The sequence below is a fragment of the Letharia columbiana genome (assembly GCF_014066305.1).
Source record: "Letharia columbiana isolate WasteWater2 chromosome Unknown Sc0000007_s0, whole genome shotgun sequence".
Lineage (NCBI taxonomy): Eukaryota > Fungi > Ascomycota > Lecanoromycetes > Lecanorales > Parmeliaceae > Letharia > Letharia columbiana.
In genome coordinates, this window is record NW_023501043.1 from 635,095 (window position 1) to 911,539 (window position 276,445).

The 276,445-nt window shown below is 45.5% G+C and overlaps 76 protein-coding genes across 76 annotated transcripts; 37 read left to right on the plus strand and 39 right to left on the minus strand.

The window, feature by feature from the left end:
- Window positions 1–470: 470 nt before the first annotated feature.
- HO173_003202 (uncharacterized protein) lies at window positions 471–1,151 on the plus strand (the record flags this gene model as incomplete). Its single annotated transcript, XM_037305130.1, has 1 exon — window positions 471–1,151. One exon carries the CDS (start codon window positions 471–473, stop codon window positions 1,149–1,151), a length of 681 nt encoding a protein of 226 aa, XP_037167995.1.
- Window positions 1,152–8,881: 7,730 nt separating this feature from the next.
- On the plus strand, window positions 8,882–9,037 carry HO173_003203 (uncharacterized protein; the record flags this gene model as incomplete). Its single annotated transcript, XM_037305131.1, has 1 exon — window positions 8,882–9,037. The coding sequence occupies one exon, from the start codon at window positions 8,882–8,884 to the stop codon at window positions 9,035–9,037; it is 156 nt and encodes a 51-aa protein (XP_037167996.1).
- Window positions 9,038–9,831: 794 nt separating this feature from the next.
- HO173_003204 (uncharacterized protein) lies at window positions 9,832–13,157 on the minus strand (the record flags this gene model as incomplete). Its single annotated transcript, XM_037305132.1, has 3 exons — window positions 9,832–11,647; window positions 11,697–13,104; window positions 13,151–13,157. 3 exons carry the CDS (start codon window positions 13,155–13,157, stop codon window positions 9,832–9,834), a joined length of 3,231 nt encoding a protein of 1,076 aa, XP_037167997.1.
- Window positions 13,158–14,407: 1,250 nt separating this feature from the next.
- On the minus strand, window positions 14,408–15,029 carry HO173_003205 (uncharacterized protein; the record flags this gene model as incomplete). The annotated part of the gene is made up of 2 exons (XM_037305133.1): window positions 14,408–14,740; window positions 14,796–15,029. 2 exons carry the CDS (start codon window positions 15,027–15,029, stop codon window positions 14,408–14,410), a joined length of 567 nt encoding a protein of 188 aa, XP_037167998.1.
- A 2,227-nt stretch (window positions 15,030–17,256) lies between these two features.
- Window positions 17,257–20,099, minus strand: HO173_003206 (uncharacterized protein; the record flags this gene model as incomplete). The annotated part of the gene is made up of 2 exons (XM_037305134.1): window positions 17,257–18,957; window positions 20,046–20,099. 2 exons carry the CDS (start codon window positions 20,097–20,099, stop codon window positions 17,257–17,259), a joined length of 1,755 nt encoding a protein of 584 aa, XP_037167999.1.
- Window positions 20,100–21,630: 1,531 nt separating this feature from the next.
- On the minus strand, window positions 21,631–22,276 carry HO173_003207 (uncharacterized protein; the record flags this gene model as incomplete). The annotated part of the gene is made up of 2 exons (XM_037305135.1): window positions 21,631–21,695; window positions 21,754–22,276. The coding sequence occupies 2 exons, from the start codon at window positions 22,274–22,276 to the stop codon at window positions 21,631–21,633; spliced, it is 588 nt and encodes a 195-aa protein (XP_037168000.1).
- Window positions 22,277–22,817: 541 nt separating this feature from the next.
- Window positions 22,818–23,209, minus strand: HO173_003208 (uncharacterized protein; the record flags this gene model as incomplete). Its single annotated transcript, XM_037305136.1, has 2 exons — window positions 22,818–22,949; window positions 23,003–23,209. The coding sequence occupies 2 exons, from the start codon at window positions 23,207–23,209 to the stop codon at window positions 22,818–22,820; spliced, it is 339 nt and encodes a 112-aa protein (XP_037168001.1).
- A 544-nt stretch (window positions 23,210–23,753) lies between these two features.
- HO173_003209 (uncharacterized protein) lies at window positions 23,754–24,479 on the minus strand (the record flags this gene model as incomplete). Its single annotated transcript, XM_037305137.1, has 3 exons — window positions 23,754–23,775; window positions 23,826–24,182; window positions 24,346–24,479. The coding sequence occupies 3 exons, from the start codon at window positions 24,477–24,479 to the stop codon at window positions 23,754–23,756; spliced, it is 513 nt and encodes a 170-aa protein (XP_037168002.1).
- A 377-nt stretch (window positions 24,480–24,856) lies between these two features.
- On the minus strand, window positions 24,857–27,176 carry HO173_003210 (uncharacterized protein; the record flags this gene model as incomplete). The annotated part of the gene is made up of 5 exons (XM_037305138.1): window positions 24,857–25,143; window positions 25,237–25,312; window positions 25,475–25,566; window positions 26,691–26,871; window positions 26,928–27,176. The coding sequence occupies 5 exons, from the start codon at window positions 27,174–27,176 to the stop codon at window positions 24,857–24,859; spliced, it is 885 nt and encodes a 294-aa protein (XP_037168003.1).
- A 179-nt stretch (window positions 27,177–27,355) lies between these two features.
- HO173_003211 (uncharacterized protein) lies at window positions 27,356–27,700 on the minus strand (the record flags this gene model as incomplete). The annotated part of the gene is made up of 2 exons (XM_037305139.1): window positions 27,356–27,516; window positions 27,574–27,700. 2 exons carry the CDS (start codon window positions 27,698–27,700, stop codon window positions 27,356–27,358), a joined length of 288 nt encoding a protein of 95 aa, XP_037168004.1.
- Window positions 27,701–28,241: 541 nt separating this feature from the next.
- On the minus strand, window positions 28,242–28,499 carry HO173_003212 (uncharacterized protein; the record flags this gene model as incomplete). The annotated part of the gene is made up of 1 exon (XM_037305140.1): window positions 28,242–28,499. One exon carries the CDS (start codon window positions 28,497–28,499, stop codon window positions 28,242–28,244), a length of 258 nt encoding a protein of 85 aa, XP_037168005.1.
- Window positions 28,500–29,092: 593 nt separating this feature from the next.
- Window positions 29,093–29,257, plus strand: HO173_003213 (uncharacterized protein; the record flags this gene model as incomplete). The annotated part of the gene is made up of 1 exon (XM_037305141.1): window positions 29,093–29,257. One exon carries the CDS (start codon window positions 29,093–29,095, stop codon window positions 29,255–29,257), a length of 165 nt encoding a protein of 54 aa, XP_037168006.1.
- Window positions 29,258–30,696: 1,439 nt separating this feature from the next.
- Window positions 30,697–32,229, plus strand: HO173_003214 (uncharacterized protein; the record flags this gene model as incomplete). Its single annotated transcript, XM_037305142.1, has 1 exon — window positions 30,697–32,229. The coding sequence occupies one exon, from the start codon at window positions 30,697–30,699 to the stop codon at window positions 32,227–32,229; it is 1,533 nt and encodes a 510-aa protein (XP_037168007.1).
- A 223-nt stretch (window positions 32,230–32,452) lies between these two features.
- HO173_003215 (uncharacterized protein) lies at window positions 32,453–32,804 on the plus strand (the record flags this gene model as incomplete). The annotated part of the gene is made up of 2 exons (XM_037305143.1): window positions 32,453–32,460; window positions 32,594–32,804. The coding sequence occupies 2 exons, from the start codon at window positions 32,453–32,455 to the stop codon at window positions 32,802–32,804; spliced, it is 219 nt and encodes a 72-aa protein (XP_037168008.1).
- Window positions 32,805–34,235: 1,431 nt separating this feature from the next.
- HO173_003216 (uncharacterized protein) lies at window positions 34,236–35,423 on the plus strand (the record flags this gene model as incomplete). Its single annotated transcript, XM_037305144.1, has 4 exons — window positions 34,236–34,653; window positions 34,707–34,845; window positions 34,880–35,279; window positions 35,328–35,423. 4 exons carry the CDS (start codon window positions 34,236–34,238, stop codon window positions 35,421–35,423), a joined length of 1,053 nt encoding a protein of 350 aa, XP_037168009.1.
- Window positions 35,424–51,924: 16,501 nt separating this feature from the next.
- HO173_003217 (uncharacterized protein) lies at window positions 51,925–52,319 on the plus strand (the record flags this gene model as incomplete). Its single annotated transcript, XM_037305145.1, has 2 exons — window positions 51,925–52,024; window positions 52,066–52,319. 2 exons carry the CDS (start codon window positions 51,925–51,927, stop codon window positions 52,317–52,319), a joined length of 354 nt encoding a protein of 117 aa, XP_037168010.1.
- A 3,915-nt stretch (window positions 52,320–56,234) lies between these two features.
- HO173_003218 (uncharacterized protein) lies at window positions 56,235–56,658 on the plus strand (the record flags this gene model as incomplete). The annotated part of the gene is made up of 2 exons (XM_037305146.1): window positions 56,235–56,547; window positions 56,603–56,658. The coding sequence occupies 2 exons, from the start codon at window positions 56,235–56,237 to the stop codon at window positions 56,656–56,658; spliced, it is 369 nt and encodes a 122-aa protein (XP_037168011.1).
- A 547-nt stretch (window positions 56,659–57,205) lies between these two features.
- Window positions 57,206–57,532, minus strand: HO173_003219 (uncharacterized protein; the record flags this gene model as incomplete). The annotated part of the gene is made up of 2 exons (XM_037305147.1): window positions 57,206–57,279; window positions 57,343–57,532. 2 exons carry the CDS (start codon window positions 57,530–57,532, stop codon window positions 57,206–57,208), a joined length of 264 nt encoding a protein of 87 aa, XP_037168012.1.
- Window positions 57,533–58,937: 1,405 nt separating this feature from the next.
- HO173_003220 (uncharacterized protein) lies at window positions 58,938–60,819 on the plus strand (the record flags this gene model as incomplete). Its single annotated transcript, XM_037305148.1, has 3 exons — window positions 58,938–59,007; window positions 59,053–59,213; window positions 59,266–60,819. 3 exons carry the CDS (start codon window positions 58,938–58,940, stop codon window positions 60,817–60,819), a joined length of 1,785 nt encoding a protein of 594 aa, XP_037168013.1.
- A 679-nt stretch (window positions 60,820–61,498) lies between these two features.
- On the minus strand, window positions 61,499–62,342 carry HO173_003221 (uncharacterized protein; the record flags this gene model as incomplete). The annotated part of the gene is made up of 2 exons (XM_037305149.1): window positions 61,499–61,949; window positions 62,080–62,342. The coding sequence occupies 2 exons, from the start codon at window positions 62,340–62,342 to the stop codon at window positions 61,499–61,501; spliced, it is 714 nt and encodes a 237-aa protein (XP_037168014.1).
- A 4,318-nt stretch (window positions 62,343–66,660) lies between these two features.
- HO173_003222 (uncharacterized protein) lies at window positions 66,661–74,281 on the minus strand (the record flags this gene model as incomplete). Its single annotated transcript, XM_037305150.1, has 9 exons — window positions 66,661–66,945; window positions 69,757–70,209; window positions 70,282–71,748; window positions 71,816–72,095; window positions 72,145–72,556; window positions 72,613–72,783; window positions 72,840–73,010; window positions 73,066–73,230; window positions 73,288–74,281. The coding sequence occupies 9 exons, from the start codon at window positions 74,279–74,281 to the stop codon at window positions 66,661–66,663; spliced, it is 4,398 nt and encodes a 1,465-aa protein (XP_037168015.1).
- A 6,652-nt stretch (window positions 74,282–80,933) lies between these two features.
- On the minus strand, window positions 80,934–81,413 carry HO173_003223 (uncharacterized protein; the record flags this gene model as incomplete). The annotated part of the gene is made up of 2 exons (XM_037305151.1): window positions 80,934–81,032; window positions 81,081–81,413. The coding sequence occupies 2 exons, from the start codon at window positions 81,411–81,413 to the stop codon at window positions 80,934–80,936; spliced, it is 432 nt and encodes a 143-aa protein (XP_037168016.1).
- A 212-nt stretch (window positions 81,414–81,625) lies between these two features.
- Window positions 81,626–82,111, minus strand: HO173_003224 (uncharacterized protein; the record flags this gene model as incomplete). Its single annotated transcript, XM_037305152.1, has 2 exons — window positions 81,626–81,684; window positions 81,733–82,111. 2 exons carry the CDS (start codon window positions 82,109–82,111, stop codon window positions 81,626–81,628), a joined length of 438 nt encoding a protein of 145 aa, XP_037168017.1.
- Window positions 82,112–83,436: 1,325 nt separating this feature from the next.
- HO173_003225 (uncharacterized protein) lies at window positions 83,437–85,089 on the minus strand (the record flags this gene model as incomplete). Its single annotated transcript, XM_037305153.1, has 1 exon — window positions 83,437–85,089. One exon carries the CDS (start codon window positions 85,087–85,089, stop codon window positions 83,437–83,439), a length of 1,653 nt encoding a protein of 550 aa, XP_037168018.1.
- Window positions 85,090–88,402: 3,313 nt separating this feature from the next.
- On the plus strand, window positions 88,403–89,443 carry HO173_003226 (uncharacterized protein; the record flags this gene model as incomplete). The annotated part of the gene is made up of 1 exon (XM_037305154.1): window positions 88,403–89,443. The coding sequence occupies one exon, from the start codon at window positions 88,403–88,405 to the stop codon at window positions 89,441–89,443; it is 1,041 nt and encodes a 346-aa protein (XP_037168019.1).
- Window positions 89,444–94,037: 4,594 nt separating this feature from the next.
- On the minus strand, window positions 94,038–94,364 carry HO173_003227 (uncharacterized protein; the record flags this gene model as incomplete). The annotated part of the gene is made up of 1 exon (XM_037305155.1): window positions 94,038–94,364. One exon carries the CDS (start codon window positions 94,362–94,364, stop codon window positions 94,038–94,040), a length of 327 nt encoding a protein of 108 aa, XP_037168020.1.
- Window positions 94,365–95,115: 751 nt separating this feature from the next.
- On the minus strand, window positions 95,116–95,654 carry HO173_003228 (uncharacterized protein; the record flags this gene model as incomplete). The annotated part of the gene is made up of 3 exons (XM_037305156.1): window positions 95,116–95,352; window positions 95,409–95,455; window positions 95,522–95,654. The coding sequence occupies 3 exons, from the start codon at window positions 95,652–95,654 to the stop codon at window positions 95,116–95,118; spliced, it is 417 nt and encodes a 138-aa protein (XP_037168021.1).
- A 311-nt stretch (window positions 95,655–95,965) lies between these two features.
- On the minus strand, window positions 95,966–96,891 carry HO173_003229 (uncharacterized protein; the record flags this gene model as incomplete). Its single annotated transcript, XM_037305157.1, has 4 exons — window positions 95,966–96,025; window positions 96,077–96,115; window positions 96,348–96,686; window positions 96,763–96,891. The coding sequence occupies 4 exons, from the start codon at window positions 96,889–96,891 to the stop codon at window positions 95,966–95,968; spliced, it is 567 nt and encodes a 188-aa protein (XP_037168022.1).
- Window positions 96,892–102,176: 5,285 nt separating this feature from the next.
- HO173_003230 (uncharacterized protein) lies at window positions 102,177–102,497 on the minus strand (the record flags this gene model as incomplete). The annotated part of the gene is made up of 1 exon (XM_037305158.1): window positions 102,177–102,497. The coding sequence occupies one exon, from the start codon at window positions 102,495–102,497 to the stop codon at window positions 102,177–102,179; it is 321 nt and encodes a 106-aa protein (XP_037168023.1).
- Window positions 102,498–102,570: 73 nt separating this feature from the next.
- Window positions 102,571–103,068, minus strand: HO173_003231 (uncharacterized protein; the record flags this gene model as incomplete). The annotated part of the gene is made up of 1 exon (XM_037305159.1): window positions 102,571–103,068. The coding sequence occupies one exon, from the start codon at window positions 103,066–103,068 to the stop codon at window positions 102,571–102,573; it is 498 nt and encodes a 165-aa protein (XP_037168024.1).
- Window positions 103,069–106,323: 3,255 nt separating this feature from the next.
- On the minus strand, window positions 106,324–107,397 carry HO173_003232 (uncharacterized protein; the record flags this gene model as incomplete). The annotated part of the gene is made up of 3 exons (XM_037305160.1): window positions 106,324–106,452; window positions 106,508–106,579; window positions 106,636–107,397. The coding sequence occupies 3 exons, from the start codon at window positions 107,395–107,397 to the stop codon at window positions 106,324–106,326; spliced, it is 963 nt and encodes a 320-aa protein (XP_037168025.1).
- Window positions 107,398–107,661: 264 nt separating this feature from the next.
- On the plus strand, window positions 107,662–108,503 carry HO173_003233 (uncharacterized protein; the record flags this gene model as incomplete). Its single annotated transcript, XM_037305161.1, has 3 exons — window positions 107,662–107,666; window positions 107,754–107,883; window positions 108,063–108,503. The coding sequence occupies 3 exons, from the start codon at window positions 107,662–107,664 to the stop codon at window positions 108,501–108,503; spliced, it is 576 nt and encodes a 191-aa protein (XP_037168026.1).
- A 2,876-nt stretch (window positions 108,504–111,379) lies between these two features.
- On the plus strand, window positions 111,380–112,564 carry HO173_003234 (uncharacterized protein; the record flags this gene model as incomplete). The annotated part of the gene is made up of 4 exons (XM_037305162.1): window positions 111,380–111,396; window positions 111,455–111,649; window positions 111,728–111,851; window positions 112,334–112,564. 4 exons carry the CDS (start codon window positions 111,380–111,382, stop codon window positions 112,562–112,564), a joined length of 567 nt encoding a protein of 188 aa, XP_037168027.1.
- A 767-nt stretch (window positions 112,565–113,331) lies between these two features.
- Window positions 113,332–113,847, minus strand: HO173_003235 (uncharacterized protein; the record flags this gene model as incomplete). The annotated part of the gene is made up of 1 exon (XM_037305163.1): window positions 113,332–113,847. The coding sequence occupies one exon, from the start codon at window positions 113,845–113,847 to the stop codon at window positions 113,332–113,334; it is 516 nt and encodes a 171-aa protein (XP_037168028.1).
- Window positions 113,848–114,031: 184 nt separating this feature from the next.
- Window positions 114,032–114,967, minus strand: HO173_003236 (uncharacterized protein; the record flags this gene model as incomplete). Its single annotated transcript, XM_037305164.1, has 1 exon — window positions 114,032–114,967. One exon carries the CDS (start codon window positions 114,965–114,967, stop codon window positions 114,032–114,034), a length of 936 nt encoding a protein of 311 aa, XP_037168029.1.
- A 2,365-nt stretch (window positions 114,968–117,332) lies between these two features.
- On the minus strand, window positions 117,333–118,576 carry HO173_003237 (uncharacterized protein; the record flags this gene model as incomplete). The annotated part of the gene is made up of 2 exons (XM_037305165.1): window positions 117,333–118,480; window positions 118,561–118,576. 2 exons carry the CDS (start codon window positions 118,574–118,576, stop codon window positions 117,333–117,335), a joined length of 1,164 nt encoding a protein of 387 aa, XP_037168030.1.
- A 972-nt stretch (window positions 118,577–119,548) lies between these two features.
- HO173_003238 (uncharacterized protein) lies at window positions 119,549–120,918 on the minus strand (the record flags this gene model as incomplete). Its single annotated transcript, XM_037305166.1, has 2 exons — window positions 119,549–120,640; window positions 120,694–120,918. The coding sequence occupies 2 exons, from the start codon at window positions 120,916–120,918 to the stop codon at window positions 119,549–119,551; spliced, it is 1,317 nt and encodes a 438-aa protein (XP_037168031.1).
- A 1,037-nt stretch (window positions 120,919–121,955) lies between these two features.
- HO173_003239 (uncharacterized protein) lies at window positions 121,956–125,862 on the plus strand (the record flags this gene model as incomplete). Its single annotated transcript, XM_037305167.1, has 5 exons — window positions 121,956–122,096; window positions 123,109–124,033; window positions 124,124–125,052; window positions 125,123–125,430; window positions 125,514–125,862. 5 exons carry the CDS (start codon window positions 121,956–121,958, stop codon window positions 125,860–125,862), a joined length of 2,652 nt encoding a protein of 883 aa, XP_037168032.1.
- A 1,085-nt stretch (window positions 125,863–126,947) lies between these two features.
- HO173_003240 (uncharacterized protein) lies at window positions 126,948–128,594 on the plus strand (the record flags this gene model as incomplete). Its single annotated transcript, XM_037305168.1, has 2 exons — window positions 126,948–127,034; window positions 127,905–128,594. The coding sequence occupies 2 exons, from the start codon at window positions 126,948–126,950 to the stop codon at window positions 128,592–128,594; spliced, it is 777 nt and encodes a 258-aa protein (XP_037168033.1).
- Window positions 128,595–128,780: 186 nt separating this feature from the next.
- On the plus strand, window positions 128,781–129,261 carry HO173_003241 (uncharacterized protein; the record flags this gene model as incomplete). Its single annotated transcript, XM_037305169.1, has 2 exons — window positions 128,781–128,787; window positions 129,071–129,261. 2 exons carry the CDS (start codon window positions 128,781–128,783, stop codon window positions 129,259–129,261), a joined length of 198 nt encoding a protein of 65 aa, XP_037168034.1.
- A 1,655-nt stretch (window positions 129,262–130,916) lies between these two features.
- Window positions 130,917–131,698, plus strand: HO173_003242 (uncharacterized protein; the record flags this gene model as incomplete). Its single annotated transcript, XM_037305170.1, has 2 exons — window positions 130,917–130,992; window positions 131,067–131,698. The coding sequence occupies 2 exons, from the start codon at window positions 130,917–130,919 to the stop codon at window positions 131,696–131,698; spliced, it is 708 nt and encodes a 235-aa protein (XP_037168035.1).
- Window positions 131,699–131,752: 54 nt separating this feature from the next.
- Window positions 131,753–134,052, plus strand: HO173_003243 (uncharacterized protein; the record flags this gene model as incomplete). Its single annotated transcript, XM_037305171.1, has 6 exons — window positions 131,753–132,766; window positions 132,817–132,898; window positions 132,957–133,292; window positions 133,344–133,740; window positions 133,790–133,835; window positions 133,888–134,052. 6 exons carry the CDS (start codon window positions 131,753–131,755, stop codon window positions 134,050–134,052), a joined length of 2,040 nt encoding a protein of 679 aa, XP_037168036.1.
- A 2,149-nt stretch (window positions 134,053–136,201) lies between these two features.
- Window positions 136,202–137,860, plus strand: HO173_003244 (uncharacterized protein; the record flags this gene model as incomplete). The annotated part of the gene is made up of 3 exons (XM_037305172.1): window positions 136,202–136,375; window positions 136,741–137,187; window positions 137,606–137,860. 3 exons carry the CDS (start codon window positions 136,202–136,204, stop codon window positions 137,858–137,860), a joined length of 876 nt encoding a protein of 291 aa, XP_037168037.1.
- A 788-nt stretch (window positions 137,861–138,648) lies between these two features.
- Window positions 138,649–138,954, plus strand: HO173_003245 (uncharacterized protein; the record flags this gene model as incomplete). The annotated part of the gene is made up of 1 exon (XM_037305173.1): window positions 138,649–138,954. The coding sequence occupies one exon, from the start codon at window positions 138,649–138,651 to the stop codon at window positions 138,952–138,954; it is 306 nt and encodes a 101-aa protein (XP_037168038.1).
- Window positions 138,955–139,264: 310 nt separating this feature from the next.
- On the plus strand, window positions 139,265–139,663 carry HO173_003246 (uncharacterized protein; the record flags this gene model as incomplete). The annotated part of the gene is made up of 1 exon (XM_037305174.1): window positions 139,265–139,663. The coding sequence occupies one exon, from the start codon at window positions 139,265–139,267 to the stop codon at window positions 139,661–139,663; it is 399 nt and encodes a 132-aa protein (XP_037168039.1).
- Window positions 139,664–144,202: 4,539 nt separating this feature from the next.
- On the plus strand, window positions 144,203–144,574 carry HO173_003247 (uncharacterized protein; the record flags this gene model as incomplete). The annotated part of the gene is made up of 2 exons (XM_037305175.1): window positions 144,203–144,273; window positions 144,343–144,574. The coding sequence occupies 2 exons, from the start codon at window positions 144,203–144,205 to the stop codon at window positions 144,572–144,574; spliced, it is 303 nt and encodes a 100-aa protein (XP_037168040.1).
- Window positions 144,575–145,256: 682 nt separating this feature from the next.
- Window positions 145,257–145,602, plus strand: HO173_003248 (uncharacterized protein; the record flags this gene model as incomplete). The annotated part of the gene is made up of 2 exons (XM_037305176.1): window positions 145,257–145,268; window positions 145,318–145,602. The coding sequence occupies 2 exons, from the start codon at window positions 145,257–145,259 to the stop codon at window positions 145,600–145,602; spliced, it is 297 nt and encodes a 98-aa protein (XP_037168041.1).
- Window positions 145,603–149,020: 3,418 nt separating this feature from the next.
- On the minus strand, window positions 149,021–149,398 carry HO173_003249 (uncharacterized protein; the record flags this gene model as incomplete). Its single annotated transcript, XM_037305177.1, has 1 exon — window positions 149,021–149,398. One exon carries the CDS (start codon window positions 149,396–149,398, stop codon window positions 149,021–149,023), a length of 378 nt encoding a protein of 125 aa, XP_037168042.1.
- A 2,345-nt stretch (window positions 149,399–151,743) lies between these two features.
- On the minus strand, window positions 151,744–152,585 carry HO173_003250 (uncharacterized protein; the record flags this gene model as incomplete). Its single annotated transcript, XM_037305178.1, has 2 exons — window positions 151,744–152,118; window positions 152,571–152,585. The coding sequence occupies 2 exons, from the start codon at window positions 152,583–152,585 to the stop codon at window positions 151,744–151,746; spliced, it is 390 nt and encodes a 129-aa protein (XP_037168043.1).
- Window positions 152,586–152,848: 263 nt separating this feature from the next.
- HO173_003251 (uncharacterized protein) lies at window positions 152,849–153,477 on the minus strand (the record flags this gene model as incomplete). Its single annotated transcript, XM_037305179.1, has 3 exons — window positions 152,849–153,088; window positions 153,310–153,420; window positions 153,475–153,477. The coding sequence occupies 3 exons, from the start codon at window positions 153,475–153,477 to the stop codon at window positions 152,849–152,851; spliced, it is 354 nt and encodes a 117-aa protein (XP_037168044.1).
- Window positions 153,478–158,075: 4,598 nt separating this feature from the next.
- Window positions 158,076–159,821, minus strand: HO173_003252 (uncharacterized protein; the record flags this gene model as incomplete). The annotated part of the gene is made up of 4 exons (XM_037305180.1): window positions 158,076–158,489; window positions 158,537–158,710; window positions 158,764–159,736; window positions 159,805–159,821. 4 exons carry the CDS (start codon window positions 159,819–159,821, stop codon window positions 158,076–158,078), a joined length of 1,578 nt encoding a protein of 525 aa, XP_037168045.1.
- Window positions 159,822–161,857: 2,036 nt separating this feature from the next.
- On the plus strand, window positions 161,858–162,301 carry HO173_003253 (uncharacterized protein; the record flags this gene model as incomplete). Its single annotated transcript, XM_037305181.1, has 1 exon — window positions 161,858–162,301. The coding sequence occupies one exon, from the start codon at window positions 161,858–161,860 to the stop codon at window positions 162,299–162,301; it is 444 nt and encodes a 147-aa protein (XP_037168046.1).
- A 4,449-nt stretch (window positions 162,302–166,750) lies between these two features.
- On the minus strand, window positions 166,751–167,349 carry HO173_003254 (uncharacterized protein; the record flags this gene model as incomplete). Its single annotated transcript, XM_037305182.1, has 2 exons — window positions 166,751–167,209; window positions 167,287–167,349. The coding sequence occupies 2 exons, from the start codon at window positions 167,347–167,349 to the stop codon at window positions 166,751–166,753; spliced, it is 522 nt and encodes a 173-aa protein (XP_037168047.1).
- A 4,672-nt stretch (window positions 167,350–172,021) lies between these two features.
- Window positions 172,022–173,206, minus strand: HO173_003255 (uncharacterized protein; the record flags this gene model as incomplete). The annotated part of the gene is made up of 3 exons (XM_037305183.1): window positions 172,022–172,645; window positions 172,740–173,114; window positions 173,168–173,206. The coding sequence occupies 3 exons, from the start codon at window positions 173,204–173,206 to the stop codon at window positions 172,022–172,024; spliced, it is 1,038 nt and encodes a 345-aa protein (XP_037168048.1).
- Window positions 173,207–179,673: 6,467 nt separating this feature from the next.
- Window positions 179,674–180,653, plus strand: HO173_003257 (uncharacterized protein; the record flags this gene model as incomplete). The annotated part of the gene is made up of 2 exons (XM_037305184.1): window positions 179,674–179,678; window positions 180,035–180,653. The coding sequence occupies 2 exons, from the start codon at window positions 179,674–179,676 to the stop codon at window positions 180,651–180,653; spliced, it is 624 nt and encodes a 207-aa protein (XP_037168049.1).
- A 2,808-nt stretch (window positions 180,654–183,461) lies between these two features.
- HO173_003258 (uncharacterized protein) lies at window positions 183,462–183,719 on the plus strand (the record flags this gene model as incomplete). Its single annotated transcript, XM_037305185.1, has 1 exon — window positions 183,462–183,719. The coding sequence occupies one exon, from the start codon at window positions 183,462–183,464 to the stop codon at window positions 183,717–183,719; it is 258 nt and encodes an 85-aa protein (XP_037168050.1).
- Window positions 183,720–183,881: 162 nt separating this feature from the next.
- HO173_003259 (uncharacterized protein) lies at window positions 183,882–184,424 on the plus strand (the record flags this gene model as incomplete). Its single annotated transcript, XM_037305186.1, has 1 exon — window positions 183,882–184,424. The coding sequence occupies one exon, from the start codon at window positions 183,882–183,884 to the stop codon at window positions 184,422–184,424; it is 543 nt and encodes a 180-aa protein (XP_037168051.1).
- Window positions 184,425–184,984: 560 nt separating this feature from the next.
- HO173_003260 (uncharacterized protein) lies at window positions 184,985–185,837 on the minus strand (the record flags this gene model as incomplete). The annotated part of the gene is made up of 3 exons (XM_037305187.1): window positions 184,985–185,511; window positions 185,573–185,759; window positions 185,790–185,837. 3 exons carry the CDS (start codon window positions 185,835–185,837, stop codon window positions 184,985–184,987), a joined length of 762 nt encoding a protein of 253 aa, XP_037168052.1.
- Window positions 185,838–192,429: 6,592 nt separating this feature from the next.
- Window positions 192,430–192,963, minus strand: HO173_003261 (uncharacterized protein; the record flags this gene model as incomplete). Its single annotated transcript, XM_037305188.1, has 1 exon — window positions 192,430–192,963. The coding sequence occupies one exon, from the start codon at window positions 192,961–192,963 to the stop codon at window positions 192,430–192,432; it is 534 nt and encodes a 177-aa protein (XP_037168053.1).
- Window positions 192,964–193,119: 156 nt separating this feature from the next.
- On the minus strand, window positions 193,120–193,362 carry HO173_003262 (uncharacterized protein; the record flags this gene model as incomplete). The annotated part of the gene is made up of 1 exon (XM_037305189.1): window positions 193,120–193,362. One exon carries the CDS (start codon window positions 193,360–193,362, stop codon window positions 193,120–193,122), a length of 243 nt encoding a protein of 80 aa, XP_037168054.1.
- Window positions 193,363–194,519: 1,157 nt separating this feature from the next.
- HO173_003263 (uncharacterized protein) lies at window positions 194,520–196,294 on the plus strand (the record flags this gene model as incomplete). The annotated part of the gene is made up of 3 exons (XM_037305190.1): window positions 194,520–194,983; window positions 195,034–195,785; window positions 195,960–196,294. 3 exons carry the CDS (start codon window positions 194,520–194,522, stop codon window positions 196,292–196,294), a joined length of 1,551 nt encoding a protein of 516 aa, XP_037168055.1.
- A 20,862-nt stretch (window positions 196,295–217,156) lies between these two features.
- HO173_003264 (uncharacterized protein) lies at window positions 217,157–217,661 on the minus strand (the record flags this gene model as incomplete). The annotated part of the gene is made up of 3 exons (XM_037305191.1): window positions 217,157–217,496; window positions 217,560–217,586; window positions 217,630–217,661. 3 exons carry the CDS (start codon window positions 217,659–217,661, stop codon window positions 217,157–217,159), a joined length of 399 nt encoding a protein of 132 aa, XP_037168056.1.
- Window positions 217,662–219,159: 1,498 nt separating this feature from the next.
- Window positions 219,160–219,402, plus strand: HO173_003265 (uncharacterized protein; the record flags this gene model as incomplete). The annotated part of the gene is made up of 1 exon (XM_037305192.1): window positions 219,160–219,402. The coding sequence occupies one exon, from the start codon at window positions 219,160–219,162 to the stop codon at window positions 219,400–219,402; it is 243 nt and encodes an 80-aa protein (XP_037168057.1).
- A 292-nt stretch (window positions 219,403–219,694) lies between these two features.
- On the minus strand, window positions 219,695–219,970 carry HO173_003266 (uncharacterized protein; the record flags this gene model as incomplete). The annotated part of the gene is made up of 1 exon (XM_037305193.1): window positions 219,695–219,970. The coding sequence occupies one exon, from the start codon at window positions 219,968–219,970 to the stop codon at window positions 219,695–219,697; it is 276 nt and encodes a 91-aa protein (XP_037168058.1).
- A 583-nt stretch (window positions 219,971–220,553) lies between these two features.
- On the minus strand, window positions 220,554–221,036 carry HO173_003267 (uncharacterized protein; the record flags this gene model as incomplete). The annotated part of the gene is made up of 1 exon (XM_037305194.1): window positions 220,554–221,036. The coding sequence occupies one exon, from the start codon at window positions 221,034–221,036 to the stop codon at window positions 220,554–220,556; it is 483 nt and encodes a 160-aa protein (XP_037168059.1).
- Window positions 221,037–245,169: 24,133 nt separating this feature from the next.
- On the plus strand, window positions 245,170–245,367 carry HO173_003268 (uncharacterized protein; the record flags this gene model as incomplete). The annotated part of the gene is made up of 1 exon (XM_037305195.1): window positions 245,170–245,367. One exon carries the CDS (start codon window positions 245,170–245,172, stop codon window positions 245,365–245,367), a length of 198 nt encoding a protein of 65 aa, XP_037168060.1.
- A 5,934-nt stretch (window positions 245,368–251,301) lies between these two features.
- HO173_003269 (uncharacterized protein) lies at window positions 251,302–251,562 on the minus strand (the record flags this gene model as incomplete). The annotated part of the gene is made up of 1 exon (XM_037305196.1): window positions 251,302–251,562. The coding sequence occupies one exon, from the start codon at window positions 251,560–251,562 to the stop codon at window positions 251,302–251,304; it is 261 nt and encodes an 86-aa protein (XP_037168061.1).
- Window positions 251,563–253,647: 2,085 nt separating this feature from the next.
- HO173_003270 (uncharacterized protein) lies at window positions 253,648–254,298 on the plus strand (the record flags this gene model as incomplete). The annotated part of the gene is made up of 1 exon (XM_037305197.1): window positions 253,648–254,298. The coding sequence occupies one exon, from the start codon at window positions 253,648–253,650 to the stop codon at window positions 254,296–254,298; it is 651 nt and encodes a 216-aa protein (XP_037168062.1).
- A 462-nt stretch (window positions 254,299–254,760) lies between these two features.
- On the plus strand, window positions 254,761–255,057 carry HO173_003271 (uncharacterized protein; the record flags this gene model as incomplete). The annotated part of the gene is made up of 1 exon (XM_037305198.1): window positions 254,761–255,057. One exon carries the CDS (start codon window positions 254,761–254,763, stop codon window positions 255,055–255,057), a length of 297 nt encoding a protein of 98 aa, XP_037168063.1.
- A 412-nt stretch (window positions 255,058–255,469) lies between these two features.
- Window positions 255,470–255,871, plus strand: HO173_003272 (uncharacterized protein; the record flags this gene model as incomplete). Its single annotated transcript, XM_037305199.1, has 1 exon — window positions 255,470–255,871. The coding sequence occupies one exon, from the start codon at window positions 255,470–255,472 to the stop codon at window positions 255,869–255,871; it is 402 nt and encodes a 133-aa protein (XP_037168064.1).
- A 1,220-nt stretch (window positions 255,872–257,091) lies between these two features.
- On the plus strand, window positions 257,092–257,815 carry HO173_003273 (uncharacterized protein; the record flags this gene model as incomplete). The annotated part of the gene is made up of 4 exons (XM_037305200.1): window positions 257,092–257,135; window positions 257,201–257,257; window positions 257,349–257,374; window positions 257,460–257,815. 4 exons carry the CDS (start codon window positions 257,092–257,094, stop codon window positions 257,813–257,815), a joined length of 483 nt encoding a protein of 160 aa, XP_037168065.1.
- Window positions 257,816–258,630: 815 nt separating this feature from the next.
- On the plus strand, window positions 258,631–259,697 carry HO173_003274 (uncharacterized protein; the record flags this gene model as incomplete). Its single annotated transcript, XM_037305201.1, has 3 exons — window positions 258,631–258,666; window positions 258,720–259,417; window positions 259,538–259,697. The coding sequence occupies 3 exons, from the start codon at window positions 258,631–258,633 to the stop codon at window positions 259,695–259,697; spliced, it is 894 nt and encodes a 297-aa protein (XP_037168066.1).
- Window positions 259,698–260,120: 423 nt separating this feature from the next.
- HO173_003275 (uncharacterized protein) lies at window positions 260,121–263,376 on the plus strand (the record flags this gene model as incomplete). The annotated part of the gene is made up of 7 exons (XM_037305202.1): window positions 260,121–260,345; window positions 260,425–260,470; window positions 260,571–260,709; window positions 262,332–262,398; window positions 262,463–262,581; window positions 262,946–263,145; window positions 263,204–263,376. The coding sequence occupies 7 exons, from the start codon at window positions 260,121–260,123 to the stop codon at window positions 263,374–263,376; spliced, it is 969 nt and encodes a 322-aa protein (XP_037168067.1).
- Window positions 263,377–263,429: 53 nt separating this feature from the next.
- On the minus strand, window positions 263,430–264,256 carry HO173_003276 (uncharacterized protein; the record flags this gene model as incomplete). Its single annotated transcript, XM_037305203.1, has 3 exons — window positions 263,430–263,568; window positions 263,685–264,144; window positions 264,202–264,256. 3 exons carry the CDS (start codon window positions 264,254–264,256, stop codon window positions 263,430–263,432), a joined length of 654 nt encoding a protein of 217 aa, XP_037168068.1.
- Window positions 264,257–264,915: 659 nt separating this feature from the next.
- HO173_003277 (uncharacterized protein) lies at window positions 264,916–266,408 on the plus strand (the record flags this gene model as incomplete). The annotated part of the gene is made up of 2 exons (XM_037305204.1): window positions 264,916–265,157; window positions 266,198–266,408. The coding sequence occupies 2 exons, from the start codon at window positions 264,916–264,918 to the stop codon at window positions 266,406–266,408; spliced, it is 453 nt and encodes a 150-aa protein (XP_037168069.1).
- A 9,295-nt stretch (window positions 266,409–275,703) lies between these two features.
- Window positions 275,704–276,120, plus strand: HO173_003278 (uncharacterized protein; the record flags this gene model as incomplete). Its single annotated transcript, XM_037305205.1, has 1 exon — window positions 275,704–276,120. The coding sequence occupies one exon, from the start codon at window positions 275,704–275,706 to the stop codon at window positions 276,118–276,120; it is 417 nt and encodes a 138-aa protein (XP_037168070.1).
- Window positions 276,121–276,445: the final 325 nt, after the last annotated feature.

Consider the following 276,445-nt stretch of genomic DNA (forward strand, 5'->3'; position numbering starts at 1 on the left):
ATTACTTTTATAAAATTATTTTATTTATTATAGTAATAGCAATTATAATAATAATAAAAGAAATTTTTAATATTCTAATATTATATATTACGAGTAAAGGCCTATGAATTAAATTAATAATTATTTTTTTAATTAGGACTATCTGTCATGAGATGCCTCAGGGACACTCATAGGGCCACTAGCGTAGGCTTGGCACCGCACATATCTGCCTGCAGACCACATAGATTAATCAACATCTTTTACACCACACACATATATGAGTCAAACCATAATGATTCCTTAACAATTGGTAGCAACACCTGGCCCTACTTCATAGGATATCCAGGCGTCATCAGACGTTTACGCAAAGCCTGCATCAACACCTAATAGTGCAACGCTCCAAGCCGGACCTCTAACACACTCGCTGTCATCGAGTACCTTTTGACAAAACCCACGCCCACATCGATCCTTTCGCTAGGCCTATCGATATCATGAATTCATACGCTGCAAGACTTGCCTCATTCACGTCATGGCCACACGTATGTCCAAGTGCCTCTACCGTAGCCCGTGCTGGCTTTCATCGAGAATACGACCCTACTTTTCCATCTCCGGATCTCACTGTATGCTCACTATGCGGTCTTGATCCCTGTGACTGGGACAGTGACGGTAGTCCATTCGATTTCCACGCTACTCGATCACCGGAGTGTCCATTCGTACGTGCAATACAGCAGAAGAAGAAGCACCGGAATCAAAAGACTCGCCAGCAATATAAGAGGTCTCTACAAGCCGTCCAGCCAGCTATCCAGCCAGCCACTCAGCCAATCACTCAGCCAGCTCACCAATCCACTCAATTAGCCACTCAGCCAGAGCACTCAGTTGAGCAAGAGGAGGAACTACAACAGGCAAATGCGGAGAACACGGCGGAGAAAGCAAGCGGCAGCAAGGCCATCAGCACCAAGAACACGGCTCAGCTCTCTACGATCCCACGTCAAGTCATCACTCAGCAAGCGGAGAACACCACTGCAACTTGGCCTATCATCCCCACTGCATTGATATGGTACATCACTGCAATGACGAAACAAGAGAAGGATCTACTGCGACGATCACAGCCAATTGGGCCACTGCAGGAGGACATCGGACGATGCATATTTGGACGAATTAAAACCGTCTGATGTCGTGCTCCGGTACTATTCGAAGGGTTTCACTGCGACAGAAGATCTCGGGGGAATCACACCACTAATTAGCACGGTGTCTCCATTTCTTTCCGGTTTTTCGAAAAGAACCATGCATGCATACTTCTTGCCATGAGGACATGGCATTTCTCTGTTTTTTGTGGGCAATTGTCATGAGATGCCTCAGGGACACTCATAGGGCCACTAGCGTAGGCTTGGCACCGCACATATCTGCCTGCAGACCACATAGATTAATCAACATCTTTTACACCACACACATATATGAGTCAAACCATAATGATTCCTTAACACTATCGAGTAAGTACTTTAGAGCCCCTTCTGCAACCACATATTTTGGAAATAACCCCTAGATATTTCCACTAATTTTCAGCTTAGCGTCAAATATATACAGGGTATCGTTCTGTAACCATATTTCCACATATTTTCGCTTATTAAGCGAAAACAGGCTTGAAAATATCTGAAAACAACCCTCGAGGGTTGTTTTCAGCCAAAATAAGGCTAAGAACGCCAAGAATAGTGGACATCTATGACCGATATATATATATTATTCTCTTTTTCTTATCCATGCTTCAGATTTGAAGCCGGTGTCTACTCTCTTGCTAAGACGATATTGTTGTACCATTTCGAAATGTTGCCTTCATAGTCTGGCTCCAAATCATAGGCAATGAGACACCGGTACCGGTAGACATGGAGCAGGCTCATTTGGGGCAATAATGGGAGTAATAGGAGTACCAATGATAGTCAAAGCCTGTGCAGCAGTAGCAGCAGGTATCTCGGCCATGGTGATGTGGAATGGTAGGAATTCAATGGTTTTTTACGGAGAAGACAATTTTTGCGACGATTCTGACTCAGCCTCAGAAACAGGGTTACAGAACGGAACCGTACACATATTCTACTTGTTTTGGAAATATTCTAGCGTTATTTTCAAGCCTTGTTTTCATTAGCCAAGTGGTGGCGTTATTTAGTGGAAATAAGTAGGGGTTATTTCCAAAATATGTGGTTGCAGAAGGGGCCCTTAGGCCTCTTAAGACTGTCTGGCCGGAGGGGAGGTCGGTAGTGGGGGGGGGGGACCTCTGACTGCGTCGATTGGGAGGCATTTGTGAGGTAGTAAGGCCTCTTTCAATGAAACTACGTAGCAGCTATGCAATCACGAGGTCTAGATGCGTAGTTGATAGAATAGATAGATCAGTTGCTAGATGAACTAATAACTAAAGAAAGAAGAAGGGGAAAGGGGACTCGCAAGTATTTAAGACTTTGTCAAGCATGTTGGATACTCGCCCTAGCTGCGTAGCCTGGCAAGCGACGCAAGCGAGCCTATCAGTTCGCTCCGAGTACTTCCACCCTTACAGCATTTCGAAACGAACACTAAGGCAAAACACCAAGGATCGGCTACGCGAGATATACAGGAGCTTCAAATATGATAAGGAAGGTGGTAGAATGCGATATGGGAGAAGATTCATCTATTCAGTACTACTTTTGGTGGTGTGTGTGTGATTTTCTCAGTGCCAACTAGTGCTGTCTCGCTAGACGTCCCACGAAAACTACACGCACAAATGAGTTCTAAATGATGATTGGCTGGGTCCTAAGGCCCAGCAGCACGTAGACAGCGGTCCACTATGCAGCTCAGCCCTAGGAAAACTCCCTCTACGTAAGGTAGAAGACCTGGAGTCTAAGTACAAGGAAACGCTGAAAAAACAAGGCGCGGGTGGGTGGGAAAAGTGCAAAAAAACCTCTTCTTGCGACGAGAGGAACAAGAATGAGGAGCAAAAAACAGGTGGGAACACCGCCTATTCAAGGCTCTTCCAACATGGCAATCTCGGCTATCCTGCCATAAGTGTGTGCTGTGCCTCTCCCTCACTAGCCCCCAGTCAAGCTGTGGCGAGTATTCCAACGTTTTCTAGCTGCTGCCCTCAGGGCGGCGGTAGCATTTGCAGAAAGGGCGAACGATGAACCCAAAATCCAGACAGTCTTGGACGAAGTACGCAAACTAGCCATTGACTCAAGCAACCGAGACAGCAATATGGAGGAAAAGATTACGCATATCAAGCACCAGGCAGCTAGCCTGGGAAGCAATACATCGACGGCCAGCTACGCCAGCGTACTGGGCCGGTCCTCGACATCCTCCTCCACCACCGGAGGAATCCCCATTGTACCACCAGCAATGCCGAAACAAGGCCAAGCACCATATAACAAGCTAAACGAGATCATTGTAAAGCTACAAGACGAGACAGCAAGCAAAGCATTGGAGGGGAAGACACCGAGCGAGATGACCACGATGGTCAATGGATATATAAAGAGCACGGACACCACAAGGAAACCTGTCAGGACGGCCAGGAGGCTAGCGAGTGGCGATATATGCATCATGGCTGCAAATGAGGAGGAGGCGAACAGACTGAGAAAAAGCAAGGATTGGACTCTGAAGATAAGTGGCAGCGCGAGAGTGATCACCAAAACGTATGGCCTCCTACTCCATGGAGTGAGGATCAATACATTCGACACCAAAGACATGGCCACGGCAATCAAAAGGGTTCAGAACGAGAACGCCAACACGCTGAGCCTCGACATAGTGTGGCTGGGCTGGTTCGGCGCGAATAAAGAGGGTTATGACAAGGGTTCATTGATCATCGAATTAGCATCCCCAGAGGAAGGAAATAGAGCACTGGAAGAAGGCCTAGTTATCGGTTCGGAACTACATGGCTGTTGCGTCTACAACAAGCAGTGTAGATCGAAGCAATGCTTCGTATGCTGGAAATACGGTCACCTGTCGACTGCATGCCCTAAAAAGGATCACTCAGTGTGCGGGAAATGCTCAGGGGAGCATCATCATAAAGATTGCACGGCCGACACTCGCAAATGCCCGGTTTGCGAGGGACCACATGAGGCTTGGAACAAGGTATGTACAGCAAAGAAGAGGGAGATAGCGAGAATGAGAATGGCGAGACAATGGACTCCTTCACGATTCGTGACAACGAAGGAGGCACCGGCTAGCTACCAAACAAGCGATCAATCAAACAACTACTTTCAGAATGCGTCCAATCGTGGGCGAAACGAGGAATTTTTCCCGAGGCTGGCATCCACGCGCGGTGGGCCAGCAGGCAGAGGTAGGATAGTCAGCAGGGGAGGAATCAGAGCGCCGGACCTCGAAAGAACTACTACACCGAATCTCCAGCCGAGTGGAAGGAGGTATGCTTCCACATCACCAACAAGGGCCTCGCCTAGAAACAGATCGCCCTCCAAAGCAGTAGACGAAGCCAAACGATATGAGGACGGTATAGCGGCAGGGGAAATTAACAACCCCGAGGACGACAGACAGCCCCTGAGTCAAAAGAGTGGCAATGAGAGAATTGCGGTCCCCGTCAATGGGAACAAAAAGAGACATATCCGGTCCATCGACGACCAAGAAAAGGAGAACACTCAGGAAGGGGATACGGACTCTATGGACTGGGCGGAGCGAGTAAGCAACACTAACAATAACACCGAGAAATGGTAGCACACCCCAGTCAGCTATCAATACTGCAATACAACACAAGGAAATCCAGAACGGTCATGGTAGAACTCTTCGATAATGAAAAGATCTATGACATCGATATAGTAGCAATTCAGGAGCCCTGGAGAAACACCAACACAAACACGTCGTATCATCCCCTGAAGGATAGATTCAACTTGATCTACCCCTACCATAACAACACACGAGTGTGCTTCTATATCAACAAGAGAATATCACCAAAGCAATGGTACCCATCATATCACTCACCGGACCTCTGCACTCTTAACATCAAGTCCGAAAACAATAGAATTATACGCATACACAACATCTACAACCCCGGCGACCAACAAACAGACGGACTTGACGAATTACATGAGACGCTTGCGAAGTCTAAGGATGACGAACAGATCATGCTAGGCGACTTCAATCTTCACCACACGATGTGGGGGGACCGGATGCTCGTATCGATGAGAGAGCAGAAGAACTAATACTCATAGCGGAAGAATTCGCCATGGAACAAGCATTGCCAGTAGAAACGGTGACATACGAAGAAAACTGTCAAACAACAATAGACCTACTATTCGCCACTCCAGCACTAACAGCAAATGTCATTAACTGCAATATCGGAAATGATTTCGAAAGCGGATCTGACCACCTCCCAATTCTCACAAAGCTTGAGCTGGCCGTGATGGAGTTAGCACCAACGACACGCCGAAACTTCAACAAACTGGACGCCGAGGTCCTGAGAGAGACACTCGCTAGAGCCATGGCATCGAAAGAGTGCCTAGCCAATCCCCAGGGGAATGGTGAAAACCTCACTAACGATGGCATCGATCATCAAGTAGCGGCCATTATTGACTCTATCCAAGCGGCCATAGAGGAGTCCACTCCGGTCATCAGGTTGTCGCCACGGTCTAGACCGGGATTCACGCCAGAATGTAAGGAAGCACAAAGGCGTTGCAAATCGCTGAAAAGAAGCTGGAGAACGACGCTCTCGGAGGAAGCATGGGATGAGTATAAAGTCGCCAAGAACTTCAAAAACAACCTGATCAAGAGAACTACCAGGAAGGCGTTCAGAGAGTTCGTGGCAGAGGCGTGTGAGTCGCCGCAAATGATGTGGAAAAAGACCAAGTGGGCCAGAAAACAACTTACAACACAGGCGTGTCTCCCTCCGCTATTTGACAAAGATAAACGAGAATACAACGAACCAGGCCCGAAGGCAGATCTTCTTATGAGAACGTTCTTCCCACCACCGGTACAGGCGGATTTAGATGATATCAGCGTCGACACGGCGTACCCACAAGCCTACCTGATGGGCACGATCACCGTGAATGAGATAAGAAAGGCCATAACGCAGGCACCGTCAAAGAGAGCACCGGGGGAGACGCGATCCCCAACCTGATTCTCAAGGAGATCCTGGAGCCGTTACTCCCTCATCTACATAGAATATTCAATGCATGCATGACGAACGGCTACTGCCCAGAGCACTTTAGGACATCGATAACAATTGTCCTTCCGAAGCCGGGCAAGGACCACTCGATTCCTAAAGGATACCGGCCAATAGCTCTGCTTAACACCATAGGAAAGGCAATGGAGTTTATTCTTGCTAGGAGAATAGCGTATCTTGCGGAGACACATGGACTCCTACCGGCCACACACATGGGAGGCCGTAGATTACGGTCATGTGAACACGGCATCCACTACCTTCTAGAAAGGATATATCAGGCCTGGAACTCTGACAAAGTAGCCACGATGTTACTGCTAGACGTTTCAGGTGCATATGATAAAGTCTCTCATCCTCGACTGCTCCACAACCTCCGAAAGCGAAAAATCGACACGAGAGTAGTTAACTGGGTAGAATCGTTCTTGTCCAATAGGACAACAGTGCTGAAAACAAGCGAACACTCCACACCAAAGACTCCCATAGCAACCGGAATTCCTCAAGGATCACCGCTGTCGCCCATACTTTACCTCTTCTACAACTCAGATCTCATTGATGAATGTAACAGTCGCGCCGACTTAGGAACGGTAGCCACCGGCTTCGTAGACGACATAGGCCTTCTGACAGTGGGAGACTCCACCGAGGAAAACTGTAACGCACTCCGCAAAATCCACGACGAAGTTTGTATGAAGTGGGCGTTACGACACGGATCGGAGTTTGATCCCAGCAAATATCAACTGCTGCACCTCAGTAGAAAACAGAGATTCAGCTTAGACCATCCCCTGCAACTCAACGAGAGGCAATGCATTGAGGCGAGACGCTTTGTCCGCTATCTAGGAGTCGAAATCGACTCTAAACTTCTATGGAGCCACCACAACAAGGAGATTCGGTCTAAAGCTACCAAAAGCATCGGTGCACTGGCGAGGATTGCCGGATCGACGTGGGGTGGCAACTACAAGAGCATGAGACAGCTCTATCAGGCGGTAATTATCCCACAAATGACGTACTGCTGCTCAGCATGGTACCAGCCCGAAGACACTGCCGGCCACAACAAAACTCACCTCTCATCGCTACAAAGGATTCAATCTCAGGCAGAGAGGAAGATAACTGGAGCATTCAAGGCCACATCCATTCCAGCACTCGATATAGAAGCGCACCTCCTACCAGTTAAACAACAGCTAGACAAGATCACCTCGGAAGCTGTCTTACGAATCGCCACTAGTCCAGCATATGGCGAGATCATTAAGCCACGTTTCGAGCGATGGAAGTCCAAAAGAAAACCCAAGAAGAACAGGAAACTGAGTCCACTGGAGCGACATACCAACAGATTCGAAGAACGATACGGCGACACCAATAAGATTGAGAAACTACGCCCTTTCAGCGCCGCTCCCGACTGGGAGCCTCCCAAAACGATAATTCATAAGACCAAGAAAGCCGCCAAAGAACTGGCCAAAAGATCGATTGATGAGGGACATGCAATGATATACACAGACGGCAGCGGGATCAATAAAAAGGTGGGAGCATCAGCTGTATCGTCAGACATTGGTTCTACTTTCAGTGTCTATTTGGGCTCAAGCGACTGGTACACGGTGTACTCGGCGGAGCTGCATGGTATTCTTCAAGCTCTAACTATGGCAGCCGTGCACCAAACAAGGCTGCAACTCAGCAGAGTCATAGTGAACACGGACAATCAAGCATCGATTCAGGCTATCGGAGACCCGGGCAAGCACTCGGGGCAGATCTATGTGATACAGGCAGTACAGATCATCAATTCGCTAAGGCATCTCGGGGTAGCAACAGAATTACACTGGATCCCGGCGCACATCGGTATCGACGGCAATGAATGGGCGGACAGGGAGGCGAAGAAGGCCACTGGCTGGCGAGAGCGAGTGGTCCATAACAAAAGAGTGGAGGTAAACACTAACGAAACAGCCCAATTGTCAGTCATACAGGTAAGGATGATATCGACGGTTAAGACAGCTATCAGGGACCACGCGATGGAACAATGGACTATCGAATGGGCCAACGAGAAGCGAGGCGGCATTCTTAGAAGGATCCAACCAACACCGTCGAAACAAATACAACTTCTGCATTCGAGAGTCAAGCGCGCTAAGACGTCGCTGATAACGCAAATGAGAACCGAGAAAATAGGTCTCAAGGCCTTTCTTTATAACCGATGGGTACCGGATATAGAGGATGAAGAATGCGAGTGTGGAGCGAAGCAGACGGCTCGGCATATCCTTCACGAATGTAGGCTGTTCAGCAAGAAGCGAGGAATGTGGTGGGCCGAAGAAAGAAGGAAGGTGAAAGAGGGGGTTATTACTCACAAGGACATGCTAACAAAGCCGCGCTACGCCTCTATGGCGGCGGACTTTATAAGGAGTACTGGGCTTATTGGGCAATATCAAGCCCTTGATGAGGACCAACAACAAGGATTCACTAGGGTGGGCGGTCAAAAAGAAGGACACGGTCAAGACGGGAGGGCCCCAGCGATGTAGGGTGCACCCCTTCCCAAGGATCAAGTACAGCAAGATGCAGAACCATGACGGTGACTTGTATAGCCTCATTTATTTGAGACCATATGATTGGCCGAAAGGATCAGATAGATTACGTAACTCGCATAGTCGGCCACTAGGGCAAGACTTCAGGGTAGTATGATGTAATCAATCAATCAATCAAATCATTCCAACGTTTTCCATTCTGGGCGATCTCGGCATTCTCACCAACGCCACTGTGTTCACGGTCAAGCTTGATATCAAATTGGAGAAAGCTACGCCGGAGATGCTTGGATTAACTGGCTCGGTTACGATTACGAAAGAGGACATCATTATTCTGAACGGCGAGGGCAGCGTAGACGTAATAGCACAGAGGTGCGAGCAGATTCGCGGCGTTATGGATGATCCATCAACGTTCGACTACGAGAAGGAGAAGCTGTAAGAGCGCCTGGCTCAGCTGTCCGGAGGTGTGGCTGTGATTAAGGTTGGAGGTGCTTCCGAAATTGAAGTTGGAGAGAAGCGCTGTTGATGCTTTGAACGCGACCCGTGTAGTTGTAGAGTAAGGTATCCAACCAGGTGGACGGACTGCACTCTTGAAAGCTGCCGCCAATGCGCTAGGCTCCGTCAAGCCCACCAACTTTGATTAACAGCTGTGTGTCAGTATCATTAAGAGCGCCATTACTCGGACGATGTTGGAGTTCAGCATCTCAGCCCTATTGTGCTTGGCAATAACTATAAGTAGCACACAAACTCCATAGAAAAACAATAAGCCGTCATCAAATTCATCAGTTGAGAACGCTGGTACTGAAGGTAGCGTTGTCGTTGGCAAGCTTATGGATGAATTCGGATCAGACTTCAACAAGGGCGCAAAGGGCGAATATGTTGACATGATCGCTTCCGATACTACGATATGGCATACTTGGCACGGTGTTGAATTGATGACCTGATGTGCGTTGGACAAGCAAGGGTTCGAGCTAGTCTACTTGCCAGATGCTATCTGTCTAGGATCAATGCAGCTAATGTACAGCATCTGCAATCGTACGCTTCCTCAAGAATAGCTGCAGGAGATACATTGATAGAAGCTCGGGGTGTTAGTTGCAATGAGCAAGTATAACGGTGCCATCATCAACTAACAAATGAACGATATGGATGAAGCAATTCCGCTGGGGCAATATCGAAGTGGCTTTAGGCTTGAGCGAACCGTCGGGTAAACTTATTATCTAAAACACGATTTTCTCAACATAGTCCAGAAGCTTTGGATCGGGCCACACCTTTCGGAGCGCTTGATTTTCTCCTTGTCATCTTTCGGCTACGACCATTCAGAAAGGGCGACTGAGAGTCTTCGATGATTGGTCCAAGGGCCTTCGCCTGCTTAGGTCCAGCTTCTTGCACCTTACTTGGCCGAACCTGCGAATTTGTATCGTTGAAGTCGGCCGCAACAGTGCTAAGCTTTCCCTGTCTAGGATCTTTAACGCTGCCTTGTGGCTTGGTCGAATCTCGAGTGATGCTCACTTCTCTATGCGAGCTTGGATTTTTGGTGTCATAACCATGAGCGGTGACTTGAGTAGTAGAGGTGGCTGTTGAAGATCTGGGCATCGCGTAATTATGCCCAGCTTTGGAATGAATGCGCGCCTGCGACTGCGAGTAAGACTCATCTGTGGTACGAGAGCCGGTATGTGGTGTAGTTTCGCGAAACGATCGTTGCTGTCTTCGCTGCGTCTCAGAAAGTACCGTTTTATGGAATACCGAGTTCCGGGAGTAATCGTGGTCTTGGGCACGGGAATCGGCTCCAGGAGTCGATGGGAACAGGTGAGATATATCCTCACCAGCTATGGTTTGAGACTCTTCTCGAGCATAGCCGGCAAAAGGGTCATACTGGTGTAATTCGTCAAGGCTTACGAAGGGTGAGGATTCAGGTGGTTGTGAATCCTCTAGTATTTGCATAGAGGATTTAGGAGTCGCGGGCCGCACGGAAGAGCTTTGATCTATCGAGGCGTGCTGGGAGTCTCGATGCTGAGTATGTATTCTGTGAGCTGGTTGCGTACCTCGAACGGAAGGGCTTTGCCCAACCATCCTAGACGAGCTAGGCCTCGTAGCCAGCGTTGCTTGAAGTGCCATGATGTCCAGATTCTTGGCTTTTACTTGATCGTTCGCCCTGTTCAACATGGCTTGCAAGCCCGAATATTCGTAATTCTTTTCAGTGTTCCGCACGATGATTTCCTTCAGATGAAGCTGGAGAGCCTTCCTTGTCCCGATAACAGCCTCTTTCTCGCTCTGTGCCTCTTTCAGCAATACTTGCAACTGAGCAGTCTCCTTTTCTGATTTCTCTTTCTCCGCTTTCAGCATATTGACTTGTCTGGTTACGTTCTTTAACTTCTCTTGGGCCGGGGACTTCTCCAATCTCAGCTGCTGGATAGCGTTCATGTGCTCGCTTTGCATATTTGCAATCTGCATGTTCGCTGCCTTTGATAGCTTTCTTCTCAGTCGATCCCGCTTAGCCATAGCTTGGCTCTCGCTCGTTAACATTTTTTCTCGCACTTTCGTTGTTTCTTTGCACGCAGTCTCGAGTTGTTCTTGGCTAGTAGCCAAACGTTCAGTCGATTCTCTAGCATCTGTGGAACTTTGCTGAAGTTGACTGGAAAGATCTGCAGCTTCTTTCCTTAAACTGACAATTTCGCTCTGAAGAGTTCTATTTCGAGGGTCAAGCTCCTGGATGTGGAGTAAAGCTTGTGAGGCCTCTGTAGGTTGGCTGTGACCTCTGGCTGCAACAGTCTCTAAAGTCACAATCCTTCGCGACTGCTCTTGGTCTTTGAGTCGGAGAGCTATAACTTCTCGGCGAGCGTCCGCAAGTGAGCTCTCGGTTGCCTGTAACTGTTCTCGAACAGTAGCCCTCACCTCCCGAAGGTCGCTGATTTGTTCTGACAAGGCGTGTTCAGAAATGATGTTACCGCTTAAGGCCCGAAGTTGATCCTGCACAGCCAGCGCAAGCTGCTTTTGTCCTGCCTCCATCGAGTTAGAACTTTCCTCGCAAGCTTCGACGGAACGAGCAATCCTATCTTTGTGTTAGCATGGTTATGATCGACTAGACGAAAGGCACGTACCCTTCGACAAAGCTGTCCATATTATCATTGAGCTTTCGGAGGTCTTCTGGCTTGACAGTATCCGCATTGTGAAGCTTTTGCAAGATTGTGAAGCATTGCTCTAGCATTGGCCCAACCTGGCCATGGGACTCTGACTCTGAATTTTTGTTGGGCGGGACGATAGACTGGGCCTGGTGCAACAGATCGTCGATTTTGCTAGTGATAGTATCGCGATGGCTGGTGAAAATTTCCAATAATCGCCCATGACTGGCAGTGATCCTGGAAATCTGGTCTTCCAGGCGGTTGCTTCTCTCTCGTTCGGCCATAAGCAAACTTTCGTCGCCTCGAAGCTGGGTACTTTGATGTTGTACAGTCTGGGCAAGATTCTCGATTCTATGACGGGCCTCGTCCCCAAGTTGTTGGGATCTGATGCGCTCCTGCTCTGCTGACTTCTGGGAATCCTCCAGTGTATAGTGTAGTTCATTTCTGGCTAAGAAGACATCTTCATGCTTTTTGTGCAAGTCATCCGCATCCTCTCCAAGCCGCTTGTGATCATTTGTGACGCCTTTGACATAGTCATTCAGCTGCTTAATCTTGCTTTCCCAGATCGGCTTGTTGGCCTTGAGTCTTAAAAATTTGGCAGTCTTCCAAGTCTCACGTTGTACGACCTCATGTAATTGACCAGAGAGATAATTGATCATGTCTCGTAGCTGTTGGATTTCAGCCTCCATCTGGTGTTCTGTAGTCCTGAAATATTCGAGCTCTTGCTGCCCCTGCCATCGATGATACATGAGTAGTTTTATGATATCACCCTCTATATAGGTTTCCTTGGGTGACGGAGGACCAACCGTAGCTAGGCCTGTCGTGGTCTTTCTCTGGCGGGATTTGACAACCTTGGGAGCACCAGCCACTGAGGTCAAAGGATCTTTGGAGGTCTTGGCCGAACGATTCTGCTTGATAAATGATAGTTGATGGACGACTTTCACGGTTTCGGCGAGACTGTGATCGGACGTGAGAGTTGTTATAGTGGGCGGTGAGTTTGGAAAAGGCACTGAAGTATAATCATGCTTACATGAGAAGACTCGGTGGGCTTCGGTATTGACGGCATTTTGAACAGCTCGACTGGTGTCTGATAGGGGTGGCGACTGGTGGGAGCGTGTCTCAGTGAGGTTAACGGGGGTTTGCTTCGGTCTTCGGAAGTCAAACTGTTGAACTGGCTTGGCTTTGGTGAAGGAGAAGCCAGCAGCGGGGTCTTTACCTGAGGAGGCGGGTCGAGTGAGCACCTTTATCGGTGCTTGCTGAGAGTGTTGTTGGAAAGCTTGTGGAGAAGGTTGACTGGAGTCTCCGGAAACAATGCCCTCGAGAATAGCTTCATCGGTTTCAGCCTGAAGCCTGCTGTCGACATGGCCTTGAGGGCCTATATAAGGGCCTGAAAGGTCAGCTGTACAGCGGTCGATGCTATTAAGATGAGGTACTTGCCATGGTGAATGCTTGAGACAAGCTGTGTGGGCCAGTCTTGATCGGTAGCTTGCCTCCATTCCCCCTCGTCAGCGTGGTTAGCCTCTAAAGTTCGGGATGGAGGGTCATGGGAGGCAGCCATGCTTGCGACGTACTCCCAAACCCTAGAGCGTAATGGTTGAAGGACTGTCGAGAAAGCAGCAAGCCAAGAGTGTGGAGACGATATCAGGGGACAAGGCAAACATTTATTCGAGGAGCTTAGGAATCTAGTTATGAGGCGTGACTTCCTTGCAGGCATTTGCAGCTAGCTACATGTAGAATAGGTGCTTGGCGGTAGGGTTATACCTTTAGCGTATTCAAAAACATCTGGAATGCTTGGCACCCGAGATCTTTCACACCACACACCGAAATTCGTACTGTAGCATAGAAATCTCTCCGCAAAATCCTTTAATAACACTGCTATCGTTAGCATAGGTCCCAAATGAAAAAATGAAGCTATACTGAAGTCTTGGCATGTTCCTCAGCCCCCCAATCGCCATGGTTGTTTCCCTTGATACTCCTACTCAGGCGAAGGCCGAGCATCTTCTTCATTCCTACTGAAAGCCTTCGCAAGTAGCCAAAGAGGTCCGCTGTTCTCTTAGTACTGTTTATAGGTGGAATCAGCGCTTACAGATGTATTATACTATGGGCCGTCTACCTCACGCCCTACCTAATGGCCGTCCTCGTCGACTTACTCGTACCACCGCTGCAAAGGAGGCTCTTCTAGAGTATCAGAGTCGGAAACCGTAAGACGAGCTGGCGGTATTCCTGGAGGAAGAGTGGGGCATTAGAGTCAGCCAGCCTACGGTCAGCCGTCTATTAAGAGAGAGCTACGGTCGGCCGTCTATTAAGAGAGAGTAGGTATGGCAACGGTCTCTAGCATTCGACCCGGCCTTAGGCGGTGGAAGCGTCCGTCGGGCGAATTACTAATTCATACCCCAAAAGTATGGATCCTGTCAGCGTGTCTAGTTCCTTCTATGCATGCGTCCTTCCTACATCCTTCCATGCTATTCCATCATTATTCCTTTCATGTAGCTAGCCATAGATAGCAGTGCTTTGTTCTCCATCAGCTACATAATGGCTGATGGCCCCACCACTGAATCTACATGCATTCTACATCATCACCGTTGTGCCTCGCTGAGAGATACAGTTGATTAGCGAGGAGTGTTAGTATAGGATGAACAGTGTTACTGAGTCTGAAGGTTCAACGTCGCACATTTCGATCGTATCAAAAGTCAGTTGTCCCATCCTCGGCCGAAGTCTACCAGTCGCAGCTTTCTTGCATCATCGGTATGAAATTGCGCGACCTTCGCTCGAACCAGAAACCGAACAGCTGCCGACTCTCGCGATATGTTGATGTAGGAATCTGAATCCTCATCTCCAGCAGCGGCGTTCAAAAGGTCTTCGGTCAGGGTTCGGAAACTTGCCAGGGCGGCCTCCTTCTCACTTCGTACACCAATTTCTTCATCTTCATTACCATTCTCGGAATCCCAGATCTCGTCATTACGCATTTTCCGCTTTGCCTCGGTCTTCGCAATATCTGCGTCCACCTTCCTTGCTCTCCCTTGCTGATTTGAAGCCTGCCTTCAACATCTCCTCATCTACTTCTACTGAATCGCCTACTGTAGGACCACCAAGATCTTCAGCTGCTAGCATCGCGGCCAATTGCTCATCGACAAACTTGTTGAAAGCTTTCACTAGATCCCTGAGTGCCATCATGTAGTGGCGTTTTCGCTGCTGCTGCTCTTGAATTATAGTATTGGCCCGATTCCTCGGTGCTCTTTTCCGATCGTTCTTCGTTCTCCAATCGAAGCTTCTCGATCCTTCCCTCAAGTGCTTGTGTGATGGACCGGGCATCCCTCAAATCAGCTTCTTCTTGCCGAAGATGCTTTCGAGATTTGGAAACATTATCCTTGGTCTCTGTGAGAGAGGGTCCTGACTGTTAGTGGTTTGGTGGACGCAACAGCAAAGGTACGACGGCATCTTTTTCACCGTTCACATGTTTTCTAATGCTGACAAACATAGGCTTTCGGGCTTATCATACGGACTTTGAACAACGAGCCCCTTGAGGCTCCTTCTACCTCCCAGTCCAAGACGTATCCGCTACGTCTGCTCATTCCTCACATCCTGATCGGCTCTATCATCGGGAAATCTGGCGTATGCATTCGTGAGATCCAGGAAGCATCTGGCGCCCGTCTCAACGCATCCGACTCGTGCTTGCCTCTCTCCACAGAACGATCTCTCGTCGTTCTCGGTGTCGCAGATACTGTGCACATTGCTACTTACTATGTTGGACAGACGCTTGTGGAGCGGGCAAATTACAAATTCATACCCCGAAACTATGAATCCTTACCGAATCATACCCCTAATTACTGAATTAAATAGTTTTGAAATCGTAACGAAGCTCTGGAGAGCCATGGCCTTCAACAGGCCGGAAACACGGTTCACGGAAATGCAATAAAGCGACGAAGTTAAACTATGGACGTCACAAAATACTCTTCAGTCAAGCCAAAGCTGTCGTCATCATAGACGAGTACGGTGAAAATTAAGCAAGTCAACGACAGCGATGGTTCGTTCGAACCTCCAAAAGTGGATGAAGGGTACGAGTATCCCTCTTTGGGCGTGACTTTAGTACCCAGTCCGTAAGAATGACCGGCTTCGGTACCGTGGTTGCCAATCAGGACCCGACATTACGATACCATGTCTGCATTCGACACATCGTACCACGAGACAGCGACCTCAAACGCCTTATCCTATCCGAGGCTATCATCCAGCTGTCGTTTACGGCCTATGTGCGGCGTACTGTTGATCCGGTGCAGCACCAGATCTGCTACCAAGATCGCCAATTACGTTCTAACCATCTTGATCTCCTCCGCAAGATCATGCGCAACCTTCCGTGAACGAAGCACTTCCCACCACAACTTCGATATCTTTCGCGTGATGCAATCCCAACCAGTTGCCTGGCGTTAGCAACAACAACTGACAACACCAACCAGAACGAAAAACGGCAAGTTGCCCGCGGCCTGCTTTAACCCCGAATGCCTTAAGCAATGATGATGAGTCCGAACGCACGCTTGAAGTCATACCTATCAGACTGTACTCTGAACCCAAGCGGAAGAGCCCAACCCAATCGAACCCTATGCTATCATGGCTATGTTGTACACAGTCTGGAATTCGCAAGAATTCCCCTACCCTGCTCCTCTCCGTGCGAACATGCTTTCTTTCACCATCATCTCTTTATTCATTCATTCAATCCGCTGACCGCGGTATGCATGTCCCGTGGCCCAAGGGAGCGAGTACGTATGTCAGCCGCGTGAGGAGATCGCGTGAGTGCATGCACGCATGCGGTTGATTCATTCCTTCCTTCCTGACTGATGCGGTGCTTGCTATCGGGAAAGAGGCTGTAGCGGGTGCATCGTGGCTAGAGGGGACATTGGTTCATTCACGCGCTTCGGCGTCTGTGTACGCGGGTGTGGAGGAGCGAGTTGTGGGGCTGTGTCGGTCGCTTACTTGCTTGCTGTTTCGGTTATTGTACGGCGCTTGTGACGGATTGTGTGATGTTCTGTTTCGCTGCTTGGGTGGTAGGTAGGTAGGTAGGAGAAAGAATGGGTGGTCAGGTTCGGGGAGCATGTTGGAAGGGAAATCGCTCGCTTGCATTGACGGATAAGTTGTCGCTCTCACTCGTTGCTCTCGCTTGCTTGCTTGTTTGCTTTTCTGTGATGTTGGATACGTGTACCTAAAACTCATATATTCAATTCAATGCAAGTCAATCAAATATCCAGAAGATACACTCCCGGCCCATGTCTACACATCTAACAGGATCTGCTATCCCAAATATCCTGCTCTCTGCCTCCCTCTCCTTGACTCTCTTTCGCCTTCTTCTAGCTCGTGTTCAATTCAGTAAAAAGCCAACAGGCAAACCAAGCTCGTGGTCCACGCAAAGATGATGTTCCTTGCACCGTCCGCTCGAAGGAGGTGGTGGTTGGAACTTTGCGCCAGGGGGCCGGGAGAAACGACCTAGCATCGACCGCTCCCACCCTCTCTCTGAAACTCGCTCTTTTACGCCTTCTCCCTATCCATTCGCTCAGTCGTGAGTCTGGTGCCGCGGACCGTCGTCGTTCATTTCTTGCGCTCGAGACGCTGACTCGAGGACCGCGAGTCGATGCAGCCCTCGTGGAAACCGGCGTCTTGGCTTTATTTCGTCTGGTTCCTTCGCTGGAGGCTTTTTGCGGAGCCCGACGGTGGCCGTAGTGTGCGATGTATTCGGCTCGGGATCCGACCGCTTTGAGAGCGGTTGCTTGTCGGAGTCGGATGCTTTGGGCTTTTCTTCTTCGGCGGGTCCTGCTTCTGCTTCCGCTTCCGGTGCTGTTGCTCCACGAGTCTGTTCCGGCGACTGAATCTCTGCGTCAGAGTCTGTGGGATCGTTGTCCCGATCGTCCAAGGCGCCCGGCTCAAGTTCTTCGGTATCCTCATATTCCTGCATCTTCGCCCCCTTTGCCTTCTCGAGTTCCTGCTCCAATTCCTCAATGTATTCGATGGTCTTGCAAACGACATCCGAGTCGTCCCCAAGACACACTACTTCCTCCTCCAGCTCCAAGTGCGCAAACGTCAACGCTTCCTCGAAATTCCCTCGGCCCCGGAGATAGTCCGCTGCGTCGCGGTACGGCGTCATCAGCTCCCCATGCAATCCTTCCTCTTTGATAAGATCTATCAGTTGCAAGACCGGCGTTAGAGGGTCTTGCAGTCCGTAGACCAGCAGCGCCTCGTTCAGCATGGACTGAAACATGATGATCTGGTCGTTGAGAGCCTTCATGACGAGACGGCGCTCCTCGCTCGCTTTTCCAGAGGCGGTTTCGGTCTGACATGCCGGGCAACCGCAGTAGAAATTGTAGATGCGGAGCTCGGATTGGCGCTGGTCTCGTGTGCAGAAGGCGCGTCCGTAGCAGATTGTCATCTCTTCGCCTTTTGGAATGTCGGTCATGCTGTGCAGGACTATCTCATCGCGCTTCTCGCTCCAGGAGTAGTAGATGTTGGGGAGGCAAGAGTGGTTGAATCGTGTCGCGGTTAAGAACATGGCGGCCGCGGACCCAATGTTGAAGCAATTGGCCTCGAAAATACACATGACGTCGATCATGTTAGTATTGTCCGAGCGATTGGGGCAGTGCAACTGCATATACTGTTGTCGTCTTGCAAAGGGCATGCGCTGAAATTCTTCGAGGACTGTTCGAGCATTGTATGGCTTGGTGACAACGAAGAATGGCTTATCGACTAGAACGCGTTCTCCTTTGACGACGTGTCGAGCAGCGAAAACACCCTGGCCTTTTCCCGGCGATTCCTTGATTATATAGGGGCCAATTGGGTCCGGAGACCGGTAGGGTTGCCTCGATTCCCCGCCATCGATGAGCATGGCGTCTGTGACGGCCGGGCTAGCTGCAGTCTCCACCAATGGCAGCTGACAGTCATATCCTGCGGCGAGCCAGATGTTGACGATGGCGTCCATATCAAGCACTTCAGATTCTGGAAAATTGACAGATCCATCGTTCATGGCCTGGGGAGGAACCTCTGACGAAAGTATACCCCATAGGATTGCAGGGCCGGCAAATGGCCTTTTTACAGTCTCGTTGGGTTGGGCGGTTTCTTGTTGTTCCTGAAACGCCAGGTCCGTGGTTGCGGCATCCAGTGAGCCATTTTCAGCTTCATTTGCCACGCCGCATTCAGAATGTCGCTTGCACTCTGAGATCAGGATACCCCAGAGAATCGCCGGGTTGAGAAGCATTTGACCTTCCTATAATCCCTTGGCTTTAGACGTGTTGAAAGCCATGGCGGGGCTTGACCTACCATGGCGCCAATCCTTGCCGCTGCTGCTTAAAGTAGATCTTCGGATGCGGTAATCTCTCCTAGAGCAAATCAATCCAGAAAATGCAACAATCCAAGCCTTGCGAAAGTTCACAGTCTATAAGTCCAATGTTCTGGCTTGGGATTGCTGAACAGCGATGAAAATGCTGGCTGGATATAGATTTATGATAGCGATACCACACTGAGACAGATTGTGTCGGAGTATGACGGTCTGAGAGCTGTTGAAATGGGCAAGTTGTCTGTGGCCTTGTAGCTGCGGAAGCGGTGCTCACTGAGAACACAGAAGTGATCGACGGAGAAGTGATGACCGACTAAGAAGATTTAAGAGAATGGTGATGGAGAGAGTGAATATGGGGGAGTGCTCGTGAGATCGACAAAGAGAAAAAAAGTGATCGGAGAAGCGTGTCGGAGAGAAGTAGTCAAAAGTAGTCAAGTGGCCGATAGAGAAGAGAAGAAGATTGAGAGGTTGGCTGTAGTCCTTCAGGTTAAGTTTGTATCTGTTAGAGAAGCTTCAGGTGTTTCTTCCCAGCAGATATCTCGCGGGCAAACCCGCCCATGGCAGTAAGCACCATACTCGCACTCTGCAGAGCGCGACATCATGGAGAGTGACGAAGCCTGCTAGGACATTCATCACTTTCCAGAGGTTGAAGAGTCGTAGTCCCGAATTAGTTGTCACATTCATGAAAAACACGCGTCAATGCACGCATAGGGGCCCACATAGAGTGTAGATAGTGGTTGGGCCGTCTCACGCCGGGGATAGCCAGCCTAAATAGGCCTAAATAGAGGCCTGAACAGGCATATTTCTCGTACCCCAGCGCAAGAAAACTCCCATGCCTATGGCATAGACCTGGAGTGAAATGATAGCTAGCTATGTATAGGTGTGGGTGGGTGGGACAAAAAGTGTGCAATGGCTCTGAAAGAGACGAAATCGAATGAAGAGCCATTGACAGGTGCAAAACAGGTGGCTATATAGCTCGTACTGGACACCTATCCCCAACCCCTTGCCGGGGTACTAACAGGGGTACCAACAGGGGTACCAACAGGGGTACCAACAGGTACCAACAGGGCCATGATGTCATGTGACCCACTAACCCCCAGTCCCTTCACAGTAGGATATGGTAGTAGAACCAACTCCCACCCCACCGCCCGCCTACATCCCTCGCTCAATAGGCAAGGATCAGAGCGCATACCTACACCTACCTCTACACCTACCTCTATACTGCAAGCGTCACAGCGGGGGGGTTTGCGACCGCTGCAGCAGCCACCCCGACGACTAATCTTAGGCATTACACGAGGAGGGTGGTGCTACACAGGCCTACATGCAGGGTAACGAGGCTATGTTCAATACGTTTCAGATGTAGGAAGACCTGCTGGCCGATAGGTAGTGGACATTTAAGTATGATAGGCGTATTTTTAGTAGCAAGCAGAGAGGGTAGCCAGCCAATCAGCTATCGCCATAGAGGAATTATTCAAAGACCTCACTAATCGACGAGTTGAAACCGTCCGATGTTATAAATCTACAGGGAGAGACATAGGGAGGCTTGCCCTGTACTCTACCATCAAGCATCTCCGCAAGAATCTCGAAGAGACTAGATGCGGGTTCTTTACGATTTCCGGTTAGATTTCGTTAGCTTCCGCGCGGCCGCTAACCAGGTTAGGGGGGCTGTACGCCTAGTAGATAGGGGCTGTACGCCTATTGAATAGGGGCTGTACGCGTAGTAGATAGGGGCTGTACGCGTAGCAGCAGCCTTACAAATTCATACCCTAAACTATAGGATTCTTACAAATTCATACCCCATCTTACATTTTCATACCCCTCACCAAAAAAATGGGATATGAATTTGTAAGTTGCCAGTCTTTGGGGTATGAATTTGTAAGTTACCATTTCTTGGGGTATGAAAATGTAAGATACCACCAGCATGTTAGCAGCAGCCCTCACGGGGGCCCTGCGACGTCCTACGGGAGCCCTACGGGGCCCTATTTAGGTCCAAGTAGGAGTGTCTGGCTGTCAAGCGCAGAGACCCCCGGGACCAGGCTTTTTTGCGTTTGACAGCCAGACACCCCCATTTGGACAGACGTACCCCAGGGTACGTTTGGTGGATGGCGTGGATGGCGGCAAATCGCTGAAATTCCCAAAATCCACGCCTAAAAAAAGTGGTCTGAAACTCCTTACCTACTAATTGCATGGTATGATAGGAAGGCATGTTGGAGGCACAAGTGAACCTCTGGCCAGCCACCCAGCTTAGTAAAATGTGGCACGCTATGCTAGCGTTCCCGGCGCATATAAGCAGCCATTGAAGCACGACAATTCCATCCTTCAGGGATTGCTCTTGAACACGATAACCATGCATAGACACGTCTGTCCGTCCATCTGTGTGTCGATGATGCCAGCCAAATCCCATGCTCTTCAACCATTCCATCAAGGTAGAATCCCCCGAAGAACAAGAATAGCAAGTGTGTTTTTGAGGAATGGTGTCGAAAAGCTTGAGCAAAGACGGACACTCATTGACGAGAGCTGGATGTCCAGGACGACGGCCAGTATGGATGAGAGTAAATCCAGAAAAGGGTTAGTATCTGGAGCAGGGGAATGATGCCGCAGTGCTTACTCGGCCCAATCCATATCGTTCTTGACCTCGTTGCCAGGCTTGATCCCCATCTTCTTCGTTGCTTCCATACTTACGAGGTCAGTATAGGTCGTTCGGAGGCTGCGCAGTAAGGCACTTACAGCTTGGAATCCAGCTCGCCTCTTTGTTATTGCTGTCGATGTTCATCTCATCGATTCCTTGCCCTTTGGTGTCGCTCATTTGCTGATTGCTTGCCCCTTGTTGGTCAGACTGAGCGCTTCGATTCATCTTGTAAATTTCCGCGCAGTGTCTCTTAGCACCGAGTAAACCCGCTTCATGAGCTCCTCCGCCCTCTGTATCTTCCACGTTTCTCTTTCTCTTTGCCAGCTTAGAAACTCTTGCTTTATGCTCTTTCTCAAGAGATGCGCTGTGTGAATCAATGACACTATCTTCCGGTCGGGTGCTGGAAGACATGGCCGTGCGTTTGTTGGTGATCAGGGAGGGGTGTTGTAGAGGGCGTTTCTGGTCGAAGAGATTTATCGTCCCTATGGAAGTTGACTCGATTTTGCCGGATGTGCAGGTATGTGCAGTCAGCGTCTGTGTAGTTCTGAAGGTTTGGGAAGTCAGGTGGTAGCCGTTCAGGAGTGCTTCGGGATTGTCTATTGGGGTTGCTTGCCCTTTCATATGTCTCAAACAACGGTAGGAGTCTAGATTAGTGTGTGCCAAGATGCGATTTGGTCTGGAAAGTTACAGCGTTGTTGTGGGAGAACTTGAAGCTAGTGAAGGATCCGCACTAGTCCATTTTTGTTTCCATCACAATTAGTCTATTGCACTGTGCTACTCTATCTAATTGACAAGGTTACTAAAAGCAAAATCAATTCTCCCAAAGAGGCTCTATCTTGACAGTTGGCTCTGGCTTTACTGCAATAAGCTCTGACGAAATCTGGGGTGTTTCCACTGGAGAGTACTGCTGCAGATTGCCGTGGTTCACAAAAGCTGCTGACTCCAGAGACATCTGTTGCATCGCGTCAGCATCTGCACTACCATCCGGCGACCACGTCCCATCCTCCTCTCCACCGAGCTCCGTGTTGGAAATGTATGAAGGATTGATTGATGAACGATGGAATGGTATGTAGGCTACTTAAATACCATGTGAAGCCCATGCTAATTTGCCACCTGATTGCCACCATTAGGGGTAGCTACAACACAGGTGCTGCAGCAAATCTCAACACTCCGCCTTGATCTCCGGCTCCGGCTTGACAAAATGCTCCTCCTTGACAGTCTGCTCAACGCCTGACATCGCATCCATATTTTCCTCTTTCTCCGCCTTGAAGACTGTCCCTTGATGCTCTTCTTTCTGTGTCTTGTTCTTTTCAGATTTGTCGGGCTTCGATGTCCTCTACGGGGAACGGCGGCTCTGGCCGTGGGTGGGGCAGGTGCGACACCCTCCATCTGCTGCTTAAAGCGAGAGTAGCGCATGCGCTCGAGTAGGTTCTTGGAAGTGCCCAGCACCGAGGACGGCGAGGACTTCGCGGCCAATGTCGAAGGCGGATGCAATGATCGTGGTGGTCGCGCGGCACAGGGTGGCGTTGACGGTGATTTTGTTGACGGTGGCATGGATATCGAAGCTTTCTAGTCTCGGACGTGATGCGCTTTCGCAGTGTTGGATGCTGTCTTTCTGAGCTGGTGGATTGGGACCGCGGAGGGTGGTGCCTGAGTTTATGGATCTTGAGATGGATATGCGTTCAGGTTGATGGCTGCTGAGATAGCGCAGGTGATAATGATGATTGGGTTGGTTGTCCAGACATCGAGATAAGATATTCCATCGAGCGCTTACAGGTAACACAGATCAACAGGTCACAAAAGCATAACACGATTCGCATTTTTGCAAAACCCAGAAACCGGTCTGATTGCGCACTATCTAACCAACGCTATCCGAGAAATGCCCTTCAAGCGTGCGAGCGTCGCCAACGAAAGACATGCCCAAGCCGCCGTCCGCTATGCCACTTCCTCCACACTTACTGATCCTCATCCTCTCTCAGCAACACGAAAACCGTCAAGACGTGCACCGATCGAGATCTCGGCTGCGGTAAAGCGGTGCCAGGTTTCCACAAAAGCCCACCTGTAGCCCAACGCCGGCCATCGACGATCGGACCTCCACTCAAGCAACGGCGTCGTAGAGACTGTAGAGTGTTAGCGTAACAAGATCGAGAAACAGGTCAAGAGGACATACTCATCGTGCTCCAGATCAATGCCCTCTTCCCCCGCTTCAGCTTTGAAAACTTCGGCGCCGATGCCGTCCACCTCGGCTTCGCCGCCGACCTTCTTTTCCGACTTCATCTTCTTCTGCGCCATTGGCGTGAAGAGGCTCGCTCCTTCGTCGTCGTCGTCGTCGTCGTCGTCGTCGTCGTCGTCATCGTCGTCGTCTTCTTCGTCGTCGTCGTCTTCGTTGACGTTGGCCTTGCGCTTGCGGGTTTTGGTCGCGGTGCCGGAGGAGGTTGAAGGTTTTGGCTTGGTGGCCTTGGTGGCTTTGGAGGCGGTGGCGCCGTTGGCGGGTTTGACGGTGCGTTTGATGGATTGGAATTTCTGGCTGAGTGGGACGTTAGTGGATGGATGAGATTGAAGTGAGTGACGGTATCTGGAGGCAGAGCTCGGGTGCCGAGTCGAGCGTCTGAGGTGATACTTTGACCGTCATGGCACAGTAGAGACGTCGCCACAGCTGGAGAAAGAGATGTAAGAATCATAGAACCTACCGACAAGCCTCGCCTGTTAAACCATCTCCCATGACTGCTGCAATGGTGTCCCAGGCAGAGCGAGTAACGGCTGGATTGGTGATCATGATCACCTCGATCAACAGTCGCTTTTCGCGAGCATCGTCCCAAGGCATAATGAATCGAATGGTGGTGACGGTAAGAAATTTTTCATTTTATATGTATATTTGAATGAGCTTAGATGTGAGGAGAAGATGTGTTTTGGAGCACGAGGTGTCTGAAGGGCGGATTCTTGAGGTTGTTGGGAGGTGAGTAAGTTAAAGGTAGAGGATGATTAGAGTAAGATGAGGTGGATGGTGATCCTGGGTTCTATGTTAGCTGTCGATCACCTAGGAAGTGAATCTGTAATCGATTACAACCTTGACTCAACTCTTTTTGCAACTTCTGTGAGTGAGTGAGTGAGTAATTGCATAGATACCCAGAAGTTTTCGGTGCTCTCCGATATTTACCAGCCTGCAGCATTGGTCAGGTGGACCGTCAGCATATTCTCGAATCAAAAGACGATTCGAATGAAACCATACCCGCTCTGCGGCTCCTCCTTGATCCCCTTACCGCGCTTCTTGGTGGGAGTCCTATTGCTCTTCCCCACGCGGCCGCCGATGGTCTTCTCCTTTGAGGGAGTGCCGACGGTAGACTTGGGCTTGTTTGGCGTGACAGTGGCGGAGAGGGTGCCGCGGGCGGGAGCTTCGGGACGCTCGCCGGAGTCAACTTCTGCTTTCAAGGCCACTGCTTCCTTCTTGATGATGCTGAAGCGGCCTTCGATTGAGTCGTAGGTGGCGCCTGTGGGTTATCAGGATAGGCAACGGAGAAGCAGGAGATGGGAGGTGGTAGATTTGAAAAAGGCTGGAGGATGCTTGAATCGTTGCCACATACCGTTTCCGTACTCTACATGGACGCGATCTTGCGGTAGTCGAGCTGGAAATTGAAAGTCAGCATTGTTCTTGAAAGACTTGAGGTGTAAGTGTGAAGAGAGCGACGCTGCATTGACAGAGACAGAGGGTGAAAAGGCCGAGAAGATGGAGAATGTAGAGGACCGCAAGCAATGATCAAGAGACTCTAGTCATAACTTGCAAACCACTTAATATGGCATGAAGTAAAGCTGTGAGCATACCTTCATATCCTGGGCAGCCACCATTGCCGCCAGGAGGCGGGTGAATGCTTCCGGGTCTTTCCAGTTGTCCGAGGAGCAGAAGCTGTGAAGGTCTATACGGAAGTGAGTTGTCCAAGCTTCAAAATCAGAGTGCAATTTGAATAATGTGAGGTGTTCGAGTTAGTAAATAGAAGTAGAGATCGAATGATTTGGACCAGAAAAGAAAGCTTAGACTTACAGTAACGAAGTGTGGTGAGAGGAAGCGTTGTGGTGGGACGGAGTGAAGGTGATGTGAGTCCGAAGAAGCAGCTTGGATACAACAGCTCAAAGATATATATATAATCCTCGGAAGCCAAATCTTATATCCGAAGCGCAATCTTCTGGTAAAGCAAAGCCTGGAAGGATGCAGACAGGCAAAATCTTCCACAGAGTCTGCTTCAAGGACACAATAAACAGAGCATACAACAACCGACCCCAAGAACCTAGAGCAAGTATTTGTATCACTCCTAGACCTTTCGCGAGCTTGCAGAAAGGCCCTCGAACTGCCTCTCTCAAGGCTCCGGCAGCACACGACTTTTCCCGTCGCTCACAAGCCAGCACAGCTCCCCACGCTATGACTCACACCTATCCTCCGTTGCAATCTTTCCCTGCGTTTCAGTACATCAAATAAGATGCAGCGCATTGTCTTCAAGAGCAAAATTAAGGAGAATAAGTGTGAGGGTCAGCTTGAGAGCAATGACGATAAGGTTGCAACACGGGGTGAGGTATGAGTATTTGCAGATGCGGTGATGCTGCCGTTGAAGTTCTTGACCATGGCGACCATGAGCTGCAGCTCCTTCTCGCTGAATTGAGACATGAGCGGATTGGATGTTTACTGCTAGTAAGTGTCTGAATTTCAGAAGGAGGATCAGCAGTGCTCGAAGTCAGTGATCAAAACAACCGGAGGCATAATGGTACTAACAGATTATTGTAGAAGGAGGATATTGAATAAAACAGTAGATGAAGGACCAGTATATGAGTATCTAATGGACAAGTTGCTTATTGTTGTCAATGGTTGGTAAGGGTTTTCGAGGAAGAAAGGAAAGGTGAAATTTTAAAGTGAGAGTTCGCTGTGAAGTATTTATATGTACCAAACTTCCAGGAGGTATAATAAGGAGCGCGGGTCCGCGTTTCACTGGCAACTGAACTGTGAGAGAGTCATCCTTACACGCGCGGGGGAACGGTAAGGTACGCTTACCGGGACAAGCGGCGTCTTTTGGCTGCTTGGAATGCCCTTTGGATGGTTGTATATGTCGATCGGCTGTGGCACTGCCACGAATACTCTTGTCGATAGAGTCCCAGATATGATCTAGGAACATTCCAATATACGCGACAAACAGCGTGAGAAAGTCTGACTTGTTGGGCCAAGTCAGTCCGAGCTTAGCTCATGATTTAACCCAAAGGTTGGCTCTCAGAGACGCAAAAGGTTACGTACCCTGCCTAACCCCATCTCGCCGGCACACCAGCCCCCCTCACACTCACCCTTCCCCTGATAAACCATCCGAATAGCCGCGATAAGCTGGTGCTTGAATAACTTTATCATGAGACCAATAATCAAAACCATACTCGACTGAGCGATATCGTAGGAATCGTCGCCAGTCATAGCGCAGTTGCGAAGCCAGTTCCCCTCGTCCTCGCTCTCGCTCACATGATAAATTAAATCGAACTCTGCCTTCTCTGACATTGGACATGTGACGTTGACCTTACGACGCTTGTTGCGCGAGGTAGGAGGGATGGGTTCCTCGTCCTTTGGTCGGGAGGATCGATCCCCGGGATAGAATATTTCGGAGCTACTTTATCGTACGACAGCGGCGGAGCTTCTTCGTACCTTGGTAACTTTAGTCGCAAGGTATGCGTACAGGTTCAGTATAAGGACGGTGACCCACCGAGCTCAAAGTGGGACTGTCCTGCCCTCTCTTCTGCATAGCGTCTCTCCTCGAATGAGGACCCTTCTGCGAGCAAATGATGTTGCGGGGTCGACGAGTAGGATGGCGGGTGGAAGGGCAGTTTGATCGTGAAAGGCACTAGTTACGTGAGTCAAAATGTTCCTAGATAACTTCAGTATGGTTGTGAAGACGTACCGGACACCGGATTTGGGTGTTGCTTGTCTACTGCCATCAGGTCCTCTTCCTTGTGCAGAACAGCTTCGGGGAAAGCTGGAGTGGGACCCTTGCCGCTAACCACGGTGTCAGCCCGGTCACCACACATAATTGAGGTGAGATAGAGATACCAGGGCTAGTCGGCTGTTTTCGCTGCGGTGTCGGAATCCAAAAAGACATTACGCGTGAGGTGCAGGCCTTGCAGGTACCGAATTGCATCATAGAAATGTCGGTCGTGGTAACGGCCTCGTGAGTGTCGACTGACTTATACACCCAGGCTTCGCTGGCTTCTGCCATGATGGAATCCTGACGGAGCAACGCTATCAATCTTGCCAAAGAGAGATCGCTAATCTCCACTTCGGCCTTTGGCTTATTCAACTCCGGACGCTGCACAGTGACCGCGCTTTATGGCAGCCGGAATTGACCATCAGGATAATCACGATAGACAATGATTCCTTGTTGCGAAATGGTTCGAAGAGCTCCTTCGTATGTCAAGGGAGAGGGCTATAGAGATGTCGACACCCAAGGAGAGGGCCGGGTGGCTGCTGCCGCCATCATAGGGTGCTCTGGTAAGGTAGTTTCAGCAGGCGCAGGGGTCACGCTGGGCACGTCCTTGAGTCTCTTTCGCCCTTTGTTAATGAGATAAGGCATCATACCCTCGCATAATGCTCCTTCCACTTCGTTGAAGCTTCGGCGACAGCGTTCAGGTCACTGGCGAACTTATCAAGCCACTTCGAAACAACTTCATCCATTTTGGTTGCGTAGATGTCACGCCAGCTGCTGTTGATTCTGTCTTCTGCTTCGAACAAGCCAAAATCTTGAGTCAAGGGGTCACAAAACTTCTTCCATCTCTCCCACAAGGCATCCTTCCTCGCGGCAAAGACCCTCCATGATGTATGCTTTGCCATAACTGTTTGCCCGGCCATGCGGTTTCCTCGAAGCCCGATAATACCTTCTACGCCATGATGTAAAAGACGGCGCGGTGTGTATGAGGTTGAGAGGGGAGAGGAAGTAGTGGTGGGCGAAGTGAGGAAGACGTGGTAAAGAATGTGAGATATGTACGGAGCCAATCCACTAGTGAGTTCAGCCATTGAACGTAAAGTTCCTCTCTGTGGGCTATTGTCGATGGAGACCTTGATATCAAAAGTATTATTACTGCGATCAACAGGTGCGGAATTAAATATGAAGTTGTTATCTCGAACAGTAGGTCCAAAGGATTATAGTTCATGGCAGAGGTCGGGTAATGTGTTGAGTTGATTCTTCACTACACCTGATTAAGATTCAGGTCACCCGCAGCAGTGTGCGAATTCACCACACGCCTATGTCCACACTCACTGACGTCTTAAATCCCAGCTAACAGACCTACAGCCTGACTTTACAAAGATCTCACGACCCTTCAAGACCCATCAGATTGCAAGATCCTATCAATCCATCATGGTTAGACAAGCAAAAGTTGTGGCCGATGAGCTGGGCGGAGAAGACCCAGGAATAGCCAGCGACGATGTGTATTATGAGTCCCCAGACCCTCATGTACGATGGCGGCAATTACGAACCCACCCCTGATCCGGCTAAGAAGGACGCAGAAACCTCGAATAATTCACGTGCGTGCAAAGTGAAGCTCATGTTCGAAGGCGAGACTTCCCTCATTCGAGACTTCTCTTTCTGAGCAGACCTTCACCCGTCCCAGAGCGTGAGCGCGAGGATGAACTGGTCCACGGCTGGGTGATTCGACTCGATGCAACAAGCGATATCAGCAACTTACATTATCTTCGGACAGTCCCCCGTCAAACTAAATATGTGCTGGGGCGCGGGGCTAATCAGTAGTAGAATGCGGAGGACTGGTTTTTGACTATCTCTGATTCTCAGGGAGACCCCTAAAACCCCTCGGACCCTTCGGGGGCTCTCCGAGGGCTCTCCGAGAGCTCGTGCCAGAGGGGCTCTTCTCGCAAGCTCGACAGACGAATACTTTATCAAATTTCGTCTACGCTACATTATCTGAAAGCGCATAAGTAATTCTACAACTCTACAGACTTAATTTATTATTCATTATTAGGGGTTTTCAGAGTAACTTTTTTCCGCGTGGAATCGTCGGAGTTTCGGAGTTTCAGTGATTCGCCACCAAAATCTGGTGGCGAATCACTGAAACTCCGAAACTCCGACGATTCTATCTCCGAGAATAACCGCCAAAAAAGTACGGTTATTATGGAATATTCAAATATTTAGATATTCGGATATTCGTAGACACTTCACGTGACTATTTTAGGTAAATTTCGAGTATTATTTGGGCCTTCCTATTCTTTCTATCTATCTTCCACACGCCTATATCCTTTTAACACGCCATAATAGAAAAGAGAAAGCCCACCGTCACTCTCAGCGTCACTCACCGTCACTCCCACCGTCACTCCCACCGTCACTCCCACCGTTACTCCCACCGTTCCCACCGTCCCCCCACCGTCCCCCCACCTCCCCCACCGTCCCGTCCCACCGTCGCCCACTCCTCCCACCGTCACTCCCACCGTCACTCCCACCGTCACTCCCACCGTCACTCCCACCGTCACTCCCACCGTCACTCTCACCGTTACTCCCACCGTCACTCTCACCGTCACTCCCACCATCACTCCCACCGTCACTCTCTCTAACACTCAAAGAACTTGTAACCCTAAGATCAAATGGTTGTAATAAGATATAGATCTTATTATCAATTGATTCTATGCACGAGACGAGGCAATCACACCGATATTCATAGAGGAAAAGGAATCGAAGAAGGTGGCTTTGAAGATTTTGATTTTTTTTTTCCAGCTTCCTCTTTGGGACGTACTAGTACCCGTTTGTACCCGCGTTTAGATCGAAGATGAGGAAATAAGACCGTAGCGTGAGGCAAACCCTTTTTATTCAATTTTTTTTTTTTTTTTTTTTGGGGGGTTTTGGTATGTAGGAAATATTCACTCCCTGCGTACATTGTAGCACTAACTGCGACTGCGGAGTGGCCATTAAATCTACCCTATCAAATTCAAATACTCCTCCCATTTGACTTTGTACGATTACCGACTATCCTCCTAGTAGTACGCACTCGGTTCACCTACCTGTACTCCCTTTCCTACAGTTATGCCACCAGGACGGCCCAAGAAAGACGTAGAGTCACACAAGGAGTTCATCCTCCACCTTCATGACCAGAACAAGGAGTACAAAGAGATCTTACGACGTCTATCTACTCAGCGCGGCTTTAACATCAGTAAGAATGTGCTCGAGCAACACCTGCGGATATGGGCCAAGAAACGCTACGATAAACCAGAGTGCAGGGACGAGACACTCCGCGATGCTCTCATTGCGACTCTGTTCCTTCAGCAAAACGCAAATGATAAAGAGATATTAGTGGTACTGGAGGCGAAGGATCTACGTGTGACTTCAGATAAGCTCCGGCGATTGAGAGTGGCAATGGGTTTGAGAAGAAAACGTCCGCTGAAGGATGCTCGCTCTCATGATGAGGAGATTATACGCATTATCACAGAGCATCTGGATCAGGGTGTCATTGGTGGCTGGGCCCTCACGCATCTTTACGCATACTTTCGTCGTAACGGTGTGTTTATCTCGAGGAACGATATCATGTACACCTTAAGACTCGTGGATCCGGAGCGCGTCAGTGGTAGATACCAGAAGAAACAGCACAGAAGGAAGAAGTTTTTGGTAGCCGGCCCCAATGCTATATGGTCAGTTGACGCCCACTGCAAGCCAGAGATCATTGGCATTCAGATCTACGCCGTGATCGATGCGTACTCCCGCAAGGTCATCTGGATCTATGTGGGAGGCTCCGGACGCACAGCTGTCAGCGTCGTAAAGCAGTTTTTGATGTATATGGAAGAGCATAAGATTATGCCGGAAAGGTTTCGTTCAGACCGGGGTGTTGAGACCATCCTTATTGCCGATGCATTTCATCAATTGTGTGAAGTACAAGAAGATCGATCGGAAGAGGATCGTGCCATTGAGAAGTGCTGGATGTTTGGCAAAAGCACCGCTAATCAACGTATTGAATCTTGGTGGATGCATCTACAGTCCTCACAACTCCGTCAATGGGTGCTCTTCTTCGACCGGTTGAAGGAGGAAAACCACTTTGTAAAGGATCGGCTAGCGGATACCATTGCTGTGTACGCTATCTATATGCCCTTGGTTCGAGCGGAGGCCTTTGAGTTTGTTAAGAATTGGAATGAGCACCGAATTCGCAAGCAAAAGACTCGCCCGCATGTGACTTCCGGTTTGCCATGGTTTATGTACGAATATCCCGAGGAACCAGCGGTGGACTGCTCCAGCGTACCGAATCCTGACCTTGTTGATACACTTCATCAAGAAGTGGAAGCATACGATCTGGATGAGTACCTTCCCGCGGTGACACTACAGTGGTGTCATGAGAAGATGCGATCGCTTAGTTTTGATCCGGCAACTTTGACGGCAAAGGATGTACTTGAGGAGGAGGGAATGGGAAGACGTGTGCACGGTCACGTTTTTGTCCTTCTCAAGCAGGAGGTCGAACGGCATCTCGCTGTGGGTAACAACAGTCCAACCCTGACGTTAACGCAGATACCAAAGGGAGCTGGGTCTTGGAAGCCTTCTGAAAAGGCTATGACAGCCTTTCATGAGGCTTAGAGGAATGAGGAGCCAGCGGAGTTCAGGGATCACATGGATAATGTTCTTGCAGAGTCAGATGATGAGAACTATACGTCTGAGGGCGAATTACATTTTCATACCCCAAACTATGCGATCCTTACAAATTCATACCCCATCTTACATTTTCATACCCCAATGGGGTATGAATTTGTAAGATGCCATTAATAGGGGTATGATTATGTAAGTTGCCATCTACAGGGGTATGATTTTGTAAGTTGCCATAGTGGCCTGGAATTGCTACCTAAGGGCCTACTTTCGAAATTTTGCAGAGGCTTTGAACCATCAAGGAGAGGATTAGAAGTAAGGGAATCTCTCCGACCGCATCTAATGAAAATTTTAACAGCTCCAAGACATCAGACGGAAGCCGAGCGGGCCAACTCGAGGGCCAAACGCAAGCACCCCACCCCACAACACCACACCACACCACCGTCATCGACAGCGGAGTCGACGACCACTACCTGACGCTCAGTGGAGCCTACCGACCGCCATCTGCCAGGCAGCTACCGCTATCGTTCAAGACCCCCGTCCTCTACCTCTCTTTGGCATATCACTAACTAAGGTGACAGAAGCCCGTCGTCTTTGACCACCACTACGTCCTCTGGTACACTTTACACTTCCAGGGCACAGGGACGGCTACATCTACAAGTTGGTGGCATCTTACATTTTCATACCCCAAGAAATGGCAACTTACATTTTCATACCCCAAGTAGTGGCAACTTACAAATTCATACCCCATTTTTTTGGTGAGGGGTATGAAAATGTAAGATGGGGTATGAATTTGTAAGGATCGCATAGTTTGGGGTATGAATTTGTAATTTGCCCATACGTCTGAGGGTCAGGCATCGGTCGACGGTGAGGAAGGTTAATCGTTGGCCTCCTCGATTGATACTCTTCCATTGTTCAAAGGAACACACACCTCATGAGTCTCTTCCAACACACACTTATGATAAGTGTGTGTTGGAAGAGACTCATGGTAAGCATGCCACTCTCGCACCAAACAAAGCCCCTGTTTCCCCAGCAAATCAACAGGCGGCCCGGTAAAACCTCGGACATCGTGTTTTTGAACGAATTGAATTCATCCGAAGTCCATATATTGCGCCCATGCCTCACTTTTTAGTACTCAGAAATCGATTGCTCAGACGCTTATCGTTCAACCCACTTCACATAAGCCCTACCAAGCATGCTCCCCTTGTTAGCATACTTATAAAGGTCTTCCGAAGCCATGGTGCGGCATCTGCAGGCCTCACTGTCGCCGTTGGTGGCCTCGATCGATATCGACTATCTGGTATGTCATGGAGAAAACCACCAAAAGATCATATGATATTGTTTTAAAGTTTAGTGCTCGCGGTTCGGTTCGGCTCGGGGGCACCCGGACCAATCATATTGCACCATCCGACAATTCCTTCTCTGCCCGAAAATCAAATATCAAATAGCCACTCAATGACAAGATACCTATTCAGCCACCATTTCTACATTTCTTCACTAAATCTCTTCAAACTGAAAGCCCATTAACGCTTGAGTAGTGTGCTCGCGACCATGTATTTACTAGACTCTTGAAGGACCTCGCTGTCGCCTACACCGCCTTTATAAAGATAGATTTCTCTACAAACCTCAAAATGGTGGCGTTTCTTTGCAGAGGTCTAGAATGCTTGTTTCTTATTCAATTAAGATACCGTGAAGAGTAAGGATACTTCGAATGTTACTCTTTCGAATGGTGTTGCTCCGCAGAGGGGGTTCATTGTATGGTTGTGGAGTGTTTTAGACTTTTGACCGATATGCTCGGTTTCCTCTTTCGGATTCTTAGTGGATATGCTCGGTTCGCTGTTCGGGCTGTATTTGTTGTTCGGGCTGTATTCGTGACCGAGTATGTAACACCGAATGTGTAACCAATTGTGTGACCGAGGTCTTTTGATTATGAATATCTCGCTATTGCCCACATTATTCGACTGTCTCTCTCATATCTACACCCATACCTATTACTGATTATGGCCAAATTTACACGTTTCTGTGAGGATCTACCGGGCTTCGATCACCACACATTACGGCCTGGAAAAGGATGTGTGGGCTGTGGAGTCGAGGGCCGGGAGCAACAGCCAAAGGCCCCAATTTCTATCATAGATATTCATGACTCCCCCAGGCCAGCACGCATGCTTGGAAAGAGAGAGACGCCGGCTAGTTTGAGTCGTACTAGCTCCATTACCAGGGACCAGGCTCTCAACGATACCCGATCTCATGCAGGTAGTCGGGCTATGCACACAGGTGGCATCAGTGATCGTGCCCGATCCAATGACAGTGGTGTCACAGCGTCTATTTCCAAGGCTTTGGTGACACCGCGTCATCAATTCTATGATCCAGCAAGCCTAGATCTTCTGGAGCTTGAGTATACCAATAATAAGTCTTTTCGTACGTAATTACCATTGCTGAATAGTTGATGTTGACTGATCCAACAAATATAGGTTCTATCTCACTGAGATTAGTGGATAAAAATCTACCTGGGCTGGATATCGAGCAATGGATCAAAGAAGACATGGTTCCAGAAGGTGAAACCTGGAATGCTATCATCTACGATCCTCGAGTGACTCGTCGACGGCAAAGGTCCTTCTTCTACACCACGTCGCTTTCCACTTAGTGTCCTTAACAGCGATTTCACACGCGATATCCTCCAAGCCTGCAAGGAAGAGAAGGGTGAGCGCACGCTCTTCATAGTATGTGAAATACCGGATCCGGATTACCTGCAAGCAGTGGAAAGTCCCATCAAGGAAGACAAGGCTACACGCAAGAAGGCAGCCAAAAAGGAGCCGGAGTCGAAGAAGGATAAGACCAAGAAGGAGAGTAAGCCTACACCAGCGGAGTTCAAAGCACCGTTGAGGCCTAGCACACGTGCAACGAAGAAGGATCCGGGCGAGGACTTGCAAGGTGACGTTGTTGAGACTGGTAGTCTTAAGCTGGAAGGGATCAAAGAGGAAGGTCTTGAAGTTAAAGAGGAAGGTAGCGGTGAGACTGAGAGTGATGAAGAAGAAGACGATGAGGTATGATCTACATGTCTACGAAAGCTTCTTGTGTACTGACTATTCAAGGTGGACCCGTCTAAGTCTCATAAGAGGGGTGCTTCTGTTACATCGCCTGAAGGTAAGAACGCTACAAAGAGGGGTGGAAGAGTAGCGCCGAGATGAGGCTGTCGTCTAGGTATGAGTTGAAAACAGGTAGCATTTGTGGTGTCATGATTTGTGGCCACTGGTGCCGATGTCTTTCTTGACTTGCGATGCTGACATGCGCCTCCATGATACGCCCTGAGGTCGCTCTCATTTGGCAGGGTAGCGCAAACCCTCAGTTGGCGTTCATCTGATATTTTTCTACCAGCCTCATTCTTACCATGTGCGCTGTTCGAACCGATGGTGACATGACCTTATCATTAATAGCTAACCGTCCACCACCCATATCGGACCGAGATATGGGTCCTAGCTACCATGGACGGTGCTCGGTAGCGGCGTCCAGTACACCTTGCCGTCGCCAGACCTCACTGCCGTACTCGAGATTTTCGTCATCCGAGTCCATGCTGACATAGCCTCACCAGCTCACCTAGCTATCCACCACCCACATCGGACCGAGCTACAGGTCCTAGCTACCGTCGGGTTTGCTCCTTGGGACGGGCTAATTACCGAATCATACCCCGAAACTATGAATCCTTACCGAATCATACCCCTAATTACTGAATCATACCCCTACACCAAAATTTGGGGTATGATTCGGTAATTAATTGGGCTAATTACCGAATCATACCCCGAAACTATGAATCCTTACCGAATCATACCCCTAATTACTGAATCATACCCCTACACCAAAATTTGGGGTATGATTCGGTAAGGATTAATTGCTTGGGGTATGATTCGGTAATTTACCAAACTTGCTGTGTAGACTATTGGGAGTGAAGACTATGTGTGAAAGTCACAGACTAAATATAGACAGGCTGGGGGGTCAAATTTAGCCCACTGTTAGCAGCAGCCCCACGGGGGCCCTATTTAGGTCCAAATAGGGGTGTCTGGCTGTCAAGCGCAAAAAAAGCCTGGTCCCGGGGGTGTCTGCGCTTGACAGCCAGACACCCCTATTTAAACCTAAATAGGGCCCCCGTAGGGCCGTCGCAGGGCCCCCGTGGGGGCTGCTGCTAACACCCACTCGGCTTTCGTCTGATATATTTAAGCTGGTAGGTCACCCATTGAATACGGTCGGAGATATTTCCTCTTTTCTATGGTCGGATGGCCCAGGTCGCGAATTTTCTCCTTTGCGATTTTTATCATGAATGGCAAATTACCGAATCATACCCCAAGTAATGGCAAATTACTGAATCATACCCCTAGGGGTATGATTCAGTAATTAGGGGTATGATTCGGTAAGGATTCATAGTTTCGGGGTATGAATTAGTAATTAGCCCGGATTAATTGCTTGGGGTATGATTCGGTAATTTACCAAACTTGTTGTGTAGACTATTGGGAGTGAAGACTATGTGTGAGAGTCACAGACTGGGTGTAGACAGGCTGGGGGGCTAGATTTAGCCCACTGTTAGCAGCAGCCCCCACGGGGGCCCTATTTAGGTCTAAATAGGGGTGTCTGGCTGTCAAGCGCAAAAAAAGCCTGATCCCGGGGGTGTCTGCGCTTGACAGCTAGACCCCTCTATTTAAACCTAAATAGGGCCCCCGTAGGGCCGTCGCAGGGCCCCCGTGGGAGCTGCTGCTAACACCCACTCGGCTTTCGTCTGATATTTAAGCTGGTAGGTTATCCATTAAATACGGTCGGAGATATTTCCTCTTTTCTGTGGTCGACTGGCCCAGGTCGCGAATTTTTCTCCTTTGCGATTTTTGTCATGAATGGCAAATTACCGAATCATACCCCAAGTAATGGCAAATTACTGAATCATACCCCTAGGGGTATGATTCAGTAATTAGGGGTATGATTCGGTAAGGATTCATAGTTTCGGGGTATGAATTAGTAATTAGCCCTCCTTGGGACCGTGCAGCACTCGTCGACCAGCCGAGACCTCTGCTTGCCTACTTGCTTGCCTACTTGCTTGCCTACTTGCTTGCCTACTTGCTTGCTTGCCTTGCTTGCTTACTTGCTTACTTGCTTAATCGCTTACGTTCCTTCTTGCTACAGCGATAGGCACGGCATTCCAGAGCATCAAAAGAAATGATGTCTGGAAGCTTATTTGGGAGCCTGTTAGTGTTCTCATTCTCACGCATCACACATACACAGGGCACATAGATATGAGGTATCAAGTGGTTGGGCCATCCCGACGCCGGGATAACACCTGAATAGAGGCCTGAACAGACGTATTCGTACCCCAGCGCCGAGAAAACTCCCATGCCTATGGCATAGACCTGGAGTGAAGTAGTAGCTAGCTATGTACAGGTGTGGGTGGGTGGGACAAAAAGTATGCAATGGCTCTGAAAGAGACGAAATCGAATGAAGAGCCATTGACAGGTGCAAAACAGGTGGCTATATAGCTCGTACTGGACACCTGTCCCCGACTCCCCAACCCCTTGCCGGGGTACCAACAGGGGTACCAACAGGGGTACCAACAGGGGTACCAACAGGGGTACCAACAGGGGTACCAACAAGGGTACCAACAGGGTCATGATGTCATGTGACCCACTAACCCCCAGTCCCACTGTGGCGATTAGCCATGGCCTGGCAAATACCGGGCAAATGCAAGTGGGATATGGGCATTTGTTCATAAATCTGCTGGTACAGCCTGGTTTTATTATACTGTTTATTCAATTTGTAATTGCGTGTAATAACCATAACAATATGCATGGTATGGGGGTTTTTGGTGGATTTGAACTCACAGTCATATGCCGAGAGGCTAGTCACTAGCCAGGTAAGATGGGCGTTTTCAATAGGTGTCCTACTGGCCTGGATGGAATATCGTATGCTATTTTATATATCTCGCCAGATCAAAAACAGGCCACATGTGAGCCCCCAGCAGGGATACCTACTATGCCAGGTCTATAGACGGCCACTATAGTACTATAGGATTGGCCATTAGGATAGGTCATGGTAGTAGGCCTTTGGAATAAGTGGTAGTGGTAGCTGTGGTGATAGTTACATTTTGGATTTGGATTTTGATGGCGCGCAAAAAACATGAAAAAAAAAAAATTAAAAAATTGAATAGAAATCAAATGGAACAACGACAACGTATGCGCCCTACTCTTATTTGCGCCCATTTTAAATTCGATAATTCCTACGTCTACTATATCAAGCCTATAGACGGCGACTATAGTACCGTAGCATTAGCCATTATGATAGACTATAATAGTAGGCTATTTGAATAAGTGATAGTGGTAGCTGTAATAGTGTAGCCATGGTAGTGGTAGCTATCTATATCGAATTTACATTTACGCTCATTTCAAATCCGATAATTTCAACGTCTACTATATATATTAGGCCTATAGACGACGACTATAGTATCGTAGTATTAGCTATTATAATAGACTATAATAGTAGACTATTTAAATAAAGTAATAGTAGTAGCCATAGTAGTAGTAGCCATAATAGATTTATCGAATTTAAAATGAACGTAAATAAGGGTAGGGCGTAAATGGGGGTAGATACGATTAGTACGTGGGTCTATCAGAATCGGTATAGATGCAATATTAATGTAGGTATTTTGAATAAGATAACTAAGGTATCGAACTATGTAGGTAGAAGGGAGATATTAAGTAGTAGATGGATGCCTCTGCTAAGACACGCTAGGCCCGAATGGGTGAGAGGGCTAAGTGGTGTGTTAAGGATATAGAATACGCTCGTAACAGGGTCAATCACATAAAACCCATTTTTTTGATTTTTGAGTTTCGGAAAATCATAATTTCATAGCCATACTTATTACTTTACTACAATAAATACTAATATGTGCTGGGGCGTGTCCTTCCCAGTAGTGAAAAGCTTGCCAAGTACTGGTTTTTAACTATTTTTGATTCTCAGGGAGATCCTCTAAACCCCCTCGGACCCTTCGAGGGCTCTTTAAGGGTTCTCCGAGAGCTTCTGTCGAGGGGCTGTCAAAGCAAGCTCGAAATTTGATTATTTTAGTGATATTTGATTGATTTCGAGCTTGCTTTAACAGCCCCTCGACAGAAGCTCTCGGAGAGCCCTTAAAGAGCTTCGAAGGGTTTAAGGGATTTTAAAGGATCTAACTCTAAGAATCGAGAGAGACGTTAGAGAGAGACGTTAGAGAGAGACGTTAGAGAGAGACGTTAGAGAGAGACGTTATAGTTCACTGAGAATCGAGAGAGACGTTATAATTTATTTGATATTCAGGGGGAGACCCCCTGAAACCCCCCTAACCCTCCGGAGGCTCTCCGAGGGCTCTCCGAGGGCTCCTGCCGGAGGGGCTCTTCTCGCAAGCTCGATAATTTGAATAAAAATCTTAGTTTTTAGTATATCTTTACGAATACTTTATCAAATTTCGTCTTCGCTACTTTATTTGAAAGCGTATAATTAACTCTATAACTCTATAAATTTACTTTATTATCATTTATTACGTAACGTTAAAGGAATTAAATAGAATAATTTAATAAAGTTGATGTTGGAGGTTCAGCCTTATGGTGCTTCCTCTTTTGGACGTACCCGTGTTTAGAACGAGGATGAAGAAATAAGGTGTGTTTTAGACTAGAAATCGTGAAATCCGAGGATCTGATTGGCCAACCTTAAATTTATGGTTGTCGAACATTTTGTGATTTCAGTCTTGAGTAATGAGAAAGCAAGCTTTCCAATTAGGAAATTCCTTCGGGTACGCTGAGAGACTCTATAAAGATCTAAATAGAGGTATCAATAGCGTAAAGTGCAGAGTATCAGCTACCGAAAGACAAGTCTTAAATTACTTATTAGAGAGCTATCATATAAAAGTAGAGTTACACTGCGCAACGGGGCGAGGTGGGGCGGGGTTTTGGGTGTCCAACACCACCCCGCTCAGGGGCGGGGTTTTAACGGGGTGGGGTTTTCTTAACGGGGTAAAGGGGGCACCCCGCTGCCCCCGCCAAGCGTATCAAATATGTGCTGGGGCGCGGGCTTCCCAGTAGTGAAAAGCTTGCCGAGTACTGGTTTTTAACTATATTTAATTCTCAGAGAGACCCTCTAAAACCCCTCGGACCCTTCGAGGGCTCTTTAAGGGCTCTCCGAGGGCTTCTATCAAAGGGGCTGTTAAAGCAAGCTCGAAATTTAATTATTTTAGTAATATTTGATTGATTTCGAGCTTGCTTTGACAGCCCCTCCGATAGAAGCCCTCGGAGAGCCCTTAAAGAGCTCCGAAGGGTTTAAGGGATTTTAAGGGGTCTAACCCTGAGAATCGAGAGAGATAGTTGATATACTTAGGGGGAGACCCTCTGAAACCCCCCTAACCCTTCGAGGGCTCTCCGAGGGCTTCTGCCGGAGAGGCTCTTCTCGCAAGCTCGATAATTTAAATAAAAATCTTGATTTTTAGCATATCTTTATGAATACGATATCAAATTTCGTCTACGCTATATTATTTGAAAGCGTATAATTAACACTATAACTTTATAAATTTACTTTATTATTATATTTTTAATAAAAGAAAAGAAATCAAAAAAGGTAGATTTAAGAATTTTAAAGTTCTTTTCCAGCTTCCTCTTTTAGACGTACCCGTGTATACCCGCGTTTAGATCGAAAATAAAGAAATAAGGTGTGTTTTAGACTAAAAATAGTAAAATCCGATGATCTGATTGGTCACTAGCCTCTTAGCGTAGCACCCATTCTCGTTTTCAAGTCTTTAGCATTAAGAAAGCAAGCTTTTCAATTAGATTAGCTTGAGACTATTGCCCCCGTAACGTTCCCGTAACGCCTTTCTTATATACCTACTAATCATCTTTCTAAGCATCTATATTATTTTACACTCTATTTTACCGCAGTTCTTAATATATAATATCAAAATTTAGAGGGGTCGCTTAGGGGTACCTAGGGTCCACCGAGGTAACGGCCCGAAACCCCACCCCGACCCCCGACCCCCCCCCCGAAACCTCGTCGGAGTCCCCCGCCCCGTTGCGCAGCGTAAATATTATTATTCTATAAGAAGTGACCTAAGAAAACCTGGTTTATTACAACTCAACCATTACTAAGAGTCGCTATAAAGTTCTCTAAGAGACTATATATGAAACTTATATCTAATCGAGTTAACTTTTACTATCTTTCGCGCGAGCGCTAACTTAATTAAAGGGGTTTACGACTAGTAGATAGAGGATATACGCGTAATACTTATCTAAATTAATTATATTATATTATCATTTTATTTCTATTACTTTTAAACGACGTATTATTAATATAACTTATTTTTATTAAAAAGTATATAAATAGAAATAGTAATTAAATTTAATAAAAGAGTAAGCTATAGAATTATAGATTCTATAAGTAATAGATTCTATAAATAATAGAGTAGAGTTAATTTATAAGAGTATCTCTTATTGAATATATTACTAATAAGATATTAATAGTAAAGAAGATTATAAAAATTAGATATAAACTATATAGTAAGTTTCTAAAACTTTATTTAAATTTAAAGAGTTAATTTAATTAGTTTTTAAATAAAGAGCGTTTTATAACTTATAATCTAGAAAAATTACTACGATAATTTTAGCTTATTAAATTAATAATTTAAAATTATAATATTTAAAAGAAAGATATATATAATATAAATAAAAAAGAGTTTACTCTTAATATTATTAATAAAGCGAGAGTTATATACTTTAAGTATAATTTATAAATATATATAGTTTAAAATGAAAGTAGAGAATAGATAACTTTAATTAAATATATATTCGCGAATAAACGTATTAGAGATTCGAGACTTTTAAAAGAAGTAAGTATATTCTTAAATTAGTTAAAGTAGTTATAAGGTATAGAGAAAGATAATTCTTTAAATAATATAAGATTATTGATTAATTAAGCATAAAAGAAAAAATCGAAGAAAGCTATATCGATTAGAGATCGAAAAGATATAATATATAATATGAAATTTAAGCAATTTTCGAGATATTATCTTAAAAGATATAAGATATTTTCAATTCTACTATTTTATATATAAACTATCGTATTTTAAAATCGTCTCGTATAAAATAGACTAGTCTCGTTATAGTACTTTAAGAATTATAAGATTCTATAAATAGATTATAAAGATATAATTTTTTTTAGAAAAGAAGTAAAAGTTGAAAAATTCTAAGTTTAAAAAATCTTATACCTTTTCGATTAGTAGCTATATCTCGTTAAGTTACGCTAAGAATATAACGAAACGAATTCTTTTATTATTTATCATCTTTAAAGATAAGCTTTAGATAAAAATCTAGTTTATTATTTTTAAAAATAAGTACTTAATTATTATATTAAGTACGAGTAAAGGCCTATGAATTAAATTCATAATTTTTTTTTTAATTAGGGCTATCGAGTAAGTAGGTGAGCGATCTTTGGTGAGCGAACTTTGGTGAGCGATATTTGAATTCCTTGCACTTTAATAATTATAGGACTAAATTTAATAATTCTTTTTTTTTCTGAAAGCCCATATTTCGTTCTATAATTTAAAAAAAAATCTCAAAATTTTAATAGAAAACAAAAAAGTTATTCTAAAATTAAATAATGTGTACCTGATTAGGGCTGTCCGACTGTCGAGCGAACTTTGGTGAGCGATATTTGAATTCCTTGCGCTTTAATAATTATAAGACTAAATTTCAAAATTTTTGAAAATTCGAAAAGCACAAACAGCGTTTCAAAATTTTAAAAAAAAATTTCAAAATTTTAATAGAAAATAAAAAAGTTATTCTAAAATTAAATAATATACACCTGTTTTTTAATTAGGGCTGTCGAACGAACTTTAATAAGCGATATTTAAATCTCTATCTTTTAATGATTATAAGATTAAATTCTCTAATTTCTAAAGCGTTAAAAAGCGTAAACTACGTTCTATAATAAAAAAAAAAAACTTTAAAATTTTAATAGAAAATAAAAAGGTTATTTATTTGTAAATAACGTATACCTATTTTTAATAAGAGGTCTTCGAAAGAGCTAGCGTATTACGAGCGTACTCTTAATATATTACTTAGCCCCATAGCTAGCTAGCCTTAACGATGGTATCCCCTATTATATTATATCTCCTTCTTACATATATAATTCGATAGCCTTATTATTCTTAATCTATCTCACTTATACTAGTATCGCACCTATGCTAATTCTAATATAGCGAGCTAACTTAGTCGATCTAATTAAAGAGATTTAAGAGCGTAGTAACTCTAAGTTTATAATTAACTGCACATATAAATTTAAAGTTTTTTTAGCTTAGCTCTATCTTATTCTTTTATATATATTAATTTTAATATTAGAGACTTTCAAAGTTACTATTGCTATTGCAAATAGTAACTATTTAACCCCTACAGCCCTACTCAGCCTTATCATTTGCCAACGAAATAGTAACTTTTTTTCTACTAGTTAATAGCAACTCCAGACTTGCTATTACACTCAAATAGTTACTATTTGATATTCTAAAATCGGCCCTAGCTTAGTCAAATACCTATATCTCGTCCATATCGCGTCTATGTACTCGTACCTCCTGCGGAGTCATAGCTAGAAAGACTCCCAAACGCCGTCTAATTGACGCCTGCACTAGATATCTACTTGTTAAGAAGATCGCCGAGGCTTTGGACAGCAGCGATACTAATTCGTCTGACTCCGAAGGCGAGGATCCCGTTATAAAAACCCTCTTAGAGGTGACTGGGAAACGCTGTCTTTGGAGTCGCCTTGCGAGGGGTCTTCGTCGATGTAGAGTCTTGAGGCATAACGAGTAGCGATAGCTATGGCAATGAGAGGACGTAGATATGTATTTGGTAGTAGCTATTACTAGTAGTATTAAGAGGTTATCTTCGATAAATACTCTAGCGGAGGCCCTATAACGAATACGATTAGACGGTATTTAGTCAAAGAATATATTTCGAAGAATATTCAGCTATTTACTATTCAATAGTAAGGTGCTTTCAGAGTACTAGTAGCTATTTGACGATTTTTTAATAGTAACTATCTAATAGTAAAATCGAATATTGAAAGTTCCTATTATAAAGTAGAAGAGATAAAAGAGATAATAAAAGAAAAGATAAGAATTATAAAATAGGAGAAAATAAAAATAAAAATGATAAATTAATTAAATTTAAAAAATAATAGATTAACTTCTTTAATATAATTTCTCAATGAAAATAAAAAATTATTATTATTTCTATACTAGTTTATTATATCATTTTAATAAAAGGTAGACGTTTTACTATTACGTCGGATTTATCGGATTTTAGAGCGCGTAAATAGAGATAACGTGCAGATGGGGGTTGGAAACAAGTAGTCTCCGTTCGGTTAGTGTGCAGGTTCTTCTGTCACCCGCGTGCCAATCATAAATTCAGAGTCACTACCGAGGGTCGGTGACAAAACTCTCCGCCGACTTTCTCCCGCAGCCCCCACTAAAAGTCGGCAAAGACTTTTATCACCGACCCTCGTACGGAGTACGCTTTTTGCTTAGACACCACGGGTAAATAAATTAGCGTCCGCAACTATCAAAATCTCTTTTCCTACTTTTAATCCTTTAATAACTTTACTTTTTTCTTTTAAAAAATTTCGATCTTTTTTAAAATAATATAGGATATATTGCGCGTTTTACTAATTTAAGAATTATGAAATTTGGTTCTATATTTACTTAAAGACAAGGAGATTAAGTATCTCTTATTAAAGTTCGCTCGACAGCTCTAATCAAAAAAAATAGATGTATATTCTTTAAATTGGAAATAACTTTTTTGCCATCTATCAAAAAAAATCGATTTTTTATTTAACTTATAAAGCGTAAATTCTTTATTTTAATAATTTAAGAAGTATGAAATTTAGTCTTATAATTATTTAAAGGCAAAGAATTCAAATATCGCTTATTAAAGTTCGCTTATCAAATTTGCTCGATAGCTTTAATTAAAAAAATAGATTATGAATTTAATTTATAGATCTTAACTCGTTTAGAAATATTAATATAAGATTAAGAATTAATATTTTTAATAATAAAGCGTTTAATTAATATAATTAGTATATATAAGAGATTAAGATATAGCTAAGCTAGAAAATCTTAAATTTATATATATAATTAATTATAAATTTAATAGATCTACGCTTTTTAATTAGATACCGCGGATAAATAAATTAACGTTCGTAATTATTAAAATCTCTCTCTACTAAACTACTAAAATAGATTTACTATTCTCTAAAAAAAAATTTAAATTATAGTATTAGAAAATTATTATAATTTAACTCATATATATATATAGTATAAAAGATATTAATTATTCTATATGCCTATAGAATAGATAAGATATATGCGATATTAAGCCTAAGCTAGTAGTTCTATAAGTATTTCTAAGATATCTTATAATATATAGAACGTAGTTTACGCTTTTTAATAAGATAAAAGTTATTAAATTTAGTTTTATAGTTTTTTAAAAGTAAGAAATTTCAATATTGCTTATTAAAGTTTACTCGATAGTATTAGAATTAATATAGATATAATATTAATATAAGTAAGATAGAATTAGAATAATAAGACTATCGAATTATATATATAGAAAGAAGATATAATATAATAGAAGATATCTTCTATTAAGATACTAGGCTATAGAATTAAGTAATATATTAAGAATACGCTCGTAATAGATAGCTCTAGTTAGAAAAAATAGATATACATTATTAAAACTTAAAATAACTTCTCTCTTTTCTATTAATTTATTTTTTAAAATATAAAGCGTAATTTACATATTTTAATAATCTTAAGATTATAGAATTTAGTTAATGGCCGGAAAGGTATAATATTTAATATGAAATTTAGATAATTTTCGAGATATTACCTTAAAAGATATAGGATATTTCTAATTCCACTCGATATTTTATATATAAATCATCGTTTTTTAAAATCGTCTCGTATAGAATAAACTGGCCTCGTTATAGGGCTTTAATTTCTAAGAATAGATTATAAAGATATAAATTTTCAAAGAAAAGAAGTAAAAGTTGAAAAATTCTCAGTTTAAAAAATTCATTAAAATTCTCTTATTAAATATACTCGATAGTTTTAATTAAAAAAATAGATTATAAGTTTAATTAGTATATATAAAAGAATAAGATAGAGCTAATCTAAAAATCTTGAATTTGTATATATAGTTAATTATAAATTTAAAGTTACTACGCTCTTTGATTAGATAGGCTTAGTCAGCCCGCTAGCCCTTTCGAGGCCTCTTATTAAAAAAATAGAGAAGTGATACACGTACACCCCCTTTTTATACATGTACACCCCCTTTTGATACATGTACACCCCCCCAAATCCGATTAGCTTCCGCGCGGCCGCTAGCCGCATAAGGTATAAACTCCGCATATAGCTTCCTGGGGAATATTGTCGAGACTCTTAGTGGTAGCAAGGTAAGCCTTCCCAGATCTCTCCTGATAAAGTCTAAAAGATCAGACGGTTTCAAATCGTCGAATGGTGAGGTCTTTGGATTGTCCTTCTATGGCGATAGCTGATTGGCTGGCTACCCTCTCTCGTTGCTACTAGAAATACGCCTATCGTACTCGAATATCCACTACCTATTGGCCACCTGGCCTTCCTACAGCAAACATGATCTCGTTACCCTGCATGTAGGCTCGCGTATCACGTCCACCTCGCTATCGACTACCTCGCTGTCGATTACCTCGCTGTCCGCCTCGTGTAGCCCCACCTCTTTCGGCTATGTGCGGAGTTTATACCTTATGCGGCTAGCGGCCGCGCGGAAGCTAATCGAATTTAAAGGGGGTGTACATGTATCAAAAGGGGGTGTACATGTATAAAAAGGGGGTGTACGTGTATCACATCTCAAAAAATAGATGTACGTTATTAACACATAGAATAACTTTTTTATTTTCTATTAAAATTTTGGGATTTTTTTTTTAAATTATGGAACGAAACTTTTGCTTTCAGATAAAAAAATAATTATTAAATTTAGTCTTATAATTATTAAAGCGCAAGGAATTCAAATATCGCTCACTAAAGATCGCTCGACAGTCGGATAGCCCTGATTAAAAAACAGGTACACATTATTTGATTTTAGAATAACGTTTTTATTTTCGATAAAAATTTTGAGATTATTTTTTTAAATTATAGAACGAAATTTTAAATTTAGTCTTATAGTTATTAAAGCGCAAGGAATTCAAATATCGCTTACTAAAGTTCGCTCGACAGTCGAATAGCCCTAATCAAGAAACAGGTACACATTATTTGATTTTAGAATAACGTTTTTATTTTCGATTAAAATTTTAAGATTATTTTTTTAAATTATAGAACGAAATGTTCGCTTTCAGATAAAAAAAGAATTATTAAATTTAGTCTTATAATTATTAAAGCGCAAGGAATTCAAATATCGCTCACTAAAGTTCGCTCGACAGTCGGATAGCCCTGATCAAGAAACAGGTATACATTATTTGATTTTAGAATAACGTTTTTATTTTCTATTAAAGTTTTAAGATTTTTTTTTAGATTATAAGAATATAACTTACGCTTTCAGATAAAAAAAGAATATCTAAATTTAATCTAATAAATATTTAAAAGTAGAGGATATAAATATCGCTTATTAAAAACTTATATACTTTATTAAGAATACTCTTTTATATAAGCTTAGATAATCGAGTAGTAATAATTTTAATAAAATTCGAAACTATTTCGCTCCGTTCTCGATTCGAATCCATAAATCTCCCTTGCTAAAAAATCGTAAAATCGTAAATTCTATCAATTATAAAAATGAAAATAATAATAATTAAAATGAGAAGCCTATAAGAGATATTAAAATTAACTTTTATTAATTAGATTTAAATTAATTTAGATTTAATTATATTTTTAGAAATATATTATTAATATAACTTCTCTTTTTTATATTAAAATTTAATTATTATTACTCTAAATTATAGAACTTATTCTACGCTTTTTAATAATTTAATTTTTTTAAAATTCGATCTTATACTCCTAAGTAAATCTTAAATTAAAGTATTTTTACTCTTCGAGAATCGAGTTTAATCTCGATATTAGAAAAAAAAAATTAACTACTTTTCATAAATTTAATTCATGGGTCTAAAGTTATTTATAGATATAAACTTATTATAATATGAGCTATTAAAGTTACTTCTGCTATTGTAAATAGTAACTATTTAACCTTATTTATTATTCGTTAGCTCTACGAATAGCAAGTAGCAAATAATTTTAAAGTAGCAGGTTCGGACCTTCTATTCCACTCAAATAGTTACTATTTTATATTATAAAATACGCTCTAACGTAGTAACATACATATATCGCGCTATCGTTAAGTCTTTATATCGGCAGAGAGCTCTGGCTAGATAACCTTAGGCGTAGTTTTCTTACCAGACGTCTTTGGGGTAGATATTGTTAGAATATCAGGTATGTGATATGTAGAACGGACGGATTGATTTCTCTAAAACCTCTCCGGGGCCAGGTCCTAAGTACAGTACAAAATCAGGTGGCTGGGAAATACGGTGGCTGGGATGCGTTGGGGCCACATTTCGACAGATATAATGAAGGTGATGAGAAATAGCGATAGCAATGGCTATAGAAAAAGGTAGTGGCTATAGTACATAGATGTTCTCCGTCGCCAAGGCCCTATGTAAGGCCCTATGCACTAAAACGATTAATATATATTCATGATAAAGAAGAATAGTTACTATCTAGTAGTAAGGTGCTATTAAGAAACTAGTAACTACTTATAAAAGTTGTAATATTAGATAGTTACTATTTGCAATAGTAGAAGTAACTTTAATAGCCCCTATTATTTAATTAGTAATATTCTTCTTACGATTATTTTTATTATTAAAACTATATCTATTTTTCTATCTTCTATTCTCTAATAATTATTCTCTTATATAAAATATATTAATATTATTAAGTTCTACTATATTATAGAAATAATAAAAAGATAAATAAAGTATACTTCGCTATAATAATAAGCTTTTTTTAGATCTTAATATAATAATATAAAAGAGATAAAAGAGATAATAAAAGATGAGATAAAAGAAGAGAAAATAATAGATTTTTCAAAAAAATTCTTTAATATAAAGTCTTAATAGAAATAAAATATTATTATTATATTAGCTTATTATACGATTTAAGAAAAGATAGACATTTTGATATTACGTTAAATTTATCGAATTTTAGAGCGTATAAATAGAGATAACGTATAAATGAGGGTGGAAACGAGTAAGGCCTATTCGAGACTAGTGCCGTAGTATTGAGAGCTTAGTAGAGTTATTATATAACATTATAGCTTACTTAATAAGTAAGTAAAAAGAGGTAACTTAAGATATAAGCTCGCCTCAGCCCTAAGGACGCGTCTTAGATTTAGAAAATTTAGTATTTCGAGACTATTAACGGTTACGAATAAGGCCGAAGTATAATATAAATAAAGCGTCTTAAGGAATATAGTGGATAGTAACTATAATTAGAACGAGAATAACGGAGCGAAGTCTACTTTATACGATAAGGGTAAAGGAATATACTAAAAACTCAGCGGTAACACGCGATTAGAAAGATTCTTCGATTACGATAAATTGGAAACTAGCGATAATTCAGCTTTAAATTTAATACAAGTATTAATAACTAATATCTTTAATAGACTAAGAATATTAAACGTATAGTACTTGACGTAAACATAAGGTTAGGTCGACGACAGCGTGAACGAGATTACAGTCATTTGTAAAGTAAGATATATTTATATTTAAGAGATAATTAAGGCTAATCGTTACTAGATCTATAGTATATAAATGAGAAGATAATCGCTAGCCTATATTCTATAAGTTATAGCCTTTAGTAATCTAAGATTCTATATACTTCTATTAAGATACGATTCAGCTATTTATTATATAATATACGACGAGCTATTAAACCGAGCTTTATAGTCTAGTAAATAAAATTCTCTATAACTTTAATATTAAAAAGGCTATATAGTTATTCTATTAGAATATATAAAGAATAAGTAATCTCTTATAGAATATTAATTAAAGTATTCTATTTATATATAAGTTTAGTTATAAAGAAAGAAGAGTTCGAGTAGAATCTAATTAAATAAGAGTCGCGTACTAGCGTTACGCTAAAGATACGCTATTGCGAGTAGAATAGCCTCTTATTAACTGAATTTTAGCATATTTCACGTTACTTATTTTTACTCTTATCTATATATTAACCCTATTTGCAAGCTCTTAAATTCGATAAATTCGATATAGATAAATATTACTACTATAGCTACTACTACTACTTATTTAAATAAACTACTATTATATTTTATTATTATAGCTAAAATAATATAAGTTAATTAATTCTTAAAAGCTATTAAAGAAAAAGTTAAAGAAAGCTAAATATTAAATTACGCTTAAAATATAACTAGAAATATAATAGATTAATAATAATCTTAATAAGAGAAAAATAATATATATAATTTAATATCGATAAGTATATTAAAATAAATGTTAAGGAATCATTATGGTTTGACTTATATATGTGTGTGTTGTAAAAGATGTTGATTATCTATGTGGTCTGCAGGCAGATATGTGCGGTGCCAAGCCTACGCTAGTGGCCCTATGAGTATCCCTGAGGCATCTCATGACAATAAAAGATAAATATTATATCTAAATTTATTTAAAATTTATTAAAAATTATAAAGAATTAAAAGTTTTAATAAATAAGATATTTATACTTCTTATATTAACTATTAAAAGTATCGCTTATAATAATAATAATAGTAGCGAGATAAATTAAAATATATCAGTATATATAAAAGAATAAGATAGGGCTGAACTAGAAAACCTTGAATTTGTATGTGCAGCCAATCATCAATTCGGGGTTATTACGCCTTTTGGCTAGACTGACTGAGTCAGCCCGCTAGCCCTCCCGAGCTCCCTCATCAAAAATTTGTGTGTAGAAGTTTTACACTCTGAAATAACCAGCTCCCTACGGATGCTATTTCTTCATAATTTCGTAAATTATAGAGCTCAGTGTGCGCTTTCTAACGCTGTAAAAATAATGAAGTTTGGCCTACTATTGGTGGATTAAATTGACATTCAAATATCGTAGTCACACCAAACGCGTCCGGGATCGGTTAATAATCCTTCCACCTGTTTGTGTAACCATATTTCTTCTGCAATTCTACCAATTCCACCAATATGAACACATTTACCCTCGGTACCCTCGCACTCAGTTAAATAAGAGGAGGATCTACAACAGGCGAATGCGGAGAACACTGCGGAGAACATTGCGGAGACAGTCATCAGCAGCAGTGACACAACAGGCCTACTCTCCACGATCTCACACCAATCCACTCAGCCAGTGCAAGAGAAGTCAATACAGCAGGCGAATGCGGAGAACACTGCGGAGAAACCAAGCGGCAACAAGGCCCCCAGCACCAAGAACACGGCTCAGCTCTCCAAGATCCCACGTCATATGCTCTCCACGGTTCCACATCAAATCATCACTCAGCAAGCGGAGAACACCACTACAACTTGGCCTGTCATCCCCACTACATTAAGGAGTAAGAGGAGGAACTACAACAGGCAAATGCGGAGAACACTGCGGAGAACACTGCGGAGAACACTATGGAGAATACTGCGGAGAAACCAAGCGACAACAAGGCCACCATCGTCAAGAACACGGCTCAGCTCTCCAAGATCCCACGTCATATCAGTCATCCACTCAGTCAGCCACTCAGCTAGCCACTCAGTCTGATACTCTACAAGAGGAGGAGCAAGAGGAGGAACTACAACAGGCAAATGCGGAGAACACTGCGGAGAAACCAAGCGGCAACAAGGCCACCATCGTCAAGAACACGGCTCAGCTCTCCAAGATCCCACACCAATCCACTCAGCCAGGGCAAGAGAAGTCACGACAGCAGGCGAATGCGGAGAACACTGCGGAGAACACTGCGGAGATAGTCATCAGCAGCAGTGACACAATAGGCCTACTCTCCACGGTCTCACACCAATCCACTTAGCCAGGGTAAGAGAAGTCACGATAGCAGGCGAATGCGGAGAACACTGCGGAGAAACCAAGCGGCAATAAGGCCCCCAGCACCAAGAACACGGCTCAGCTCTCCAAGATCCCACGTTATATGCTCTCCACGGTTCCACATCAAATCATCACTCAGCAAGCGGAGAACACCACTGCAACTTAGCCTGTCATCCCCACTGCAACTTGGCCTATCATCCCCACTGCATTCATATTGTACATCAATAACGTCAGAAGAGGAGGATCTACTGCGACGATCACAGCCAATTAGGCCTCTGCAGGAGGAACATCGAACGATGCATATTTGGACGAATTGAAACCGTCCGATGTCTATAGCTATTTCATTATTCGAAAAATTTCACTGCGGCAGGAGATATTGTGGGATTTACACCACTAATTGGCACGTTGTCTCCATTTCTTTCCGGTATTTCGATACTTCTTGCCATAAGGACATGGCCTTTCTCTGTTTTTTATGGGCAATTATTACGGATCAATTCTTCACACTTAATACACCTTCCTAATTAGGCCTTAACGCGCCTCTCTCCGCATATATATGCCTATATATCACATAGATTAAATCAATTTTATAATGATGGAAGTAGGTTAAAAACGCATAGCAAGCGATTAGAGTTCGATTTGACTTAGGGCTAGGGCTAAAATTCCATTTGACTTAGAAAAATCCAACTCCATTTGACTTAGAAAAATAAAAAATCCAACTCCATGAATTTAATTCATGGGCCTTTACTTGTTTAAATATAATAAGATAAAAGAGATAAAAGAGATAAAAAGAAAAAAAAAAGATAGAAAAGATTAAAGATAATAGAAGAAATAAGAAAGTTAAAAGAAATAACAAAATATAAAGATAGAGATAAGAATAGAATATAGATTTATTAGATAATTGATAGATAAATTAAATCTAGAAAAAAATATTTTAAATATTTTCTTATAGAGCTTTAATAGAAATAAAAGGTTATTATTATTATATTAATTTATTATATAAAGGTAGCGGCTACGCGTACAGCCCCTACTTACTAGACGTACAGCCCCTATTCACTAGGCGTACAGCCCCTATCTACTAGGCGTACAGCCCCCCTAATCCGGTTAGCGGCCGCGCGGAAGCTAACGGAATCTAATCGAAAATGGTAAAGAACCCGCATCTAGTGTCTTCGAGATTCTTGCGGAGATGCTTGGTGGTAGCAGGGCAAGCCTCCCTATGTCTCTCCCTGTAGATTTACAACATCGGACGGTTTTAATTCGTCGATTAGTGAGGTCTTTGAATAATTCCGCTATGGCGATAGCTGATTGGCTGGCTACCCTCTCTGCTTGCTACTAAAAATACGCCCATCATACTCAATTGTCCACTACCTATCGGCCAGCTGGTCTTCCTACATCTGAAACGTATTGAACATAGCCTCGTTACCCTGCATGTAGGCCGATGTAGCACCACCTCGCTGTCCTCGTGTAGCACCACCTCGCTGTCCTCGTGTAGCACCACCTCGCTGTCCTCCTCTTGTAGCCTGTCCAGCCTGCCCACCTCGCCGCCCTCCTCGTGTAATGCCTAGTCGTCGGGGTGGCTGCTGCAGCGGTCGCAAACCCCCCCGCTGTGACGCTTGTAGTGTAGAGGTAGGTGTAGGTATGCGCTCTGATCCTTGCCTATTGAGCGAGGGATGTAGGCGGGCGGTGGGGTGGGTGTTGGTTCTACTACCATATCCTACTGTGAAGACATTCGGCTCGAAGAGACTAGATGCGGGTTCTTTACCATTTTCGGTTAGTGTCCGTTAGTGATGCGGGTTCTTTACCATTTTCGATTAGATTCCGTTAGCTTCCGCGCGGCCGCTAACCGGATTAGGGGGGCTGTACGCCTAGTGAATAGGGGCTGTACGCCTAGTGAGTAGGGGCTGTACGCGTAGCCGCTACCTATATAAAGTTGATAAATAATAGGCGTTTTGGTGTTGCGTTGGATTTATAATGTGATAACTGTTACGAGCGTACCCTTGACACACCCCTCAGCCCTATGGCTAGCGGGCCTTGGCGGAGGCATCCCCTACCATATCATGCCTCCTTCCCACCTACATAGTTCGGTACCTTAGTTATCTTATTAAACATACCTACATTGATATTGCATCTGTACCGGTCCTGACAATAACCGCCGAGACGGAGGCAACAAATTTACCGAGAATTTTCCGGATATGAACAACGAGTCTTTTTTCTTTTCTCCTTTATTATTCCATCAATTGCAGTCCAATATGCCTCAAGTTGCTACTCTACGTGCTCCTAATAAGGGCGAATTAGATCGAGCCCTGAGATAGCAGAAAAAAGCCACTAAAGAAAAAGAGCGACACGAATTTGTTGAGAAACGTGACAATCTTCTCCAGCGCATTCCACCACTCCCAGAGTATCAACCAATGACAATTGACAATCGCGCGGCTGTTAGTCGCCTTACTAATGACATGGGAATTCACCAATATTCAGTGTTTTGTCTCATATGGACTGGTACTGTCCAGGATATGCTCTGTAGAAATACCAACTTATATGCCGCTGCACAAGAGGATCTAGATTCTGATTGGGAGCCCATATTCATTTCGAAGCTCAAACCCTTTATTGCTATCACGATCTATATAGGAATCTTTCACTTTCCTACCATACATGACTACTGGAGGACAGACGGAATTGCTCCGGTGGCTTTCATATTTGTTGGGCAGATGGGTCGGGATCGCTACGCTCTTCTCCGCAAGTATATAGATTGCTCAGACCCAGAAGAAGAGAATTCTGCGATTATTGGAACAGGTCGATAAAAGTAGCCTGTATGGTACAAGAAGCTTTTTTTATTTGCAAACGAGATTCGAAAGAATTAGAGAATTCTTCCAACTCCCTCTTCTTGCCGATCATGATCCGCCAACCTACAATGCACTGACTGGGCAGTTCTTGAATCATGGAACTGTCCTAGACGAATTGTCCAACGCTCGGGCTGCTTTTGAACTGGCCCAGGCGTGTCTGCTCTTCCTTCGAACCAATTGGATCCGGGAACTCTGTCGGTGTACTGTCCGATGTGGAGTTCTGTCCAACGTGTCCGCTGCGAAATTGCACCAATTCGGTCTTGAACTAGTAGAAACAATGCACCAACCCCCATTGTGGCGCGATCCTTATCAGCCCCGAGGCTATGCTGAAGGTTCTTTAGAGCGTTCGTGGTGCACGACGAACTATCAATGGTATGGTCTCAACAAGCCGATCCGACATCTGGGCCTTTGGTTAGTCGAATTGTCTCTGAGTACAATAGTATTCCCGGAAACCAATGGTAACATAGACGGGGCCGCCCCAGTTGCACAAATCCACATTTTTGTCAAGGCGGAGCCTGGTCCCTGGAAATGGGAAACAGTCAGCCTCAAAACAGTCTTGAAACTTGTAAAGCAGACATTCAATGATAGCGAGCATTTTGCGGGGGCTGTTGAGCATTGCCTCACTGGATCGTTTCCTTCCTCGCCTTCCGACGACGAAATGGAAACACACCTTAGAGGGTTTTATTTCAGAATTGTGAAACCGTACGTCCTCCCCATGACTAAATTTTCCCTCGTTGACTTTGCTAGTCTTAGGGATATATATGACATACGACTTAACAGCGGTCTCTTTTCGTCCTGACTGAACAGAACCAGAACTCGAATAGTGTCGAGTCTTCTTGGTCGGTCACTTCACGAACATCGTTGGGCTCTAATGCCACTTGTGGGTCAAACATAGAAAGCGTACAAGTGAGCGAGAGCACGTAGACCTACTATGAAATACTTGAGAATTGCTGATGGCTAATCGATGTCAACTCGCTATAGATTTTCCTAGGTGAAGAGTCCAATTAGAAAGCTCGAATTAGCTAGAGACAAGTTGACTTCCACTCACGGCCGGTCAGGGACAGATGGTAGAGATCCAGAGTGACGCAGCTCCACGACGACCTTTTCGGCGCACCCCACTTCAAGACCACACAAACGCAGAGGTCGACGCGGACAGCGAGAGCAAGAACAGAAATAAATGCGAGGAATTCTGGGTAACGCACATAGATGCAGAGGTCGATGTGGACAGCGAGAGCAAGCATAGAAACAAACGTGCGGAATGCTGGGTTACCCAGGACGGAGAGCTGCACACCACAAAGGCTGGTCCATTGATGAAAAATTTCAATGTCCAGTTGAAGACGCTCAAGTGGCTTCGGTCCAAAGATGATGTCTCGCTAGGTGAGACTTACCTTATGTACACCTTCCTATCTTCTCTAATACGGTTGAACTTCAGGCATCCCAACAACTACTTGCGATTCGCAGACGTCTACTCCCAATCCCACGCCGTAATCTCGCCAGGCAGGTCCTGTTGCGGTTGTGACCCCCCAACCCCACACCCATTCCAGATTTTGACGGGCGATCAACGGGCTCTAAGTTTCGTGCCAAAGTGGATCGATAAATGGATGAATATCATCAAAAGCTCCAGGTGCGGGGGAGTTTTAGTATTATAAGAATTGACGAATATGGTCATTGGACAAAGGGGTATTGGGTCGGATGGAAAGCAGAAGATGTTTCGCAACAGGCCACAACGTGCAAGTTTGGGTCAGTATAAAGTGGTGGCTTGTCTGGTATAGGGATCTGAAAACTCAAGGATGGGGACATGACGACCTTGGCTCATGTGGGGTGAGCATTGGCAAAGGACAACTTGACAATTTGATGGATATCATACTACGCCTTCTATGCTGACGTCCGCATACGTTCTCGATGACGATCGCAAAGATACCTTTCAGGCATTGGTCCAGACTACCTTGTGATTCGAGAAAAAAGCGTGATACATCTCTTATGCGATTGTCTTCCTCCGACTTGGTTATACAACGTAGCACAAAATCTCGCAACGCTACGTGTTCTGCAAAGACTCAAGCCCTGCCATTTCCAACGTTGTTGTCAACGGCTCCTTCCAACTTTTGCCGACTTTCAGGATTATGCAGATTCAGTCGAGTCAGCGCAAGGTGGATGGATCTGTCAGGTCCGTACACACAATCTCTGTGATCGTGGGAGGCCATTGATCGTGATTGGTCGATTGATACATGTAATACCTACCATTCTCACGGATGATTAGGGCAAGGTCTGCATGACACAATCGTGCCAGTTGATCTGCTCTTTTTACTAGGTTTGATTTCCTTCTGGTGAATTGTTGCGTCTTCGCTTTTGCCGTGTCAGGCATATTATGAGATTCCTGGCCCTAAATACAGGTGTAAAATTTTAGTTGGATAAAGAGTCCAAGCGGTTGGACGAAAATAACCTTGCCTCCAACTGAGCGGGATGCGTGGTTACATCTTGGCGATTTGAGCATCCTCTTTCCATACGAACCCCACCATCCATTGGGATTCTCATTGTGTGGGGTCTTAAAAAGTGTGCAACTTCTAAATTTATATAATTTCCGAGCTTGTGCAACTTCCAAGCTTGTATAACTTCCGAATTATATAGCTTCCCGAATTTATATAGTTTCTGAACACCCTAGGAAGATTAGAAGCCGTAGGGTAGGGAAAACCCTTGGGGTGATTGGAAGCCGTAGGATAGAGAAATCGCAGGGGGAGAGAAACCCTCACGGTTATTGGAAGCCGTAGGGTAGAAACCGCAGGGCGGTGGGAGATTGTGGGGTAGAGAAACCCCTATGGTGATTGGAAGGAACCGTAGGGTAGAGAAACCCTTGGGGTGATTGGAAGCCGGTAGGGTAGAGGGAAATCGCAGGGGGAGAGAAACCCTCACGGTTATTAGAAGCCGTGGGGACAGTCAACGCTCGTCAGCGTATCAGGATGTTCCTTGCCCAGCACCATTTCCCTCAACGCCAGTGCTTATCCATGCATCTCCTCGGCCTCATCGTATTGGCCTTGGCTGCTCAACACCTCGGCCAGATTGTTCATGCTCGTCAGCGTAGATGGATGCTCCTTGCCTAGCATCTTCTCTGTTTTCCTCAAATGAAATACTCGCATCTTATACGCCTCGGACCACCGTCCTATCCAACTTTGACCTCGGAGTTATCAGAACGACGGCGCTTTCGAGGTTTCGAGGCTTTAGCAGTAGGATTCGATTCGAGGTCGAGCTTGGAGTCGAAGACGTGGTAAGTCTCAGTAGGATCGAGGTGTGGTCAGCTGTGGAAACGTGGCAGAGAGAAAGCTTGATCTAGAAGTTACGTACCCTGCTGAGATGGATTGCTGAAACATATGCTCAGGTTCGTCATACTTAAAATGGGTTCCACGGTGTTTTCTCACGGGTCTGCAAAAACAAGCATAAAGGCAGCACGCGGGTGACAGAAGTCGTTGCACACTAGCCCCAAATGGAGATTAGGGCTAGTGTGCAACGACTTCTGTCACCCGCGTGGGCAGTTCCGGTATCGCGCTGGAAGGTTGTTCCGGTGCTCGTACCGAGAGCTAACCTTGGATGGAACTAGCGGCTACGACTCCTTGTTTCATCTCGGTCATCCTAGAACAGCAATTCTGAGTAAAAGCTGACCCGAGGAGTGAGTTATGACTCATTTGTACTTTTGCTGCATCTTCCTTCATGCAAATACACTGTGCTGTTTTCACACCAGCGGCTACATAAGGACCTGCCCTCTCATTCCCATCGACATGGCCCGTCGTCAAGCAAAGTCAAACAGCAAGAAGAATGCTAGGCAACTTCCAATAATAAAGGATCAAGGTTAGTACTCCGACTTCATTGAGTGTTTGCGCTGACCGCCTTTAGGGAAGCCTCAAAGTATCAAGAAACGGCGAGCTGTTCGCAAAAGCCTACGTTTAAAAGCAATACAACAATCTCACGAGCAATCCTCATCTAAAAGTAATCATATCTGGATTGTACGAACACTTCCGTCCCCTCCAACAAGCAACGTCCCCAAGGGCAGAAAAGTATGTGCCTTCATTGCTCCTCTTATCAAGTCGTAGCGCTGACCTGATCCAGGCATTACAGCACCCGCAAATCCCCCGCAACCTGTCCACGTTCTCTCGAAAACGGAAACGAGGGCAAGAAGAGCAAGACGCCGGACATCGCTCTCCTCCAGCTCAAGGCCAGCTTCCTTCGACGCGACTACGAACCAAGCCTTCAAGCTATACTGCTGAAAGGGAATTACATCCGGAGGCGGTGACTGACATCAGTGAGAACTGCCTTGAACCTATCCAATATTGGATTCAGACGGGGAGGTGGCATAAAGTCTACTTCGAACAAGACAGCCAGGTCAGAGAAGATTTTGAGAGGGGCAAGTCTCCAGAACAGTTCGAACAAAGGGATTGGCAACGGGAGTTTTATGCCAAAGAGCCGATCGGACCAATGCACGGTTTTCACCAATTACAGCATCTGTTTGCGAGGAAGAAGTCCTCGTCTTCCCTACGCCGCAAGAATTCGGAATCCAGCCTTCGGACACCCAGCGATCAACTGCCGCGGGAAGTTAAAAGCGCTCAATACAGGACCCTAGAGTATGAAATGGGTCTAGAGAAAAAGGGCAGCTACATGCGCAAATTTAAGGATGGATGCAAGCACGAGCATTTGGAGGGGTTACTTTATTCCGAGCAGACAGTCCCTCGGGACTCGCTGTTTCGTGATGATCTATTCGACAAGACCTGTGAAAATATCCGAAACAGGAACGAGGCTATGGTCATTCGAGACATCAGTTCGCTAATTGTCCCTTCCGCCCAAACATTAGCCACATACGGCGCCACGCACCTCAATCATCTGTATGAATGCGTCAACGAAGGCTGGAACAGCGCAGTCCCTTTTCATGGTGCTCGTCCGCAACCCGACTACTCCGTGGGGTTCGGGCGATCTGCGTTCACGGAGGAACAACTCAAAAAGCTCGAACCTTTTGTGGGTGAGATCGGGTCCAAGGCGTTCACCTACTTCACGGCCACAACGCGGATGCACTTTCCCTTCCTTACCTGCGAGGTCAAGTGCGGCGCGGCAGCGCTAGACGTCGCTGAGCGACAGAACGCTCACAGTATGACTATTGCCGTAAAAGGTGTCGTCGAACTCTACAGAGCTGTGAAACGCGAGAAAGAGCTTCACCGGGAAATTCTTGCCTTTTCAATCTCGCACGATCACAGGTTGGTGAGAATCTATGGCCATTACGCTATCATCGAGGAAGAAAAGACCACCTTCTATCGCCACCCTATCCATGAGTTCAGCTTCATCGCCCTAGACGGCAAGGAAAAATGGACGGCCTACAAATTCACGAAGAACGTCTACGATATTTGGATGCCGATTCAGTACAAAAGGATCTGCTCGGCTATCGATGAGTTGCCGTCTGACATAGACTTGGACCTCTCACAGTCAGCTTCTTTCTCACAATTAGGTTGTCAGAGCTCTCAGCTATCAAACGCCGAGTCCGCATGGATGCTGGAGGGGGCTAACAGCCAGTCAAGCATAGCTAGCTCGCAAGAAGTTACACGGACCATCTCCTTTACTCAAACAACCGAGCGAGCATCCAAGAAGCCAAGGAATAAGAGTGCCGCGGGTCAGTAGCGCTGAAATAAGCTCTATACGTGGCTAAAAACGACGTTGACGGCTTCCATGCCACGGGTCCATGGTTCCACGCTGAGCTCCTCAGTCAGTTTGGAAGTCCCACAGATGGGCCTACTTCTCCCCATCGTCTTCTTCCCTCATTCCCACTATATTAACTTGGAAAACCCAGGAAGCCTCCGCAATGGTCGACTTGTGTTTAGATATTAATTGAATCTTTGGAGAAAGCCAAACCCGCCTGTGGTCCCACTAATCAAGGCTGCACGCCGCAGAGCCCCATAGAGTCTCCTTCCAAAACTCTGTTGTATCACCACGCTCTCAACCTTCACATATCTAGACCTCATTGTCCTCCCATCTCAATATACCCGAACTCTAACATCATCACGCTTGGATAACTCCCGGAGCGTACTCAGCAGCAATCATCCTCTGGAGTGTAGATCGTAGTTCTAGGTTTCCTTCCAGCTCATATCCTCATGGTGCCGGATCTAAGAAATATTCTACCATAGCTTCCACGGACGAGTCAACAGCTTTGACCGGGTACATTTGGTTTGTTAGTTCCATTACGATGCTCCAAACACGGGATCGATATTGGTCGACCGTTAACAGCTTGGGAGAAGATGAAAATCTCTTCAAGTCCCCTAAGGACGCTGCACCAATAAACTCAGATCGTAAAAAGTAGTCGTCAGGGCACCAAATCCCAGCAGAGATATTCGTCCGAATTCATTGCCCATTTCCTCGCCCAGTGGTCAATCCTGGAACTGTCAAACTTGCGATGGCTATCGAAGAATGTCAGAAAATCCAGGACATGCCATAGAGGTACATCGCTGGCTTTGATCTTAGATGTGTCAAAGATCGCTAAGCCAGCCTCCTGACCCTCTGTTGCAGTCTTGCCTCTAAGGCACGTTGCGTGCGCCGTCCAATGGAAGGAACCGCTAGATGGTATGAGTGATGACAAGTGCAGCTCCTCATTCCTAGCAGTCCGTTGCTTGTTTATCTGCGTTTTCTTAAGGGGCTTTCCCACTTCGTCTACCAGGTCTGATACGGTATCACAGATATCGCGCGGACGGGATATCGAAACGGACATTTCACATTCGCTCTGGCTCTCACACAAAGCATGTGTATCTGAGGCAAAACTGGATGCAATCTCGCCGGTGAGTTCGTCTTCAAAGCGAGGGAACGGATCACCATGCCTGTGTGACCGAAAAACGAAGGGGTGGCGGTGGTGTTTTCCTGGCACATCTCTTCATAAAGTCGTCGACTTACCCGGATGTGTCAGCAAAGGCAGTTCGAAAGATTGCACCATTGAATGGTGGACTCACATCGTCGTCACTCGTCCTTTGTTGTCCTCCCCGCAGTATCTGGATCAGATCGCCACGCTCTTTGCCAGCAGAGACGACAGATGCTACCCCTTCAGCAAAACCTAGAATGTTGCGAAAGGTCTTCGACAAGGTCGTGAATTCTCTCAGCTTGCAGAGATCTGGCTTCGGTCTTCTCGCAACAGTGGGACTGTGGGTTAGTGGGTCCATTATGAGGCCATAGCGTTGGTGGCTTGGGTGGCTGTTTGATCGCTGTTCCATCAATATACGAACTGCGATAGTAGGGAGACAGGTGGACATGGCGAGTACTATTTGTATGGCCACTGCACCAGTAGTGGGCTCTTCATTCGAATTGTTCTCTTTCAGAGCCATATCATTGTTCTTCTTTTCGTAGTTGAGTCTATACATATCAGCCATTATTCAACTACAACAAGCACACTATCCAACTACCACAAACACACTCCATACTCTTACATACTTCATAATGGCTCCCGCTGCTGCTACCAGGTCCAAGCGGCCAAACGAGTCACCCCCGCCTCCAAGGTCACCAAGAAGACCTTCAAGGCGGCCAACAAGGCCCCCAAGGCCAACAAGGCCAACAAGGCCCCCAAGGCCAAAAAGGCCACCAAGGCCAAAACACCTCCCCCCCGCGAGGAGATCCTCGTACACAAAACGTCACCGAGTACCATTAGCCCGGACGAGATCGATGAAACGCCCCCGCCTACTGCCAAAGTAGATCTTCAGGAATTGATAGCCCAGCTATCCAAGGTCCAAGAGGAGCGAAACCATCGCCATCGTCACGACGGCCGGGTTCATAAGTCACGCCGCCACCACCATCGCCACCGCCACAGCCGCAGTCATCGTCATCGTCATCGTCATCGTCACTCGGACACATCGGATTCGGACTCGTCCGACTCTGAGTCGGACTGGGAGGAAAGAAGAGGGGTCCCTTTTCGTCACTCGGAAGGTAAGAAGCCCTTTCTTAGTATTGCTGAAAGGTTCCGAGGTGTGGACGTCAAGTACTTTAAGCAAATCTTCTTCGGGACCTTCAAGACCAAAAACTTCGCCAAACTGGCCCACATGCATACTACCCCGGCCGAGGAGGATAAGGACGTCAATGGCCATAACCACATGATGCACTGCTTCCATGTGTACTCTGTAGCCGCTGGCCGCTTTGCGCACGTGAGCGTGAAGGAAGACTTGAATGAGGCCCTTCATTCGTATGCTATTCGCCTATTGCGGTTGCCCATCACCTATAGATTTGACTCCATCCTCGTAACTTCACCTCGCCTTTGTTACTGCACGCATTCAGGGTGGCCAGGACGATCCTAAGGCCTGGGAAGCGGACGATCCGAGCTGCAGAGACCTTCTCGTGCCCAAAAGGACTCATGCGGGCAATAGCAAGCCAAATTCCGGTGGGTCTGGCCCCAACAAGCCCGCTGCAGCCGAAGGAACTGGCATTTGCAAGAATTCCAATAGAGGTAGCTGTTTTCGCGAGCGTTGCATCTACTCACATATCTGTTGAATCTGTCAGCAAAATCACTCGTCAGATAAGTGCCCTAAGGCCCAAAACTCAGCTGTGAGTAGCTCCAATCAATTGCCACTGGGCAATCGTGTTTCCAAGTGCAGTGCATATCTGAGGGGTTCCCATACGCGCTGTACGATCCACTGGACCCGGGTCTGCTCTATCAAGGACCGTTGATAGTCAATGGTTGGTCCAAATGGTTGAAGGATCATCCGGACCTGAATTTTGCCAAGACGCTTTCGGCTATTCTTCGGAAGGGCGCCAAGATAGGTTTTCGAGGCCATATCCCAGCCTACCGCAACCACTATCACCTATCAGCACGTCAAGCACCCCAAATACTACCGGCGGACCTCCAAAAACAGCTACAACAGCATCGCCTGACCCGTTTGTCCCTCAAAACGAGCCCCAGTACGTCCGGTCGCCGCTCGGTTTGGTACCGAAACACGATGGAGGTTGGAGGCGAATTCACGACCTCTCATTCCCACACGGCCACTCAGTCAATGACGGTATCCAGGAGGATTGGGGCGCACTGGAATATGCTACATACGATGGCGCAGTAGGAGCACTGCTACAGAAAGGCCCAGGGGCCCAATTCGTCAAAAGAGACCTCAAAGACGCCTTCAGGCACATACCGGTCGCTACATCTGATCAATGGCTATTTGGTTTGAACTGCGATGGACGCTATTGGAAAGAACGATATCTACCATTCGGACTACGCATGTCACCGTTCCTATTCGATCTCTTCGCAAAGGCCCTCACTTGGATCTTGATCGCGATCTTTCTATGGGGAGTAGTGCTCCACTACTTGGACGATTCCTTCGCAATCCTCTCACCAGGCGATGACGCAACTGCATACACCCAGCAATTCAACCACCTATGTGGCGGATTGGGCCTTCAGATCAATCACACGAAGGATGTTTTGGGTTTCATAGCCGAGTTCCTAGGAATCGAATTTGATAGTATTCGCATGCAGGCGAGACTTCCCCCGGACAAGCTGGCCAGGGCGAGAACCACGGTTAAAAACCTCCTAAAAAGGGCAACCATCTCACATCAGGAGCTCGAGTCAGCGGTCGGCTTCCTCTCTTTCGATGCCAAAGTCGTAATTCCAGGAAGAGCATTCTTGAGGCGACTTTTTGATGCCCTTCGAAGGCCTGCGGTGATCGTGCGGATCACAGGCGACATAAGGGCAGACTTGCTATGGTGGGACACCTTCCTGAAGCACTGGGATGGCGTCGCCTTGATACGCCACGTCGACAGTCGGGTCACGTGGCACATATGGACTGATGCGTCTGGAAAATTCGGTATGGGAGGCTACGTTCTAGACCATCCCGACCACATCCAATCGGTTCTACCTAAGGACGTTTTCAGCATCAAAACAGCCACACGTCATCGTTCCAAAGACATACAATTCAAAGAAATGAAGGCCGTCCATCACGCGATGGAGCTGTGGCTAGATCAGTGAGGATCTCGCTTGGTTCTCTACTACGATAACGACGCATGCGTCAATGGACTACGTAAATCCTCCATGCATGGGCCAGCCATGGCCCAGTTGCGCGATATAGCTATGCTGGCAGCTACTCATGACATCATAGGGGTTCTTACTTGGATCTCTACGAAGGCTAACCAGCTGGCCGATGATCTTTCACGTTTTCGGTACCGAAAAATCGCTGACGCATATTTACAGCTGAGAGGTCTCGTGTCTCCGCTGAAATAGGGCGAGACCCACCAGGATATTGGTACAATCAGACCGCACTGCTGCGAGAGGCCGCACGACTTCTCTGGTGGGGGCTTGCTACCAAAACCAGGAAGACATACGCGACTCCAGCGAGATCCTACACTAGCTATTGCGCACTTAGGGGGGTCCAACCTCCCTTTCCAGCAACTATGAATGCCCTCACGGGCTGGATTGCTGACTTGAGCACTCGCCGCGTCAAGTCGAAGTCTATGAAGGCATACCTCACCGGCCTCAGGTCAGCCCATGTGGACATGGGGTTCGATGAGCTCTCAGTATTTCACCGCCCCCAGTTACAACGCATTTTTGCAGGTAGTCGCCGTCTTCGTGGCGAAGCTGACACTAAAGAAAGACGTCCAATCACCAAGGATCTATTGCTTCAAATCCTTCCTCATTTCGATAAGTCAACCCATGCTGGGGCGACTCTATATGCCTCCTTTTGCCTCGCCTTCGCGGCATTCCTACGCGTAGGTGAGTTTACTTACAGCAAGCGAGACCTTCAACAGGAGGACTTCGGCGAATGGTTCCTCACACGTCGCTCGGTGAGGCTATTCGACGATCACCTGGAACTCACGCTTCCAGCGTCCAAAACGGACCCATTTCGCCGTGGGATCACACTCACGGTGGCCGCATCTGGCGATGACGCATGCGCAATCAAAGCCATACGTCACCTCTTCAGGTGGGAAGCCCCACCTGACGCACCGCTGTTCCAGCTGGGGGGCTCCGCCTTCACTAGGGAGGCCGTCACCAGCAACCTCCGCGAGGTACTGACGTCACTTGGTGTTGAGGGCCATTATTCAGGCCATTCCTTCCGCAGAGGGGCTGCAACGTCAGCACGTGACGCCGGCCTTAGCAATGACGAGATCCAATTGCTAGGCCGTTGGAAGTCAGATTCCTACCGCCTCTACATCGTCACTCACCCAGCCCACATACTCAGAGCATCACTACGGCACCAGCACCTTCCCGCACGTCCGCGCTAGTGCTGTCAGTACCCCCTGCTTGCTGCAGTAGGTACCGTCAGGAGTCCTCTTCGAGACCTTCGCCCTCTTTAGATGACGTCTTGGGTTGTTTTGGGAGTTTTTCTAGCGCTGAGGGGCCTCCCTAGGCTATTTGCATGTCCAGGAAGGTCTTAGCTGCCCCCGTGTTGGATATGCTTAATCATCTATCTACATATCCGCTTGTGCATACGTCATTTCTGTGTGGCCTCACTGTTTGCGAGCACTAATCGGCGAGTAATCACAGCTATCCTGAGCGGCGATCCTCAACGACATTTAGCCTCCCCTTGCCCCATAGCGTCCCATAGCGTCCATCATCAACTCCAAGTCGCTAGGACCACGTTTACGAGACGAGGTAGTTGATGTGGAGCTAGTTAGGCTGGGGCTGCGGGGCACCTCCTTCTGCTTGCCTTCAGCCTTGCGGGATGAAGCCTCCGTAACCGGCACTCCATCCTCGGTAGTCTCAATCAAATCCTCATCATCATCATCATCATCATCATCATCATCATCATCATCATCATCATCTTCCTTCATCTTCTGCAGCTGCATCAGGATCCATAGCTGCTTCGTCTGTGAACTCCATGCCTGTCGTCGTGCACCGTTCTTTCTTGAGCGCCGAGACCTATCAAGGACTATGATCGATCCGTTTTCAAAACATCTTCTCAAGCCACATCTGATAACACGCCTCCTTCTAACGACGAGAGAATCTTTCGTCACCGTTTAAGCAATAATTACATCAAATATGACCCCTATCAGAAGAAAGGTCCCGCCAAAAGATCGGCTCTTCAACCATCTGTCAAAACCGATTTCAAGCGATGGACGCATCAAAGCAAAATATTCTACATGAACGGGTTCGACCCTGTGGAGAACTCACTGGCACCATTTCTAGACTCGTACGAACTTCTTGATGAAAACAAGTGCGAAGATGCCCGGAAAGTCATCATCAAAAAGATTGACCAAGAATTTCACCGCTCAGATCATTGAACAAAAGGGCTGTATCCAGGACACGCGCCTTGACAGGGTCCGCGTCAATGGCAAATATAAACCTGGCTACGAACATATTCATGCACCGGAATGAGGGATGGAAAAATGAAGAGGACGTCGGTGTCCATCTCCGAACTTTGCCATTTGTTTATAACAGGCGGAGGATATTTTCACCCTTGCAGAGTAGGACCAGCTGGAGCAGTCCGTTCAGTACTCCGGTTCTCGTTGCAGTATGAGCGACCGAGGCGCTTGTCTCGAAGGACAAGCCATCGATGCTGAGGCTCTTTCGACTTCTCGTTATGACGATTCTGGATTCGACGATATCTCGTACCGTCACTCGGAGAAGCTCCGAATCTGCCTCAGTACGATCAATACTCTTGTATGAATGATGTGAGATCTTGCTGACAGTCTATCCTGTAGCGCCCTACGTCTTCGCCCTTGATCTCTAACAGCAATAAGCGCAAGAGGTATAAAGAGGATGTGAGACTTCCTTTTATTCCTTCCAATCGCTGAAATCAGTACTGATACTTGAGAAGCCCCCTTCACCCAAAAAGAAGTCGAAGGCTCTGTTGGACAGATAAGGAGGGAGAACGTACAAAGAATCAGTCAAGCTGTATAGTAAGGCGGGGCGAGAGACGAACGGAAAGGAGCTGTATCAAAGGCGGGCGATGTTTCAACAAAAGATGCGACTAAAGTGTTATGAGCGCAAGTGCTAATCGACCTAGATCGCAGCCTGCAGAGGCTCTTGTGTGGTCGGTGAAAAAACTTCCTCTGCTATCGTGGCCGAAATTTGGCTAGCGGAGGCTGTCCGTGGATTGCTAGCTGGCCTTTCTGTACGCTCAGTCGCATTGCCGGTTGATGGGGATAGCAGGATCTGGCTTGTAGCTGTTTGGAACGTGCGTATAGCAGCTTTCAGAGATGATTGATCTATTGCCCGGTCTTTGAGCCACGTTTGTTGAAGCTCTAAGTCTGCTAGTGGTTCAACTAATGATGAACGAGATCGAGCTTGTTGGGATCTTGCTGTTGTGCTGCTGCTCGCTCTTGCCTTTGGTGGTCTGAGCGTCGTGGCGTGATATCAATTCTGACCTGGACCAACAGAATTACGCTCAGATCAAGAGTCAAGGTATCAAAAAGCCCCAGGCCTGATCTTAATGGCTTCAATTCTCCTCTTTCAATCACTATCAACTCACTCGCCAACTGGGTTGCTATAACTCAGCGTCAAACGAGTCAAGACTGACACCATGAAGAGCTACCTCACCGATTTACGGTCCGCCCATAGTTCAAACACGGCCTTCCAGAGTGGAATCCTGTAGCGCTACTAACACTGTAAATATCTTCACGTGCTCCCAACTAAATATGGCAAATCCGTGAGACACTGAATAGCTTTTATCTGGATGCGAGTGCGCGGCCCGATGGTCAGCCACAACTACCTTGCAGCCCTTGGATTAGCTACTCAACAGTACTCAGGCTTGTGGCGCTGTCCTTATGATCGCATTTCCTCTCTCGGCATTGGCTTCCTGCCATGCGAATCACGTATTCCCTGGGTCGTGCTTGGGAGATAAAACATATTCATTTGCAGTCCCTAGGCTAATCAGTGTGACCAAAACGAGCTATGGGTAACAATCACATACCCGATCTCACGCAAAGTCGCCCTTGGGTGGGCAGTCATCTGGAAGCAGAAGTCGCCACGATCAACTCAGCATCGAAAATCGTGCATCCGCTCTGTAAGGCAGTACCCAACGAACGACAATCTTTGAGCTGATACCCTTCCGACGATGGTGGTTCTGGAAATAATATGCCCTTGATGGAATATCTCTCCATTGTCCTTCTTTGCCCTTTGTGATCTTGCTGAGCTATGAACGGCCTATAGAGTAATCTTCCTTCGTCTTAAGACAGATGATAGCAGTGCGCGCCGAGAAACGGAAAGTGAAAGCTCTGGAGACTGTATTAGTCAAGGGTGCTAGAGGGTCGAGTGAAGGGGACAAGGCCGAATGCGAGTTCAACGTGCTGGAGTACGTATCTGAAGGGGGCATTCAGACAAGGCCGAAAACTGAGGCTGGAGGGAAATTAAAACATATGAGATTAGATACGCGTCCACAGTAGGGAATTGGCGAATCAATCTGTTCGCGGACCTGATTTGGGTTCTGCTATAAAGTATCATAAAGTCGATGGGATTTTCAGGCGTAGTGGTTAGCAGACCAACTCTCAGATTGATTGGACTGATGCGCACTTCGAAAGGATTCAAGTTGGTAGGACAAACTCATGGCACATTCTTGCTAGGTACATGATCTGTGGCATTAACCCTACAGGCACTAGCACGTATTGTCCAGCGAATTGGCAATATCCCTTCGGGAATCGTGGCAGTGTGAGACACGTCAAACACTACACAGTGAATTCGTCCCCCTCTGTAACCTTCTGATCTGTTTGATTCTCAGCTTCCTCCTTTTCAGCTTGTGTCCTTACTGTGGCCTGCATCTGCTCACGGCGTTTTCGCTGAATGCGGTACGTGTCCCTATTTACCCTGACTTGACCCACGTATAGCATATAAGCGGTGACGTCGTTCAAAGAGCCAATACGATGGACACGTTTGATAGCTTGAAGATAGGTCTCCTCGAGCCAATCCATGTCCATGACAATGATCCGCTTTGACCTGGTCATTGTGTAGCCCTTTCCGAAAACCTTCGTTGGCACCACCAAGATGTCGGCTTCAAGTTCAGGGTCCGCACCACGATCCTCCTGGAAGGCGTCTACGTACGCCTTGCGAGCCGGGATAGAGACATCTGCGCTCATGAACTTAACACGCTTCTGAATTTGCAACTCATTCAGGCGTTTTGTGAGCCCCTATACAACTGTCAGCGCAAGTCTGCCTTGTTGCGTAGCTGATTAGGCATTGACCAGGAGACATGGACTTACCCGGGCGGTCAGCTCCGCGACCAGTGGTTGAACTGTCATAATCACCAATTTTTCTGGTACAAGACATGTCGCAGTATCTCCTCCTCTTTTGAACCACATACTCCCGAGCTCCTGCACAATGCTTACAATGAAATCGAGGGAAGGGCTGTTCCTCATGATTTCCACAAAATTCTTGTAGTACGGGTTTGGGGAGTCCGAGGGTGTTCCTTCCCACTGGGTCTTCCATACGTTATTGACATAATCTCCCCATGTCAATTTGGCATCACCTGACAGTGCGATTGACCCCAAAGCCGGATAGCAACCTGTTGCTCTTGCCTTGGTTGAGTTCAGCCAGAAATCGGTTTTTCTCACGCGGTGACCTTCTTCTGTGGCTACTTCCCTGACCTTGTTAGCAATGCCTTTCTCAATGTTTTCGAGGTCGACAACATATTGAGAAGGAAACTCAATAGCAACGTGTCTTTCCTCGATTGGCGGGAGGTGTATCATTGGTTGGCCTTGGAATTGGGATCTGTCCGTGCGTCGCAGAATGATTGATTCGCATAGCGAAGTGAGTTGACCCTGGTACTTCTCGAATCTTTGTGTTTCACAGGTCCCTTTCTGCGCGGCCGTGAATGCGTTTACGATATGACCAAATTCAGCTTGCAGTCCAAATTTCCAAGGCGTCTCTTCTTCCCAGAGGTGCTCGGAGCCGGTAGAGAGCACACTCAGTACTCCCTCAATATCCTTTGGAGATTTCGAGATAGGGGTACCTGACACAGCAATAAATTTTGCCGCTTCCATCCAAGATTGCTTCTTCATATTTCTCCATGCTACCATCATAGCAGAGTCTTTGCTCTTATGGGTAGTATATTCGTCGTCGATCATCAAGCCCCAGGATGCTTGCAATTCTGTCACAGAATGAGTGTCTTGCGCGCGCGGGTGACCAGGTCTAGGCTCCTTCCATTTGCGTGTATAGTTCAAGACCCTGCTGATCTTGGATTCCAAGCTTTGTGGAGATGCAACAATTAACCAACGCTGACTTTCGATTGATGGTCTCTGATCAGGTGGAGTGCTTATTTTCCAAGCGTTTCCTTTCACGATTTCGTCTTTGCCATCTTTATTCTTCGCGGACCGCATTAGCTTGACCTCGTATCTAGGATCGTTGCCCCGATCTAGGCCAAGTCTCAAGCCTAAATTTTTTCGGTATGCGGGATCTACCCACTTCCGGAATTCGTCCTTCCAACTTGGAACCAGTGTGGCGGGGCTAACAATGAGGTTTGGTCCAGATTGCTGAAGTAGTCCAGCCGTGATACTATCCTTCACACAGCAGCATTGAATTGGCCACTTAGATTGCTCTGGGCACGGACCCGGAGCACCTTTTCCCAGGTGACGGTGGACAGCGTCTTCAGACTCGCGATCAGTATCGACGTCGATGTGATTGAGGTTGATCCATCTCTGGACGGTGATGTATAGGATTATTGTGATGGTCTGTTGAAGTCGCATTGGTCAGCCAGTGTCTTTGAACCCTCGTCTTTTTCACATCAACAACACTCACCTTCCCGAAGCCCATCTCATCGGCCAAGATCCCACCTTCGCCCAGTCCAGAGCAGAATTTCAATAGCACGAGGATTCCCAAATGCTGGAACCAGTATGGCTCGCAGAGTATACCTCTCATTTTGAAGCTAGGTGTGATGAATTCTGACTCTCCATCCTTCCTATTTTCTCTTCGCTTGGGAATTAATATGGCGTCTGAAATCATATAGAATTGACAAAATTCTTCGATCTCCTTTTTTGACATGTGTTCGTAGACCTTGGAGTCGCGAGCATGGCCCATCCTTTGATTGCACGTCAGTGATGAACAGTCAATTAGAACGAAAGGAGTACCGTTCCTGATACTCCAATTGGAGATCCTCATCCAGATCCCCACCCTCATCGTCCGCTATAAAGCGCTCCAAGTCATGCCGATCCAGGTCGATATCCGATTCTTCAAGATCTTCCTCGAAATCCGTTTCGGTCAATCCGTTTGGCTCGGTTTCCTTAGCTTTCAGCGTCGCAGCTTGCATCGCCTCAACTTCCTTCGCACTCAGCTCTCGTAGCTCATCCTCATCATTTTCGGCTTCATCAGGTGGTGGCACAGAACGTATTGCTGGGTCGCCGATTCCAGGTGGGAATGTAGTTGTGCTTTGTCCAAAAGGCGTCACAGCTTCAAGGGTTGAATCCACATGAGTATCTTGTGGTAAGGAAGTGGGCGCTGTTTGCATCAGGTCCTCCAATCCTGTAGATCGATGCTCATGCTCTGTCACGTTGTTAGAAATGTAGGCAGGCTAATACGCAGCCAGCATAGTATCTCACCTTCCACGCTCCCCTCATGGCCAGTCTCTCCCTTCTCACTCTCATTGCCATGCGCTGATGCCTGAGCTTCTTCTGTTACAAATGCCTCGTTCATGATTAGGTTTGGGGAAGTGGAAGTTGATGAAGGCTGTACAACGATGCTTGGGAATGTAACAGCTTTGCCGTCAACATCTGACAAATTGTTAGCACTAAACGAGTCTCTCTTCGAAGTGCACGTGGCCCCTGACTCAACATGTCCATCCCAAGCCCTGTCTTCCTCAAGTCGCTGTGATTGTTCACTTCAGATGGCTGAGCTGTGTCCGTTGCAAGCGCTTCGTCCATAGTTTGTTTTGGAGGGATAGTAGATGATAAACGCGTGTCAGTTTCCTTGAGGAATGAAGCAGCCTGGCTGGCAGCGCCTGAAGAGTTGTTAACAGGAATAAATCCTTTCTCAGAGTCGAGAAGATCACATACCTAACATAGCTTCATCAAGACTGGTTCCCTTCGAGCCGCTCCCATTGCCCACTTCATACGCCCGACCTACTTCTTTCGCAGGTGCCTCATTGATAATTGGACGCGGGGAAACAGCAAGTGGTGAAAGCCGGTCCTTATTTCCTGATGATGAAGTACCCTGATCGTCTAAATTATGGAACGTGAGCGAACATGATGAGCACACTCGTTGAATAGAGGACGTACCAATCTCTTTTTTCTTTTCTATTAGAAACTCATAGTCGTCATTCCCACGCATCCGTATCTGACTTGCTAAGCTGACATGGAAGTCCATTTCGTTATTTATTCGGAACCAGTTGGTGAGACCACTCGCGGTCTTCAGGCCATATAGATTCTCTTGATCGGGCATTCTGCTTACTTGCAGAACCACAAGTAGCTCCTTGAATTTGTCAAGTGACGCTTGGGCAAATCGCGGTTTGTTGTCCTGTTCAGCAGGACCTGTAATGGAATATCCACAGATATGAGCCTGTACATTGTGGTCATCTGCTCGAAAGCAACGGATGATGCAGTAGTCAAAGTCTTTAGAGATTGGAGAGGAGAATTGAGATGATGGCTGCGACGGCAAAGGAATGGGTGGCATCCCGAACTGGACATTAGATCCGGCTGACCGAGATTCAGGTGGCCCACCGACTGATTGCTGCTGTGGAAATTCCGTGGATTGCAGTGGAAGATATGGCAATCGCTGTGGAAGGTATGGGAAGGCCTGCACGTGAGGCTCAGGCGAATTCGGCAACGCACCTTGATTGAGCCTGGGGACGCCGTGCGACGTTCTCAGCCTCTTATTGTCGGGCTGAATAGGAGGAGTAGCTGCTGGTCGCTTCGAGGTTCGAGTCTCATTCGGATTGCTCTCTGGCTCTATGCGTTTCCGTGACGAAGTGGAATCCTTTAAGATCAAGTCGCGAAGAAGGTGTTCGACCCAGCGCTGGTCCACGTCCTTTAGAATAGTGATGTCACGATCGTCGATCCGCTTGATCATAGTTTCAAACATACTCCGCAGACAACTGTCTTTCCTAGTCAAGTCCTCCGCACCCAAGCCGGCCTCTTCGAGTACAGAGGCTACAATAGTTTGAACGCCTTTGAGTTGATCCATAGTGAGTGAGAGTGAGTTCGCGAGGTCCGCGAGGCGGATTCGAGGGGTTTCGATGAATGCTTCATAGTTGAAAGACTCATTGTGAGGCATTCTTGATGATTTGGGCTTATGTAGGGAGTGGTTGCAAGGGTGAAAGGGTTTGATGGATATAAGATTTAACAGCTTGAAGGTGGCGAAGCAGTATGGATGGAACTGAAAGAGGATTGAGGACTTGGATATGTTTCGAACTGAGGTTTGCCGACGCCGGGCGCCGCGGGGAATAGCACAAGACCGTAATGTGCTGGTATCCGTTGATACAGAACCGTCAAAGGTTCATAGCACTTGTTAATTGACGACCTGTCTTTCACGCTTCAATGTAGCTGCTGATGTGAGGTGGAACTGATATGAATTAAAAAAATGTGACTAGCGCGATCCAGGAACTCACTTTGTGGATGTATTGAGGTGCGCTAAGAGCGCGGCGGTTAGGTTAATCAAGGTGTACTTTACATGACTCCCAATTATGATGTCCTTCAAAGTGAACATGGCGCAGGTTAAATGATTTGCCATTGCAGACTGGGATGTTATATTTTACATTTTGTACGTATCTGCCAGTCCAGAGGATGAATTCAATCAGCAATCTCGGCCAGAAGGCATCCAGCTCGCGCTCATGCTCTTTTTCCCTCTATATATCCCTAATCATAGTCAAAGTCTCCCGCTTAAGGCCGAGTCCATCTAGCTCTGTGTCGCTGCTCCATTGCTCTATCAAAAGCCCGCTATAGCCGTTGTTAGCAGACCTGACATCATCACGGCGCATTGTCCAATAAGTCTTAAGAGGGACTCATAGCATTTTTTCGGCAAGCAGCTGGCCGTTTGGTCTCTCCTACGAAATAAGGTGCCATTCCAGAATGTATTCCAGAAGGATTTGCGCTGGCCCGTCTGCGTGATAGCAGTAGTAGTAGTAGTAGTAGTAGTAGTTATTTATTGATGAGGCCCGAAGGCCAAGATCGGGGTCCCAGCCGAAGGCTATGCCCCACTAGGAGAGTTCCGGCCTTGAGTATCAACCCGGGGCCCATTTCTCGGTCCTAGAGCTACTTCTGAGTGCTAAACACCTATCAAGCTCGCTGAAAGGCTTGAGAGGGTTCCCTATCGAGGCGCCCCCGAGGAGATTTCTCTCAACCCGAAGAATCCTCTAGGTACTACCGCCGATCAGGTTGCTATTAGATTTACAGCCGCTATTTAAATACATTTCAGAGTCGCCCACGGGGGCCTTCGCTAGACGCGATACCCCCGAGGGTGCCAAGAAGGGGTGCAACCCCTCTAACGGCCCGCCCTGTGAGAAACTGTCCCACTATCCCCCTCTGATAGCGACTAAAGAAGTGACTTAGAAGTAGCTCTTGTCCCTGGCGGTGTGTGCGTGGGGGTGATTCCCCTGAAGTGTCATGATGCAGGCCCGAAGGTCCGCTGTGGGTATCAATACCAATCAAGACACTCACTGCGTTCGCCTTGAGACGTTACCGATGCTGCCTCTGCCTCCGCCCCCACTGCCCGATTCCTTATCCATTTGATAACGTCGGAACTGCTGTAGCCTGCCCGTCTCCATCATGAAACGAGTGGTGGCGGCCACCCTCGTCGGATCCCCTAGAAGAACATTGATGTCAGTCTCCCGCTTACCGTTTGCCCAGAGCACGGTTTCCCGTAGCTCCCTATACAGCCCGCAATGCAGCAATACATGATCCCGTGTTTCCGGTCCATGCCCGCAAGGGCAATGCGATTCGATGTCGGGGACGCCAATTTTGGCCAGGAAGCCATTCAGGCCGATGTGAGCCGTTCTCATTTGTATGAGCACTGCGCTCCTGGCTTTGTCCAGGGGCCCGAACTTCCTCAGTACGTGAGGATTCGGGGTAGGTTCCAGGCGTCTTACCGGCCCTCCCACTCCACGCGGCGCTGTCGGGTCGTTCCATTTTCGTGCCCATTGGTCTGCAGCGCGTTTGCGATGCAGTGCGCTTTGTGACGTGATAAGCGGGATTAGGTCCGGTGGTGTGGCTGCCATTGGGCCTTGACCTCGTTCTTGCCATCCTGTAGCTTCTTTGGCCACCCTGTCGGCCTCCTCGTTTCCCGGCACCCCTTGATGGGCCGGGATCCAATGGATTTCGACTTGGCGTTCGAGGATACCGAGGAGGCGGACGATTTTGGCTACCATGTATTGGCCCGATCGGCTCTGAGGGCTGTAGGCGTTGCGGATCGCCGCCTGGTTATCCGTGAAGATGATAACAGGCCTCGTATCCTGGAATTCCGAGGGTTCTCCAAGGATTTCCAGGGCGAGGTATAGCCCATAGAGCTCCCCGAAATAGACGGTGAATTGAGATTCGGGGCCGATGTGGGCGGCCCTCGCCGAGATTGGGACGCTCAGGCCTTCCTGAATGGACATCATTCGGACTGCCGATGCGCCTATTTTGCCTCCAATCCCGCTACCGTCCGTGTAGATGGTAACGTATTCCGGGTTGTCATGGTAGACTATTCGGTCATGGTTTTCCATAGCCGTCTTCGCGTCGGTAGCGATGACGATGCGGGGGGCTGCCACCACGGCGGGTTGATGTATGGCAAGCGGGGTTCCAGAGCCTTAAGTTTGATGCCGTGAATGGCTTCATAGCGTCGCTCAAGTCTTTCCAGGGGGCTGAGTCGGGCGTAGGCGGTGCTGATGAATTTGATGACGGCTTGTTGTTTTTCCATGGAGGAGTACTGCTACTTATCCCCTTCCTTGTGTTCGGCACGTCCACGCTAGTAGGGGTCAAATGTAGGGGTATGGATTGGTCAGATCGACGTTGCCGCGCTCACGAGTAAGCAAAGTCTTAAGCCGCAGTGAACCGCGATCATTGGACAAATGATAATCCCTACATTTGACCCCTGCTAGCGTGTACGTGCCGAGCACAAGGAAGGGGATAGTTCATGCCAAGCATATCAGGGCTGAGTTGCTGAATTCCAACAGGTGCTGAGGTTGCCGCCCTTTGTTAGCCATCCGTGTGCCGGTGCCGAGTTATCGGTCCTTGCAGCCTGGAGACGACCGTAGACGGGGCTGGTAACGGTCCGGAGCATGGCGTCGTTCATCGCGTTGTCCAATGCCTGTTGTACTGGCGTCAAGAACAGTTCGATGTCCAAGGCGTCCCCCGAGACCGTCTTAAAGGCTCCCGAGATGATTCTCGCGCATCTCTTTTGCACCCCCCGCATGAATCTCGGGGCCTTATCCTCTCTCCTCTTGGTCCCATGACCGCCCGATGGCTGAAACCACACCGACGCGCAATAGGTGAAGAGGGGTAACACCGTCGAGATGTAGATCATGCGTAGGTCCTTCACGCCTATGCCCCAGGTTGAGCCGCCGAGGGCGCTCAACACTGAGATTTTGGCGCTCGTTTTCCCCTCCATTTCGTTGATGTGGGTGCTGAAGGTCAAGCGCCAGTCCAGGAAGACGCCGAGATACTTCAGGGACTCGGTGGCTCTGTGAACCATGTTGCCCAGGTCGAGCGGGGTTAGATCTGCCCGTGGGGTCTGCGTGAAGTGCACGAGTTGAAATTTGTCCGGGTCGAACTTTGAGGCGTGTCTTAGGGCCCAGCGGAGGCAGATGGGGTAGACAATTCTCAGCGCGGCGATACAGTCTTCAACCGTCTCGCCAGCGACTAGGATGCCCACATCGTCGACGTACCCAATCCCTAGGGCTTCCATCTCGGGGGTGGTAACCTCTTCCACGAGATCGCTGTTGTAGAAGCAGTATAGCGGAGGGGAGACCGCCGAGCCCTGAGGGATGCCGGTCTGCTGCGGAAAGGATTTGGATAAGAAGTCCGGAGCTCTTATCCTTGTGGAGCGGTCCGAGATGAAACTCTCGACCCAGTTCACGATTGCACTGCCAACCTTACGCTTGCGGAGGTTGTGGAGCAGTCGGGGGTGGCTGACATTGTCAAAAGCCCCAGTGACGTCCAGGCAGAGTAGGCTACATACCCGCTTCTGTCGCCATGTGGAGTAGATTTTCTCGGTCAGCATATGGAGCGCATGCTCCGTGGTGGTTCCCTTTCTCCCCCGAAGTGGTTTTCGGGGATAAGGGTATGCTCCGTCGCAAGATAGAGCAGCCGGGTTGCTATAATTGACTCGAGGGCTTTCCCAAGGGTGCTGAGCACCGCGATGGGGCGATAGTGCTTGGGGATAGAGTAGTCTCCCTTCCCGGGTTTGCGGAGGGCTACTGTGATGGAACTCTTGAAGCTAATGGGGTGATGCCCATGCTTCAAGCATTCATTGAAAAGCCACGTGAGGGGCTCTTGCAGGGCCGTCAGGCCTTGTTGGAGCCCAATGTTGGGCAGTTCGTCTTCTCCTGGGGCGTTCTGCGGGGGCGGTTTTCGGATTGCCGCCGAGACTTCCTCCTGGGTGATTTAAGGGGTTGGGAGTGGCTCCGGGTAGGTATACCCTTCCAAGTCATCTAGGTCGGCCGCTGGGGGCTCGGGGAAGAATCTCTTGGCGAGGACGGCTGCCTTGTCCCTCTTAAGTGTTGCCATTGTCCCGTTGGGGGGTGTCGCCCGATTCTGTGCCCACTTCGCAAGCTTCCACACCTTACCCACATCGCCCGCCGCCTCCGCGAGCTTGATTCGATGATCCTTTGCGAGGCTTGCACGAATCGTTCGTCTCTTCGCGTCGTTTTGTTTGTTGACGCGCTTCCCTATTCTGGTCGTGTAGGGGTGACGAGTGCCGAGGGAGGCTTTGAGGCTCTGGTGAAGTCGGCGCGTATTCTGTGCCAGCCGGCTTGCTTCTTTGCACTCTTCGTTGAAGCCAGGTTTTCGGAAGCCCCTCTTCTTATTTTCGGAGGTGGTGAGGATGAGGGAGTCGTGAATAGCCTCCAGAACCTTTGAGGAAAAGAAGTTGAGCCCCCCCAGTGAAGATTCCCTTGGGATTTGGGAAATCCAAAACGTGAGTTCCTCATTATAGCGCCCTATCCATTTTGAAGTAGTTGTAACCTACCGGGGGCTCCGTCACCTTGACTGCGATGTCCACTTCGATCTCTATCGGATAGTGGTCCGACGCGGCGTTCAGGTCGTCCCGTACTCGGCACTGGACGACGCGGTCGTTCAGGCCCTCTGTTGTGAAGCAGAGGTCCAACGTGTGGGGCGTTGAGTTGAGGTCTCAGCGTAGCATAGCAGTGGTGATAGAAAGCGTGTAGATTCAGTGGTGGGGCCATCAGCCATTATGTCAGCGTGTCTAGTTCCTTCATGTTCTATGCATGCGTTCCTTCTACATCCTTCCATGCAATTCCATCATTGTTCCTTTCATGTAGTTAGTCATAGATAGCAGTGCTTTGTTCTCCATCAGCTACATAATGGCTGATGGCCCCACCACTGAATCTACATGCATTCTACATCATCACCGCTGTGCCTCGCTGAGACATTATGTAGCTGATGGAGAACAAAGCACTGCTATCTATGGCTAACTACATGAAAGGAACAATGATGGAATATGCATGGAAGGATGTAGAAAGGACGCATGCATAGAAAGAACTAGACACGCTGACATGAATGTTCTCGTGCCCCGGGGCAGTTGTTGTCTGCGTGATAGCGCAGTAGTCTTCCGTTGGCAAAACCCTACTACGGTGTTCGATAATATTTAATGACCAAACGTTTTTTACTTTTTTTACTTTTTTACTTTTTTTTTGCGACACCAAAATCAAAATCCAAATATGACTACCATGGCTACCACTACCACTCATGCAAATTGCCTACTACCATAGTCTATCCTTAGTGGCCAATGCTACGGTACCATAGCCGCCCTCTGTAGGCCTGACATAGTAGGTATCCCTACTGTGGGCTCACATGTGGCCTGTTTTTGTTCTGGCGAGATATATATCTAAATAGCATACGATATCCAGGCCATGTGGTGCAGTGGGATACCCATTGAAAACACCACAAATTTCCTGACTAGTGACTAGCCACGGGCCACCTGCAAGTAAGTTCAAATCCACCAAAACCCCCTGACATGCATATTGTTATGATTATTCCATGGAATTACCGAAATTGTCATGTAATAAAAAACAGGCTGCACCAGCAGATTTATGAGCAAATGCCCATATCCCACTTGTATTTGCCCGGTATTTGCCAGGCCATGGCTAACATGCTCCCAAACAGGCTTCCAGACTTCTTTTTTGATGCTCTGGAACGCCGTGCCTATCGCTGTAGCAACGTAAGCAAGTAAGCAAGTAAGCAAGTAAGTAGGTTAGCAGAGATCTCGGCTAGTCGACGAGGCACGGCGACGGCGATATGTGCTGTATGGTTTTAAAGAGTATACCCGGCGGTAGCTAGGACTTATAGCTCGGTCCGATATGGGTGGTGGACAGCCAGGTAAGCTAATTAGGACATATCAATATCGACTCGAATGACAAAAATCTCGAGTATAATAGAGAGGTCTGGCGACGGCGAGGTATATTAGATGGCGCTATCGAGCACCGTCGACGGTAGCTATGATATATAGCTCGCTTTAATAAAAGTAATAGACGGTTAGCTGTAATGGTGAGGTCATATCACCATCGGTTCGAACAGCGCACATGATAAGAATGAGGCTAATAGAAAAAGATCAGATGAACGCCAACTGAGGGTTTGCGCTACCCTGCCAAATAAGAGCGACCTTAGGGCGTATTATGGAGGCAGCGAGCTTAAACTCCGCATGTAAGCATCGCAAGTTAAGAAAGACATCGTCACTAATGGCTACAAATTGTGACATCATAACTGCTATCTGTTTATTTAGCACTAGGCTTCTTAGCAGGCTTCTTCCTATCACGGCCTTTGCTAGGAGACACTGTTATAAGAGAAGCATTCCTCTTATGACTCGCGTTGACCTTGAATAGTTAGTAAATAAGAAGCTTTCACGAATATATAGATTATACCTCTTCACCTTCTTCTTGATCACTCTCACCCTTACTGGTGTCTTCCTCTTTGACCTCAAGATCTTTCTTCTTGACTCGTTCTCGCTTGATACTACTAGTATCTTCGGCGACCTCTTTCATGTATTCTTTCAACTGTTCCCTCCCTTTACGCGTACGAGAATTGTACGGTGGGTTGAAGTACGCTGATGCAGGCTTGTCCTCCTTTGTAGGCTCGCTTTTGGCCTTACCCTTACCCTTACCTTTATCCTTCTTCGACTCCGGCTCATTCTTACCCGCCTTCGTCTTAACAGGACTATCCTTACCTGCTCGTGTTTTGGATCCGGTATTTCGCATACTATAATAAGCACGCGCTTACCCCTCTCTTCCCTGCAAGCTTGAAGAATGTCGCTTATAAACGAGGAATTGTAGACGCTGTTTGCAAAGCGACGTGGGGTAGAAAGAGGGCCTTTGCCATCGGTGGTGGAACAAATCTAATGGTCAGTCACTCGAGGATCGTAGATGATATCGTCCCACCTGTGGCCTTCTGGAACAATATCTTCCTTGATCTATTGATCGATACCGTCCGCGGGCAGTCTTTTGTCCCACAACTTCAATGATATTGAACCTAGACTTGTTAGAACAAGCTATCATATCAGCAGTGGTAAGTACGTACCCCACATATGGTTTCCAGTATACAACGGCTCCAGATCATATTGGCTTGCTGGATCATAGTACTGATAGCGAGGTGTTATCACAGTCTTGGTATTAGACGCTGTGACACCACTATCATTGGACTTGGTACGGTCACTGGCAACAGTTGAGAATGTAGCGCGACTACCAGCATGAGGCCTGCTATCCTTGATAGCCTGGTCCTTGTTGATGGAGCTAGTACGACTCGTACTAGCCGGCGTCTCCTTGTTTCCAAGTAGGCGTGCCTGCTTGGGCTGCAGGGGTGAGTCTGGAACCTCTACGACAGAAGAAGGACCAGCAGTAGGACTTGAGGCCTCTGGATGTTCGTCCAGGCCAGTGAATCCACAGTACCCGCATCCCATTCCAGGTCGTATCTTCCAATGGTCCTTGTTTCCTTTCTTTACACACCAACGTGTACCTTCTTCAGCTATGATGAATGGAGTTTGCAAGGAAGGTATTTAGGAAGGATGGAGTGTGGGTGTGGATATAGGTGTAGATGTTAAAGAAAAATGGTCAAATAATGTGAATAACAGCGAGATAGCCATAATCGAAAGACTTTAAATAAAAGACCTCGGTGGACCGAACATTCGATCACTCACTTGGTTACACATTCGGTCACAAATACAGCCCGAACAGCGAACCGTGCATATTCGCAACAGTGGAACTGTGGGTTAGTGGGTCCATTATGAGGCCATAGCTTTGGTGGCTGTTTGATCAGCCGTTCCATCATTATGCGATATGCGACAGTAGGGAGACAGGTGGACATGGCGAGTATTATTTGTATGGCCACTGCACTATTAGTGGGCTCTTCATTCGAACTGTTCTCTTTCAGAGCCATATCATTCTTCTCCCTCCCACCCACACCTATATATAGCTTCATTTTCACTCCAGGGAAGCTCAGACATGGGAGTTTTTCTAGCGCTGGGGGGCCTTTCTGGGCTATTTGCATGTCCAGAAAAGTCTCTGCCGACTTTCTCCCGCAGCCCCCACTAAAAGTCGGCAGAGACTTTTGTCACCGACCCTCGGGAAGGGCTATTTGATATTTGATTTTCGGGCAGAGAAGGAATCGTCGAATGATGCGATATGATTGGTCCGGATGCTCCCTAGCCGAACCGAGCCGTAAGCACTAAACTTTGAATTCATATCAGATGGCCGAGGGTCGGTGACAAAAGTCTCTGCCGACTTTTAGTGGGGGCTGCGGGAGAAAGTCGGCAGAGACTATTGTCACCGACCCTCGGGTCTTTTGGTGGTTTTCTCCATGACATACCAGATAGTCGATATCGATCGAGGCCACCAACGGCGACAGTGAGGCCTGCAGATGCCGCACCATGGCTTCGGAAGACCTTTGTGGATAGGGTAATAAGGGGAGCACGCTCGGTGGGCTTATGTGAAGTGATTGTTGAATGGTAAGGGTCTGAGCAATCGATTTCCGAGTACTGAAAAGTGAGGCATGGGCGCAATATCTGGACTTCGGATGAATTCAATTCGTTCAAAAACACGATGTCCGAGGTTTTACCGGACCGCCTGTTGATCTGCTGGGGAAATAGGGGCCTTGTTTGGTGCGAGAGTGGCATGCTTCCCATGAGTCTCTTCCAAAACACACTTATCATAAGTGTGTGTTGGAAGAGACTCATGGAGTGTGTGTACCTTTGAACAATGGAAGAGTATCAATCGAGGAGGCCAACCGTCAACCCTCCTCATCGTCGACCGATGCATAGGCCTCCCAAGGATAATTCTTATCGTCTGACTCCACAAGAACATCGTCCAGCTGATCCGTCAGGTGATCCATGAACTCTTCCGGCTCCTCACCCCTTCGAGCATCATTGAAGGCTCTTTCAGCCTCCGCAGAAGGTTTCCAAGAACCGGCTCCCTTTGGTGTCTCTATCAATGATAAGATTGGATCCTTGTTACCAGCATTCAAATGTTGTTGAACCTCCCCCCTAAGAAGTCCGAAGACATAGCCATGTGCTCGTCTGCCCAAACCCTCCTCCTTAAGTAGACCCTTTGCTGTCAAAGTAGCAGGATCAAAACCCAGCGATCGCATCCTCTCATGACACCATTCCAATGTTGCCGCAGGAAGGTACTCATGTAGATCGTATGCTTCCACTTCCTGATGGAGTGTATCAACAAGCGAAGGATCAGGTACGCTGCCGCACTCCACCGCTGGTGCACTGGGATGTGCGTATAGAAACCATGGCTTACCGGCAGTCACATGGGGGCGGTTCTTTTGTGCGCGAATCTTATGTACGTTCCAGTTGGTAACAAACTCGTAGCAAGCCTCTCGGATCAAGGGCATATAGATAGCGTACACAGCAACCATATCTGCAAGCTTATCCTTTTTGAAGAGCTTTTCCTCCTTTAGTAGATCGAAGAAGATTACCCAGCGATTCAGCATAGAGGACTGCAATTGCATCCACCATGCTTCAATACGTTGATTAGCGGTGCTTTTACCAAACATCCAGCACTTATCAATAGCACAGTTCTCTTCTGATCGGTCCTCCTGTGCTCCACACAATTGATGAAATGCGTCCGCAATGAGAATGGTCTCGGTACCTCGATCTGAACGAAACCTGTCTGGCATGATCTTGTGCTCTTTCATGAACTCCAGAAATTGCTTGACGACACTGACAGCTGTACGTGCGGAAATCCCCACATAAATCCATATGATTTTGCGGGAGTAGGCATCAATGACGGCGTAGATCTGAATGCCCACGATCTCTACCTTGCAGTGGGCGTCAAGTGACCAAATAGCATTGGGGCCTTCTACCAAGAACTTCTTCCTTCTATGCTGTTTCTTCTGGTATCTACGACTGACACCCGCGGGATCTACGACTCTCAAGCCGTACATGATATCGTCTCTTGAGATAATGATATTATTGCGGCGGAAGTATGCGTAGAGGTGCGTGAGGCCCCAATCACCAATGACACCCTCGCTCAAATGCTCCTTCATGATGCGTATAATCTCCTCATCTTGAAACCGAGCATCCTTCAACTTGCGTCTTCTTCTTAACCCCATGTCTATCCTCAATCGTCGAAGCTTCCTCGGAGTTACAGCCAGGTCTTGAAACTCCAGGTGAACCAAAATCTCTTCCTCATTTGCGTTCTGCTTCAGAAAAAGGAACATGATGAGGCTATCGCGGAGCTTCTCATCCCTGCAGGGTGGTATATCGCCACGGCTCTTGCCCCAGGCCTTAATGTGCTTCCTAAGCACACTGTCACCAATTTTGAGGCCGCGCTGAATGGACAGGATTCGTCGGATCTCGTCATGCTCGGTGCGTTGGCTGAGAAGGCTCAGGATGAGTTCTTTATGCGACTCCAGGTCTTTCGGGGGCCGCCCCATGTTTCGTCTTGTAGGATTGAGAGGAGAGGTATATAGATCGATTGCGTACTATCATAAACGTAGTCAGTAGTAGTAGTAGGTCAATTGAATCTGTAATTGTTGATTGCAATGGATATAGGTAGAATATTTGGTGGGGTAGATTTGGTAGGGCAAAAAAAAAAAAATGTAAAAAAACGTTTGGTCGCGTGTCCTTCTCAGTAGTGAAAAGCTTGCCAAGTACTGGTTTTTAACTATTTTTGATTCTTAGAGAGATTCTCTAAAACCCCTCGGACCCTTCGGGGGCTCTTTAAGGGCTCTTCGAGAGCTTCTGTCGAGGGGCTATTAAAGCAAGCTCGAAATTTAATTATTTTAATGATATTTGATTAATTTGATTGATTTCGAGCTTGCTTTGACAGCCCCTCGACAGAAGCTCTCGGAGAGCCCTTAAAGAGCTCCGAAGGGTTTAAGGGATTTTAAGGGATCTAACCCTGAGAATCGAGAGAGATATTATATTTCACTGAGAATCGAGAGAGACGTTGTAATTTATTTGATATACTTAGGGGGAGACCCCCTAAAAACCCCCTGACCCTCCGGGGGCTCTCCGAGGGCTCCTGCCGGAGAGGCTCTTCTCGTAAACTCGATAAACGAATACTTTATTAAATTTCATCTACGTTATACTATCTAAAAGCGTATAAATAATTCTATAAATCTACGTACTTAGTTTATTATTATATTTTTGATAAAAGAAAAGGAATCAAAAAAGGTAGATTTGAGGATTTTGAAGTTCTTTTCCAGCTTCCTCTTTTGGACGTACCCGTGTGCACCCGCTTTTAGCTTAGAAATGAAGAAATAAGGTGAGTTTTAGCTTCAAAATCAGAGAATCTGAAGATCTGATTGGTCAACTTTAAATTTATGGTTGTCGAACATTTTGTGATTTCAGTCTTGAGTAATGAGAAAGCAAGCTTTCCAATAAATATCTCATGACACTATTAAGTTCTAGCCATTCGAAATCACCGACATCACGGTTGACCTCTGGGACAGCCTTAGGGCCAGTTCGGTAACCACATATTTTGAAAATAACCCCTACTTATTTTCAACTTAGCGTCATATATATACAGGGTATCGTTCGGTTATCATATTTTCAGAATATATTTTCAAAATATCTGAAAACAAGCCTCGAGCCTTGTTTTTTGGCAAAATAAGGCTAAGCACGCTAAAATAATGAACATCCATGACCAATCTACATATAGGTATTAGGGTTATCCTAACCCTAACCCTATCAGTAGAAACATTAGCAGGGACATCAATACTTTAAGGTCGGCAGGGGGGTTTTACTAATCATCCCCGGAGAATCTTGGCAAGATTGTAGGCGAAGAATATTTCGAAACGTGGTTACAAGACATAGGGTATAAGTAGCTATAGTGTGAAATAAGATCGTATTTTACAGAGATCCTAGGAGTATTTTTAAATCTTAGGAGATTTATCGCTCAGGAGATCTCTAAATGAGAAGATCTTCTCAGTCTTACCACTAATGACTAAGCTGTAATTTACATCTTAGCTTACTATCAACCCTTTCCACTATACTTTATACTCTACCCCACCTTATCACACACCCCCCTACCATACCCGTAAGTATCCCGGGAATATCACCCCCGCGAGAACTTTAGTTAAATCGCTCAAATCTGAAGTCAGAAATAAAAAAGCGTGGATGTAATTTACAGTAGCCAGATCCCGAAAACGAGGCTTGGCACTCGTATTTACGGAAATATTCATAGAAGACTCGCTTTCTCAGGAGACTCTTAGGAGGATTTTGAAGCTACGATATCATGATACTGAAATATACCTAATATGAGAAAATCTTGTAAGAGAATTGCAGGGTAGATACGATAAATATTGTAATAAATATTTGTTTACAAATAATGCTTATGGTATCGTTGTTATATAACTAGCCTACATGGACCATTACGAAAAAACCCCTGCCGACCTTACAGTAGGGATATCAGTAGGGACATTAATGGTAATAACGGGGGCAATAAAAGTATCAATAATAGTTAAAGCCTGTGCAGCAGTAGTAGCAGGTGTCTCCGCCATAATAACGTGAAATTATAGAAATTTAATGGTTACTGATAAAGAAGATGATTTTCTCAATTTTTTGCGACGTTTCTGACTCAGCCTCAAAAACAGGGTTACCGAACGGAACCGTATAGATATTTTACATATTTTGAATATAAATTAGTGTTATTTTTAAGCCATATTTTCATTTGCCAAGAGGTGGCGTTATTTAGTGAAAATAAGTAGGGGTTATTTTCAAAATATGTGGTTACCGAACTGGCCCTTAGTCGGGACCAGTCCGCCACTTGATCGCCTATAGTCGGCAATCATTTCATCCCAAAATTTCGCTAGGGCGTCCCCGATCTTAAAGCCTATGGGGATTCCCAGGTGCTTGTATGCCTCACCCGGGCGTAGGATTTTGACGGCACGGAACTGCCTCGTCAAGCCAGTTATGTCGATTCCCCCGAGGAGCATCAACACTGTCTTGATCCAGTTTACTCTTTCCCCCGAAGCCCGTTGAAACACGCCGACTATCCGGCCTACTTCGATTAGCTCCGAGATGTCTCGAGGGAAGGTTACCGTGTCATCCGCGTACAGACAACACTTTACCACGTCCCCATTCGGTAGTACTTTGCCTTCTAACAGGTCACTTCGTTGAAAGGACATGGAAAAGGACATGGAAAAGGAAAAGGAAAAGTGAATAAGTCGGCCAAAGTGAGATTTTCCTATCTTCCTATTTTCCTGTTTTCCTTCTACCTTATTAAAGTAATACCTTATTGTTCAAAATCAAGTCCCTTCACGCTCACACGCTAAGCTAATAAGGAGATCTTCCCTTGCCTGCTTGCCTCATGTCATTCACCTCTCACCTTCTCTCCCCCATCCCTCCCTCGACCTTCCGCTATCAAAGGCCGCATGCTATGAATAAGCATAGGTCTTCACAGTGACTCTCAAAAAGGAGCTTCTTATCCATTCACAATCCGCCAATCGACTGTCTAGTGGTCCTTCCACTTCTCCAACCTTCAAAGACATCTCCTCGAAACAGGCACACAAGGTCACCGTCTCATCCATATTTACAGGCGACTGCAACCTCTATCATCGAGCATCAATCACACGTCCTGCCTGCTACAACCGCCAAATTCTTTACGCTCTCCTCACCTGTGCTCACCCGGCCTCTCTTCTTTCACAGCTGAAATCAACATCAACCGAATTTGCACCGATTACGCCCCATTTTTCCACTTGACGCGTCCGCTTCTCAAAGAGGCCGTGATCCGCCTTACACGTCATGGCAAACAGTCGACAACCTAAAAAGATCGTTCCAGGCCTGATACAAGATCAGAAACCCGTTCTTTTGCAATCAGAACACCTACATCATCCTGGGAGACCACTCGTATGTCTCCTTTGTGAGCCCGATACGAAACGTGCGCTGAGATACGCGCCAAAGGGTCATTTTCCATTCCTCGAACTTCCTGGAGAGCTCCGAAACAAGATTTATGATTACGCAATCGTAAAGCAGTACTACGAGATCGGATGGGTCGACGATTACCACAAGAGCAAAAGTCTGACCTATCAGCTACCCAAGCTAGGCAGACCATATGGACCTCACCTTGAATTGGGTGCAGCCAGACGCCGTCGTCAGTTGGACTATTCCCGGCGTGTACCTAGTCAGAAACGATTGGTGGAGGGTTCCATCTATCCCGGCCCTGCTGCTCTCCTCGTCGTCTGCAGTCAAATGCATAAGGAGGCATGCTCAGTCTTCTACTCAAAGTCGACCTTCACCTTCCATGGCCTGGGCGCCCTTCGTCATTTCTTGAATAACCTCTCCCCAACTGCGACGGAAGCCTTGACGCGACTTGTAATCACGTATCGTGCCTACGGCGAACCGAACCGCACTGAAGATCGGATGTGGAAAGCCAAGCACGACCGGCTATGGGAAGACCTGTGCTGGCGCATCGCAGACCAGTGCAGTTCATTGACTCGTCTCTCACTCAATCTCACGCTGAACAAGTCACCGCTTTGGTTCGGGCCGTTCGATCTCGCAGACAAGGCAGGGATTGGTGCTCAGTGGATTAAACCCTTATGGGGCTTTCAAGATGTCGGGATCCAACGGTGCTGGGTGCGTCTGCACTGCTTGAGCAAAGACAGCTCGATCCTGGAGGTTGAGAGTTGGAAGGTGAGAAAGGAGATACTCGGAGCTCTATGGGACGAAGAGGCGGAGGCGCAACGTGATGCCTACGGGTTCGAAAAGCGCCAGAGTGGCGCAAAGGAAGTCCAGAAAGGCATGGTGCTTAGACTTCGGGTCGATGGAGGCCTGGAAGTTGCTTGAGGGGTATAGGAGACAGCGAGGTCATGGTCGTAGACGGTGGTTTGCCTTTGCTCGGGGGTTTTAGAGGGGAGTTCGGTAGGAAAGGTTTGGTCTATTCCAAGGCCTCTGTTCCCCCGGACAATGTCCGCAGGATAGCTTCAACGGGGACAAAGGTGGTCCGAATGATCTCAATTGGAAGCCAGGAGGGAAAAGGCAAGGCCGGTTGGACAGGTCATACGATTGCTTTCCTCTCTTCACTCAGCAGCATGCACAACATCATTTAACACGGACAGTGACTACCATCAAATCAATTACATTGGTCTCTTTACCTAATAAAAAGATTAATTGGGAGCCGGCCAGCAAGTTCCCAGATCAGTGATCATCATTCATTTCCCCCACCGGCTCTGCCGTGCAGTGCTTCTACACGCTGAGCATCTTGACTAGCCCTATGTACAGGCTGTGGTGGCCTATGGACACAGTAGCAACAGACTGGCAGATGGTAACCTTATTCTAGGCAATGGACTACCAGCCACGGCAATGGATTATCAGCCATGTGATTCAGCACTTTTGTTGTTGAGATATTTCTGGGAATTTTTTTTTAGAGAGGACTGTTGCATGAAATATCACTACAGTAAGGACTCATGCACTACCTCCATACCTTCGGCTGGCAACGAGATCCACCTGTACGTGGTGCCGGCTACGAACCCTCTGACAAAGATTCCTATGCCTTCGGGAGTCTGCTCTGCACCTGTTTAGCAGCTGCTACGCGTTGATTGGGTCCCGACTCGTCAGCTGCAGTGGGCGTAAACTTACGGTCCGGCACGTCAGAGGAGCCAAGAGATCTCAAGGGAGCGTACATTTACACATGGGTGTACGATCGGATTCTTCGATTACGACAACGGTCAACTACGTACGAGCGAAAATCGGACAACGAGACGCGTCAGATCGAGGGTTAACGCGTCCCCCTCGAAGAATTCGGTATTATCGACATGACGGCGAGCCCCACCCCTCTCGGTCGGATGATACCTCCCTCCCTCGCTGATCGGTAACTCTTCCCTAAATACTACAAGTACCCGACTCCGGCCACAGACGAGTCGGCTGGGCATTACTAATTCATACCCCGAACTATGAATCTTACTGAATCATACCTAATTACTGATCATACCCCTGGGTATGATTCGTATTTTTGGGGTTGATTTGTATTGCCATTCATGACAAAAATCGCAAAGGAAAAATTTTCGACCTGGGCCATCCACCATAGAAAGAGGAAATATCTCCGTCGTTTTAATGGGTGACCTAAAGCCGAGTGGTGGTAGAGCTCCCCGGGTCGCCCTTTTAGGTTTAATAGGTCTGGCTGTAGGCCCCCGGGACCAGGCTTTTTGCTTGACAGCTAGACACCCTTTTGACCAAATGGCCCCGTGCCGTCGGCCCCGTGGGGCTGCTGACGTGGGCTATTGACCCCCGCCTTCTCACCCGTTTACTCTTACACATAGTCTTTCATAATCTCGCGTTTGGATTCCTTTACCGAATCATACCCAATTTGGTTGGTGATGAAGGGTACGGTTATTGGATTCGAGTCGGCTCGTTTACGAGAATTGTATGGAGGTTTTCTACAGGAAAGAGACCAGACAAGAGAGCTGAATCTAATGTGCTTGGAAAATACCCCCTTGACAGCGGAGTCAGTGAGCAATAAGTGATGGCCGTATACCTCCCAGCCAGCTATCGACGTGCGAATAGGCCTGATTAGGTCTCGTATCCCTACGGGAATCGGAGGAGAGCTTAATTCGGGTATTCCCGGCTTCGGTTTGACAAATGTCACTATTCTCTCTCTTACGTGACGATATACAATGGAGTACTGGGTGTCTGAGGGTACATAGAACAGAGAGGCTAGAGCTCGGCCCGGAGAAACGAGGAAAAAGCTTTGGGGTACATTGCAGAGTGTAATGGTGTCTGGTTGCAATGGAGGCTTTGGAATTCCCAACATAATGTACATAGCCGTGGTTCTACGGGACCACGATTATCTGCCGTACCTCAAATGGGGTACGGATGCCGGACATGGCCGTAAGGCCGAGTGGGTAAAAACGGTTGCACTCTGGGCTACGCCTTTCAATGGGAAGGGGTACGAACAGAGGCACGGCCCTCCGATGTAGGAATTACACACACACACACACACACCTCCATACCTTCCGATGAAAGATAAGAAGATAACGCTTAAGCGTGAGGCCATTCCGCGTGGGTATATGGAAGCAGAAACTAGGGGTATCCGAGGCGAGCACCCAGCTCTCATCATTGGAACAGCAAGACACGGATGATATGAACCGTTCTCCAACAGTCCTACAGTGCCTATAGCTTATGGACCTGGATAAATTTGGCACCGGTGCAGAATAAGCGTGCTGCTTGAAGATCGAATTCTTTTGACGTTTATCTTTTGAAAGATCTTCGCCAGGAGGTAGGGGTAATAACTGTTCAAGATGAAGTGGCAGTAGCTGGTGATCATCGACAAGACTTGAGAATGACAGGATACCCTTCACGTAGGTATAGAATCACGTACTTCAGGATATACTGCCTCACATATCCAATGATACTGCGCATAAGGCTGTGACATATGCTGGCGACGCACCGTGGCTGAGTAGGAGGCTGCGGAGCCGGGAGAGCAGGTTTGTAAAAGGGTTTCGAATTAGGATTATAGGCTTTGTGTTTGAAACGGCGTGGCTTCGGAAGTGGACTAAACCGTTGCCCACCCCGTAAGACTTCCATGCCTGCTACTCACACGGTTTCCAAATCCCTGTAATTCACAAAGCTTGCATATGCCTGCTCCCCACAGGGCTTCGTTGTGTCTGCATCCTTGTAGCTCCGCCTCTCCAGCTTTCAGAGGCCACAAGGGTGTGCTCCTTTTGACTGCTTCGTCTGAAGCAGATGCTTGCCGTAGAGCTTCATTACCCGCTCGATGAAGGGTTTCAGAGGCATGTATGCGAGCAACACCTGTACCTGTAGCACTTGAAACATTGGATGTGGGACCTGTTCTTGCAGCCGATGCCGCGCTTCTGAAAACCCTGGCCTGGCTGATAGCACTGGAGGTGGCAAAATTCGCAGCTTCCTTGGCTCGAACGTCTTGTTCCACATTCCGAGAACTGCAAACCTTCACGCTCTTGTGAAACAGTAAATGAGCGCTTATTGCACCGTCACCACCCTCTATGATTACGCTCCCTGCACGTTGCGTATCAAGCGGCTGGATGGTACCAGAAACACGCCCTGATCGACTTATTGACAGATCTTTGCTTGCGAGACATATCTACGAAGGTATGGTGCAGTGGTGAGGTTTTGCCCGGTGCCCGCCCCGCAACCGCAACAGCCGCAACAGTCCCTAATCTTGCCAGCCCATGCTGCCTAATGTGGCTGAAGGAGGAGGAGGAGGAGGAGGAAGGTAAGGTGGAAGGTGAGGTGGACGGCCGACTGTAGGAGGGCTGTTGACGGAGGGTTGTCAGCTATGAGGTGAAAGGAAGAAAGATTCTTACGTACTCAAATGACTCAAAAACGAACGCTGTGTTCGACTACTAGCCGGGCCAGATGCTGGTTCTTAGCACCAAATTTCCAGCCAATATTAGTACGTGCAACCCTCATGACTACACCGGTAGTCCTCGCCTGCAGAGATCCAGCTATGACTGTACCAGTGATCCTCGCCTGTAGAGGTCTAGCTATTGGCGAAAAGAACTAAAGTTAGCGTTATATGCTCCCACTCTCTCTCCGCACTCGTCCCAGACGTCTTCGCCGTCGTCCTGCCCAGCATGTCGAAGGCTTGCAGTGGATTCGCCTTGCTGCGACCTGTAAGAAATTTAACGCAGGCAATTGCTCCTTCATAGGCTGTAAATACCCTTACTGCTCTGTGTGTTCAGCAGAATCAGTCAGCCAGCGCATCACCGCTGTGCTTACAGGCTCATATCTCACTGTCTTCCATCAATGCCATGCCACTCGGCATCGAGTGAACAAGGCGGAATGACTCCCAGACCCCTCACTAGCCATTCTGGTACTGTTGTCGCTGTTTGCAGTGGCGGAGGCGATCCCCACTATTTAGGTATTTTCCGTGGTAGAGGGGCATTTCTTTCAGGCACAACTGTATAGAATTATCATGGAATTGGCCACCTCGCTCATTCTAGGCATAGACCATCCTGCCCTTCTCGAAAGTGCTGATAGGGTCCACCTTCCTGATTGCGATCGAGCTCGACATCCGCGTGATTGAAGTTGATTCATCGTTGCACAGTGATACACTCCATTATGATGATGGTCTGTCCGTGTGTCTCTTGTTAGCCAGTCTGATTAGACCGCAATGGAAACCGAGAGAGTAGATTAACCTTTCTAAGGCGTATCTCGTCCGCGAGACTACCTCCCCTACCCCAGCGTAAAAAGCTAGCATTACAGGTGGTCCACTCTGACTCGCCATCTTGACTGTTGGCTCGTCGTTCCATGTTGAAGTTGATCCTTCGAGATTAGAGAACTCACACGATTACGCGAGCTCCTGGGCTGACATATGCTCATATACCTTGGAGTTTCGGCATTATGAGTTTTGAAGTCGCACGTTAGTCAGCGACCGCGTTGGTTATCATTGATAAAGAAAGGTTTACCGTCTCTCAAACTCCGGATTTTCGTCGTCGTCCTCATCACTCGCCTCGTCTTCCTTCAGGCACCGTAATAGATTCTCATCCAGCTCTGAAGCATCATCATCCACTTCCTCTCTATTGGGCTGTATAGCTTTCAGCATGGCCAGTTCTTCTTCACTCAATATGACAACCTTGTCATCGCCGATATCGCCATCGTATTCACCGCGTAGGGCGGCTAAGATCTCGTCGGACTCATTGGTCTCGAGTGGAACAAAGGATGGCTCTTGGTCTTGGACGGAAGTGCAGCAAGGCTCCACAGGATCGGGGGCTTTCTCGCCACTAGTCATCTGCGGTAGTAGGTCTGACGTTTCCGCTGTTGTATGCGCAACGAACTCAACCGGTTCAGATTGTGGCTGTGCAATGGCTTGAGATATTGGAGACGGGGAACTCTCTCGTCCTACTTAGCCAGTAGGAGGGTGGCCCAGATGGTCAGGCACTATGTGGGGACTAGGATTTTGTTGCAACGGGACAGTTGTGGCTGAGAAATATAAAACACAAAACTACAACACCATTGTACCAGCGTCATTAGGAATCGAACCTAATACGGTTGATGTATTAACACCCTAGTCACAGCTGGCGCCGGTGGCGATTAAGCAGGCAGAGGATGTTGCGGCGACACGTTGCTATGTATCGAAGTTTGAGGATGCTGACCCGTTGGCGGGTCCATAGAGACATCCTCTCAAAAAACTTCAGACTGATTTGGAGTTGATCTTAAAGTGGGTGATGCTGTTAGGGTATTATTCAATGGGTCTGAGTCCATGAGCTTTTCGGCCAATACAACTCCATCGCCACCATCTGCTATACTGTTAGTGCGCATCGCACAGTAAGACAGACTTGACCTGATGGCTTGCCTTTCAATTATCTTCCACCTGCCCCACTCGTCTTCTACTTCTCAGGTACGGCGATGGATGGCTGGCCGAAACGCTGGTTTTCCATGATACCTAACACGTCCGAAAGTTTCATCGGTTCCACTACGTCTTCGACCGTCAGCGAGCTCTCAAACATTTGGAATTGGAGCCATACCGATTGTCTCAGCATTCAAAAGCCATACTCAACTCCTTGAAACAAAGCCGAGCGCGTAAGACTGGAGGAAAGAATTGTTGGATCAGATGATGAGTCTACAGCGACTATAGAAATGTCATCGTCTGAATCAACAGATGTTGGGTGCGTGCCCCTCCCAGCTCTTCCCGTAAATGCCCGCTCTATGAACCCTTTCTCAATATACTTCAATATGCGTATTCTCGACACGAAAAAGAAACAGAGGTAGGCAGGGTCCTATAGCATTGTCAGCACGGAGCGGCAAATCGGCCGTACCTCGAATAGAAACGCACCTCAAGCTTAGCCTGGTCTTTGATACTATTGTTCCTTCCCAGCTTTGCTCGATTCATGCCGCACATTTAGCCATATCGCCAGTGATCTTGGCGGAGTCCCTGGGACGACTAACCAGTAGCGTGTCCAGCTTCGAAGGTCGATGACCTTCCAAATCCATCCTTTGTATACAAATTGACAGAGGAAGACATATCGATTGGATAAGATCCATTAAACAGAAACAGAAACAGATGAATCAACAAGAACATGATTGACAACTACATATCTTATCTGACGTGTGCTTTCTGCTCTCAGGAGACGGACTGAACGTACGCGAGAAAGTAGCCTCGAACGATAGTCCTCCTCTTTTAGCAGCTTAGACCAGATCATCATACACGATTTTACAGCGATACTACAACACATCGAGATGAATCCTTCGCCTTCGTCGATATTGGTATCCTATAATTCGTCGACTCTTTACCTAATCCAGACAAGTTAAAAGATCTTACAGTGTCTAAACCGGCCTTCTCAACAAGACAATTGTCTCTATCGCCGATTACATCGTATGCGTTCCAGATAGCTAGTCCCTCTTTCGAGTCATCCTCAGCTGCATATTCGCCGAACGAGATCGCAAAGTCTTCTGGTAGGTATCGTCAGCACATAATTGTAGCACAGTATCTCGAGGACATACCTTCTTGGAGGCAGGCGTCGCAGGTGGGGTGGAGAGACACTGCGTGTCAACGTCAATGCTCCGAGATCAAGGCAGTTTGGGGCAATCATACCGCTTGACTTTCGGGCTCACATTTCTTCCGCTTTCTGCTGTTTGAGGTAGGCCTTGGAGAAAATAAGGTCTAACTAGTCGTCAACAATGATAGCTCTCCGAAAATGCTCGAAATGAACGGAATCTATCTTTCTGGGAATTTGGTGACTTGCCGGCGAGGAAGAGTGTTGACATTGCATACGCCAAAACCTTGTCCGCTGTCTAATTCCTCGGCTTCGAGACGCGTGAGAAGGTTCTTCAACTCATCGATCGCGTGGCGGACGTCCTGAGGCTCGTACTTGTACAACTGTTCGCTTTGAAAGAACTGGGCCAGGAGATCGGAGACTGGTAGATAATTGGGTCTGTACCTCAAAGTGCCGCAGTACTCGTCATTGAGGATATATTCATATCCAAGTTTGTAGCGCCCATTGGTACGTTTTCCCCCTGGCTGTGGGTCAAACTCCAGGCCTTTCTGCTGATGTATGTCACATGTGAAGTTTTTGACGAGGTTGCGAATCCTGCGGGCTTCGGGGAATTTCGTCTGGTCAAAGAGCTCGTAATCTTTCAGAAAAATCGTCTAAGACGCTATCGGTTTCGAATCCATTACCGTAACAGACGTGGTTGTTAAGCATCCATCGATGCAGATCGACTTTGAGAGGCTGCGGTAAAGTGTGTCTGTGTTTGAAACGCGCGGGCTCATAGTCCAAGACGACTGTAGAGTTTACATGTTCGAACTTTTTGTCCATACTGGTAAATTGAGGGGCAAAGGTTTAGAGCTGTCTGAGTGTTATTTGACTAAGAAATATTTTCGCTGATGGATAACTACCTTAATTATCTACGTACCTACCTTTAGCATCCGGCGCTAATGCGGGCGCATGGTAGTCCCGAAAGAGTCTTCGATTAGGATTCCCGCGAGCCTGACAGCGTTCCAAACGCTCCCCTAACCATCGTACTTGATGCCTCGGTGAGCGTTGAAGGCTTCGAAGCTCTGAAGAACTTGGTAGAATATGTTGGAAAGAAAGAGAAGGTCGATGCGGACGGAACTGTGGGTGTTATTCAAGACCTCAATGGATTGGAGGAATAAGTAATGATGGTAATGGCTGCACTGAACGATAGATCCGCAGAGTAGAAAGCGAGATATCAGCGTTAGAAGAGGGAGAAGACAGGTCAGATTCATCTCAGGAACGGCTGCGCGGTGTTGAGATTTACTGCAGCACCTGTGTTGAAGCTACCCCGCATGGTGGCAAATAGGGGTATAAGTAGCCCACTCAGCACCCTCATAGCTACCTAATAAATCAATCCTTCATACTATTTCCAACACGCGGGGGTGCACAGGGTACCTCGATGTGGCCTTCAGGAGCATGATGAGCATCGTCACCTGCGAAGCTGTTTCAAATAACGTTCTACAATGTCGTCACGTCTATTCCGGATGGAGGGTCCTTTCTCCCATGTCTTTATCGACAAATACATGTACAGAGCCTCTGTGGCCATTTATGCTAGTCAGAATGTTTGGCTGTTTCGTAGCATGATCAAGAAGCAGCTGGTGATAATGGCATTCTCCTCGTCAGTCTCACTTCTATGCAAGGCGCAAGAGTACCCATGCTGCAGCCGTCACCCTTGGTCGTGATCCCGTGATGATGATTATTAGATAAATGTTGATTATATCCCACGGTGTAGTCCCTTAACAGTAGGTATAATACTTGCGCTCCGAGATCAACTATGGATTTCCGGCATGCAAAATGCATTACAATTCTTGACAACTGGACCTTGTTCCTTCCTCCCTAGATATTTGTGATAATATTGTATGCTTTGATTGATTGATTTCGTCATACTACCCTGAAGTCTTGCCGTAGTGGCCGACTATGCGAGTTACGTAATCTATCTAATCATTCCGGCCAATCACATAGCCCCAAATTCTTGAGGCTATACAAGTCGCCGTCGTGTCTCCGTGCCTTCCTATATTGACCCTTGAGAAGGTATGCACCCTACTACGCAGAGACCCTCTCGTCTTGACCGTGTCCTTCTTTTTGACCACACACCCTAGTGAATCCTTGTTGCTGATCTTCCTCGAGGACTTGATATTGCCCAATAAGCCCAGTACTCCTCATAAAGTCCGCCGCCATGGAGGCATAGCGTGGCTTAGTTACCATATTCCTATGAGAGATTACACCCCTACCACCTTCCTTCTTTCCTCGGCCCACCACCTTCTTCTTTGCTTGCTGTACAACCTGCACTCGTGAAGAATATGCCGGGCTGTCTGTTTCGTCCCACATTCACACTCCTCTTCCTCAACTCCCGGTACCCACCGACTGTAGAGGAAAGCCTTGAGACCTATCTTTTCCGTCCTCATTTGTGTGATTAGCGATGTCTTGGCACGCTTGACTCTCGAATGCAAGAGTTGAATCTGTTTCGACGGTGTTGATTGAATCTCCCTGAGGATGCCGCCTCGCTTCTCATTGGCCCATTCGACCGTTCACTGTTCAATTGAGTGGGCCCTGATAGCTGTCTTGACCGTCGATATCATCCTCATTTGTATGACCGACGGCTGGGCTGTTTCGTTAGTGTCTACCTCCACTCTTTTATTATGTACCACCTTCTCTCGCCACCCTGTGGCTTTCTTTGCCTCGTTATCGGCCCATTCGTTGCCGTCGATGTTAATGTGTGCAGGGATCCAGTGTAACTCGGTTGCTACCCCGAGATCCCTTAAAGAGTTAATGATCTGTACGGCTTGTATCACATAGATTTGCCCCGAATGCTTGCCAGGGTCTCCGATGGCCTGAGTCGATGCTTGGTTGTCGGTATTTACTATGACCTTGTTGAGTCGTAGCCTCGTTTGGTGAATAGCTGCCATGGTTAGGGCCTGGAGAATGCCATGTAGCTCGGCCGAGTACACCGTGTACCAGTCGCTTGAGCCCAGATAAACACTGAAAGTGGATCCTATATCTGGTGACACTGCCGCCGCTCCTACCTTTTTGTTGATCCCACTACCGTCTGTGTATAACATTACGTGTCCTTCGTCAATAGATCTTTTGGCCAGTTCTTTGGCGGCCTTCTTGGTCTTATGAATCACCGTTTTGGGAGGCTTCCAGTCGGGAGCGGCACTGAAAGGGCGTAGTTTCTCAATCTGACTAGTGTCGCCGTATCGTTCTTTGAATCTATTGGTATGTCGCTCCAGCGGGCTCAGCTTCCTGTTCTTCTTGGGTTTTCTTTTGGACTTCCATCGTTCAAATCGTGGCTTAATGATCTCGCCATATGCTGGACTGGTGGCGATCCTTAAGACAGCTTCCGAGGTGATCTTGTCTAGCTGTTGTTTAACTGGTAAAAGGTGTGCTTCGATGTCGAGGGCTGGAGTGGATGTAGCCTTGAATGCTCCGGTTATCTTCCTCTCTGCCTGAGATTGAATCCTTTGTAGTGATGAGAGGTGAGTTTTGTTATGGCCGGCAGTGTCTTCGGGCTGGTACCATGCGGAGCAGCAGTACGTCATTTGTGGAATAATTACCGCCTGATAAAGCTGTCTCATGCTCTTAGAAATGCCACCCCAGGTTGATCCGGCAATCCTCGCTAGTGCTCCAATGCTTTTAGTAGCCTTAGACCGAATCTCCTTGTTGTGGTGGCTCCATAGAAGTTTAGAGTCGATTTCGACTCCTAGGTAGCGGACAAACCGTCTCGCCTCAATGTACTGCCTCTCGTTGAGTTGCAGGGGATGGTCTAAGCTGAATCTCTGTTTTCTACTGAGGTGCAGCAGTTGATACTTGCTGGGATCGAACTCCGATCCGTGTCGTGATGCCCACTTCATACAAACTTCGTCATGGATTTTGCGGAGAGCGTTACAGTTTTCCTCGGTGGAGTCTCCCACCGTCAGAAGGCCTATATCGTCTACGAAGCCGGTGGCTACCGTGCCTAAGTCGACGCGACTGTTGCAGTCATCAATGAGATCTGAGTTGTAGAAGAGGTAGAGTATGGGCGACAGCGGTGATCCTTGAGGAATTACGGTTGCTATGGGAGTCTTTGGTGTGGAGTGTTCGCTTGTTTTCAGCACTGTTGTCCTGTTGGATAAAAACGATTCTACCCAGTTAACAACTCTCGTGTCAATTTTTCGCTTTCGGAGGTTATGAAGCAGACGAGGATGAGAGACTTTATCATATGCACCTGGAACGTCTAGCAGTAACATCGTGGCTACCTTGTCAGAGTTCCAGGCCTAATATATCCTTTCTAGAAGATAGTGGATGCCATGTTCACATGACCGTAGTCTACGGTCTCCCATGTGTGTGACCAATGATTAATATAAGAGGTCGCAATCCTGCTTCTTCAGGTCCTCTACCTAATTTGCGCCCTGTAATTGCTTTCGAGGTCACCGTTTGCTCTTGGCTCCGGACTATTCCCCTAGGCCAGGGTTTCACGTGATTGGTGGACGAAGCCAATCATCGCCTGAGTCGATCGCTGTTTACTCCTTAAGCATACCTCCTACGAGACTAGGTGTACGGCACCGCTTTGGCTTGCTCTCTGCTCCGCCTCAGGCCCTCATTGTGAGGTAGTTGACTTCTCGTAGCTCTCGATGTACCGACATGCGCATACTGTCCTCTCGGGCTATGTAGATAGTCTCATTCAGCCCAAATGACTGACAGTGGCTACCATTACATACCACGCCCCACAGGGTTTGAATCCCTGCTTCGCGTTACCATCAGAGGTCTCCCTCATTCAGGCCGACCATGTCTCGCAGGGACTGCTACGGCATCGCCCTAGCCAGCGACAATACCGTAGTATTTCCACCCTACTAACCAAAACACGCGACAATCGAACTCAGAGATATCCACTCCCAGCCGATGACTGCGGGGGAAGACTTGAACCCCCAGGAGGTCTGAATCCGACGCCGGTCGTGTTCCAAGGGTGCCCTATTCAATAGCTAGCAGACTGACGCATCCACCGGTGAAGACCGGCTTCGGCCTACGGTGCCGATTCGTAGTAGCCATTGATCGGATGGTTTTTATAAGCGATTTCCCTTGTGTTTGCCGGACGCGATCCCACGTGTTTCAGCTCCAGATAGGCCTTGTTCCTAGCTCTTTCAACTGTGTCCCAGCTGATGACTGCAAGGGTGGACTTGAACCACCAGAACTGATATATGTACGCGTTCCTAGCCCCCAGCAGATGACTGCGAGGGGAGACTTGAACTTCCAGGGGTATAGAACGCGTAGCTCCTTTGATCGCGACTTCAGCCCTCAGCCAATGACTGCATGGGGAGACTTGAACTCTCAAGGGTATATGTCGCGACTAGAGCGTTGTTATTGCCTTTGCTTTCGTTTCGGCGACGCGTTAGCGACGGGGTTACTTAACCACTCTACCTCCCGATGAGGCCGCTGGACTCAGCGAAGGTGAGGCAATGGCGAGTGCGATGAGGAGGCAATGGCGAGTGCGATGAGGAGGCAATGGCGACAGCGATGAGGAGGCAATGGCGACAGCGATGAGGAGGCAATGGCGACAGCGATGAGGAGGCAATGGCGACAGCGATGAGGAGGCAATGGCGACAGCGATGAGGAGGCAATGGCGACAGCGATGAGGAGGCAATGGCGACAGCGATATAATATTGTATGCGACTACTCGTAGAGTACATGTCTCGTCTGTTGAGGGAAGCATTGATCAGCCCCCGTCCGCCCGGACTAGCCCCTTGTCCGCCCGGACTAGCCCCTTGTCCGCCCGGACTAACCCCTTGTCCTCCCGGACTAGCCCCTTATCCGACTGGACAACTTCGTTCTCACACCCGGGTTTATCGGATTTTAGAGCTTGCATTTGCGATGTACGGAGTAAACTCACTTAATATGTCTGCGTCCAGGACTCAGATTCAATAACTGTGCCACGCACTTGGCTTTGACGAGGGACGAGCCAGGTGCGTGGCACGATTAATAACAACTATACGAGTGGATGAAAATGAATTATTTTACATTCAAGTGCAATTCGACAGCTGTTGCATTTGGTCGGCATTGTTTTGATTCCGCCTTTTTATCTCGTACTTTCGCAATCATGAAACCACCTTACACTACACTGCAGCGTAGACCGATGTTCGAAGCAAAAAAATGATCTCAGCCCTATACAACCCTCTGCCCACCCACTGAGCGGAAACTCGCTCCCTCACGTCATCCTCCCAGTCCACAGTACCCGCTTCCAATTCGTAGAACTTCGTCTTAATCTCATCGAGTACCTCGCGGACGTCCAGCATGTGCTTGCTGGGACCGTCGGGTTCATCGTAGATATCCTTGATGACGTATTCCTTGGTGGTACTCTCGTAGATCTCAAAGCCTCCCTCTTCAAACATGTAGGCCCACCTCTTCCAATCAGCGTCCGCAAAGGCATTGCTCATAAGATTAAACTGCCAGAGGTGAGAGCACGGTAGCTGATATTGTCGATAGAAGACGCAGGTACACGAGAGTTCGTCATTCAGACTCCGCGGGATTTCGCCTTCGTCCTGGGCTTCCATGGCTTTCTTCAGCTGTCCAGCAAATAGGTGTGCCTAACGAGAAAGCAGCTTGACGCGTCTCTGGGGTATGAGGGGGTAGCTTCAGCATTGTTGACGCCAGCTCCGGGGGTATCACTGGGGCGGGCTTGCCACGCTTGCTACCCTTTCGGGGGTGTTCTTTCCGTTCGTCTAGGGAGGTAGACGCCTTGCGTTTGTGGGAGGAGGGGGAGGTAGAGGGCTTCGAGGGGGGCGACGGTGACCTGGACGCGTCAGAATAGGTGGGCCTGCTCCATTCGCCATCGCTGGAGCCACTATCTTCTTCCTTAAGTGGCAAGAATTCGTCCGAGTACTCTGCTTCCGGGGTGCGGTCTCGATCAATGCCCTCGGGGTTGCTACCATACCAATCGAGCTCCTCCTGGGTATCCTCAAAGCCCCCATACTGTGGGGGCTGGCGCACGAGGCGGGGGTACGACATTGAGGCTATTGGGAATGATATACGCGAAGATTTAACGCGAAGATTTAACGATAGCGAGGTGTGGGAGGTGTGGGAGGGCAGAGGGTGGCGACAGCGAGGTATGGGGAAGACGGTAAGATCAGCCAGGACGGGTCCCCTATTTACTACTGCAATCTCTTACTAATCAGGGGAATGTGGCTGGGTCGGCCTAATGGCTCTCCGGTACTGTCCGGTACTGTACACTAGCGTTGGCTGAGGTTTAGAAGCACCCCTGCCATGCCTCCCAACGTATCCACAACCCCACCGGGTCTTCGTCTGCCCCCTTACCGCCTCATACTCGACGTCAGAGTCATGATGACCCATAAGATGCTGACAAAACTGCCGCGCATGAGGCTTGGAAGCAAGCCAAGGCCCAGGAGGACCGCACGAAAGAGATGGTTCAGGCTGAGGCCTGGAAGGCTACTGATAAGAGAGCGCAAGAGGAAATTATAAGGCTGAGCAAGGAGGGAAGGGCAAATTCAATGAGACTGGGGCAAAAAACACTCGGGCGAAAACCAACAAGGTCAGCTTTCAGGAGCAGTAGTTGCAGCCGTTGCGTGGACGGTGGGGTACTCCTTCAAAAATCAGGCTCTCGCCGCTGTTGCGAAGAGGGCTCAGAAAGAGAAAGAGGAGAAGGAGCATGCCGCTGCTGTTAAGAGGTTCTAGCAACAGCCCCAGAAGGAGTATGAGGTTAACACAACGCCCAGGGAGATCTTCTCTTCTGACGCTGGAAATCCTGTGGACCCCTATGAAGACGAAATCGACCGCAGGGAGCAAGAGGCTCACATAGCCAATCAGGAGGTGGCCTTCTCGTCTGGATTTAGCCTGAGGGAACGAGAGCGAGGAGGAAAGTACCCCCTCCGCAAGGGGCGCAAGAGTACGTGTCGACGACTGGCTATATGTTGACTTCGATACGAGCATTCTGGGAGCGAGTCCATCGGATTGGCTCTCCCAATAGAGTTATCGCATACATGCTCTATGTGGGACGGGTCAAGATCAACAAAAAGACATATCGCATTCAACAGAAATGTCGAGCACAGACGCAGGCGACGGTGAGGACACAAGCAGAAAGGGAGAACGCTGAGAATTAAAGCTGTGGCAAGAAGCTCAGGACACCGTGAATGGCGCGGAGTCTGGGAGTGCGAGGGGTGTGGACATCAGGACTATGGAATTGATGTGGTTTGCTCTTGTGGTAGGGGACGGTTGATGAATGTCGTGGAAGATGAGGAAGTGTTCGAGGATGAATATGTTTGAGGCTCGGAATGGCCAGGCAAGACCATTCACCTGCTTGTTTGCCATGCAATGACCTGTCGAGAAAAGTTCTCCCTCTTCAACTCCGTCTTCCTCCAATTTTCGCTGTCACTGCTCACTTGCAGACTTGTTGATCTCAAGCGTTCTCTTTGCAACAATGACGTTGTGTGTACCATTGTAATGCCCCAGTCCCGAAGCTGTAGACATCATGACACCCACTATCAGCGACCGTATCAAAGATCGCTTCTCGGCACATGAACTTGACTGTGGATTTCTCATGTGGTCTCGATTAGTCACTCACTTTCGAGTTACCGGTGACGGCGAATTCATGCGACTCACCAAAGAGTATTACACTCTGAAATACGATGAATTCGAATCCATGACCGAGTATCTCACACATATCAAGCTACTCGAAAACGGATTGCAGCCACGAAAGTCGTTCTTACGCCTGACAAGCAGACAATTCTCTGTCTCGCCATGTCCCTTCCCGATGAGCTCCAGTAATTGACCAAGATTTGGATGTTACGGCAGATATGACTGCTGATAAAGCACGCTCCATGCTTTTGGAAGAGAAGAGAAAGAGGGGAAAGAAGACTGGGGCGGGGGCTGATAGGCCTTTGTGTAGGACTTGTGGAAAGCTTCATGGACCCGTATGTTGGGACGAGCATCCGGAGCTGGCCCCTGATTGGCTGAAGAAAAAGAGACAATATGGTACTGGATGAACTCTGCCAATCGATCATTGCACATGACAGCAAACCCAGAGACAGTAACAGTATTTCTGCTCAATGATACTGCAGGCGCCGAAACAGGAGCATTTTACAAGGGTCTCGACGAGCCTTACAAAGACAGAGAAGGCTTTTGTCGTCATCCGAATCAACCTTGCGTGGACTCGGAAGCAAATCCCGGCTACTTGGACGAATCTTGAGGCGAGCATTCAATCTGAAGGCCTAGGGGGAAACCTATTGTGCAAAGCATGCGATATAAAGCTCTTTTCCGACGTTCTGCAGAAGGGGGAGAGATGAATGGAAGACGAAGAGAATGGCGTACTCGGGTAAAAACCATTTGACCCGGCCAGAAAGCGTATTATAGCGTGGAGGCATTCGAGCGATCCCTTCCAGCGAGCAGTGTATCAGAGATGCGCGGAAACGCGGAAACATGTATATAAGAGAATTTTGCGTGTACGGGAGTTCTGCGTGTACTACGGGAGTTCTGCATGTACGGAAGCTATGCGTGTCCGACTTTACTGATAGCGATACCGTCTTCAAGAGTATCAGAGAGTAAACCATCTCAGGACGAGTGCTGGCCCACTTTACAAAGCGATTCGTGATATTCATCGATTTCTACATTGGCAAACATTATAAGAAATTACGACATCTTGTGAAAAACACTACACAGCAACTCCGTTATCCAATGTCAATGAACGGATAAAATTGTCTAGAGCACTTCTCCGAGCAGTGGAGAACTACTTTCTTGATCGTTGAACAAAAGCTGTTTGAGAAGCGGCGGTTGAGCATCGAAAGAGGGTGTGAAGAGCGCGTACCGTCATTCATTACATAGGGAAGTCAAATACTCACAGGATATTAGTGAGGCTGTGACTGTCGAACAAGTATTTAACATTGACTTTTTGATTCTCCTTATTTGATAATAGTAAACATACCCCATGATTCTTGGGTTCATATTTTTCGTATTCTCATTACCACGATCCTGCCATCGCTGTAGCTGGTTAAAGCCACAATCTATTTCGAGCTCGAATTCTTGGTAATTTGATTTACATTGCACTTGTGTCAACGGGACAAACGATGTTACATCAATAGCCACACACACGTTCCTTCGAATGTAGCTAGATCAACCCCCTAGAATCCACGTCGTTCAACAGATTTCCAATGAAGTACCACATATACACCGTATCGAAAGGTCTCCTTTGCACTAGTCAGCAGATGGAAACGTACGGATCTAAGGTGTTTTGTACCGTCGGAGGATCTGGCATCATGTTTGAAGGCTGTTGCCGGTCACGCAAGAGAGGACTTCGAAAGTCTTCGTAGTGACACGTTTGTTTTGACTTGCCTTTCGGTATTTCTTGGCTTCAGTCGAAGATGGCGTGGGGGTAGAAATGGACTATCTATGTCAGCAGCTATATTTCGATATGGAGGCAGACTGCTAAAAGACTGACGGGTATGGTTTCAAGTTCTTCTTCTGCGCTGCGCTTTTTGCCGCGAGGAGCGCCCTTCGATAATTTAGGGAACTGTTCGCTGTCAGTAACAGCCCTTTGATAGCCAAGCCAAAAGATGAAGGAAATACCGCGGACGAGCATGAGGTCGAAGGGGCTGACGGCAATAGAACTTCTTCGTGGGCTCCTGAGGTGTCAGGGAATGAAGACAGCCAGATTCCTACCCTCGTGGCATCTCCTGGTGTGGAAGAAGAGAGTTGCGTGTTGCTGAGCGGACTGCTAAAGTCATTATCGCTTGAAGGTGACTGGTTGTAGTCTTGGCTGTATTCTGCAATCAGTGACGCGATCTTGTCGAACTCGTCTTTGGTATACAAGCGCTTTTGCAAGCCGTACAGAACTTTCTCATTCAACTCCTCGGGTTCTAAAAACTTCTTCACGACCTTGCCATCCCAGTGGTCATCGCTGAAATATTCAAAGCCCCGCGAGTACCTCGCGTTGCGGATCTCAGATTGTCCAGCTCTTATTGGGATTAGGTCACCGTCATATCCTGTTAGGTCCTTGATCTGGCGCGTGAAATTCTTTGCGAAACTTCGAATGGAATTTGTGAAGAATTTACGCGCCTCCATGGGTTTCGTTGTATCCTCAAGACCACAACAAGCGAAGAAATGCTCTAGGGATGGTTCCCCAACTTTGGGGACGAAGTTGTTCATGTAGAAGACTTGATTCTCGTACATCCATTTGATCAAGTGTACCTTCACTTCCCTGGGTAGTTCGTATCTTTTTGAGCGATCCTCCTCCTTCTCGTAGTGGAGCTTTTCAGTCCCCCACATATTCGTAAAAGTAACCCTTGTACTAGTGTGCACTCCATTCTCGCTAAGACTTTGGTTCGTCATGGTAATCGGATAGTATCTATCGATAGAATAAGGAACGTGCGTTCTAGAAAGAGGCGAGAACATGAGGTGAGAGGAGTGGGTGAAGTGAATTACGGTAATTTCGGGATGGAGTGGTGTATTTAGTTCAATACCTCACTGTTATCAAATGCTTCCATATTCACCTCATCTCATTTTTTCACATCTTAGCAACAATCCTGCAAAAACGCCTCAAGAGCTTAACAAAACACCTCCTTCAAGGGTTGCGCACCTTGCATTGCTTTCAACATGGCGTAAGTACACCGTACTTAGTACAGACCCGACCTTTGTCTTCCATACGCATTGAAGAATTGCAAATGGATGGTGCTAACAGAACGTAGTGAGCTCACAACCTTCCAAAATTTGCAACTCCAGCCCTGGGTCACTTGGCCACACCCAGATACCTACAAGAACAACAAGACGTTGAAAGAGTGTATCGGTGAGGATGAATACGGCGAGGCCTGGGTTGAGGTTAGTATCGGTCTCGGCTGGATTCACTTAGGCGTATGGATGCTCACAACATTGACACGCTCTCTCGACAGAAGAAGAGGAAGAGCACTTATCCACGTTCCCCCCTTTTCCCGAACTCCAGTCGTTTAGCCTCCAATGGTGCCTCGTCGTCCCGGTCCCACAACAACTATCAAAGCCAGTCTGGACTCTCAAACGCGACTTCAGTAAAATCATTCTCCACTGCTCTTACAAGACAGGGAACATCCTCAACGGCGCCTTCAACCGCCGCTAGAAGGAATGAATATGATCTCGGCCTGACTACCCTCGAAATAAGTTACTTTGTCACGGCATTCGGACAGGCGGAGAAACAGCTGGGGATTGTTCACCAACGAAACGGGGAGGCTTACCTTCCTGAAAGCGTCGAGGGACTCAAGATGCGGGCAATGATGATTGTAAAGAGTGTCCAAGACCAAAACACCGCGAGACAAGATCGAATGAAGAGCAAGATCCAAAAGCGAAACGCTCACTGGCAGCACGCAATGGCAAAGGCAGCGGGATTGCGGAAGGAGGTGTCTCACGTATGGACCGGGTTGGATCCAGTGGATGCCGAAAAGCGCTGGCTCAGGAACCGTTGCGTGTGATTTGCTGGTGGGTATGGAAGACATGTATACTTGTTCGTTGCTGACGGTCATATAGAAGCCCATGGCCGAGAATGTGGCGACGTCCAGGGCGTACACATGTATTGATCAGTTGATCTGGATGGTGTCTGTCTTCCTAACGAAAGGGCATGGCGAGTCATTTTCCATGTACGTAACGCATGGGTGATAGCGATAGATCCAGATAGCAGAAGCAGCGTCCTTCTCTTCGTTACCAAAAGACTTGCACGATCTACAAAAAGCCTTGGGTTTATATACGAGTCTTGCGACCTTCCACGGGTACATCATGGATCCCAAACAAAGCCAGCAACTTCTACCTAGATGTCTTAAAGAATGTCTCTTGGAAGGCTTACGTGTCCAAAGTGTTTCACTGCTTTATCGGACTGTATCCTCATCAAATGCTAATGCGTCCATTGTTGCGAATAAGTGTGAGCCGGGGACGTCTGTATCAAAACAACCGTAGAGCCAGTCTTGCTCTCTAATGCTTTTTTGCCAATGAGCATCAGCATGTATTGTCCCTCCTCGCCCTTTTTTTTAAGCCACAGGTCACAGCGTATAAGAATGGTGCTTCTGGTTCGCCAAATGGTTCTCTCCCTCCCTGCACTCGAGTTCTCTTCATAGATATCCCCATCATCATCAGGACCTCGCTGTGCAGCCCTCCCAGTAACCCCCCCCTCTCTCCCTCTCTCTCTCTCTTCCCGCCTGTTTCTCAAGAGCATCGTAAGCCTGATTCTCTAAAACTCGACCGCGTACGTTGGAAGGAGGACCCCACGTTAAACGCACCAGCTAAAGCTGTGTCTGTTGAAAGACGACCTATTTGATCTTCGCCCCAGTCCCCCTGTCATTGCCCTTCTGACTCTGGAGTTGCGGCCTCCACCACCTCTCTTGCGTTTTTATCAGCGACCTTTCAAGCTTTAGCTAAGGCGTTTCCTTCCCGCATTGCAGTTGCGCCTCAGCTAAAACCTCAGTCCGAGTCTCATCCTCGCGCTCTGTCTGAGCATTGACTAAGACATCGTCCTTTTGGCGTTACTTTAGCCTTAACCTCATCCTTCTTGCGCGACTTCGGGGCCTCCGCCCGATTCAACTCCTCCTTGTTTACTCCTGAGCCTTAGCCTGTTTTTCAGCCTCCTGCGCAGCACTGCGACTGTAGGATTGTTCTGGCTTTGATGGCGAGTACGTAAAGGGGGTGGGGGGTCCGATGCGGTAGAGTCGTTGGAGCGTTTGGGAGGCATAATGAGGCCTATATAGAGCTGAGGTTTGTGATACTTCGATTTTAACCACTTGGAGTGCTCCCAATTGTTTTGTTGATGTTGTTGGGTAGATGTCTGCTCTGCAGTACAAAAATGTATGGGGGTTGCGACAGATTGCCAACGCCAAGAAATTGGGTGCCGATGTCCTGGCATTAAACCTTGTTGCCACAGAAATTTCAAGTTTTCCATATTAAAGCTATACAGCCCCACCAAAACGGCCGAAATCGTGATTCTCGTGGTGTAGCTATGTCTTCTGACCAAGAACCCCGTCGAGGCCGATTTCATGGCCCTGTCAGCACTCCTCTCTCCTCCCTCCTTCATCGCCGGAGCACCCCTCGTCCTCGTGTACCAGCAGAGCGTGTGTCTTCCACTGATCGCCTAGCTGATCAATCTATAAGGAAATCTTCAGCAGACAAGGGCAAAGGCAAGCGTAAAACACCTGCCGACCAAGACCAGGATCAAAAAAAAAGCCGCCCAAAAGAGAGCTGTTGCGGCCCAGAAACGATCGGTTGACTATCGCCAATCCAATTGATGCTCGGAATGCCATTGAAAAGGCCGGGCTAGAGAAAGCTGCTGAACAAAAGAGGAAGGCTGCGCAGGAGAAGGCTTGACAAATCGCTGTTACTCTCGCTGCCGAAAGAGCTGCTGATGAGAGTCTCGCTGCTGCACGGGCTGCTGCTGAAAGGGCTATTGCTGAAGAGGCTGCTGCTGCAAGAGTTGCTGAGAGAGCTGTTGCTGAACGAGAGCCAGGTGATACCGAGGATGAGGAGGATGAGGCCAAGAGTCTGAAGAAGCAGGGGATTAGATGTTTTTAGAGAACTGGAGAACAGCAAGAAGCCAATGGCCGAGCACGCGGCTGTGGTGGCGAAGGCCACTATGCTAAAGCCGGAGAAGAATGATGAAGGTGGCAACGTCTGCAGCAAGGCAAATAAGGAGACGGTGAAGACTGAAGGATATATCCAGATCCATGCATCTAGCAAGGGCAAGGACCGAGAAATCTAGCAAGAGCACAAAACAATGGATCAGAGGCACCGGAGACCAAGAGATCATGACCGATACTATACGAGCTGGCTGATCAAGGAATAGAGCAATCAAAGGTGTGGCTCTGCTCAGCTTCTGCTGTCGAACGCGATGTGTCAAACGATACTTAGCAAAGCTCTCTTCCTGAAAGGAAGACTTTGTTTCTCGATATCTGATCCTTGAAATGCTGTAAGGCTAACATTCACAATGAAGCTCGCTTTCTGGAGACTGCTTTCTTGCCAAGTTGCCGGCAAAACGTCTTTCCTCTTTCCTCGTCCCTCCAGTATCAATACTCTGGATACAGTGGAGAAGAGCCTGGATATGCAGCCTGGATTCTGACAAGCAGCGCTTTTGCCGGGGCGTCTAAGAGGGTCGTACCATATGCTGAGAAGGCAGTGAGCGGCTCACAAAAGGTTTAAAATGACCCTTTGGAGGGTGGGGTGAAGGCCATATCTCACCTGACGAGCCGACCTCACTTCCAACCACTTCTTCTTCACGGCCCGACTTCCTTTCTCTCTCTCCACCCCGAAAAAACACTTGGTTTTAGATTCTTCCTCCGATTCGCATCCATCCCAGCAAGACACCATCATCATGGCTTCTGCTCCAAGGTCAGTTCATCTCCAGGCACGGTAGCAAGCAGACTCTGACTGACTTCACATGATCCAGCACCACCCCTCTTCGTCAGCAGCAACAGGAACAATCATATGGGGACGACCCAGACCGTGATAATACGGAGACGGATAGTCTCAGCAGCGAGACGGATAGTCTCAGCAGCGAGACGGATAGTCTCAGCAGCGAGACGGATAGCCTCGGCAGCGAGGTGATTCCCGATGCGCCGGCTCACACGCACGAGGCGCACGGGTAAGCGGCTTCTCCGAGTCTACTGCCTACTCACTTCAAATTTGGCGTGCGCCTTTGCTGATCTCCTATGTTCAACAGCAAATCGGTATACCATGGAATCAAGGTGCGGTTTCAAGAAGGGGTTGTGAGCAGGCTCGATGGTGCGAGACTTGACGCGCTGGTGGAGGTCGGCGAGCACAAGGGGACCAAGGACGTGGTGGTGGTAAGGTACCTTATGCAGCGTTTCGATGCACTGGCGGATTACTTGAGGCTCGAGCAAGAGAGCGGATGCTACGTCCTGAGGTGTGTGTCCTTCCAGGAGGTCGAAATTTGCGAGGAGCTATTTTGGGCCTTCAGTGAAACATGGAGATGGCGAGTTTATTCTACAATTAGCGAGAAACTCGTTAAGCAGTACTATAACGACGTGATAAAGGATAGGTGTGCTTTGCAGCCGCTGCAGTATTAGTGGCCGCTGGAGAAGAGGGAGACGAACCCTTCAGGGGAGTACTCATGTATATCAACCAGTCAGTTGGGGGGCGACCAACGAGGAGATCCTGCCACGTGATTGAGCGTGGTCTGGAGTGGTCCAGGGCATATAGTTGGAATAATCGAACGACGGCTTCCACCCTCTCACTTGTGCTGGACCAGGATCAGCTGCAGCTGAAATTGTCTGATCGGGCTTTTTTATTGATGTTGAGTAGTTAGGCATATGCTGGAAGAAGACTCCTACCACCTGGAGGGAACAGCGAGGCCGTAAAAGCCATTGGTCTAGAATTTCTGGAGCTTTCCTACTGGCACACTATGTTGTACGCGGAGACCATCAGCATGGCTTTCCATATTTGGGAATTTACGGTGCCATCGATGCAACAAGACCACCACGTCATGGTCATAGCGATCCATTATTTGCTAGTCAATAAAACCGCGAAGGAGCCATAGAAGTCTTTCATACACTTTGAAACGTTATGCCCTTGGTCCTTGATGACGGCGCTGGAACAATACAGTGGAGATATCAGCAAAATCTTGGACTTGGTTATATAATCTTTGTGTTGGGCTACGTTCCATAGGGTCAACCTATATTAAGGGCCTATGGAGAACCCTCGCTGATTAGCCGTCTTGATTCTTCAGACTGAAACATTCTAAACAGGTGTCGACGATTCATCAGCTCTCAACAAGATGTTCATTTGCCCAGACTCCCTGAGAGTAGATAATGCTATTGGCGTTGAAAGAGGTGATTCTCGTGGCGTGTAAAGGATGATCATATTCTTGCTACGAGGTTGCTATCTATGTGGCTATAAACGGCCTAGCAAGAGCCTTTTTCTTTCGAAGAGGCAGGAGCCTCCCCCACAAGCACCCCCTTTTCAATGTCTTGCTACCATGCAAGACGAAATGCAAGACGAAATGCTGCTGTCGTAAGTTCATCATCATAGCCATCCCCCGTAACAACAAGCCCTAGCAACGAGACCAACCAGATAGGAAGCCTTATGGTCATAAGAGTAGTAGCAACCAAGACCATAACACTCCACCGTAGCAACCATGCTAGCAACCGTCCTAGCAACTTTTCGTCCAGCCTGAGCGCAGAGCAGCCTGCAGAAAAGCTCTTCTTGAAGCAAAGAGAAACAGCGTAAGTCATGAAGTCGTAAAATTTGTGCCAAATGTGCCTCCCCCGACCCAGTCCTGAATCCCTAGCAGATCGAACCAGAGCTTCATAGAAGCTGAAGACTCGCCACCTTCGCATTGAACTCCCGTCTCACCTCCTCTTCGATCTCCTTGCGCATCGTAGCTCGAAGCTCCTCTTGGTACTCCTTGCGCAAGCCTTCTTTGTACCGGTCGAGCTCTTCCCGGAGAATCTGCTCACGCATCATATCTCTAGCAGAAGTTCCTGCTTCGGCGTTGATCTCATCCCAATGCTGTTGGATCACATCACCTCTCATGTTCGTGATGACTTCGTCCTCCAAGTCCTTGGCATACTGTTCGGCTGCTCGATTTCTGGCAGTATCAAGAAGATCCTGTTGGTATTCGGGGTCGCATTGTTGACAGCTGCAGGAATGCGCTCCAATGTAGGTGATAAATGCTCGAGGTAGATATGTCTTAGGCGCAAGGACAGGAGGCTCCAAGTCGAGAGGATCGGGGTTTGCTAGGCTTCTGCTGATGGCGTTTGATGTATCCGAGAATGTATGTAGCGATGCCACATAGTTCTTGACGCTGTACCTTCGCGGCATCTGCTAGGTTGCTCAAAGTGAATCCATAGGTGAGCAATTCTCGTCGAATTGCTCCGAACGTAGAGGTATTGAAGGCATTTTGGGCTCGAAGAACCTGGCCATGTTCCTCCGTGGTTACCTGCACCTTGCCTCGCAATCCTGCTTCCAAGGCTTTTGCTACGTGCTGTTTCGTGATGGGATTCTGTTATGTCGCCTCGTTTTTACCGTATTGGTAACGTGCCTTCATCCTGTCCGCATTGCTAGAGATGACCTCAATGAACTTCTTATAATCCTGCTTGTTAACACGATCACCTTTGGCCAGTACCTCATACTGCAGACGTCCATCCTGTCCTAGCAACTTTGGTAGCAGGCTGCTACCGACTCGAAGTTGATCCAACTCCTCCTGGCTGATAGCACCAAAATGGGGTTCTGCTAGCACTGTCTCCAGTTGCTTGACCCTTCCGTTCAGCTCCGTCCAGAAACACTTGTCACCTTCGCCAGGATTACTCTTCACCTCAAGCTGGATTGTCTCCCCGTCAAGCTGAATCACCACAGGTAGAACAATCATTGCTTGTTTCGAAGAGGATGGTGCAACCAACGTACGGGGAACATAGGAAGGTTGTCTGTCGCCTGGAGCGAAGCTTAAGATCCCTCCGTCAGTAGCGATGCCTTTGAAGCCACCTTGAGTGGATTTTGGTCGTTTGCGCTCTTTTGATTCAGTTTGGGAGCTAGGGTTGCTACCCCGCTTGCGAGAGCTACCAGATTCCTCCGTATACTGCTTGCTAGCAGTCTTGCTATCCGCTCCCTCCGTAGGGTGCCTGCTAGCAGTCTTGCTATCCGCTCCATTGAACCCAGCGGTGGCAGGTTTACTAGAATTGTCGGAAAAGTCGCCCATGCTCAAGTCGTCGAGATCCATCAAGCTTTCCTCCTTGATCTGGGTCTCTGATCCAGCTCCGCCGAAATCGGACTGGAGCGTTTCCGCATCAGAGTCGTCGAAATCGAGATCCTCTTGTTTGGTGCTACTCATCCTGCTACTGCTATCTTTGGAACTAGACTTCACCCGTCCCATGGTAGTAGCAGATTGACTCGCCTTTTTCTCGGCCGTGCTTGCGAGCTTGCGCTCTGCACTCTCCTTGGTCATTCCATCGTAGGTTGCTTGTAGCAGCTGTGGTACCGGCGTGCCGTTGCTTTGTGCTTATTGATCTCCTTTGACAGCCCTCCTAGTTTTCCACTGAGTGCCTTGACTGGGTCTCGTGGGGTTGACTTAGGAGACATGGTGATGATGTTGTGTTGAAATGGAAGGTGGTAGATCGAAGGTGGAAGGTGAGTTCCAGGTGAGTTGGAGCTGTTATGGAATTCGTGGCTTCTGACTCTATCCCATCGTCTGGCAGGGGGTAAAATTCAGGGGTGCTTCTATCTCAGCCAATGCTAAATAAAATACCGTTAGCATAGTTTCAGGGTGGCTGCGCCATATTTGTATGGGCGCCACAGCAAAATAAGGCGCGACGTCGCCGAGACATCGTTGTCGTCGTCAGCGACCTCGCTGTTACTTGTAATGGGGCGGGGAATAGGGCGGGGAAGGCTTTTAGGCTAGCCATCGCAGTCCGCCTGTATTGCTATCTGTCAGGGCGGAATTTGTATGGGGGATGTAGCGGAGTTGGCGGCCTACTATGGAGGTTTCGAAAGAACTCGCTGTCGCCTCTTATGAGGTGGAGAAGGCTTCTAGATAGCCATCGAGGCTCGCAGGCCTTGCTGCCGCTTAGGGCGGAATTTGTATGAGGGATGTAGCGGAGTTGGTAGTCTACTATGGGGGGTTCAGGGATACCTCGCTGGCTGTCGCTATAGAGGGGTTCCATTGGGAGTTTTATTGGGGAATTCTTTAACTGTCTAGCAAATAGATGTGCCTAACGAGAAAGCAGCTTGACGCGTCTCTGGGGTATAAGGGGGTAGCTTCAGCATTGTTGACGTCAGCTTCGGGGGGTATTACTGAGGCGGGCTTGCTACCCTTGTACCCTTTCGGGAGTGTTCTTTCCGTTCGTTTAGGGAGGTAGACGCCTTGCGTTTGTGGGAGGAGGGGGAGCTAGAGGGCTTCGAGGGGGGCGACGGTGACCTGGACGCGTCAGAATAGTTGGGCCTGCTCCATTCGCCATCGCTGGAGCCACTATCTTCTTCCTTAAGTGGCAAAAATTCGTTCGAGTACTCTGCTTCCGGGGTGCAGTCTCGATCAACGCCCTCGAGGTTGCTATCATACCAATCGAGCTCCTCCTGGGTATCCTCAAAGGGCGCACGAGGCGGGGGTACGATATTGAGGCTATCGGGAATGGTATACGCGAAATTTAACGATAGCGAGGTGTGGGAGGGGTGAGAGGGTAGAGGGTGGTGACAGCGAGGTATGGGGAAGACGGTAAGACCAGCCAGGACGTGTCCCCTATTTACTACTGCAATCTCTTACTAATCAGGGGAATGTGGCTGGGTCGGCCTAGTGGCTCTCCGGTACTGTACACTAGCGTTGGCTGAGGTTTGGAAGCACCCAAAATTCAGGGGTTCAGCACTACCGGCCTGACCACACGAACCACCAAAACAACGCGTCTACCAGACATCGGATGAAAGCCAAATAGCCTAGAAAACCAACAAAAATGCCTCGAAATAAGATGTCAAATAATCTTGATCACGTGAAAAAGGATCCAAAGCCTACGACAGTCCTAAAAGGACGTCCCCCACAGCCATGGTCAAAGATCAGGAAGCCACTATTGGAATTATCTATTAACACCGTCAGAATACCAGATAAGGGCCAAAGAAAACGGCCTCAGCAGACCCCAAGAGGTATATATGGCTGTAAGCTATGTGGAATAGCGATATGTAATCATATTGCTTGTTGGAAGAAGTATTTGGAGGCCATACCATGTAAATAAATTTTTGGTGGTGGGTGCCAAGACATTTTACCCACAAGTCGGGATGCTTTTAAACCTCAGCCCATGCTAAGAAAAATACCAGTAGCGGGATTACAAGGCCGCGCCAGGTTTGTATGGGGGTCACACCAAAATAAGGCGCGGCCTCGTAGCAACCTCGCTGTCACTATCACACCGTCGCTAGATCTCGCTGTCACCGATGAGGCTATTCGTACAATGGAGGCTCTCCGCCTTCCCGAGGCATACAGGGCGGAAAGGAGACTCGCCGCCACCGGAGCTGGGGATTTTTATAGAGAAGAGGACTTTATCGGTGGTGTTGCCTATGTAGTCTAGTCTAATCCTCCCCACTCCGCCTCGCTGGCGCCTCTAGCCGGGCTATTATACCTATCGCCGGCGAGCTCCTTCAAGGCCTCTTAAACCCCTTATTAACGAAAAGGCCCGGTCATTTGGCGTAACATCGCCACCCACTGGGCGGAAATACGCTCCCTTACATCGTCCTCCCAATCCACCGTACCGGCCTCCAAATCGTAGAATTTCGTCTTGATCTCTTCGAGCACCTCGCGAACATCCAGCATATGCTTACTGGGGCCGTCTGGTTCATCGTAGATATCTTGACGCGACCTCCGAGGGTATCATAGGCGCGAGTTTGCTGCGTTTGGTCCCCTTTCGCGGCTCTTTCTGCTTATCAAGGCTGACAGAGGCCTTCCGCTTGATAGGGGGGTGGTAGAAGATAGGGAGGGTGTTGAATGGTGGCGACGGCGATCTAGACGCGTCAGAGTACGTGCCGCGACTCCACTCAGCATCACTGGGGTCACTCTCATCCTTCTCCTGCAGCAGGGCCATATCGTCTTCCGAGAGAACCTCTGGCAGAGGACGATCCCGATCAATGCCTTCAGGGTTGCTACCGTACCAATCCAGCTCCTCCTGAGTATCCTCGAAGCCCCCGTATTGCGGGGGCTGGCGAACGACGCGTTCTTGAGAGGTCATAGTGGGCGGGGCGGAGTAGTAGGCGGGGCGGGCGGAGTTGTGGATAGCTTCAAAAAAATTGGTGGGCGACAGCGAGGTATGGAGAAGAAGAGTGCAACAGGTAAGGAGGGCTGCCAAATTACTATGGGAGGGCCTTACTAATCCGGCGGGTCGGCCTAATCGTTCTCCGGTACAGGTTGCCGCCAGACGATGGGATACGATATGGCTGACCTTACGTTTTCCTATATCGGAAGGATTTATTGGGATTGAGGCTGCAGCTGGACCTCCGAGCTCTCCGACATCATTCTCCAGGGTCGATATGGAGGTGGGACAGAAATGTGCCGCGCGGCTCGAAATTTCCGAGGTGTGTCTTGGGCATATGTTCTTTGTGGCCACCATTTCTGCTCCATAGCGTGTCAGTATACGCCCAGGTCGCTGCAAAGTAAGATCATCCCAACGCGAAGAGATGAATGCATATTCAGAGTGCCGAACAGCATTGACCTCATCCTGCCGGCCAGCAATAGCTAAGCAAACCGTGTCGGTACCCAGGATGCCGCTGAGTGTCGGAAAAGGATTTCCCCATTTCGGCTGTATTACATATGCTGAGGACGATTCGTACAGTTCATCGCTCTTTGTGCTAGGACCATACATCTCTTGCATGATGCGGGTTTGTGGCGTGTCTTGATTGAACAAGTCGAACAGTGTAACGCCGTCGAACGTAGGAGGCATCCACGCGGTGGTAAGACTGTTGGGCAACGCGACCAGTGCAGGATGAGATACTAGGCGATTAATGTTCGTTGTATGCAAGAGGTACAAGAGATACGAGTTAGGCTTGCGTAAGTGAGACTTTCAAACGTACTGGGATATGGGAACATTCTTGCGGGATAATGTCTTTGTCTGTTATCCTGCAGTACCTTGCTCCGCGGCCGACGTTGTAGAGTGTAGTATTTGTAGAGGTTTCAAGATTGAGGCTGAGAAGAGTTGAGGTGAAGAGTTGATGATAAAGTGAGGACGTAGATACAAGAGCAGGATTTTGTCGATTGATTTGAAGATTTGAGTCTTCCATTGTCATTCTTGGCTGTTTCGGCATCCTCAATATCGTCTTCTGTTGAGGGAGCAGGAAGATTTACAAATACAGACAGCGGAGGGTGTATAATGTGATATCTCATTAGTCTAACTCTCTTCTTCTCTTTTGAATTACGATTGAAAAGCATTAAGAATCCACCCAGAGCATCAAACGCGGTAATAGTATTATATTCAGCAGGTGCTAAGGTGCTTACATTGATAGTATGTAGAGTGTTTAGCTATCTTACATGCTCAGAGCTCTCTCTAGTTAGAAAACAGCAGAACAGTGTTGTGTCTGACCAAGCCCTGCAGCGCTAATCTCGAGCTCAGAGGCTCGATACCAAGCCATGAGTTTATCGCGGCCATGATCTCGGGAGGCGTTGCTGTGATTGGCTCAGTTAGAAATTGTAGTATGGAAAGGCATAAAAAGTGGCGTACTTCTGAGTATCGTAGGCAATACATATAGATATTCTTAGGTGCAGAGTAAAGCTGAAGTGTGAGGTGGAGTATTAGAGGTGTCTCTGCACAAGTCGGCGAAAGGGTCATGATGACATGCAATTTCCTATGAACCTTTCTATGCTGTATCTGCAGAGCAGATACCAACCGATGCTTTATTGCCCCTGATTATGTCTTTATAAGCTAGAGCCTATGCAACGACCGGGCAATATCTCGACTCAGCAGAGCCCGCCTTCCCACTAACGACCTCCGTGCTCGGCGATCTTCTTCTCCAGTTCCTCCAACATCGTCTTCCGCTTAATTGCGATACCCCAATCCAGGACATATTATATATCTTTGCGAAATTCCGTCAGATGACCTTTATCAGACATCAAATAGCCACGGACAAGGTTCATATGATAGATGTGGGTTTCGTTGGGCCGGCGTTCGTACCAGTGAACGTGAATGTTAGCCATTTGTGGGACCCAGCTGCAGGTGAATGTGAAGGAATCAAAATCGGCACCGAGATTCTCTTGTTTTATCACGTTCGCCTGCGGGGCTGGTGGGATGGTGTCAACTGTACCGTCCGCAGCGATAAACGAAGTATCGCTCGCAGTAGCCTCGTTGACGATGGCAGTGTCGGTAACAACAGTACTAGTGTCCGCAGTATCATCTTTGGGCCGAATAAGCTCGAGGTTACGTTTTGCCTTGCGTTTAAGGGCCCTATTCGCTGCGACCATCGTAGCTCCAGACCGCATGGACTGATTCTCGGCGGCTTCAATACTGTGCTGAGAGCCTTTGTTGTCTATCGAAAAGAAGGGATGTCGTATCTCCGGCGCGACACCTATTAGATTTTTCGCTTCAATGTCTAGGGGCGGTCCAACGAGAGAGGGGTGGCGCGAGCGTTTGAGTCCATAGACGAAGTCAGGTCTCGGAGTGGTGACTCCTTGCTGAGCGGCTTCTGCATATTCCGTGCGGAGAGGCATAATATTCTTAACGAAGAGACAGTCTTCGCGTCGGTCGAGACCGTCATCTGTGAACGCTTGGGCTTGAGAAACGATCTCTTCTGCGAAAGTGCGCTTTTTGGTGGCCACTTTTCTCGCAGATTTAAGAAGCTGTGGGATTAATCCAGCGAAATATGTCTTCTTATCCTTGGTCGCATTCTCCGCCCTCCAAGCATGGATCTTCTTAACCGACTCGTCGCGCATCTTTGAGTCCCTGTTTCCAAAAACGAGCTCATCTACGCGGGCTTGAAGGTCTGGATACTTTCCATAGGCAGTTTCGTGATCGAAAAACATTCCTTGCTCTGCTGAAGCAGCGCGTACGCTGCTTTCGTTGATTGTTTGCTTGATATCGGAGGAGGAGGAAGTGTCGGTGATAGAGCGCGAGACAGCTTCGTATGAGAGCTTGCTGGCGCCCGTTTGCGGGGTCGAAAAAGCCTTGCGGAGAGAGTCGCGTCAGCGTAGTAACAGAGTGAGTCCAGAACGCTCACTTTAAATTTCTTGTTGCGTCCCTTCGAGTCCGATGAGGAAGGCGTTCTGATCATGTTGGGTGATATTTCAGCAATGGCATGATCAGTGAGAGGACCACAAGTTTGTGGAGGGCCAGAAAGGTCATCAAGTCTCTTGCGTTGGTTGGTTGGGGTGATTGGGGTTTGAGAAACGTCAGGTACCTCAGATAGCCAGGCGGCAATGGTTGGACAATTGCGCTCACTCATGGGTGTTGAAGTAAGTAGAAGACCGAGGATGCAAGTGAGAAATAAACCATGAAGGCCTTGGGAGAGCGAAGTTGATGTAAAGCCGTTGTTTACATATTCCTTCATCCCGCAACAACCTAATTACAGCTTCACGGAGAATCGTTTCTCCGCCACCGCCAAGAATATAGAATGGAGAATCGTGCTTTTAGAGTATTCTCGCTGTGTCCAGGCATCCAAATCACAGAATCTATTACTTTGCTTCTTTAGAGACCTGCACGTCTTTTCTTTCGAAGTCTTCAAAGGACTCTCGGCTCTAGCAGTCTTTGCCGCACAATCCATCTATGAGTTATCTACAGCTATCGGTATCCAAAGAGAGGAGAGCAGCTGATTGAGCTGCGCTAAAAGGAGTAGTGCAGGAAATGGGGTAACACTGCAAGAACTTGGAGCTATGCGTCACGTATAAAGGAGGGTAAAGGCTTTGTTGTAATTCGGCATGCAGTTGCAGAGAGGCTCCCCTATCTGTCCAGATCCATAGACAATACGACATGTGCCATGCTATTATATAGTGATTATAATAGATTCGAATACCTAGGTAGTAGATTATTGAATTAAGTAATAGGTGTAGCGTGTATCCTCATACGATTAGTAGCTATCTACCGTATGTCGAATTTATCGGATTTAAGATGGCGCAAAACTCGGCAAGCTTTCCACCACTGGGAAGCCCGCGCTCCAGGCTCCAGCACATATTAATAATATTATATAGAGTTAACGTACTCTAGCTTCTTATCTTAATTAGATAGCCCGAGGGTTAAAAACTTGATGGGTAGATCGTGCGCGGGAGGCTGCATTAGTGTGGACCGGGGACTGTCGGAGGGGGACTGTCCGAAGATACTTTTAGTTGAGGCCTGAGTTTTTTCCACCGTTCCTACGTTCACATTTCCACTAACCGCCCTTCACCTACCTAGCTACCTCGTCACCTCTACGGTTTATAATTCATTACCTAATCATCGGCTCCTTCCTCCTCCTATCCAGCATCATTCAGAGTCATTACAAGCAGCATGTGCTGGCAAGAGGTGGTGCTGAAGCTACGGCATGGACATTGGGCACAAATCACACGGGCGCAAATCACCTCACCTCACCACTGCACCACTCCCTGCTACTCGCGTGCTAAGATTTCCTGGCACGGTTCAGCCCTCCACGTACGCAATGTAGCTCTGTCACCAATTTCTTTTCAAGAGAGCCCCGGTACAGAGGTTCTGCCAAATTTTCGAAAGGTGGCGTGATGGTTATAGTGGCTACTGTTACGGCTACCTGACTGTGATTCTATACCTATGTAATGCGAAATACCTCCTGCGTGCCTTGGGCGGTCGTTCCAGCAAGAAATGGCGGGGCAGGCCGCTAGTTTGGCGCTCCCACTTACGGTTTTGCAGGCCGATAGCGTGGCCACATGGATAGCAATCTCGTAGCAAGAACATGATCATCCTTTACACACCACGAGAATCACCTCTTTCATGTGGAGCCAAAGGCGGGGCTCTTGTGGATTACCATCGTGTAATAGATCAAATCATCGTACATACCTTTGTGAAGCAGAAGCACCTATCCAGATCCCTCAGGGAGGACAAGTTGTGTCGTCAGCAGTGGTTTAGCCAAGTGGCTACCACGATTCTCTGACTCCAAGCAAGTCCACTGGACATCGACGATACCTTGTGGTTGGAACTTATAGATACCGAGCTCAGCCAATTCTACTGAAATCTCTTCGTACCAGACCGCCTTTCCGTATGTCACGACGGCCTTTGACAATGCCTTCTTATCAGAGAAGCACGCAGGCTAGCAGATCACGTTCCCCGGTCAAAAGCGTTACCTCCCCTCTCTTTGCTACTCCAGGCCCAGCTTTCGTTACCAGCTCGGTGGAGAACTCCTCTTCGTCATCAGAGACGTCACCAGCAAACACCCCATCCTCACCAAGACACTCGGCTACCCTAGCAAGTGAACACTCTGCTACCCTAGCAAGTGACCTCCCAGAGACGTCACCAGGGTCTACTCCAAGACCTTTGAGATCGGAACCTATCGCCACTTCCCAACCTATCACACCTTTACCTCCCTCCCTTCCTCACGCTATCCCTGCTCCCAAGATGGACGGAATCATCGAGAGTGTATCCTGGTTCTATGGGAAGAAGGATGGCTACGGAAGATCCAGTTGAACATCTTGAGACCATCAATTTCGTGGTGGAAGAAAAGTACAAGGAAGCTGCTAAAGCATCGATGGTGAAGCGTCTAGTGTTCCGAGCTCGCCTGAAGGATGATGCCATGAGTTGGTACCAACGATTGGATGCCGCTACTCGGGGTGACTGGGTGTCGCTATCCAAAGCTTTCGAGATCGAATACAAGCTCGAGGCAAAAGCTGAGCAAGATCCCAATAAGTACTTCAACGTTTTGTCCAACCTCAAGCAAGGCCGGAAGCCCATTGCACAATACGTCGCTGAAGCAGAGCACTTGTACCGCAAATGCCCCGAACCTCTCAAGGACTACATGGGCAATCAGTTTGTAGCAGGCATTGCTGATGATAGCAAGTTGGATATGGTGCAGTTGTACCTAGCATCGGAGACCAAGATCACCTTCCCGCTTGCCAAAGCTGCTGTCATCAAGGCATACAGCAGAATCGGTCGAGCCAGTCCCTTCGATGTGGAAAGAACCGTTGCCAGTTCTAGCAAGCCTGATGTTTCACAGGGTGAGGTCAATGCGGAGTTGCTAGAGTTCTTCAGGAGCCTCCGAGCCACCCAGAAGCAGCAACCAGTCGTGAACCAATACGTGCAGCCGTTGCCACCTCCGCCACAGCAATTAGGAGGGTACCGAAAACCAGCTCAACAGGATCAGGGTGGGTACCGGAGCTACCCAAGATCGGGGATCTCTGATGTGATCTCCCACAACTGTCTAGCACCTGGCCATTTTTTCACGAACTGCCCGGAGCCACAAGTGAACTTCAAGCAGAAAGGTATCAACAGAGCGAAGGTCGAAGAGATGAATGCTCCTAGCAAAGCACCTCCGTTACCACAACAGGCACCAGCTGCTGCAGTGGCCCAACGCTTTCAAGAACATCTGTCCCAAAGAGCGGAAGGTCCTCTCCATGAATTTTCGGGTAACACCGGGAGGACCTTAGCACACTTACCCATGACTCCAGCTATCTTACGGCGTGGATAATTATTGGATGATTATCCCGAGCGAGCAGTAGCAGCCACAGCATCCAGACCGAAGGTCAGATTCGAGGATGTAGACGACGACAAGGAGAATCAAGCTTACCACGATGGTGTGGCTGCCTCAGCGAATCGAGTACAGAAGCAACCTGCCAAAGCTGATAGGCAACAACCTCGCCGAGCTGCTAGGAAAGTGGCTGAGCGTGTAATGTCGGGTCCTCCTGAGCTACGAGGACAATTCAATCGAGTGGAAGATGTCACCGATGAAGTAGAGGTGGAGGATCGTCAAGCGCCAGAAGCAACGCCCTCTACCTTGGTTGATGATCAAGCAGGGCCTGTCAGTCGAATGAAACTCCCCTTGCCACCCGCTATGAGACCTCAGCCGACCGTGGAAGAAGTTCAGGATCAACAGTTGCCACATCAGCCCCGAGTGCCTAGCAGACCTCAGAATAATGCTCAGCGTCCTCCAGGGGTGCGATTCATTGACCCTCCGATGCCATCACTACCACCGTCATTGGAACCTCAGCGTAAGTTGAATCGTCAACGAGCCATGGTAGAGACTTACGAGGCTCAACCCCTCTCGTCTTCGGAGCCTCAGCACGATGGACCTCAAGAGACGGTTGCCATCAACATAGCAAAGGACAGAGAACGCTTCCAAGTCTCCCAATTCCTTAACGCCCCAGTCACATTGCCAATCTGGCAGCTGCTAGATCGCTCACCCCAGATCAGAGCGCAGCTAGCACGAGCGATGGCGTCTTCCAAACCTTCTCGGCGGGGAAGGAAACTCACCACAGTAGCAGCTCTGATGTCGGCGAAAGAAGACAAGGCTCCTGCTGTGAAAACTGAAGCTCATGAGGAAGAGGAAGTTGTGTGCCTGTACGTCATGTCATGGGTTGGAGTGACGCTTATAAAGAAGACCTTAGCAGATACGGGAGCGGTGGCGGAACTTATCAACCCCAAGCTGGTTGAACTTCTCGACTTGCAAATCTAATGATGAGTGGACACTCCAGCTAGCTGATGATCGACTAGCACAGGTCAAGCAGGATGTATGGGCTCCTGTCAATGTCGCAGGAGTTGTAGCAGTGATTCGAGCTTTCATTCTGGGCATGGGTGATATCTACGACATTCTTCTCTCAAAGCGCTGGATGAGACGTGTCCGTGCGATCGAGGACCATGGAGAAAACACTCTTACCATTCGGAGCAAGGATGGTGTCAAGCGGGTTGTGCAGGGAACTGAAGCAGAGTCTCTTAATGTTGAGCTCGTTGATGAACCCTCGGTCGATGAATGGAGGACCGCTTTGGCTGAGGATGAGATTACTCGGCTGGCAGATGAGTTGGACGGGTATGACTAAGGCCGAGCGTCAGTAACCACCAGGGGGTGTACTGGCGTGAACTCCAACCTGGTGGAACACAATCAGAGTCTAGCAAGACAGCAGCTGCATCCAAGGATCCTACAGGCTCGTGCCGAGGAGAAGGACCGTTCGATGCTTTGCTAGACCGAGGGCGTCTCAAGGTTCCTGCCATGGTGCCTGCTTGGAGTTCGGGAAAGGAATTGCGTCAGTATAGCATGGATGCAGCAATTTGCGAAAGTAAACCAATGTCCTTAAGGACCATGCATGGATTTCCGACTAAACGAAGACCTCAATTGCGTGAAATGAGTGATGCTAGCCAAGTTGAAGTGGACAAATGGTTTGCGGAGAGTGAGATCACCATTGGTGCAGTAGCAGATACCCTGGAACGGAAGGATGCTGCCAAGAGGCTCATGTACACCTAGAGAGATTGCTTTGCTAAGACGATGAGAGACATCAAACCTACTGATCTTGTGCATCACTCGATCGACCTCACTGATAATGCCAGACCGGTCTATCACTCTATCAAGCGATACACCCCTAAGGAAAGGGAATTTGCTGCTAGAATCTTCCCAGAAATGGAGGAAGCAGGCATCATAACCAGCGCTGCTAGCGATTGGGGTGCTAGGAGTCAGTTTCCGCCAAAGAAGAAAGGATCTGATGACTTGAGAGTGGTGCATAACTTCATTTCGTTGAACAAGTATACCATCAAACCCCAGTATCCAGGTCACAGAATCTATGAGGTTATACAATCGGGAGCTGGCAGTCTAGTTGGGATTCAGAATGATGCTGAGCTCCAAACAAGATCTCACTCAGGCATCGCCATGGATACCAGACACCAACATTGCGAAACCTACCCAAAAACAATCACTAAAAAAGAAAGTTAACCAGACCTCCAATACATCACCCCAACACCAACCAGGACTCCCAAAATACAAACTACGACACTTCCAACCAAAATATCTACTACATCGTTTACCACCTCCAACAAAATATCATCCAAGAAGAGGGAAGATACCCACCACCAGCGTCGGATCCAGTGGGGACCCTACAGAGACTTGGAGGGAGCTTCAGGAGCTAAGCAACTTCATGTAATATTACGCTACCAACAATATCCCTCCCACTGATTTGAGTACCACAGTGGTCGAAACCTTCATCAACGAAACGTGAGGACGCGGAGGCTAGATCGTCTGCCGCAGGGCCGTCTTACGCCAGCATCTCTCAAACTCCCGCCTGCCATGATCATACAAATGCTCTACCTTCGAGGTCTTCTGGCAACGTTACCAGCTCGCACCTTCAGCTAACACAACAGAGCCTTCAAATCGCCTAGAACGCCAACGTCAGTGCTTCTCCTCCTCGGAATGACGCTTGACTCGGACGCACTATTCGCGAGGAGTACAATCCAAACCTCGCAAGGAAGGCTCGGAGAGCGCCATGTGTCAGATGGAGGTGCTTTGGAGCCAAGCAGTGACCTACAGGGAGAACATACCGTCGTCTTTCGAGATCCTCAATGACATTGCTAGGGGGCGATAACGCTTTGGAGGATGATTTACAGCGGCCTGGAATGTCTACAAACGGGAAGAGGATGGCGGTTCCGGTCGGTAATCTTGAATCCTGCATGGTCCACAATCGCGAGGGCTTCACATATGATGACCAGAATTGAATCTCCTGATCGAGAGCAGTTGCAACCCTCCCTAATACACTGCAACTAAACCCCACTTCCATCGTCGTCCATCATGTCGTGATCTTTCCGAACCAATCCCCAGCCTCCTCCTTTCCAGCCCCTGCGATGGTGGCTGCATCGGAGCCGTCTGATTCTTCGGCATCATCGTCATCTTCAGTTGAGCTCGACCCCTGCCTATCCGCCTCTGAGCTGTCTTCCGAACTCTCTATTGAGTCTGTTTTGGCAGGAGGCGGGAGAGTGGCTTTTGAGGAGGTTGGCTCATTCGAGGAGGCTGTTGTGGCAGGCTTTGAAGAGTAGGCTTCTCGGCAGGCTTCCAGTGCTATTCTTCTCGGAGGTCTCTTCTGCGTGTTTCGCCATAATTGCACGCGTATTAGCAGATGATATTGAACATTGGATTCAATGGAAAAGGATTCTAGGCAATAGCAGTGGAAATTCGCGATATTTGTAACTTTCCAAGGCTGCTCGGCTTCTTGGTAGCCAGGGTTGGCGTCCCCCTTAATTGCCTCAGTCCCTCAGAACGTGCCAAGATCGCTAAGCCCCTTCAGGTTAGCGCCTTCTGCTTACTGCGGAACCGGGGCTTAGCGAGGCGAGCTAACCCGAATGGGCTTAGCGATCTTGGTAGGTCTGAGGGACTGAGGCAAAGTGGTTACCGCACTTCTGACTAAGTGGTCCAAAACTCACTTCAGAATCCATTCACTCCCTACAATTTGGTTTTTACCAGTCCGAATCACAACCTCGTCTATCATGGCTCTCTTGTCTATACCGCAGGAACTAAGGAATCAGATCTACCGGGAGTTCGTAAGAACAGGCGACATCGAGGAGTACAATGCCCCTGGTCCCTCGAGTGCGCTACGTCCAGCAATAAAGACCACAGACGATCACAAAGAGCGCATTGTATCCTCTCGAAACTTAGCAGCGACATGCAAACAAATTCGCGATGAGATGGCACACTATCGCTCGTTCACTGCTTCGCAATCATATCGCAATTCCCAAATTATCAGTACTGTGTTTAATTCTTTGGATGTCATGACAGCATACATCAAGACCCGCTCGCCACACTCCCTTCGACAACCTCACTACATTCAAGTTAAATATTCCGGTAAAGCAACCGCAGAATCGTGGAAGGTCGCTCAAACAATCAATATTCAGACCTTGAATATCGTCCTCGGCCCAGATTCGCGCTCGCTAATCCAGACCAATGATAAATCCACCTTCATGGATCTTCAGGGTGCTCAGAGCCTTTTTCGGCTTCGTGGCATACCCAAAGCCACCATGACCCTTCAGCTTTCCTCTAATGGCTGCCGCATCTTCAAGAAATCATTCACCGACCTCGAGGTCTTTAAGCGCCGCCTCAACGACCTTAGTCGACCCTTCAGTCAGTCCCAGATTTCGATGTGTCAAAGGGCGCATTATCCAATTGGTTCTAGGATGATGACGCGTAGCCGGTGTAAGAGATTGGGTATCGAGATCTAGAGAGTTCACAAGGTATGCTGACTCCCCACTACGTGCACTCAATGCTAATTTCAGCCACAGCACCCCGTCCTTACGACCATGTTCGCCTATGATCTTCATCCGGAACTTTCTCGCGCAATACTCTGGTGGGTCTTATCAGTCATTTCACGAGTTGTGGCTAATATCGCCAATATCAGGGCGGAAATCATGCCTGGTCCGTTAGAACTGTGCCGAGTGTCCTCGATCTAGCTTACAATACGTTTTCGCCTAACCACATCACCTTTACAAACTCAATTGCCGCAATCATGTACGCTACACGTCCAGCGTAAAACTGCTGAACCAATTATTCATGAGCTGATGGTAGTATGGCCAGGTTTTCGTTTCTAATGTTTCTGTCACGGGTCCTGACTGGAATCGAGCTTTTCAAGCACCATTCTCGTTTGTACGTTGATCGCCTTCTCTTCAGTTGAATGGCAGAGCTCATTAATTTTCGACAGCCTCGTTACCGAATCCGTTCCCACCGAGAATTTATCTCGCTTCTAGTCAGCCTTGCGATACAAGAGCTCAAGCTCGAGCCGGTTTATCGTCCATGGACAAGCTTCCTACGGAAATGGTGCCTCTTTACGATGATCCAGTCTCGATTATCGAACACGCAGTGAAAGTGGCGAAGTCTCTGACAAAGGACTAGGATTGAACGTCAGGCTTGAATTCCATCACCAAATACGTGTATTCCTCATTCAATAAAGATGCCATTCGAGCGACATTTTTGTATGCTCCTGAAAATTTGGCAGAACTTCTGTACCAGAGACCTCCTGATTTTCTTTTAGAGAAACGAATGAAGCTCTATGACTGTACTCCCTGCACATTGCGTAGTAAGAGGGCTGAACCATGTCAGAAACACCTCGTTGTACGACTTCTTGATAAATCTTAGCACGCGAGCAGGAGGATATGGTGCAGGGATGAGGTGAGGTGAGAATTGCGCCCATGATGCAGCTCCAGGACCACCTCTTGCCAGCCCATGCTGCCTACAGTGACTCTGAATGATGTTGAACACGAAGAGGAATGAGGAGGAAGGAGCTGGTGACTAGCTGAAAGGATGAGGAGATGGCTTGGTGAGGGGTGAGTCGTTGAAATGTGGAAGAAGAACGGTGGAGGAATGATTATAACGGCCCTGAAATAGCTTCAAACAGCTATGACCAATGGACAACGGGACCGCATGCTAACATTCATGTGTCCCTGCATCTTCTTCAGTCGTCTCGGTGGCTGGTAAGATCTTCTTGATTATCCATGTATAGAGTATGAGTTATGAGAGGGGGAGGAGGAAGAGGAGGAAGGAGGAGGGAGAAGGGGGAGGGTGTGACTTATTTTGTCGTTGGTCTTGCGAGCTGGAGGCACAACTGATCATAACTGAGGGTGATGATGGGGGTTCGGGAGAGCTGGGGCCATGGCTGCATCACAGCAACATCCACATGACAGATTCCGGAGCTGGGATTCTATCGCTCGTGAAAGGAGCGGACATAGCTTGATAATTCATGGCTAGCTTAAACGGCCTCCCGTACTATCCTTTCCAGTATAGACGGAAGATGCTGTGTAGTGTTCTTCATAATTTCTCTTCATGTTTATCAATGTAGAAATTGAAAAATATCACGAACTGCAATGTAAACTGGGCCAGCACTCATCCCTGAATGATTTACTCTCTGATACTCTTGAAGACGGTATCGCTATCAGCAAAGTTATCGAGTATACCAGAACTCTCGTACACGCAGAATTCTCGTATATACTGAGGGAGGTGGAGAAGCAGCCCAAATATGCCGACTATGGGCGTGGCTGGATCGGCCTACGAGTATGGCTCTCCAGTACCGTTGTGTTCGTTATAAGGCCGAATATAAGGAGATGGAAAATAGGACAATTAGGGACAAGTCGAGGAGTGCAATTCGTGTGTGTATTATGTAGCTATCTACTTTAAGGTAAGTGTAAATTGCAGTTATTCTTTGTTCATAGACTAGTCCATATATATGCTAGCTCAATCAATAGACTTTTCGTTGTGTCCGGAGACTATTACTTTAGCGTGAAGGTACTTGGCGCGGAGAAATTTGCTCGTCACCCATCTGTGTATCGCTGAATAGCCTCATATGATTCATGTCTCCCATACTTGAATTCCATTGCTCGTAGTGCTTGGATCCGTGTATACCTCACCTAGCACATTCTTTGGTGTTTCGAAATGCCTCCCAATCGACGCAGCCAGTCCACCTCCTGCAACAACGCCTCCTACGGCTAGACCCACCGAGAGGCAAAAGACAGCTTCTGCTAAAGCGAAAGAGGCCGCCGGAGAGGCCGAGACTGATGCTGCCTGTAAGAAAGCGTCTGCACCAGCTTATTGCGGTGGAGGTCCAGGCTCTCGTGCCCGTTATTTCATGCAGTAAAACGCCCTTGCGGAGTCACAGAGCCGTCAGACCGCAGCATTTGATCCAGTTAGGGCTAACAAATAGCAAGAAAAGGAGGAGTGGGAGGTCGAGGTAGCTCAATTTGGTGAACAAGAGGCCAAACGTCATCGTCGTGAGGAACATGAGTCAAGACTGGCGACGCAGGAACTATCCACATCGGAAATAGAGGAACTGGAGCTCGAGGATCAGACCAACGACCCTCTACTGGAAACGTCAGCCTGTCTGCGAATGGATAGGGAAATGAAGTGGCCTACTACGCTTGAAAAATCTGCCGCTTTCGGCCTTCAAAATCAGAATGGCTGGTGCTTTGTCGATTACTCTGGCGAGCACTATGATATGGATCATGATCAACTTGTCTGGAGCAAGGCCATCGCAAATGGCGTATCGAATGTATCAGTTCATCGACCTCCCTCAAGCCTTTACAAGCTCTGGACCAAAACTGGCGCTGTTATCTTTGACCCGCGGAGGTCGCTTCTGAAGCAGGAAAGGGAGGAGGCAAAGCTGTATCACGAGGAGTCCAAAATACATCGTGAGGAGTCGAAGGATTTCATGCAGGAATATGCGACCTTTCAGAAGCAACAGCTGCAACTGCAAATGACTGATTCAATGTCTGCGTCTGTGCAGCGATCGACCGCACGTCGCGAGCGTCAAGAACAGATCCGTGAAGAACGAGAACGTTAGGAACAAGAGCGTCAGGAAGAACTGCAGTATCAGCTACCTCCTCCTTATTCGTCGATGCACAGATACCATTCGCCGGCGCCTCAAGGATATCCACATGGACCGCCTGCATATCAGATATATACTCCACAGCTTCCTCAGGCGTATGCTTCCACACCTCCCGCTGCACCTCCTTCTGCACCTCCTGCACGAAGCTCCATTCCTATCGACGTTCCAAGCGAGGATGCTAAGGTTGTGGATCAGTTCTCTGAATGGAAAAAGGCACAGGCTCTCAAGCCGGCTTGGGGCGATAGCATAGTGGAGGTCCAGCGTATTGTTTTCGCATCAAGCCGGGTTAACTTCGGCAAAACACCAAGATATCAGATGAACCTCACTACGATCACCACTCCTTCCTACGACTTTCCAAACAGCGCACCAGCAATTATTTCGCCGGCCTCCAATACCTCAGCTTCAAGACAGCCACAGTCTAGCAACATGACAGTTTCACAGTCTACATTAGCATCGCAGATGTCGAGAAAAAAAGAAGGGCATACTGATTGCCATGAGTCCTACAAGAACGAACCACCGAAAGAGATCACTATCACAAGTAACGACTCACCACAGCCGCCATCTTGGAAAGGGAACGAGCGACCTCAGCAGCAACAGCCACAAGCAACAGTGAGAGGTTCACAACATGCCAACAAGAAGAGGACTAGTCAGACAGCTGCACACGATACTGCAAGGGACCAACAGGCATTCTTCCATACCCGCACATACTCGAATGAGAACATTGAGTCCAACACTATCTTGATGGATCGAACCACATCACTACAGACTGCGGCACCTACATCACTGGGGCCACATTCGATTCATGGGACCAGTGGTGCGCACGACGGGAATAGTGCGGTTGGGCAGAAGAGGAAACGCGTGACTCAGCAACCGATTCGTGATAAGATGGAAAACAGGAAGAAGTTCAAGAAGAAGTTGAAGGAAGAGAAGATTAAGGTGGTGGGAGACGCCAACAGTTCCTCTATACCGCCACGGAAGCCCCACGTAAAGGCTGGAGATATCAATGTGCGTTCGATCAAAGATGTAAGGCCTTTGTTATACAGATTGCAATCTGAAAGCTGACTTTGCAAAAGACTGCGACTGTGAACGGGGAGACCGACGATGCTGAAGGCTATTACATGGTAACGGAGGAGAATAGGCGCATAGGTGACAGATGTGAGTGCCTTTCTAGAAATGGACTGCCATTGCACGGCCGAGTGGTGACTGTTTGCAGACTTTATCAACAGACCTCTGGGCAAGGGCACCTCCGGCGAAGTCCATGAAGCTTTTGACAAGCAGACAAAATTGAAGTGTGCAATCAAGATCACTCGAGTTCAGGATGAGGCCCGCGATGAACTGCGGGTGCTACAGACTTTGTACCTTAACGACGAACAGAATCGGAACAAATGCATCCACCTACGTGACTATTTCGAATTCTGCAACCACATCTGCATAGTCACCGATGTTCTAGGCAAGAGCCTCTCCGACTTTCTCAACGATAACAAATCTATGACTTTCCCAAGCAGTCACATACAGAGCTTTGCTCGGCAGCTATTTGTCAGCGTTGCGTGTATGTCATCTTTCCTACCTTGGTTGCGGTCCAACTAATATTGCGCTCCAGTCTTACACGACCTTAATATAATACACACCGATGTAAAGCCGCAAAACATTCTCCTCGTCGATCACTCATATCAAAAACCCAACATGGAGATCAGACTTATTGATTTTGGGTCGGCAACTTTCGAGAACGAACAACACGTCCCGCTCATAACTACAAGGCCATATCGCGCGCCGGAGATTATACTCGAAAATGGATGGAGCTATCCAAGCGATATTTGGAGCATTGGCTGCATCCTCGTCGAACTTTCCGTTGGTGGTGCTCTATTTCAACCGCATGATGATAATGATCCCCAGCATCTCGCAATGATGGAGAGAGTGTGCAGTGACACGATTGAGCCGAAATTGGCGCAGAAGTTTCAAGGTATCGATCGAAAGAATAACCGCAACGAAGCTGCAGCGTGAGTAGTGTATCTCTTCTATATACCGAGCTATGCTAATTCATTCTAGATTCTTCACTTTGGGTCCCAAATTTGATCACATAAAGCCCCTTCACGTAAGCAATTCTTCGCGCGTTACAGAGATAAATGCTAATAAATAGCCGACAGGAGATCGTTCTCGGAGATACAGCGTTCAACAAGCAGTTCCTCGACCTTCTTCAGCGTGTCTTTATGCTTGATCCAAAGCAGCGTATTAGCGCCCGGCAGGCTCTCGAGCACGAGTGGTTCAAGGAGACGATTACGGATGATGGTACAAAAAGCTACGTAAATTAGTTTGTAACGGGAAAGAGCGAGGAAGGAGATTAATCTTGAGTATTAACCGGACGAAAAAGACTTGTCTATGACCGATTGGTTTACGGAGCGTCTTCTCTCCAAAAAGGGTAAGCTGCATGTTCTGTATAATGGAAAGCTTACCCGAGATGAGGATGTTGTGGTAGACAACGGATGTGTCAGGAACTCGCTATGCGTCAGAATGGTGTCGTACCGTAGTATGAATAGAATTTGTTCATGAACGTCTTATCCAGAAGATGCCTGCATACATTTGGTGCTGTATCCGCTCTGGACTTGAAACTGCATCTGCTATCGACCGACCAACAACTGAAGCAATACCTGAACAACGCTCTCGTATGGATTGGCTCAGGCCCCATTCATTCCCACATCATGGACATTCGCCCCATAGAGCATACGAAGCCACAGATACTATCGAACTGCCAGCTAAAATTAAAATTTAAGAGGCTGAGCTGCCGCAGATGCCGCTCTGAAAAATCCCTGACCTGAGACTTCTGCCAATGATCATTTTCAGACCTCGAGCCTCCATACCAGAACAACTACCAAGAAACCACTCGCATTCCGCATCACCACCGAGGCGCAGTGGCTATCGACATAGAGTCCCTCCCCCTCCCTTCCGAAGGCTCCTCAGTCTGAAATCCAGCGCTTCAATATGCACGGCGTCAAAACATGCAGAACTGGCGGAGAACTTGGCTGGGTCTTGGGGGCCTATGATGTGGGCAGTCCTGACAGCCTCAGGAAAGAGCTAATGATTGTATTTACCCCACTCGGAAAGCACATCAGAAGGACGGGAATACGAAGCTGGATACTTGGGAGTCGCAAAGGAAGAAAGATGAGCCACGGTCGATATTAGAACCAAGACCAGATGTGGCGCGTGACAATCGAGAAGATGCTGCGGAGACAAGCTAGTTCTGAATTGGGAACAGTAGCATCGGGGGGCTTTGCTGGGGGGGGATACTCACGAGACTATTCCCGCGATATCTGTACGGTACTGGCAGTTATTGCATAACGTAACAGAGACATAAGGAGTTCGTGGGAGTCTCGTGGTCTGTCTTTTGTGTGACATCCATTGGAGTACCTGTCTGGCTGAAAATCGCACCTGAATTACATCATGAAAACTACCCTGTGATAGAGCTAGTCTCAGAAAAGGCCTCTAAGGGAAGGGTATGACGAATTTTCGGCCCGGAAAAAGGTTTTTCCGACCTATCACTACCACCAACCCTTCCGAATAGAGTTGAACGAACGTTCTCTTGGTAGCAGGTATGATCTATGCTAAAACCCCGTAAAAAATCCTGCTATTTGACTCAATAGTTACTATTGGTTTTAAAAAAATTTTTAAAAAATTTTTTTTTTTTAGAGTGGGTAAAGATTTTTATAGAGAAGACCGGTTCCACCGCCCTACTTACGCTAACCCTTCTAATAGAGTCTGAGTACTGAGACTAGATACTTAGAGCAGGATAAAGGTCGAGAGATCAGCGGGCTAACCCGAAGGGGATTAGCGATCTTGGCACGTCTGAGGGACTGGATACCTAAAGTAATGTAAACACCAGGCCGGCTTACCTTCCTAATTGGGAATAACCTCTACAGGTTCTTGGCAGCCACTTTCTGTACTTTGGCTACCTTATCTCTTTCTTCTGTTATCTTAATATTCTAATTACACACCACTATAGACTTGTTCTGGTAGCCATCCTAAGACTATATTAAGACTCACTACTGTCATAGCGCTCGTGCTGCAGTCGAGCTAAAAGGACCTGCGAGGGAGTGTGTATCACCGACACCGAACGATACCAGTACACGAAACACCGGCACGTCTCAAGCCATACGGAGTGCTGCCAGAAGGCTCAAGTCATACGGAACTAGTGAAACTACAGAAAGAATCACCAGGCGAAGACTTCTACCGCCATTACATCCTGAAGGAGCTTGCGGGCGCTCCCCGACGTTACAACCGACAGTAACGAAAAACCTCATCACCCATCACTCCGGAACTACCTCCCTCTGAAGAATAGCATTAGAATACTACACAATTTTCGGGGTACGTCAGTTGCTTAAGAAACCAGCCTGCCCTATCCTCCGGGGAATCCTACAGCTCAAATCTTCTCCGCAACTCTCTCCGAGCCATTGATACCTCCACATCATGGCCCGAGGCAATGACAGCGGCCAGGCGGGTACTGAGGGCAACTCAGTCACACCTAAGGCCGATCCGGTGACCTACCCCGCGCTACAGCCCTACTTAGAAGCCCTTCTTCGAGAAACCAGAGACAGACGCGTCTCCCTTCCTGCGCGAGGAGCACCCCTCGGCCAGGACGACGTTAACACCCCCTAAGACATCGCTAGTGTGGAACAATTGCAGCAATGGGCCGGAAGAGAGCCTGTCCAGCTGCTGGAATTTCTCAGTCAGCTTCGGGAGCAACGAGATCTCGGTATTGAGGCAGCAACTCACTACAATGACCAGTTGGCAACGGAGGCCGACCTTCGAAGTCAATATGAGGCCCTACGAAGGAAGGAACAGGAGTCCCAGGAGGAAATCATTTGCCTTCGTTCACAGGCGTGAGGATACATCTTCTACTGCGTCCGTTTCAAGCAAGATGTCTCAGAAGCTTCCGGATCCTCCTTTGCTAGACTATGGATGCTAGACGATGGAGTGAAATCGCCTGGGTTACTTAGATAACTCAGTTCACCGAGTTACGTGCTGTGAAAGACTACCTGGTACGAGTCGATAACGAGCATCGTTCTATGCACGAACTCGAAGAGAGAGACTCCACCAGCGACCCCAATGAATCACGCCCTACCAAGCGTGTATCATTCAGATCTAACCCTCCTCCCCAGCCACCAGACCTTCATACCTCGTCCGACGTCCCTCACCAAGTAGCGAACAACGGGACAGCGACACTAGGATTGATGCATGCTTCCACTGTCACGAACGAGGCCATATTGCCGCCGATTGCCTCAAGAGGACGGATGAACGCGCCTCCACCCCCTATAATACAAACTCCTTCCGACGCAGCCCTAGAGTCAATGAAATGGATACCACTCCGGACGAGGATCCCAGTAGCGATTCGGACTACCAGGAGGACTCGGAAAACCGACTACCCCTTTCAAAGCCTCGGAAGGAGTAGCACTGTGCGTTCATGAGAAAGCGGAGTCGGACATGTACGAGGAGGAATTATTGTCCATTCACGAGACTAGCACAGAGCTATTTCCAAGCCGAAAACGGGTATTTTGCGCAACAAACATTTTCTTATTTGATGATGCTCCGACATTCGAGGAGTTTGTGACACCGGCGCCTATGCTTTGAGGCCCAAGTTCGTTGGAAGCTTCCACCCCAATGGAATTACGAAGCGCAGCATACTTCTCTATAACATTCTTGATGAGATCAATTTCCAAGGCGTGCCATAAGGCGGAGTCTGCGAATGGCTCTGTTCCTCCTTTTCAGCTCCATCCAGTCGTGTAACCTTATGCCCTTCTTAATCCCGTATTTGATTTTCTCTGGTATGCAAAGCGTGATCCGAAAGGCTATTTTGAATTCTGAGAGCGGAAGCGTGACCTCTGGACCGGCTTCTTCTGTCCCTTTCTGCTCATCTGGCTCAACGGTGGTCGAAGGCAGCGGTACGTTAGGGAGCGTCTTCGCATATTTGTTGCTCTGGTCTCCTGGTTAGTGAGTACCTACGATACATTGCTGTACTTTGCATATGGTTCCAGGCTTGGGCCAGTTATTGTTGAAGAGGACCGGCCGACTACTGCAAAGATGTCAGCATTTCAGCCACAGAATCTGTCGCAACCAGGCAGGTTCTGAGCTTGAAAAAGTGAGGCAAAGGGATTTGGGGGACAAAAAGACCTTACCCTTCTATCTGTGCCCTCCAACTCCTTGAAGACCCCTATTTCGCAATAAAGACTTAGGTAGTTACACGCGAAAGGGCGAACTCAAGCTAATAAGAACAATCAGACGGATAATCAAATTACCCTATGGTGATCGCCCACATTGCCTCACTTCATCGGAAATTCAAACCCAAAACATCAACCTCAGCCGCCCACATTGAAACCTCACTTCAACGAAAATTCAAGCCCAAAATATCATCCTCAGCCTCGCTATGTCTGCGCAGTTGATACAGAAGCTGGTCGACGCCAGAAAAGAAGAGCAGCACTGCCAGCTTAACTCGTAAGGCTTTCCATCAATCTCACATCCTAGATGCGGCTTCAAGGCTAACAGCCGCAGTGATCGAGTGAAACACACCCACACGGACATGGAGATTGTTTGTGGGGACCGCATCTACTATGCACACAAGTCGACGCTTTGTACTGCGACAGATGTGCTCAATAAGCATTTCAGCCCATATTTTAAGGTAGATCAAACGTCCGCAGGCAAACGCTCACGTGGCAATCCTGACACTTATCTAGGAGCCTTCCACGGCTAGAATCGACTTCTCGGCTCACGAATTCATTGTTGTTGAGTCAATGCTAGAGTGGCTGTATGGCAATGGGTAAATTGCGGATGGTCATGTGGCTGAGGAAGGATCGGATGCCGCCAATTTCATCGAAGATAATCCCATCTCAGTACACTGTAAAATTTACGAATTCGCTGAGATGTTTGATGTCCCAATGTTAAAAGCCGCCGCCCTGTATGCTCTTGTGGATACACTACAAAATATGGAATCAAAAGACATCCCGGTAGACCTACCAGACCTCGTCAAAGCCATTCACTGGACCTTCGAGACAACGCCAGCAGAAGACAAGGAAATTCGAAAGCCACTTATGCAGACAGTATCCCGTTTCGAAAAGGATCTTAGAGACGACGTCGACTTCAGAAGATGCTGTGAGAAATTTGGCGACCAACTTGACTGGACATTGGAGAAAATGTGGGAAGAGAAAGCCCAGTTTTCAAAGCGATGATGACCACGACAGCGGTTACCACGCTCGCAAGAAGAGGCAGTATAATTGGTCTACTGACTACCGAGGAAGAAGGAAGTAGAAGAGATCAGGACGGACCAAGCGATATTCGTAAGTGGACTTTGCTTGATAGTCTACGAATCGTACGAGATACGGACATGTAGGGAAGGGAATATCACGCAGCTGACGCGCCAGCATGGTACCTAAGAGCTTTACAGTGATAAATCTATCATGTTCTCTTTGAACCTCCGTTGCCAATCGATATCGTCATGCTCAGGGCCTTTTCCACGATGCTAAAATAGTGAATTCGCCAATGCCAGAGATCTTAGGATCCCCCCTTATGCCCGGGCTACCTTTGAATGGCTTGACTTCGCGGACTAGAGAAAAGCTTACATTCGATGCTACTGTTAGCGCCACTCATACACCCAACACTATCGTGCTTGGCCCGGAGGCGAAGGAGACCGACCAAGAAGACCTCGGTGCTGACACCAGCTCATTTGCCTTCAGCATCAGCTGGTCGACACATGTGGCGAAGATCCACGTCCACTGGTGCGAAGTCCGCCCCGACGGGATCAAGATCTATCACATGAATTTAATACGCGCTTATCTACTGCTTAGCGACAAGGATGTGAGCGACTTTCGGGGTCGTATACATAATGTTACTGACTATAGTGTCGGTCCTGAGCGGAAGAGGGGGTTGGAGGAGTTGTAGAGGGAGATCGCCAAGCACGAGAAGCGGAGGTAGTCAGTGGGTATGTAGCCACTCTCATCGGAGACGCGATACTATACACACAGAGCTTCGGTTTTATGGTATGGGGGGAGAGTATGCTGAATGGATATGGTGTTTCCTGAAAGCTGTTTCTTATTGGACAAATAGTGCCCCAATGCCCCAATTCTCCTATGTAGAGGCATAGGCTTACTGGCGCATCGATAATCCTCCGCTCAGGGCCCCCACCAAGCTCCGAGCCACATGACCTAGTCTTTAAATCCCGCCTCCTCGTTGTATAGACGCCGGGATAGAACATCCCCGTAACCCGTGTTTGTCATTGCTGCATCAGCACTCTGTCGGACGGCCTTCACATCTACCTACGCGTGCTTGTCATCGCTGTGACGCTGTCGGAGTCCTTGATCGGAGGCCATCGAGTCGTAGCATGTCGTACACAACACAGAGATCGTAGAAGAATCTGTCCAGAACTGTTGCGAGTACTTTGCGGATGAGCGGCAATGGGGTCTTCTCGTCTACCAAATGGTTAGTCCTGCAACCAAATTTCAAGATTGCTCAATGTATAGGCCGGCAACATTGTCTCTACACCGCACTGCACCGCTAATCGTATTTTCGATTGTGAGACATCCTCTATTGAGCCGACAAAATCTCGATTTACTGTGCGAGGTGGAGGTTTGTAAGACTGACGCTCTAAGCCAGAGCCCTGTGGCCAAAGAGAAAGGAGTGTCGAAAGAGACTGGACGCTCGCTATCGACGATAATAGGTCTCACGCAACTCATCAAAAGCATGAACGTCTCAATTGAAGGGAGTGTCACCGCTGAGAATAGCCTTGGTGCCACCAAAACGGCTAGGTATCATAGGGATGTAGATTTCTAGGGCGACTTGCCTCAAACAGGATGGCACTTTGGAACGTGCAAATGCTGCTGCGGGCATTCACGTCATTGGCCTGACTGTTGTCAATTAAAGTTAGTGCGTTAGAAAGGAAGAAAGAGCTTTGATTAGAATCTAGTAATCAAACTAGAAAACAACCCGAAGTGTTTTCAGCCGAACTGCCTTTCAATGATATCTCCTCCTCATTGTCTCTCAGATCGTCATCTTAATTCTTTTGAGTCCCGATGTTGGACGGGAACAGCCCATCATAGCAGGTTAGCGAAGAACAACAGATGTGATAAAGGAAACTTACTGACAGATGTGTTGAGAGAGCTCGATAAGTATGATCACTGAGGTCCTCTTCAGCTTGCGTGGGCGGATACTCATCATCCAGATGCGGTATGCAAATCTCCTATGTCCAGACATGGAACGTTTGATCGAAGAGCAAAGACATGTTGTCAGAAAAGGAAAGATTCGACGTTGAATAGCAAATCTTAACCCATTTTCCACTCGTCGCTATCGTCGTGTTCTGTACGCAACAAGAGTGCAACTTCTTCGTTATCGCAGCTCTACGAAACATGAGCAAAGCTCACTATAATCTCAGCTTCACTAAATGGTCAGCATAGACTCTGGGAACACGCTCAAATTGCTCGTAAAAAATATGTAAGCGAGATTGAGAATAATACTTACGTAGCCTTGCTTTGCTTTCCCTTGATTTGCTCCTTCATCTTCTACTTCTCTTTCGCCTGCTCTACCTTGATACACGTTGAGCAGTTAAGCCCCCTTTTTGTCGTCTTTTCCCAAACAATACCATGTTTATCACAACAGGGATAGTGTGTGCCGCAGAATGTTTTTAAGGTTTTGCTATTCTTGAGCTCGATGGTGATAACTGCTAAATAAAGATCGGGAAAGGAAAACATGAAGTGGTTTTTGAGATCTTCGGTGTATATGAATACGTCAATGCCTGCAAGACTCGTAATTCCCTCGACATTATTATTGGACCAATTGCGCAAACTCATGCCGCAGCCAAACATCGGGTACCAAATCGTCGTGAGGAGGATTATCGAACTCATCGTCGCGCTGTGCGTTGAATTCTGTGGCCAGTTTGCTTCATAGAAGGGTCTTGACACCTCGAGTACCGGGATGCCGATATCAGAAGTCCTTACGCAAGTCAAATCTGTGCAGCCGGAGAGACATCAAGGACGGTCTAGAAGATGGCGGTATATCCGTTACAGATAAAGAGCAGAATGGTAGCTCAGGATACCACGGGAAGCTGCAAATTCCTTCTTGGGGGCCTGACGCTTGCGAGGCGTCGTGCTGACTGCTGGTCGGGCAAGGCAGCCAGCGGCACCTCTCCTCCGGTCATCTGGGAGTAACGTCTTAAGGTGATTCAGTCATTGTAGGTTTGAGATGTAGCTATGCAAAAGGGACGCATGGGTGTCGCAGGAATGGGAGCGTCTCGGGTTGAGACTTGAGAAAAGCTGTGGGTACGATGATATCGGCAATACTGACGGGACGCCTTCACGCCCGTAGCTCTGATTTTCCAAAGTCAGTCAACAGGTTCCAGGAGAAGGTTTTGAAAGCTTACCGAGCGTAGGCTGAAAGCCTTTTCGCATTTTTGGTAGCAGTCGCGCAGACGACTATGGCTTATACATGCTGAGCTGGGCGGATATATGGAGTAAGATAATCCAGTTTGGTGGGGAAATACTTATGGGGGAACAAATGTTCAGGTCCATGCCCATTTAAGCCTGTTGGTAACTTAATATTGGTAGCGGCTACGCGTACAGCCCCTACTCACTAGGCGTACAGCCCCTATCTACTAGGCGTACAGCCCCTATCTACTAGGCGTACAGCCCCCCTAATCCGGTTAGCGGCCGCGCGGAAGCTAACGGAATCTAACCGAAAATGGTAAAGAACCCGCATCTAGTGTCTTCGAGCCGAATGCCTTCACAGTAGGATACCTTATGGTAGTAAAACCAACTCCCACCCCACCGCCCGCCCATATCCTTCGCTCAATAGCAATGGCCCTAGCTCCACCTCCCGTGAGTGACTCGCGAGGAAGCCTTCGAGGACTCTACCCAACGCGAGCCCTCTCGATTTGAGCACGTGCAGCGACAACGACAGCTGGCAATCACGGCGGGTCAGGTGAAACAGCAAGAGGAGGAGGACGGGCAGACGCGTTTTTGGTACCGAGGCCATAGGCGGATCAGGCGCATACCTACACCTACCTCTACATCTACCTCTACCTACAAGCTTTCGACCGCTGCAGCAGCCCCCCGACGACTAGACATTACACGAGGAGGGCGGCGAGTGGGCAGACTGGACAGGCTATAAGAGGAGGACAGCGAGGTGTGCTAACGAGGACAGCGAGGTGATGCTAACGAGGACAGCGAGGTGGTTAATCGGCTACATGCGGGTAACGAGGCTATATTCAATACGTTTCAGATGTAGGAGATCGCTGGCCGATAGGTAGTGGCAATTAGTATGATGGGCGTATTTTTGTAGCAGGAGGGGTAGCCAGCCAATCAGCTATCCAAGACCTACTATCGACGATTGAACCGTCCGATGTTATAAATCTAAGGGGGAGGCTTGCCCTTCCCAGCATCTCCGCAAGAACTCGAAGGACTGATGCGGGTTCTTTTTTTGGTTAGATTCCGTTGCTTCCGCGCGGCCGCTAACCGGATTAGGGGGCTGTCGCCTAGTAGATAGGGGCTGTACGTCTAGTAATAGGGGCTGTACGTCTGTGGTGCTGCGCGTGCGTACCTTATTATTATTGAAGTCATCATACTGGTGAATGGTGAAGGGTAATTTAGGCAGTACTACGCGTACAGCCCCTGTCTCGGGCGACAGCCCCTCCAGTAGGCGTACAGCCCTCTACTGGGCGTACAGCCCTATCGGGTTAGCGGCCGCGCGGAAGCTATTGGGCACTAACCGAAAATCGTAAGAACCCGATAAGTAACGGGCACTAACCGAAATGGTAAGAACCCGCATCTGCTCTTCGGATTCTTGCGGAGTGGTGGTAGCGGGGCAAGCCTCCCCATCTCTCCTGTAGATTTATACATCGGACGGTTTCAATTCGTGATTAGTGGGTCTTTGCGTAGCTGTTGGCGCTTCTGCTTGCTACTAAAAATAGTCATATTTCCTTTTCTTCCTTGTTTTCTTTCCTGCTGTGTTCGTTTTTTGCCTTCCGCCGCCCCCTCGCCCCGTGTTCTGTGTGGGGTGCGCTGGCGGTCGCAACCCCCCGCTGTGCGCTTGGTGGTGGTGTGGGGTTGTGGTTTTTGTTTGGGGATTGGGGTGGTGTGTTTCCCTTGGGCATTCTGGTTTTCTTTGGTTGTTGTTTCTTTTTTGTTTTTCTTGTGTGGGGGTAATTTACTTTGGGGTACGGTATCCCATTTGAGGCAAATCCTTTTTATTCAATTTTTTTTGGGTAGCGGCTACGCGTACAGCCCCTATTCACTAGGCGTACAGCCCCTATTCACTAGGCGTACAGCCCTCTGATCCGGTTAGCGGCCGCGCGGAAGCTAACGGAATCTAACCGAAAATGGTAAGGAACCCGCATCTAGTGTCTTCGAGCCGAATGCCTTCACAGTAGGATACCTTATGGTAGTAAAACCAACTCCCACCCCACCGCCCGCCCACATCCTTCGCTCAATAGCAATGGCCCTAGCTCCACCTCCCGATGACTGGACGGACACCTCACTTAATGCGACAGCTGGCAATCACGGCGGGTCAGGTGGAACAGCAAGAGGAGGAGGACAGGGCAGACGCGTTCTTTGGTACTGAAGGCCATAGGCAAGGATCAGAGCGTATACCTACACCTACCTCTACATCTACCTCTACACCTACCTCTACACCTTACACCTCCTCTACACCTACCTCTACACTGCAAGCGTCACAGGGGGGTTTGCGACCGCTGCAGCAGCCACCCCGACGACTAGGCATTACACGAGGAGGGCGGCGAGGTGGGCAGGCTGGACAGGCTACAAGAGGATAGCGAGGTGGTGCTACATCGGCCTACATGCAGGGTAACGAGGCTATGTTCAATACGTTTCAGATGTAGGAAGACCAGCTGGCCGATAGGTAGTGGATATTTGAGTATGATGGGCGTATTTTTAGTAGCAAGCAGAGAGGGTAGCCAGCCAATCAGCTATCGCCATAGCGGAATTATTCAAAGACCTCACTAATCGACGAATTGAAACCGTCCGATGTTGTAAATCTACAGGGAGAGACATAGGGAGGCTTGCCCTGCTACCACCAACCATCTCCGCAAGAATCTCGAAGACACTAGATGCGGGTTCTTTACCATTTCTGGTTAGATCTTGTTAGTTTCCGCGCGGCCGCTAACCCGATTAGGGGGCTGTACGCCTAGTAGATAGGGGCTGTACGCCTAGTGAGTAGGATCTTAAACTTTGTTCTTACCCCCTTTTTCTGTACCCCTTGTAAGTCCATCTATCTTTAAAAGATTATTCGCTGCAAGTGCCACAATGACTAATTCCTACTTAGCACCAATCAAATGTTGACGCTTTGATTCATTCAACTGCAACAATCGTGAGGCAAAACCATCTAGACTATTGATGGCGAACGCTGACAATTTAAAGGGAATTTAAGGACCCTCCTGATGAACTTTTAAGGTGTCAGGACGAAACATTTCATGTTCACGGGGTACGTGTCAGTCATCTCGGGTGTGAGGTGCTTTTTGTTGATATCAACCATGGAGTACGTTGTCAGGGGCTGGATGCCGGACTTGAATACATTCACTAACTAGCCATAAGCTCCTCTTCAACAGCGCTGGATCAAATCGGCAGCAGCAGCTTTTGCGAAGCTGTGTGCTCATAATGTGGATTCATGGACCCTGGATCATCAACACCCTCAACCGCTCCGATGTCCAGATGCAGATGAGCCCCCTCACCCTCCTGGCACACCTTCAGCTTTTCGCAGAACAGAAAGCTCTCGAACAACTCAAAGTCGCGGTCGAAAGCACACTCTACGAACGGCTACATAACAAAAATGATAAGACTCACGAGCTGGATAATGGCGACTCTGATGGAACGATCTAGTTGGGGAAGAAGTGCTGAGGTGCTCGCATAAGTTGGTGTTCGAGACTCGAAGCAGTCTGTCTAAGACAGAGATTGAGCTGGATGGATAAGGCATAACCGTTAATGCGAAGTCAATCCTGGAGGGCTACAAAGCATTCGCTGTAAATCCAGATCAGAAGGATACAGAAATTCTTCCAAATATCAAGAATTTACAGCCGAGCCTCAAGCCCACACCGTATTACTGCATTGCGATGCCCTAGTCTTAGTGATAGTCCTACAGAATGTGGATTTTCCCCTTTCCCGGAATTGTTGTTGATAAGATCCAAGAGTTCAAATCTGACCTCGCCAAGGACCCGTCAATGGTCGGAGAGATAGCCGGCGATGATGGTAATGAAAGAATTGCTGCCACTACTAACGGCAACGCCAGCTACGAGATCGTACGGATCTTTGATGCGACGAGCGTCTACCACGCAGTGAATCCGCATCCTGCGACTCCGTCAACGCTCCCACTGACAATACTCTCTTATCTATCATGAAAGCTCAGCTATTTGAAGGCTTTCTACTGCGTTAAGAACAAGTTAATGAACAACAGACGATATGTAGACCTTAAATCTGCACCCCAAAAAACTCCTTCATTTTCTGTGAGGCTTTTCAACGACTTGACAAGCTGCTGCTCCTGCTGAGGCTGAAAAAAAGCAAGAGAATGTAGAAGACTCAAGGGGCAAACAAGGAGGTGTGAGAGGAAGAGGGGTAGGGGTAGGAGCAGTGTTGGAATTGATGGGAGGATGAAGGATTGATTAGCTATGGAGTGGTATGTAGGCTACTTATATACCTTGTGAAGCCCATGCTAATTTGCCACCTGGTTGCCACCATAAGGGGTAGCTACAACACACTATGGTGCTGCAGTATGATTTCCAACAAGCAGGCGGAGAGGAGGAGCAGGAGGAGCAGAGCATTCTGATATACTTTTGACCGATGATGCTTCGGATTTGGCTGAGAGTCACCTAGATGCCCTCCGTCACGACTGCGAGCTATACGACAGGAGCTGTGAGCTGACGCAATACTATAAATGCCAAAGATATGGTCATATGGGAACTCAGTGCAATGCCAAGAAACATGGGGAAACTGCGCAGAATCTCACAACACGAAGTTATGCCGAAAGAAAGAATCACACCAAAGTGCCTCCTGTGCAAAGGACCGCACGCAGCATGGAGCAACGCCTACCAGATCAGACAGATTCAGCTGGCCAAGCTGGCACAGGCGAGGAGAAACCGGCCATCGTATCACCCCAGCCCAGAGATAATCGAACGATTCTCGGCTCGATGAGACCCGGAAGTGGAGCGTCAGCAGGGGGACCGAGCCACGCGCACAGCCGCCCACCACCACCTGCACCACCCAATAAAGGAAGAGGACTGCGGAAGTAGCAGGAGTAGCGCCTCGAGCCCTGAGAAAGAAACCCGTCACTCTCAGGCCGAGGACGACAACAAAGCTGACCTCTTCCAGGCCATGGAAAATAAGGAAAGACGCACAAGTGATCACAGGGAAGAATCGACATGGACGGAACGCTCGAAAAACACCAATACTAGATAGCAAGATGAGCGACGAGTAGGTGGAGAGGAGCAGGAACCGCAGGACAATACTACCGACCCTCGCCTACTAGAACCACAAGCAGCGATCTCACGATCCATGACGATCGATGAATAGCAAGCCCAAGCTATCAATGTTGCAGTATAGCGTAATGAGGTCAGAGAATAAGGTTATGGCAAGTGTGCTCTGGGACGAGAGATAGAGGAATTCGACTTGATTGCTATTCAAGAAGCCTGGAAAAACAGCACCGTCAATATCACACACCTTGCGGCCAGTATTTCGAACTCATCTATCTGGACGAACCAGACACAAGGATATGCTTTCTTGTAAACAAAAGGATCCCTAATGCCACATGGGCCGCCAGCCTTCACTCCCCGCACCTTATCACCACTACCGTCACCTGTACAAATGGAGGGGAACGAAAACAAGATACACGTGCAGAACGTATATACCCCCCCCAAACGATACGGGACAAAGCACAATCCCGCTCCTTCGAGAAGTTCTGACTGGAAACACGGGCGAAATCCAAATAGTATTAGGAGATTTCAACCTTCACCACCCCATGTGGAGCTGGATGGGAGACCCAGACATGATGACGAAGCAGAGGACTTCCTTCGGCTTATGGGCGAACACCAAATGGAACTCTAATACCCCTGCTTCATGTGGGCCTCCACCGTATTATTTCAGACCTCCCAGGAAAGATCTCTCGAATCAAGGCGTTGTCCGGTGTGTCTGGTGGATCTGCTGTGATCAGATTTGACATAGGCAACAGTAGAGGTCCACTCCTCAGGGAATCCATGCTGGCTCATCGTCGTATAAATAGCAAGACCCCATTGATCGGTGTTGAATTGGTCTCTTTTCCACTGGTCGACATGTGTGTCTGCATTGATAATTGAATTGGCCCATTTGATGGTGGATCGGGCTTTGAGTGTAGCTTTGACTCGATAAGAAAAGACACGCGTACGTGATGATTCCAGGGCTTCTTTGAATGCGTTTATTTCGGCCTCTGTAACGTCCTCTTCTGCTACTTCTTCGTCAGCGTCAGCGTCTTCTCCGTCTCCTTTTCCTTCTGTTGTTCCTTACTCTTCGACATCGGTAGTAGCAGCGGCGACAGCAGCTTGTTGAATTATTTTAGAGCAGCAGCAGCTTTCTCCTGAGCAGTAGCTTTCTTCTGGCCCTTCTTCTGAGCATCAGCAGTAGCAGCAGCAGCATCAGCTTCTCGAGGGCGAATTACTAATTCATACCCCAAAAGTATGGATCCTTACCGAATCATACCCCTAATTACTGAATCATACCCCTACACCAAATTCCACCCTAATTTGCTATTGCTTGGGGTATAATTTGAAAAATTATAGCTTCCTGATATGAGAGGGTTTAATAAAGATAATGGTAGCGGTAGGCTTATCGTCGACTTGATTATTGATAACGGTGGTATTTACGCTGCGCAACCGGGCGGGGATTGACCCCCGAAGCCCACCCCGCCCCGCCCCGTTGCGTAGCGTAGTGGTATTGTTAGGAATTATTTCTTCGGGGGCCCTACGGGGCCTACGGGACCCGAATAGGGGTGTCTGCAGCGTGAAGTGCGGATACCCCCGGGTATAGCTTTCTAGCCTAGCGGTAACTCGGGTTAGTCGAAATTTCGCCCACTCGGCTTTCGTCTGATAGAATTCTTATCAAATGCGGTCGGAGAAACTCCCTTATTTCTATGATCGAATAAGCCAGATCGCGGATTATCTCCTTCGTACTTTGAGGCCACTTTGACAACTTACCAAATCATACCCCAAGCAATGGCAAATTACCGAATCATACCCCATATTTGGGTGAAATTTGGTGTAGGGGTATGATTCAGTAATTAGGGGTATGATTCGGTAAGGATTCGTACTCTACTTTCGGGGTATGATTCGGTAATTTGCCCAGCTTCTCGAGCAGCCTTCTCTTGAGCAGCAACCCTTTCCTGAGCAGCACCAATCGCCTGAGTAGCAGCCTGCCTCTGAGCGTCAGCAGCCCTCTTCTGGGTGGCCTGTTCCTCAGTAGGTGCCTGACGCTTGTCTTTGCCCTTTGGAGGGGCTGTGGGTGTGGGAAGGGAGAGGGGGAAGGCTGCTGGAGGGCCATTGCTTGTAGATTGATCGTCTTCAGCGAAGGATACACTCTTTTTGGATGCGCAGCGACAGCGGGGGGGGAGGGATAGGTCCCTGCGATCGGCCTCGGCGAGGTTCTTGGTTAGAGTCATTGCTACACCACGAAAACACGAATTTGGCCTAGTTGGGAGGTTTGTGCCTCCCAAGGATAACATGCATGGGCTTTCGAGAAAGCTCGATGGCGACCATTCACCAAAACACCGAATCGAGTAACACCTTACTTTTTCCCTATTTCATAAACATCCCTGTCTCGGTGGATGGGTATAGCCTCGTAAACTACGAACAACAACGTATTTCTTGAAATCGACGGTAGAGGACATTGAATGCTATGTGCCTCGTCCGAGGTTGTAACAATCCTGTCTTGCTTCAACGTCAGTCATGCTAGCATTGAATGTAAGCAGAGGAGAGCTCACCTGGTATAGTGTCTTGGCCTCAGTGTAGCTCATAATTGACGGCGATCGTTCGGTTCCTCAGATGTAGGTCACGGAAGACTCTTCCTTCGCCGTCATCTTTGACCTCGAGAAGATAGGCTAATGGTCCCAAAATTAACTTCGCCTCTTCCCTTGACTCGTTGAGTGCACTCCTGCCCGACTAGACTTCCTGCCCCTGTTCGGGCTGAAAGTGGTCGCAATCCTGTAGAAATATACAAGGACACAGCGTTTGATTGACCGTAACTGGTGAAAGTTAACAGGGGAAATATCTGCAGCCGAGAACAGGCGTTTCAGAGTACGTTCAAATTGCTATAATTCATTAGCGTCTGTAACAGCGGTTGGTTGAAGATACAGTGCTTAAAGGCCCGCAAGACAGAGACCCTTTTTACCTGTAGCGATCTCTTTAAAAGTGTTCCCTGCCTGGCAGATCGTATGGCCGTCATAGTAAAGCATTAATACTTGGCAACTGAGACATTAGCAAGGCTCCGGCTTTGGGGACCTGGAGTGGTTGCATGTCCACTCACTTGGTCTCCCAAAGCTTAACTTATTTGCCTCACACAGTCTCCACTGCCAGTCTCCTTTGCGGGAGTCATGCTATATGGATTCTTATCCATGAGGTGCTGAACAAGCGTAATGATTGATGATCGGTTTTGGCAGTGGCGATCATTCATAGGAGGAAGGTCTATAGTGAGGTATAAGATATAGTAAGCCCTAGACGTCGCCACATTCTCGGCCATAGGCTTCTATATGATTGTCAGCAACAAAAAAGTATACATGTCTTCCATACCCGCCAACAAATCACACCCCGACGGTCCCTGAGCCAGCGCTTCTCGGTATCCACTGAATCCAACCTGGTCCATACGTGGGACACCTCCTTCCGCAATTCCGCTGCCTTTTTCATTGCGTGTTGCTAGCGAATGTTTCGCGTTTCGATCTTGCTCTTCTTTCGAGCTTGTCTCGCGTTGTTCTGGTCTTGGACACTCGTTGCAACCATCCTTACCCTCATCTCGAGTCCCTCGACGCCTTCAGGAGCGTACGCCTCGCCGTTCTGTTGGTAAACAATCCCTTGTTTTTTCTCCGCCCCTTCGAATGCCGTGTCAAAGTGACCTAACTGGATGGTAGTAAGGCTGAAAACAAATTCATTTCTTCTAGCGGACGAAGGCGCCGTTGAGGATGTCCCCTGTCTTGTAAGAGCAGTGGTGAATGATGCTACTGAAGTCGCGTTTGAGAGTCCAGACTGGCTTTTATGGACTTGAGGGTTGTTATGGAACCGGGACGACGAGGTATTAGCGTGTGCAGAAAACGTTGGAATACTTGGCACTGAGATTCTCACACACACCCCACCAAAAGTAGTACTGAGTAGATGAATCTTCTCCCATATCGCATTCTACCACCTTCCTCATCATATTTGAAGCTCCTGTATATCTCGCTTAGCCGATCCTTGGTGTTTTGCCTTAGTGTTTCGAAATGCTTCCCAATCGACGCAGTCAGGGGCCCCCCTACCGACCTCCCTCCGGCCAGACAGTCCAAGAGGCCTAAGAAGGCGTCCTCCCGTGCCCAAGCGATTGCTGAGGATAGCCAGCCGGGCCCCAGCAACAGTCAGCCAAGCGCAGCTACCCCCGCTCCCAGACCTGAAGGCCCTCATGCCAAAGCCGCCCGTGAACGTGCGGCCCTGGAAGACAATTGGCTAAGCGAGATATACAGGAGCTTCAAATATGATGAGGAAGGTGGTAGAATGCGATATGGGAGAAGATTCATCTACTCAGTACTACTTTTGGTGGGGTGTGTGTGAGAATCTCAGTGCCAAGTATTCCAACGTTTTCTGCACACGCTAATAGCCGAGGCGCCTTTGGCGGCTAATCGACTGGAGTCCGGGAAGAGGCCGGAACGTGGATACTGATTGCTCTTCTTCTTCTGTCGAGAGAGCGTGTTAATGTTATGAGCCTCCATACGCCCAGTTGAAATACAACCAGACCGCTACTCACCTCATCCCAGCAAGTACACTCTCAGGCCGAAAACTCGGGATCTGGGATATGGACGAAGTCTATGCCGAGTATCTTGAGCTCTTCCTCGTTGATTAGTTTTTTGGTTTCCATTGTCCGACCCTTGTGGAGGCCTGGTGGTATGAGCAGGACGAGGCAGCCCAGCTTGAGCGTCATTTTGGTCGCAGACAAACACTCAAGGCACGGACATGATTGCCAGGAGGGATCGGAGGGGGCTTTTGCATCTGGAGATCGGGGTGTCTTTTTGGTAGACGCAGGCAAATGGCTAGCTTCTGGTGGCGAGCCTGGAGGGGCATTGCGGCAGGCGTTGACCTCAGCGTGTGCCCTTTGCAGGAAGATCTCAAGGGGAGCTATGGCGAGCGCCGGGCGAATTATGGTCTAATTCATACCCCAAAAGTATGAATCCTTACCAAAAAAAACCCAATTTTTTGAATCATACCCCCACACCAAATTTCACCCAAATATGGGGTATGATTTGGTAATTTGCCATTGCTGGGGGTATGATTTGGTTTTAAAAAAAAAGGTCCCGCGGGGGGGGGGGGGGGGGGGGGGCCCCCCCCCCCCCCCCCCCCCCCCCCCCAAAAAAAAAACCCCCCCCGGCCCCCCCCCCCCAAAAAAAAAAACCCCCCCCAACTTTTTTTAAAAAAAAAAAAAAAAAAAAAAAAAAAAATTTAATAAAAAAAAAAAAAAAAATCAAAAAATTAAAAAAAAAAAAAAAAAAAAAAAAAAAAAAAAAAAAAAAAAAAAAATTTAAAAATAAAAAAAAAAAAAAAAAAAAAAAAATCATTAGTAGGGTATCTGGTGGTTTCTCTAGCCGGTATATCTCTTACCTTTCCCAACTCCATATCGACTTCGAGGACACCGCCATTCCGTCCTCTTCTCGCGTTCCAATGCATCCAGAACACCGGCAACCTGATACTAAAACAAAAGAAAGGCCAATTCAGGAATGTTGAAGGAACTTTTTATTTCCGTCTCGTTTGGATTGATCTTGGCAAGCAAAGTAGCCTGAGTTCAAAGCGTATCCTGATCGTCTTCCAGCTGCTCGCATTGGGTTGGTGCTGAGGTTCTTGACACTGGATTAATAGTGAGTAGTTGTCAGCTGTGTTTATTAATAGACTAGAACTGATCGTTCTTGTAAGGACATGATGTCGCTCTCGTTCATCGTGGGCTGCATTGCCTTGTTGGTGTCGTCTGTAAGTTTGACAACTCCTTCAATATCACTGAAGATCGACTCTGTGTCTGTCCCCATCTCATCAGGCCTCGTAGCTTTCTCTCCGTCTTCCTCGTCAAATCGCCTATTGGCGCCTCTATCAAAATCGCTATCGAGGTCCCCATCATCCTTAGCAGCCTGTGTGGTCAAGCCTTCACTTCCATTTCATCACGCTCTATAGTTGAGTCTTGATTCATCTTCTTATCACGCTTCAGGGAGACAGATTAGAGGTCATCATTATCTAGTCGTGTCAGCTTATAAAGAAATGTTTACGGAAAATTTTAACATTTGAAGGCAAGTGCTCGAAGGGTTTCCGGCTGGGAGTATGGATAGTTGATACCGTCGAGGCGATAACTTACAAAAACGCGGTAGGGTCGAGGGGGGAGAGCAAATGGTCTTGTCGACCTGACTTTCGCTCTCCGAACTCTCTTCAACCTTCCGTCAATTGCGGTGGTCAGGTTTGACGTCGGCTGTAAGGTTAGACAACATTCCATTGGCTCAGCAGAAGTGGAGGGTATACATACCATTATCGCTTTAGGTCGCTTCGACCTCACCACCGACACCAGGAGCGTTCTGCTCAAACATGTCAAGCCTTTCGCCTTCGATAGAATTCATCTTCCTTGGTGCTTTCAGAAATCGGTGAGCATATATGACGATCTGCTCTATGCCAGTAATCAAGTGTTGCTACCATTTTTGTCTGGGATAGCATATGGTTCTAGATAGTGGTGGTAATTGTTGGCATGAAGACATAGGTACCTACTCTATGCCACGCTACGGCCTTGGCCCAGCCCAATGCGAGTAGTGAGAGCTTTGCGACATGGCGAGGGCGTACGCATACCCTGTGATATCATACAATTCTGCATGCTATAGGGTACAACGAGCTCTCTCAAGCTATATCTCACTCCCGTCTAGTCTTCTGGCTAAAAACCTTTTGAAGTATAGAGGCTGTTTCGTTATACCTCAGATAGGATCAGTCGGAAAGACCAGCTATTATTATCGTAGTACGATAGGTAATGCTATCACTAACCGCTGCGCTAACCATATCTCCCGTCCCTCTCAGCCCGATAGCACTCCCGTCACCGCTACCAAATACTGACGCCATGATCATATCAACTAGCGCCCCCTCCCGCCCCCGCCCCTTACCAACGCGGTTTCTATGACGGGAGCAAGAGATGCAGAAGCTTGAGGAGATCATGACTTGGGTTAAAAGGAAAAGTTCGAATGAAAAAGAAGGGTGAGGAGAACGAAGGACGCGCGGAATTTATGAATTGCAAATTAAATAAGAATGCTTGGCAAAGCTGATTCAGCTCCGCCTCCGACTTTTGTTAGCGTCATTCATAGAAAGTTGTAGAGAACGTACTTGCCACTCTTGCAATAGCCACTGTCGTCTGCTACCTCAGTTAGACATTCGTGATACCGAAGCTAGTGGGTATACACGCTTTTCTTAGTATTTTGCCTCTGACTTAGGTCTCAGCGAGGCATAGCATTGGTGATTATAGAAAGCGTGTAGATTCAGTGGTGGGGCCATCAGCTATTATGTAACTAATAGAGAACAAAGCCACGGCTATCTATGGCTAGCTACATGAAAGAAACAATAATGGAATTGAAAGGACGTAGAAAGGACGCATGCATAGAAGAAACTAGACACGCTGACATTAGGCGTGTAATAGCCACATCGCCAGCCCTTACTTCGGACGCGATACCACCATTTAGAAAGAATCCCTCTATACGCCAGCGTGCCCAACTCTTACTCGAATCCCATTGGCGACCTGAAGCCGTAGCTGCGGATGCCTGTTCCAGTATATCGACGGCGTATCGATGAGAGCGGAACCTTGCTATCTATGGTGACACCGTGATCCCTCATAACAGGTACATTCATACACAAGGGCGATGCCGCAGCCTCTCACCTGCTGCTTTAGACGCTATTCTTAACTACCAGCGTCAAAAGCCGTGGCTGTATCAAGACGAATTGGCGCAGTTCTTGAAAGAGGAGTGGGATGTCGAGGTCCACAAGTCCACCGTCTGCAGGGCTCTGAAAAGTACGTTCTCTACAATTTTCTATGAATGGCGCTAACAAAAAGTCGGAGGCGGAGCTGAATGGTAGCTTTTATACCTCAGCCAATGCTAAGAAAAATACCATTAGCGTACTTACAAGGTGGCTGAGCCAGATTTGTATGGTAGCCACACCAAAATAAGGCGCGACGATGCTGACACCTTACTGTCGCTGTCGCTGTCGCCGGAGACCTCTCAGCTGTACCCGCTGGCATTGCTACCGGTTAGGGCGGGATTTGTATGGGAGGTGTAGCGGAGTTTGCGTTATAATGAGAGACCTCGCTGCCGCCTCCCATGGGGCGGAGAACGACTTAGCAAGGCTGGGCGGGATTTGAGTGGGAAGACGTCGTTACCGTTACGGTATCTCGGGGCTATCAGGGCGGAATCTAATGAGAAGACCGTCGCTGTCGTCCTAATATTTCTAGCGTCTCGAGACGAAATCTACCTCGCCGTCGCTTTATGGGGTTCCATTGAGGGTTTAGCTAGCTAACCCTCATCCTCGCTATCTACTGAGACCTTTGCAGGGTTAGTGGGCGCCTGCAATTTGGACACGTCATAGCCGGCATTGATGAGATCCTCCAGGGCCAATTGAACTCCCTGCTGACGAATTGGCCCGGTGCCTTTCTGAGCATGGTGACCCATGAAGTTTCCATAACGGCCACAGTTGGGCGAATTCCTCAGCCGTCCACCGGACCCTCTTAATCAACAGGGTCTGACGAATTATTCAATATTCGGCGGAGGCTATTGTTGATCTCAAACGGGAGACGGCTACTTTTCAGACGCGTCTTCCTTCGCTTGGTCCCCTTGCGAGACTCTTTCTGATCTATCGACGCGTCTAAGGAGGTCTCGGCCTTGCGTTTCAAGGAGGAAGAGGAGGGAGGGGTAATGGATTTCGGTGACGATGATCTAGACGCGTCAGAATACGTGGCCCTACTCCATTCGCCGTCGCTGTCGTTTCTTATCCTCTTCCTGCATCGGGTGGGTCGTCGTCTAAACTCCGCCTTCGGGCTGCGGTCTCGATTAATGCCCTCCGGTTGCTACCGTATCATCCACCCTCCTGGTATCCTCGAAGCCCCCGTACTGAGGGGGCTGACGTGCGGAGGGGGACGACATTGGGCTATACAAGAGGGGGTTACGCGAAGATTTGACGGGCGGGTCTGGGGAGGGCGACAGCGAGGTATGGGGGATGCGTAGGAGGCGGATCCGCCCCTACTTTCTTGGGAATCTCTTACTAATCGGGGAATGTGGCTGTCCGGCCTTGACTCTCCGGTATCGTACACTAGCGTTGGCTGAGGTTTAAAAGGAACCGTGAATCGCTTTGCCGCATTCTTTTTAATTTTCTAAATGGCTAAGCGAGGCATCGAGGGCTATTACTGAGGTACCTGGAGCCCAGTAGTGCGAAGATAAAAGCGCGAAGGGCCCAATATCAAGCAGACGAAAGCAAGGGAATTTGCTCGTTTCGATAAGCGCTGGGAGAGGGAGGTGGTAAATCTGACGAGCGTAAGGCCCGACATCTATAGTTGAACCTGTTTTCTTAATCATTGGGAACTAAAACAAACTGCGAATTTGGCACCCCCATAATCAAAAATCTAAAATTTGAATTTTCCTGTATAACCTCACCACCACTTATTTTTACAGTCTAAAAACTTTACGAATTCTACTTACGATATCAAGTAATCTACCTCTAAATTTTAGAAAGATTTTAATCTCAATCTTATAAGTAAAATATAAAAATTAAGAACGTATCGCAAACTTGAAAATTTTACCTCGGCTATTTTTTTTCCGCTAAGACTATCTTAAGAATATTTAAGAATTTATTAAATCTTTATTCTATAATAGAATAACTAATTAAGTTCTTCTATAATTTAATATTTTTAATATCTTATATAATTATTAAAATCTAGAAATTTTTAGAACGTTATAGTTATCGTTGTGAAGCTATTCAAGAAAAGCACTTTTTTATTTTTTGAAGGGGGTGCCAGAATCGCGATTCTATTTCCCAATGATTAAGAAAATAGGGATAAATTGATCCGGCGATGCACTTTTCCAGTGCATTTTGCTAGTTTCTCCGCCACTTCTTCAGATAAAGAGATCGTAATTTACCTACGTCGTGGACTATATTCTCCCTATTTTTGATGTGACCTAACTTACCAATCCTTCATGAGAGCCGCTTTGCGCTGAGCTTTGGTCGTCATCTTCGCTTTCCTACTGATAGTCGACGAAGAGGTGGATATGTACAAACAGAAACAATAATCCCTCAGTACCCAGTGATGGAGTGGGTATTTGTGTAAAGTGGCAAAGCAATTAGGCAAGGTCTTAAAGCTCTTAAAGGTTTTAAAAACATATGAATTTTTAAAACTTCTATAACCTTCAAAAGCATTCGGCTTTTGAAAATGTCATAATATATTGATCTGCAAAGATCTACGCTTGTCCTACGTGCGTCCGTGCTAGTACTCCTTAGAGCTGTAATCGTGTTGCCCTTCAAAGGGGACGAAAGGTCGTATACTATGAGGTTATACAGAGGAAGTAGGATTCCTTTCCCTCACCCGGCTGACTTTCTACCAGCCTTGCTCAACACAACCCAGACTCCTGACGCAAAAGACTCGGGACTAACACCTCCACATAAAAAGGCCAGCTGCCACCTAGCGAACGAAAACGGAATTCATCCCTGTATCTGATGCACGTAAAAGTTGGGAAAGACTGCCCTGCATTCCCCCCAACTGCAAACGATATAATCATAGTACAGCAATACCGCAAGCGTCCTTTTCGGTGCATTTCCAAGCACGACGTAGTAGCGTACACGCGACCTGGGGATGAGGGAGATGAATCACGTATCTAGTGTCGGCGAGGTCATACTACCTATTTAGTCTATTTATGGGGATTCGACGATGTTCTGGCCAAGGGCGAATGCAATGAGTTGAGAGTATTGGATGCCAAGTCGCCGGATAGGCAAAAGGCTAGGCGGCTAGATCGTCCTATGGAGATCAAATAGCGTGCACAAACGCATCGCTGCAATGTCCCAGAATTACAAGTGTAAAATGCTTAGCGACTACGCAGTCCATTGACGACAGAGTCAGTATGTGTGTTGAGCTCGATCTAAGTTGGCGCAATCTGTAGGCTCACGTCGTGGTTGAACCAGGGTTTCCCATCTGTCGTTCTCAGGCACCGCCTCCAGCATACTCTGCTTTAAACCCCTACAGACATTGTCCCGATAGTTGTCTGATAGGTTGTTCCAAGTTGCTAGCTGCTTTTGCAAAATCTTGTTCATTACTGCTTTTGTGTTTTTGATGCTCTTATCAAAGCTTCCATCTCTCCAAGCCGTGAGGCACTGATGGACTGTTGCTGCATAGATGCAGGGTGCTTTACCATAAGCGTAGATCTTTGCTAACGTCGGATTTTTACGTCCAGAGCCTTGTGGCTTTGCAAAGAACCTCTCAACGGTCAGCTTCCGTAGCTGTGGGGCGTGGAAACGAAATGATGGATGACCCTGTCTTCGTTAGTGACGTCCCAAATCTAGCAACGAAAATGATAAACCTTGCTATCGTCGTAATGGTCCTCTGGAGATTGAAAGCGTTCTTCGTCCAGGAGATAATTGACTCTTTTAGCTAATTCGTCTGGCGAAAGCCCATCGAGCTTATACCATTCTCTAATGTGCGTTTTGCAGACTCTCATTAGACTTTGGCGGGCTCGCTCTTGACGGCGCTCAAGCTAAATGCAAATCAGTCTACATGATATCTCAGTTGAGAAGAAATGTTGCTTACCGAAATGACCTGCTTTTTTAATGGGGCCTTTCTTACTTCGGTCATATTGGCAGTGATACTTGGAGATGCTAGCTTTGCAACCACCCCCTCCTTCTCAGCTTGGAGTTTTGCAGCCTCTTCCTCCCATATGCTGGTCACGTTCGTCTCCCAAGCACCATCCTGATACATCTTCGTATCCACGCATCTCTCAACACGGAGATACAACTCCTTCTCATTTCCCTTCAGTGTATCTTTGTTTTTAAGAATCAACTTCTCCTCTGTCGAAGCTGTCCGTTTAGATGAATTCATTAATGACACCGACGCGGGGCGGACACCACTCGAGGGGTCATCGCTTTTCTCTATACTGGAATCGGATACGGAGCTAGAAGGGCGTTCGTCGCCCCGGCGTTCGGAATCCTTGATACGAGAGGAGGAGGAGTTGGGTCGCCGCTCCTTTGAGTTTTCCCGAATCGTATTCATAAGTCTCTGAAGACGGAGATACCACTCCTTCTCATTTCCCTTCAGTGTATCTTCGTATTTAGAAACTAACTTCTCCTCTGCTGAAGCTGTCCCTTCAGATAAATTCATTAACGACACCGACGCGGGGCGGATACCACTCGAGGGGTCATCACTTTTCTCTACATTGGAATCGGATACGGAGCTAGAAGGGCGTTCGTCGCCCCAGCGTTCGGAATCCTTGATACGAGAGGAGGAGGAGTTGGGTCGCCGCTTCTTTGAGTTTCCCAGAATCGAGTGTGGCGCTTCGACAGGCCGCTCGCGATCTTTATCCCCGTGGCTGTGGCTGTAGCTTCGGCGTCTCTTTCTTGGTCCACTAATCGGGTCGCCGTACACGGGATCACGGTCGATCGCTCCAGTCCCCAGGCTAATGTTGTCTTCTGTTGTAGGTAGCGATTGGAGGCAGCTCGGGTCCCCAGTAGCCCCGTTGGTCTTTGGCAATTCCGGACCGCGTGTTGCGGTCTGCCTGCGACACCACCTACCGACGCTCAGGAGCACTTAGCATGGCTATGCGCGTAAATATTTATAGTGTGAGGGCATATTTACCTGACGAAGTCAATCATTGCTGGTCACTGTGTTTATGTTTATTGCTGACCATGTTTGATCGGGTGAGGTTACTTGCGCCAAATAGCGCTAGGTACGGTGTGCCATATTGACAAAATGTTTGACTAACATAGCTACCACTATCACTCATTCAAATGGCCTACTACCATGGTAACTGTCCTTAGGCGCGGGCCGGGGAACGATTCGCTTAGTCAGCCCTCTATAGACCTGACATAGTAGAATAGCGTTCGCGCTGATAGCTTACAAATGCGATCTATTTTTATTCTGGTATAAGATTTAGATAACTTAGAAATATTACAATATAAAGAAATTTAATAATACTTAAATTAGTAAAAGCAGTCTCGAAAAGGTTAAAGAAAGATAATTATTTAAGATTATTTTGAGTTAATTAATTCTTAGAAGATATTAAAGAAAAAGCTAAAGAAAACTATATTATAAATTTTAGTAAGTTCGATCTTTAGTGAGCTATATTGAATAATCGTTGCCTTTAAATATCTATAAGACTAAATTTAGTAATTCTTCTTTTCTTTAAAAGCTCGAAATTTACGGTTTTTAATTTAAATAATAGAATTTTAAAATTATTTTAAGTTAATTATAGAACTATCGGAAAATTTCGAATTATCTTTTAAAGTCTCGAAAATTTCGGGTTAATAATAATAGAATTACTATAAAAATTTCGAATTATCTTTTAAAGTCTTAAAATTTTTTAAAATTTTTAAATTAATAATAGTATTTTTAATAGTATTTTAAATTAATTATAGAACTATCGCGAGAATTTCGAATTATCTTTTAAAGTCTGAAAAATTGGAGTTAATATAATAGTAGATTATCGGGAAAATTTCGAATTATCTTTTAAAGTCTCGAAATTTTCGAAATTTTTAATTTAATAATAGTATTTTTAAAATTATTTTAAGTTTATTATAGATTTATCGCGAAAATTTCGAATTATCTTTTAAAGTCTTAAAATTTTCAAAATTTTTAAATTAATAATAGAATTATTACGAAAATTTCGAATTAATAATAATAGAATTATTTCGAAAATTTTAAGATAATTATAAAGTTATAACGAAGATTTAAAAGTATTTATAAATTTCGAAAATTTCGAGTTTTTATAGAAATATCTCGAAATTTTCGAATTATTTATAAATTTATTATAAAAAAATTATATATAAAAAATATAATAAATAACTAAGTTATTAAATTTATTTAAAAAATAACGTTTATAATATCTAAAATTATAGATATTTTTAAAAATAGAATATTTTTAAAAATAGAATATTTTATATAATAGATTATAGTATTTTATATAATAAAGAAAAAGCTTTAAAATATAAAATAAAAATAAAAAGTAGATTTAATTTTATAATATCTTTATATATATTAAGATATAAGAAAATAAAAAATAAATAAAAATAAGTAAGTATATTAATAAAGAAAAGAATTTCTATTTTATATATATATTAATATATAGAATAGTTATTAATTAATACTTCTAGAGAATTTAATCTTTTTTTATCTCGAAATTATCGTTCGAAATTATCGTTTAAAATTATCGAAATTATAGCTACGATAATTTCGAATAAAAATCGAAAACCAAGCGGCAACAAGGCCACCATCGTCAAGAACACGGCTCAGCTCTCCAAGATCTCACGTCATATGCTCTCCACGGTTCCACATCAAATCATCACTCAGCAAGCGGAGAACACCACTGCAACTTAGCCATTCCACATCAAATCATCACTCAGCAAGCGGAGAACACCACTGCAACTTGGCCTATCATCCCCACTACATTGAGGAGCAAGAGGAGGAACTACAACAGGCGAATGCGGAGAACACTGCGGAGAACATTGCGGAGACAGTCATCAGCAGCAGTGACACAACAGGCCTACTCTCCACGGTCTCACACCAGCCCGATACTCAGTAAGAGGAGGAACCACTGCAGCAGGTAAATGCGGAGAATATTGCGGAGACAGTCATCAGCAGCAGTGACACAACAGGCCTACTCTCCACGATCTCACACCAATCCACTCAGCCAATGCAAGAGAAGTCACTACAGCAGGCGAATGCGGAGAACACTGCGGAGAAACCAAGCGGAAACAAGGCCCCCAGCACCAAGAACACGGCTCAGCTCTCCAAAATCCCACATCATATGCTCTCCACGGTTCTACATCAAATCATCACTCAGCAAGCGAAGAACACCACTGCAACTTGGCTTATCATCCCCACTGCATCAAGGGAGCAAGAGGAGGAACTACAACAGGCAAATGCGGAGAACACTGCGGAGAAACTAAGCGGCAACAAGGCCACCATCGTCAAGAACACGGCTCAGCTCTCCAAGATCCCACCTCATATGCTCTCCACGGTTCCACATCAAATCATCACTCCGGAACGATGCATATTTGAACGAATTGAAACCGTCCGATATCTTGCTCTGACAGCTATTTCATTATTCGAAAGATTTCACTGCGGTAGGAGATAATGTGGGGTTCACACCACTAATTGGCATGTTGTCTCCATTTCTTTCCGGTATTTCGATACTTCTTACCATAAGGACATGGCCTTTCTATTTTTGTGGGCAATTATTATGGATCAATTCTTCACACTCGATACACCTTCCTAATTAGGCCTTAGAGCGTCTCTCTTCGTATATATATGTCTATATGTAGGTTAAAAACGCACAGCAAGCGATTAGAGTTCGATTTGACTTAGAAAAATCCAACTCCATGAATTTAATTCATGGGCCTTTACTTGTTTATTAGAATACAAAAAAGTTATTCTAAAATCAAATAATGGCCGGCTGTCGAGCGAACTTTAGTGAGCGAACTTTGATGAACGATATTTGAGGTCCTTACCCTTTAATAATTATAAGATAAAATTTTAAAATTTTTACGTCATTGAAAAGCGCAATCTTCGCTCTATAATTTAAAAAAAGAATCTTAAAATTTTAATAGAAAATAGTAAAGTTATTAAAGGGTTAAAAGTAGGATAAGAGATTTTGATGGTTGCGGACGCTAATTTGTTTACCCGCGGTGACTCAGCCGGTCTAATTAAAAAGCGTAGCGCACCTGAATTTATAATTGGCTGCACATACAAATTCAAGATTTTTTAGCTTAGCTCTATCTTATTCTATTATACAAGTAAAGGCCCATGAATTAAATTCATGGAGTTGGATTTTTCTAAGTCAAATCGAATTTTAGCCCTAGCCCTAAGTCAAATCGAACTCTGATCGCTTGCTATGCGTTTTTGACCTACATATAGACATATATGTGCGGAGAGAGGCGCGCTAAGGCCTAATTAGGAAGGTGTATCGAGTGTGGAGGATTGATCCGTAATAATTGCCCACAAAAAACAGAGAAAGGCCATGTCCTTATGGTAAGAAGTATCGAAATACCGGAAAGAAATGGAGATAACATGCCAATTAGTGGTGTGAATCCCACATTATCTCCTGCCGCAGTGAAATCTTTCGAATAATGAAATAGCTGTCAGAGCAAGACATCGGACGGTTTCAATCCGTCCAAATATGTATCGTCCGATATTCCTCCTATAGAGGCCTAATTGGCTGTGATCGTCGCAGTAGATCCTCCTCTTGTGACGTTATTGTAGTGATATATCATATTAATGTAGTGGGGATGACAGGCCAAGTTGCAGTGGTGTTCTCCGCTTGCTGAGTGATGATTTGATGTGGAACCGTGGAGAGCATGTGACGTGGGATCTTGGAGAGCTGAGCCGCCTTTTGTTGCCGCTTGGTTTCTCCGCAGTGTTCTCCGCATTTGCCTGTTGTAGTTCCTCCTCTTACTCCTCCTCTTATAGAGTATCAGACTGAGTGGCTAGCTGAGTGGCTGACTGAGTGGATGACTGATATAACGTGGGATCTTGGAGAGCTGAGCCGTGTTCTTGACGATGGTGGCCTTGTTGCCGCTTAGTTTCTCCGCAGTGTTCTCCGTAGTGTTCTCCGCAGTGTTCTCCGTATTTGCCTGTTGTAGTTGCTCCTCTTGCTCCTCCTCTTGATTGGTGGATTGGAAGAATTGTAGAAGAAATATGGTTACACAAACAGGTGGAAGGATTATTCCATAGAGAGCATATGACGTGGGATCTTGGAGAGCCGAGCCGTGTTCTTGACGATGGTGGCCTTATTGCCGCTTGGTTTCTCCGCAGTGTTCTCCGCATTTGCCTGTTGTAGTTCCTCCTCTTGCTCCTCCTCTTGATTGATAAATTGATAGAATGGTGGAAGAAGAATGGTTACACAAACAGGTGGAAGGATTATTATCCGATCCCGGACGCGTCTGGTGTGACTACCATGACTACCATATTTGAATGTCCATTTAATCCACCAATAGTAGGCCAAACTTCAAAATTTTTACATCGTTAGAAAGCGCAGACTGAGCTCTATAATTTTCGAAATTATGAAGTAACAGCATCCGTAGGGAGCTGATTATTTCAAAGTGTAAAACTTCTACACATAAATTTTTGATGAGGGAGCTCGGGAGGGCTAGCGGGCTAACTCAGCCGGTCTAACTAAAGAGCGTAGTAACCCTGAATTGATGATTGGCTGCACATACAAATTCAAGGTTTTCAAGCCTCATGCCACAAGGGTCCGTGGGCTTGCATACTAAATTTCATGGATAGCATCATTTTTTTATTTTAGACGGGTCTATAATAGCCGGTTAAATAATATTATATAATGATATAATAGAATATATATTATTAAGTATTTATAGACTATAATTAATCTTTAATATTTGAAAAGAAAAAAAGGTTAGTAATATAGTCTTATTTTATAGTTAATAATAATTTTTTATATTCTCTATCTTAATATCTTTTATTAATATATTTAAATTTAAGTTTAATTATATAATAAATGATTTAAGTACTTATTAGTTTTATTAATTATAAATAAAACTTATATTATCGAAATATATTAAATTATAAAAATTAAAGAATAATATTTATTAAAATTACATTTATTTAAAGAGATTTAATAAATGATATATATTTACGAGAAGTTTATAAAAGAATAAAGATGAGAATACTGCATGATAAATAGTTAAATAAATGTAATTAAGATGGGTGTTTTTTTATTTTTCTAATCTTTTTTTTTATATATACTGATAATTATAAATTCGAGTTCGCTACGCTCTTTAATTAAATCGACTAAGTTTAGCTTACTAGCCCTTTCGAGACCTCTTATTAAAAGAGATATATCTTATTTATACATGTAATAACTTTTTTATTCTCTATTAAAATTTTAAGATTTTCTTTTAAATTATAGAATATATCTTAGACTTTTAGATAAAAAAGAATTAGTAAATTTGATCTTATAGTTATTAAAGTCGCTAGAGTCTAGAGCGTAAGAAACTTAAATATCGCTCATCAAAGTTCGCTCGACAGCTTTAATTAAAAAATAGATGTATATTATTTAATTTTAGAATAACTTTTTTATTTTCTATTAAAATTTTAAGATTTTTCTTCTAAGTTATAGAACGTAATTTACGCTTTAAAATCGAAAAAACTATTAAATTTAATCTTATAAATATTTGAAGATAGAGGATTTAAATATCGTTAATTAAAAACTAATTTACTCTATTAAGAATATTCTTTCATATAAGCTTAGATAGTCGAGTGATAATAATTTCAATAAAATTCGAAACTATACCGCTCCCTTCTCGGTTCGAATCCATAAATCACCCTCGCTAAAAAATCGTAAAAATATAAGAATAGTAAAATCGTAAAATTATAAAATCGTAGATATTGTAAAATCGTAAAATTGATAAAAATTCTATTAATTATAAAATTAATAATAAAACTATAATAGATATTAAAATTAACTTCTTATAAATTAAATTTAAATTAATTTAGAGGTAATTAACTTTTTAAGAATCTATTATTAATATAACTTCTCTTTTTTCTATTAAAATTTTACGACTATTTATCAAAATTATATAACTTATTCTACGCTTTCTAATAATTTAAAGTTTATAAGTAAATCTTCTCGATAGTCGGAATTTTACTAAAACGATTTATAAATTAAAAATATTAAATTATTTATTATAAAGATATAACTTCGCTATAAATAACTTAAATAAATATTTTAAAAATTATAATAAACGAAATTAGTTATTTTAAAAATATAAAGAGAGATAGAAGTTTAAAAAAATCTTTATATTTTTTATAATTATATTCTTATATTATAATTATTATAATTATCATTACTCGCTTTATTATAATAATAATAGTATTAGAACTAGTATAGATGCGATATTAGTATGGGTGAGGTAGAATAGGATAATAAGGCTACCGAACTATGTATGTGGGAAGAAGGCATGATATGGTAGGAGATGCCTCCGCCAAGGCACTAGGCCATAGGGCTGAGTGGTGTATCAAGGGTACGCTCGTAACAAATAGCGAGAGAAAAAAGAGAAAACGCTATTTCGCTATAATAATAAACTCTATTAAAGACTCTATTATAAATTCTATTATAATTATAATAATATATTTAAAAAGAAGATAAAGAAAGTAAGAGAAACTAAAGAGATAAAAGAGAAAAAGAAGATAATAGAAAAAGAGAAGTTAAAAAAGAGAAAATTAAAGAAGATATAATAAAAAAAGTAATAATAACGATGTTAAGGAATCATTATGGTCTGACGCATATATGTGTATAGTGGAAAGATGTTCTATTAATCTATGTGGTCTACAGGCACATATGTGCGGAGAGAGGCGCGCTAAGGCCTAATTAGGAAGGTCTACCGAGTGTGGAGGATTGATCCGTAACAAGTGCCCACGAAAAACAAGAATAGCCATGTCCTCATGGCAAGAATCGAAATACCGGAAAGAATTGGAGACACCGAGCTAATTAGTGGTGTGGATCTCACAATATCTCCTGCCGCAGTGAAGCCCTTCGAATAGTACCGGAGCACGACATCAGACGGTTTCAATTCGTCCAAATATGCATCGTCCGATGTCCTCCTGTAGAGGTCCAATTGCCATAGCCATAGTGATTTGGCTGTGACCGTCGTAGTAGGTCCTCCTCTTGTGTCGTCATTGCAGTGATGTACCACAATGTGATATTGCCCAGGCATGTGGAGACAGCAGGCCAAATTGTAGTGTCGTTCTCCGCGGGCTGTGTGGCGATTTGACGTGGGATTGTGGAGAGCACATGACGTGGGATCTTGGAGAGCTGAGCCATGTTCTTGATGATGGTGGTCTTGTTGTCGCTTGGTTTCTCCGCAGTGTTCCCCGCAGTGTTCTCCGCAGTGTTCTCCGCAGTGTTCTCCGCAGTGTTCTCCGTTCCGCATTGCTCCTCCTTCTGCTTAACTGAATGCTCTGGCTGAGTGGCTAACTGAGTGACTGAGTAGTTGAATGAGATGGCGAAATAGTAGGTGAAGAAGGCCTTGATCTGGCTTCAGCTATTCTGGTGTTCATTCTTTCTTCCATGGCATCCATATTAGTAGTTATGCTGATAATAACACGCTGCATCATTGCTTCTAGGTCTGACATGTGTTGCTTTTGACCTCTCGTAGTGGTAGACATGATGAGATCGACAGGCCTATGAAAAGGATCGATTTGAACGTGGGTTTTTGGTCAAATGATACTCGATGGCCAACGAGTGTATGTGAGGGCCGGCTTTTACACTATTAGGTGTTAATATAGACTTTGCATAAACGTCTGGAAAGACGCCTGGATATCCTATGAAGTAGGGCCAGGTGTTGCTACCATTTGTTAAGGAATCATTATGGTTTGACTCATATATGTGTGTGGTGGAAAGATGTTCTATTAATCTATGTGGTCTGCAGGCACATATGTGCGGAGAGAGGTGCGCTAAGGCCTAATTAGAAAGGTATACCGAGTATGAAGGATTGATCCGTAATAAACGATTTATTTATAAACTAATAAATTAATAGATTAATAAAATTTAGATATAATTATTAATTTCTTTATAGTAGAAGCTTTAATAATAAAAGAATCTAATATTATCTTATTAATATACAAGTTTAGGCCTATAAATTAAATTTATAAAAAGTTTTTTCTTTTTTCTAATATCGGGATTAAATTCGATTCTCGAAGAGTGAGAATACTTTAATTTAATATTTACTTAGAATTATAAAATCGAATTTTATAAATTTTAGATTATTAGAAAGCGTAGAATAAGTTCTATAATTTAAAAAAATAATAGTAAAATTTTAATAAAAAAGAGAAGTTATATTAATAATAGATCTCTAGAGAATTAATTAACTTTAAATTAATTTAAATTTAATTAATAAGAAGTTAACTTTAATATCTATTATAGATTTTTCATTTTAATTATTATTTTAATTATTCTTATAATTTATAGAACTTTTATTAATTTTACGATTTCTACGATTTTACGATTTTTTAGCGAGAGAGATTAATGAATTCGAATCGAGGACGAAGCGAAATAGTTTCGAATTTTATTGAAATTATTATTACTCGACTATTTAAGCTTATATAAAATAATATTCTTAATAGAGTAAATAAGTTTTTAATAAGCGATATTTAAATCCTCTATCTTTAAATATTTATAAGATTAAATTTAATAATTCTCCTTTTTTTTGAAGCTCATATTACGTTCTATAATTAAAAAAAAAGAATTAAAATCTTTTAATAGAAAATAAAAAGATTATTCTAAAATTAGATAATATACCCTTATTTTTTAATTAGGGCTATCGAGCGAACTTTAATAAGCGATATTTAAATCCTTTACTTTTAAATTTTTATAAGATTAAATTTAATAATTTCTTTTTCTTCTAAAAGCTCATATTACGTTCTATAATTTAAAAAAAGAATTAAAAAATTCTAATAGAAAATAAAAATATTATTCTAAAATTAAATAATGTATACCTACTTTTTAATCAGGGCTGTCGAGCGAACTTTGATGAGCGATATTTGAGGTTCTTACCGTTTAATAATTATAAGACCAAACTTTGAAATTTTTACGTTATTGAAAAGCGCAATCTTCGCTCTATAATAAAAAAAAATCTCAAAATTTTAATAGAAAATAGTAAAGTTATCAAAGGGTTGAAAGTAGAGAAAGAGATTTTAATGGTTGCGGACGCTAATTTATTTACCCGTGGTGACTTAGCCGATCTGATCAAAAAGCGTAGATCTGACGAATTTATGATTGGCTGCACATACAAATTCAAGGTTTTATAGCTCAGCCCTACTTTATTCTTTTATATATACTAATTATATAAATTTAGTGGAAAGTAGACATTTTAATATTACGTCGGATTTATCGGATTTAAAAATTGCGCATTTCCTAGTATTATACGTTTCCTTATGAAACTATCTTAAGTACGGAGGTCGGCACCAAAAGTCCTGGACATGCCAAGACAAGGGTCCAGGTAGGGCTGAGTGCTTGGCATACTTCCAAATTTTATGGATAGCATTATTATTCTTTATTTTAATAAGTACTAGTACTCTATATAATAGCGACGTAGTATATATATAATAGCGATATTAATAGAATATATAATAGTAATAATATTAAAGTATTAATTATAGCGTAAAGAAATAGAGAAAGAGTATAAAGACTTTTAATATATAAGTCTTATTTATATAGTATAATAAATAGAAATCTTCTTATTATTCTCTATCTTAATTATCTTTTATTAATATATCTAATATTTAAAGTATTAATTATAATAATAAGACTCGAATTTAAATACTTACTAAGTCTTATTAATTATAAATAAAACGTTATATTACTTAAAAAGATATATTAAAAATATTATAAAAAAGTCGAAAGATAATAACTAAAATTATAAGCTTATTTAAAAGAGGATTTAGAAGTAAATAGAGTAAATATCGAGATATATTACGGAGGTAATACGTCTTAAAGATAATAACGAGTATAGAAAAGATCGTAGAGGAGGTAATATACGATTATACGACTCCGCCGAGCGAGCTAATGAGTATATACGCAATTATATAAAGTATTATCGTTAAATAAATGTAACTATATAGAAAGTGCCAAGAATGCCAAGAGTGCCAAGTATTTTAGCGCTGTCTAGGACTTTTGATGTCGATCTCCGTAGTTTCAATATGTAGCTAACTGCAAATGCCTGCAAGGAAGTCACGCCTGTTAACTAAATCGCGGTGTCGCTGCAGCGTTTGCCAATAACGACATACTCTAACCTTTCAAAAGCGTTTCACAGCTGAGGAAGTCACCGCTTTCGCTAACACGAAAGCTAATGCAGTCGAGCCACCCTCCTCGAAAGAGCGTTGTAATCAAGACTGAAGATGGTTGGTGAGTGGCAAGAAGGCTGCGGGCAGTGAACCTGTCACTTCAAGAGGGGAGAAAACCTCTAGCTAATGAGGAGCTGCTGGCTAGACCACGTACGAGTTACCCCTATATTATTCTTAATCATTAAAAAACAAAAAAGTTCCCGCAAGCACCCCCCCCCTCGAAAACCAAAAATTGAAATTTCTTGAATAGCTTTACAACCACCAGTCTTTATAATCTACAATTTTTATAATCTTTTCTCATAATACTAAATAAATTGATTTTAAGAATTTTAGAAGTTTTTAATTTAGATATCGTAAGATACAGTATGAATTAAGAATATACGCTTTACGTTGAAAAGTTACCTCGGCTATTCTATAATCGCCAAGACTTATTAAAAAAATCTTAAGAATTTAATAGATTTTTATTTTACTATATAGTAGATAATTTAAATATTCTAAAAATTAAAAATTATAATCTTTATTATATCTTCTAATAATTATGAAAATTTTAGAAAATTATAATTTATCGTTGTAAAGTTCATTCTAGAAGTTTCATTTTTCAATTTTTCGCTAAGAGGCTAGTGCCAATCGGGAACTTCGGATTTTTTCACTAATTCTAGACTAAGAATACAGGGGTATTTCTTCATTTTCGATCTAAACACGGGTACTCCAAAAGATTAGGCAACCAAAATTCGTACATCAACTTTATTTTACTTTAGTCAATTTACTACCTTTAACGTTACCTGAATACGTGCATAATAAAATAAATTTATAGCAACCTATAGCGCCAATGATACAATTTAAATCTAAGTATAATTTGTAAAGTTTCGTAAAGATAGACTAAAAAAAAGATTTTTTTCACATTATCGAGTTTGCGAGAAACCAACTCCGGGACCCTAGTTTTTTAAAAAATGTGCGCTAAATCAAAGTTCGATATCTACGTGAATTATTAAAGAAAATAATCTAATATTGAAATTAAAAGCGATTTAAATTTTGCGCAATTAATATAGAAGTATAAATACGTTATTCTCAATTTAATAAATATCACTTTTAGATTTATATTGAAAATTATTATGATGTTATTCGGAAATAGTACGAGGCTGTCCGGGGGCTTAAGGGGGGCATCAAATTTCGTTACGAACCTTGAATTCTTGGCAACGTATCACTACCTGGGATGCCCGCGCCCCAAAACAAAGTTTTATCGTTGTAAAGTTATCCTAGAAGTTTCATTTTTCAATTTTCGAGAGAGGGGTGCTTGCGGGAACTTTTTTGTTTCCCAATGATTAAGAATAGAGGGGTAAAGCCTGCCATTTAATAAGTAAAGCGAGCTTGGCATTAGAACACTATTCGCAAGCGCCAGACTCACAGCTGCTCTGGCCGGCATCCTTAAAACTTGAATACGCTGCCGTAGAAGAGAAAGAAAATTCTTATTAATCTTCGCGAAGCATGGAAGAAGGCGACTGAGTGAGAGGCTCCCTTTTACTACATAGATTAATATTCCAACGAAGCCGACGCAGTGTACGAGTCATCTTACCAAACCCTGACTTTGACAGTCGAGGATCGATTACAACGCTGTTCCCAAGGTTCTCGCATGGCACTGCAGTTGTTTTGGTAATCATGTTTACGGGACTCACATGTGTCTCTTGGGCAGGGTTTGATTTCAGAGTCCGCCTTTACTCACTGGGAATCGATCGGGCTTTGGTATCCAAGGAGACCTCATAGATGGATGGAAAAGAGACTGGCTGCCTACTATCACAACCTTGTCAAATTACGCCAACTGCGCTTCACTACAAATGTCAGTTGGTGAAGTGCAAAGGATATATTATCGGAGAAGAGCAGATAGAGAAGCATGGGTTGGATTGACCATTCCACACAAGAGTGCAATTAATTAAACCGATTTCTCTCTACGACATTCAAATCTTGGAGGCAGAGAACATTGCACCAGTTGGATTTTCTTTCAAAACTTGGATATCGAAGATGGTTTCCAGCATTGCCAGCATTGCAAGATCGTGCGAAGGGACATCTGGTTAAACCTCGAAAGCTGAACGATGTCCGTGTGGCGTAGGTAGTAGCGATGGCGCTCGTTTATCCTCATCAGGCCCTTTTCCCCCGACAATGGCGTCAGCTCAGCACTACGCTCTCGATCCCCTGGCCCTCGCGAAGACTGCCGCGGGCTCTTGTGCCAACGCTGCCAAATGCTTTTCCGACTCCCATTGTCAGGTATTGCGGTTATGTTCACAGCGTTGAGGGTCTTTACGTCGATTTCTATCTGCTTCTGCCAATGCCCGACGCAGATGTAGATTACCGAAAGCGTTGCAATCGGTAGCGGCACCCTGTAGGCGGTCCACGGGAAAGACCGACCAGAAACGCCCCTCGTAAGGTCCGTCCCATGTCTCACGCAATCGACACCAATTTCTGGTTCTGAAGCCACTTCGTAGATGGTGTGCGTCTTCTCGTATGGCCAAGATAATCTGAACCCTAGGATATGCATTTTGAACATTTCTCCAATGTCGGAGATTCGTGGATAGACCTGATACCGAGCGTAGAAGAATGCACGCCTTGCTTCCGGAAGATAGTGCGCCTAGTGAAGAAGATAAGGCACGATGGAGCAGACTCCTTCCTGCAATCGGGATGGGCTTCGTTGCACTCCAATGAGAAAGAACAATGGGAGTCACCGTGGGACGTTTGTCGACCGCGAAGTATCGAGATATAAAATGGTCGGCCTGTTCTCGTACTGCTCTCTTGTCCCGGAGCTTAGCAGCATCCAAGTCATCGCCGGCGGCACCCGAATGACGGACGATTGACACTATTACGGCGCAATGATCTATTTCCTGAGATATCGTCTCTTGTGCCGATACTGACCGCCTAGATAGAGACCTAGTAATAGCATCATCCTCATGGAGGTCCGCCGCCATGTGGGCCTTTGTCTTTCGCTTTCTCTCCCAATGGCAAGCGATGTTGCGCTCACGAACGGCACGAATGAGCTGGCTTTTGGTACGCTGGTCATATGAGATGCCGCCATCCAGTGGGGCGTGTGTGGACACTAGAGACTATGAGTGAGTCAGTCAGGATCTAAATTTGGTTGAAAGGACGTATGGCCTACCTGCAGCGCAAAGGATTTGTTGCATGTACTCGATGGCATTTTCATAAGTCTTTTCAGATGCTTCCAGAAGGCTAACGGACTGGCTGTTCCCGGAATGGCAAAGGAGTTGAGGGATGAATGAAAGTCCTGCTGAGATAGAGTGGATAGCCGAAAGGTATGTCGAGAGCCGAAGAGGCAACCAAGACAGGAGCGACTTGGGCTTTGTTGAGACACTTATGGCTGAACTGGCTATCGTTTTTGTCGGAGGGTAGATCTATTTTGTCGGCTACCGCCTGAAGAGTCTCATGCCATGACTCCTTTACTCTCGTTCGAAATCATGCGCTTCCTGCAGAATGATCGTACGGCTTCGCGTCGCCCGTATTATCGCGGGGTTCACAATTGCAGGAGCGTAGGGCAGGCCAGCCATGGTATCCTCGGCCAAGTCGCGCAGGCGGTCTGGATGACGGCTTAGGCGATGTAAAAGACACAGATTGTGACAGATCTCGTTTGTGCATGTAGATCCAAGGCTCCCAAGATCTTGCATTTAGCCGATTGCTGCATTTTTTTTTTTTTTTTCGTGAGCGAATTGAATATGACAGATGCTAGACAGATGTTGCTTGCACGTAGAGCGGAGAGGGAGGGAGCCATCGCGGCGGCTTAGTCTGCGGGTCGATAGATCGGGGATTACCGAAACCTGCTAAAAGTCAGAGCGGTGACTGCAATCAGGGACGAATACTCACAAAGTGAGACCTGGTAAATGCAGGAATCTATCGTTTGCAGCGAAGCACAATTTGGCGAAGTCTCGGAGACTGCCCTGTACGCGGCTGTAGAAAGAGGAAGTGACACGTATTAGGACAAGGAAGTTCTGCAAGCAACCATGTATGTAATGTGACCCTATTGAGCAGGTAGTGCGGTGTAGGCGGCCGGAAATCGAGAAAGTGACGAGGACGATCCTCTACAAGCTATCCGCCATGCGGTGTTCTCCTTCAAAGGGGAACGCCGATATTCAAAGGAGCATGCTGCCTGGGCACAGTGCACATAACCTGAAGCCGGGTAGGTGGCCAACAATAATGAAGACAAGAGAATGAGTGAGATACCTTACCCCTGCAGTAAAAAAAGTGAGAAGATGTTGTTTAACGGCAAATGGCCTAGCTCGATGAAAACCACGCCGCAGTGGCCGCGCTTCATGAGATGAACCGCAGTGTTGTTATGGCACTACAACAATCTTGCTGAGCAACGTGGATGTGGGTAGATGGCGAGATAATATCCTATACCTTTCTCACCTTCATAGTGTAGAAGCTGACTCTATTACGGACTCTCCAGGTCCCCACCCTGCCCGTCGTCTCTTCCGGAACAGAGGAGCTTTGTATCTTGCCAGGCTACAGCAGCTTGCGCAAGCCACGAATGGAGCTCTATTCAGCAGCCACTCATCTCGTCGTCCCACTTAAACCTCATGACGGACTGCCCTGCAACGAAAGGGCGGGCGTTGGCCAGAAGACAAAAGAACATGTATAAAGACGAACGCAAAGGACGTATACGTTAGATTGTGACCTACAGCGACGTCGGTACCAGAGTCTTCCGCAATTGTCTGGTTCAAAAGCTAAGGTCAAAAAAGCGATTGTGAGGGAACCAACATAAGAGCAACAATCGAGAGGAGCTCCCAGGTAACACAAAATTACCGGCAAAAGTGTCAAGGGGTTGGGTGAAAGCCATGCGTGATGATCAACGGAACAAGAGAGAAGAGTGTTGCCACACGATACAGGAGCTGAAGATCATATCTCGCACGGCCCTGTTCAGAGGACTAAGCAGCAGATTGAGAGAGCATGTAGAGGCCTTTAAGAGTGGGTATAATCGACAGCTGCTCTTTATCACTCGCTAACTCAAGCGAACAGGGAATCACTCAGTAAATCCGCGCTACCGAACAGGGGGCGCACGATCGGGCGTTTATCCTCATAATCTCTACCTTCATCACATTCAATCCGCCTGCCCTCTCAGACTTTACCTATTAGAATCAAAGATACCAGAAAGCCTCGTTTCTTCAAGCAAGCCAAACTTTGTTCGAATATCGAAGCCATACACAACCAAAATGCTATCCAACTTCTGACGCCACCTTAGCACTGCTCGTAATCGCCTGACATTGCGCCATACCCCAACACAGTCATGTCTATCTCCGGATACGAACGGCGATTGCTGAGTCCACAACCATACCTCCTACCTGTCGCCCAATCCAGATAAGAGACGATGGTAGCTTGACTCGAAAAAAGGAGCAGGGCTACACCGACATCAAGGAAACAGGCGAGGGGATGATTTGGGCAGCCGAAACACGTCAACAGGATGAGCCTTGTCCTCAGAGTAGGGGTAACAGGTAGCAGCAGGTAGCGGCAATCGCTACAAAAAAGCCCATAAAGAGGAGGCATCGATCATGCCCCATCTGATGGGCCAATACAGCTCTGCCCAGACCTTAGAAGATGCCCACCACCGCTGGTATCCACTTTGGCACATTGTCGAGAAATTTGGACAAAGGAGCAGTGGGAAGAGCTCGAAAGCCCACGCTCGAACTTCGCATCGCTACCGACGGGGTCATCCGGGCCTGTTTCAAACTCTCATCCCAGGACCTACCCTTTCCTATAGCCTGCTGGGCGTGTCTATTCGACACATAAACCCATTCCCGTCCTAATTCGAAGACGCGAATCAGGCTCATCCTCAAGACACAGCTCTCAATGTGAGTGTGCAGAGTCAACGCACGGCAGGAGACACCATGAACTTCATGAATAGCACGCAGTTGTTCCAGCCGTTTTGAGAGGGACCGCTTAACAATCTACAAGCAAGGCATCAGTAGGCAAAGGCAAGCGTCAGGCACCCCCGGATCTGGCTTGCGATCAGGCCGCTTGAAAGAGAGCTGCTGCCGCCCACTGACGATCGTTATCGCAAATTCAATTGATGCTCAGGACGCCAAAAGGCCATCGAACGGGCCGCACAGAGGAATGCTGATCAGAAGAAAAGGCTGTCCAGGAGGGGGCTCAACTAGTCACTACCCTCGCTGCCGCTACTGCTACCGCTAAAGAAGCTGCCGCTGAGCAATTAGTGCAATGCGTTCCGGCTGGCAAGTGGGGGCGTGGTTATAACTGCTTGCTTGGGGACTGGGGAGCGCATTATGGTCATCGCAAGATGGTAGCGAGCTATGTGCTTGCTTCAGAATCTTCATATCAAGGTTACGAGGCAAGATGCAAGATGAAACTCAATAACGAGTTTGGTAAATGAAGACATGCTACTCTTAAAGGTGGCAGGGCTATTCTCTTTTACGATTAACTGCGTCGGTATCAGCTACCTCCAAAATACACGAGTTGCGTGGTATAGTCCAGTCCTTCATGACTTTCACGTAGCACCACTCTCCCCACTGCGTTACAAGATATCGTCCGCATTCATGTACAGCCAATGCAACGACACATAGCTCACTAGCACTAGCTGCCCTTTTCCTTGAACACGGCTTCAGTACAATCATCGACTTCGAAAGCCTCGCGAAAGTCTCCTCTGGGCCTTGTCAGTACACGATCGTTGCCCACAAGTTGGGGCCTTACAATGGAAGAGTTCCCCGCATCAGTGATATTCCAAACACCCCGGTCCAACATCATCTTGACATGTCTTAGCACTCGTGCGCAGTTGGCGCCAATGGCAACCCGACCAGCAGCTTTAGCAGCCCTAGCAACATCGGCAACATTAGCAACTTTGGCAACACCAGCAGCTCTGGCAACATCAGCAACGTCGACAACTTTGTTACACGATATGCAGATTGTACAAATTTTGACAATGCTACTAACTGCTCTTTCTGTGCAGAAGGTATTATCTACAAAGAAAGGATCGTAGTTGCACTTATTAGACAGGATACATCATTCGCTCTCGCTTCTAATACAGCTGATTCTGGCCTGTATACTCTAGAGTACTATCAGTTGCTTCTTCTCTTATTGGCTTGAGCTGTACAATAAGGTTGTTTTTGGCCCATTGGACTTCAAGTGTGTTCGTCAAGAACATTACAGATCGAGTTATACCATACGACCAATGTTTGTAAGCTTCGACCAAAGGCAGACTGCTAACATCTTCGTCCGCAGTATATTGGTCATCATACGGTATCTCATCGTTGATTCCGGGGATAGAGAGATCTTTCGAAAACTGTACAGGCGCAGAGAGAGCGAAAAGGTCCTGTACGCGAATACCCTCCAAGTAATATGCCAGGATCTGATCTAGATCAGTGACGTGCGTGTGTGTGTGTGTGTGTGTGTCATTCCTACATCGGAGGGCCGAGCCCCTGGTCGTACCCCTTTCCACTGAAAGGCGTAGCCCAGACGGCCTTACGACCATGTCCGGCATCCGTACGCCATTTGAGGTACGGCAGATAATCGTGATCCCGTAGAATCACGGCTATGTACACTATGTTGAGAAATTTCAAAGCCTCCATTGCAACCAGAAATGTACTCCCCCGAAGCTTTTTCCTCGAGGTTTCTCAGGGCCAAGCTCTAGCCTCTCTGTTCCATGTACACTCAGACACCCAGTATGCCATTGTATGCCATCACGTAAGAGAGAGAATAGTGACATTTATCAAACCGAAGCCGGGAATCTAACCCAAATTGAGCTCTTCCTTCGGTTCCCGTAGGGATACGAGACCTAATCGAGGCCTATTCGCACGTCGATAGCTGGCTGGGAGGTATACGGCCATCACTTGTACTCGCCGACTCCGCTGTCAAGGGGTATTTTCCAAGCACATTCGATCAGCTCTCTTGCCTGGTCTCTTTCCTGTAGAAGACCTCCATACAATTCTCGTAAACGAGCCGGCTCGTCTGTGGCCGGAGCCGGGTATTTGTGGTATTTAGGGGAGAGTTACCGATCAGCGAGGGGGGGAGGTATGAGTCGACTGAGAGGGGTAGGGCTCGCCGTCATGTCGATGATACCGAATTCTTCGAGGGGGACGCGTTAACTCTCGATCTGGCGCGTCTCGTTGTCCGATTTTCGCTCGTACGTAGTTGAATGTTATCGTAATCGAAGAATCCGCTCGTACACCCATGTGTAAATGTACGCTCCCTTGAGATCTCTTGGCTCCTCCGACGTGCCGGACCGTAGTTTACGCCCACTGCAGCTGACGAATTGGGACCCGGTCAACGCGTAGCAGCTGCTAAACAGGTGCAGAGCAGACCCCCGGGTAGGAATCTTTGTCAGAGGGTTCGTAGCCGGCACCACGTACAGGTGGATCTCGTTGCCAGCCTCTAGATCAGTGAAGTAGCTGTTGAGTAAGTAGACAGTCTAGTAGCTCGCCGAGTCGGCCTCTTTTGACATCGATTCGAGGATTTTCTGACGACTCCTTCGAAGGTCCATAAGGATCCTCATGGAGTACATGGGCGCCATCCTCAAGCTTGTTGACAAAAGTCCTTCGAGCTTAACGCCGAGACGTTATTCCCTGCCGGGCATTTCCATCCCGGGCGAACCTTGTGCCAAGCGGTATGACCGCCACACTGAAATCCACGTGCTATGGTTACTCCGTACAGGAGACCAAAAGAAGAGAATTTGGAAGCCTGTTGGCAACCACGTCACAGGCATGGGCAGATCAAGTATGACTGAGATCTAGGGATTAGATCATGTACGGTTTGATATCGTTAGCCTCAGTACTCAGACTCTACATTTTTGGGGGGGGGGGCCGGAACATTATATTGCCGAGCCACAATTCCGTCATACCCCCCCAGAAAAAGTATCCGGCATGACATCATGTTTTTGCTAATTGTTTCGGGGGTTTTTTGTTATTTTTAGAACTTTGAGGCGGTACTTGGGTTTGCGGACCCAACTCCACCGCATCGCCTTTGAATCGGATTTGGACAGGATGCTAGGCAACTGGTAGCGAGTGGACCAAATTTTCTTGTCTGACATATCAAGAGCCAACTCAGAGTTCTATCCTGGATTCCTGGTAGCCGTGAGGTCTCCCCTTCTTCGGGCTAATTACCGAATCATACCCCAAAAGTATGAATCCTTACCGAATCATACCCCTACATTTTTTGGGGTATGAATTAGTAATTCGCCCCACCTTCTTCACAAGTAACATGTCTTCCTCCCCACCAGCCCATACTGAGGGGACTGATGAGGACGCGATCCTAAATTACAGAAGGTTAAATGAAGTAGTATAAGCGGAGATAAGACGGTGGCAATCATAGATATGGGGAAAATGTACACGACGGAAATCGCCCGTCCACCCCCTCCAGCTTAATATCACGCGTTGTGGTATTGGCGACGTTCTGTAGCGCAGTCATGAAGATCTCACCTTTTCAAACTTGGACGTGTCTGAAAACTCGTACAGGTCGAAGAACGGGGTGAGTGGATTCTTGCCATTTTTGCATACGAAGTTATTATTGTAAAATCTGTGGTTCGGAACCATTTCCGTGATGGGACATTTGTTTACATTCACCTCACCATGCTCCCAAACCCCACCTCACAGAGAAATCGCTACCCACTGTTGCTTCGAGAGCTTGACGGCGCCGATATACCTCAATATGGCGTAAGGTTACCCCAACCAGAGCAGGCTCTACTATCCTTCTGCTATACCCGTCAGCAATTTAGACTGAAGGCGCTGACGGAGCGTATTAGACCCTCACCAGGCCAACTATTGAAAAGGCTTCAATCCCAACACTCGTCTGCAGGGCGCGTTTCAGATCGGGACAACCCCGAAGTCAAAAAGATGCTCAAGAAGGACGACACAGGATGAATACCTAGGCATACAAAAGGGTAAGCATCGGTCAGGACTCAGGCTCGAGATCTCGCTGTGCGGATACGTACTCATAATGTTAACGCACTTTCTCGCTAGAAAAAGCAGAATGAACTTCAGCAACAGTCTCAAAAGCAACGGCTCGATAGCTTGTTGACTGGCTCCGGTTCGCTCACTCCCAAACATGATTCCTCTGGCCTCTCTCCTTCTCGAAAGACTCAAGCCTCGAGCGTCCTTTCAGAATCGTCGTATAAGACTGCTCCTCTCCCACCGGGTGTCTACGCCAATAAAGCCTCTGCACGCGCCTACACACAGCCCCCAATGGCGTCTTCGCGCTCTCTCCATCCTATTTCCCCAATCACGTACAAGAATCGATTCTCGAACATGACCGCATCTCCGCCATGTCTTCCTTCTTCTACGCGAATGAGTCCGTCGCCCATAGCCTCACCTGGCTCGAACAGACCTCAAGCTACCTGGCTTTCATCGATCGACGACACACGCGACGATGAGAACGGTGGGAAATTCTTGGTCCTCAGTCAGACTGCATTTCAACTGGGTCAATCTAATACCACATTTTCAGAGGCTGAAGAGAAACAGAGGATTGTACATGCAAAGGATGATGGAATATGTATTGATGATCTTGATGAGGGGTCCGTACCTGCGGTGCCCAAACCAGAAGGGCATCGAGGGTCTCAGAATCCGGGCGGCGGTTATTGCAAGAAGTGTCGAAGATCAGAGCGAGACAAGAGAGGCTCGAAAGAAGCGTAGGCAGGAGAGGGCGAAGACGGGACCGGGGCGTTGTCAGATGGATGACGGAGTGAAGCTGCGAAAAGAGGTGGAACGCTGGACGCTGGGTCCAGTGGACGGCAAAGGGCACTGGCGCCGTAGCGGTAACCGAATCCCATTGATGGGCATATACGACTTGTGGAACGTCGAAGGTACTCCCTGAAAAGGATACCTACAACAATCTCCGCTCAAAACAATTGCTGTGCTGCCCTGCCGCTTCCAATAGTGACTTCTACCACACTCTTTGTGACAGCCTCCAGTTTTCATTTACACCCTACGACCCTGAAAAGGAAAGAGGAATTTCGATCAAGGGTCGCAACTGGACATGTAGGCCCGCCCTCATGGCCCTCTCTGGACTTCAACAAGAGTCCGTCAAGAGCTCTTCGTACCCCCATCTTATGATCTTAGCCATGATTAGGCCAAGATTTTTTGAACAACCCTACGATTGCAGAGAGAAGAGATTCATAGCAATGTCAGTAATGCAACAATACCGGCAATGCCAGCAATGCCCATAAAGTCAAACGGCAACCCTTCTTGAACATCCTCTCAACCTTGACATTCCTCGCGACCACACCTGCTTCGTGGCATATCGATTACGAATCCATCTTTCTTGCCTACGGAATCCCGCCAGTTTCATCGATCGTCTCAATTTGCTGCATTGCGCATTCATCAGTTGCCGTGTCCTGTAAAGGTGTGGGGGCTGCTGTCTTGATATAGCCATGCTTGCGACGATCGAGCTTCTCGTTTTCCACCACCAGCTCCCTCTCGTTTGGAGATTTGTTACGCGCCGGCATCACAAGCTGATATGCATCGATTGCCGTAAGCACTGCTGCTTCTAAACAAGAAGGGAACTGATAATCACCCCCTTATCTTCGAAGCTAGCCACCTAAGCTTCCTGCTGAGCGATCCTACCGTCCTAAACGCTTTGTTAGCTGATAGACGACTTGAAGACAATCTACACGCGGCCGAGCTTCGTAATCGCCACTACATACTTCTGGGTCGAGTAAGTTTCTATATTTGACTTGCCCTGAAAAGCAGTAGTCTTGGGCATGGCGAGAGACTTGCTTGCTTGATTACTCAAAGAAGATCTAGGAACCGAAGCAGTCAAATAACAGCTACACCGAATCTGGATCGAAAGCTGGTACGATGATTACATCATGGAGAAAGGGGGTTGTTGTTGAATCTATGGACAAATGCAGGCTCGAAGAGTGGGTCCAGACATAAATCAGCACGCCGGTAGCAGCAGCCTGCCGTGATCTAATGTTCGAATAGCTTTTTTCGAGCCCTTCACCAAGCCATCTCCGTCTAGCGTACCTTCTTCGGGTCAGTCGCCGCCTTCTTCGAGTGTTCCTCTTCCTCTTCCTCTTCCTCTTCTTCGTCAGCATCGCTTAAGGTCACTGCGGGCAGCATGGGCTGGCAAGAGGTGGAGCTACATTATGGTCCCGCCTTAGCACTGCAATCATCTATGAACATGTGCTCTGGGTCGTAATTATCACAGGGGTTGCTACTATTGTGGCACGGGGAAGATCTGGATATGGTATGTTGTAAAGCTTTTTCGGATGCCATGAAACAAATGCCAGGATATGGCATGCCACAGCACCGATGCTAGCATTTGGCATAATGTGTGACGATTCCCCGCCTCTTCGTCCTTGCTCCTGCATCTACCCCTACACCCACCGGCCCTTCCTCTTTCTTTGAGTCTCCGCCGTTCTTCCTTGAAACTTCCCCGCCCTTGCTTGTATCGTCCCATCCTGACAAATTTGACCAAGCGGAAGGGAGTGTGACGACCATACTCTTCGTATCTGATCGGAGTCACTGATCACCCCGGGCAAATCCGTGAAGGATAGATTGGGCAACTCGGGGCTAGAGATGTCGAAACGGATGATATTCGGGGAAAGCCTGACTTGTTGCTGCTCGTTCGGGTTCGGGTTGCTTGGGCGGTGCCTCTCTCATGGGCTACCTGGGTTCAAGGTAGCTGGCTGAGCTAAATGGATGACATGTTCGACCTCATCCTTGGACGTCAGAGTGGCAAAATGAAACTCTTCGCTCTCCTGAAGGGTTCACGGTCCTAGTGGCCGAGCACGTGTAGCACCCTCGAATTTGTTGGAGTCCTTCGCGCAGACTCTACCGGGGATAAGGTTGCCTTCGTAAATGTACTTCTTGTGAAGTGACACCTTACATGTCCACGGCTCTTCCGGATCAGTGCTCTCGCAAAGATTTATCTCCAAGGGACATCTTGTGCAGGTACCAGCTCCGCAGAGAACCTTGATTCCGCTGATTCCTTCGACTAGCGAACCTTTGCCAGCGCTTTGGTCTCCTACACAGACGATGTGAGGTAATAACAAGATCAAGTACTCGACTCCAAGATGACGGAGCTCCTAGATGGCTTGCACCAGTTTCTTGACGCCTTGCCCGAGGACTTGAAAACCTCCCTCAGCGGCTTCGGTCACACCAGTTGGAATGCTGGCAGCCTGTACGCTCTGAGCGTTGACGATGGTGACACGATCTATGGAATGGGTCAGTTACTTCAGAGCATTACCTAAAAACGGATTGTGACTTACCAATCCTCTTGTGCTCACGGTTCGTCCGGTAGTTTTCGATTCTGCTAGCAAGAGTCAGTCATAAGTAGGACATAAGAGGTAGGACATGGAGGGGAGCACTAAAGTATACTTACTTTGCGATGAGGTGTATATATTTAGAGTGGCGAGGTGGTTGCAGTTCTAATACTCCATTGAACGCGGCCCAAGAGTTCGGCGTTCCTCACGAATCCGTGGCAAACTCATTGTAGCCATGTACTCACGTAGATCCCTCTCTTCCTCAGACAAGGATGGCAATTCTACCGCAAGCTCGTCATCTGATATTTCGATCCTTGTCCATATTCCAGAAGATGAACGGCCTCATGCGTCTCTTCAACCCGGTGTCATCCACCGGGCTCCACCATCTCCCCAGCATAATCATGCCAACGGGCAAAACCACACCTTCATAAGCCCAGCATCCAGCATTGACCTGGGCATCATCATCGACCTGATGCATATCACTGAGTGTTGAGATTTGTCCACATCAAAGGATAGTGATCACAAACTCGACCTCCTGTCCGAAGAAAACTTCGGATCATGGTTCGTCAACATTCGTGCAGAGCTTCGTTCAAAGAAGCTTTGGAAATACACACAAACACCGTTCGAGTCTGAAGACTCTACAGTCACTACGGCAATGGCCAGTTCAGAGAAGGACACAGAGATATCTCCCCCAATTATCAAGAAACATGAGAAGGCAATGAAGGACTGGGAAGAGAAATCCCAGGAAGCAGCCGATCTTATGACTCCAACGATCAGTCCAGGTGTTCAACAGAAGCTTACGGAGGCCGAATTCAATGACGGCTACCTCATGCTCACAAGACTTCGAACCATACTCCAGCCCACGGGATTCTCCGAGTTCATGCGTCTCTCAAAAGAGTACTACACGCTTCAATTCAAAGCATTCAAAACAATACCCGAGTATCTTACTCACATCAAGGTTCTCGAAGAGAAAATCGATGCCACAAAGGTCACACTCGATACGAACAACCGTACGATTCTCTGTCTCTCCATATCATTACCACAAGAGTACCAGTATCTCATTCAAATTTGGGCTGTTACGCCCTCAATCACGGCTGAAAAAGCACGCCAAATGGTTCTCGAAGCCAATCGTCAACACAAACAAGGCCACTCAAAGAGAGAAATGCGAGCACTGTGGATTCGGTCATCGCAGCGATAACTGTTATATTGAACACCCACAATTAGCTCCGGATTGGTTCAAAGAACTAATGAAAGAACAAGCAAAACGCAAAGGAAAGAGTGCAGAACAGGCACGAAAGTTCCAGGCCAAATTGGCTATGACTTCGAGGGGTAATGACTTCGAAGATCATTCAAGCACACACATTTCGGCTTAGCCATTCTGCAGCATGGGGGTGGCCAGATGCTGCATCATGGGGGTGTGTTGAGATTTGCTGCAGCACCTGTGTTGTAGCTACCCCTCAAGGTGGCAAATTAGCATGGGCTTCACATGGTATATAAGTAGCCTACATACCATTCCATAGTTAATCAATCAATCCTTCATACATTTCCGACACTGAGGTTGTAGTCGGCGCCGGCTGGCTTGTAGGGCACGGATGGAGTGTTCCCCTCAGATGGTGAGGACTGGAAAGGATCTCAGATGCTGTCGGACTGTGGTGGTATGTTTTGAGGATGTCGATATCTGCTGTGAGAACCTGCAACTGATAGGCCCGTGAACTTGAGGGCTAAAGGGTCAAAGTATTTCATCATCGAGTTAAGGTATCACCCCGGGATCTCCTCTTGAGGCGGCAGTGAGTGCAGGATGCCGCTGCAGTGGAAAGGTTCGGTATCGTTGCCTGAGCCGCTGAACTGGTGATAGTGAACACCGCGCTTAGGAAACGTCGGCGAGGTTGGTGAACATGGCTTTTTCTTTCGCGGCAGCGGTAGCTCGATGTCAACGCGATTCACGCCCGGTGTGCCTGGTGGTGAGCGTGGTTCTTGAGGAGGTTGCTCACGGAGGTTGCCCCGAGTATATCCTGCCATTGTGCGACGTCCTACACGTGGGATTCGTACGGCTTGAGGAGTAGTCTTATAGAGCGTGTCGAGTCTCTTGCACAGAACTTTGGTAGGCATGGCATTGAGGTGAGATTCGAATACTTTTGGCCAACGGGCTCTATTTGCTTCACGTTCGAAGTCAAGTTTCAGAGTCTGAAAACGGTCATGGTGATCGATGCTGTCGGTGAAAAAGTATTCCTTGCCAGGTTCGCACCGACCCATAAGATCCATCTCGAAAAGGTCGTGCAAGTAAGCTGTTACAAAGCATCAGTATTTCAGTTACAGAATCTGAGCTGCCAGACTAAGAAGACTTACCACAAGTGCCTTTCCAGTGCTTACCGAGCGTCTTCGCACCACCTCCTTGAACGAGTCTTGAGTCCCAAGCCTTAGGCTTTTCATACGCTTCGAGCTGGCTGAAAATGCCATACAGAGTGCTCTTGGCTTGCAGAGTCAACTGATGTTTTTCCAAAGAAGTTTGCGATATGTAGCAGAAGGTTTGTGCCTAAAAAATTGTTAAAGTGCAACAGCTTACCGTGGGGTACGTATATACATACTTCTTCCTCGTCGTCGCATTACGCATGGTAATTCCGGTGTATGGTCATTTGTCACTGGGTGGTATGACCCGCCTGAACGACAACGTCGGTCGGTTTCTTGGAGCCAGTCAACACGTCAAGAAACCGGACTTTCCATGACATTGGTCTGAGAATCCCCAGCCTCTTTCTCTTCAGGACGTGTTCTGCGTTACCGTCCAGCGCCAAACAGATCTATGGGTCCGGCGCCCTTGGTTGAGAGACTTTTCCAAATCTTCTGACCTTGACGACATCTCGTTTGTTGGTTTGCTAATAAAGATGAGTAAATTGTAGCTGAGGCTTAGCAAAGAGATGGCAAAGTATTTGCAACATGTATCTGATTTTCCTTCATCGATCGATCAATTCGAAGTAGAGTCCCGAAAATCAGAACAAGAGACATAGCATAGGCGAATTGAGAGCAAGAAACCCACTCGCCTTGACGAGATCGTGACGCGTAATTGCGCTTTTGAAATCTAAGTTTTCAAACTTGGATCCCAGTTGACATGAGAGGGTGGAAGTGTCCGACACGTTTGCAATCCAGGTCAAGCCTCCTTCATTCTTTCACCTTCTAGAAAACTCCGGCCGAGGTATAAGAGAGAATAATAGGCGCTCAGATGCTTCATACATGGCTCAAGGTTGCTCGCATCAGCTCCGTAAAGCTTCAAAGTAAGAAGCTGATGGTGGAGCAGATTGGAAGACTTGATGCTTGATGCTGTAATATCCTTGACATTCCAGAATCATTATTAGGAGAGACATGCAGTAAGAGAACGGTGTAAGGACTGAGCTGTGGACAGAAGTCAGTCCGGAGAGTTTGAGAGTTTTAATTATTTGGGTATGCGCTCGGGAAGCCTTCACACCGCGGTAGTGAAAACCGCATGTACATTACGCAACCTGTAGAGATTCACGCTTCTTGTCCAAAAAAAGAGAGGGCTCGACGGACAAGGGGATACTCCCACCTGATTGACTGAAAAATTCTCGCTCCAGTGGGACTGGGGGCTAGTGAGGATGAGAATGACAATTTTCCCTTCTTTGTCGCTCCTCTCTCGTCGCATACGAAGGACTTGGTTGTTATCTCTTCATCCATAACCAAGTGAAGCATTTCGCTTAGCAAGAGACTTTAAACCATTCTTGACTCGATGCTTCTACCTGTCATAGGGCCTGTAACATCAACAAAGGAGTGAGTGCACACCGTAACAGGAAGTCAGTGAAAAATGAAAACTTAGAGAGAGAAACAAGTCGAAAGGTTCGATATTTGTATGCATCAAAGAATGTGCTAGGGAATCATTCACACGGCGACAGTGAAGACTGCGGATTCTGTGGAGATTCATATAGCTGAGGTACGTGGGAGTTCTTTGAGCAGAAGAAAAGCATCAACACGATGGTGCGCTGAGTGTCTTTCTTGAAACACTTGATGCTGCAATCTGTCGTAGGGCTTGTAACATCATGAAAACGTACGTCCCAAAGAATGTAGCAGGTAGTTGATGGGAGATGGGGAATATATAGAGAGAATGGATCCAGAAGGTTCGTGATATCTAAGGTTCAGAGAATGCGCCAGAGAATCATTCACAAAATAGCAGTGAAGATTGCTTAGTGACTGCGCGTTCTTTGGAGATTCACGCAGCTAAAGTACGTGAAGAAAAGCATTAACACGAATTGAGTCCCTTTTCTTGAAAGACTTTATGCTGCTCATTGTCACAGTGCCTGTGACATGAGCATAGAATCGCTTGCATGCCGTAGCAGGAAGTCAATGAAAGAGGGAGAACGTAGAGAGAGAAACAAGTCGGAATTTGCGAGATCTGTAAGCATTAGAGAAGACGCTAGGGAATCCTTCACATAGCTGCAGTGAAGACGGTTTAGTGACCACGGGTTCTGTAGAGATTCACGCAGCTGAAGTACGTGAAGGCCGCCTAAGCAGAAGAAAAGCATCAATACGAACTGAGTCCCTTTCTTGAAAGACGTGATGCTGTTGCCTGTCACAACGCCTGTAACATCAGCATGGAATTGGTTGCATAACGTAGCAGGAAGTCGACGAAAGATGGAGAATGTATAAAGAGGAAGAATTCGGGAGGTTGGTGATGTTTAAATGTCAGTGAATGCGCTAGAAAAGCCTTCACATGGCAGCAGTAAAGACTGCATGGTGATCACGGAAATTTTGGAATTCACAACTTGCCTGAGCAGGAGATGAGCGCGTTGCTGATTTCTCGCCGTATATATCTTGCAATTGCAGTCGGAGGTAGGCCGTGCTCGGATAAAAGCGAAGCGCTGACCTGGTCACCTGGAATGGTGCTATACATTTTGCAGATGCATTTAGAGGCTAGTGATACTCGAGAGAAAGAGAAGCATCTGTTAGAATTTCAGGTATGTGATGTGTAGAACGGACGGATTAATTCTCCAAAACCTCTCCGGGGCCAGGTCCTAAATACAGTACAAAATCAGGCCAAAAACATGGTGGCTGGGATGCGCGGGGGCCACATTTCGACAGCATCAACTTAAGATGGTGGTAGAGCTCGTGTGACCTACAGCCAGATGTGTCGCCTGGAATACATCAAACAAATCTACCACGGGACGTTCGATGTTAAACACCTCAACAAGCTATCCAATAGCTTCATTAACCGCCTCGCTGGCGGCGATGAGGAGACCAAGAGACTTAAGAAACTTCTTCGATGCTTCGAGGTCTATAGCCAGATCATATGTTTCTTTACCCATGAAACAGTTGCCCTACCCCTTCAAGAAGCCCTATCGGACTACCGCTGCTACATTTCTGACCTGTCAACTACCTACACCTTCCAATCGGTACGCCATTTCCACGAGATCTTCGTTTATGGTAGGATTCAGCTTTGTCAAGACGATGCCCATGCATAGCGAACACCCGACAATCACTTAGAAAATCGAATCCTGAGACAGCGACCCCCGCCGACCCAACCGGGAGCCTACCCACCATACAATTCACGCCCGAGCCAGGCTCTACCCCAGGCATATCGTGGTGCTACTCCCACACCTTCTCACCAAAATACCCAAAACCCTCAACCGTTCTACTGCAATCGGTTCAATCGCAATAAACCCTACAACCCTCGGGGCTATCGCTACCTACACATGTGTAACGTATATGGCCAATCACATCCTGCCACCAGCTGCACCAACGGAGCCTCCGCCAACACCACCCCGCTGGGTGCAAGGCCCCCCTCCCACCCCTCGGCCGTGACTGGTACCGAGGGGCCTTGAGTCGATAGCCGAGTCATTCCCGTACATGCTCACCTCGCTGAGTAAGCCCCTACTAAAAAGACGTAGCCCACTAAAGGAAGACGGCTGGAAGAAATGGCTCAAGGATCACCCCGACCAGGTATTCGCTAATACCTTACTCGCAATCATCGCCCGCGGCGTCAAAATAGGCTATCAAGGCCCCAGTCAGTTACTGTTAAGTAAACCCCACCATAAGTGTGTGCTGTGCCTCTCCCTCACTAGCCCCCAGTCAAGCTGTGGCGACTAGTGCTGTCTCGCTAAACGTCCCACGAAAACTACACGCACAAATGAGTTCTAAATGATGATTGGCTGGGTCCTAAGGCCCAGTAGCACGTAGATAGCGGTCCACTATGCAGCTTAGCCTTAGGAAAACTCCTAAAACAGATAGCCCACATCTGACGGGAACCTGTCAGCTCTGAGCTGTATAAGGACGCTGGAGGCGACGTGATGCGGCGAGGATGTAGGCCGGGTGTGTTTCGATGTACAAGCGGTATGAGTCAGACTTCCAACGGCCAAGTAGTTGAATCTTATCGTCGGTTAGGCCGGCGTCCTTCGCGGAGGTAGCGGCCCCCCTGCGGAAAGAGTGTCCTGAGTAGTGACCCGGGTAACCGAGTGTGTGTAGAGTGCTACGTAGTGTAGCGGTGACGTACTATCTTGTAAAGGCCTTGCCCGGATTGAATAGCGGCGATGAACCACTGGTAGGGAAGCGAGTGAACAAGTTTCGTAGCGAACGAATAGGGTAGGCGTCATTATTTGCAGCGGCAATGGATAGCGTGATCCCCCTTCTGAATGGGTCCGTCTTCGAGGACGGTAGCGACAGCTCCATATGGTGGCTATGTAGCGTAATCGAACGTCTTGTGATATGCCATCGTCCGAAGTCGCTATCCTCGGATTCAGCTTGGGACCATGTGAATTCGCCCACACGAAGGAATGTCGTAAATGCGAGGCAAAAGGAAGTATGTAGGGTGGCTCCCTCCAGGGAAGTTTTATCGAATTGGGTAAGGATGTGGAGCAGTAGGTCTCGTGTGATTGGACGGCGTTCTTTGGTATCGGCCTCATCACGTAGTCTGCGAATACCGGCGATCACCCGCTGTAATAGTGGGTGGTGGAAGACCTCGAATCCCATGTCCACATGGGCTGACCGGACGCCTATAAGGTAGGCCTTGATGGATTTAACCTGAACGTGACGGTCGGCTAGACGTGCTATCCAGCCGGTAAGTGACTGAATAGTGGCGGGAAACGCGGTAGTCCTTGATAGGGCATAAAACTCGGTGTAGGAGGCCTTCGCCGTTTGATAGCTACTTCTCGTCTTATTGGCTAGACCTTATTAGAGGTATCTCGCGGCATTGCGGTCCAGAGGAGTCTCCTTGTACCATGACTCAGGTGGATCGCGGCTTAATGATTCCTGCGTAGGCTGAGAGCGCTCAGCTGTGGATGTAAGTCAGCAATTTTGTCAAATTTGAAGCGAGAGAGTAAGTCGGCTAAAGCATTTCACTTGGTAGGGATCCAAATCACATTGCAAACGATATCGTATCGAGCGAATAGCATGACTATTTGCCTGAGCGGTGTCATAGCCGGCCCACGCATAGAACTACTACTAATACCCTCGACGACGGCGCCGTTATCACAGTAAAGCGTAAGGTGTGATTGGTGTAAGCGGGGTAGCCATCTGCGGATGGCCATAAGGACGGTAAGCATCTCTTTGAATTGGATGTCCTTCTTGCGGTAGCGGGTAGCGAAGTGCATACTAAACGTATCGTCTAGTTCAGGACGAGTGGCGATATCCTCGAGGATATACCCTCCCATTTCATGCTTACCGAAGCGTCTGTCCCATGAATAGTGACGGCGTGCTGCTGTGCGGCGGAGTAGTCGTATCCCGTTCCACCTGGATAGGAAGGTGTCCCACCAGCGTAGGTCCGCTGCGATTGCGGCGGTGATATGGTAATATCCTTGTTTTTTGGATAGTGCGGAGTAGAGCCTTCTCAGAAAAGCCCTATTAGGGATTACCACTTTGGCGGAGAAGGATAGCAGACCTACCGCTGACTCAAGCTCGTCATGGGGGATGCTCCGCCTATTTAGGAGGGCTTTTACCGACTTTCTCGCCCTTTCCAGCTTGTCGGGAGGGAGCCTGATCTCTATCTTCTCGCTATCGAACTGAATTCCTAAAAATTCGACCCGAGTACCTTTCTTATCCTTGGTGTGATTCACCTTTAGGTCACAGTCATCGCAGACGGTATTAAAGTCGTCGCTAAATTGGGCTGCGTCGCCGTTGGGCGGAAGGATAGCGAAGAAGTCGTCTAGGTAGTGGAAAACGATGCTCTAGAATAGGACGGCAACGAGTACCCAATGAAGGGTCTTAGCGAATAGATCGAAAATGAAGGGTGCGGTGCGTAGGCCGAATGGTAAGAATCTATTAATGTAGTAGAAGCTGTCCCAAAAGAAACCCAGTAGCCAAAAGTCCGACTCGGCTATGGGGATGTGTCTGAATGCGTCGGCGAGGTCTCGTTTGATTATGATTGCACCCTCGCCCTGGGCGAGTAGGGTATCGATAGCATCGTCTAGTATGGTGTACTCGAGTGCTCCGTAGGCCTCGTGAATGTAGTGGTTGACGGAGTGTAGCCGTGGGAAGGAAAGATCGTGAATCCTTCTCCAGCCGCCGTTATGCTTCGGGATAAGGCCTAATGGGGACGAAATGAAGTGTTTCGAGGGTTTCATGTCTAGCCTTGTTAGGCGGCCGTTATCCTCCTGCTTTTGAAGGTCTTTGGATAGTATTTCGGGTGCTGCAGCGGTACTTGGGTGGGGTTTACTTAACAGTAACTGACTGGGGCCTTGGTAGTCTATTTTAACGCCGCGGGCGATGATTGCGAGTAAGGTAATGACGAATACCTGGTCGGGGTGATCCTTGAGCCATTTCTTCCAGCCGTCTTCCTTTAGTGGGCTACGTCTTTTTAGTAGGGGCTTACTCAGCGAGGTAAGCATGTACGGGAATGACTCGGCTATCGACTCAAGGCCCCTCGGTATTAGTTATAGCCGAGGGGTGGGAGGGGGCCTTACACCCAGCGGGGTGGTGTTGGCGGAGGCTCCGTTGGTGCAGCTGGTGGCAGGATGTGATTGGCCATATACGTTACACATGTGTAGGTAGCGATAGCCCCGAGCGTTGCAGGGTTTATTGCGATTGAACCGATTGCAGTAGAACGGTTGAGGGTTTTAGATATTTTGGTGAGAAGGTGTGGGAGTAGCACCACGATATGCCTGGGGTAAAGCCTAACTTAGGCGTGAATTGTATGGTGGGTAGGCTCCCGGTTGGGTCGGCGGGGGTCGCTGTCTCAGGATTCGATTTTCTAAGTGATTGTCGGGTGTTCGCTATGCATGGGCATCGTCTTGACAAAGCTGAATCCTACCATAAACGAAGATCTCGTGGAAATGGCGTACCGATTGGAAGGTATAGGTAGTTGATAGGTCAGAAATGTAGCAGCGGTAGTCCGATAGGGCTTCTTGAAGGGGTAGGGCAACTGTTTTATGGGCAAAGAAACATATGATTTGGCTATAGACCTCGAAGCATCGAAGCAGCTCCTTGAGTCTCTTGGTCTCCTCATCGCCGCCAGCGAGGCGGTTAATGAAGCTATTGGATAGCTTGTTGAGGTGTTTAACATCGAACGTCCCATGGTAGATTTGTTTGATGTATTTCAGGTCCACCGCTTTGAAACGAAGAAGAAGGGGGGTTATTATAGGGTTATTACCTTGATGTAAGAAGGAGCGACGTGGCACTGCTTCCGTCTCAGACGGTGTTGGCGTTCTCTGCTGCGGCAGGGCCAAAGTTGGCTGTGGGGCCTGGAGAGGTATAGGTGACGGCTGGGGAGGTGGAGCGAATAGGAACGGCTGATGGGCCGGTGGCATGGGGGCTTGGGGTACGGGCTGGTGTATGGTAGGGGTAGTCGACTGGCGACGGGTACGGATCTCATTGACCTCGCTTTATATACGGGCGAGTTCGTCACGGTCCTAAAGTATATTGTTTTCGTCGGCCTATTTCCGTTCGAGTTCCTGACGGGCGAATTATAGCTGAACGGTGTAGGGATTAAGGACCGGGTCTAACGAGGTGGGTGGGCCCATTGGAGGACCTGGCTGATGAGCAGAAGATATAGCGAGAATAGAAGGGGGTAAGGGTCCATCAGAGGGCCCTCTTATGGGCTTTATGGGTCCCATGGGCGGTTCTTGTGGAGGTGGTGGTCTGGTGGCGGCAGCCTGACGTGCAGCTATGGCCTTTGCGGTAGGCTTGCGAGGACGCTTGGGGGCCATTGGTAGTGGCTGACCGGTAATGGTGTAGGTAGAAGAATAATGTGTTTCTTAAATGAAAATTGCTTTCGTCCGATGTCTGGAAAGAGAAAAAGATTAAAAAACCTCTTCTTGCGACGAGAGGAACACCGCCTATTCAAGGCTCTTCCAACATGGCAATCTCGGCTATCCTGCCATAAGTGTGCTGTGCCTCTCCCTCACTAGCCCCCAGTCAAGCTGTGGCGAGAAAACATGGTGGCTGGGATGCGCGGGGGCCACATTTCGACAGCATCAACTTAAGATGGTGGTAGAGCTCGTGTGACCTACAGCTAGATGTGTCCTGCGGTATTAGCAGTAAACAGGTGGTGTCTGCAGGTATCGACTTTAAAGCGCGCTGAAATCTGTATTGATGCGTAATCGAGCAAGCTTACAGTAACTGTCCGAAAGAGAGGAAGTTTGCAGCGCCGATTAGCGAAGTAATGAAAGTACGAAAGTAGGCTGCTTGAGATATGGAACAATTCGGACTAGGGATGTGGCTTTGTCAGCTGACACGTGACGTCGGGTCAGACCTACTTAGTGCTCGCAAACAGTGAGGCCATACAGAAATGACGCATGCACAAGTAGATATGTAGATATATGATTGGGCATATCCAACACCGGGGCAGCTAAGACCTTTCTGGGCATGCAAATAGCCCAGAAAGGCCCCCCAGCGCTAGAAAAACTCCCATGTCTGAGCGACATTCCCTGGAGTGAAAATGAAGCTATATATAGGTGTGGGTGGGAGGGAGAACAAGAGAACAATTCGAATGAAGAGCCCACTACTGGTGCAGTGGCCATACAAACAGTACTCGCCATGGCCACCTGTCTCCCTACTATCGCATATCGCATAATGATGGAACGGTTGATCAAACAACCACCAACGCTATGGCCTCATAATAATGGCAACTTATCTTCGGACAGTCGCCCCTCCGACAGTCCCCCGTCTACTAATGTGGCTACCGGCTATCCGATAAACACCGAGAGGCAACGAATTTCGCCCTATGTTGCCGGGGTCTCGGCGTTTATCGGGTATATAATTTAATTTTTTTTTTTTCTCTTTTCATTTTTCTGTTTGCGACAACCCCACCTGTCTATCTCTTTCGTACGATATTCTACTTTCTACTTAGAGGATCTTATGTACAATGCCTCTTCATGGTGCTGGCGGTCGTCCATCTAAAGAATCAGAAGAGTATAAAGATGAGATTCTTGATCAAGTTCATACAAAGCAATGGAAACAGCAGGAGATTGTTACCTGGCTGGCAGATAACAAAGATCTAAAGATCAATGCTCGTACGCTCCAACGTCGATTAAAAGAATGGAGATCTCACCAGCAAGATCGTACGGAAGACTCCGAGCAATTACGAAATCGGATTCAGTACTTGTTCTGGCTGAAGGCTGAAGGCTTTCAAGTCACACCTCGAGGCCTCATACGAATCAGAAAAGAGCTCGGCTTCAAGCGACTAGAACAGAGTCAAGAAAAGAGAGAGCATATGGATGAAGTCGTACGAAGGTTGATTGAGCAGAAGCTTGGCAAGAATGTAATTCAGAGCTACGGACGAGGGCAATTGGTGGAGCATTTCCGGAAACTAGGACATCCAGTTGCAAGGTACTCTTCGTACGAATTCAATTATCTCCATGCATGCTAAAGTATCTTAGAGATCGTCTCTTTGCCCAGTATCGTACGATTCTTCCCGATGCTGTTGATCGACGACTTCGGGATGTGCAGCGGAAGAGAGGTGAATACGTCGGTCCTGGTCCAAATCTGGTATGGTCTGTGGATGGTCATGATAAGCTTTCAGAGTATGGCATCGAGATCTACGGCGGGATAGACGACCATGCCCGGTATATCCCATGGCTTACTGTGGATGTTACCAATCGTACGGCTATTAGTGTTCTACGAGGATTTCTAGACTGCATTTCCGTGCTTGGACAACAGCCTCGATTCGTACGATCCGAGCGTGGGGGCGAGACTGTTCTAATGGCGCAGGCGCATCTTACTCTGCAACAGGCATACGATCCGGAAATGGCTTTTCAAGAGCGTTACATGTACGGGACAAGTACTTCCAACCAACGAATTGAGTCTTGGTCGGCTCAACTAACTAAATGCCTTCTTGAAAAGTGGATAAGCTTCTTTGGTACGCTTAGAGGAACTGGAAAGTATTCCAAAGACGTTCTGGCCGATCGAGTTGCAATCCTTGCAATCTACTTTCCTACTATTCGTACGGAAGTCACACACTTCGTGGATAATTGGAACACACATACAATACGCAAGCAGCCTCATCGTCCGAAGTCCGTGCAGGGAAAGCCATACACCCTCTTCTATCATCCTGCAGATGGTATTAGAAATTATGGACTTGGTTTACATGAACCAACTCTTACGCAACTACGTCGTGACGTAGGAGACTGGGGTAAGTCAGCGCATCTTTTCTTTCTACGAACATGGCGTTCTTGATATGACGAATCTCTACTTCGTACGAAGATGAGATTTGTCGTATCAAGAACGCCATGCATAAATCTTACTCAAATCCATTCTTCGTACGAAGAACGCTATGCATTAGTTTAATACTAATCAAGCCCATTAGATCCAGACGAGTATCTTCCATCCTTTACACTCGGATGGTGTAATGCTTTTCTCCGTCATCGAGGATTTGATCCGTACTCACCGCCCGCTATTCCCCCACATGAGTGTCAATCGCCGTGGCTAGATCATTATCTAGCTCTTCGTACGGCAGTAAGTAATTACGAGATCGAAGGACATGAACCTCGACTTGGATTAGTTCCAAGACCGGAGGGTGCATTACAGTGGGCTGGACCAGATCCACGACCATTAGAAGGCGTACGAGAATTGGACTTCCAAGGAGATGGTGCAGATGAAGGTTTTGCGAACTGGCGACAAGAAGTCGGTAATATCCTGTAGATATGAAGGAAAGTAGAAGCAGCAGAAGCAGCAGCGGCGACGGCAGAAGTAAGTCAAACACGATCTATCTACACATTGTACGATGTTGACTATTAGTAGATAAATCTTCGTACGAAAGGGATAGATTGGTCCAGAGTATCTTTCAACAAGAGACTTCAGCATGTTCAGATCTCAACATCTTTTATAGATAGTTTGTCTAGGATAGCTAATTATTGTCATGGCTAAATAGCTGCAGTAACTTTTTTCGTACGAAGTGACTGTAGGTAACTGCAATGGTAATGGCTAAGTGGCTGCAGTGGCCTTAGTGATTACATTAAACTTGGTGACTGATAGCTACGAGTGTCTAAATGACTTCATACGGACATTCTTCTAAAGGTAATGTACTTGAATTTTATTCTATCTATGTTACATGAAGAGAGACACTTCGTACGGTGCAGAAGGGTAGCCCATCTTAGCTTCCCTTTGCTAAGGTACTGGTCTTGAACACCACGTAGAGGTGCAGGCTAATCGTTCAAGTACATGACTGTGCTTCAAAGTGGGCTGTGCGGAAAAAAGACTCGCAAACATCGTACGGAAGAAACTTGATACATACTCAGATAACAATGGGGTTATTAACCCCCCCCAGCAACCCCCTCTCCCCCAGCCGGGGACCGGCAACCTGCTTCTGATTCGAAGGGCCATTAACCCCCTCGGGTGAACGAGAACGGCGCTTACGCTTCCCTCCACCCTTGCCTCCGTCATCTCCAGGTGGCCTTCGTACGAAGGAGCACTGAACTCCGTGGTCCCGCCATTTGCGATTGGCGCACGCCCCTCCGAAATGCCCCGCTAAGCGGTGGCACACGGGAAAGGGGCGGAGACCAGGACGCGGAGTCTGCAAGCACTGCCAACAAGCCACGGGGGCAGCTTGTCCGCGCGACTGGATCAGGATAGCATTGATGTACCCCGGTCGATGCTGTCCAATTTGATGAGGCTGAATCGCCCCCCGAACGAAATCAACATCCTGTCCTGGTAAGACTAGAACAGCATGACCGACCGGGCCATGGATGAAGGGTGCGAGCTGCTGTTGCCCCACAAGGAGGTGAGGGTGCTGGCCAGCCGGGACGGCGGCAAGGGCAGCGGCGGCAGCGGCGGCGTTCCACAAGACAAGAGCCCTGCCGTACGAAGTTAGCTAGCTATCATGCATGAGCAACTTCGTACGAAGCAGAGAGATTGGGGAAGGCTGCAGGAAGCGAAGGCATTGAGGCATTGAGGGAGACTGCAGTATTGTACTCACATTGTTGGTGGTGGTGATGGTGGTGGTGATGATGATGCTAACGTACGAAGTCTCAGCGTAGCACAGCAGTGGTGATGATAGAAAGCGTGTAGATTCAGTGGTGGGGCCATCAGCTATTATGTAGCTGATGGAGAACAAAGCACTGCTATCTATGGCTAACTACATGAAAGGAACAATGATGGAATATACATGGAAGGATGTAGAAGGAACGCATGCATAGAAGGAACTAGACACGCTGACACGAAGTTAGCCAGGAGTAGCTTCGTACAAAGCAGCACAGGAAGGAGATACTGCAGCAGTATACGTACATGATGTTGTTGTTGTTGTTGTTGTTGTTGTTGTTGAAGAAGAATTTGTTTGGAAGAGAACTTTGTACAATCTTTGTGGGCTGGTGCCTAAACTAGCTCAATTGAGCTTAGAAACTACGTAATACATTTCTGAAGCCTCAACAATGACTCCCTACAATAATTCTACAGTAGTTAAAGGAATAATATATATGCTTCGTATAAAAGTCAAGAAATATGCTTAGTAGGAATCGCGAAACGAAGTCTTAAAACTTTTTTTCAATTGTGGTTTTGGTTTTGTCGTAGTGTCAGCCCTCGTCCGCCGTATACTTGTATACCCGCAGCCACCCGGCTTGGCATAGACCTTGATATAGTGGATATCTGACTGGTGGGTGCATTGTCGATATTTCTTTTATTCCACGATATAAATATCTAAATAGAACGTTATATCTTAACGAGTAAGAGAGGTCTTATAATATAGACTTTTAGCGACGACTTTTATTATAGTTTTAGAAAGGCTATAAGTTTAAATCTACGAAAATTCTATATTTTCTAATGATGAAAAATTTATTATTGAGATTTATGTTTTGATTTCTCGTGTCTATAAAATTTCTTATATATACTATATATAGTTTATTCTGAAGAAACTATCTAGATTTCACTTATTTCTCACTCTTCGAGTTATTACTAATATACTTTTAAATAGACTTCTAGATATATCAATCATATATCTTTTTAATCTATTTAAAAGTCTATTTAGAAGTATATACACTCTATACGAAGTAATCGTACGATAGAGATATTAGTATAAGTGCTATAAGGTGTTTATTCTATTAATGGCGGCGAGGATTTTAGTCGAGCTAATATATCCTCTAACTGTGATATATTCTTCGTTCGAGGCTTTATAGTCTTTATTCTCTTCCTCGCTATAATCATCTTCTTCTTAATCTACTTTTCGATTTTAATCTTAGCTTTATAATCTTATTAAGACTCTAATCTAATTTACTTAGAGCCTCTTCGATAATTATATATTTTTAAAATATGCTAAATATATTTTCAAATTAGCGTACTATATATATACGATTACGTTCGATAATTATATTTTTACTTACTAAACTATATTATATATTAAAAATATGTAAATTATAAGTTAACTCATAATTTGAGACTTAATATACGCTAAGCATATAGAAATAATGAACATTTATGACTGTAATAGCGACATTTTTCATTTTCATAACTGATAGTCATATTTCATAACTGTAGTAGCTATATTTCTAGTTATAGATAACTCTCTATTCGAAGAGATAGCTGCAAGTGTTATTCTTACTGCTACTTAGTACTATTCTTCTTATTATAATAAGCAAATACGGAGAACGTCTATTCTATCTAACTATACCTATATCAAAGAAGTTCTTAATAACTATTCTACAGTGCAGCAGTAGCAGATATATTAGAAGACTGTTAAATGATAGATAGAAAGGCAATTATCTGACTAGAAAGAATTTTTCGACTATTCTATATTCGATCCTTACTTAGTAGGATTATAGAGTTATCGAACGAAACCGTATCTATGTTTTATATATTTTCAAGTATCTACTAGTGCTATTTTGAATTTACATTTATTTGTTAAGAGGTAGAGTAATATATGTTAACATATTTTAAAAATATATAGTTATCGAAGAGGCTCTTAAATAACTTCGAGGTTATATCTCGATTAGCTCTAATAATTGCTAACGAAGTAGATTCTAAATCGTTCGGTATAATAAGTCTTTATTATTAACTACGTCGATCGGGCTATAATATAAGAGATAGAGCCTTTATTATAGGAGGTGATAATAAGAGAGAGGGAAAGTTATCGAAATTGTCGATATTAGTAAATTACTTCAAAGATAATTTCGATAATAATAGACTTAGAGTATTGATACGGCCTTTAGAAGGTGGCTAACTAGGGTTCTAGATAGGCTATATATCTAGAAACTTAACGTCGCTGTCGTTGTTCGCGTTAGAGAAAGTATTATCGAAATTGAAAATATCGTTTCTCCGCTGGTGAGTTAAAGAAGAAGGCTTTCTAGTTTCCTCAAGCTAGATTAGCTGTGAAAAAGCGGAGGTGGTTTGCTGATCTCTGTTCTTCTGTATCTGATTCTTTCGTATCTATTTCGTAAATTTCTTATTATCCCTCTTCTTATTTCTTATTCGCGTCTTTTCTTACTTAACGACGTAAGATTTAGTTCTCTATATTAGCAGCCTCACGCCTAGTTAATATATATCGTCTACTTTTATTCTTCTTATATTATAAGCCCTTATTATCCTTCTTAGCTATCGAAAACGATTATAGTAAAGTAGTAATTTTCTTATTATACTTTTATCTATAGACTCTATTCACCCTTTAAATAACTTTCTTTATCTCTCTTATATATACTCTTTAACGCGATAATCTTCTAAAATCTTCTTATGAAACTTATATATCGAAAAATGATGATTTTAATAACGGCTTATTATTTTTCTATAAAGTTTATATGCTACTTATAGTTATTATCAAGTATAATAGAGCTAAGATATTAAATTTTAATAAAAAAGTACTCGCCTTTAGTAAGTTTAATTCTCGTCAATTATATCTTAACTATATAAGCACCGAGATAGATTATTAATTATTATCGCCGCTAGAATAATTATTAAATTAACTTTAAATATTATTAATATTAATTAAAGTTATATAAATAGCCGTTATAATAATTAAATCGAAAAATATTTTCCAATTTACTATAATTTTCGACGTCTTATTAAACTATCTTAGGTGTAAAAGAGAAAGAAAAATAGAAATCTTCTCGATAATATAGCGAAATAGCTAATATTTATAGAATAAACTATATCGTTTAGAGAGATAATATACTTATTAATACTTATTCTTCTTAGATTCTTAGAATACTTTATTCTTAACGTTAAAAACCTATTATTTCGTCGTAATTAACTTCGTATAAACGAGTTTAATTATTTAATAAATAATGTAATCGAGTAAGTCTACGAAGAATAATTTACTAGCATTAATACTACGAGAGTTATTCCTCTTTTAACGCTTTAATTTATATTTTCTATTTATACTAGAAAATATAAATAATCTTATTTACTTTCTTAGTAATCTTTTCTACTAACTAAATTTAATAGATATATAATAATTTATAATAGTCTTAGGGCCTATAGTCTTAACTAGAGAATAATTACTCTCACCCTATTAAGTAAAGTTATAGTCGAGATTTAATTACTCTTTAATATATATCGATTAATCGTAATAAATTAATACTCTATCGTTAATTAGTATATTAGTATATACAAGTAAAGGCCTATAAATTAAATTCATAACCGTTTTTTTAATTAAGGCTGTCGAGTAAATTTGATAAGCGGTCTTTGATAAGCGATATTTGAATTCCTTGCACTTTAATAATTATAAGACTAAATTTAGAAATTCTTTTTTTATCTGAAAGCCCATATTTCGTTCTACAATTTAAAAAAAAAATCTTAAAAATTTAATAGAAAACAAAAAAGTTATTCTATGTGTTAATAACGTACACCTATTTTTTTGATAGTTGCGAACGAACTTTGATGAGCGATATTTGAATTCCTTGCGCTTTGATAATTATAAGACTAAATTTAGAAATTCTTTTTTAATCTAAAAGCCCATGTTCTGTTCTACAATTTAAAAAAAATCTCAAAAATTTAATAGAAAACAAAAAAGTTATTCTATATGTTAATAACGTATACCTATTTTTTTAATGATTGCGGACGCTAATTTGTTTACCCGCGATAACTCAGCCGGTCTAGCTAAAAAGCGTAGTAACCCTAAATTTATAATTGGCTGCATATACAAATTCAAGGTTTTCAAGCTCAGCCCTATCTTATTCTTTTATATATACTAATAATTATCGAAGTTTTTTACGCTATCATATTAATTAACTATTCTTACTTCGATTTTATAAATTCTTAAAAATATCAAAATTATATTCTATATTCGTTTCGAATTTTTTTTCGAATTTTTTATTATAATATTATGTAACGAGTAAAGGCCTATGAATTAAATTCATAATCATTTTTTTAATTAGGGCTATCGAGTAAATAGGTGAGCGATCTTTGATGAGCGGGCTGTCCGGCTGTCGAGCGAACTTTGGTGAGCGATATTTGAATTCCTTGCGCTTTAATGATTATAAGACCAAATTTCGAAATTTTTTCATTATTGAAAAGCGCATGTTTCGGGCTATAATTTTAAAAAAAAATCTCAAAATTTTAATAGAAAATAGTAAAGTTATTAAAAGGTCAAAAGTAGGGGGAGAGATTTTTGATGGTTGCGGACGCTAATTTGTTTACCCGCGGTGTCTAACCAAAAAGCGTAGACCTGACGAATTAATGATTGGCTGCACATACAAATTCAAGGTTTTCTAGTTCAGCCCTACCTTATTCTTTTATTGGAAAGCTTGCTTTCTCAATGCTCAAGAGTTGAAATCCCAAATGGCTTCTACGCTAAGAGGCTAGTAACCAATCAGATCATCGGATTTCACCATTTTCAGTCTAAAACACACCTTATTTCTCCATTTTCGATCTAAACGCGGGTACACACGGGTACGTCCAAAAGAGGAAGCTGGAAAAGAACTTCAAAATCTTCAAATCCACCTTTTTTGATTCCTTTTCTTTTATCAAAAATATGATAATAAACTAAGTACGTAGAGTTATAGAATTACTTATACGCTTTCAGATAACGTAGCGTAGACGAAATTTGATAAAGTATTCGTCTATCGAGCTTACGAGAAGAGCCTCTCCGGCAGGAGCCCTCGGAGAGCCCTCGGAGAGCCCCCGGAGGGTCAGGGGGTTTTTAGGAGGTCTCCCCTAAGTATATCAACTATCTCTCTCGATTCTCAGGGTTAGACCCCTTAAAATCCCTTAAACCCTTCGGAGCTCTTTAAGGGCTCTCCGAGGGCTTCTATCGGAGGGGCTGTCAAAGCAAGCTCGAAATCAATCAAATATCACTAAAATAATCAAATTTCGAGCTTGCTTTGACAGCCCCTCCGATAGAAGCCCTCGGAGAGCCCTTAAAGAGCCCCCGAAGGGTCCGAGGGGTTTTAGGGGGTCTCCCTGAGAATTAAACAGTCAAAAACCAGTACTCGGCAAGCTTTTCACTACTGGGAAGCCCGCGCCCCAGCACATATTATATACGGAGTACTGATATTAAATTGTAAAGATTAAGTTTTAGAGATTGCAAATCCTAGTAGGTTGCAAATCCTAGTGAATACGAGTACTCTAAGCATTATATCGTCGCTCTAAAAAATTACTTCAAAATTAATGAAGTGGAAGAAATTCATCTGAACTTGAAGTCTCTAATAATCGAATAAATAGGCTGGCGTAACTTCTTATTAAAATTAGGTGAGGCCGAAAGCTTAACGTGTACAGGTAGATCGTGCGCGGGAGGCTTTTTTAGTTTGACTGTCGGAGGGGGACTGTGCGATTAGTTATTTGACAGTCATATCTAGCTAAATAACCGTACAAACAAGTATATGACTCACATATCATCACTAAAATTTGCTGATTTAAGCAATATCATTGTAGGCTTTGGAAAAATTTGGTAGAATCTCCCCGTACTCCCAGCACATAAAGTAGCGCATCGAAGGGCTGAACCGTGCCAGAAACACTTCGTCATACGGCTTATTGATAGATCGTAGCACGTGAGTCTTATCCAGAAGGTTGTGCTGAGGTGAAGTACCCGTGATGAAGCTCCAGGATCACCTTTTGCCAGCCCATGCTGCCCGCAGTGACTCTGAGTGATCCTGAATAGGAAGATGAAAGAGGACGAAAAAACCTGTGACTGGCTAGAAGAGTGACGAGGTCAGGAGGTGATTTGGCGGAGGGTGGGTCTGAGCTGCTCGACGCGGTCATAGAAAAAATGGTGGCGTCTAGTCACCATACGGCTTATACGGTAACTTCTCCGCCCTTTTCCGGTTACATCAGCTGAATGATCGATGTAGTCGTATCTCATCTCCTGGCACGGTCTAAAGGGCTACATCAGCCGTTTTATGCTAAGAGAGAGTACCTGCAGCAGCTCCAAGTGGAGTCGCGAAGCCTTCAAGACCTCGAACCCTCCCGTTCAAAAGAGTTCGACCTTACAGTGACCGAGGAACGGATTGATTTGCAATTGCATGTGCACGCATAGCGGTAGAAGACCTAAAATGGTATGATCGTAACCGGACGTCTGGGCTGTTGGATCGTATACTCTCATAGTGCTTCATTTTCACCATGAACCATGAATGACACCGGAACGGCTCGATTACTGTTCTCAAGTCGGTAGCAGACCGAGCTTCAGGCTTTGACGGGCGTCAAGTTCTTAAATCCGAAATGTTACCTGCATGCAGACCATATTTGGTGATGTCTTTAGTGAGGTGCTAAGCTTCATCTTGAAAACATCGAGAGTCTAAAAAAGCGCGCGAAGGCCGCTGATGGAGTTGTCCATCTAGCCTTTATTCACGACTTCAGTAATTATGCCGGAGCCGCGGCAGTAGACAGAGCAGCTATTGAAGCAAAGAGAGAAGTGATAGCCGGCACAGGAAAACCACTCGTTGTTGCCGAAAAGACTTGGGCGTACCCAAGAAAATTCTAGCGACAGAGGATATCGAACCTGAAAGGGACACCCCTTTCGCCGGCCGCTCTACAGACTATCAAGGGAAAAGCAAATACGCGGCTCGATGATCCGACTGACACTGACACTCCACGACGTGAGAGACAAAGGCATGATTTCGTTGATGATCAGTCTGACGCGTCAGAAAGGGTTTGTCACTTACGTTGGCGATGGCTCCGCTCGATGGCCCGCCGTCCACCGGGATGCTTCGGTTCTGTTTCATCTTACGTTGGAGAAAGGCACTGCTAGCGCAACCTACAATGCCACTGCTGAAGAACGCGTATCGATGAAGGACAGTATGACAGTGATTGCCAAGCATCTTCAGCTGCCCGTCGAAAGTTGAGCAGGTGATCCATTTTGGATGCCGTTCTAGTATCTAAATTGTTCGGAATCGAAAGTCACCACTTCGTCTCCGCAATCTACCGATATTTCTTCATTGGTGTCCAAGCAAATTAGGACATTCTCTAATAAAGTCCTCCAATAGAGGCTCGAAGACGTTGAGAAAGCGTTGGACCCCGATGGCACGAGCAACGGCGGCAGCCTTCATAAGCTGAGCGACTTCCATGAATATCTGCTCGTGGTCCTAAGGAAAAGCCAGGCGCAGGTCATGAAATTGCTCAAGGATATCTTCAGGCTGATATTGGTCTTCGCACAGCACGCCAGGACTGCAGCCAACCCTGAAATCGGTCACCTGGGGTTTCTAATCTCAGGAGCAAGTAGTACTCGTTTCCAACCCCATTTGCACGCTCTTAAATCCGATAATTCCGACAAAAAAATAGCTACCACTATCACTCACTTAAATAATCTACTACTATAATCTATTAATATGTGCTGGGGCGCGGGCTTCCCAGTAGTGAAAAGCTTGCCGAGTACGGAGTACTGGTTTTTGACTATTTGATTCTCAGGGAGATCCTCTCAAGTCGGACCCTTGGGCGTCTTTGATGAGCTCTTCGAGAGCTTCTGTCGAGGGGCTATTAAAGCAAGCTCGAAATTTAATTATTTTAATGATATTTGATTAATTTTAAGCTTGCTTTAACAGCCCCTCGATAGAAGCTCTCGGAGAGCCCTTAAAGAGCTCCGAAGGGTTTAAGGGATTTTAAGGGATCTAACCCTAAGAATCGAGAGAGACATTATATTTCACTGAGAATCGAGAGAGACGTTGTAATTTATTTGACATACTTAGGGGAGACCCTCTGAACCCCCTAACCCTCCGGGGGCTCTCCGAGAGCTCTCGAGGGCTCCTGCCGGAGGGGCTCTTCTCGCAAGCTCGATAATTTGGATAAAAATCTTAGATTTTAATATATCTTTACGAATACTTTATCAAATTTCGTCTTCGCTACACTATTTAAAAGCGTATAATTAACTCTATAACTCTATAAATTTACTTTATTATTATTTATTACGTAACGTTAAAGGAATTAAATAGAATAAATTAATAAAGTTGATGTTCGAGGTTCAGCCTTATGGTGCTTCCTCTTTTGGACGTATCCGTGTACACCCGCTTTTAGCTTAGAAATGAAGAAATAAAGTGAGTTTTAGCTTCAAAATCACAAAATCTGAAGACCTGATTGGTCAACTTTAAATTTATGGTTGTCGAACATTCTGTGATTTCAGTCTTGAGTAATGAGAAAGCAAGCTTTTCAATAATAGCTAATACTATAATATTATAGCCGTTATCTATAAATTTAATATAATAGATATCTCTATTCTAAACTTAGAGATAGTCTATCTTTATTCTAGCGATATATATATTTAAGTAATATTTAATATTTAGTTTATATTCTATAGTATAGTAAAGTATTTATTAAAGATATTTAAGTTTACTTAGTTAGTAGCTAGTCTCTCGACGTATAATTATAGATTTAATAACTTCGAAAATAATAAAAGAATTATTAGATATACTTATATAATTAAGTATAAGTAGATCTAGAGTTATATAGTAATACAAATTTAATAGTAGATATATATATCGTATATAGATCTTATAAGTAAAGGCCCATGAATTGAATTCATGGAGTTGAATTATTCTAAGTCAAATCGAATTTTAGCCCTAGCCCAAAGTCAAATCGAACTCTGATCGCTTTCTATGCCACCACTACGAAATTGATGAAGGAGGTGAAAGCCCTAACCCTAAGTCAAATCGGACTCTGCTTGCTTTCTATGTGGTATTTGGCCTACTTCTATCACTACAGATCGCTGACCAATCACGTCCTTACCTGAGGAAGAAGCACCTGCTTGATAACCTTGTTCTTGATACACCTCGCCGGCCGAGTGGGTTGCCGTCTTGGTAGATCGCCTGAGGCGACAATTGACAGGCCGGCCTTGCTGGTAACTCGGCTCAGGGCCACATACAATTGGCCATGGGCAAAGACCTCGGGGTATAGGCATAGGCCGACCTGCTGTAATGACTGGCCCTGGGACTTGTTGATCGTCATGCTGAAGGCCAATCGGATTGGGAATTGGATGCGTCGAAAGGGAGCATGTAGATCGTTTGAATTAGGCGGAGCCAGAGGGATGCGTGGTACATAGTGTCGTTCACCATCATGTTCACCCCCAAGGATGCGGCAATCGAGTGTCTTAGATCTAATATGCTTGACTTGTAGACGTGTCCCATTGCATAGACCTATACGCTGCTCCAAATTCCTCAGCAGCATTGCCACACAATCCTGTTTTAACTCCAAGTGATGGGGTGGAAGCGAGGCCGGTTCGAAGGCATTCATCATTCCAGTGGGCAGGAGGAAGCTATCTTCCTCATTGACGACTTGATCCCTACTATTGCAAACGGTCTTGGCCCCAGGAAACTTATCAAGGACTTGACTATTGAACCGGGCGACATTCTTGTTGAGGGTGCAAAGGATCGCCCTGGACGTGTAGAAATCAGCTGTCCGATGCGGGCCAAGGTCACTGTAAATAGCATCAATCAGCTGAGTGATGGAGTCGTCTGATAGCCAGCCAGTAGACCAATCGACAGCTTCTCGTCCTCCGGAGCTTGCTGAGGTACCATTGCCCACATCTAATAGCCTCCGAGCGAATTCCTCCATGTCAGTCCGGCCTTGATCAGTTAGATTGGGGTTCCGGAGCCTCATGTTTTCTGTAAGCCTGAGGATTTGAATGTCGTTCCAAAGGTAGGACGCCCTCAACGTAGCCCGAGCGATGCGACCTGACTCAGCACCCTTAATGACTGGAAGGATTTGACGAAAGTCACCGCAGAAGCATGTGACTATGCCACCAAAAGGGGTGGGGTTCTTTCGGATGTCTTGGAGCATGCGATCGACGGCCTCGATATCGTAGCGGTTTTGCATAGAGACCTCGTCCCAGAAAATGAGCTCGGTCGCGGCCAATAACTGAGCTAAATCAGACCCTATCGATACACCGCAATTGGACTGAGCAATAGCATTAAGGGGGATCTTGAAGCGAGAATGAGCGGTAACGCCACCTTGAAGGAGGATGGAGGCGATGCCAGATGAAGCCACAGCAATAGCTACCTGAGAGTCATGTCGTACTCTTCGCAATACGGTATTCTGAAGCATGGTCTTGCCGGTACCTCCATAGCCATCCAGGAAGAAGAGTTGGCCATTGGAATGAGAGACTGCGTTCCAAATAGCGTCAGCTGCAGCGATTTGATCGTTATTAAGACTCGCCCACATCTGCTCCCAGGTATTAGTCCGATAGCTACGTTCTTCGCGTAGGAGTCGATTCCGACCGTCAACATGATACTGTTCGTAGTCTTGCTGGATCGCGGGTAGACCAAAGCCGGTAGTGAGGCTGATGTCCTTTGTAGAGCTGGTGTTGTTTTCCTCCAAGCGGATTTGAATCAAATGAAGGCAGAAGTCTTCGGCGACGGCCTGCTTACTTTGCGCATCGTCCGGTAGAGGGAGGGTATGGTACTGAGTCTGAAGGATATGAATAAGGTCATCAGATAACCTGAATAAGGACGAACATGTGTTAGTCAAGAAATGTACGCAAAGTGCGGGAGGAGAATTAAATTATTTGCGGGTAAAAAAAGGAAAAATACGCCTAGCGCGAAAATCTTTGGTGGCCGAAAAAAGAACACCACACCAAAAAAGTCGTGATGTTTCAATACCACCGTTAGCGCGGTAAGCTATTCATGCTACAGCTTGAAGTATTTCTACCCGGCAAAGAAGGAATTGCCTACATACGTCAATTTATGATTATCCCGTGGACAGGGCAATGGTATCCTGGTAGAGTTGTTTCATGAACCGCGGGCCTCCTTGATAGAAGGAAGGGAGGACGATGCGTTGTTTGCCAGCCTGATCGCCTGTGGTGGCTCCACAGACGTGAGCATCGACGACTGCTTGATAGGTATCAGCCCGAATGGTCTTCTGATTCACCTTTAGCCAATGGAGTCGATTGCTTTCGACAGCCACATAGGCATCGCAGACGAAATGCTGTAGCAGTCTACCGTAGTGGAGGAGGCGGTTAAACTTGCCAGGACGACTCTGCATTATATATCTATGGGAAGTCAGCGACCGGTAGAACAGAAGGAATGGACGGTATAGACCTATAATAAGAGGCAAGCGTCACTCGTGTAGAGCCACCTCGGCCGGTCGTTCCACTGACTCGTGGGGCGATTTCATCATTGCTACGTCGGTAGGCAAGAAGGCTCCCACCCAGTGCAACACCTGCATTGGGTATGTTGTTATGCCATGACTGTTCGCCGAATGGGAAGATAAAGGGGTAGCGTAAGGGCATATAGGCTGGATGCCAATATGGAACACTGAATCTCTCACCACTCCGAGCCTCTACCAAGACATCCTTAGCCTCAGGTACGCCCAGTGGGTTATCCACATCACCTTCCCAAGCGATAGCGACCTCATCTGAAGTAGGACGATTGTAGGTGCGCGGATCATGATGCCGTGGGTCCTCATGGACTAGCTTGTAGCCCCGTGTACTTGGATCGGCCTCCAGCTTTTCGGACATCGATTTGAGGGCACTGATGTAAGTATTGATGCTTCTGAGGATCGCAGCTATTTTGCGGTGAAGCGTCTGATTGGTACGATCATAGTAGCCATGCCTAGCAAAGTCAGTACAGGAAACGCGACCGAGAGGAAGTCATACCGTGTTATGGACTGATCTTGGGTACTATCCATGATGTAGATTTGGCCAAAGACCGATTTCTCGCCCTCTGGAGGCGCCAGGGCAGGCATATGAGTAGTGATCGCTCCCTGGACTTTGCACGTGTACGGGGCGACCGAATGATTGATAGTAACCTGCTGTGAGGCCATAGAGGCCGCATTATTGTACTGAACGCTGTAGCGGCGGAATTCTTTGCAATCATCAGTAAGATTCAAGGTCGCTGGCGTCAAAGAATGGAGGGTTTGATTAATGGCATGCTCGCTGGGGTTGATCGGATCATTTGTACTCGTTTCAACGCCCTCATGGCCTTGTTCTAGATCGTTCACCTCTTGATCGATGTCTGTTTCAGGTGCACCGACTTCAGTCTTTCCGCGGTCGCAGCACCACTCGGCTGTCTCATCTTTCCATGACGCCACACCGCAGCGGTCGCAAATCTGGTCCATGGAACCCAAATCATGCCGTGCAGGCTCTGTGGTATATGGGTGACGCGCGGTGTAGCTGGCGAGCCTTGCTGGAGGCTGAGTAGGACCCAAACAAGGGCTGGAAGGTGGGCTGGAAGGAGGTGGGCTGTGGAAAGGGTCGTTGTGAAAGAAGTCTGCTGGTAAGTCTTGCAACAGAGGGTCTTCTACAGCGTCTTCCTTGCCTTCAGGAGCTTCTTCTTGACGATGTTCAGGATATAACACGCGTTGAGAGGCTTCAAGACAGGGTGATGAAGAACGGATAGGGGAGGAAGGCGCGTCTTGGGAGGTAGCATCGCTGGGTTGGAAGGCACTACCGCTGGCTTGGGAGGAGGATAAAGGGGAAGACGATGGCTGTGAATCCGTTCGGGCTTTTTTTGAGGGCCTTCCAACGCGTCTATGAGTAGTAGTAGGTAGCTGTTGGGCTCGCTTGCGGCCGCGATTGCCAGCGGTGGCGGTTTCACCGAGGGGCGGCCTGGGGGCGTCAGTAAGGGCTCTAAGAGGCGGCCAGAAGGGGTATACGTGCCTGAGACGTTGAGTAACCTTTGGGCGAGGGGTACCGAGGACGAATGTGTTCATATTGGTGGAATTGGTAGAGTGGTGGAAGAATAATGGTTACACAAACATGTGGAAGGATTATCCGGTCCCGGACGCGTTTCGTGTGACAATATTTAAATGGTAGTTCGCTCCACGAATAGTAGACCAAACTTCAAGATTTTTACATCGTTAGAAAGCGCAAAGCAAGCTCTATAATTTGAGGAATTATTAAGTAATTATACCTGGCCTGAGCTGAGTACTTCAAAGTGTGAGACTTCTACACATAGATTTTTGATGAGGAGCGCGGGAGGGCTAGCGGGCTGACTCAGACAGTCTAGCCAAAAAGCGTAGTGAACCCGAATTTATAATTGGCTGCACATACAAATTCAAGGTTTTCTAGCTCAGCCCTACCTTATTCTATTATATATACTGACAAGTAAAGGCCCATGAATTAAATTCAAGAAGTTGAATTTTTCTAAGTCAAATCGAATTTTAGCCCTAGCCCTAAGTCAAATCGAACTCTGATCGCTTGCTGTACGTTTTTAACCTACTTTCATCACTATATGATATATAGATATATATGTGCGGAGAGAGGCGCGCTAAGGCCTAATTAGGAAGGTGTATTAAGTGTGAAGGATTGATCTATAATAATTGCCCACAAAAAACAGAGAAAGGCCATGTCCTTATGGCAAGAAGTATCGAAATACCGGAAAGAAATAGAGACAACATACCAATTAGTGGTGTGAATTCCACATTATCTCCTACCGCAGTGAAATCTTTCGAATAATGAAATAGTTGTCAGAGCAAGATATCGGACGGTTTCAATTCGTCTAAATATGTATCGTCCGATATTTCTCCTATAGAGGCCTTGCAGTGATGTACTATATCAATACAGTGAGGATAACAGGCCAAGTTGCAGTGGTGTTCTCCGCTTGTTGAGTAATGATTTGATATGGAACCGTGGAGAGCATATGACGTGGGATCTTGGAGAGCTGAGCCGTGTTCTTGACGATGGTGGCCTTGTTGCCGCTTGGTTTCTCCGCAGTGTTCTCCGCATTTGCCTGTTGTAGTTCCTCCTCTTGCTGCTCAATGTAGTAGGGTGAGGGATGACAGGCCAAGTTGCAGTGGTGTTCTCCGCTTGCTGAGTGATGATTTGATGTGGAACGGCCAAGTTGCAGTGGTGTTCTCCGCTTGCTGAGTGATGATTTGATGTGGAACCGTAGAGAGCATATGACGTGGGATCTTGGAGAGCTGAGCCGTGTTCTTGACGATGGTGGCCTTGTTGCCGCTTGGTTCTCCGTAGTATTCTCCGTAGTGTTCTCCGCAGTGTTCTCCGCATTTGCCTGTTGTAGTTCCTCCTCTTACTCCTCCTCTTGTAGAGTATCAGACTGAGTGGCTAGCTGAGTGGGGGCTCTTTTTGAGGACTTTTCAACGCGTTTATGAGCAGTAGTAGGTAGCTGTTGGGCTCGCTTGCGGCCTCGATTGCCAGTAGTAGCGGATTCGCCGAGGGGTGGCCTGGGAACGATGTTCAGGATCTAATACGCGTTGAGAGGCTTTAAAATAGGGTGATGAAGAACGGGTAAGGGAGGAAGACGCGTCTTGGGAGGGCGTCAGTAGGAGCTCTAAGAGGCGGGTAAAGGGGTATACATGCCTTAGACGTTGAGTAACCTTTGGGCGAGGGGTACCGAAGACGATTGTGTTTATATTGGTGGAATTGGTAGAATTGGTAGAATGGTGGAAGAAGAATGGTTACACAAACAGGTGGAAGGATTATTATCCGATCCCGGACGCGTCTGGTGTGACTACCATGACTACCATATTTGAATGTCCATTTAATCCACCAATAGTAGGCCAAACTTCATAATTTTTACAGCGTTAGAAAGCGCAAAGCGAGCTCTACAATTTGAGAAATTATGAAGTAACTGTATGTATCGCAAGCTGAGTACTTCAAAGTGTAAAACTTCTACATACAAATTTTTGATAAGGGAGGCGCGGGAGGGCTACCGGGCTGACTCAGCCGGTCTAACCAAAAAGCGTACAGGACCCGAATTGATGATTGGCTGCACATACAAATTCAAGGTTTTCAAGCTCAGCCCTACCTTATCAGTATATATAAAAGAATAAGGTAGGGCTGAACTAGAAAACCTTGAATTTGTATGTGCAGCCAATCATCAATTCGTCAGGTCTACGCTTTTTGGTTAGACACCGCGGGTAAACAAATTAGCGTCCGCAACCATCAAAATCTCGCCCTCCCGCGCCTCCCTCATCAAAAAAATAGGTGTACATTATTGACATATAGAATAACTTTTTTGTTTTCTATTAAAATTTTGAGATTTTTTTTTTAAAATTTTGAAACGCTGTTTGTGCTTTCCGAATTTTTAAGAATTTTGAAATTTAGTCTTATAATTATTAAAGCGCAAGGAATTCAAATATCGCTCACCAAAGTTCGCTCGACAGCCGGACAGCCCGCTCACCAAAGTTCGCTCACCAAAGATCGCTCACCTACTTACTCGATAGCCCTAATCAAAAAAATGATTATGAATTTAATTCATAGGCCTTTACTCGTTCTGTTATATATACGGAGGTCGGCACCAAAAGTCCTGGACATGCCAAGACAAGGGTCCAGGTAGGGCTGAGTGCTTGGCATACTTCCAAATTTCATGGATAGCATCATTATTCTTTATTTTAATGAGTACTAATACTCTATATAATAGCGACGTAGTGTATATATACGAAGTGCATATATACGAAGTATAAATATGCGAAGTATATATATAATAGCGATATTAATAGAATATATAATAGCGATTAGCTGTTACGGATTTAGTGTGCTTTAGAGGATTCTTGCTGTTCAGGCAGGGGTCCACGCTCTTTTAGCGCTGCGGTTAGCGATAAGGCACGTTTTCCCGTGACATTAGCAATAATATTAAAGTATTAATTATAGCGTAAAGAAATAGAGAAAGAGTATAAAGACTTCTAATATATAAGTCTTATTTATATAGTATAATAAATAGAAATCTTCTTACTATTCTCTATCTTAATTATCTTTTATTAATATATTTAATACTTAAAGTATTAATTATAATAATAAAACTCGAATTTAAATACTTATTAAGTCTTATTAATTATAAATAAAACGTTATACTACTTAAAAAGATATATTAAGAACTTATAAGAAAGTCGAAAGATAATAACTATATTATTAAAATTATAAGCTTATTTAAAAGAAGATTTAGAAGTAAATAAAGTAAATATCGAGATATATTACGAAGGTAATACGTCTTAAAGATAATAACGAGTATAGAAAAGATCGTAGAGGAGGTAATATACGATTATACGACTCCGCCGAGCGAGCTAATAAGTATATACGCAATTATATAAAGTATTATCGTTAAATAAATGTAACTATATAGAAAGTGCCAAGAATGCCAAGAGTGCCAAGTATTTTAGCGCTGTCTAGAACTTTTAGTGTCGACCTCCGTACTAATATAGTCTATCTAAGGTATCCCTTTCCTTGTGCTCGGGATGGACACGCTAGTAGGGGGGGGATCAAAGTAATTCCGGCCGTCTTGGCATCATTTTTCGCCACTTTGCGCGGAGAAGATTTGCGCCCCCAAATTAGAAGAGTAGCTGTCTATATATCAACCACCCTCTATATATACAAAAATACACCAAAACTGGGTCGAAGGAATAGGCTATGTCGCTCACATCGATTGCGCCACCAACTTATTTCTCGCTGTACCAAAATTTTGTCAAATTCGAGCCCCCTTGCCCACCAAAGCCACTTGCAACTCTTCCATTCAGGGCCGCACAATCGATTCGCCTTCAGCGTCGTCAATGGCACGTAAGAAGCATTACGTCATATGGCTGCTCTGGCTGTCAGGTCGCTTTATGTATGATAGAAGGCAAGGATTGTTGGGAGCGGTGGCATGGGCAAGCATAGCCCTGAAGCAAGCTCATAGCCGTAGCAAGCACACATAGTCACATAGAAGCATACATGAAACCAGCATGCGGTTCGGTTGTTCTTCGGACATAGCTGTTTTCGAGCTCATTTGGTAGCTACATAATCGTACTTCTTTCACCATTCTTCTTCCACATGTCAACTGTCTACCGCCCACCAAGCCACCTCCTCACCTTCACCTCCTTCCTGTCAGTCACCGGCTACCTCTACCACCTTTCTCTTCCTATACAGCATCATTCAGAGTCACCACAGGCAGCATGGGCTGACAAGAGGTGGTTCTGGAGCTACATCATGATCATGGACCTTCCGCCTCACCGCATCCTACCACCTCACCACCGCATCCTACCACCTCACCACCTTCTACTGGGTCAGTCTCGCGTGCTAAGATCTGGCAATAAGTCGTAAAATGAGGTGTTTCTGGCACGGTTCAGCCCTCCAATTGCGCAATGTCCAGGGAGTACAGTCATAGTACACCATTTGCCCATGTGCCCGATCTTCTTGAGAATTTTTTTTGATGACCCAACACCTAGAGGTTCTGCTCAATTTTCGACAATTTTTGGTGAGGAATGCACCTATTGTAGATCGTATTTGAGCTGGCATTATCGATTTCTGAGAACGATTTTTTTCTTTTAGATCATTACGGCTACTCTGCTCAGAGCGCAACATTACTTGGTGAGGATTGCACCAAATGGTGATGGGATCTGCGCCAGACGTTGGATTTGACCAATCAATAGCCCTGTCCAAAGAACCCTACTAGCGTGTCCATCCCGAGCACAAGGAAAGGGATAACGATATATCGTTTCATGAAGATAGTATCGTTATAATTAAATTATCGTTAAGCCTAGATTTATACTAATTACTACTGAAATACGTCTAAATCGATGTCTGCTTTTGCGTAGAAGCCTTACGAGCCCTAATCTCTCTCTCATATCGATTTAGACGTGTGATTAGTATATTATCGCCGTTATTTTATTATTTCTCGTATAATTATAGACGTTTTAGTAGCTTTAGAGCCTCTGAATCCTTTAAGAACCAGGTCTAAAGCGTTTATATCTTACGCTTATTATTTAATCTAGTCGTATTATATAGACGTAGATCTCGTTATTTAGCGTTAATAACTACTCGACGTCGTTTTCGAGTAGAATTAGGCGGTGGGGGGAGATAGATACCCTGAAATTACTGAAATTCTATTTTAATAGCGGCGACGATGGCGAGGATATATTATTTAAAGCTATTAAATATAACGATATTACTAAATTTACTAGATAAATACTAACGATATCGTAGTAGATAAGTTATCGTTATTCTATATTAAAAATAATTATTATATAATTATATAATCGTTATAACTAGAATATCGTTATATAACGAATCGTTATAGTTTAGATAGACTATATTACCTCGTGAGGTAGTAAGTTACACCCTCGGGCACTAAGTCTAATATGATATAAATCCTACATAAACACCGACTTTCGACGCTACTCCTCGATCTTCACACTAAGGGCCAGCTAAGCGAGCGGAGAAGATCTTATCATGTAGCTATATAGATACATGATAAATGAAGCGATTTATCTACAAATTCAGGTACCACTGTAGTAACCTATTCTGATCCTCTATGCAAATTATCTAAATCAGAGGTAACCCATTTAGCCCGGGGAAAAACACTCAATATCATGACTTTTGGCCTACATTTGGCCTACAATTAATCGCTTCTGATAGCGGACGCTTCTCATAGGCCGCTTTCTGGTCTTTAGTTTACTTGATATCGTCCGAGGGTCCTTCAATCTCATACTCATCGACGCGCATAGTGTAGGAAGACGTTTATATAGAATTGTGTGGATATTATGGTTGACAGTAGGGGAAGAATAATGGAATGCTACTTTTTTGTCTACACAGCCCTGTAGGGCTTAGTGCCCGAGGGTGTGACTTACTACCTCACGAGGTGATACTGATATACTGATAATCGTAGTCCGACTATTCGCTTATGAGCGAAGCGAATAGTCGGACTACGATTACTGATACTGATTACACTGATTACATACAAATTTGGTTGAAAGGTAGGCATTTTGATGTTATGTTGGAATTATCGGATTTAAGATGCCGCAAATGGGGGTATGGTGCAAATGGGGGTAGATACGATTACTCCAGTGAACACACCGAGATGGCAAAGGCAATACAAGTATTGCGATCATAGATCCTGCAAATAACTAAAGGCTACTCCTGCGACATCGTGGCAGTCTATATTCAAGATCTCGTCCCAATCAACTTTCAGAGAGGCCTTGGGAGGTTCGGGTTCAACCATACAACGACACCATTCCGTCGCTTATGTACAATCCTTGCCATCTCCTTTGCACAGCTGGCACTTGAAGGCTTGTACCGACGACTAAAAGTCCATCTGGCCGTTGGGCCATATCGGCTTTGAGTATCGCCCCAATCGTGTCCGCTTCGGGGTGGCCTTCATTGTACAAAACAATCCCCGGGCGAAGTCTACCTACACCGTGACTTCTTTTTCCCTCCTGGAGCCGCATATGGTCAGTTTCCTCGCATTTGGGACAGAGAGGAGCTACTGCACTGTCGAAAAGTGCTGCCTTAAAGTCTTAGATCTCTTTACATTGTTGGCAATACATGTGTTTCAAGGTACCGTGTAATTGAATGGTTGGGGGCCAGGGACCTCGTCTAGCGAGAGGAGCGTTGATCCCAAGGAATGGCAGGGCAACTTCGAGACCATCGATGTTCTGAGTATACAAACGCATCAGACGGCGGTCTGGTCCACCAAGGAGACTCAAGAACTCATGGAACGGTGTCCGCCTTGCCCTCTTCGAAGCTTTGTCCAGAGCACGTACCATGGCGTGATATGCCGAAGTCGCAGCGTCATTCGCGTAGACTGATGCATTAAATGCATCTGCGCCATTGGTGGCAGAAAGGCCCGTTTTGGACCTGAAGTCTGGTACTGTCCAATGCGTTAGCAGCGTACGGCATTGGTACTCCGAGTACACTCACTCCCCGCTTGCTTCGATCTTCCAGCTCCTGCAACGACTATAAGTTTTTTTCGATCTAATAGTGCCTTCACTGTTTGCTGGAAACAGGATTTGCTAATTGCATGGGTCGTGCAGCGTTCCTATGGACAGCCAGGGGGCGAATTACTAATTCATACCCCAAAAGTATGGATCCTTACCGAATCATACCCCTACACCAAATCACACCCAAATATGGGGTATGATTCGGTAATTTGCCATTGCTTGGGGTATGATTTGGTAAGTTATCAAAGTGGCCTCAAACTACGAAGGAGATAATCCGCGATCTGGCTTATTCGATCATAGAAATAAGGGAGTTTCTCCGACCGCATTTGATGAGAATTCTATCAGCCTAAAAACATTAGACGAAAGTCGAGTGAGCGAAATTTCGAGCCCGGGGGTGTCCGCACTTCACGCTGCAGACACCCCTATTCGGGTCCCGTAGGCCCCGTAGGGGCCCGTAGAGCCCCCGAAGGAATAATTCCTAACAATACCACTACGCTGCTGAGGCTGCGCAACGGGGCGAGGCGGGGTAAGCTTCGGGGGTCAAACCCCGCCCCGTTGCGCAGCGTAAATTATACCACCGTCCGAGGCGGTCATCAATAATCAAGTCGACGACTACTTCCAGACGCTCAGTAAGCCTACCACTACCATTACCTTCATTGAACCCTCATATTTTAAGGCTACTTTGAAAACTTACCAAATCATACCCCAAGCAATGGCAAATTACCGAATCATACCCCATATTTGGGTGTGATTTGGTGTAGGGGTATGATTCGGTAATTAGGGGTATGATTCGGTAAGGATTCGTACTTTCGGGGTATGATTCGGTAATTTGCCCGACAGCCAGGCGAAGGGAGAACCGCGATACCGAAACTCCGCTCTGGGGCCTGACTCGAGCCTTACTCGCCTTCTGCGGGAGAAGTCCCACGCCAGCCATCTCAAGCGAGGGTCCCTTGCGAGTCTTCTCTGATTTCGGACTCCAGATTTTGCATTCGTCTGCCAAGGTCACGTTACCGCCCCCGGATTCATCACCTACGCCGTCTGCCCAAACAACCTGGCGCTGGAGTTCTGTGTCACTTGCGGATACTGTAGACTGGCCGGGGTTATCCAAGGATGAGAAAGCACGGCTGGAAGAAGAAGAGCTGGGGATCGAGTCTATGCAATGGCGATCAAAACTAGGGGGTGCAACGCCATTCGCGCCCCTATTTCCTTCAACGGCTGGCGTTCCGTGCTGTGTGTTAGTCGGGCCTGAGAGTTCAATGGAGCCTGTGCCCGGAGCGGCAGATGCCACCGCCAGAGCCCTGTGTTTCTTTGAGTAGGCGTAAGACTTTCCCGACATCTCGTCGCAGAATGCCGTGGTAACGAGTCTTTAGATTCTTAATCATTGAGGAACTAGAAAATTAGCATTCGGGCTAGTACCCCCCCCTACCCAAAATCGTACTGCAGATATGCCTACCATATTATCGTTCCCACAACCCTCTAAATCGTCAAGTTGAGGCTGGAATCGCTCGTATGTATAGAATACTTGGTGTTTCTTTTTTCGGGCCTCTTGTTGACGTATAGAAGGCCTCGAAGGCCTCACAATGCCGTTTCCTCCACTGTTCGATGCCTACAAGGATCGTATTCAACAGCATATCCTCAATGGGCTTGCTGTCGCCTCCGTTGTTTCCGTCGAGGGCGTTTGGAAGAGTACCATATACCGCATTATCGATAACCTCCTCGGGCGACAGTTCGCGATTTTTCCGGCTGCATGGATCGGATTAAGGGCCTTTATCGAGAGTAAGCGGTGGGCATATCAGGACGAGATGCAGTATGATCTAATTTGATCGATTCGATCTACTTGTCAGCCAGTCCATGATCTCAAAGAATCTACACTCCATGAGGATTAGCAGAAAAGGCCTTCGCCGCGAGGCCTTAGAACGCTCACAGATTTGCCGTGACGCGTACTTCCTGGAGGTTAGCAAGTTCACACATGATATGCTCGTCTTTTTGGACGAAAGCGCCGCTAATGAGCACACAATGTGGAGGAAGCGAGGCTATGCAGCCTTTGGAATTCGGCCAGCGATACAGGTTTCCGTCACACGTTCTAAGCGGCATAGCGTCCTACCGGCGTACTGCTCAGACGGTATCCTTTGCTATCATATCCATCAGGGCAGTATCGACGGTGCTCGGTTCGAGTGGTTCCTTAAGAACGAAGTCCTCCCTCGCTGCAACCCATTCCCTGGCCCAAAGTCGGTTCTCGTCATGGACAATTGCTCCACACATCATGCCGCCAACGTCAGAAGACTCTGCGAGGAGCAAGGCGTTATGATCTTGTATTTGCCCCCATATTCGCCGGATTTCAACCCTATTGAGGAGTTCTTTTCGGTCCTCAAGGCCTGGCTGAAGAGGCATTTTGAGCGGGCTAATTACCGAAATCATACCCCAAAACTATGAATCCTTACCGAATCATACCCCTAATTACTTGGGGTATGATTCGATAATTTGCCATTCATGACAAAAATCGCAAGGAGAGAAGAGGATCCGCGACCTGGGCCATCCGACCATAGAAATAAGAGGATTTCTCTAAATTTGGCCCCCCGGCCTGTCTGCACCCAGCCTATGGCTCACATACACACTCCTAACTCCACTTCTAATACCCAACACAGGCATAGACATCTAGATTACACTCTTAATAGGTAGTATAGGCATAGACACCTAGCTGCATCTACAAAGAGGCCATTCAACTAGGCCATTCAACTAGGCCACTATGGCAAGTTTGGTTAATTAATGAATCATACCCCTAGGGGTATGATTCAGTAACCAGGGGTATGATTCGGTAAGGATTCATAGTTTTGGGGTATGAATTAGTAATTAGCCCAAGCTAGTCTTATGGCGGTCCTCAGCTTCTGTCCCCGGAGGTTCTCCTGGCAACTGAAACAGTACTCCTCCAAGACTACACTTGCTAGCGTCCGTTGCTAGGTGCATCTGCAAGCTTTCATCGACTCCGCTCATTACATTCTCTGAAATGAACTTTTTCGACCCATTTCTTGCGGACCGATTCCCTATTGCCACTTTCTAGCTCCACCTCTTCCTCCTTGAGATAGGCCTTCTTCAACCTAATGACGAGCTCAGCTCTCCCGGGGATGAACATGCGTAAGAAGGGGGTGATCCAAATGATAGCATCGAGCTCCTCCCGATTGGTTGGTTCCTTCCAATGCATAGCTCTTTGGCGGTGCTTAGCAGATGGGCGTAAACCTTCTGGGCCGCCTGTGAAGCCAACCATCTCGAGAGAGTCCGTGAACAAATGTGTTTTATGGCCCGAAAGGTATACTGGTCCGAATGCTACACGCGGAAAGTACTTCTTGTGCAAGAATCGAAACATGTCATCAAAGGTCCTGGCAGACCTCACATGATCATCCATGAATAAAGTGAACGAAGCATCCCCTTGGTCTCCGATGATTGATAGTATCGGCTCCATGGTCTCCGTCTGAGGTAAAGGTCCAAACGTCAAATCGCCAAACTGGGAATACGTAGCGCAAGCCCCTTTTAATCCTTGCCCCATGCGGAGATATTTGTACTAACCATGAGGAGTAATGAACCCCGTCTTATATTGATCTCCATCCTTAATTGGGATAGCCCAATATCCATTAGCCGTATCCGTACAGAAAAAAGCTCCAAATCTTGGTTTGACGATTGTATCAATAATCTCATTGATTCTGTGACCTGGATACTGGGGTTTGATGGTATACTCGTTCAACGGGATGAGGTTGTGGACCACTCTCAGTTCAGCTGACCCTTTTTTCTTCGGTGGAAACGGACTACGTGCTCCCCAATCGCTAGCAGCCCTGGTTATGATACCTGCTTCCTCCATTTCTGGGAAGATCCTAGCAGCGAACTCCCTTTCCTTAGGGGTGTATCGCTTGATAGAAGGGTAGACCGGTCTGGCATTATCAGTGAGGTCGATAGAGTGATGCACAAGATTAGTAGGTTTGATATCTCTCATCGTCTTAGCAAAGCAATCTCTCCGGGTGTACATGAGAGCATCCTTCCGCTGCGGGGTATCTGCTCCTGCACCAATGGTGATCTCATTCTTCGCAAACCATTTGTCAACTTCAACTTGGCTAGCATCACTCATTTCACGCAATTAAGGTCTTCGTTTAGTCGGAAATTCATGCATAATCCTTAAGGACATTAATTTACTTTCGCAAATTGCTGCATCCATGCTATACTGACGCAAATCCTTTCCCGAACTCCAAGCAGCCACCATGGCAGGAACCTTGAGACGCCCTCGGTCTAGCAAAGCATCGAACAATCCCTCTCCTCGGCGCGAGCCTGTAGGATCCTCGGATGCAGCTGACGTCTTGCTAGACTCTAATTATATTCCACCAGGTTGGAGTTCACGCCAGTACACCCCCTGGTGGGTTACTGACGCTCGTCTTTTCCCTGATCTAATACGTAGTTATACCCCTCCAACTCATCTGCCAGCCGAGCAATCTCATCCTCAGCCAAAGCGATTTCCCATCCATCGACCGAGGGTCCATCAACAAGCTCAACATCAAGAGGCTTTGCTTGAGTTCCCTGCACAACCCGCTTGACCCTATCCTTGCCTCGAATGGTAATAGTGTTTTCGCCGTGGTCCTCGATAGCACGGACACATCTCATCCAGCGCTTTGAGAGAAGAATGTCAGAATGAAAGCTCTAATCACTGCTACAACTCCTGCGACGTTGACAGGGACCCATACATGTTATTGACAAGGGTGCGCAGAGTCTGTTCGGCAGGGATCTTACTTGAAGAAATTGGTCGGGTTTCAAATGGACGTGTGGGAGTGGACCGGTATCACGCACCCGGATAACAAGATCTCCGAAGAAGAAGTAACATTTTTCAGTTTGGCGATCAATTCTTGACAGTCCCGCTTGGTTGCAATCATGATATCCAAGAAAGTTTCCTCTCCAGAGGATTGGGTTGCACTGACGGCTTGCGTGCCTTCTGTATGACTCTGCCCTCGACCCTAGAAGCACTGCGGTCCGCCACCCCAGCTGTGAGAGAATTATGGCCTATACAAAAGACTGTCCGTTGAGTCTTAGCGTCGAAACCAATGCTCAGATCTCCATCATCGTGTCTTGGCTTGAGATGTAGACCCATGATCTCGACGGACTGGATTGAGACCTTCCAGCTCTCAGTCTTTTCAAAGAGCATGTAAGGATCTAAGTCAACGTCGCTAAGAAAGCGCACGCAACTATAGTATAGAAGACGTAGAGTCGTGCAACTAGATTACTCTATTGATAGTATAACTAATCACAAAAGGCTCTTTCGAGTACGGGTACCAAGCCTCTAACTCGGCCCTAAGAAGCCCTCTAGGGAAGATAGTCTTCGCTGTCCTCTGGCGTTGAAGAAGCAGGCGAAGATCTCAAACAGATCTGATTCTGGGCAGAGCCAAGTGCATCTCCAACATCGTGGGAGAGCTCCTCTTTGCGGAAGAGTTCGAGCGAGAAGTAGACGGGCTATCAAAGCTTGAGGCCGTTTTCATTGAAGTTGTCGAAGGTGTCTTTGTCAACGGTGGGGACGTGGCAGTCGGGAAGGCATCCAAGTCCGTTATCTCGATTGATGTTCCTATGATTTTGATGTGTTCTGTATCTAAAAACGGAGGGGTTCGACCTTAGAAGAGAGAGGCGTAACGTATATCTAGCTATATACGGCCCGTCAGCTGGTTCTTACAAGCCAGCTGTTTCAAAGTAAAATCAATGATACTTGATCGAAAATCCCTCCTGCCCTATTTTCGTCTCTGCTTCCAAACGGAACTTGGTAGGGAAAGTGCGAGTATCACCACAAAAGTCTTCTCAAGTAGACTTATAGAACCTGGACCACGCTTCATACCTCTACAAACACCTCGAAGTCAGAGCTTCTTCGGAGATATATTGGATATTGTGTGCATTGAGTGGTCCCATATGTATGTAGAATAGTCATTCTATTGTGATGTTCTGTGAAGGATGTAAGAAGGATGGAGGTGGACTACCTATTTATGGTGTGAAACCCACGTTAAGGCCATTTGCCACTTGTGTCATTGCCACCATGAGGGGTAGTAGTAACACCTATTGGAACTTATCAGTGTAGCCATGCTGGCCTCCTATTGGCTGATTCCAACAAGGTAAGAGTACGAAGATCTTAACGCTCTCAAAATGTGTGGAGGGAAAATATCAAATTGAAAGATCATCTCTGGAGTCACGTACAATGAAGACTAATGACTGCGGCTGTTGGGTCCTTGCCGCCTCTGAGACTAAATCATGGAGTCGGCGGCGCCTATCAGACGGGGCGTCTATGGCCTCGGGGCGTATCTGCAGAGTAGACACCCTTTCAAGACATGTTCCAAGGCACGATGATTCCAGGCTAGTCAATGTCACCATCGAGGTCCTATTGCATCACAACAATCGCATGAAGCAACATCGCTTCTTTTGTCTTATCCACCACCGTCTGCGACTCGATAACGTGGCCCAGAGACGGAATGATGCAGGATAGTGATACTTCCTCAGGGTGAACTTTGAAGGCTCATCTGACGAATTGATAACGGCTTCGTTTGAAACATGAATGAATGACATTAAGCGTTTGGTGTAGTCTTGTAAAAACTGGTGGCCATTGTTTTTGTCTCGACTCTAAATCCAAGAGGTACATTCAGGGGGAGACCAGGACGTGGGGAGGCTGGGAGAGAAAGGGTGAGGCTACCGATGTGTGTCGGGCCGTCGGCCATGTCATCAGTAGGTCTGAGCGCCGATGCAGAGGTATTCAGTACTGACCTACCCGTTTGAGGTACTCCTTGCTCGTCAGACCCAGTTTCACGATTCTGATCTGTACTTTGTGGTGCATAAGATTCGCTTATACTAACAAGCATGGCGTTTCCAACCTCCCGAGCCTAACGTTCCTCAGCTTCTCTCGTAGCAAGTACTTCCTGATGTAGCTGCAACGGCGTTTCATACAGTGTCGCGGTAGTCGAAGGAAGTAAAGGAAGCAGGGAGTGATGCCGGTGCCTTTCCGGTCTTGGGATCTATGAAGACCAGACGATTCGAACCTGGTGCGCGTCCCTCACGACGACATTTGTGGATTCTGTTCTGGACTGACAACCTGTAACTACATTTTGGAGCCTGGCCATCCACTGGATCAGCATTCATTGTTGCCCAGTTATTCGACTTTCTCTTCTTTGGCTCCGCATTCCATGCAGCAGTAACATCACCCGTCACGCTCGACTTTTTCTATTCAGTTTGTCTGAGTTTGGGCTTTAATTTCGAAGAACTTAGACGAGTTGGTCCACTTCCTATGTTCTTGCTGTTGCAGACCAAGGCTATCTCGATTGCCACGCGTCTGAAAGATCCAATCCTGGCTCTGGGAACAAGGCTGCATCCTTCAACTTTTGTAGCACGTCCTTGGGAAGGGCATCATCGTAGTAGAAAGCTGACGATATTGGCGTTCCTTGAGTCCAGCGCGGTTTTGGCGTTTTAGCGAAGCACTAGCCTTACTAGTGGAGCCGAAAGCCACTGAAGCTGTAGGAGATTCCACGGGACCTGAAGCACTTGTTTTTGCACTTGCTTTCGCCATAACTTCGACAAGAAGAGGTCAATACAAGGGCTATTTTCTGGTAGCAGGTGTAATGACTGGTGACCGTTCTCAATATCTTTGAATGGCGAGCAATGTCGAAAGGATTTTTGTGCCGGCTTGTCGAACAGAGACCAAGGAATATATCCGTAGTCTCTTTGGCAAGTCAACTTTGGTTCGTTCCGTTCTTCTCGGATGAGGTTCCACACTCTTTGGTTGACGGTTTACTTCAGGCATAGAAATGAATTTGGAAGACTTGATTTTGGAAGACTCTCTTGCACGAGGTCCGTCTTTCGGTGTTCTTCCTCAGAGCGAACTATCCCTGCTACTTTTTTGTACTTCGGCTATCCCTTTGCGTAGAGAACCGCCTTTGTTAGGCGAGATCTAGTTTGCGCAGCTTTCGGAGTTTCTTTGAGGTTTTTCTTTGCAAAAGCTACTTGGGCTTCCCGAACAGGTGCTTGAGAAGCCTGGGAAGCTTTCGGCTTACTGCCCGACGTTTTCTTTGCAATGTTTGCTTCTTTTACCAATCCACTCGTAGAGTTCAAGATTTCTGTCGAGTCGGTGGTCGGGTGTGGTCGACTATTCTATCGATTCCTTACTTCCTGGATCCGTAATTCTTCCATCGTGCAGTGCTATGCTTTGACCCCTGCTTTCGGAGTAGAAATTCGACGTGCGGTCCCTGATCCTTTACTGGAAGCTGATTCCAAGCAAGGCTTCAGGTATTCGGGGGCCTCTCTGCCGCTGTCGACAATATTTTTGGCGTACGCTTTTTGCTTCGTCATAGTACTTGGCTTGTTGTGCCGTTACGCCCGTACGGGCCTTGGAAATTACCCCAGCGAGGGTCTTTAGAGTTCGAAGACTGACGCTTGTCGAAATATCAGAGGTCTGTCACTGTCCTTGGAATCAGAGCTGTAAGAAAGATTGCAAATGGAGGAAGACGGCGGCGGGTCTTCATGCACGCTTCTCCTCTTGGTATGTTTGTCAGACCGTCTCAGAGCAGGTTCTGAACCCGAGCTCTCGATATTGGCGACCCTTTCTATCGACCCCAAAGTCAACTCATATTGATTACTGAGCCGAAGTTTCGGGCTCGTCAAATGACCACATCATTATTATCCGAGGAGCCTTCCATCCTGGGCACCTCTTAGCTTGTGTACTCAGGTGTAGTGTGATAGCCAGTTCGCGAATTGGCTGAACAGCTTAGAGTTGGTACTTAGAAGAAAAGATGCGCAACACCGGCAGTGTGTATTTGGCAAGTATCCATCAAACAGGAGTGAAATCCCAAGGCATCGATGAAACAAACCCCATTCGTTGATTGAGATTTAAAAGCTTCGTCTTGGTCAAGCCGCTGTGAGTCAGCGCAATACTTGATGGTTCGTACTCCGAAACAGGTCCTCAGCTTGGACTAAGTATCCACACCCGACTCAACATCTGTCAGTCGTATCAGATCTCCTTCGGATTCGCTATCTTGAGGCATTCCGACCGATGTGCAACACGACCATAAGTAATGCAGGTCTCGTGGATGCATTCTTGACATCTCGTGATGGTATCCTCGGGAAAGCATGGCTGGCCGGATCTATATCCGGGCGTGCGGCAACGCTGGAAGTGGCTACCAGCTTGCGCTACTTAGAAGGTGAACCCAAAGTATCTAATCAACCATGGCTCTAACTAGGGTATTCTCAGTTCGATAGAATAAGCTTGCTTCCACTTGGGCGACGCAAGGACGACTGACTGTAATTTGAGCTACGCCAGTTGGAGCGATCGGGCCTCCATCCAAGATCGAAGTGCGGAGTATTCGTAGAAGGGGCCCAATTCGCACAATGGAAGCGGACAAGAGCCGTTGACCCGTCCGGTGCTGGAAGAGGATATGGCGAATGATGGTAACAAGACTTCTTGGAAGTCTGACACGCGAAGGTCCCTGGACTGGTATATTGACATGCCGAAATCGCGAAGGCTTGACGAGATTTAGTGCTGCTCAAAGGTTGTGAGAGTGATGACAGCAATCGATGATGACTTCGGAAATGTCTGCCAGAATCAGTTCATTCGCGGCAGCATCATTGCAGTCATACTACCTACCCTTACGCAAAGTCGAGCTCGAAAACTACCACAGGTTCAAGATTCTTGCCTGACCGTCTCAAGCTCGACGTTACAAGCAAAATTTCTCCAACAGCCCGCTTGGGGTGTTCGAAGAAGTTATAGCATCCACATCTAGAAATCTTGCAGGGTGATCCAGGTACTATCACCTTCGGCGTATCGTTGACAACAGAAGGATTCTGCGTGCGGAACCTCCGGCCCAGTGAAGAAGTCAAACTGAGGTTTGCGGATGACTTCGCTGGCAAGTACTAGAGAATTTCAGCAATTGATTGCAGTGATCGCCCAGGAACAATTCTTACAAGTAGGGATATAATATATTTAAACACGTTGTGTCTTCTGGACGGTAGAATCAAAGCAAGCCCTGTCTCCTGGACGGCAGAACCAAAGCAAGCCCAGAGCTTGGCCTCTATCATTATCTGGAACACTTTGCACGTAACCAAAGTACTTCTTGTCGTCTGTTTTCCTTGCACTGTAATTGTCCCATGGAATGGTCACTGTGTCTCCGATTCTGACGTGGGTATTGTATTAACCAGCTCGATGTCCTGCGATGACTTGTTGAGGTACGTCAGTACGAGAGGCTTCATATTCCTGAATGAGATCCTCTGCCGCTATGCCTTCCAAACTGGTCCAACGATCGGTTTGCGGCCTATAGCCCTCCCATCGTATGAGATACTGTTGACGGTGTCGTGCTGTGATCCGACCGTCTAGGATACGTGTCACGTTTCACTCCTATGGGAAGTCGTCTCATCCTGCGTTGACTGCGTCGGGTTCTGCAGAGTGACAGTAATCATACGAATCAGTCGATAGGTCAGGGCAAGGCTGCAATTGGGCTATGATGAAAACTGGGAGAGGAAGACTTGACGGTACTTGAGTCTCGAGCTAGGCAAGTGGACCAAGCAAACGGGCCACGCGAGAGCGAGACTTGACGGTACTTGGGTTCCGAGCCTGGCAAGTAGACCAAGCAAATGAACAACTCGAGAGGAAGGCGTGACGGTATTTGGGTCTCGAGCCAAGCAAGTGGACAACTCAAGAGGAAGACGTGACAGTACTTTGATCTCGAGATAAGCAAACGGACCATCAAAAAGGACTACTTGACCGGACAGTGCTTGGCTAGCGAGACTATCAGATGGACCATTCGGTAGGAAGACGTGACGGTATTTGGGTCCTAAGCCGAGCAAGTGGACCACCTCAAGAAGAAGCAGGCACATCATTTTGAAGCTCAAAACCGAGTTCAGGTATACGGGAGCTGGTGAATATTTGATATTCGGAAAAAGTCGTCTTGCCAGCCATTCTTTGGCCAGGGTTTGCAAGTAACGGTCAGAACGCAGTCGTAGCCTTTCTTGAAATAAGAAAAGGGCAAGAATGAAATCCGTGGAAATCGTACAACGAGGAGTAGGTGCGCTAAGATTTAGTTGAAGTGCCTCGGGAGGCTGATGTCGACATGCCTGATACAGTTAACACTTGGGAAGTGTCGTGGGTACTCGTGTAGCTATTGCCCCAGTCCTCGAATATATCATTAACCGCTGTGATTACATGACCCTTGTCTCTTCCGAGGTGCCTGTTCTTGTTATAGACGATCTCAAGATTTAGAAGTCGTTGCCACATGAGTCTGGCACGCACAGATGTTTAGGAGCGAAAGCATGATCCGAAGTAATATCACCTCTCGGCTAAACCAGTCCGTCGAATTCTTGCAAGTGCATTCGTCTCGGGCAAAGTCCCGCCGATTGTGGCTAGCTAAGGGATCAGAAAGTGTTCTAGGACCTTGGGACAGATGAGTGTGTATGGTGGGAGAGACGTAGAATGCCGCATGTGAGTCGAGGCAAGAAGAGTAGATATGTCAAAGACAGATGAGCAAGGAAGAGGTGGGAATCTGTATGTCTCACTGGTGCGCTCAGTGATGATATCACAAGTCAAATTCCGGGAAAAAGAGATGAGAGATGAGGTTTGGCGTCTCACAGCTTCGTTGAGCAGCTAGATCTAATCGAGAGCTTAGAGGCTATCATGCAAGGCGAGCCTTCTTCGCACTAGGCCAATTGTATACAACTACGGAGAAACGTAGTTGGCTACCCCCAGTGGCCAGGTAAATTGAAGGTAGCACTTCGAATCTATCCGATTTCCAACGCGTAAGAAGGCCTGACATACTCAAGTTCAAAGGTAGGGATAACTGAGTCGAAAGTGCCTTGCAAAAGGTGAAAGATTCCCCGCCGTCCGCAAATGCTTGCCGGAATCACAAAGAATTACTTGATGTGCTGAGTCTAACAAGATGAGCAAGCGGATCAATGAATGTAGCGATGGCATCGACTGCCATGAACCGTCGGACGTAGTCTAAGACTTCTCTTAATGAATGAGAAGACCAACGAACAAGAATGTATGATGCTAATGATTCATAGCAGTGATCAAGTATGATGAGCTTTACCCATAGCGATGATCATTTGCTATGGCCAAAGCCCAAAGCCCGAAAAAGCTTTGTTGGTCTTTGGGGTAGATGATGTAAGAAGGACGGAGAGTCTTGAGGAATGGAGGGGCTGGATACCTACGAAGTCCGCCGATCACAGCGCTAGCAAGATTCATAGGCATCCTAAAATTCATCTGTAATGATAGTTTGTTGTGAATTGCCGCTCGTGAATCATCATGGCATCACAGCTTTACCGACGGTGAATTAAGATAGAGCTGGACTCTCGTCAGTGCCGTTTACACTCAGACAAGTAGACTGGGAAGAGCTCAATCATTGGCGCTCTTGCAACATTCTTCAATCTGGCTTACGGTTATATCCTCGCTGGGGTTTCAGATTTCCAGGATATCAAAAGCATCTCCCCAACGCCCTAGATAGAGAGAGCTCATTGTGTCAGAAATAGGTTGGCGGAATTCAAGTGATGAAGTTGAAGAAAGCGGAGTGAGTCTTTGATGTTGAAATCAATTGATGAGGGTGGCTGGTGGCGGCAGTTGTCAAGTGAGTACGTTATCATGATGATGGGTGATCAATAACGCGCTTGCATCCTATACAAATGCTTGGAATTGTGCTTGCAATACGCAAAAAACAATGACTTTCGGTGGCCAACTCATGACCAAACTCGTATCTTTCTCCAGCGGCGATGGCGGCGACGACATCATACTTTAGGGGTCTAAAAACAACCTCGAATATGACATTAGGTCATATAAACCAAGGCGTAAGATTTGAAGTCGATGGGACCAATGCCCCATGCATGGTAGTGGTTGACGCGGGACCGTGATCTGATATAGCCACGGGACTAAAGAGGGTCCAAATGGGAAAGAAAGAATGATAGGGTGAATGATAGGTGTGACTCTCCTGAGTAGTCTCGGGTTGATCTGTGATAGATTTTGAAATTTTGGCAGAACCTCTGTTCCAGATCGAAAAGTGATTTGTTTTTGGTGCAGCCATGGCGGTGGGGCTCTACGGCCGCACTCCCCGCACTCCCTGCACATAGCTTGTCAGGCGGCTGGACTATGCAAGAAACACGCCCCGATCGACTTACCTGACAGATCCTTGTACGCGAGACTTATCCAGGAGGGCGTTGTGTGTGCAGAGGCGAGGTGTGACCATAAGGTTGTTGTCAATGTAGATCCACCTCTTTGGAGCTCTACTGCCTTTTATGAATGAAAAGATGCATGCTGAAGCCGAGGAATAGGGGCCATGTGATTGCTGAAAGAAGGTCAGTTAACTGAAAGGTAGTGGTAGTTTCGCAGTCGGAAGGTGGAAAGTTCACCATGAGATCATATGGCTAGAAAAACGTCATGTACGAAATTCAGCCGCATCGCATGCTCTCGTATGATTCGCTGAAGAAGTTGTGCTGTGGGCTGGCTGGCTGACTGACTTGACTGCACCACCATTAAAACCCGTAAAAAGAAATGCTACTGCCCATGGTACAGTGGCTATCCTTCCGTACTATTCTTCTGTAGGAAGTCACATAGATGTGCTGCGTATTCGACATGCTGCAGGCAGGAGGTGTGCTGCAGATGCGATGACTAGTTGCATTATAGACTTGCTGCCTCGGATGAATTGACTGCGTCATGATGGACTGGGTGCGTCAACGACTTGCTACACTTGCAGATGTACTGCAGGTACTTGCAGGTGTGTTACATTGCACATCAACTCATTGCATCCGTAGAGATGCTACTGCAGGTAGATGTACTGCACATAATAAGCGCCCAAGAGGTACCCAGACGCCCACAAGAAGAAAAATAAAGACAGTATCCTCGTCGTCATTGGTGTAGGAGTACTGAAGTACAGAAGACGCATTTAGGGTAAGACGTATCTGCGAAGAATCCATTTTTTTTAGTGGTGAGTACCACTATGACACGGTATGGTTCTAATAGTAGTGACAGAGAAAGATTCTCGGTCAAGGTCCATTAAGAAGAAAAACCCACGAAACCACGCGACAGCAACGATATCGTTAACAACGTACTCTCAACTTCGTAGTATTGCGTCGATCATAGCTACAAGTGATAGCTTGGGGGGAGGCAAGGAAAGAAGTTGCTACATGATGTTGTCATTGAGCACTGAGTTACTGAGTAATCGGCTTTGGTGTAGTGAAATATGGAGTCTTGGCACTCGATTTGCTGGCCCGAAAGAAGTCGAGTGGCGAAGTATTTGAACCGTATGTTGACTTGACTGCGTTGAACTCGATTTGGCTAGCCTTGCTCGTAGCTGAAGACTTTAAAGTCAAATCCATTGGTGTTGAGATTTGCTGCAGCACCTGTGTTGTAGATACCCCTCATGGTGGCAATCAGGTGGCAAATTAGCATGGGCTTCACATGGTATATAAGTAGCCTACATACCATTCCATAGTTAATCAATCAATCCTTCATACATTTCCAACAATTGGCACTGGCTTCGTGATGACTGTGTCCTTCCTTCTCGGTGAGGTCTTGATCGCCCTGCTGGCAAATGGAGTACTCTTTGAGATGTGGTTGACTGAATCATTCTTGAGACCAGCCTTCGCGTACTTCTCGTAGCGATCCGTGAGGTAGGGGCGAAAGGCGGTAGTTTTCTGGAGGGCATACCCAGGCCTTTAGAGGTCCTGCATAGTAAGGTAGCTAGCTGAACTGGTTAAACGCGTAGATTTGCGATTTACGTATCGCTCGTAGAGGCCTCGCACCGCCAAGTAGGACCCTAAATTGTATAAAGGCGGGCTAGGTGCCATAGTTCGGTATGCAGGGGGCGAATTACATTTTCATACCCCAAACTATGGGATTCTTACAAATTCATATCCCATCTTGCAGATGCGGGTGTCAGTACAGGCGCATCAGGAGTGGTCTTCGGATACACGTGTGGCGATACATCGGCTTTGTGAGGACTTGCACTCTTATTGACGGACGCACTTGGGTTCGTAGCTTTCAAGACTGTAGGAGTCTCAATGGCTGCTAGTGCTGCTGTTGTGGTCGCTTCGGGCACAGTACTCTCAGTAGTGGTGAGTGTCAACAGGCTGGTGTATGACAGGAAAGAAAAATGTAGATCGCAGCAAGAGCTTGAGCGATGCCCACCAGCAGGGGAGGGAAAAGGAAACGACGGAAGTCGAATCTTGGTCACGTGACGATGCCAGCAAGCTTGACCTCAGTCCCTACGACATCGACGGCAATTAATCCAAGAAGAATGAGACTGTGACTGATAGCAAATGATTGGAGCGAGCGCAATAAATTTGGCATCATCGTCTCCATCTGTCAATAGGAACTTGAGAAGCTATTGTAAGCATGCGAGCTTACAGCATTAACGGTAAATGGTCGAAGAAGAATAAGACTGTTAGTTATGGCAAGTTTTGAGGCGAGGGCAGTAGATGTGGCATCGTCCTCGCAATTTATCAAGCTCGAAATCTATCAAATATCCTTAAAATAATCAAATTTCGAGCTTGCTTTGACAGCCCCTGCGATACAAGCTCTCGGAGAGCCCTCAAAGAGCCCCCAAAGGGTCCGAGGGGTTTTGGGGGGTGTCTCTGAGAATCAGACATAGTCAAAAACCAGCACTTCGCAAGCTTTTCACTACAGAGAAGCCCGCTACGGTGTGCCATATTGACAAACCATTTTTTTTATATTTTTTTATTTTTTTTATTTTTATTTTTTTTATATAATTAAAATTAAAATTTAAATATAACTATTATAACTACTATAGTTACTATTATTACTTATTTAAATTATTTACTATTATAATCTATTCTAAGTAATTAATATTACGATATTATAGTCGTTCTCTATAGATTTAATATAGTAGATATCTCTACTAAGAGCTTATATATAATCTATTTTTATTCTAACGACATATATATCTAAGTAGTATACGATATTCCATCTAGACTATATAATATAGTAAAATATTTATTAGAAATATTATAAATTTCGTAATTAGTAACTAGCCACGGGCTATGCTATATCTTACTATAAGTAAGTTTAAATTTATTAAAATCTTTTAAAAATAATAAAAAATTTATAAGTTAATTTATAATTTTTTATAATTATAAGTATATAGTTTATTCTAATTTATAGCTAAAAACTATATATATATATCTAGAATTTATTAAATCTCTATTAATTTAATAAATTTACTTTTAAATAAATTTCTAGATTTCTTTTTTAGTATTTTAGAATATCGTATTTATCGCTATAATAATATAAGTAAGTAAGTAAATAAGTAAGTAAATAAGTAAGTAGATAAGTAAGTAGATAAGTAAAGATCTCGATTAATTAACGAGATATAACGATAGTAATATATATTATATAATTTTAAAAAGTATATTTAACGATAGCTAGAATTTATAGCTTAATTTAATATAAATAGTAAATAGCTAGATAAGCTAATAAGGTTATATTAATATAGACTTAAATAATAAAAATTCTAAATATAATAATAAGATTTAATAATAGCGAGATAAATTAGATATTATTATTAAGTATTATTAACGATAGCTATAATAAATAGTTTATTTTAATAAGAATACTAGATAGTTAGCTATAATTATAAGATTATATTACTATTAAATTAAATAGTATATATAATAAGAATAAGATTAAATAAATACTAATTAAAGATTTACGCTATTTTACGAAATAAGAGTAATCTTAAAGCGTATTATAAAGGTAGCGAGCTTAAATTTTATATATTAATATCGTAAGTAAAGAAAGATATCGCTATTAATGGCTATAAATTATAATATTATAAATACTATCTATTTTTAATTTATATTTAAATAATAGACTTATTTCGACGTTACTCTTTTATCTCTTTCTATAATATTTTTATTCTTAAGCGATATAATAGAAGTATTTCTCTTATAAGACTTAGACGAGTTTATCTTAAATAGTTAATATATAAGAAGCTTTTATAAATATATAGATTATATCTTATCGTCTTCTTCTTCTTTATTACTCTTAGTCTTATCGCTATCTTTCTCTTTAATCTTAAAATCTTTCTCTTTAATTTCTTTTAACTTAAGACTATTAATTTTAATAACGTTATCTTATATTTTAATAACGGTATTTTATAAATTTTTATCTAAATTCATCTTTATTATATTATTATTAACGAGTTTAAATCTATAAATTAGATTTATAATCTATTCTTTTAATTAGAGCTATCGAGTAATTTTAATAAGCGAACTTTAATAAGAAATATTTAAACTCTTTGCCTTTAAATAATTATAAGACTAAATCTTAAAATTATTAAATGATTAAAATGTCTAAATTACACTCCATAATTTAAAGCTTTATAATTCAAAAAAAATCGAAATCTTTTAATAGAAAGCAAAAAAGTTATTCTGAAATTAAATAGTATACACCTGTTTTTTAATCAGGGCTGTCGAGCGAACTTTGATGAGCGATATTTAGATTCCTTGCTTATTAATTATTATAAGACTAAATTTCAGAATTCTTAAAAATTTGGAAAGCGCAAACAGCGCTCCATAATTTAAAAAAGAAATCTCAGAATTTTAATAGAAAACAAAAAAGTTATTTTTATTGTGAATAACGTACATCTGTTTTTTTATTAAGGGGCCTCGAAAGGGCTAGCGGGCTAACTCAGCCGGTCTAATCAAAGAGCGTAGTAACCCTAGATTTATAATTGGCTGCACATACAAATTTAAGGTTTTTTAGATTAGCTCTATCTTATTCTTTTATATATATTAATTTATATATATACTAGATCTTAATAATACTTTAAACTCCGCTAATATAGGCTTACTCTTCTTTTTAATTTTATTCTTCTTTAATTTTAATTTTTTTTAGCTATCTTTTTACTATTTATATATAATTCGAATTTAATATTTCATATACTATAAAGAGTATATACTTATTCTTCTCTTTCTTATAGACTTAAAGAATATCGCGTATAAAATCGCTATTAAGAATATTAAGTAAAAAGCGATATAATAAAAAAGAAGAATTTTTATCGTCGATATAGAAAGAGAGTTATCGACGAGTTACTCGAGAATTATTAGTATATATAATAGAATAAGATAGAGCTAAGCTTGAAAATCTTGAATTTATATATATAGTCAATTATAAATTCGAGTTCGCTACGCTCTTTAATTAGATCGGCTAACTCATCGCGGGTAAATAAATTAGCGTTCGCAATTATTAAAAAAATAGATATACGTTATTAACACATAGAATAACTTTTTTATTTTCTATTAACTTTTTAAGATTTTTTTTAAATTGTAGAATAGAATATGGGCTTTCAGATAAAATTTTTTTAGTCTTATAATTATTAAAGCGCAAGGAATTCAAATATCGCTTATCAAAGTTCGCTCACCAAATTTGCCGGCAGCCCTGATAAAAAAATAGGTGTATATTATTTAATTTTAGAATAACTTTTTTATTTTCTATTAGCATCTTGAGATTTTTTTTCTCGAAATATAGCCTACAGCTTGAGCTTTTTAAAAATGAAAAAATTTCGAATTTAAGTCCTATAATTCTTTAAAGGCATAGAATTCAAATATCGCTTATCAAAAATCGCTCACCAAAGATCGCTTATTAAATTTACTCGACAGCCCTAATCAAATAAAATAGTTATGAATTTAATTCATAGGCCTCTACTCGTTTTTATTAATATAGTTATTATAATTATTAGAATTTATAATTAAGTTTTTATATAAAGTACTATTAGCTTTTAAATCGAATTCGATATATTAAAATCTTCTTTAAGATTAAATCTAGTTTATTTAAGTCTATTTTCTTAATACTTATTATACTTTATATAAAGAATTATTATTAAAATACGAAAGATCGTTAATAAACAATATTTTTAAGTATTATAATATCTTTTAGTTATTAAGAAGTATCGCTTATATATAATAGCTTTCGCGAGTATATAAAGAATATTATAAGTTATTTAAATAACTATAGAAGATTTATAGTTTAATTTCTTTTATTATTTAAAATTAAAAGTTTTATTAGATTATTAAAAGAAGCTTTATAAAGATTAGAAGTAAGATTATAATTAGAATCATAATTAGAAGATTTATTATTTCTTCTATATTACTAAAACTAATTATCTCTATTCTTATTATTTAAATTCTTAATTCTTAATTTTATTACTTAATTAAGCGAATTCTTATTTAATCGATTTATTCGCTTAACTATTTATAATTAATTATTTATATACGCTTATACTCGAACTATAAAGAGTAATTACGGGCTACTATATAGGTGATATATATATTCGTAAGGGAAATCTTATCTGATCTCTTCAGGTTAGGATTAAAACCCTTACTTCCCTTTCTTCCGCTACCTTTACGATGCGTTTTAATCCTTCTACCACATTCGTGCCTCAATTCCTCTCTCAAGCCTCCAATTTAGTGATTTCCCTTACTTATCTCTAGGGGGTCGACTCGTATAGCTGTATATTGGCGAGCGAGTATTAACTCAGAAGATTCGTCTAAATGATCCATCTAGCGGCCGTCTTTACCTCTCTTGAGAATGTTAGAATATCGCTAGTTTCAGACTCTCTTATTAAGATTCGTCTCTTTTCTACCCAATAATTCATTACTTATATTAATATATTAATAATTTTAAAATATTCTTTTAAGCGCTTCTTAATAGATCTTCGCTTATAACTATTTTTTAATATTAATTTTTTAATATAATTCTTTTAATTTTATATTATTATAATTTTAGAGATAAAAACGTAGCTTATTTATATAGAAAATCTAAATTTAATTAAATTCGATTATAATAGATAGCTAATTTCTCGCTAGTTGTCTTAAAAATTTTTAATTTTTTCTTTAAGAAATTCTTTTTCTTCTTAAATTTTTAAGTTCTTTATTTATATGATTAAAGATATAATTAATAAATATTAAAGATTTTATAATTATAATCTTCTTTTCTTTACTTATCAGATTTATAAAAAGATCTAATAAGCTAAATTAAATATTAAACTTATTAGAGATTAATCGAAAATTATTTAAACGTCTAAATTATAATTTCTATTTATAATTACTTTTTATTATTTAATCTTAAGTAAATAGCTGATCTATTTTTTAAGAAATATATAATATTAATAAAAAGAAGTAAAGCGCGAATTAATATCTAATAAGTTTATTTTTAATAGGTCTTAATATTCTAAAAAAGCTTAAAAGAGTCTTTTTAATAATATTACTTCTTTTTAAAAGAGTAACATTTATTTAATATTAAAATATTCTTATCTTAAAGTTATTTAATTTATAATATAAATTTTTTTTATATAGTAATTACTAGTATTAATATATATAATAACTTTTTAAATCTTAATATAATTAATTAGTATATATAATAGAATAAGATAGAGCTAAGCTAAAAAATCTTAAATTTATATATATAGCTAATTATAAATTTAGGGTTACTACGCTCTTTAATTAGATCGACTAAGTTATCGCGAATAAATAAATTAGCGTCCGCAACTATTAAAAAAATAGATATACGTTATTAACACATAGAATAACTTTTTATTCTCTATTAAAATTTTAAGATTTCTTTTTTAAATTATAGAACGAAGTTTAGGCTTTCAGAAAAAAAAAAAATTTCTAAATTTAGTCTTATAATTATTAAAGCGCAAGGAATTCAAATATCGCTCACCAAAGTTCGCTCGACAGCCGGACAGCCTTAATCAGATACACATTATTTGATTTTAGAATAACTTTTTTGTTTCCTATTAAAACTTTGAGATTTATTTTTTAAATTGTAGAACGAAATGTGGGCTTTGAGATAAGAGAAAAACTTTTAAATTTAGTCTTATAAATATTTAAAGATAGAGGATTTAAATATCGCTTATTAAAAATTATTTACTTTATTAAGAACACTCTTTCATATAAGCTCAAATAGTCGAGTGGTAATAATTTAAATAAATTTCGAAACTATTCCGCTCCGTCCTCGGTTCGAATCCATTAATCTCTCTCGCTAAAAAATTGAATCGTAGAATAATAAAATCGTAGAATTCGTAAAAATCGTAAAACTAATAAAAAATTTATAAATTTTAAAAATAATAATAATAGTAATTAAGATAAAAAGACTATAATAGAAGTTAAAATTAACTTCTTATTAATTAAATGTAAATTAATTTCAAGTTAATTAACTTTCTAGAAATCTATTATTAATATAACTTCTTCTTTTTCTATTAAAGTTCTACTACTTTTTTTTAAATTATAGAACTTAATCTACGCTTTCTAATAATTTTAAATTTTTAAAATTTAATCTTATATTTTAAGTAAATCTTAAATTAGAATATTTTCACTCTTCGAAGTTCGAGAATCGATTTCAATCTCGAAATCAGATTTAAAAATAAATTACTTTCTATGAATTTAATTCATGGGAATAAACTTGTTTTATAATAAAATAATTATTTAATATTTAATTTTTCGATAGAGAAGGAATTATTAAACAATATAATATAATTAATATAGATATTCTTAAGTTAAATCGAGCTATAAGTATTAAACTTTAAATTAATATTAGATAGTCTTTTAATAGTTTTCTCTATAATATACTAGATAGTTAATATTAATTAAGGTTATTAACGACGATAATAAGATTTATAAATATTATATTATAGCTTTAAAAGATCTTTATAAGTAGATTAATAAGAGAAGTATACTCTATAGAGCTTATATAAAATAAGTAATTAATTTTATATATTAAAAAGTAAAATATAGACGTAATATCTAGACTTCGAATAAATTTAATTTATTTAAAAATATAATATTTAAGATATTATCAAGTTATTTATTAATTTACTAGGGAAATAGAGGCCTTATTTAATATAAGAGTAATATAAGATATATATTTCTTTAAATAATAAAAGAGTATTAATCGAGAAGACTAAATATTAATTATTATTATTATTAATCGATATATAAATTCTTAAAGAATAATTCTTATTATTTAATTTTATAAGAAGAAGATTATCTAGCTAGTCTATAAGCTTTTCGAATTTCTTATTTCATCGAATACTATTAAAGACTTTTATAATCTTTATAAAAGACTTCTAAAATTTAACTTTTTTTAATTTTATTAATATTAAAATAAGACTATAAATATTTAAAGTTAGATATTATTTTATCTACTTTTTAAGAAGTATAAAAGTATAATTATATATATATCTTTCTAATTCTTTCTTTTTAAATATATTCTTTATTAATATATATTAAAGAATAAGATAGAGCTAAGTTGAAAAATCTTAAATTTATATATATAGTCAATTATAAATTCGAGGTTATTACGCCTTTTGGCTAGACTATCTAAGTCAGCCCGCTAGCCCTTTCGAGGCCCCTTATTAAAAAAATAGATATACGTTATTCACAAATAGAATAACCTTTTTATTTTCTATTAAAATTTTGAGATTTTTTTATTAATTATAGACCGTAGCTTGCGCTTTTCAGAGATTCAAAATTATTAAAAATCTTTATTTTAGTATTATAATTATTAAAGGGCAAGGACCTCAAATATCGGTTATCAAAGTTCGCTTACCAAATTTACCGACAGCCCTAATAAAAAAACAGGTATACATTATTTGATTTTAGAATAACTTTTTTTTTCTATTGAAATTTTAGGATTTTTTTTTAAATTATAGACCGTTGTTTGTACTTTTTAATAATTTAAAAGTTATATAATTTAGTCTTATAATTATTAAAGGGCAAGGACCTCAAATATCGCTTATCAAAGTTCGCTTATCAAATTTACCGACAGCCCTAATTAAAAAACAGATGCACATTATTTGATTTTAGAATAACTTGTTTGTTTTTTATTAAAATTTTAGGATTTTTTTATGAAATTATAGAACGTACTTTGCGCTTTTGAATAAAAAGATAGCTGTTAAATTAAGTCTTGTAAATGTTTCAAGATAAAGAATTCAAATATCGCTTATTAAAATCTTATTTACTCTATTAAGAATACGGTTTAATATAAGTTTAAATAGTCGAGTAGTAATAACTTTAATAAAATTCGGAATTATTTCGCTTCGTCCTCGGTTCGAATCTATGAATCTTTCTCGCTAAAAAATCGTAAAATTGTAAAAATTCGTAAAATTCGTATAATTAATAAAAATTCGTATAATTAATAAAAATTCTATAAAATATAAAAGATCTATAACAGATATTAAAATTAACTTCTTATTAATTAAGTTTAAATTAATTTAAATCTAATTAACTCTCGAGAATCTTATTACTAATATAACTTCTCTTTTTTCTATTAATTTCTTTTTTTTAAATTTATAAAACGTAATTTACGCTTCTAAATAAAAGATAATTATCAAATTTAATCTTATAAGTATTTAAAGATAAGGAATTCAAATATCGCTTACTAACCTATTTACTCTTTTAAGAATTTTTCTTAATATAATCTTAGATAGTCGAATAATAATAATTTTAATAAGATTCGAAATTATTTTAATCTATTCTCGTTATTAATTTCTCTTAAAATTAATAAAATTAATACAAACTGTAAAAATTATAATTAATATAAAAAAATGATAATAGATATTAAATTTAACTTCTTATTAATTAAATCTAAATTAATTTGAAGTTATTTAACTCTTTAGAAACTTATTATTAATATAACTTTTCTTTTTTCTCTTTAAAATTTACTATTATTTTTATCAGTTATAGAACTTCTTTTATACTTTTAAATAAATTAAGATTTATAAAATTCGATTTTATAGTTCCAAGTAAATCTTAGATTAAAATATTTTCACTCTTCGAGAGTCGAATTCAATCTCGAAATTAGATTTAAAAATTAATTACTTTTTATAAATTTAATTCATAGGCTTAAACTTGTTATTAAAGTAGTTAAATTAAATTTAAGCGATTAATTTTTTTTATAATATTACTATAACATATTCGCGAGTAGATACTTATTTAGATTATATATTTTTACTTTTTAGTAAAGTATATTAATAAACTTAAAATCAGATACGCTATTATACTCTATAATCAGTTTTTTATAAATTTATATAAGAATTATAGTCTATTAATAGTTATATATAAATAATTATTTTATAAATAAATCTTATAAACGTTTTAATTATCAATTAGTATATATAATAGAATAAGATAGAGCTAAGCTATAAAACCTTAAATTTGTATATACAGCCAATCATAAATTTAGGATTACTATCCTCTTTGGTTAGATCGGCTAAGTCATCGCGGGTAAATAAATTAGCGTCCGTAATCATTAAAATCTCTTATCTTACTTTTAATCATTTAACAACTTTACTATTTTCTATCAAATTTTTGAGGTTTTTTTTTAGAATTATAGAATAAAATGTGGGCTTTTAGGTAAAAAAAGAATTATGAAATTTGGTCTTATAACTATTAAAGCTCGCTCGACAGCCGGACAGCTCTGAAGCCTCTGATTAAAAAACAGGTACACATTATTTTATTTTAGAATAACTTTTATGTTTTCTATTAAGATTTTAAGATTTCTTTTTTAAATTATAGAACGAAATGTGGGCTTTCAGACAAAGAAAGAGTAATAAAATTTGGTCTTATAATTATTAAAGCGCAAGGAACTCAAATATCGCTCACCAAAGATCCCTTACCAAAGATCGCTCACCTATTTACTCGATAGCCCTAATCAAGAAAAAGATTATGAATTTAATTCATAGGCTTTTACTCGTAAATTTATAATAGTTTAATCGAATTAATATTATATAAATAGCGTATAGAGTAATAATATCTATAAGCCGATTTTTTATAAAGTAACGTTTTCTTCTTTAATAGATTAAAGAAGATTATTTAACGTTCTAGTATAAAGGATTATAATTATATTTACTATACTTTAATACGTTAGTTAGCTATACTTTTACTAAATATCTAATACTTATTAATAATTAAATTCTCTTTTAATTAATCTTTCTATATTATATATAATTAATAAAATATATTAATAATAAGAATAATCTTAGTATCTCGATTTAAATTAATTTTTTTTAGATATAATCTTATACTCTTTTATATACTATAGAAATTATTTAACGATATTAATAGCTATATATACGAAGACTCTTATATTATAAAGCTATATAAATCTATATAATTTTATTAATATATATAAAAGAATAAGATAGAGCTAAGCTAAAAACTCTTAACTTTATATATATAGTTAATTATAAATTCGGATTCGCTACGCTCTTTGGTTAGACCGGCTGAGTCAGCCCGATAGCCCTTCCGCGCCTTCTTATTTAAAAAGTAGATGTACGTTATTTACATATAAAATACCTTTTTTATCTTCTATTGAAATTCTAAGATTATTTCTTTCAATTATAGAGCAAGGATTGTGCTTTTCAATGAGGGAAAAGTTTTGAAATTCGGTCTTATAATTATTCAAGGATAAGGACCTCAAATATCGCTTATCAAAGTTCGCTCACCAAATTTACCGACAGCCCTAATCAAAAAACATATACACATTATTTGATTTAGAATAACATTTTTATTTTCTATTAAAAAGATTTAATTCTTTTTTTAAATTATAGAACGTAATATGAGTTTTTAGATAAAAGATTAATTACTAAATTTAGTGTTATAAATATTTAAACGCAAATAATTCAAATATCGCTCTTCAAAGTTCGCTTAACAGCCCTAATCAAAAAATAGATATACATTATTTTTAGAATAATTTTTTTATTTTCTATTAAAATTTTAGGATTTTTTTTTAAATTATAGAACGTAGTCTACGCTTTCAAATGAAAAAAGAATTATAGAATTGAGTCTTATAAATATTTAAAGATAAAGAGTTCAAATATGACTTATTAAAAACTTATCTACTTTATTAAGAACACCCTTTAATATAAGCTTAGATAGTCGAGTAGTAATAATTTTAATAATTTTCGAAACTATTTCGCTTCGTCCTCGGTTCGAATCCGTAAATCTCCCTCGCTAAAAAATCGTAAAATTATAAAAATCGTAAAAATCGTAAAATCGTAAAATCGTAGAAATTATAAAATTGTAAAATTCGTAAAAATAATAGAAACTCTATAAATTGTAAAAATAAAAATAAAATAGAATAATAAGTATAAACTATAATAGATATTAAAATTAACTTCTTATTAAAAAAAATAAAATTAATTTAAAGTTAATTAACTCTCTTTAAACTTATTATTAATATAACTTCTCTTTTTCTATTAAAATCTTTTAACTCTTTTTTTGAAATTATAGAACGTAACTTTCGCTTTTAAATAATCTAAGAATTATAAAATTCGATCTTATAGTTTTAAGTAAATCTTAAATTAAAGTATTTTCACTCTTCGAGAGTCGAATTCAATCTCGAAATCAGATTTAAAAATTAATTACTTTTTATGAATTTAATTCATAGGCCTAAACTTATAAGAGTATATATTAATAACGATATAGATCTAAATACTAGTAGTCTCTAGTTTATAATAAGCGTTAATTAATTATATAGCATTAAAATTAATTATTAAAAACTTCTTTCTTCTATACTATTTTTCTTATATCTATAATTAACGTTAATTAAATCGATAATTATCATAAGTTATCTCAGGGCACACTTATAGGGCTACTAGCGTAGGCTTGGCACCGCACATATCTATCTACAGACCACATAGATTAATTAATATCTTTTATATCATATATATATATATGAGTTAAATCATAATAATTCCTTAATAATAATTCTTAAAAAGTATATAAGATTATTTCTCGATATAATAATATTATTATAATAAAAGTATATATATAGATATATAAAACTATAGCTATTAATAGTATTTATATTTAAATACTCTTTTATAATATAAATAATCTTCTTATTCTAAACGCGAGTATTCTTTAACGTATACTTTCTTTTTAATCTTATTTTTAATCTTAATTCTCGAAGCTTTTTTAAAGTTATACGTAGTTTCTAGTTCTTTAATACTATTAAAATCTTTTTATTATTTATAATCTATTAAAAAAATAGAGTTATAATTAAAATATCGCGAAGCGTTTTATCTTTATACTCTAGTCTATTATAGCGTACTTTATCTTAAGCTTTAATATATTTTTTAAATATACTATCGCTAATAATAAGATTACGTTAAATAAATAAAATTCGTTAAATTTTATTATATTCGATACTTAAATTAAGAAAGCTTAGAATAAATTATTTATATAACTTTATATATTTTAAAGATCGCTCTATAATTAGTATTATAGTAATAAGATAAGAGATAAATAAATCGATTATATAATATTACGAATATAATTAATAGTAGTATAAGATTAATTAAGTGTATAATTATTAACTATAATAAATATAAATAGAATATTTAGATATAGTGAGATAGATTTGATTGGGCAAAAAAAAAAAAAAAAAAGAGTAAAAACCGTTTTGTCAATATGGCACACCGTACCCGCGCCCCAGCACATATTTCGGTAAGGATTCATAGTAATTAGCCCGATGCCTCCTTCAGAACACCGCTCGTTGGAACGCTGCGAGAGCTGTGATTCCCAATACTGGAGCGCTGGTCATGATTTCTGGTCAGCTCATTGGTAGCATCGACGACAATGACGTGACATTCCCGGCCATTGCGCTAATCGAACTGTGTCTGCTCCCTGGAACTGGTGCCGGGAATGCTCCTGGTGCAGGTGCTGGCGGTCAACGTGGTGTGGTTCGCATGGTTCTAGCTCTGGATCTCTTCTGCCGTATCGCAACCGAGGTCTTTTAAAGTAGGCCCTTCCACTACTCCATTGCCGTTGCCAAATGTCGATCGTGCACCGTCGTCACCTACTCGGCGTCCCTCTTCCGCTTTCAGGCCTATGCGTGCCAACGTTCGCGATGATACGTCCTCCTCCTCGAGCGGCCTCAGCGTCCTTACACCTATTAATGAAGTTTCAATGGGCGAAGCTGGTAGCGGGTCCGGAGCAGCTGATGGTGAGGTGGAGAGTGACGATACCTTGGAAGGGATTGAAGACTTGAGTACGTAAGATCCACTGCTGCAAAGCGATGTACTGCACGATCAAGCTATTTCCTGCTTTTAGTTGGCGCTTTGACTAGAGTTATTTGATACGCTTTGACTTGGTCGCAATGCTTAGATAAATATCCGTATTACTTGACTAGATTCGTGCCCGCTTGCAAATATTCTGATTGTATATCTTACTGATCTGTTTTACTCCATAGCTGTTTTCGTTTCTGTTACCCACCTTCACTCGCAGGCTAGAGATGCCGGCGATCCGTCAAAGTCGGCCGAGGACACAGAGAGCCGTTGATTACAATCGGCAGAACGACGAGACCGCAATACGAAGATACAGACGAAGTCTAACCAATGGCGTTAGGCAGATTCGAAGCCAGATACCTTGGTGGGTCCAAACTAATGCTGCTCGTGATCTATCCTGGCAAACCTTCTGGTCCCGAACCTGCAATCATTGCGGTACGGATTTGCTAGATGCATAACCAAACGCTTTCTGCTGTCGTGGGAATACGGTGAAATTGCCTTCGCTCCCATCATATCCACAGTATTGGAACCATGCAATGCAACCCTTTGAAACCCGACTGGGCAGCTTCATCAGCATGCTTAACGGCCTGTTCAGCTTTACAACAATCGGTGTTACCTCGGGGGTTTTTACACCTGCTTACGGAGCGGTTGCAATCACCGGTCGAGTCTATCGTCGTATTCTTGATCCAGAGGATGGTGCCCACTCGTGGCGATGGTTTCTATATGATAGTACAGGTCGCAGTGATACTGCCGATCGCTTACGCGTCTCTCAACAAGTGACTGAGGCAACTCGCCGTATGCTGGAAGATCTCAATCCTTTTCTGAGGAATGTTGGTTCTGCAATGGCGAGCACAGATGCTCAATCTTACTCAATCTTCCTCGATCAACCTTCAACAGGTGATGAGATTGCTGCAATTGTTAGCGCTCAGAATCTCGCCAACGTGCAGGGGAGACGGATAGTGGTTACTCGAATCGACTCTCGCCCAATTTCAGACTTCATCGACATTCTGTCTCCATCTTATGAGCGACTACAGTACCCATTATTGTTTCCTTTCGGTTCCGTAGGATGGTCGAGAAACAATGCTTTCGGCCTTACTCAAATTGAGTGGTAACGAGCACGGCTGCTACAAGATCCAATCTTTCAGCGCATGGGTCCGTTGGTTTGTGGATGGGCTGTTCACATGTGGTCCCTGGTTGAGGAAGATCGTCTGGCTTATCTAAAGCGGGAGCGTCAGGACCAGCAGCGCTGTCAACGCGCTTTTCCTAGCCAAAATAGGGAGTCTCGAGCAATGGATGGGGACGTACGGAGTCCTGGTGAGCCTGCTCTCGAGTCCGGTGACCATGAAGAGGAATTCGCTCTGGAGTCTTCAATCCCGGCGTCCTTTCTTGGTTCTCGACAATGGGCTTCGAGACAGGTAGCTGATTGTTTGGCGCTCGCAAGAGTCTACGGACAACCCTCTCTCTTTGTTAGCGTTACAACAAATCCGCGATGGCCAGAATTACAACAGCGACTGCGTCCTGGACAAAATCCTCTTGATGTTCCTCATTTACTCGTCAGAGTCTTCCACGCTCCTTTGAAGAACATGATTCAATTTGTCAAGTCAAAATTCAAGGATATTGCATACAGTGTTCGTGTGGTGGAGTTTCAGAAGCGCGGGCTACCACATGCTCATATTTTGCTAAACGTAAGTTTTATACGCTTCTATATATTAATCTCTATCGCTAATTCCAACTATGATAGGTAGAACCAGAATTGTCTTTGGACAGGCTTGATGAATTATTGAGCGCCGAGCTGCCCGATCGTATTGCAGACCCACGTCTATTTGACCTGGTACTTCAATGCAACATCCATCCTACAAATCATCTGGGCGTACCTTACTCGCGCTGCAATCAGAAAGATGTTTGCCTTTACGGATTCTCTCAGTCGTGCAACCCGACTACTCCAGTTGACGAGTTCGGTGGTGTTCATTTGAGGCGTCGCTCTCCTCAGGACGCGTGGGTTGTGTCCTATTGACCTGCCCTGACCAGGCTTATGGAATCACATTGTCGCGTGGACGTTTGTTTTACATCCGAAGCCTTCCTCTATCTCTATAAGTATCTATATAAAGGCGTCGACGGTGCGAAATTCGCAATATCTGATGGGGCTACCACCGATGAATTCCACGACTATCTTCACGCACGTTATCTCTCATCCGTTGAGGCCGTCTGGCGGATTTTGGCGTTTGATATCAGCACCAAATTCCCAGCTGTTACATCCTACAGTCTGCATCTACCCGGCCGTCAATTGGGGCAAATAACGCGCGGCCGCACTGAAGCTTCCATGACTACTCCATTATTGGGCTATTTGGCAAGGTCCAGTGGTGATGAATGGGATAATCTCAAATACCTTGACTTCTATCAAAAATACACGGTCTATCCTATTAACAACGCATCCCGTCGTCGCCGATACGCTACGGTCATTACTTCATCCACAGAGACCGCTATCCTCAACTCGAGGACTTACGGCCTAATTCGAAGAGACCGAATTCGGGTCTGCCGCCTACACTTCATCCCTCTGCGATCGGGCGATCTTTACTATCTACGATCGCTACTACTTCATCGTGCCAGCCATACCTTCGAAGGCTTCCGAGTCGTTGAAGGCACCCTTCACCCTACTTTCCAGGCAGCTGCAGTTGCAATGGGCCTCTTTCGTGGCAGGAATGAGGTCCAGCATGCCTTAGAAGAAGGAATCGCCGCTCTGCTGCGACTTTCCCAGTTACGATTTCTTTTCGCAAGCATGATTTGCGACATCGCGGAAGACCCAATGCAGATTTGGGAAAAATCCCAAGAAGATCTATCTCGGGATTTCTTACAGACGTCGTCCGTAAGCGTTGCCTCAGACCTTGCTTTACACGCGATGACGGATATTTTGCGGGGACGGAATCTATTCGCCACAGTGGGACTGGGGGTTAGTGGGTCACATGAAATTGCACTGTTTCAGGCCCTTGCTAGCAGCCTTGCAATGGGTAGGAGACACGTGTCCCCTACGAGCTATGTAGATGCCTGTCTTGTCTCTTTCAGAGCCATTGCATACTTTTTGTTCCTACCCATCAATTAGCCCTCTTCTATCAAGTCCATAAACACCACCCCACATATAGTCACTATACCCTACCACACCTACCTGCACAATGGCCGCTACACGTTCCTCGTCCAACAAGGCCACCAGGCCCAAGAAGACCAAGGCCACCCCTACCACCGCTGCTCCGAAGGGCGCCAGTAAGCCTACTACCGCCACCAAGCCGGCGAGACCCCCCAAACAGGCCATCAAGCCCACCCGTCCCATCCTTGTGAGGGAAACCCCCTCCCGAACGACCAGCCCAGAATTCAGTGAAGAAACACCGCTAGCGACACGTAATAGGGTCCAGGAACTCGAGGATATGGTGGTAGAACTTAGCCGTAGTGTGCGCCACGCCCACAAGTCGCGGTCTCACTCCCGTCATAGTCGCCGTCATCGTTACGACTCGGACTCCTCCCCACCAGACTCAGAAGACGAGGGCCAGGTGAAGGTGTCTTTCCTACATGAACCAGGTAATAAACCCTTTCTTAAACTCCATGGACGCTACCGTGCGGTCAATATCACGTACTTCAAGCAAATCTTCTTCGGGACCTTCAATCCGGAGCACCTCACCAGGCTGGCTCACAGCTACACCAATCGCGGCATAAACACCAGGTCCAAGGACAAGGATGACGACGTCCGGAAGGCTACCGGGTTGAATCAACTCCTCCGTTATTTCGAGGTGTATGGGCAAGCCATCTGCCACTATTCCCAGCCGTCGGTGGCCCTCGGCTACTGCAAGCCATACCGGACTATCGCATTCGCCTGTCGGATATGTCAGTCCATTACATATTTGAGTCCATGCTTCTGTACCACTATGCCTTTATGGGCGCACGCATCTACCATGGTCAGGACGACCCCACCGCCTGGACCACTGACGATCAGAACTGCAGAAACCTATTGGTCCATAAGGCACCTCCTTCCGGTGGTATCAAGTATGCCAGTGGCCCTGCCACCAAACCCTCCTCTTCAGGGGGAAATTCCTCGTGCCACGCCTTCAATGCGAACCGCTGCAGTCGCGAGCAGTGCAAATTCAGTCATACCTGCTCCATATGTCAGCAAAGTCACCCCACTGTCGCCTGCCCTAAGGCCCATACCTCACCGTCGACTGCTAACGTAAATCTCATGCCGCTGGGAAACCGAGTCACCAGGGCGCCGGCATGACTGCAGGACTCCCCCAACCCCGTCCCGGTGCCTATGTCGCTGCTGGCGGTAGCAGAGTGGTTCCCCTATACACCATACGACCTGTCCGATCCAGATCTACCTTAGCAAGGCCCATTGTTATGGTTGGAGTCTCACACGGACTCCGCCTATGCCAAGGCGCTAGAGGCTATACTTCGGAAGGGTGCAAAAATCGGATATCGAGGCCCTCCCATAGCCCACCGCAATTCGAATCATTTTTCAGCCCTCGCTGCACCGGATATTCTGACAGCGAACCTTCAAAAACAGCTACAGCAGGGTCGGTTGGATAAGGTAGACATCGATCGGGAGCCTCGCTTCGTGTGCTCGCCATTGGGTTTGGTCCCGAAGCATGACGGCGGCTGGAGAAGGATCCATGACCTCTCCTTTCCCTATGGCTTATCAGTCAACGACGGCATACCCTTAGAGTGGGGTGCATTGGAATACGCTACATTCGACGATGCGGTGGCCGCACTGCTCCAGCAAGGCCGAGGGGCCATACTTGTCAAGCGAAACCTGAAAGACGCATTTCGACATATACCGGTAGCGGTGTCAGACCGATGGCTATTGGGCTTCTCATGCGACGATTCCTATTGGATGGAACGATTCCTACCATTCGGCCTACGGCCATCGCCTTTCCTATTCGATCTATTCGCCAAAGCGGTCAATTGGATCATGGTGGCGGTCCTCCACTAGACAGGTTTAGCAACGAATTTCAAAAGAATGATTCAAAGCGGGAACAGCCCTACCCTTCTACCGCTAACCCGATTGGGCAATATCACGGACTTCGGCGAAACCTTTGCCGAAGAGTCACAAATCTCTTTGAATTTCACTTATTCTTCTTCTTTCACCACATATATACATCATGAACTCCTCCAATGATGGGGTCCTCGTTATAACGACCTTTACAGTTATATTGCTAGGCTATTGAGCTGTGATCGCCACTACACCACGTCATAAATACGTCCTTCCAGTGAAGTACGTGTTAGCAACTCAGCTAAAAAAGCTGGTTCCGGGGGGTGTCTGCGCTTGACAGTCAGACACCCCTATTTGGATCTAAATACCTCCGCAGAGCCTCTGTAGGGCCCCGTAGGGCTGTCGCAGGGCTCCCGTAGGGGCTGCTTCTAACAGTACGAGTAGATCGAGTTTAATTAGTTGAATATAACTGTGGTAGTTCGAATAACTGGAATAACTGAGATATCTCTATGGCTGCGGTAGCCCAAGTAGCTGAAATAACTGGGACATCCCCATGGCTGCGATAGCTCCAATAGCTGAAATCACTGAGACATCCCCACGGCTGCGATAGCCCAAGTAGCTGAAATAACTGGGATATCCCCATGTCTGCGATAGTTCAAATAGCTGAAATGGCTGTCGAGACAAGATATCGGACGGTTTCAATTCGTCCAAATATGCATCGTTCGATAGGTGACCCTTGTCTGCAGAGGTTTAATTGGCTGTGATCGACGCAGTAGATCCTTCTCTTGTGTGCTCATTGCAGTGATGTACCACAATGTGATATTGCCTAGGCACGCGGAGATAGCAGGCCAAGTTGCAGTGGTGTTCTCCGCTTGCTGAGTGGCGATCTGACGTGGGATCTTGGAGAGCAGGCCTGTGTTCTTGGTGCTGGGGGCCTTGCTATCGCTTGGTTTCTCCATAGTGTTCTCCGCATTTGCCTGCTGCAGTGGTTCCTCCTCTTACTGAGTATCGGGCTGGTGTGAGATCGTGGAGAGCAGGTCTGTTGTGTCACTGCTGCTGCTGACTGTCTCCGCAATATTCTCCGCATTTGCCTGCTGCAGTGGTTCCTCCTCTTACTGAGTATCGGGCTGGTGTGAGATCGTGGAGAGTAGGTCTGTTGTGTCACTGCTGCTGCTGACTGTCTCCATAGTGTTCTCCGCATTTACCTGCTGCAGTGGTTCCTCCTCTTACTGAGTATCGGGCTGGTGTGAGATCGTGGAGAGCAGGTCTGTTGTGTCACTGCTGCTGCTGACTGTCTCCGCAATGTTCTCCGCATTTGCCTGCTGCAGTGGTTCCTCCTCTTACTGAGTATCGGGCTGGTGTGAGATCGTGGAGAGCAGGTCTGTTGTGTCACTGCTGCTGCTGACTGTCTCCGCAATATTCTCCGCATTTACCTGCTGCAGTGGTTCCTCCTCTTACTGAGTATCGGGCTGGTGTGAGATCGTGGAGAGCAGGTCTGTTGTGTCACTGCTGCTGCTGACTGTCTCCGCAATATTCTCCGCATTTACCTGCTGCAGTGGTTCCTCCTCTTACTGAGTATCGGGCTGGTGTGAGATCGTGGAGAGTAGGTCTGTTGTGTCACTGCTGCTGCTGACTGTCTCCGCAATATTCTCCGCATTTACCTGCTGTAGTGGTTCCTCCTCTTACTGAGTATCGGGCTGGTGTGAGATCGTGGAGAGTAGGTCTGTTGTGTCACTGCTGCTGCTGACTGTCTCCGCAATATTCTCCGCATTTACCTGCTGCAGTGGTTCCTCCTCTTACTGAGTATCGGGCTGGTGTGAGATCGTGGAGAGTAGGTCTGTTGTGTCACTGCTGCTGCTGACTGTCTCCGCAATATTCTCCGTACTGCATTGCTCCTTCTCTTGTAGAATATCAGACTGAGTGACTGGCTGAATGGCTAGCTGAGTGGAGTGGTGAGCTGGCGGGGTAGATAGTGCTGACTGAGTGACTGGCTGAATGGCTCGTAGTTATTATATACTGTAAGAACGAGAGGTATGTATAATGACATCTAGATAGGTGGGTAGATTATTTCTTTATTTTTGCTATGTTCAAATAAGCAGTTACGCTAACGCCGTATAGGGCAACTTTGCAATTGAATCACTGTTTTATAATATAAAACAGTGATTCAATTTGTGGGTGATCGACGAGGCTAATAACTACTCTATATGGTTAGCCTATTGAATTATTACCCTTTTCGTTTTGAATCATTCTTTTGAATCACATTGCTAAACCTGTCTACTGGGCAATCGTGCTCCACTACCTCGACGATTTTTTTCGCTATCCTATCCCCCTGGGCAGACGGCGTGGCATATGGCCAGGCCTTCGATCAGGTATGCAATGATTTGGGCCTCATGGTGAACCATACCAAGGACATTATGGGTACTATTGCGGATTTTTCTGGGAATTGAACTAGACAGCAACTTGATGCAAGCAAGACTCGCCCCGCACAAGCTCGATCGAGTGAGAAACACGGTGGATGACCTCCTAAAACGGGCAACAATCCCACATCGGGAGCTCGAGTCAGCGGTAGGTTTCCTGTCCTTTGCTGCGAAAATTGTGATCCCAGGAAGGGCCTTCCTGAGCCGCCTTTCTGACGCCATTCGGAGGCCGGTGGGTGTCAAAATAAGGTTCCCAGCCTCCTCCCAGCCACCTGTTGGAATAACCACCTAATTTATGAGGAGTACAAATACTGGCCCAGGGGAGCTCTGAGATAGAATAATTTATGCAATCTACACACTACTTATTCTACCATACCTAATATTCTAATAGGTTATAAGCCCGGGCTTGACGCTTAGGATACCACCGCTATTCCACATTAGCCAGTCATGGACCCCGAAACCTCCTCATTCAAGTCACCTATCCGTTAGCTTACGAATAATAACTATTCTAAATAACTTATCGATATTAAAGCTCTTCTTAGAGGTAAAAAGCTCTGGAACTACACTCAAGAGGCCCCGGATTCCGATAAATCAGTCACGGCCCAAGCCAAATGGCGTGATTCAGCAATGGAGGCTGCAGACCTTATTACCCCTACCATAAGTGGCCCCGTCAAACAGAAACTTCAGGCTAACGCTTTTGACGATGGCTACCTTATGATGAACTCTTTGGCCAATATCTATGCCCCGAAAGGGGACGCCGAATTCATGCGATTGACCCGGGAGTACTACTCGCTCCGGTACGAAGATTTCGACTCCATGACTCACTATCTTACCCACATCAAGACGCTGGAGGAACGTATTCGAGGGACCAATGTGGTTCTTGACGATGATAAACAGACTCTTCTCTGTCTCGGCATGACTCTCCCAGAAGGATTTCAGTATTTCACCAAAATTTGGGCTATAACGCCGGGGATGACTGCCGATAAAGCGAGGAATATGCTGCTAGAGGAGGAGAGACGTCAAAAGACCCTAGATATAGGTACTGTGGGCACTGGGGGAGTAGGGCTAGTTGCAATAACCAGGCATCCGAGTAAGAGGACTCCTAGCGGAAAGGCTATCGTCAACGATGTGGTATGTCCTCGCTGTGGGAAGGGTCACGAAGCGGATATTTGTTGGAAGTTGCACCCGGAATTAGCCCCGGAATGGCTGCAAGAAAGGTGGACCATTGAGAAGAGATCTCGGAAGCGGAAATGGGACGAGTTACAGCAGCAGGATTAAGAGGTACTAGGTGAAGAAGGGGCGTTTATTAACTTGTGACGGTCAGGAAGGCTTGTCGGTGACGGCCAGGAAGGCTTGTCGGTGACGGCCAGGAAGGCTTGTCGGTGACGGCCAGGAAGGCTTGTCGGTAACGGTCAGGAAGGCTTGTCGGTGACGGCCAGGAAGGCTTGTCGGTGACGGCCAGGAAGGCTTGTCGGTAACGATTAGGAAGGCTTGTTGGTATCAGATTTGGGTATAGCATCATGTTTTTGATTGGGCTAGGGAAGGTAGGTTATAGGGGAGTGTCGAAATAAGGTTCTTAGCCTCCTCTCAGCCACCTGTTGGAACAATTACCTAATTTGTGAGGGGTATAAATACTGGCCCAGGGGAGCCCTGAGATAGAAGAATTCATGCAATCTACACACTACTTATTCTACCATACCTGATATTCTGACAGTGGCCTGCATACGGATCACGTCCGATATGAGGGCCGACCTACTATGGTGGCAAACCTTTCTGAAGGACTGGAACGGCCTGAGCCTACTCCGTAACGTCGCCGACCGTCACACATGGCATATTTGGACTGACGCATCGGGGAAACTCGGTATGGGCGGCTACATTGTAGAACTCTCGAACCTATCGCCATCCCTTCAGGACGTTTTCAGCGAACGAGTACCCAAACGGGAGCTCCATAAGGATATTCAGTTCAAAGAAATGAAAGCCGTGGGCCATGCCATGCCATCCGGACATGGCTGGATAGGCTTCATGGATCTCGTCTGATCCTTTACTGCGATAATGACGCGTGTGTACATGGGCTTCAGAAGTCTTCCATCCGGGGGCCGGCGATGACACCACTACGGGATATAGCCATGCTCATGGCGACGTACGATATCCATATGGTTCCTACATGGATACCCACCAAGGCGAATCAATTGGCTGACGATCTTTCACGCTTTCGATTTCGAAAAATCGCTGACAAATATCCACAGCTGAGACACCTAGCTACCTCTCTGCCTCGCTAGGGCGAGGGCCACCGGAATCATGGTACAGTCAGACCCCTTTGTCTAGAGAGGCCGCCCGTCTCCTCTGGTGGGGATTAGCGAGTAAAACTCGGAAGACTTATTCAACTCCAACTAAGTCCTACAGTGCTCACTGTGCGATGTATGGCCATAGCCCCCCATTTCCAGCCACTATGGCCTCACTATCCAGCTGGATCGCCGCCCTTAACGCCAAGCGGATCAAGGCCAAGACGATTAAAGCATACCTCACCGGCGTCAAATCCACACACGTGGACCTTGGGTACGAGGGATTAGAGGTTGTTCATAGCCCACAACTGGAACGGATCATAGCCGGTGTTCGCCGGCTACGAGGTGAGGCCGGTACGAAAGAAAGGTGTCCACTGACAAAGGATAAACTCCTCAGTCTACTACCTCAGTTCGATCAGTCCACAAAGGAGGGATCTACTATGCATGCCGCCTTTTGTCTGGCATTTGCCGCCTTCCTTCGGATAGGAGAATTTACCTACCCAATGCGTGACCGGCAGGACGAAGCTTTCAGCAAATGGTTCCTTACCCGCAGGATCACCCCGAATTGACGCTTCCTGCATCCAAAACGGACCCGTTTCGACAAGGCATCACCCTTACCGTGGCCGCTATCGACGATGAGGCGTGTGCAGTGAAGGCACTGCGACACTTGTTTCAGGAGTGGCCGGCGTCACCCACGTCGCCGCTATCCAAGCTAAATGGTCAGTTTACTAAGGACCTAGTCACCTCTACCCTTCGTCAGGCATTGAGATCTATCGGTGTGGAGGGCCATTTTTCAGGCCATTCCTTGCGCCGAGGGGCTGCTACATCCGCACGAGAGGCCGGCCTTAGTGACGAAGAAATTCAGCTATTGGGAAGGTGGAAATCGGACTCCTATCGTCTATATATTGTGACTCACCCAGCCCGAATACTCACTGCATCTCGTCGGCACCAGCATCTTCCGTCCCTACAGCGCTAGTGATGGCGATTCTCGCCATGGACGTCCTCGGTAAGGACGTCGTTTGGGGTTTGGGAGTTATCTTGCGCTGGGGTACGAGAATATGCCTGTTCAGGCCTCTATTTTGGCCTGTTCAGGCCTGCTATCCCCAGCGTGAGGCAGCCCAACCACTACCTACACTATTGGTCCCCTATGTGTGCATGTGATGCGTGTTTTGCATGAATGGGATAACTAAGCTTGCAATACGCTAAAAAACAATGACTTTCGTAATTAATGTGGGGTAGGAATGTGACAGATAATAGAAAAGGTAGGTAACGATTAATGGAAGTGAGGAATGAAGATCTCATTTTAGAGAATTGATTATATTTTACTATACCCTGATTTTTTGCGTTATCTCTACTCGAAGAAAGTTGACATCTTATTGCATTATGCGATTTCGTCTACTACATCAAGTCCAGCTTCTTAATTTAGTTTATTCGAACTTCGTCAACCTTGCAACTTCTATCACCTTTCAAGCCATTCATTCTCAATCATTCACATTCACCTACATTAAAGAACAACCTCTCTCATTACACATCCTTTCCATCTCATTCTCGACCATCTTTTTCTATCTTCTACATACTCACAATCATCACGATCGATTCACCTCATTGCCGCACAGAAATTTCGGTCACCATTCAGAGCTCTAACGCTCTTCCACCACCATCTTCTCACTTGCATCGCCCCTCATCCCACCAGTACGATAGGTAAAGCTTACCGCATTCTCACGAGGAACGCTCTCTGTATCTCTCATACTAACAATATTAAATCTCAGCTCGAATCCTTTCATTGAACATGTCAGAATCTGGCAAAGGAAAAGAGGAAACGAGCGACGAGCCGTCAGTTCTCCAGAGCTCGGACAGCTTCTCTAGTTACGAATGCGATACTGACGTTCGTATTGCAGCTCACCCGATGTCAAGGACAACCATCTTGCAAGCGGTCACGCTATGACAAGCGGAACGTACGTACTGCGCATGCTCATTGAGGTCATATCAGAGCCTTTCTCCAATCTGCTGTGGAAGTATCAGCTTCACTGACCATCATTGTTTTAGGGGTGCTACTACGCCGGGGACATCAGGTCCATTCCAGACAGCACACCAGTAAGCATCGCGAAAGCATATTTCCCAATAACGGACAAGGGACAGTGCTAACTTCGAGCCTAGTCATCTTGCATATCCCACCTCCCACAGCCAATGGAGGTCATGAAATCATCGATCTTGAGCGCTGCCTTCCCATCACTCCGATCCGACAACTGCATAGCGAAATGGCACTTGCCGCAACCCAAACCCCGCTTCTCCGTCATCTATCCCGCACTCGAGACGCCGCACGACCAGAGGAGGACTTTGACCTTAAGCCAATCGAAGCTCACGAATTTACACCAATCCGAAGGCACCGCCGCCCTAACCCGCAGCTCCCTAATCTAGGAGATTACTATGCCGATGATGGAGACATTCAGGATCTTCTGGATAGCAAACCAAAGCCAGGATCTGGCCGATCGCGGATATCACTAGAGGCATGAACTTCGGACATGTGGGAAGAGGCACTGGACTGGGAAACGCGGGAGGCAGGCGAGTTAACAGAGACATTGCGGAGATGGGTGACGCAAGAGAGAAGCTGACAGATTTTGAAAGTAGCAGACAAAGGGCCACAGCTGCCAGTGCAACCCTCCCATCACGCTCCAGTCATGGGTGGCCCAAGCTCAGTATTATAAATGGTTTCTTCGCTGTAAAAGCCAGTCCTACTCGGAAACCTCTTTACTTCAAGTAATCCAACACACACAACACAAACCCTGCTCTATAGGTCTTTCAACATCGCGAGGTTTCGAGTTCATCATCTTTCTAGAACCACAAGCTTCCATTCACGACCTAAGCTCACAAATTAGTCTCAGTGGCCTCACGCGACGAATGAAGTCGATCGATCAAAATCTCACTTCAACCCCTTTTGTCTACTGCTTCCGTGGGAAGGTCTGCTCTCAGAGGATCCACCCGAGTTTCCTTTACTTCTATAAGAATTAGTTTTACTACTAGATCTATATACGAATATATATATCTTTCTAATTCCACATTGCTACATAACTCTAAGGCTCTGATCTAAGATCGAGTCTAACATCTGCTGAGGGCACTCTTTAGTATTTAAAGCCCCCAACCTTCCGGCACCGTAACTTCTACACAAGTCTCTCTCCGGTGCACTCACAAAGTGAATCCGCAGGACTGATGTGAAGTGAAGAAAGTCTCACGTCGCAAAAGCCAGATCTCTACAGCATTCACTTCACAACATAACATCAGAACTCAAAGCCTTTCGATCTGAAAATCCCGCACCACCAAACGCACAGGAATGCAGATGATCCTACACTACGGGTATCACTCTAGGGTAAGTATCCCTCAGTATTGAATACCGTACCTGCGAATGACTAGATCGCACAGTCCCCCAAACCCAACCTTACGAGCATGGAGTCAGCCGTCACCGCAGAACCCAATTGGAGCAGCCCAAGCCTCACCACCTTGCCGCGGGAAATTCGAACCCAGATCTATCGCCATCTCGTCGTCAGCTCTAAATCAGTCAAAGTGTGCTATGATTACCATTCCGTATGGCTATATCCGAAAGCCGGGAGGCAAAACAGAGACGTCAGCACTGAGTTCCTTTGCCATGCGGTAGAGGGTTCCGAAATTGCAGTTGAGGTCTACGAGGAGTTCTTTCGCAACAACACCTTCGACTGCGGCAGCTGTGAGAATTTACGACGATTTTTGACCACTACGACCACCCGCTTCAACCTTTATAACAATTTATTTCCTAATACGTCGATTCACGGGTACCTGAAGTTTGAAAAGAAACCGTGGATACGCAAGGTGCATACCCCCTATGACGACGTATCCTTTGTGTGCCACCGCGACCAACATCTCAAATACTTGTTATATACAAAAAGTCAAATCTTGCCTTATATTTATGGATACATCTACCCGCCACCAGTGCTTAATATCTCTATACACACCTCATCCAACGCTAATCCAAACGTCACTGCAAAAAGTGCTCCACAGAGCATCGAGAAGGTCAACCTTAGCTGGCATGGTCAAAGTCTGCAAGCTCACCGTGACCACATCTCAGTTTCCCGCTTTGACTTTGTGTGAGAATCATCCAAGGACTTTGCGTTATGCTTGGAGCACGTTGGTGCACATTGCCGTCTGGGACATTCATCAAGAAAGGCAAGACCAAAGGAGACTTGATACGGCTAACGAACGTTGAGTCGAATGAGAAATGCTGATTCAACGAAGAATGAAGCCATCATCGTGCCTCCAGTTGCAGAAACCTCTCCAACGAACCGTGAGCAGCATTTGACCGAATCTGGGTGTGGCTTCGTCAAGGCCGATGCTGACGTGACAGTCAGCGTGCCTTTAAATCCTTGATGTCCAAGAGAACTTGCGTGGGATTGTCAGAATTGGACCAGAAATTTCGAACTTGCCAGCTTCTATATCTCATCGCCAGCACAGATATGAATGTCGTAGAGAACGCGTTGAATTCACTGCAAGATCCGCAGCTGGAAATCGCAATATGAATGGAGCGTGCTCAATCTTTCCTCTCTTGACTATTCACGGCTAGAGGAAATCGACTATCTACTAACGAGATGACATTTGGAATACGGTATAACGCCTTCGATCTGATTCTTTGGTTCTGGCAGCGCTGGCTACAAAATATCGCAAAGGCATGAACGCTTTTCGAAGAATTCAAAAGGAAAGAGCCGTAATTATGGAGAGATGCTGAGCGATGATCCCAGGTGAGTTACGTACTCCTACGAAAATACATCTTGTACTCTCCTGAAACTCCCAGCGATGATCCGGACTGTTATACAAGGTGACAACGAGGACGAGAAGAGCATCACCGAGACCGAAGAGGAGAAGACTCGCAACACTCTTGCCCCCAAAAACCCGTCAAACGCCAAAAGACTAAGACTTGCCGTGTTTTCGAGCATGTCTCACCTCGCAAGGGCAAGAAGACTGACTACAAGAACCTGGATGATCCATTCGTCAACATGGATAGTGCCCAGGATGAGAATCGTAATATCGTCTTCGACGAGTCCAGTGATACCGAGAGTGAAGTGCCTATCCAGCAGATGGCTCATTCAAAGAGACTAAGGATGCTGCTATCAATATTGAGGAGGCTGTCAAGGCAATCGTGGAAGGTACGATGCCTCACAACGTCGTAGCATCGCATCTACATACGCCAACGGTATAAGTTCCCGCTCCTCTGCTACCTCTGCTACCTATGCTAATAACCTACAGGTACCATCTATGAAACCATAGAAGGCCGCTTCCGCATCATCAGGAAAGAAGTCATGATCCTTGGGGCCGAGATTGACATTAGAGACCGTCCTAAAGCTCCAGCAGATTCGGTGAAATATCCAAAATTCACTACCGCCGTGTGAATTTTCCTAGCGTATCTTCAACACCTCCTAAATTTCTGGAACCCTTTCTTTCTACATTTTTCCGTCCTCGCACATCTCTCTTGCGAAACCCCCCTTGAAATTTTGACACTGTGCGCATTGGGTGGTGACAGAACTGTCAACTGGCTCTGAGACCGGAATCACAATGTTTCTGTCTCCGACCTGACTTACTCGTATCAATACCGTGAAGGCCTGTGTTTACCAGCAGCGTATTTTGCAGAAGATTTCTCTAGCATTCGCTGATTAATCTTTCTTACGCTCCACCTTGCAATCATCCCAAAAAGTATGGAAATCTAACAGTCATGAAAGATCCTTAGACTTCAAAATGCGAGTTCCAGCATCTATCTATATCATACTCTTTTCAGAATTTAGACCATTTGCCCCAGCAAAGTATACCAATTAGATTTGGCTGCGCATACTGTGACTTTAATGTGTACGCTCCTTCTCGTCACAGTGGGGCTTCAAGTTGGTGAGCCTTGCGGCAACTAACCTGCAGCTTGCGTGCATTTCCTTGCGGCCGTTCTGTTGGGAAGGGTCACACTTCCATCTCATACGTTCAGGCTGATACGCAGAGACAATTGGCACCAAGTCATCACGCACGAGTGGAAATTGACTATAGTCCGAAGACACGCCAGCTTCAGAAAGACTTCAAGCACAGAGGCTGTCGCGCAAAACGTCGACGGCACCCCTCGATCGTCAAGAAACACAAAAGAGGATCCCACAATCTCCTTCCGCTTCGCCGACCTCCCCGCCGAAATCCATGATCAAATTTATCGCTGTTAAGGTTGAGAAGACAAAAAGTCTGAATCCTCTACATCCACTCAGCATGTGTGATTTTCTATTGAAAATCTTCAGCCAGGCCAGCTTCAACTCTCTTTCGAATATACAGGATATTTGGCTCACGTAGTATGGGTACTAGACGGAGGAGTTAATTGTATCGAGTGCGTTTGTCAGCGCGCTGCTTCGAAATCTCTTAAACCCCCAAATCCTTCCCCTCAACCATTCTTTCTCCGCATTTCTTTGTCTACACGACCTCATTTCCACACATCGACCTTTCCACACATTTGTCTTGCCAGTGCACTGCTATATAGCTTCATCCCTGAGATTTTAAGCACTTGCTACGTCGTCAATTCCTAACACTCTTCAAGTGGTCTTCCGTCCTCTCGCTACGCATGTGCTCTATCTCTATATACATATAGTGCACGCATGTCAGAAACAATTGCAAACGAGTCATCGCAGCGCTCAATTCATCTACACTGGTCAAGACTCAAACTCACTTTGAATAATCAGGGACTTTCCACTGTGACTCTCCTCAAACACTGTCTGATCTAATCACCGGAACCAAGTTGGTAAGTAAATTCAAAGAATGATTTCACATAACGCAGTTGCTTACGATTCCCTCATGAAGGGTGGCTTTCTTTCTCAACCGGAGATTGGAATGAATTCCAGTCCATCAACCAGAATCCCATTCCCATCACTTCCGCAATACAGGTTTCCCGTACATCTTCCAATAATCAATTTCCACGCATCAGCACAACACTTGAGTCAAAATTCCAGATGTGGTCAGCGTGCTGAGATTCCGAGAGGCCCATACTGGTAGGAATTCGTTACCTATGGATATCAACGCTAAGAACAGCATGCATAGAACAGGCAAAGTGGATCTTGTGGTAATGAGTTGATTGATTCTTGGCTAAGGAAAATCTATGACTATGAGAAGTGTAAGTGCCAAAGGCGCAGAAGAAGATCAAGTTGGAAAAGAAGGCCGACGGCAAAGCCGAGGTGGACGGGATCGGCGCTGAAGTGTTTAAAGCTGAAGCAGGGGGAGAGGGCATTGATCTGGAGCGTGACGAGTATGTCCTCTTGACCCGTCTCTCGATCTTGCTACGCTGATGCCAAGAAGAAGCTAAGGCTAAGTTCATAACAGTTGCCCCCCTTTCAAGAAGGCCGTGTCGCCCTCGAGGCCTGTTCTGAACTCGGAACGCGCTTAGGAACAGCGGTGCCTTGAAGAGCGCAAGCAGGAAGAGACACACAGTGATCGGATGGTCACTCTCCGGCATCGTGCTTCTGGTTCATGTTTCGGATCTCAAGTAGCTTGTCATACTCCGTGCTCGGCCGATCGATCCACTTCTGGCAATCTTCAGTGACCTCGCCCCGATCTCCATGTTCCACAAGTCGACTTGCGAAGGTAGGATTAGCCTCACCGAAGGTAGTCAGTGCTGCATTCGAAGTGACGATCCACCCACCTCATCTACAACCGTTCAATCACCAACAACGCCTATCAATCTCTCACTTCAAAAGGCCTAAAGGTCAAGAATTAATCGACTGGACTCCTGAAAATGACGCAAAATTAATGCTCACCATCCTCGTCGTCGAAAACGTGTATCCCAACTGCGAGAAAGTCGCCGCAGCTTTCGGTGAGCTTTCCCATGCTTCAATACCACCACGGTCTCTCGCACCCTAATCTCACCACAGGCGGTGCCGTCAACGCGATGGCCATCTCCAACTGCCTCAGTCGTCTGCGCAAGAAGGCTGCTGATGACGGTCTCATGTCTAAAGCAGGCGTCACGGTGCCTGCGAAGGGATCTAAGGGCACTGCTGCCAGCAAGAAGGGAAAAGGGGGGGAAGAAGGGGGGAATGGTCGCTGAGGGTCCTGAGTGAGAAATGCTTCCTGCTTACAGACCTTCTTTCTCTTTATAGATCACAACATGGCGTCCGGATCTTCGCGGAAATCGCCAGCTTTGGTCTCGATCTCCTCGATCTCCACCTTCTTTCTCTTTACCAATTTATCTTCCTTATTCAGATGAGGCACGAGTCTTTTGGTCGTAGCATTCTGCAACCTGTATCCGCGAAAGAGATTATCATTCCTAGAATGACGTGTAGTCTCTCTACAAATGCTGCAAGAGCCACCATCTTGGTCTCGGCCTTTGCCAACTTTTCTCATAGCTGAGCACACTCATTGCACTCATGTTCCTCCTCTTCGTCTTCTGAGCCTTCAGACAGTTTCACAGGTGCACGCACGAGGCGTCCTTTCATGCCTTCAGTTCCCGTCTTGGCCTTCTTAGACTCTACCGCACCTGACACTCCAGTCCCATCATCTGCCTTCTCTTCGTCGGATTCCGGTTCGAGGGTTTTGCGTTTTAACCTTAGAGGTTTGGCATGGACATCTGGCTTCCCGGGTTTCCGTGGGCTTGCCTTCTTCGGCTCTGGCTCTAAAGACGCGGGGGCGTAATCGTTGCTCTGAATTATCACTCTTCTCCTTGAAGGATTTCTTCTGTTGTGTTTCTTAGCGCCGGTGAGTCTAGACACATTTCTCTCGCGGACGCCCGCGCCTTCGGAACATACCAACAGCGGATTTTTCACGCTGCCGGCTCTATACCACACATTGCGATCGGGATCACAAGCTCCCGTCTCAGCTGTGGCAGGCAACTTTCAAGGCTGTGGGAACAGAACTCATGGTTCCTACCGCCTACCGTCCTCAGTCGGATGGACAGTCAGAACGCACCAAGCAGACGTTCCGTGTGGCATCAGGGCTGGGACCGAGACCAAGCGGCCAAGGGTGGCGAATTGAGGAATCTGGAGTTGCTCCAGGCTCTGTTGGCTCTGTTGGCACCGAGTTCGAATGGTGCTTTCGGGTCGGCTTTTGCGGCGACTCCGATTGGGGAGTCGTTGGGGGCTGCGAGCACGGGGGTGGGAGGGCAGATTGTCCACGCTCACGTGCTGGATGCTTGGGGCGCTTTGGGGGTGGGGCTCTATTACGATGAGGATACGATCCTGAGATCCCGCGGGATAGATTTGCTGTAACCCTGCGAAGTACTCTGAACAACTCTACCAACGCTTCCTCAAATCAGGCCCCGAATGAGATTATCTACGAGATGAAACTTAATGATGGAACCGACGTCACGGACTTGTCTGCTAAGGGCCAGACTGATGTGGTCTTTTCCTGAAATTGCTGGAAGGGCAAGCATGCTGCGTCCCCGATGCCCTATAGGGCGGGTAAATTACAAATTCATACCCCAACGTCAACCCTGTAGCAATGTCCGCAGTATGGCGTAAGTCCCTGGCCTCTTCTCCAGGCTTCCTACTACGGCTTTGGCTCTTTCATCCGAAATAATACCGAATACTAACACTCCCAACCCGCGGCTGAGGGTTTCGAAAAGCCCACCCCCCGCGCCATTAGCGAGCGCATGGTCAAGATCCGCCAAACTTCCAAAGCCAACGGCGCCGCTTCCCACTTCAGTGTCTCGAAGGCAAAGTCCGGTGCCGGTCCAGCTGGGACACCACGCAAGCGCGCTACCGCTCGTACCAATGCGGCGGTCAAAAAGGCTACTGCACCAGCTCAGGTTGGCAAAGGAGGAAAGGTCTCTGCCCGTGGTAACGGCGGTGCCGGTGAGAAGCGCAAGCGTGGGAATCGGGGCAGGAGCGGGGAGTATGTCTCCCCGCACCTTACTTTCCGGGGGACTGGTTCCGCACATTCGGCTCTCGCGTTTGGCACTAACGCAACTTATCTTCGGACAGTCCCCCTCCGACAGTCCCCCGTCCACACTAATGTGGCTACCGGCTATACCCGCAGCCACCCGGCTTGGCATAGGCCTTGGCATAGTGGATATCTGACTGGTGGGTGCATTGTCAGTTGAATTAAATAATTCTACTATGTGGATAGTAAAGGATGATGAATTCTATGAAAGCCTACTGTAGAAAGGTAACCCCATCGCCAAGCACTTATTCTATATGTAGCTAGCTGCAAATGCCTGCAAGGAAGTCACGCCTGTTAACTTTGTCGATATTTCTTTCATTCCACGGTATAAATATCCAAATAGGACGTTACACAGGAGGGAGGCCTTATGGTGTGGGTTCTCAGCGATGACTTTTATCACAATTCTAGGAAGGCTGTGAGTTCAAATCCACGAAGGTGGCGAAAACACGCCTCTTCTTGTCTGCAACCGTCGCAGCATACTCGATGGTATTCATAATGTGCGGATGGGCGAAATAGAGGAAGAAAGGTGGGCATTCACCTACTTACAAGGCCTGCCGACATCGATCTTCTCACCGATGCTAGCGGTCTAATTATGGTGATTTTTTAGGAAGGTAATAGTACACCAACACTCTCACATGCATTAGCGAGTTTTGGTGTATGTAGCTAATGATACGGCTTAGCAATGGATATTTACGACGCGGGCCCTTATTCTACTACTATTGCACTACCTCCGACCCACTTATGACGTACCTTAAGCACCACGTCGTCGCTCTGAAGGATCACTTCAAAACCAATGAAGTGGGAGGAATTCATCTGAACTTGAAGTCTCTCACAATCGGATGAACAGGGCTGGCGCAACCCCTCATCAAAATTAGGTGGGGCCGAAAGCTTAACGTGTAGATCGTGCGCGGGAGGCTTTTTTTACTTTGACGGGGGACTGTCGGAGGGGGACTGTCCGAAGATAAGTTGGCGCTAACGTTGTATGCTTGCAGCGATGCTACCGATGACTCCGAGGACGATAAACTCAAATCCGACGAGTCTGACTCCGAAGATGAGGACGAACCGCCCAGCAAGAAAGCTAAGTACGGAAAGGGTAAAGTCAACGTCAAACTTGAGGAGAGCGAGGGCGGATTCTGTGACAGCGGGTATGAGAATGCGAATGAGGATGCTTTTGTGGGCACTGAGGAGGAGGTCTTTGCCTAGGGGAGGGAAGAGGAGGATATCAGAGTTGAGGCAAGAAACTTACAGAGAGTGGGTGACTGTAGATCCCTTCTGGGTCTCGCCTCCGAACTGTCTCAAGCTATCCCAAGCTATCTCTTTTGTTTGTGTCCCCGCTCAGCATGTGGCAGGCATCGCGGAGACAACGCTCATACATCGTTTTTTTCTTAGCGTCGCTCATCCAAACCGATGATCTAGAATCTTTCCCTGGGTACCCCATCGTCTGGCAGGGGGTAAAATTCAGGGGTTCCGACCGAACATCAAAAAACACCCCCATAGCATGTTAGTGTAATTCAATGACGCCTGCTTTCACAACAAAATACTTAGTGTCGCGATTAATCTTTATAAGCAGATCTAAGATTCTATAATAGAAAATAAGTCTGTGATTCTTGTCGTTCAAAAGTCATTGTGTGATGAACATACAGATATTTGATGTTCTGCCAAGACATTTTACCCCCAGGCGCCAGACGATGGGATAGTGAACGTATGGACCTTACTGGCCCCCACCTAAAAGATTCAGGACCCACTTGGCTGATGTCCCCTTTTTCTTCGATGGCAAGGACATGGGCCTGAGTCTAGGAGTATAATTTTAGTTGCATTGCGTACTCTTTCGAAGGTCGATACTGGACAGATGCTAGGGGGGCTTCAAGTAGAGCCTGGTGCGATGCCTGGCGGTCTCTGGCTGCTTGCATAGCATATACAGACATAATGAAAATCTTCAATGCAGTAAATCATTCAACACGAGCGATATCAGGAGTTGATTGTGCCGTCAATTCATTACAAGAGCATGCTTCCAAGGATCCACCTTTCAATGACCATGGCAGGGGTGCTTCCATACTGTCCCGCTAGATTTGACTCCCTCATGCACCTCCATGCACCTCTGTGCGCCACTATCCCCCATGAAATGAAGAACCGTCGTACCACTGACTATTAATTAGGATTAAAGAAGAGGCCTTTTGTACCAGGCCGAAAGTATCATAGACTCAGCTGGTTCTGTGCTGCCACAAAAGCCATGACGCGACTGTGGCGATGGTCACTGGGAGAGAGACAGCCCAGTACACCCAAAATTTCTCGGATACTACCCGGGATTCCTGCCGAGTCTTGCTAGCTGAAGAGAAGTCAAAGAAGCTTGTACTGAATAAAGCCTCCAGGCAACCCGAAATTAGTCGGTGTCTGGTGCGGAAAGACCATGGTTCACTCACAGCAATGAAAGTTGCAGGCAATAAGGTTAATGTCAGGACTGCTATCGTCCTCATTGCTGCGCTATCTCTCCGTGCTGCTTCGCTCATCTTTACCATGACCTTGCTGTCATCCTGCGTGATGGTGTTGAAGGCCTGCCGAGGTCAATTGAGGTAGGATTCGAGAGATACTCGAATGCAGACTGACCAAGTCTATCTCGTTGCGCAGTCTTACCTCGTTAGTTTTAGATCGTGCACTTAAGTTCCGCAACGTCTGAACCTCAAAGCGGAGTGCTTGATTTGTCCGCCGTGAGACGTTGGAACTCGTGTCCGAAGGGGGCACTTTGCAGAACCACTCGTGTTGGCAAAGGATACTTTTTGTTGTTTCTGTTGCAACGTCAAGTGTTTCCGAGGCATGAACCACATGCCGCGCGAAGTCATGCAGTAGGGGGAAGTTGGCTGCTTGTTGGGCAACGCCGTGCCGATTCTAGAGACATATCAATTTGAGTTGGTTCCTCGTGTCAAAGATGCTGTGGTGGCAGCTTTACTACTTCAATCATCCTCACAGAGTCTCAAATAGACCAGACGGAGGCGTCGAAGGCTTTGATGATTTTTCCAAGGACGATCGCATGAAGCGAATAAGGATGAGACAGGTCAAGCGTTGTTGACGGCGACAATAAAAGGTTTCGAAGTCCATCGCGTAGATGCTGAGGCACGTCGAAGCAGAGAACAACATGTACATTTGCTGAAGTCCATTTCGTGAAGAGTGCTATCTCTTCCATTCGTAATTGTGGTATTGGATACCCCTGACTTCTACTAGCTGCTTTATTATAAATCGGAACCATGTATATGCACCGGTCGTTAGTAGAGATTTACATTACTTAGAAAAGGACTATAACATGACTTTTAACCCTACCTTCTTCATTGTACGAATCTCCGCAACCAAAGAATCCATTAGAACGTTGGTAACTCTCGGACCAGAACAAATCAGGTATTGTGTATCGATCAGCGAAAGCCTAGCAAGAGGCGTGTAACGGACACAACATGGCTTCGCTTTTTGCTCTGTCTACACAATGTCTTAGCACGTGTCGCCAGTGCCTCGGTAGTGTTTATAGATAAGACCGAAGACCGTCCTCTATTGTCGCACTTGTGCTGCGCCATGTTCCTTCCACTAATGCCAGTCAACATTCGTAATCAGCGGAAGGTCAGCTTCGTACCTTGTTCAAGGATATCGATGGAACTCATTGGGAATATGGTGGTGTTCAAGTCTCGCATTGATACAATCTGTATTGACGAGACTTCGAAAGCGTTCACCAGCAACGAAATCGGTCAGCAGCCTGTCAGTGTCAGGCTGAGGGGACCGAACAAATTCGGGCAAATTACAAATTCATACCCCAAACTATGCGATCCTTACAAATGCATACCCCATCTTACATTTTCATACCCCTTATTAAAAAAAATAGGGTATGAAATTGTAAGTTGCTACTACTTAGGGTATGAAAATGTAAGTTGCCATTTCTTGGGGTATGAAAATGTAAGATGCCACCAACTTGTAGATGTAGCCGTCCCTGTGCCCTGGAAGCGTAAAGTGTACCAGAGGACGTAGTGGTGGTCAAAGACGACGGGCTTCTGTCACCTTAGTTAGTGATATGCCAAAGAGAGGTAGAGGACGGGGGTCTTGAACGATAGCGGTAGCTGCCTGGCAGATGGCGGTCGGTAGGCTCCACTGAGCGTCAGGTAGTGGTCGTCGACTCCGCTGTCGATGACGGTGGTGTGGTGTGGTGTTGTGGGGTGGGGTGCTTGCGTTTGGCCCTCGAGTTGGCCCACTCGGCTTCCGTCTGATGTCTTGGAGCTGTTAAAATTTTCATTAGATGCGGTCGAAGAGATTCCCTTACTTCTATAATCTAACGGGCCAGATCGCGGATCCTCTCCTTAATAATTTAAAGCCTTTATAAAATTTCGAAAGTAAGCCCTTAGATAGCAATTCCAGGCCACTATGGCAACTTACAAAATCATACCCCTATAGATGGCAACTTACAAAATTATACCCCTATTAATGGCATCTTACAAATTCATACCCCGTTGGGGTATGAAAATGTAAGATGGGGTATGATTTTGTAAGGATTGCATAGTTTGGGGTATGAAAATGTAATTCGCCCAACAAATTCGATGGCTTTGTGGATCTATGCTCTCTTAAGAAAATGATCCAATGCATCCTGTAAGTCTACAAGGTTGCGGTGGCGGATCTATAGGCTCTTGTGCTCCGCAGGGGGGGAATCGTCTTTGATCATTGCTGCGTAGGGTAAATCACAAATTCATACCCCAAAACCTTGGATTCTTACAAATTCATACAAATCTTGGCGGGCGAATTACTAATTCATACCCCGAAAGTATGGATCCTTACCGAATCATACCCCTAATTACTAAATCATACCCCTATACCAAATTTCACCCAAATATGAGGTATGATTCGGTAATTTGCCATTGCTCGGGGTATGATTTGGTAAGGATTCGTACTTGCTACAGTGGTCTATTTGAGTGGCCTACTTGTAGATACAGCTAGGTGCCTATTAGAAATTATTCCTTTAGGGCCCTACGGAGGCCTAAATAGGGGTGTCTGCAGCATAAAGTGTAGGATAACCTGGGTATTTAAGAGGGCCCCGGAAGCGTTTTCGGGGTAGTGAACTGTTAGTAGCGGCCTCTACGGGGGCCCTGCGAAGGCCCTGCGGGGGTAAATATTTAGGTTCAAATAGGGGTGTTCTGGCTGTTAAGCGTAGACACCCCCCGGGACCAGCCTTTTTAGCTGACTTGCTAATAATAGTGTCTACGCTTGACAGCCAGAACACCCTTATTTGGACCTAAATATTTACCCCCGCAGGGCCTTCGCAGGGCCTTCGCAGGGCCCCCGGGGGTCGCTGCTAATATGAACCCCGTAAACCTTGAAGCGTAGGGTGTGATTGGCCCTTCGAGCAGTCGAAATTGCCCCCACTCGACTTTCATCTGATGTTTTCAGACTGATAGAATTCTTATCAAATACGGTTGGAGAAAATCTCTTACTTCTATGGTCAGATAGGCCAGATCGTGGATTATCTCCTTCGTAGGTTGAGGCCATTTTGATAACTTATCGAATCATACCCCAAGCAATAACAAATTACCGAATCATACCCCATATTTAAGTGTGATTTGGTGTAGAGGTATGATTCAGTAATTAGGAGTATGATTCGGTAAGGATTTATACTTTCGAGGTATAATTCGGTAATTTGCCCAAATCTTGATTATTCTTTAGGGTATGAATTTATAATTTATTGGACTACGTCTTTAAGGGCCCGGCGTTTAACGCCCCTAAAGAAGCCTCGGGTTACGATGTTCTATTTCAATTTTTTTTTTTTTTTTTATTACGCGCCATCAAAATTTAAATCTAAATATAACTACTATAACTACCATAGCTAGCACTATTACTTATTTTAATAATCTACTATTATAGTCTATTCTAATAGCTAATTCTATAGTATTATAATAGCCGTCTATAGATCTAGCATAGTAGATATCTCTACTAAGAACTCATATATGGCCTATTTTTATTCTAGCGAGATATATATCTATATAGTACGCGATAATTATTTAAATTACTTTATTAAGTTAAGTACTTATTAAAATAATAATTATAACTATAACTATAGTTATAATAATAATAATAATAATAAAATAATAATACTAAGTTTAGGCCTATAAATTAAATTTATAAAAAGTATTTAATTTTTAAATCTAATTTCGAGATAAATTCGACTCTCGAAGAGTAAAAATACTTTAATTTAAAATTTACTACGATGCGTAACGAGGCGAGAAACCTCGACGAAGTTTCGAAGTATATCTCGGCTATCTCGATGAATTTTAAGTTTCTCTAAATAGAATATAGAATATAATATCGTAGTCTAAATTAGAGTGTAAGATATAGATGCTTAGAAAGATAATTAGAAGATATGTGAGATTGTATTTAGAGGGATATCGTAGGGGTATTACGGGGATAATAGCCTCGAGCTAATCTAATTAATAGACGTTGCGAGGATAACAGCCTCGAGTTAATCTGATTAATAGGCGTTACGGGGGTAACGAGGTACCCTTATTACCTCGGTGAAAAAACCCTACCCCGACCCGACTCTACCCCGTCAAAACTCTAACCCGGAGCGAGGTGGTGTTGGGTACTCAAAACCTCGCCCTATTCCGCCCCGTTACGTAGCGTAAGATTTACATAGAACTATAAGATTAAATTTTATAAATTCTAATTTTTAGAAAGTATAAAATAAGTTCTATAAATAATAAAAATAACAGTTAAATTTAGATAGAGAAAAGAGAAGTTATATTAATAATAAGTTTTTAAAGAGTTAAATAACTTTAAATTAATTTAGATCTAATTAATAAGAAGTTAATTTTAACATCTATTACGAGTCTAGGCCTATGAAATCAATTTATAAAAAGTAATTAATTTTTAGTGTTACGGATATATAGCATAACTAGAAGAATTCTACTATTTAAGCGAGATTTACGCTCTTTTAACCCTGCGGTTAGCGATACCTTAGCGAGTAATAGCGATCTTCTTTTACGATATATATATAATAAATATACGATTACTTTATTAAGACGTGTTAGTAGACCACCTCCGCCTTTAAACGATAAAGAATAAAAAACGAATTAAATAATTAACGATTATATATCTTAATACGATTAATAAAATATTATATCGAGTTAAAATAATTATAGTATTTTTAATACGTTTTATATATTAAAATCGTTGCGATATTATTATAATATCGTTCTAAAATCGAGAAATCGTTATAAAATCTAGAACTATTTTAAAAAAAAATTAAGAATTCTATAATAATAGTTAAGATATATTAAGAAGAGTTTTATTTATAAAATTAATTAATTTTAAATAATAGATATACTCGCTAATTCGAACTACGAAACTATCTTACTCTATAAATTTTTATTACTCGATTAAATTTACTTAAGCTAGAGAATAGTCTATTTAATTATATAAAGTAATTTATATAAATCTATTATTACTAAGATATCTCTATAAATATCGTAATTTTACTAATTTATAATTACTATCGTAATATCTTAGATTTCTAAATTTATCGTATTGAAATTAATACGCTTTTTTAGAGAAATTAATCTACTACCGTTCTACGAAAAGCACCACTAAAAATATATAACGTACTTAAAAATTTCCAGTATCACGGTACATTACTAAGTAATCGTTAAAAGGCGATAATTTTTACTAATTTAGTATAGGTACGGTTACCGCAGCTCATAGCCCTCCGCTAAGGTAGTTACGCTTTCCCGTGACAAATGATAGCAACACCGGTTCGACTCCGGGTGTGGTCGGTCAGCTTTGAATAGGTTACTCGCCGCTGCACTTGGGTTTGGTGGGGGCTCATAACCCCCGTGCCTTCCTTAGCTGCGCACCAGGCCTGCGAGTAGCTTACGGGTACACCCGGGGGCCCCTATATAGAAACATGCGTGTAGGCCAGCGCATGGGGACATGCGCCATTTTTCGAAGTGTGCAATTGTTACGGATATATAGCGTGACTAGAAGAATTCTACTGTTTAAGCGGGATCCACGCTCTTTTAGCCCTGCGGTTAGCGGTAGTTACGCTTTCCCGTAACATTTAGATCTAATTTCGAGATTAGATTTAATTCTAGAAGAGTAAAAATACTTTAATCTAAATACTATAAGACTAAATATTATAATTTTTACATTATTAGAGAGTATAAATTAGACTCTATAATAAGAAAAAAAATCTAAAAGTCTAATAGAAAGTGAAAAATTTATATTAAATTCAAATAATGTATATCTATTTTTCTAATTAGGGCTGTCTCGAGCAACTTTGATTAGCGATCTTTAGTAAGCGATATTTAAATCCCTTGCCATTGAAGAATTATAAGACTAAATTTTAAGATTTTTTTATATTTAAAAAGCGTAAATTATAATCTATATTTTAAGAAAAAATTTAAAAATTTTAATAGAAGATAGTAAAGTTATTAAAGGGTTTAAAGTAGAGTAAGAGATTTTAATAATTGCTAACGCTAATTTATTTATCCGCGATATCTAATTAAAAAGCGTAGCGAATTCGAATTTATAATTAGCTATATATATAAATTTAAATTTTTTTAACTTAACTCTATCTTATTCTATTATATATATTAATAATTTCTATAATATTTATTAATTTTATAATTTTTACGATTTTACGATTTTACGATTTTTTAGCGAGAGAGATTTATAGATTCGAATCGAGAACGAAGCGAAAGAGTTTCGAATTTTATTGAAATTATTACTACTCGACTATCTAAGCTTATATTAAAGAGTATTTTTAATAGAGTAGATAAGTCTTTAATAAGCGATATTTAAATTCTTTATCTTAAAACATTTATAAGACTAAATTTAATAATTCTTTTTTTATTTAAAAGCGTAAATTACGTTCTATAATTTAAAAAAAAAATTAAAAAAATTTAATAGAAAATAAAAATGTTATTTTAAAATTAAATAATATATATCTATTTTTTAATTAGAGCTATCGACTATCGAGTAAATTTAATAAGCGAACTTTTAATAGACGATATTTAAATTCCTTACCTTTCAAAATTTATAAGACTCAATTATATAATTTCTTCAAGTTCAAGAAGTGTAATTTACGCTCTATAATTGAAAAAAATAATTGAATTCTTTTAATAGAAAACAAAAAAGTTATTCTAAAATCAAATAATATACACATATTTTTTGATCAGGGCTGCCGGCAAATTTGGTGGGCGAACTTTGATAAACGATATTTGAGGTCCTTGCCTTTTAATAATTATAAGACTAAATTTTCGAATTTTTACGCCATTGAAAAGCGCAATCTTCGCTCTATAATTAAAAAAAATAATCTTAAAATTTCAATAGAGAATAAAAAAGTTATTCTATGTGTGAATTACGCTACGTAACGGAGCGGGGGACCCCGACGGGGTTTCGGGGGGGGTCGGAGTCGGGATGGGGTTTCGGGTCGGGGTTTCGAGTTTCCTCGAAACCCTAACCCCGCCCCGACCCGGGAGCGGGGTTTCGGAGTATACCCCGTTACCCCGATGAACCCTAAATACCCCTAAGCGACCCCTCTAAAATTTGATATTATGTATTAAGAACTACGATAAAATAGAGTATAGAATACGATATCGTAGTCTAAATTAGAGTATAAGATATAGGTGCTTAGAAAGATAATGAGATATGTGAGATTAAGGCGCTACGGGAACGCTACGGAGACGTTACGAGGGTAACGACCCCGAGCTAACTTGATTGATAGGCTTGGCGGGGGTAACGGGGTGCCCCCGTTACCTCGATGGAAAAACCCCACCCCGACCCCACCTTACCCCGTTGAAACCCCGACCCGGAGCGGGGTGGTGTTGGGTACCCAAAACCCCGCCCCACCCCGCCCCGTTGCGCAGCGTAGGGTGAATAACGTACACCTATTTTTTTGATAAGAAGGCGTAGAAGGGCTATCGAGCTAACTCAGCCGGTCTAATCAAAGAGCGTAGCGGACTCGAATTTATAATTGACTGCATATACAAATTCAAGGTTTTTTAACTTAACTCTATCTTATTCTATTATATATACTAAAGAGTGTTAGAATTTCAGATATGTAATGCGTGTTGTGTAGAACGGACGGATTGATTCTCTAAAACCTCTCCGGGGCCAGGTCCTAAATACAGTACAAAATCAGGTGGCTGGAAAACATGGTGGCTGGGATGCGCGGGAGCCACATTTCGACACTCCCCTGCAGCCACGGTGTCGATTAGAATGGCAGACGCTACTGCGGGACTACTGCAAGCCACTTGCGCAGTCATCTCCACTAACCCCCATATAGAATAGGAGGTAAACAATGGAGACGCGCTCATGCCTCGCTCCCATGCTTTCGTCCCATGTTTCTTTCATGTCATCGTCGCTTTCTACCACCTTCTATCATTGTCGACTCCCTCTCCACCCTCCACAGCCCAAATTGCCTAGCACATAGCCGGGATCATGTCGCGCCTCCTCAACAACCCCCCAAATATCGAGACAATTTCCGATGCCCGTCCAAGCCCTCCTTGCGGATGAGATCACCGCGGCAGGTGATCTCATTATGGCCTCGAACGAGTTGAAAGAGCTGGATGACGAGACCCACTGCGATTGCGAGTTCTTTCGCAAATACCAGCTACCGTGTCGCGATATTTGGGCTCAGCATCAGCTCTTTGGGACGCTGAAAGAGGAGGATTTTGACCGCTGGACGTTCATGTGGGAGGACTCGGGCTTTGAGCTCTATGAGGGTATCACCTCGGAATACTACGAGAGGGGTATCGACGGTGAGATTGGGGCGCCGGCGAGGCGTCGACTTGATATAAGCGGACTTTCAGGAGGAGGTGTAGGCCAAGTATGGGGTGGTGGAAGGGGCAAAGAATCCTCTGGGGGGGGGTCTCTACGACTATGGATATGGGAACGACGGTAGCGACGTTAATCAATGAATTGTACAGCCTTAAATGTGCCCAATTGAGTGACAGCGAATTGCCAGAAGATCAGACGATTGTCGACACGATGTTTGCCTGAGTTGCACGCGTCTCCATTGTTTACCTCCTATTCTATATGAGGAATGGTGGAGAAGACTGCGCGTGTGGCTTGCAGTAGCCTGCAGTAGCGTCTGCCATTCTAATCGGGACTGCAGCCACGCTCCCAGTCCACCCAACAAGAAATGAAGCCATACACAACTCCCATCAACGATAAAGGCCATTCCAGCCTTCGACAACAACAACAGGCCATTCCAGCCTTTCAACAAC